Below are 288,358 nucleotides of genomic sequence, written 5' to 3'. Positions count from 1 at the left end.
CCCTCGCAACTTTACCTGCCAGTCTACAGTAGCACTCAAATTTAGCCTTTAATCTAAAATTCATTTTTCTGTTCTCTTCCGCTAATATTAAAATAAAAAGATGCAGACACTCTAAATTTATAAATAATTTTTCAAAAATCATAAAGATATCAAAAATTGCGAGACCAGTAGCAACTAAAGGAGGCCTCAATTTAATCAAAGAAGGTAGGTATATGCATAAAGTCCGAAGCATCAATTATAACTCACAAGCCAATATTTTACAGGAACACTCAATAGAGATTTGGGGATGAGCATGTAAAACTAATTACTAAAAACTACTTTAAAGGGTTTCAAGTATCTCAAAATAAATTGATAAAAGTTCTGTTCCAACTAGACTCTCCTTCCCACTAAAGAATTATATAAGAAAACTGATGAACTATATTATATAAGTCAATTATACAAATTCAAAATATGTCTATTTGTTAGGAAAATACTATTAAAGTCCGTACATACACGCATCACTTTAAAGCTAAATCTCATAAATATGGTACACAAAACGAACATACCTATTATGCTACAATTACATAAAGCTAGGACTAATTATGGTATGTAAACTACCTAGCTCTACTACATAATGTACTTGCCGAAACTCATACTGGAGGAAAAATCTTTTACAAAGTTTAAAGTTTAATCAAACAGTGTCAAACACCATAGATATCTTAGCTAGATGTAGGTATAGTTTGTTAACGAATATAACGTGTTTTGACTTTTTATATTATTGTATAGTCACCATACCTTTAAAGATTATGTTTTCTTCTATATTTATATTTAGAATCGGGAGCGATTCTTAATATGAATATGTGTAAGTGAACTTCTTGTCCTTTTGATAAAATAAACTCTCTAAACTTAAAGTTAATCGCCGCCAGTTCTCGATTTAAATCACAAAACATTTTCATACACTTTCAACGCAATAGTTTTACGCACATATTTTCTTCTTCCCTTCTTATTGGAAAATCGCGGATTCCGAGCCTTGGCGCGTCTCTCTTCTACCGGGATACATATGTGATTGTCCTTATTTCCCTCCAGATCCAAATTTTTAATGACCCTTATCCTAGGGTTCTTTCCCTCCAGATCCAAATTTTTAATGACCCTTATCCTAGGGTCTACCTCCTTCCTCCTATAGGACTTTTTGTCCATAGCCCGTAACCTCGGGGCTTTCCTTCCTTGGGACTTTGTGTCCCTGACCCATACCTAGTTTTGGGTCTTCCTTTTCCTCATTTATTCATTTCCAACATCCTTGGATCCTGCAAACATAAAACACTTTGAGTAGACCGTTCATTTAATTTTGTTTCATAAGCATCCATCATAATACAATCCGACCTAAGAGAAGTAATTTTACTTGGTAACCTAGAAAACCTATTATCATTATTATAATTTAGTTTTCTCCAGTTCCGTACCCCTCGAAGGGTGCCTACGAGACCCTATTTTCTAAACCTCTGCTCTCCGTCCGTCTGTCCGTCTGCACGTGCGTCACGGCCTGAACCGTGAACGGCGTATCGTGAACCGTGATAGTTAGAGAGTTGAAAGGAACGTGATTACGGATGTATGAAAATCCTATGCCTGGTTGCTTCCAATTCAAACTTTTTCTTTTAATGCAGATTACGCTTCCCATATTTCTTACAATTACCTATTGTTTTTTTTTTTTTTTTTTAGCAAAATCCACATTCTGAAGTACTAATGGACAATGTTAAACAAACGCCAGGGTACAGTAGTTGCGTCACTTGTGCCTCTTAACCATATAATACCTAATAACCTTTTTTTCGTGGGTAGGCATCGAAAACGCACGCACGTGTTTTGCGAGTCTTATACTGTTTTATTTATTTAAAATTATCTTAGTATAGTTTTAAACATGTTTTAAGTGTTGTCATACCTAACTAGCAGTGTTCCATTCATCAAATCCATAAATTGCAACATAATAATCCAAATAACTTTATCACATCACCATAACCTCAATCACTACAAAAGTTACCAAATGGAGGCCATTCAGCAGTCAGTACAGGCTTTGACGGAGCACTTCAACACACAGATGGCTGAGTTTCAAAAAAACTTGCAAGGTGCTATTCCAGCTGCGAGCCCCACCTCAAATATTGCAGCTCAATTCAATGCTTTCCGGACCTTCGTGTTGTCAGCTCTCTCAGGTCTACAGCAACAAGTGGAAGTCCTAGCCAAGCAAATGGATCAACTTGAGATGCGGAGCAGAAAAAAGATGCTATTAGTACATGGCATCCCCGAGAGCGATGACAGCAATCTAGCGGCCACGGTAAGCACATCTCTGTCTGATCATCTCAAGCTGTCAGCCTTCCAGGAAGACTGCCTCAGTCGTTGCCAACGGATCGGTCAGCCTAAGAGCGACAAGCCCCGGGCCATACTCCTTAAGTTCCATGACTTGTCAATGAGGAATCAGGTGTGGTTTGCAAAGACTTCACTCAAGAATACTGGCATAACATTGTCGGAATTTCTGACAAAAGACAGGCACGACGCTTTCATGGCAGCGAGGCAGAAGTTTGGAATTTCGAAGTGCTGGACGAGAGATGGTCTTATTATTATTGCGGGTCAGGCCAACAAGCGTTACCGCGTCACAACCATTACGGAAGTAAATTCCATTAGCCAGGCACGCGCTGACGAAGAAGCCACGCCTTCAGCGGCCGCTCCTACTGCCAAGCCGACTTCTAATGTGAATAAACCTTCCTTTAATGCACCCTCGAGGGCCAAAAGAATCACTAAGAAATAAGCAAATAGCAACTAATCAGGTACACGTTTTTCATTCGGCCGCTGGTTTCTTGTGCGCTGTTGTATATTGCATCACTTCTCGTAGACATACCTACCTACTCAGTTAGTTATACAGTTTAGCACCGAGGTACCTACACCCTCACATTTGTGTATAATCCATTCTTTGTTACAATACTTGTTTACAAAAGTTACTATATTATGCGTAATTGCGTACGGTAGGTACCTATCGTGTGTCAAACTTGTGTCTAAGTCAGTCAAAGTCGAAAGTTAGCTAATTGACATTGACAGAAGACGACAGTGACATACTTCATGATGTGAACTTGACAAATGTCTCGAGGTACAGTCGTTTTGTCTATGCGAACCTTGGATCTTATTTACAGGCATGGATACGGTAGCAATGGAGCCGACAATTAGTAGTTATTAACAGTTCTATGACATGGACCTACGACGTTTGTCGAGTCCAATGGTATTGGTTCGTTCATGTTTTTATTGGAAGTGTTCAAGAATGGAATATTTGAATATTACTTATTGTTATACGTAACACTATAACAATAACACTATTGTATATTTAGATATTCCGTTCTGCCAGTATTTATACTGGTATAGTAAAGTAGGTACCTATCTAATGTGCTTGTCCTGTAGTATAAATAGACAATTAACGATTTATCATTGTAAATATGTAGTTCTAAGGTTCAGCTTGTTATTGTCTACTTAGTTTAACTTAAGTTAGTTGTTGATGTGTTTTCTTTTATGCTTTAATTATTGGTTTTGTTTTGTATAATGTATGAACAATTAGGTTGTAAACGGTTCCTCCTATGATGCTAGCGGGTATAAATGTATATAAGTAGACTCGTGAATTTGATATTATTATTATATACATATTATATATACAAGTATTTTATTATTATAATTTATTTATTTTTTATATTTTTATTTTAAGTATACCTATAGTTTATTTTCATAAAGTACTCTATTATGTCTGATATATTACCAATACATTGTGATGATGAATTCTTTTCATGCTCTTCCTCTGATGAATTTCAAAGTGTGTGTAGTGATTTCTCCTCTGAGTGCAGCATCTCTCTTGAACGCAAACTCAATAATATATTTTCTGATGACTCTCGCTACCTTAATGTTGTGCATATTAATGCACAAAGCATTCCGGCACATTATGCTGATCTTTTGGCATCTTTTAGTGGCGTCCTAGTCGATTGTATTCTCGTTTCTGAGTCCTGGCTCAAACCTTCTCTCTCTTCGGAACTTTACAGACTACCAGGTTTTACTCTTATCCGTAATGATCGGACAGACAAAGGTGGAGGCGGTGTGTGTATCTACATTCGGAACAACTTATCATTCAAAATTATCAGTCAGTCACCTTCTGCCTACTCAGGTAGTCTAGAACATCTTTTCCTTGAAATCAGTACTCACCACTCTAAATTCCTTATTGGTGTTGTATATAGTCCTTCATCTACTATCAACTACTTTGACACTTTTGAACAACTTCTTGAGAAACTTACACCTTCCTATTCCGACGTTATTATAATGGGTGACTTTAACACGTGCCTATTAAAAAACGATAGTAGATCGCAAAAATTAAAATCGTTAGTGTCTTCCATTAATATGACTATCCTTCCTCTTTCAGAAACCCACTTCGCCCCGAGTTTTGTTCCCTCTCTTCTAGACTTGATAATTACTTCGTGTCCTCAAAACGTTCTTTTGCATGGTCAGCTCACTGCTCCCTTCTCCTACCACGATCTTTTATATCTTCGCTATAAAGTGCGCTCGCCAAAACGTAAGCATAAGGTTATTTTGCAACGTAATTTCAAAAATATTAATATTGAGTGTTTAAGGAAAGATGCGTCGGAAATTGACTGGACCTGTGTTTATAATGCACTGGATATTGATAACAAAGTAAAACTTTTCACAACTCTTCTCATTAACTTATATAATACTCATGCTCCACTGAGGCCTGTCAGGATTAGGCATTTACCAGCACCTTGGCTGACCGACTCAATTAAGAAGCTAATGTGTAAACGTAACAAGGCCAAGACTAAATGTAAAAAATCCCCGACTGACGAAAATGTGGCAGCCTATAAGAAATTGCGTAATCTCTGCAATAGGATGTGTAGGGATGCCAAGCGCCGCTATATCCATTCCTCGATAGATAACGCTTCTACATCCGAAAAATGGAGATTTCTTAAATCCCTAGGCGTGGGCAAATTTCATAGTACGTTAGTAGACTCTGTTGATATAAATGCACTAAACACACATTTTTCCTCCCCACCTGTTCTAGTTTCTGACTCTAAAAAGATTGTAACTCTTCAAAAGTTAACAAACATTACCCCACCTTTGTGCGAAACTTTCTGTTTCCAAGAAGTTGCGGAGGAGGATGTCAAGAAATACATCCTTTCCATTTCAACTAAAGCTGTCGGTAGTGATGGCTTGAGCCGTGACATGATATTACTCGTTTTAGATCTTTTGGTGCCTATTATTACTCACATATTAAACTTCTCCCTGGCTCATAAGATCTTTCCCACAGACTGGAAAAAGGCCCATGTTATTCCCCTACCGAAAATTGCTAATCCTAATTCCCTCTCACAGTTTCGTCCTATTTCGATTTTACCTATCCTCTCAAAGATTATTGAAAATGCTGTTTTTAAACAATTATCAACGTATCTCTTTAAGAACAATCTGTTGAGTCCCCTCCAATCAGGTTTTCGACCCTCGCACAGCACCGTTACAGCGTTAGTCAAAGTCACTGATGACATTCGTTATGCAATGGATAACAAACAAGTGACTATTATCGCCTTGTTGGATTTTAGTAACGCATTTAACTCAGTTGACTTTGATATCCTTCTTGGTATCCTTCGTTCTCTTAACATATCCTCCTCTGCGATTGACTGGTTTCACTCCTATCTTCATGGTCGCCTGCAGAGGGTGCACTCTGAAGAGGCTAACTCTGACTGGGCTTGCCTCTCTGCTGGTGTACCTCAAGGCGGTGTACTATCCCCTCTTCTCTTCTCAATTTTCATCAATGAAATCACCAAAATTCTTACTTCTAACTACCACCTATATGCAGACGATCTGCAGCTCTATAGGCATGCAACATTGTCAGACTTGAATACAGAGATAACTGCTTTGAACGCAGATCTAGTTGCCATCAAAAATTGGGCTGACTCTTTTGGTTTGGTAGTTAACCCTAATAAATCTCAGGTTATGATTATTGGAAGTAGGCCGCTAAGCAATCGTATTAACTTCAATGATTTGCCTTTGGTTTCTTATGATGGCACACCCGTTGCTTACACATTCACAGCAAAAAACCTAGGGTTGACTATGGATGGCAACCTCGCTTGGGCAGCACATATAAATCAGCTTAGTAAACGTTTGCATTATTCGATCCATTCCTTGAAGAGACTGCAGAATTTTCTTCCGCTACGTACCAAAATCATGCTAACACATTCTCTGTTGCTTCCAATTCTCGACTATGCTGATGTGTGCTACTTAGACGCCACTGAAGAGCTACTTGACAAACTCGATCGGCTTCAGAATCTGTGCATACGGTTTATATACGGACTGCGCAAATTCGATCACATTTCCGACTACCGTCGTCAGCTTAAATGGCTCCCAATTCGCTTTCGCCACAATTTGCATATTTTGACTGTTCTATACAATGTTCTCAATACCTCTTCCCCTGGATATCTGCGAGAGCGATTTCAATTCTCGCTCCCTCCTACTAGGCCTTTGCGGTCTTGTGTCTCAAAAAATCCTCTCGTCACTCCCCATTGTAACACAGTCTTCTACAGCAAATCTTTCACCGTACTAGCCACCCATCTTTGGAACTCACTTCCTGAGAATATTAGAGAGAATTGCCGCTCAGTACATTCATTCAAATACAGAGTGAAGCAGTATTACCTATCATTACAATAGAGTATTTATATTATATATATATATATATATATATATTATATTTATTCGTATTTTATTATATTATGCATAACTATTTATTATTATATTATTATTGTATGTATTTTATTTTGGTATTTATTGGAAGATATTTGTGTAAATATTATTGTGTAGCACTTGTATTAACCATTTTATAAATCTAGTACCATGGGACCTATTCCACGTATTTATGCACCTTACTCACAACCTGCACGGGGAAGCTGGAAGAAATCTCTGTTTAGAGATAAGCATTTCCTTTGTACATAGCTTAATTTATCTTAACTTTGTAACTACAATTTTGGTACATGAAAATAAATATAAATAAATATATATAATATCTACATGCAAAAAGAATCTTTGATTTATAATTTCATATGATACTTATATATTTTATTTTAGCCATAATATGCACCATATGGCGTACTTTGTCGTTTCGAGTAACATAAGCAGAACTACCAAATTCGACCCTGGGAACGACACAGTCGCGACTCGCCGCCGAATGATACCTATTAGTTTATCATTAATTCCTTTTCATAGAGAAAAGCGATATCAACATAATAGCAGGAAAAAAAATGAAATAAATATTCCGTTCGATACATCTCTATTCTCTACGACATCAAGATCTCTATCACAAGCTGATCGATCATAAAGATTAGAAGAAAGTAGGTACCTTATACATTATTTTATATGTTAACCGTAATGACCCGCATCTGTTCGATTTTCCTTTATTCGTTTCGTAAAAGATTCGTCCTCGTACGTCCATCATCATCATCATCGTCATCTACATCGTCATCATCATAAGGTCACTGTTGAACATAAACCTTCCCTAGTAAGCACCACACGTACTGTCCTCAGCCTTCCTCATTCAACCCCTGGTTCCTATTGATACAAACCACTAAACCCCCCCCCCCCATCAAATGTGTACCTATCTACATCCATCCATCATACCCAAATGCCGTGCTGGTTGATGTGATGAGCGACAAAGTGTTAACCTCTTCAATACGTCATGGAACTGTAGGAATAGCCATGGAAGACCTCCAAACCGAACGTTGATATTTTGTGTAAGTGGTCCCACGAGTCAAAAAAAAATATTCTTGTCCATAAAGGAACAAGCCACGATATAGATTCTTCTATCGGAACTTAAATATTCCAATCACTGCATGTATTCCAACTAATCAGTTTGCTACTGTATATTTGAAGTTGATAATAAATAAAAATGTTAGCTTAATTAAATTCCTATGATAATTCGATTTTTGGTGCATCAACCAGCTTCACCTATTATGTAAAATTAAATATATATATTTTTTTTAAATTACCGGCTGTACATTTTAAACTAACCTAATCAAAATATACTTTCTTACTAATAACTTAATCTTAAAAATTTTCCAGAGGATCCTTCCGCCTCAAATTAACTCAATGATAAAAATGAACAGGAAACTTTAAATGTTGTAAAATCCAGCCAATGCTTCGTACCTTGCCTTATTAATCCAATAGGTACTTCTTTGGATTTTGTCAAAACAAAATACTTTTACTTGTTGAGTGTATAATAAATAAATAATGTAATAAATCAATTAACTGTTAAAGCTAATAACTTTTACAGAAAGCGAACCTCATGATATCTCTTATGAGTTTTAAGCGTAAAATTACCACGCCGAAAACAAAACATGAGCTGACAGTATTCTTATTTGATATACATAATCCAGTAATACTATATCTATCTACATAATTCGTAAATATGGATGTATAGTTTGTAAGTTACTATTTCACTTTATGCTGTTTCAATGCTTTAAGTTATTATTTTTATCTTTGTCTCATTTTTTTAGTTTAGCCTCATTCTATTTTTAAACTTACTATTTCGCTATAATATTTACAAGTAACCTCATCGAAGACTACACGGTCTTCTGATAACCCAACAAGCATTTATCCAACAGCTATCGCTTTCACCCGAACGGAGGTTCCCTGAAATATACTGAGATAACAATACCTAGTTGACACATGGATGTACAAGAGCGGCAACAAGCTATGACCCCCTCTAGTCATAACTATATCTTTATGATTGTAACATTTCAAACAGTGAAAGTATGTATAAACGATTTCGTCCATAGGACATGCGCTCTAAAGAATGTTAATATAATTATCAGCAACTAAAAGCTTGAAGAAACTAATAGGTACAACTTGTCTTTGAAGTATGAAAATATGCACATTTATCAAGTATACCAGTTCATCAAACATTAAAGTACGCATTTATAAAATGATAACTCACTTATTAATCAAGATAACTACCTGTTTATCAAACCTACCCTACCAAATATAAATAACTACTCACCAAATGTAATACTTTATAACTTAAGTAAAAATATGAAACAAATGTGCATCAACCACATACATACACTCTTCAAATTCATCCATTTATCAAAATGTTATATAATATAACCATTCACCAAATCCATTATATACTTAGTTCATTAAATAGCTTAGTCAAACTTTACTCCACTTGCCACGATTGCAAATTTTCCAAAATAGTCAGCCGCAAACATTGCAGCTCATCTCACTTGATAATGCATCCCTCCCTCAGAAAAACAGGCATTAGGAATGTCTTTCCAAGACGCGCGAGAGACAGCCACCGTGGCTTTTCGCGAGATTTAATCCAAATTGAACTAATGCCTAAATAAATGTTTTAATTAGAGGGCGATTGCTTTTGCAACCTCTAACCGTCCAATCAAACACCGAAAGTATTCAATAATCCGAGACGTAAATAAAAAACCCGTCAGAACACCGTATTTATAAAAACAGAGACAAGAAAAAGATTCCTCCTCGAAATGAGATCGCGTGACATCCAACAAGTGAATTATCGACTTTATTACACAACTTATCCTCAACATGTTTTACATCATTTCCTACAATTGAAATCTTTCTATTTTAAATACCCTAACTACAACTTCATAATCCAACCAAAAATCACACTAGATTTATCCCTCGGTCCCACATCTTTAATGCTTTTTTTTTTCTGTTTCGGTAACTAAAACAAAAAAATATATATATACTCATGTTATAAAACGTTGTCAAAGCTTTCCTGAACGCGCTAAATAAGCAAAAACATAAAATCAGGCGAAATGCCAGACCAGCCGAAAAACCTTCAATGCTTAATCAGCCTAAAAAAAAAATTATGATCACTATTCATATTATCATGAGATACTACCGGCGCTCCTAAGCGAAATTTATAAGGCACCGCATTTCGATTTTATCAAACAGACTGATCAATTTCGAGAGCACAACAAACGTGGTTTCCTGAGAGTTTCGTTAACTAAATGCATATCGAAACTGAACTATCGCGAAGCGAGTCAAGCGAGCGTGAAATTTTTTTAAATATATTTCTGGGATAATGTCATGCCACAAACGCGAGCGTAGTGCAAAGATATTTGCCTAAAATTTCTTTCGTACAACAAAGAAAATAGTATTTTGGTAGTAGGTACTTATTATCGCGCCCTGCCCTAAGGGCAGTACTGTAGGTATATTACCATTAAAAAAAAACTTACTCTAATTTTAATAGAACATTTGCCAGGAATTTAACCCGCCAAGCGATGTTAATCCAATAAAAACAAAATCATATTGCATTTAAATGCGGCAGTACACAGTTAATTGCGTGAATACAGGTAAACAAAAAAAAAAACCCCGCTGCCCATATACTATACCTACCTGCTACTCGTAGTACTCAAATTATTGTGCCAGTATTAAAAGTAAATTAGCTGTTATCTAGCGTGGTAGACTACGGCCTAAACCCTTCTCATTCTGTGAGGAGACACTTGTTGCTCAGTAGTGGGCCGGCCATGGGTTGTTCATGGTGAGCTGTTATCAGCAAAGTTATGTTTGAAACTCAAACATTACGCGTTTCAAGTGGTAAAAATAGATAAATGAAAACATTTCTCCTCACTTTTGTAAAAAAAAAAAAACACTTATTTATGCACCCCGTATTTTAAAACTATCTGACTACCTACCTACCATAATTTTAAATTTAGTTAAAGAATAACCAGATAAGATAAACCTACTTTTACACCCATTTTAGGATTTATATTTCTCAAAATGCTCAATTTATTAACCCTGGTCACTATTACTTTATTACAACGGATCACCTTCATTTTTATCAATTAACATTTTATATCCCCAATCACTTAGTAACCATTACAAGTAGAGACGGATTATTTCACTGGCAGGCGTAAAACGAAAAGCTATTTCATGTAACTTTTTCTACCTTATCCCAAAGCGGTTTACAAAAAATAATAATTTCACAAAACAACATTCAAGATGCCCAATGAGTGCTGTGTGATAATATCGCGTCACTGTGTGCTAGAAAAAGGAAAACATCTATCTATACAATGAGTGCAGCAAACGATTGAACCTAAATCCAGAACCTACCTTCCGTAAAACAAAACCACTATGTGAAAATAAATCCCTATCGTAACTCTTAACCAAACTAATTCGGCACACGATTACAAGTGTGAAGATTGAAATACCACGTTCCGTGAGATATTCACCTGTGAAATCATTTAATGAGAAATAAAACCCCGGCAGGACATAGTAGATACATCCTGAAAACTATTTAAAAGTAACAATAACGCCCATCATTAAGTAAACCACACTTTTTATATTGTTTAACACTATGTTCACTATCTATTCCATTGTACCCACGATACAGGATAACCTAGTGCGGGTACCACCACACAGACACAGGAAAATTGTACAAGACTGTATTTTGTAAATAAACATTTTTCATTTTTCATTGTAAAATAAGCCTTCTAAATACCTCAATGTTATTTAAACCACAATTTGAAGGTCGATCGCATTTGTATAACCAATATACAAGATGAATTATAAACATGTGGGTAATTCTAGGTATCATAACGTTATATAATTTCCATTCCAACTCGGAGCAAAGCTTTCTAACAAAATGATAACTAAATGTAGAACAAACAAAACGAAAACCCACACAAATAAAAAAAAAATTACCATTAATAGGTATCAATAAAAATAAAATCATGGAAAGATCCTACCCGTTTATCCAGAAATCCTTTGATGCCATGACTAGGTACTTTGATATATTGAGGCCCAAATATTGGCCTTGTGCTCCAAAATGTCTGTGGTCTACTAGACCTCCACTTCTTTCTCGTTCCTCTGTATATTTCCACTTGTTTCTCTGAGTCGTGAGCGTGACAAGAAAATATTATATTTTCTTGATGTCCCTCTTCTGACCTTTTGGGTAAGGTCTGACGAAATCACAAACACAATCGTTATGATAAATTATTATACTTTTATTTCATATTTAAATTTATTAACTTTTACATTTTGTGTCAAATAAATGTTGTTCCTCTTACGTTAGTATATTTTCGAATGTCGTCGTTTTAAAACCACTCTTACAGGTAACCTCTCCACGTTTATTAGCCACTCCCCTTTTTATCTTATCGTTATCGGCCAATCCAAATTGTACAATGAATAAACTTAGTGACTAATATACAAATCATCAAGCTCGTTTCACAAATCATCTAAGTAATAAAGATGTTTTCATCTTATATATTGATTACAAATATTATCCTTTATTATGCTACAATTCATCAACTAAAAACTATAAGAATTTTATATACAGTACGTTTATCGATCAGATGTTGAACAACTTCAGCCAATCAATGACGCCTTCTAATATGATATTATGATTTGTTATGATTTGAGTGGCGCCAACTATGTTTTATAGATAATTAATATGGGCCAAGCTTACACAAAGGTTACGTAGACATGCAATTCTCAATTTGAAAATAGGTAGATACGTGATATTCGTGAATTGTGATTCGTATTCGTGATCGTAAATCACTGCCATACCTAAAATTCATTGTCTACGAAAAAAGTTTACTCGTTAGTCTAGTTACCTTATTTAGCTGCTATCATGAGATAAAGTTTCGAGTCCGAGATCCGGTCAAAAAGTTATTCAGTTTTTTTTTCTCAAAATATTTTTAGTAATAATAGAGCGTTTGCATCCATAGGTATGTGGTCGACATCCAATACTGGCAAGAAACATTTTTGCTCAACATTTCTGATACGAACCGCTGAGATTTAGAACGCATTTCTGGTGTCCGTCTTTCCTGCCACGTGTTATACTTATAATATATAACTTAAACATTTTCAAGGCAAGAATAAATAGGAATTCCTAAGGCAATCGTACTTAACCACATCATTGCTTTACTTAAGGCATGATTATCGTGAATCCTGTCCTTATCGCTAGCCTATTATGTTATAAATAAACAATCCAGAAAAAGAAGTTGGCGGTGTTACACCCCGTTATTTGGAGAGAATGTTAGGCCATCATCCTGGGGCTAATACCTGTCTAGTCTGGGATGAACATCCCATCGAACTACGAGAGTGAAGGAATAGAGAGGAAAGTTGTTTCTGTGCACATACATGTTTAATTATCTCCTGCATACTTTCCACTGAGGTTGAACGTGGGCAAAATTTAATCAGAAGGACATTATTATTATAATTAAAAATATTATAGTAATGTATTTTTAAAATTACGAAATAATCTGTATTATCACTCACCTTCAGATGAGATAACAAACCAGGGCAAACTTGTTATCGAATAAAAAAAATCTATGTACCGTACCTCTAACAATTTTTTTTTTTCAGAAAAAATAAACAAAGCTACAACTTAAAGACAAAATATAAATAAATTCTATGGAAGGATTTTCCTGGCAAGCCGCACACGCGTTGAAGTCTTTTATTCAGCAATACTAATCGTGAGCTCACATATTTATTAAAAAGTTATAGTGACTCATTTAATATTATAGCATGCTAGCTGATTTGCCCCCGCTTAGCTCGGGTGGAATATCGGTGTGGGGGTAGAATTTCCAAAAATCGTGAAATAAGTATTTTTCGTTTTAAATCGAAAGCCTAAATACTAAATTTAATCGATGTACCTTTAAAAATGACGGACTTTTAGGGGTTGATGTTCCAAAAATAATTTTTTAGTGGGTGTCTAAGTTCTAAATGGAACCTTTTGTCAAAATTTCATGTTTTTAACCCCAGCGGTTTAGGCTGTGTTGATAGATAAGTCTGTCAGTCAGCACAAGTTTTTTATGTTTATAGATTGTCTACGTGACCTTGAGAGCCGGATGATGATGAACAGAAAAAGAATTACTTACTCTAAATGTTTAGGTCTGATTCCGCCAACTGTCAAAAATCACTTTATTTAATGAATTACAATGCATTTAATGCGACTTTTTGCTACTTAATATATTAAAACTTCAGTTAATTTGCAAAGTCACTACAGAAAAATAATTATTGTTATAGGTTAAGTTTTAATATGGCCTCATCATCAACAAACAATTATTATCATTTATTACCTTTTTAATATTTCCAAAGCTCTGGTTTCAATTGAAACAGAAGAGCGGCTTTATTTCGATACGATAATTTAAGTTATTAAAATATAAATGATTTCAAAGTTATTGTATTTTTACTAAACCGATGCGGAATTCAACACTTAAGGTATACAAATTACAGTATCACAATTATTTATAAGTATGGTATGCGTTATTGTTTCCGTTAAAAGTGCTAATTATTTTATTTATCAAATTAACTGTATGATTGGATTTATATTAGTTGACTTGTCATTATTTAATCCCTTGAAATAGTCTTCCACTTACCGACAAACATATCAGAGCATGTCATTTATGTGCTGCAGGTACATAAATTAGTACATAAATTAGTTCCGGTACCGGGTGTGCTCTAAGTAATAGATTTATATCCCTACACAAGCTTAAGTTTCGGGTGGTGTCTCGACTGGCTACATACTTACTCGTAACTTGGCTATAGATTTAGAAATTACAGAATAGCTATTACTTAGACTTTATTCAAGAAACATCTTTCTAACCGAGAACTAGGTTCACGCCTTGTCCGGTAAATTCAAATTTACTTGACTGAATAGAGTGTACTTACATAATATATTAAAAAAATATATAAATTTAAACTCAAATTAATTATTCAAAATTATTTATTATTACCTTTTACAATACCTTGTAATTTTTAATTACCAATTAAAAATTTATAAGACCCTCAATAAGTGAAGGTTACAGTAGCTAGAAAAGAGATGATAATTTTCAAACGGCTGAACCGATTTTCTTGGATTATAGCTAAGAAGTAAGAACACTCTCAATCAAGCCCCCTTAAAACAAAAAAAAACTAAATTAAAATCGGTTCATTAGTTTAGGAGCTACGACGCCACAGACAGATACACAGATACACCCGTCAAACTTATGACACCCCTCTTTTTAGGTCGGGGTTAAAAAATATGAAGCTGTATCTGGCTGTCTATCTACATTTTCACACACATCCATTTGATCAATTTTAACCAAAACTATAGAGATATGAGTATCTCCTGGGGAAGGATATAATCTACTTTTTGTCCCGGAAAGTTAAAGAGCATCATCTATTTAGTATGGAGATATCTTACATCTCGGAGACGGATATAGGCTTGTTTCATCCCGGAAAATCAAAGAGTTACAACGGGATTTCTAAAAACCGAAATTTACGTGGATGAAGTTGCGGGCATCATCTAATAGTCATGTAATTTTATAAATAATTGCCCTGGCCGTCAATATGTTTTGTATCGTATTTTGCAAATAAACCTAATAATCGGTTGTAATTTTTGTCTATAAAACGATTATTCTGATCTTTTTGTTATGTTTCTACCTAGCATCTATATATTTTTTTAAATTTCATTCTCAGAATTTATGAGTAAATAACTAATAATTTTTATCATTCATATAAGGTTAGTTTGTTAGTCTGCCTTAAATTCATCCTTGAAGGCAATCATTCCTAATAAGTATAAAGAATAATACAGCAATTAAATATTTTGTTAAGTATGCCTAATTAAATAAAGACTGGAAATAGAAAAATTATAAAGATTAGTAAGTATTATTAAGTGGTATTAAATTAAATTTATACGGTGATAATATTACACAAGTGTAAATTAAAAATTTATAACACCCCCGACAAGTGAAGGTTATAGTAACTAGAAAAAAGCTGATGACTTTCAAACGGCTGAACCAATTTTCTTGGATTATAGCTAAGAACACTCTCGAGCAAGCCACCTTTCAACCAAAAAAAAAACCAAATTAAAATCGGTCCATCAGTTTAGGAGCTACGATGCCACAGACAGATGCCACAGATACACAGATACACACGTCAAACTTATAACACCCCTCTTTTTGGGTCGGGGGTTTAAAATACTTTAATACGTTAGGATTTGGCCTTTACAAATTAATGATCAAAAATACCACGTTGCAGTGTAATGGGAGTTATTGAAATCAGCTCGTTGTGAAGGCTTGCAAATGGTTATATTAACCGCCAGAGGGCACGCCTCGCAGTGATGGGTTATACAATAAAATATTATTGTTTGCGCTATTAATGATATTTTGATTCCATGGTGCAGCGTTTCATTAGAGCAGTTCCACATTTGCGCTGTTTTTTGCACGCGCACCTTTTGTTACACCTGCATCTCTTGCAAGCGTGACTCGCTTATAAGCATACATATAAATGCTTGTAAGGGTGTACACGTGTAACTGCCGCTAACTGAGCGCGAATACGCGCTTTTTTTGTTGAAGCCCGGAAAAATATTAACCTCAAACACTAAAAATAAAAAATAATTTAATTTACTACAGAATTGTAGCGCCTGTACCAAAACAAAAGTAAAACAAGGCTGAAACCTTCCTTAGACAAGTTTTTAATGGCAGTTTTACCAAATTCACTGCTATAACAAACGTCTTACACACTGTATGACAAATATTTGGATCTTCAATCACTCATCATTTAATTGGCTGATGCAAAACGTATCGTCCATTGGACGTTGAACATAAGGTCTCGTCCGTACGAGAGCTTTTTTAACGGACGTTAAAAAAGCGTTCAACTAGAACAAATGCATTGCCAAGTATCTGCTCACACGTCAACGCTTTTTAACGCGCACTTTGTATTTTCAGCGCAACGCCGGGTTTTAACGCAACGCTTTTTTAGCGCTCGTGCAATTAGGTCTAATGGCCAAGAATATCAATAATACAATCAATCTATCTCTATAAGAATAAAAATTAGTCTAAAATTCCTCTTGTTTTCGATTGTCTTTTTTGACAAATAACTTAGTACTAACTTTTACAAATAAATTGCTAAGTAACTTATTGACATATAGACCAGGGCCGTTAATATAACAGATAGTATCGTTAATTAATTTTGGCCGTATGTACCTACTTTATTAACAGATTAGAGCTATAATGCGTAAATAATTTAATTAGTTCTCACACGCCGTTTTACGCCGCAAATATCATGGCAATGGTACGATTTTAGTCCTAACTAGCTGTGCCCGCGACTTCGTTCGCGTGGAATAGTGACTTTTCGGGCAGCATGTACGTTAAAAATGTTCGCCGTGATTCTTTAAATTGACATAACTTTTTTATTTATGAACCGATTGACATGAAATAAACACTAAATGTTAAGTGAAGCTTACTACAATATATTAATGAAAACCGTATCTAAATCGAATAAGCCGTTTCTGATATTAGCGTGCACAAACACACAGACAAACAGACAAAAAAAATTAATTACAATTTCGGGTTCGGCATTGATATACTAACAACCCCTGCTACTTTTTTTATATATTTCCATTGTACAGATACCACTTTTCTACAATTTTATTATATGTATAGATTTAAAAAGGTGAACTGTACTTTTGACATGACAGTTGACTCATAGAGGTAAAATGACGCGTGAAAAGTCATTTAGTCGGACTATAGATTCAATACTATTATTTATTTCAGCTGTTAGTGCCTATCAAAAATAATATTGAATCTTTATAAGAAATCAAGAACAAGATATGAAAAAGAACTACAAAAACTGTATTTCCAATGAATTGCAATATGACCCTATTAATGAAAATAGGATTTATCTATTAGTTATTATTATATAATTGAAATATGATTCACATCATACCTATTGGTCTAAATTTAAAAATATTAGGTAGGTATATTAAGAAATTTTAAAGCGAAAATAACTTTAAAAAGTCTATGTAGAATGGGAAGATGTATTTTAAAACCCATTTTTTTTAAATAATTTTTAGTAGCTCATATTACTACTAACAAACTGTATACTAAGCTTTGTTTATTAGAAATCTTTATGAAAATCGACTATTGGAATCCAGTCGGGCGTCCATATAATTGACTTATTTGACGTTGACGTTAATTAAATAACTATAAGCAATACACAACCATTAAAACATCTTAACGATCTATACTTTGACAACAAGTTATGATTAAAACATTTTTTAAATATGGGTTTATTTTTATGCATTTCAAATTAAAGGATACGCATTCCCTGTATTTATAGCCCAAGATTCCGCTTCAATATATCTTCACCCATGTGGTATTCATTGAAATGCAATAATTCTTACGAATATATACCTACCTATCTTCTTATAAATAAAAAGACTAATCCTGACCGACGGATATATGAACACACATCCTAAACCACTGGGGTTAGAAACTTGAATTCTTTACAATAGGTTCTTTAACACTAAAAAAGAATTTATGCAAATTATACACAAACAGTTAAACAGGAAAGTTAGTAGGAAGGTTCGTCATTTTTCAAGTTAAGTAAGTATACCAATTAAAATTGATATGGGGCTTGTCCCCCATAATTCACAGTTACATGTTAGCTAAGATAAGCCGCAAGAGATTTTAGCTTAATTTTTTTATCTTCAAAGCTACTTAAAAAGTACCTACTCCAGCGTAATAAAACCTGATGTCCGTAGTAGGTAGTATCAACATTAAAATCGTTTTTGGTTTGGAAGAGTAATTTCCATAATAGTTGAAGAAAATAACCCATATAAAAATAAACACCATATTATAGGCAGCATTACGCACGCCCGCCTTAGAAGTTCCTTCAGAAATCTTACGTAAGAAGGAAGTCATTGAAAGAATAAATCCATTTATTTTGGTTATAGGTATATTTACGGCTGTATCTGATTTGGATAATATACAAACTCTCTTATGTTTGAAAAAATTGTATGAATAGACGTTGAATTATCATGCTAATTGGATATTGGAAGCCTTATTAGGAATGTACCTATTAAGAATGTACCCATTTTATATTATTGCACAACTACTAATTTGGAAAAGGTATTTAAAATCCCCTCACATTACATTTTGATACCCCTTTTTAACCCCCGACCCAAAAAGCGGGATGTTATAAGTTTGACGTGTGTGTCTGTGTATCTGTCTGTGGCATCGTAGCTCCTAACCAATGAACCGATTTTAATTTAGTTTTTTTTGTTTGAAGGGTGGCTTGATTGAGAGTGTTCTTAGCTATAATTGAAGAAAATCAGTTCAGCCGTTTGAAAGTTATCAGCTCTTTTCTAGTTTTCTTATAGAGGTTAGGTTTTAAAATTTTGAGTTATTTAATAACAAAATTTTGTATTCTACTTTCTTTGTCGTTTAAAATTTAGTACATACCAAAATACAAAAACTAAAAGCCTCTGAAAAAGACTGGTTCATGTTGTTAAAAAATGTTTAAATTGTAAGAGTTAAAGAAAAATTGAAATAAGTCTCTTCCCGGTGTTACACATAAATTACGTGTAATTGACATTACTTCTCGTATGCTGTAAAAAATAAAACATTTTTTATAATAACTTGAACACACATTCAGGGTACGATAAAAAAAATGTAGGAATAAAATATGAATATGATCGTTATGATGCAGACAGGCGGTAATTCTTTGATGTACTACGTTCGCGCCTGCGCCTTCGAAGCGCGATACTCCAATTTCACGCAGTGCAAACGCCGTTTCGTATAAAAGCAGCTGCGAAGATCTGAAAAATCATTCCAGTCTTACACATTCACCGAGGATCATCACACATACATCACATAAATTAAATTATTTCTACTTTAAAATTAAAAACAATGAAATCGGTGAGTTAACGATCATTGAAAATATTTAGTGTATACATCTTAAAATTAAAACAAATATCTAATTATGAAAATAATTAACATTAGGGGTTAGTTTATAACTTTTTTAGGGGTCCGTAGCAAATTAATGAGCCCTTTTTCCAGAAATTAGACTCTGTAAATAAACATGCATTTGTTGCCACAAAAATGATATCCAAAAATAATACAATCAATTTCCATTATATTTGGTTTCTAGTGTTCCATTTATTATCGACTTTGTTTATATATCCATAACATGCCATAATTTCCTTACAAAAATTGGTCAAACTAGATTAAGGTAGATTTATACTACACCGTGAACATGCCCGGAATCAAAAATAATTCAGTATAAATTAATTCATGCTCCACCATCCCACGCCTGGACATAAAACCATTTACAAGTCCCGTCCGCGGTAGGCTAGTCCTGCCACCTGTGATTGGTGTAGCGTGTAAAATCCGTTCTGGAGAGCAGAACAGAAGATATAAAACGCACGAGATTAGAAGAGATAAGGTGGATCAATGTGACCCAAATACAATAATTTTTAGTTTTCACTATGGACGCGCAACGTATACGTTATTTATTATACATATAATGTCACTAGGTGAATTGCATAAAAATTTAAATAGCCATCATAGCATTAGAAATGTAATCTGATGTTAAAAATCAGACATAGGTCTTAGTTTATCTTCTTTACGACTAAAGTTAGAAAACTTTTAATTTTTTCCCCATTTATTAGACCTTTTGTGTATTATTGTCACATGTTTACTAATAATAATACAGGACTTTACATTTTCGTCATTTTCCAATTGAATGATTCGGCTTTTAGAATAATTAATGGTAGTGGTTTTGGAAAACTTTTAACTCTACAATTTCAATCAAGAAACTGTTAGGTATGAGATAAAAGTTTAAGAAAAAAGAATTTTTCCTTAGCCTCATTATCACGATTATTGGTTCTTCTCATTCTAGTAGTTCTGAGTTCTAAGCTCCTTTGCAATTACTTAGGTTTCTGTCAAGTTGAAAGTTATTACAACATTAACTTTCGTCGGGTAACGTTTTCGTTTAGTATTTTATTATTTATAGTATTACATAATTTAATTATTTACATATATTTATGCATTTATTTATTTTAATATTATACGTAAATGTATATACTTGCACCAGCTACCTGTAATATCTATAGCTATTTCCTTTGCTCTATTTTGGCTGCCTGGAAGAGATCGCTAGGAAGCGATAAGGCCGCCAAATTGTACCTGCCTGCCTATATTTTGTTGTGCTTTGTATGTGTTTTTTTTTTTGTGGTGTGCTATAAAAGTATATTCATTCATTCAATTATTTTATTGTTTTCAGCTCATCGTCCTCTCCGCCCTTGTGGCCTTAAGTTACGCCGCCCCCCAGTTCCAGCCAAAGTACCAGACCCAGCCACAGTATCAGACCCAGCCACAGTACCAGGTCATTCCCATCATCAGACAGAACCAGGAAATTAACCCTGATGGTTCCTACCAGTGGAGGTAATTTTTTTTTTTTTTTTGAGTATAGGCACTTGATCACACCTGATGGGAAATAATGATGTGGAAAAGAAGATGGGACGCGTTTTCCCAAAAAATGCACATTCAGCCTTGTTTAGTTGTAAATTTTGTTTTTGTAAAGAACAAAAACTAAGATATTTCGCACGGGAACTAATTAATTGCTCTAGTTTTTCTACCAGATAATATTAGTAATATTTCTCACGAGTACTAATTAATTGACAGAATTAATGAGAAACCTATAGTTGCGCTAATTCAACGGTAATGTATTCATACAATGTTTTTTGTTAGTCTCTACAGAAAAGTATTTGTACCTAATGCATTATAATGCATAACAACGCAGTGAAAATTGTATAGTGCTATTTACCTATGCAATTTTACATAACATAATTTTTTACATTTTGCATAAAATAACACGTCATCACAATCTTATTTAATTTCCTAAAAAACCTTTCTTTAATTTAAGAAATGTGGGCAACCTTTTTTTGTAATGAGTAATGACTACGATTAACATTTCTTTTCAGTTATATTTTTGGATTATACCAAATATACCGATTTTTTTTCTATGAACAAAAAAATTGAATTCAACGCCCAGGTCGGACGCCTATAACAGTTTTAAATGTTAAGTATAGGTAACTAAATTTAATGTGCGTGTTGGATTTGGTTTGCATAACATATCCCAAATTCATCTCGCCCTTGACATGAAACACTATTTATAATGGATTGATATTGATACGCGTAGATATATCAATATCAAATCCAGTAAAAAAAACCATTGTTTTCGATATTCTAACTTCTGTTTACTTTTAGTTGTGTTATAAAGCCCCTAAATTCGAAATTGAAAACAAAGTCAACGCGTCAATAAAATCTACAAAAACGATGCTATCCATTATATACGGTGCTATACAACTCACTTGTGTAAACGCAAGAAACGACCTAAGACTTGCAGCATCATAAATTTGACATAGAGAAACAGCCATTAATTAGTATTGCTGTGAAATATCCCCCCAGCTCATTTCAAATTTAGTGATGCGAGTTCATTGTGAAATATAAACTCGACGGATCATAAATGGGCATTCCTTGAATGTCAAGCATATTAAACCTTAAATTGTGGGAGTCATCTTTAAGATAGTGTTCTCAGCCAAGCCCTGATTACGTAATACTACTGGCTCCGAATCATTTCATATGTTAATACATATATTGCGAAGTTTACCACAGTTACATACTTAATATTTATTCGGATGGCTAAATAAACATATACTCGTAAATATGTTAAAACTAGAACAAAGAAAATAAATTCAAACACTAAAAAGATTAGAACATTAAGTAGCTATTTATTTAGCAGCTAATCAATCATACAGTATTCATTGATATACTGTGCAAGTTGATTTGGAGCATTGCCATTATAAAACTAAATGATAGGGTATAATTTTGCAAAATCGATGTGTTATCTTTGACATCAAAATGAAGCATCGCGTGAACATGATGAGACTTATCTAAATAAAATTAGATGAATAATAATTAAAGTAAATTATTTGGACGATTCAAAAGCACTTGTAAAAGTGTACTTGAATAAAATATATTCTATTGTAATAATATTAATGCATAAACAACGCTATTTTATCTATAGGTATGCAGTGTAACTATATGCTACAACTGCCACGTTTGGCGTGTTTTATATTTTTTGTGATAGTTATCCGTCTTCTTACTATATATGGTTAAACAACGATTGCTATCAATTCCAGAAACTTAAAGAGCGTCCGCAAAACCTGTACACTCATCGTGCCTTATGACTTTTAAACTTTTCCAGAAAATGGATACAATCTTCAACTTATGTTGTAGTTGCAATTTTTTTATAATTTACGATGATTGATGATGTGATCGTACGATCACAATTTAAAATTCATACTCTTGTATGTGTTGACTTACTAGAATTTCCTCATAATATACGTATTTTGATATCTACGATGGATTTCATTCAATTGCCACGGTGCGCGATAGTTAAAACTTCCAATATCCTAGTTTTGCCACAATATTATATTAAAGAAACCGGTCAAGTGTGAGTGAGAATCGCACGCGAAGGATTCCGTAGTATCTACCGTACATGATAATTGATAATAATAACACTATGTAGGTATGTTTTAAATTTGCATGCTGGCCATTTTTTTAACTCACCATCTTGGTATTTATTATTTGTTGTTATAGAGGCAATAAAAATATACACTATGTAAAAATTTCAACTCTCTATCTATTACATAGTATTCTACATATTCTAGTTCATAATATATAGTCACTGACACACAAACGGACGAACAGCGAAGTCTTAGTATCTAATAGGGTCCTATTAGGACCTTTTGGGCGCGGAACCATGTCATTTACTCTATTAATTCTATATTTATTTGTATTGCAGCTACGAGACCGGCAACGGCATCAACGCCCAAGAACAGGGCTACCTCAAGAACGCTGGAATCAAAGACGCTGAAGCGCAGGTCGCCCAAGGCTCGTACAGCTACACTAGCCCTGAGGGTATCCCCATCTCCGTGACCTACATTTCTGACGAGAACGGTTAGTTTAAACCTTTCGTATTATTTAATCAATGGATAGACTTCTTAGCCTGAAACAAAGAAACGTACAAAAGGCGAATATATATTCTAGGTCAATAATGCTCGGTCTAATTTTCCTACTATTGTTGCCAATTTTTATCAGATGCTAGTGATATAATTATGTATAGGAATTTACTGAGACATATTTTTTTCAGTTAGCCTATCTATTAAATACCTAATCTGCATATCTTACTCTTAGTCTCAATCGCTAATTTGATCTATTTATATTCCGGGAAAACAATGAATTCCTACGAGATTTTTAAAAACCCAAAATCCATATGGATTAAGTCGCGAGCAAAAATTTTTCTTTTGTCACTGATGACCAGTAAACCCATCATAGCAATCTCACCTAGTGCTAAGTGACGACTTTAGCAAACAAACCGTGAAAAGGTATGGCAGTTTCAATATATCCATACCCGTTACCGGTCTCTAAGCAGTATTGTACTGAAAACGTTTTTAGCCGGTAGTGTGGTAGATAGCTTTGGTCAAAGCCTTCCACCAAACTAGACCAAACTACATGACAATTCAGGAATCGAACCCAAGACCTCTAATTTAAATGCCAACGCGCTAATATATCACAACGTTAGTCAAGAGGCGGACCAACAAATCCCTGAAAGGCCGGCAACGTATCGGCGGTACCTTTGGTGCTGCAAATGTTCATGGGCGGCGGTAATCACAAAACATCAGGTGACCCGCCTGCTCGTTTGCTCGCTATTTTATTATAAAAAAGTGCTTACTGTTGTGCCAGAGAGGTCAAAGTGTTTTTATAATAGGTGTACCAGGTAACACAATCTTTTTTTGTTTACAGGATTCCGTGCTGAGGGTGCACATTTTCCTACTCCCCCACCCATCCCTGATGCCATCGCTCGCGCTCTCCAATACATCGCAGCCAACCCACAGACCCAGCAGCAAGAAAACCAGTACCAGCAAGGATTCCGCGGTTAATTCCTATACTCCTATCGACTTGCGCAAACTTCAGATCCCTGAGTGTAACTGTTAAGATTAAAAAACGTGTAGATGTACGTTGATCTGCCACAGCTGCATGTCAAATTACCATGCTTTTTATTCCATTACAAGTTAGCCCTTGACTGCAATCTCACCTGGTGGTAAGTGATGATGTAGTCTTAGATAGCAGCGAGCTAACTTGAAAGAGGTATGGCAGTTTTTATTAAGCCCATGTCCGTAATACTCGTAGGTTGCTACATGGCTTTGTCATGACCTGGTTAAATCACTTGGTGGCACGGCTTTCCTGGTAGGGCGTTCACTAGCAACGGCCATAGCCTCCCACCAGACTAGACCAGAGACAATTTAGAATTAATAAATTTCCAAATTGGCCCTGCCGGGAAGCGAAGTCAGGACCTCCTACTTATAAGATCACAAAGAAGGTTGTTGAAACGTTGGCAGTCTGTAATTCTCAAACATATGTACCATGTTTGTTAACTTGATAAGTTACACTGGGACCTCAGATCGATATACTTACCCAATCATGTATGACATGCGAGAATCGATTGACTCAATGATGCTTAGTTATAAGTATAATCCTACTGTGATTTATTTTATTTTATAAGTAATTACGAGATTAATAAAGATAATTTTTTATAATACTTTTATTACTTCTAGCTTGTGTCGTGCGAGTTCTTTGATAGTACTCTTTGATCCTCAAATCCTACAATCGACATTGTAAGATTTACATATTTTTGGAGGTTGAGTTTTAAGCCCCCAAGTACCTACTGAGAAGCATCTTGAAAGTTAAGATAGTTATACTTTTTATTTGTTGTGTTTATGGCATCCATACAACAAAAGTATGAGCAAAAACTGCCTGTCAGAGAAACCTAAAACCTGTCAGAAAATGTTGTCTTACACGTAATTTTTTTTTTTCAAAACTTATCTAAGGGCTGATTTTTCAATTGTCAAATAACTTTTGTCTGAGGAATTGAGGTTTTAAATTTTTTTCCGTCCGAAATCCGTCGACAGTAAAATTTATTCCTCAGATAAAAGTTATTTGACGATTGAAAAATCGGCCCTAAGAAACCTAATAATGATTTTAAAATAAGTCCTTTAACAAGGTATCACTTGAGGGTGCAAAAAAATTTTTTTCGACTTTCACTTTTCATGTACAGATAATTCAAAAAAAAATCTTTTTCCCATATTTTAATAATATGTCTCTATGTAGTGGTAACAGGTTTCTATCAATGCGCTAAATTTAAACTTTACAGCTGTTATAGTTTAAAAAATACAGCCAGCCATTGAGTTTATTAGACTCTAGCTATTGTCCGTGTGTGTCCTAAATAGCTCTTAGCATTCGGTAACAGTGTAACTATATCGAATCTATCAGTAAAAGATATTTCAGACGTTTACCTCAGATTATTTTGTGCGGTGTCCATCTCTTTCTTGCCGATTCGTTCAATGACAGGTTATGAACTTTTTGTGCTACAGGACCATAACTCTCCGTCTCTGAAAATCAACTCATAGTTGATTTTCAACCACCAAGTCTTTCTAGAATTATGTTCAAAATTTTTTTTATAATTATAGGACACTTTTTATCCCAGAAAATCGAAGAGTTTTCACGGGATTTAACAAAAACCCTAAATCCACGAATTCGCAAGCATCATCTAGTAGGTATATTATGAAACGAAAAGGCCTGATTCACAGACGACTCGTCATTGCCCAGCCTAAATCCTTGAACCTAGAAAGCTGAAATTTGCACAGAGATCCTCTTTATAATGTAGACAAGAAATAAGGTCAGATTTTTTGGGAATTCCACGGAAGCGAAGTCGCAGGCGGTTGTAAGTCTGATATTATCGTTAAATCTAAAATCCCGTACCTACACTTAGTTGTGTCGTGTGCGAAGGGATCTGGGAACCCATCGTATAATATACTCTACATTATGATTTATATGTTTACATTAATAAATACATAGTTACAAAATTAAATCATAATAGCATTCGTGTCAATTTTATAAACAACGCCATCTCCTGCAGACAAGCAAAAGTTCTGCATTAAATCAATGAACATTCATTAAATCAAAGAAGCCTTGGCCTCGATGATCTATGTAAGAGCTTTAAAATATACCAATTACACGTCAGGTGGCGCAAAATTATTAAATGTTACAATAAAATTTAAAACTAGCCTTATTTAATTACTGTAGAAATCATACCTGCGTGGAATGGGGCCAAGAATTCTGGCTACATTTCCAGCGGGACAGCCCGGCTGATCCTTTGCGCAAGAAATGAGCCAGCCCTTCTGTCACCAGATGAGGCTAAATGTCTCCTACAGTAAATACTACCAACTGTCTTCTGTCAATAACAATGCCGGCTACTTTGTCACTGAATTTCGGGATCCAAATTCTAAATTCTGATGCTGCAGGGCTAATGTCTACATAAACTATGAAGATAGAGGATCTGTTGATTTTGCTTATTATTAGTCATTAGATACTAATATTATAAAGGCGAAAGTTTGTATGTGTGTAAACTTTCGCTTTTATAATATTAGTGTGATGATAAATATTCAAAAAGTACCAAACTGTCTACTACATAGTATTTTACTCTATGATAGTTTCAAGTGAGCTAAAATTTCCCAGTTCATAAAAAATCCAGTTACGCATAAGATCAATATTAATTTTATTTATATCCAACACTTTAGCGCGGTAACCATTAACCTTAATACCATTAATTGCATTGAGGCTATTTCACACCAATTCGTTTCACTTTTGGTCAACAGGTGGTATTTTCATCGTTAACATTAAAGACCTCTTATGTAATAGAGACACATAACCTTGGGGGTCAATGAACTCACCTATGCCCAATGTCATATGTCATTTCAATCTGTAGTTTCATCACAATTTTGAGATTAACTATAAATAAAAAATAAGTGGGCATCAACTATTTGCAAAGGACAAAGTGATGATCGTTACTACAGCTTATAAAACAAGACAAGATATAAGGGCAAACGTAAACCTGACCGTAGATGAACATCCAGGCTAAAGAACCTTCGCCAGTAGTTTAATATGAGCATAAGGTGACTGTAGGGCAGCGGTGAACAAAATCCAGTTAGCCTTAATGATTGCCAACCTCCGATTGGAGATGGCACTAGAAGAAGAAAAAGATGATGAATCAAAGGTTGACATTATCGAATTGACAGCTGTTCTGACAACGTGGACCCGTGGACCCTCATTTACAGGTTTTGTAAGCTTACCTCAGGGTTCCGCAGGGAAATGGCACTTCTTGGCACTATTGCACGCGGGCTTAATTTTTACAGTAACTACGAGTAGATAAGACTAAGTTTTATTGTAACTATTTTATTGTAAAATATTGATCCAGAAGGTTGATGGCGATCATAATATAAAATAAAAAAAATCCCACGTACATGAGTCATATATTTTTTGCTCTCATATTAACTGTTCCTATAGTTTGAAGGTAAATATTGGACAGCATTAATTTTTTGATACCGCAACAGGTTTGCTTACGAGACCAGACAAGCTAATTAAATTTTCAATCGGTATGTTTGATATACCGATCGACAAAGTTGAGCTTTTTTTTATTTCCAAAAGTAGTCTACAAAAAAAAACAGGATAAAGCCTTGTCTTACTATGTAACTTTTGTGGTAAAAAATGTTTCTACATAACCAACCTAAAACTCATGACATCATCATCCACAACATAAACCCTCAATTATTTAGATCTCTTACCTGACAGTGGTATATTAGTTGATAGTGGTCTCACATTTTTTGAAAAAAAAAAAACAAGGTACATAAGTATTCTTCAATTTATTAAAATTGATACTTTGTTGTCACTAATTTACCACGATGACTATCTCACCCGAGTTCCTGGCCAAATTATTCCAGACGGCACTGATTTGTACCAAGTGATCTAGAACACAAGTGTCGATTGAGTGATAACATAACAATTCATATTAAAAAGCGCATTTTACATTCTAAAACAGATTTTTATTTATTGCTATGCATAATATTTTTTTATTTATCGTGCAAAATGTCGGAAAAAATACGGAACCCTCGGCGCGAGTCTGACTCGCACTTGGCTGGTTTTTTTAAGTTAAATTAAAAAAAAAAAATCTTCCAATGATGTTGGGCCACTATTATATTATACAACTATCCAAACTTCATGTCAATAACTTAAATACTGTTACAGATGGACAGAAAAACGGCGCACCATAGGGTACCATTTTTACCATTTTGGTACGAAATCCTAAAAATGGTACACATACCAGCAATTTCCAACACGACAATAATACAAATTGCTGAACAGTCTACTGGATCATGAATTGCTTTATTTCAGGCCTGGAAGTAATATACTATTAATGACGTCGTAAGTTACGGTTAGTTACTATAAAAAATTCATTAGTGATAAATCTCGAGATTTGCCATCTAATGTACGACTTAAAAGTCCGACTTGGTCTATAATAGCCTTCAATTGTGATCTTTTGCGAGCATGAAAAATGTTAAACATCAGCTATGTAGTTCAACGACTTTACGGATCAATTTTTAGTTCAGCTCAACTGGTTTACCTACCAACGAAAAATATTTTGAGAATCAAGAATCAAGTAGTTTGTTATATTGTATCTTCTTAATGCTTAGCACGCCATTATTATTTTTGTATAGGTTTTTTGATAAGTCTACCTGGTTATATCAGGTAACACAGGTTTTATAAAAATGTTTGTATAACACAAACCTTCGAGGAGCATAGAAGTCTGCGTGTATTAATCCATCTTAGTTTAAGCATAATTATTACTTCTACAAAATGTTCAAGGTAATGTGCTCAAGCTAGGCCATTGGGCAGGTATATTATAAATATTTTATTTTTTGTTTTTGTTTTAGGCTCGTTGTTTGTTAGTTGTTTGTTCTTTAATCGTACTGGTGAAAGCAGCCCCTATAGACAAGGACAGTGACGCTAAAATATTAAGTAATGTATATACAATTGATGAAAAGGGAAATTACAAGTTCAGGTACGTACCTACCTACAGTAGATAATTGACACAATAATTATTATAGTCTAAATATACCTACCTCATTTTTGTTATCTATTTACACAGTTTACGCTAATTATTCTAATTCGATTTGCAGTTTCAAGACTTCAAACGGAATAACGAGAGAAGAAACAGGATCGGTTTTTAATGCTGGCGAACCAAATGCGTATATCTTCGTTATTGGGAGTTATTCTTACTTTGATACGAAAGGACAAAAACAAATAGTCGAATACATAGCTTCAGATAATGGATATAATATTTCTCCGCAAAAGCCTTATGTGAGTATGCATTATAACTTCTCAGATATTAATGATTAGTGATGCCCACAACTTCGTTCGCATGGACTTAGGTTTCTTTAGCATCCCAAGGAGACCATTCGATTTTCCAGGACAAAAAGAAGTCCATCCATGCCCGTCCATCCCCGGGATTATCTAGCTATCTCTGTATCAAATAAGTAGATGATACGCCGCAACTTCGTCCATGTAGACTAAGGTAGGTGTTTTAAATACCCCGAGGAAACTTTTTGGGGTCAAAAAGTAGCCTATGTCCTTCCCCGAGATGCAAGGTATCTTTGTAGTAAACGCCAGTTAAACCGATGGACCGTGACAAGCTAGCTGACAAAAAAAATTACAAAGAATAAAAAAAAATATATCTTTGACTAAGCCCCTACAAAAAAGAGAAAAAGTCACTATTAGTATTAATAGTGACTTTAATTAATTTAATTAAATTTAATTATTTAACTCGATAAATATATATTATTGATTACAACAATTTTCTTTCTTTTTAGGGTGAAATGGCTGAGTTCGGTCTACCTGGAAGCGTTGTAGCAACGCTACTTGGAAAATAAGGAAGCAGTGTAATTCGACGGTTATAGTAATTATTTTGACAAGCTTATTAGCTTAGCTTATAGCTGCGAATCACATCAATTACATAAGTTAACTGGCATAAACAACAGATATTATAACACCTATCAGGCAACAGATATATTTCATAGAAATAAAAAACTTAAAATAGACTTTTATTTTCTAACGAAGTTGATTTTCTGCATCCAGATCTTTACATCTCTAATTTACATGAGAAGTTTGGAAAGTTCCATACAATGACTAATGTCTGTGAAGAACAAATAAGGTGACGGGGCATATCAGTATCAATGATGTCTGTACGTCTGTTTCAACTTTCAGTTATACTGATTCAGTAACATTGACCAAAGTCGAAAAACTTAGTGCGTAGCCGACTTTTAAGGTCCTAATTTGCCCTTTTCGTTTCCTCAGTGCCTCGTGTCAATAATAGTGAACAAGTTAATCCGTGATCACGGTTATTGGCCCTTACATCTGATATACATTATCATAATCGTTAAACCTTAGAGTCGAAATCTTTTACTCTTAGTTGAGTCGTGTCGTGTGCGGTAGAATCAGCTGGGAAACCACCGTATAATTATCCCGAAAAATCCCTTACCATTGTGTAATTAATAGAAAAGGGTCACGACCTCGGTCTTCAGAAATGAGGATCACGATGTAGAGAAAGATTATAATAAGGCGCAGACACAGGTAACGTTGCTTTCTACTGTGACGTTTGACGCAACCAAAGCAAATAATATTATACCGATAATAATCATTGCTAAAAATTTGTATCGTAATTCGTAATATAATATTCATGTCAATTTTATAAACAACGCCATCTTCTGTAGACAAAGAAAAGTTCTTCATCAAAATCAATACACACGAAAGAAGTCTTAGCCTAAATGATCTAATAGTTTTGCTTGCCATAAAAGTATGCCAATAGTATGTCAGGTGGCGCAAAATTTTGTGATTTTTTTTTCCACTCATCTTTTTATTTATCAGAGATATTTTCCGAAACTGACTTTGGATGTTATCAACCTTTAAGTGTCAACAATAAAGGCAGCATAGGAGGCTGTAAAAACTACCGTCAGAGTATCTGCTAGGTACATGTAGGTAGGTATATGTAGTCCTTCATATAAAAATCTCATTTTTCAGCAGATAGCAAAATAGACTTTGTCATTGAACTTCGGATCCAACCTATAAATTCTGACGAAGCAGGGCTGATGTCTCTACATTAACCGTTAAGACTTAAGATAAAGGCTCTGTTGATTATGACTTTGATATACTTAAGATATGGGTTAAATAAAATTGTTCAGCTAATAAAACCTATTTAATAACGTTTTTACTAATAATAAATTTTTGAAATACTCCAAAATGTCGAGTTAAGCTTTCTCAGTTCATAAAATACCGCTTACGCATAAAATAAATATTTTATTGATATCCAATACATAATTCACCACGGTAAACATTGACCTAATACGACTAATTGCATTAAAGCTCTTTCACCTCAATCAGTTCTGCTTTTGGCCAACAGCTGGTATTTTCATCGTTGGCAATAAAAGCCTCTTATGTAATGAAAGAGCTATAATCTTGGGGATTCAAATGACTCGTTAAGTCACCTATGATCCAATGTTATGACTCTGGTGGCATATGTGCCACCAGAGTATTAACAAATTTCGATCGGGAATTTCACCACAATTTCGAAACACACCATAATGGGCGAACAGTGGCTATTCAAAAAGGACAAAACGATGGTCATTGCTGATTATACAATCGATGAAACACATGAATAATGAAACTGTCATGGCTTCATGTTATCAAATTGACAACTATTCAGCTGCTCATTTTAACTATAGTATTATACTTAATTATGTCCTAGTTAACTCTATCACTCTAAACAATGTTAATATCAAAGTACACTTACTCTTGTATACATAATATTTTATTATTATGTAACAAATAAAATTATTTTTTAAGTTGCAGTGTATGTGGTTATTGATTTCAGCAAACAAACAAAATGATGTTATTTCAATTGCCATCACTTCCCGGTGTAGTTTTTCGCGAATAAAAAAGATGCCAATCGGGGTGGGGACGCGCGATTGCTATCTCGACCTTTGCCATCTCGACCTATCCATATCCATACTCCATACTAATATTATAAATGCCAAAGTATGTCTGTCCGTCTGTCTGTCTGTCTGCTACCTTTTCACGGCCCAACAGTTTAACCGATTCTGACGAAATTTGGTTCAGGGCTACCTTATCCCGGGGACGGACATAGGCTAATTTTTATCCCGGAAAATCAAAAAGTTCCCACGGGATTCCTAAAAACCCATCCGTTTAACCGTTTTATGAAAGTTAGCGAGGTAGCTTGCGTCTCTGTAATTAACATAGGCAACTCTTTATCCCGGAAAATCAAACAGTGCCCAAGGGATCTTAAAAAACCTAAATCCACACGGACGAAGTCACGGGCATCCTCTAGGTCTAGTAGCCTATAGATCCAACTTCACAACAACACGTAATCCAATTAACAGATTTTGATTGGGTTGCCCCTCGTCTTATTGTTCCTTTTCCTCCTGCATTATTCCATTTTAGGTCTCAAAATTGCGAATTAGTAAAGGAAGTAGTAGTCGGGCATTTACGTAATTAGCAATGAACAACAAATTCCTTGACCGGGATTCAAAGCCTCGACCTTTTACGGAAATACGAACGCTATATGTATCTACTTACTTCTTGGAACGTACGCGGCTATACGTATATAGATAGGTACGTATTGGGCATGCAGTGGAAGTTCAGTGCATGTTTAAAAATTATTTGAGACTACTTTTTTGCCACGACTTTGTCCACGTATCCGCTCCGATTTACGATTTTTAAAGATCTATTCACAATTTCTTTAAATTGTTTTTAGTGTGCTTACTGTTTATACTACGTGTTACTAATAAATCATAATTTCGAAGGTTTCTTATTGACACGGTTTCTAACACATTATAATGATATTAAATCTAATATATGTTATTGCGTATTAAGTTGTGGTAGGCCAACGGTAACCGAATACGAATGTTTGTTATTTAAATAGGTTCTACGACCAATTAGTTTCTTTTTGGACTCGTTAATTTGGTGCTACGAAGTGAGGCGTGACAGCGGGGGTGTGTGGGTGCTAATTGGCTATTGGTTCGTAACGAAACCTTTCACTTTTCGTGCCATAGGAAAGTACAATACCGGTAAGTATAATACGTGCAGATCGGATACATCCCTAGCGACGAGCTTAGAGTCAGGGTAGGCATTTAGATAGGATAAAAATTTATTTACCTACTAGCATCAAGCAAGCAAAAGTAAAAAAAAATAAGCAAACAAGTAAGTACACAGATACATTAGTTAGTCTTCGTAAATCTCTGTAACTCTATTTTAAAAATTAATAGTGGACAAAATTAGTTTTTGATAGAGTCTGCCGCAATAGGTTTGCATACGAGAATATAATATTATATAATTTATATTTGTATTGGTTGCAATCAGACCTACTGGCAAGTAATGATAAAACATAAGGTAGAGTCTTGAATGAAGTATAGTCTATTTTCATATAGCTATCGACAAAGTTAAAGAAATTAATTCCAAAAACAGTTTATATTAAAATAACAGAATAAAGCCTTGTTTTCTAGGTTATGGATATGGTAAAAATGTTTGTATATAAACCACCTAATAATCATGAGATAACCATCCACAAAACAAATCTTCAATGATTAAGAAGTCTTATTTATATTATTATAAGTTTGTTGTTTTCGCATTTTTATAACAACAAAATGTTCAAGGTAAGTAAATAAGCATTCCTGAATTTCCTAAACTGATGCTAACTTATTGTGATTTCCTAGACTGATACCACAAACTTGCATACATGGAGTTAGAAACATGGGAAACATAATATTACGAGTATGTTGCAGTGCTTTTTAAAAGCAAAGGTTGATGAATAGAGATTGTTTAAAATTATTACATAGACTTGTAAATAATATTCTTTGTTTCATTCTAGATGCAGTGCTTATTACTTCTTTGTTTTATAGTGCTAATGACTAATGCTGCACCTTTAAAAAACTCTACAGTAGAGGAGAGTGATGCTCAAATATTATCCAACGAGTATATAATTTATGAAGATGGAAATTACAGATTCAGGTAATATAATTTTGCACGGGAGCGGTGTCTGTGTGCTTGACCGTAGCTATAGGGAAATTTCCCTCTGAGCGGTGTTGTACTCGCGATGCCAGCTGGGCCAACGGGTATATATTGAAACTTCTGTATAATATATAGTGCAGATTTCAGAAAACTCTGTTAGTGCGATTCAGATTTGCGTGTTCTACGCACTTCAGATTTAAGTACTCGTGCTGCCATCTAGTGAGAGCGTCGTCAGTGGCGTGCGGCTGAGGTTCGCATCAAGGTCTGTTGATCGATGTCTCTGTAGGAATGACACACGCCCTCTTCTTGCAACTGTGGTAATCGCTACAATTTTTACTATAGTTATAGCCTGTATCTGTGTAATGTGTGTGTGTGTGCAATAAAGACTTCTAAATAAACTAATAAATAAGTATTTTAAAACAAAGAACTAAAATGATGGTGCCAGCAGGATTCAAACCTTGCGTCGCAGGTATATTGTAATAATACATAAGCAATGAACTGAAACTTTGACCTGGCAGGATAGAGGAGCCGTATCCTAGCGGTCGAAGGCGCTCCGGGCGCAATACCCCGAGAGGTGTCGGGTAGTATAATATTTAATCTAAGTAAATTGGCTTTTATTAAACTTGAAAAAAATGTTCATCGATTTTATTCAAGCAGATAAATTTATTCAGCGAAAATTATTAGTAATATTATTTTCAGTTTTAAAACTTCAAATGGGATAACAAGATCAGAAACGGGAGCAATAATAAATAAAGGGCAGCCCAATGAGCATGTTGAAGTAAAAGGCCAATATACTTACTTTGACACCGACGGAAAAGAAGAATTGGTTCTTTACATTGCTGACGAAAATGGATACAGACTTCGGATGCCAGTACGTATTTTAGTAAATATATTTTAATTTCGATTTTAGGCACTCTTCGTATTCGGACAAGAGTCTAATTTTTTAAATTAGCTAATGTGACGAGTGCATTGTCTCAATCTGTGCCAGAAAATCTTTGTTGGTAGAAAGGTTTTCGCTAGACTCGATGCTGAAACAATTCCGACATATCTTTTTCTACACAGCCGCGCGCCGCTTTGAGGTCCACGCGTCGTACACTTCTTCAAACTTCACGCCCTTAAAAGTTCAAGTTATAGAATTTTTATGGACGCTATAATATTATAAAACTATACAAAGTTTATTATTTTTGATTCTGTAGATTTTTATAGCTAAAAATATGCGAAACAGTGCTGATATTTGATCCATTTATTCTAAAAACATTGTTTTTGTTTGTTTTAGGAGAAATCATTACCTGGTAAGAAAAAAACTAATAATAGATTACTTTCAAGCGCTGTTGCATCACTGCTTGGTTGATAAATTCACTGAAAAGGTGAAAAGTGGAGAATCAGGTCTTATGGTTTATTTACCTGCTGATTATTTATAATTCAACAAAAAATATGTTGATATTGTGTAAATATAACTATAATATTGTATACCTATCAAAATATCCTTGCATTTAAAGGTAAATACTGATACTAATTGCTTATTTGCGAATAATTAAGTACGTATATATTTTTATAGTGAGTTGTTTTTAAATGTATTTATTTCTAAATTTCTTGTTCTGTATAAATAGTGGATATTTTATGTTATTATAATTAATAATAATTAATTCATGTCCTAATTATTTGCAATACCTTACAATCGTTGATATACCTATCATAATAAAATATGTCGATGTGTTGGTCTTTTTTTTTATTAAAAAAAGATAGGATTTAAGAATTTTTTGCTTAACATTAAGAAATAAGAACCAAGTCCATTCAAAAAGCTTTCATGGATAGAAATTATAGAAACTTTCAAGTTTCAGAATGTATTTTAAGCATATTTTGATCACAAACAGATCACACAGTCGTAAACAATTTAGGTTGTTTCATGCGCTGAAAACGCTGAATCTGCACCAGCTACATATACCTACATTACGTATGTGATTTAAGCCGATTAAATTTTTCGTGAACACGTCTTAATTTTTTTTTGTACGATATAGGTACAAATTCACGGTTTTAGGATTTTTTCCTTTACTTTTGCTATAAGACGGGAAGTACCCTATGGTTTTCTTGACAGACAGACGGACAGATAGACAACAAAGTGATCCTATAAGGGTTCCGTTTTTCCTTTTGAGGTATGGAACCCAAAAAAATATAACTAAGTACAACAAGTAATAGTACAAGTTGATCTTTAATAGATAGTCTTCTATTACACGGATTTTTACGTACATGCATGTGGTAAAGGGGCTAGTTCAAGGACTCTACAACGATAAAAAAACTATTTAAATTACCAACAGGTTTATCAGAAAAAATATTTCGTGAACCATAAAATCAAGAAGTTCAATATTTCATCTTCCTAGCGGATTTCATTCATTTAATTGTCTTTAGTGCTTAAAGAATGTTTGTCTACACCCATGGTTTAAATACTCTATAAAAGATTCTGAAACAGTTAGCTTCATGTCACTATGTCATAATAGTGTCACACTCATGTGATACTATTGTATATACTATATATAGTTATATACTATATGTTTATATACTATCATGTGATAAACCCACATTCATGTTTTAATACCCCTTATTATACAAAAGTAGCATAAGTAACTATTAGAACAACATTGTAATTATTGTTTATGTAGTTTTTTTTTTAAAGTCTACCTGGTTGTATCAGGTAACAAGGCTTTTATAAAAATGATTGTATAAAAGGAACATTATGAACATAAAAACATCATCCATTATACAAACCTTCGAGGAGACTAGTTGTCTGCAAGTCTTACACATCACAATTTCAGTACAATTATTTCAAAAAAATGTTCTTGAAGGTAATATTCTTAGGCTAGAATGTTAATAAGTAGGTAGTTAAGTATTATATAAATTTTGTTTATATTTTAGGCGCGTTATTTATTAGTTGCTTGTTCTTTAATCGTTTCGGTGAGTACTGCCCCTTTAGAGAAGGACAGTGACGCGAAAATATTAAATAATGAATATACAATCGATGAAAAGGGAAATTACAAATTCAGGTATGTAACTAACTACAGTTATGAAGATTTGTTTTGATAAGCATTATTACAGCTCAAATGTAGAAGATCTCATCCGCGTTACCTATTTATTATACAGTTTTTGCTAATTAGTCTAGTTTAACTTGTAGTTTTAAGACCTCGAATAGAATAACGAGAGAAGAGACAGGATCACTTGTTAATGAAGGCCAACCAGATGAGCACATCTTTGTCATTGGTCGTTATACTTACTTCAATACAGAAGGCCAAGAAGAAATTATCGAATACACAGCTGGAGAAAATGGTTATAATATTTCACCGCCAAAGCCCGTAGTAAGTATACATATGATATTATTGATTTAATTGATGTTATGCTATAGTAAAGCTTGTATGACTCGCTATAGCTAGCTTATTGGGAATGCGACAATTGAATCGTCGACGTTAGCACTGAAAGTAATTTTTTTAGGGAAACACTATACCTAAATCAATTATTTATAGGTACATGCATAAATACACTGTACAAACTAAATAATTTATGTGGTATTATAATATAATGAGAAAACCATAGCTTATACTTAATACTTACATACAAAGTATTATTATTATTTATTTAAATGATTAGAAGGCTTGGAAATATGTTGCTAAACAGCTTTGATAGTTCTAATAAGTTCAAGTGATTTTGTAAAGTGGTAATAGAAAATAGATAGTGGTAAAAGAAGACCCGACTGAGTCTGTTTTGGGCTCTTCTCAAATCTGGGTGCGTTCGGAACCCTCGTAGCTTTAGTTTTAAGTTTTCGTAATTAATTATTATTATCACCACTTTATCAACCAACGAATCCAACAACTAACTATCAAAAAGTATACAATAGTACTTACCTACTTTGAATAATTGATTTAACTTTGACTTTGAAAGCAGAAACAGTTGGAAATTGACGATCTGATAAAGCCGACCAATCATCCCATTTTTGTTTTAGGAAATAGCCCTATCTCCAAATGTTGTTGCAACTCTTCTCGGCAAGTGATGTGAAGATACGATACTTTTTTTTTGCTCGTACAGTGTATTTTCAAGCCCATTTAATAAAAAAAAAATACTTTTTACAGTTACTATTTATACTACTTTAATAAATAAAATTGAAGAGTCTGTCTGTAATTTCAAAATAACTACCTCATATGGTTATTTAAACTGTACCTTAACTGAATCACACTTTTCTAAAATTTTTGCCTGTCTGTCTGTCTGTTTGAGTGGGGTATTCTTCGGAACGGCTTAATCTGTTTTGACGGGACTTTCACAGACAAAAAGAGTATTAACCAAGGAGGAACACAGGTTACTTTTTAATCGACTTTCAAAAAAGCAGTTGAGTTTTTCTACCTATATACTCCAAAATCTCCGAGATTTTAGAACCAATTTGCGTTTTTTTTTTTTAATCGATAGAGAATCTTTGCGACATCGAGTTTGACTCGCACTTGGTCGGTTTTTTAGGTTGGAATGACTGTTCTAAGTGCACCTCTGAACGTTGTTGCAACGCTACTGGGAAAATAAGCAGGGCATACCTAACTCAAAGCTTCCTTTGTTGGAATAGCAATTAGCAAATTTAACATTTTTGTAGATTGATATATAAATAAAATAAATATGCTAAGTATTTACCAAAAGCATTTTTATTAATAGATATTATATAGGTAGAAATTAAGATAGTTAAAAACAATAAGCCTAACCATATACATGGAGCAGCAAAAATCTAAGGCTTGAGTATTATAAAATTTTCTTTTTTCCTAAATATGCAAGTACCTACTTCGTGGTTTATCAGATTTTATGATAAGGAAACAGCACTGGCCAGAACAAGGTCAAGCAAAAAGTTTGGCACTAAGCTTAACTCGAATGTATTATTAATGAATATGTTAATTGGGACAGACCACAAATACTATCATATACATAATATATAGGTATTTAGTAGAACTAAATAAAAAATTCATTAGCTGATTTGCGACAGACTTTAAAACAGAGCAGCATGCCAGTCAATTAATGAAAGATATTTCAGTTTTATTTCATTTTAGTAAATAGCTGAAGAAATATGTTATGATAATATAATTTTGGATCATAACTCAAAATTTAAAAACCCCCAACACAAAAACCTCTATAAGAAAACTAGAAAAGAGCTGATAACTTTCAAACGGCTGAACCCATTTTCTTCGATTATAGCTAAGAACACTCTCGATCAAGCCACCTTTCAAACAAAATAAAAACTAGATTAAAATCGGTTCATTCGTTTAGGAGTTACGATGCCACAGACAGATACACAGATACACACGTCAAACTTATAACACCCCTCTTTTAGGGTCAGGGGTTGAAAAGAGCTCACCTGAAAGAAGTACCTATACTTATATTATTAAATTGTATATGCCTCGGAAAGCACATAAAACCTTCGGTCCTGCGCCTGTCGTATCTCCGGTCGTATTAGATTTCCGACGTCCCATCGGGCTATGAGAGTGAAGGGATAGAGAGTGCACCTAAATTTGCGCACTCTACTAGGTTTTAAAAAAAATTGTGGACACACTTTGAATTTGCGAGATAAAAAGCAGTTTATATCACTCTCTATAGCCTCCAGGGCGTTATACATGCCATGCAAAAAAAACACGCACTGAGGATTCCGTACTCGGGTATTTTTTCCAACATTTTCCAGGATAAATCAAAAACTATTATACCTAAAAATAAATAAAAATCTGTTTTAGAATGTACAGGTAAAGTCCTTTCATATGATACCCCACTTGGTATAGTTATCTTAGTTTGAAAATTAAAACACATTTTTTTAAAGTGATGTAACAACAAAGTGATCCTATAAGGGTTCCGTTTTTCCTTTTGAGGTACGGAGCCCTAAAAATCATGTAGATCCGTTGCTCCGTTTTACCACGATTGAAGGACAAACTAACTAGCCAACAAACAAACACCTTTCATACTTTCACAATTTTATAATGATAGTAGAATTAACGTGGACAGTTCCTTTAGACTCTTCGCTCTGTCGTTTGAAGAATTTTTCCACTAAACTCATACTGGTCCCTAGATAATAAATAATTTATGCGTTTCTGTAATAGACTTGCGGCAAACACAGGCAATTACGTTACGAGTTTTTAACCAATCAATTGTAAAAGCCATTCCAGTGTTTACGTAACAAGTGTGATGGTGTCAACGACATGATAGAGTCCTTGGAGTCGCATTGTTTGTAAAGGAATGAAGTCCAGACTTGACATTCTTGAAGAACTGGATATAAGGTGTAGGCAGTTGGACCGATATCGCAGTTTACTTGGACACACAGTAGGAAAAAACATTTCCAAATCATGGTGAGTTGAAGAAGATTCGTTGAATTTTACTTACTACTAGAATCGTTGACTAGACGGTTATCATTTTTGTTCATTGAGGCCCTATGGCAGTTTGTAGTGTTACTCTAAAATACCTATATCTCTCTCTATACATATATTAAAAGCAGATGCACAAAATAGACTGAGAGGTTTGTGTGATGTCTGTGTGTACATATATTTTATGTATGGGGAAATGGAAAATATCTTTCGTTTCTGATTAGGGAAATTTTCTTTACTTTTTAGCTGCTTAGACTGGTATGTCTTGCCTAGATGTCTGCATCTAATAGTGGATATATTTAGTAAAAATATATTCATGAATTTTGCATACACGACTGTTGGAACCTAGGTTCGTCTAGCGTCTAGTCTGGTTGATTAAATTATATCCAAAATAAACATCCGCATTTGCATTCTTTTTTTGGCCCGTTTTGTTATTTTTATGAATTTCTCGCTAAATAATGCTCTCAGCCGTTGGCCTTGACATATTGTTTTTCTGCTCCTCAGGTAAAAGGCGTACGCTTCAGCTTTTTTGCAGCCATCATCTGTGTTACTATTGTATATGTACCGAGATCGGGTGGCATTGAACGACAAATAAAAAAGCTCGTTTATAATAACAATGGGTTTGGAACATATAGCTTTGAGTAAGTATATTTTACGTATGGGTTTTATGCAATTCAATATCACTTGCTTTATCTAATGGTGAAGGAAAACATCGTGAGGAAACCTGCATGGCTGTAATTTTAAACCCCCGACCTAAAAAGAGGGGTGTTATAAGTTTGATATGTGTATCTGTGTATCTGTCTGTGGCGTCGTAGCTCCTAAACTAATGAGCCGATTTTAATTTAGTTTTTTTGTGTGAAAGGTGGCTTGATCGAGAGTGTTCTTAGCTATAATCCATGAAAATCGGTTCAGCTGTTTGAAAGTTATCAGCTCTCACGGCTATCTTCTCTATTTTACTTCTTGATGCAAATTTTATGCTTGATGAAGCTTTAACACTTCAACTGGCATAGAATAAGTAATACTAATGAATAAGTAAAATATTACCTACCTGTTACAAAACTCGTTAAAGTATTACTGTTTAACCCGTTTACGTCTTTTTATGTATTTACTAGCGACCCGCCCCGGCTTCGCACGGGTGGACACTACCACGAAAAATCCTATCTATTTTCCGGGATAAAATATAGCCTATACGGATTCAGAAGAATTCCTCTAAGTAATGGTAAAAGAAATTTTGAAATCGGTCCAGTAGTTTTTGAGCCTATTCAATACAAACATACAAAAATCTATACATATAATAAAATTGTAGAAAAGTGGTGTCTGTACAATGGAAATATATAAAAAAAAGTAGCAGGGGTTGTTATTATATCGATGCCGAACCCGAAATTGTAATTAATTTTTTTTTTGTCTGTTTGTCTGTTTGTCTGTGTGTTTGTGCACGCTAATCTCAGAAACGGCTTATTCGATTTAGATACAGTTTTCACTAATATATTGTAGTAAGCTTCACTTAGGATTTAGTGTTTATTTCATGTCAATCGGTTCATAAATAAAAAAGTTATGTCAATTTAAAGAATCACGGCGCCTCGCGCCTGAGCGTCCGTGGCTATATAAAGCGCGAAAAGTCACTATTCCACGCGAACGAAGTCGCGGGCACAGCTAGTACAAAAATATAAAGGTTTCCTCTTTATAATATTAGTATAGACTTACTATTATGGTATCTAATTTTATTTGAGCTAAATATCAACCTCATAAATATTTTAATTCCTATCTAAAGCAGATCATTTTTAACCCCCGACCCAAAAAGAGGGGTGTTATAAGTTTGACGTGTGAGTGTGTATCTGTGTATCTGTCTGTGGCATCGTAGCTCCTAAACTAATGAACCAATTTTAATTTAGTTTTTTTTGTTTGAAAGGTGGCTTGATCGTGAATGTTCTTAGCTATAATCCAAGAAAATCGGTTCAGCCGTTTGAAAGTTATCAGCTCTTTTCTGACGTTACTGTAACCTTCACTTGTCGGGGGTGTTTACACTTGTATTTTATTTTATTTTATTCAGATACTAGATACGTTGATAAGTGATGATGCAGTCAAAGATGGAAGCGGGCTAACCTAAATTATCTTTTCACTCGATGATTACGTATAGATACAATTGAAATCTGTGTTAATCTCACGAATTTACATCTGTCATGTGCCCAACAATACCTGTACAAATGATTCGCGTATTGTACTCAGCGTCAGAATTGCGTCATTCAGCGACTTAATCGGCCAGTATAGTTTCATGCAACTTATTTTTAACCCCCGACCCAAAAAGAGGGGTGTTATAAGTTTGACGTGTGTATCTGTGTATCTGTGTGTCTGTGTATCTGTGTATCTGTGTATCTGTCTGTGGCATCGTAGCGCCTAAACGAATGAACCGATTTTAATTTACTTTTTTTTGTTTGAAAGGTGGCTTGATCGAGAGTGTTCTTAGCTATAATCCAAAAAAATTGGTTCAGCCGTCTAAAAGTTATCAGCTCTTTTCTAGTTTTCTTGTAGAAAAGAAGGTTAGATAACCCTTAGGGTTCATAATATTCAAGTGTCAATTGACAAATGTCAAGCTGTCAAGATGCACGTTGCCTAGATATACATAATTATTTATTTGAAATTGATGTTTTGGAAAACTCAGATACTTTGGATCGTAGGCGCGGAATAGTCCAAGAAAATCGGTTCAGCCGTTTGAAAGTTATCAGCCCTTTTCTAGTTAACCTTCACTTGTCGGGGGTGTTGAAAATTTTTAATTTACACTTGTGTCAATCTAGTATCAGGCAAGTAGTTTGCAAAACAGAATTTCAAAATTTAAACGTCACTAAGTTTAATGCACCTACCTACATACATGGTATCTACTGAGTGCCATAATATGTTTATACTAACTCTGCCGTCCTAAAAAGCGATTATAGCTGTAAAAACTAGTTTAAGAGCTCTTACAGAAAAACATCGGACTTTAGAAAAACTAATGTTTCCTAAAAAAGGTTTGGTTTATAGGTCCAAACTAAAATCAAACTAAAAACTTTGGTCCTAGGTATGTACCTAGTATTATTTTTTGGAAATATTAGCTTTTGATAATACCCGCGGTTTTTTTTGCCAAAACTACTTGTACTAACCGCTTTTTAGGTAGGCAGGTATAGGACGACAAAACTTCACTGTAGTTTATCTCGTTACTCGTCTGCACCCAGCGGAATGAGCACAGACGGTTCGAAGTGCAATTATCTGGATGCAAACATAAATTATTATTTGTTAATTATTACATATTCCAATGGATTATAATTTTTTACTACGATAAAATATATTTAGTAGAAATTCCAAACATTTATTAATATGTCAAGATTATTTTTAAACGGGTTTATCTAGTAATAATTGATACACAAACTCGCTTTAATAATTTAGATATATTATATTTATGGGCTGTGGCCTGTGTGACATTAAATTTATGTGTTATTAATATTTTGCCGGCAACATCTTCAACAAGTGACTCTTAATTAAGTTAACTAAAATATGGAATAATTATTTACAGGTTTGCAACTAAAGATGGAACATTTCGAAAGGAGGAAGGGGGTATTATTACCAAAGATGGGCGTGGATATGTTGTGCGAGGTGAATATGGTTACACAGATCCTGAAGGAGGTCAGCACTTAGTGCGATACGTTGCCGACGCGAACGGTTATCGACCACAAACAGACGACATCAGATTTAACGATAGACGAATTATTTAAACAAAAATTTTGTTGCTAATAAAATTTTAAATAGATTCGATGTTGTTTGATTCTAAGCTGACGTTTGGTATGAAGATCTAAAAAGATCGAACGAAAACAGCGATGAAACGCACATAAGGATTAAGGGCTGTTATATACTCAGTATGTACTATAGACAAGACTAACTTAAATACAGCTTAGTTTCTGTCAGGCATCCCCTGATACTTAAACGCATTGTTTTTGTAGTACAATACGATACCTACTATAGGTATGTAGGTATAGGTATAGCAGAGCTCTTGTGAAAAGCTATAAAATCTAACGTGGGTGTAATGGCCTTGGCTAATGCATCCACCTATCCGTTTGAATACGAACCTGGAAACATTTCTAAGCAAAGCGGCCTCACTGAAATTGAGTCCCAAGTTCATGATTCCGATCACCCGAATCTTATTTCGTGCATTAAAATTATAGTTTCTATTGCAAGTAGGTAGGTATGTTTATTACACTAAATTCAATTTATGCATATTCATAAAAATGAAATTGCCTATTTTGCAATGTGTAGGTAATACTTTGAACCAACGAATACCTAGCCACAAGTTAGTAAGAACTAACTGCTGAAGTGTATTTGTAATAAATACTATGTGGAAATTAGCAATTTACATTTTGCCGTATGTTGTGAGTAACGTGAATTTCATACCTAACCGTTTTATTATATTCTGAAATATCTGTAATCTAAAATTTTTGTCCAAGTCTTCTCTCGAAGTCTTCTCTTGAACTACGGAACTCAACAAAAATCTATTAATAAAATAATACGGATCTTAAGATATCCCTTTTCTTCTCTTTCTGAGCACTTTTGTCAAATGATACAAGGAAAGATGAAATGGTCAAATACTTATTACAAGTAGATTATAATAATTGTAAAATAATCGTATCGATTACGTGATATAATGGATCTTTTCTAGGTACTGCAATACCATATAAGGCCAAGTCATGGAGTAATTTATACTTAGTGAGTAATTTTGAAATACAAATAGGAATATTCATATTTTTTAAAGCAAAACAAGTTAATTGTTTGTCTTTACATTTAAGTGAGGACGTGGAACTGAGAAGAATATTTGCTAGTGAATTTCCTCAAGATACTATTAGGAAAAGTGGAGCTTTAGACCCAGAAGTAAGTACCTACATTTTTGACAAGTTTGCTTGTTATTTACCTAATGTGTAATCCACACACACACATCACACTCTAAAACATTAGAAACTTCTTACCAATAAAACATAGAAATATACCTGCAATACCGTTACACAGAGTCGCCTAGCTTTAGATATACGAGTATTTTTAGCACTGTGATGGTAAGGACATGCAGTTCCTGTACGATATCTGATCCAGGTTAGGCACATTTCGTCAGACATGCCTAGGTTACATCATGACTTTAGATTGTACTTACCTAAACGCAAACCTAACATTAATAAAATAGTTGTCCATAATAATGCGATGTCATCTAGGTAGATCCTTTATATCCAAGTTAACTTTTTGTGAATTATTAAAAAGGAACTCCCCTTTTTGTAGCACTTGGGCCGTTACGAAGAATTGAAGAATTATTATAAAAACCCTAAGGCTAAAATCAATAGTCACTTCGAAGAATTAACGTGTTATAATAAGGAAGAAGGAAAAGTAAGTCAAATAGGTTTTGGTAGGTTCTGCGTTTTGATTTTAGTTTTCAGAATAATGTGTGTTACAGGATGTAATTTAAGATTTTAATATGGATTAATCAGAGTATAATATTAAAGAATCTCCCCTTTTTCAAAATTGGTAAAAAAGTTGACAGTTCACGCCTTGACCTTTGAATTTAGCTACTGAACATAAAAGGAGAGGATATTTAATACATTGGTGATCTATCTGTGACTGTATCTTGAGCATCGTCCAAATATGTGAACGGTGGCTCGTGGGTCAAAGAGAAAGGGCATAGCTGTGCCATCTCGCAATATTATATACGTATATCGTTTTTGTTACGTCTACACGTACCTACGAAGGTATAATTATAATAGTTAACGAGTTTGATGCCTAATTTTTTTGCCTTTGTCTTAACATATTCGACGGCAAATGAATATATTTTATTGTATTTTAAGACATAAGTAGCAACCGAATCTAATCTATAGACATTTTTATATATTTATGTCTATGATATCTCAGATCTCAAATTCTAATCTAACAGTCGTCTGTGAACGATCTTTGGTATTAGTAGGTGTCTTCATCGACGAAAAAAACTATTAAAATCACACAACTAGAAAAGGTTATTTTGATAAGATAGATGAATATATTGTGAAATTAACCGTTTCCTGAGTTAAGTCACCTTAAAAAACTGATGAAAGGCTTTCCTGAAGAAATGACCTTAACCGTACCGATACATGAAAATAATGTTAAAAAGTATTTTGGAATATACTTAGTAGTACCAAAAGCTGTTTGCAGACCTTTTCTCGGAATTAGTTTTATTAGGTAGGTGACTTTTTGACTTTCATCCGGCAAGTACTTACGACTAAATCTGCGTAAAATGGTGTCAGAAATATTTCATGCATTTCAGCGCTGAACATCACTCTCTCATATAATTATTTAAATGTCACATCATCTTATCCAATTTTTAGATGTGTAGAGTGGACATGAACCGATATTCCCCCGAAGAAGACCAATACTACATGTCACCGAACAAAGAGAGTCATATCGACCGCCGCCGAGTCTTCTGTTTCATGCTGCTGTGCTTCACTGAGGATGAACTCGACAGAATAGTTGCCTCCTTTTAATATACTTAGATGCAAATATAACCTTTTGTACAGTAAGATTTTTTAAAACATGCAACTGGTATTATACTTCAACTACAGACTTCCACCATGTGGGCTAGCTATGTCATTATGTATTCAGAAATATGGTTTTTATTGGTTTTATAGTGACATAAAATTTTGTCGAACATAATTTTATACAAGGACTTCTCGCAATCAAGATAAGATGGATATAAGGAATAATTGACTCGTCAAATCCCTGGTCAAATTATAGCTTGCGTGGATTAGAGCGGACTGAATACCGAAAGGTTGGCGGTTCAAACTCTACCAACCATCTGTCGTACCTACTCCTAGCACAAGCTTTACTCTTAGTTAGAAGGGAAAGGGTACTCCCCTTTCATGATTAACATGGCTAATCTTCTTTAAAAAAATCTCCCGCACTCCGATTCCATGCTACATATCGATTAATGAAAATGATATTTTTGTAATCATCAGTTTGCCGTTTTTCCGTAAGTATAATAATTAAAAACGATGAAATGTCCTGCAGTTCAAAACCGAAGATAAAATAAATAAAAATTTAAAGAAGTTCCATATTTGTCTGACCGGCCGTATCAATTAGTGAAGGTTTTTTGTCTTTCATAATATTGAAATCCGTTCTCTTAAACTTAATAACCGTTTGTAGTAGATTTCATATCGTGTTGTATAAATGACGCATAGCATCATACCTACGTCTGCAATTTCCGTTGATAGATACGATCATTTTAAACTTTAAACTTTCGGTTTCGTGACATACTTGTAGGTAGGTACCTATACCTACTTGTGAATAATATTTCGATAAACAGCTTTCTCACGTCACGATTTCTTGGTGCAAAAACTAACCAGGATCAGGCATAAGCTTATAAAAGACTAGTTTATGTCTGAGACTTCGTCCGACACAAATTTGAAACCCCTATTTTATCCTCTTAGGGATTGAATTTTCAAAAATCCTTTAGCGGATTTCTAAACGTCATAATAGAATGCAAATTTTCAGCCCAGTTGGTCCAGTAGTTTGAGTTGTGTATTGATAGATCAGTTAGTAAACCAGTCACCTTTCACCTAAAACATGCTATTGAAAATTATTTTATAGTTATACTTTAGTAAAACATGTAATATGACCTATAGTTGTTTAATAATATCAATAATTTGAACCATAACCGTGCTATTACCTAGTACATAATATAGAACTTAGTGAGTAGTAGAACAAGATCTAACTTATCAGTGGCCAGCTCCTAAACAAGTAAAAAAAAAACCTCAATATGCCTAGGTAGGTAATTGGTCTTGTTTATCATCATACCTTTTCGTAAGTGATTAATGATGATGTTATGTAAGATGTAATTTTAACGTATGTACTCTTATGCTTCTTACATACCTACATACCTACTTAAAAGTTATTCACAACAATGAATCTCTTTAAATTTCCTAAATCCTTAATTTTAGAGAGACCTAGTTACTTGTAATAACATAACAAATTATTAGGTATATTATTTTCTTTATGATGATCTAAGTTTTGAAACAAGACCTTAACAACACCTTACTATAATGAGACCCTACTGTTACCAATGTATACATGGCGACATCATTTTGTAGTATGGTTCACGTGCATATTACTCAAATACAATGCTTATATAATTGTAGTAGACGCACTGGATTTCCGCACGATCGATCTTTCTTTTGATAACTCTCTACTGACAATTCGATGATATCGTTCCCATAGCCTACTATTACATCCATCCAACGAATCATTACAAAACCTCATATTGTTAAGAAGTCTTTAGATTTGCTTTATTGTTAACAATGTAGGTATTGCGAGTTGAAAAAGTTATGCTCCACACGTCTTCTACTCCACTTCTCTTGCTTTTCCGAGCACGGCATACGTGCAATGTGATATGTTTCATACAAATTCAAAGGCATGGATCCAGCACGCAATGGATGACTTTTAGGATATACGTGCAATAAAAAGGTACAAGAGAAAAAAAACTAAGATTTTTTTGTCACAGTTTCACACACGAAATCATGTATTGCGGTATAATTTTTTTATTTCTATAATGTATTACTTTGTAACTATTATTTATTCATTATAATAATATTATTATTACATCAAACTTCAACTTCAGTTTCACTTAAGAAGCTTAAATATATTTAGTAATCCATGTTTCGTACTGAAGAAATGTATAAGCTCCTTTAGAAAAATACAAATGATCAGTTAGCTACCTAGTGATTTCTCATTTCACAAAAATCGGTTACTCTCGATCATAACGGTCTATATGCCTTTGCAATAATGAACAAGATCTGCATCATAAAAGTTTTGAAATATTTAAAATGATTAAGTTTCATCAATCCGTCAGAATAAGTCTTAACTATTTAGCAACAAGTTCTCATCACCAGCCTTAATCTCGTGTTAAATAATATACCTAGTAATAATATACGTGTAATAAATTTGGCGATTTGAATGTAAAGTTTAAGCAGTTAAATAAATGAAATCTACCATGTTACCATTAGAAACGGTTTTCGGAACAAGATTTCTAAACAGAAATTACTATTCTCTTATTTAAAAGTTACCTGCATTAAGCTTGTTATAACAAGCAATAATGATTCTCAGTTCAAAGATCAAATGGGTTTAGAAAACCCATTTCAACCCGGGGAAAAAACTATGGAACTTAACTATGCTGATCACATTCCAAACTATAATTATGTACTTGAATTACGATCAAAAACTTGACCTTATAACATCTCGTATCATTGGTGCATCACCTTAGTCGCCCACTAATAGACAGTAGAGTTTTAAAACATTATATAATCCTAACATTGTTAGTGCTTACGTCACAACAACCTTGTACAAATGAATAGTTTAAGTGAATATATGGCAAGTATTTTAAGATTGACCCAGGCCGATGGATTCGAGTCGGTCGGCCTTACTCTTGAAAACAATTTTGTCGAGATGACGTTTTCATTGAAATCGTCGCGATAAGTGGATAAGTTGGTTATAGGCGCGTAGACAAATTCTCTGGTGATAGGTGATATGGAGCGTACTGTACAGTACAGTAAGTACATTACAGTACAGTACGTACGCACAGTAGTTGACAGCTACAGTATGAAGATCGCAAGCACCTCTGATTTGCTGACACTCTCTCACTATTTGCAAAAGAATATTGTTGCAGTAAAAATACCTTAAATTCAGTCAATCACCGAAATTGCCAGTCTAATAAAAATTGATGCAGCTTTTCCGGAATCGACTAGCTGCTCACATGGAGTCCGGATTCATACAAGATTACGATTTAATTAAATGGGCTTAAATAATAAATTGTTTATAACGTAACATAATAGAATTCAACGTATTTCGTATGGCATCGCTAGATCGCTTTCAAAATTACTAAGTCTATATAATTGGAGGTCAGGCATAAGGTGCACTGGTTCAACACTCTATGACATAACGAGATTTCTACAGCCTTGCCTTAAATGCAGTGATGTGCACTTAAACTGTGCAGAATTTTTCTGCTTTATGTTGGAAATGATATTGTCTATACTAATATTATAAAGAGGAAACCTTTGCATTTTTGTATTTTTGTAAGTTTGTATTGAATAGGCTCAAAAACTACTGGACCGATTTCAAAATATCTTTTACCATTACTTAGAGGGATTCTTCCGAATCCATATAGGCTATATTTTATCCCGGAAAATAGATAGGATTTTTCGTGCTAGTACTATATAAACAGCATGCCAAATTATCTAAGTATATCTAAATATTCAATTATTAATAGTTAAAGGAATCACTACCGTAATTTAAATTGGAAAGTGTGTTTGTTTGTTAAACGAATCGGTGTGATTTTTTGCATAGATATGGAAACACCTGGAGAGTGACAAGGGCTTTTTAACCCGGAAAATAAAAAAATTACCACGGGATTTTTAAAAACCTAAATCCACGCGGACAAAGTCGCGTGCATCAGCTAGTTTCTTGCTAAATAACTTGCTACATATTTGAAGATAGGTAGGTACATTTATAGGTACATGGTTGCATAAATCTTTGGATATTGTTATCTATTTAAAGAGGTTAATAAAAACCACATCAAGTTTACATTTTCTCACGTTCTTAATAATCCATCCAAGAACATACTTTTCAGAAAGACTCATCAGAATCCAATTGGACACAAATTATTCAGCGCAAAACGAAACCTTGGCCTTTTCCGCGCGATTGTTATTATTAACACAAAATTGTGGTTTGATACACAAGCAAAAGCTTGTGACTTTGGTAGTTTAGGCATTTTATTACAGCCATCCCAAAGCTTTTCTGACTTTTTTTTATTCAGATACAAGTTAGCCCTTGACTGTAATCACAGCTGCTGGTAAGTGATGGTGCAGTCTAACCTGGAAAGGTATGGCAGTTTTCATTAAACCCCATACTTTTTTGGTTTCTACACGGCATCATACCGGAACGTTAAATCACTTGGCGGAACTATGGCTAACTAGCCACGGCCGAAGCCTCCCACCAGACAAATTAATGACAAGTTGAATAACAATCTTCTAAATATATAAAAGGAAAAGGTGACTGACTGACTGATCTATCAATGCACTGCTGAAACTACTGGACCGATTGAGCTGGGCATACAGGTAGCTACTGAACTATGACGTAGACATCACCTAAGAAACAATTTTTGAAAGCTCAATCCCTAAGGGGGTAAAATAGGGGTTTGTTTGTGCACTCCATGCAGATGAAGGGTCGGGCATAAGCTAGTCAATTATATTAAGAGAAGTTTCCGAAAGTATTTTCGAATTAATTTGTGTGAAATGGAATTTATCAATGTACAGACACGACATTCATTATTATTTTTTATATTTAAGCATATTACATAGGTAACTAATCTTTTATTAATTTACAAACAAAACATGTATTTTTTCGTCTTTATTGTTGTGCTAATAAGAGTTATTTTAATAGTGTAAAGCAGCAGTATCATCTTCAGTGTAGTGACGACCACTTACAAAATAACGTAAAGGCCGTGTTAATCACTTGAACAGATTGACGTTCCCATAACCTTACGAGAATGCTTCATCTGTATGGTGAACCTACAATACTAATGAATACTTGAGTGAAGATTACTAAATATTATTATCTTAATAAAATTTAACAGCTTAAACAAAATACACTTTGTTCCACTTGCCCTATCACTCACTATAGTTAACTATTGTAATTGTAAAATGTAGTATTAAAAATTTGTTACTATCATTTACTAATTTTTATTTTATTTTTATTTTATACTAGGTACCTATTCATTATGATGCAAGTTAAGATACCTAAGGCAAACACACTGCTATTGCTGATAAATGCAAAAAATAATTTATCAGTCACTTATTTTAAAATAATTCTAAGCCCACGCTGTTTCTGGACCCACGTACGAATAAACATTTTTTTAATAATATTTATTAATATATGGCTAATTACCCAAATTTTTATTCAGTATAGGTATTATTATCGTGCGCGTTTCTTTGTTGGAGTCTTTGAACATATTCCACACTAAAACCAGGTGAAGCAGAATAATATAATAACATGAAGAATACCCAAAAGTTAATAACACAATTGTAAGTGAACTCGAAATCAATACAAGTAACAAGCAATCAAGACCTCGTAGAAAATCAATTATTAATTGTTTGGTAACCATTTAATAACCTTTTAGCAGAAAAGACAATAAATTACTTTTAGAAATGTCTTTTAACCTTACCTTTTAAATTTCGTAATTTTATATTACTTATTACCTAACTTACATTAGGTCTTGTGGGATATTTGCATGCGCATGACCACAGCGCACTTACAAGCTTTTTAAAGCATACCTACTCGTAGGTACCTATGCTATAGCTAAAGGTGCGCTTTTTGCTAGAACCACCGCGACGACCCAGCCGCTGTGTTGTAACCTGGTAATAGAAGAAATACTTACATATATAAGAGGGACGTTTCGATACGTAATCACCCCATACACCAAGTATTCTTTGATGAATATAGACGACACAAAACAATAAGAACAATGAATTTGGTTAGTGTAAGGAAATGAAATATGCAAAGTCGAATGTACCGTGAAAGTGACTTGTCTTTGGAACATTAACATATCTTTTTTTACAGCTCCTGGTCCTTTTCTTGGTTAGTGCAGTATCTGCTGCACCACAAAATCCTCAAGATGTGCAGATCTTACGATACGAGTCTAATAATGCTGGTCTGGATTCGTACAATTTCGTGTAAGCAACATTTAAACTAACCGCAACATTAATTAGCAAGCAAACGAGTTATTGCTTAACACAATTTCATCTCAGTTAATATATAACTTTTTTGACAGGTGGGAGACATCCGACGGCAGTAAACATGAAGAACAAGGTCAGCTGAAGAATCAAGGAACGGAAAACGAGGGCTTCGAAGTTCGGGGGGAATACGGGTGGATTGGTCCCGACGGTGTCACGTACCTTATCACCTACGTGGCTGATGAAAACGGATTCAAACCCCAGATCCAACAGGGACCGGGGGGTGCAGTCCCATCAGCTGTTATAGCGTCTTTACTAGGATAACATATTTGTAATTTGATGGAGACATCACTGCCATGTAAATAGCTTCATATTTATGAACTGTATATAACATTTATATACTATTTCATTAGATTAATTACTTTCCCCCCTATTTCATTGTAATAGCAAATGTATTAACATTAGTTATAAGAATCAAACTCTACCTACTCTAAGTACTAACAAAATGAACTACAAATCGCTCAAACATTAATTTTAGATTAAACTTAATAATAACGAATTTAATTTACCAAGAGTTTTATTTAATCCTTTCATTAAACATATTAACTATAATATAGGTATGTATAGAAGTTCCAAGTTTCCTTTGTTAAAGATCGTGAATCAGTACTTTAATGAATGACAGTCTAGATAATATTACTACCACATAGCTTTTCACGCCTATCTATGACTATGCAGTTATGAACACAGTTATTTATAATTGGAAGCTCTGCAACAAAAGTGACAAAATTCTTGTTTGTTACAGACCTTTTTTCACAAACAAGGCCTTAGCGTACTTAGTCTCGATTTCACCAACGTCTTGGGCGTAATGATAGTGATTGTACGGAAAACCTGCCAAAATATATAGGATAATTCTTGGATACGAGTTATTTTACGTCGGTGAAATCGACCTTTATCAAAAACATAAATTTTGATAGTTTAAAAAAACTAACTCTCTAAATTTTTTTTACTACATAAATTAAAAGTTTTATATGTAGGGAGACCTGAAAATTCACTGATACTGGTCACGAATTAGTAAAACTTATACCGGCCGCAGGTAAAGCCATGTTCTGGTGCAAGAGAGTTAATCTAAAATGCTAACATTAGGGCATAAAACGGTTATCAATCCTCAACCAAATCTGAGCGAACCGATTGAAAATTGTATTGAACATTCTACATAGGTACAAGAAGATCCTTAAGAAAAGTCTCCCTTGAGCGCACCCGAGCGCTCCCATTAAAAGTTTGATTTTTATTTGAATATTCTAATCTACAATTTACCAAATCAAACTCAATGAAAATGTGTAAGCACGTTATAGAAACTAAACATCTATGTATAATGTTTGCCAAATTGATTGCTTAAATTCAAATAAAAGTTAATCTTCAATTGCATAAAGCGTGCTCCAAATATCTACCCTTGTGACAGATAATAATAATTGGGTCACAATATTGCTCTTAGATACATTTATGCTAACTTGGAGGACCCAAAATCTAGCAAAAAATACTCTAATTTGAAAACTCATGGTAGATCCAAAAAATACACTTAGGTATACCTCGTGATTCATGAGGGCCTCAATAGGATTTTGATAATCATGTCTATTCTAATAAGGATTATTGAAATCACTTCATCGAGATTTTTTAAAATCTAAAAGCTTTGTTATAAATTGTAGAGCTTCGCCTATTGTTACTTATTCGCTTATTGTTACTTATTATATTTTAGAAAGTTATTGTTAGAAAACCATTTGTAAAATTCACCATCTATTTTCATCTTAATCTTTAAATCGAACAAGGAACTTAATTAAGTGTGAATTTTAGATGAAACTTAATAAAATCATTAAATACACTATAAATATATTCTTTAATTATAATAATTAATAGTTCAGGGAATGCATCTAAATCAAAGAATGTCTGCCGGCAGTGGTGGTGGGTCAAACTTTATTTTGTCACGCGTTATTTAGTTGTTACAATCCAAACCAAGCAGTTTACCTTCACCGAAGCTTGATTAACATTTTGGGCAAGTAGGTACATGGGTCTTTTACAAATAAGTCATCTGCTATAGATATAAAGGATGACAGACTAACCAACGCGTTACATTCTTTTGAATAGTCACCGTTGCAAGACCAAATCTAAAAATGAAACTGGTGCGTACAATTTGTTATTATTGTCGGAAAAGAGTTTGTGTTATAGTGAGTGTGTGATATTTAGAGCGATTGCATTTATTGATACATTTAAGCGTTCAGTGCAATAAATAAAAGCATTTAATGGTTTTTGTCTATTAATAGAACTTAATTCATAACTGAACTTTTTTCAAAAGTGGAGTGTTTTACCTTTCTAACATTCCCCTAATTCAGATTAAGTTTATAAATAAAACATGTTATCAAAACCAAAACGAAAGCTTTTTTAAAGTGTAAAAAAATGACGATATATTTATATATTGTTATGAAATAATTTTATTATATCAGTTTTGTTTTGATCAGTGGCGATATTATAATCTTCGTATTCATAGATTTTTAGGCCTAAGTCATACAAATATTACATTGCTCTTACATGGTATTTTATGGAATAGGTACTAGCTAATGCCCAGCGTGCTTTGCGATGTGACTCGTGTGCCACCTATTGTACGTTGATGGTACTATATCAGAAATTACCAGACTAAGATACGACTTCAATACGTTCATTAAGTGATAAATCGTTATTGTAAAGAAATGAAATTGTTTTTTCAGTTGATCGTGCTGTGCCTTGTGGCAGTCGCGGTTGCGGCCCCACCTCCACCTACCTACAACAATTATAACGCTGAAATCCTCCGCTATGAAAATGACAACATTGGTCTCGGTAACTACAGATACGCGTAAGTACCTATTCGTTCTATTTTTCTTCTTTCCTAAGTTGCCCTCAAACTACGGAATATAATATAATATATAAATATCGCTCACCCTACTTTAATGTCACTGTTCAGACTTAGATGTAATAATATTTCCGTAGTTTGAAATCAAGTTTAGATGCCGCTATACAGTCTTCAGTTCTAAGTTTTATCGCCTCTGTATAATTATTCGTTCTCACCACGAAATCAGAACTGAAATTTCTCGAATGGGGTTAATTCTATAAAAAAATCTTATTTTACGCGGTCGAAGCACGCGAAAGCTTGTTTCCTTTGCAAGTTTGTCTGTCTGCTAGCTTTTCACAGCCCACCGTTTAACCGGTTTTGACTAAATTTGGTACAGAGATAGCTTGTCTCTTGGAAAGAACATAGATTACTTTTTATCCCGGAAAATCAAAGAGTTCCCACGGAACTTATCAACCTGTTTATTTATGGAATAAACTATTTAATTTAATATTGAAACCCATGTTTATGTATAGCATAAACTTTAATTACTAATTAAGCTTATATCAAAAATTATATACATATCTAAGTATTCAAATACTTTTACAGTTTCGAACAATCTGACGGCACCAAACAAGAGCAGCAAGGAGAGCTCCGTAATGCAGGACTTGAGAACGAAGCCATCGCTGTCAAGGGTGTCTACTCCTGGATTGCCCCTAATGGCTACAGGTACACCGTTGTCTACACCGCTGACGATGAAGGTTACAAATCAGAAATCGAAGAGGCACCCGGTGGCGCACCACCAGCGCTAGTAGCTTCCCTTCTTGGTTAACTTCAACGCCCTCCGTTTACCTAGTCCACATCGTAATTTAGCTATTATCTATTTGTATGTTGTTATCAATATAAAAAAGTATCCAAGTCAATTTGTTTTATTAAAAATCTTCTAAATATATAACTTATGCCAGCTTTTTGTTATTAATCTGTTTTGTTCTCTTTGTGTGTGTGTGTGTGCAATCTTCATTTACAACCACAAATTATGAACATACTCATTATTGTCATGTTGTCAATCGGTACGTCGCGTCGTCATAGTCTAGTTTGGTGAAAATACAAAATCCAAGCTTCACACTGAAACTCTGCCAATTTAGTAATAATTGATCAAACCTACTGAAATCTGAAATCATGAAGTCATATACCTACGTGAATGACAAAGTTTGAAAACAAAAGTAATGTGTGTTTTTGCCAAACTTTGATAGATTGAGTAAAGTACTAAAGAAGCTTACATAGTGTAAGCTTTTTGAAAGTACCTACTTTGTCACCTAGGTACATGCTAATAAACAAGCTTACTGTGGATTTAGAGGTTCCTAGCCTCCTTAACTTTACCAGCTCACAACAACCCTGGTCTTCTAATAGACATCTTAGGAATACTAACACAACTGTATATTACTTTGATACAGTGCAAGTATAGGATGCTGCAGTCGGAATGGGAGTCAATAAAAAATCAAGCCTATACTAATATAATAAATGCGAAAGTTTGTATGTATGGATGTTTGTTACTTTTCCACGCAAAAACTACTGGATGAATTAGGCTAATGGATATACCCTGGATACATAGGCTACTTTTTCTCCCGAAAAATAAATGAGTTCCCACGGAATTTCGAAAATCCCCGAAATCGCGGGCATGAGTTACTAAATTATAATCACACCAAATCAGAAATATTTGCTAGTGACATACTTAACAGTAATTATTATTAACAGCGTGTAGTTTGAGGACAATTCGGATCGCTCCAGCTCAGAGAACTTGACAGAATTATTTTAGCGATAAGTATATTATTATTATTATTATTATTAAGCCTTTATTTACTCCTTATCTTTAAGTACAATAGGTTTTCTTACAACTATCTAGCTATTTATTTTACAATTTTTACCTTTATTTTATGTTAGTTTTGTTAGTAAGTAAAATTGTGTTTTGTATGTGTTCATATGTTATGTTTTGTAGTGTTGGTTAATTAAATCGTTAGTTTACAAATGTTTTAAAACTACTTAGTATATACCTACATTTGTATCTATTGCTACATACATATATTATTATTGTGTAATTATTTGTTTGCGTAGGTAATCACTATTAAATCTAGATAAGGATCCCATATTTGGGTATAAGGCCTCCCCCCGGTCTTGTCTTTATTTTGTTGTATTTTTCATTAATGCAAGCTCTTGAAAAATCCATAATATTTATATAAATTCTTTTCATATACTTCTTTTTTAGATTCCTCACGTTATTAATTAGTATCCCAGAATTTTTATGTAATTATCATAGCCTCATAGGTAAGTACATTCCATTTTGTTCAATTATGTAAATAATCCTGTTTTTATCCTATTAAAAAAATAATTAAAAAATATATTAATATGTGTATATATTGTATTTTGAGTAGTTAAATATGTATGTTCAAACCGGGGGGGTTGTGGTCATACTCCTCCACGGTGACCGGCCGTCTTGGAGGAGGAGGAGGGAAGCACCTTATGTTGTAAATATTATAATAACTAAGTAGATATCTCCGTTTATTAAGGTGTTGCTGCAGACTCTGGATTCAAGTGTTTTTCGATTTGAGTGCCTTTGTCGGTCCAGTAAGATGCTAGGGTGTTACTTTTTAGGGTTTGGGTAGTCTTTTTGGGTTTCCTTGTAAATTTACCATGCTTGTCGGGAGGAGTTTCAGAAAGATTGCGTTTATTTCCTCGTTTTGTGTTTTCACTTGTCTCTTTTTGTGGAATGACAATTAACTTATCATATTTGATTATTACTTTTTTGCCTTTTTCCCGCTCTTCCTTCGCAATTTCTTGAAGTTCTTTTCTTTTTTGTAAAATTTTTGGTGGGTAATCTTCTTTTATATAGTAATTTAACAGTTCAAGTGATTTTTTGTTGCGTAAAATTTCAATTTTTCTCCTAAATGTAGAAAGTGTAACAATAACGGGTCTAGGTTTATCGCATTTTTTACCAATTCTTTTTATACCTTGTATTTCAAAACTAGTACAATCTATCTTCATAATATCACTGAATATCTTCAGGAAATTATTCTGTAAATCCTCGTTATTCTGTTCCTTTTCCTCAACACCAAAAATAACGATATTTCTCTCCCTGGCTTGCTTTTCGAGAAGGTCTAGTCGTTGTTCTTGTGACCTAACTGTTACTTCTAGATTTTGCATTTTACTTTGGATATCGTCAAATTTTTCGTTGATTTTGTTAAGTAAATTTATTTCACTATTTTTGACACTATCTTTTGTTTCTTTAATGTCTTCTTGTATCTTTTTTAGTAGTTGTACAATATCTTCCATCTTTGTTTTAAAAATAATATTTTAAAAATCAAAAAAAAAAAAAAAAAAGTGAAAAGTTAAATCTTAGGCACCATGGATCGATCTCGGTAAAGATGCAGCTTAGGCCAACGATGATTGCACTGAGCCAACCTATCGTTCGATTCCAGCGTTGAAATACGTGAGCGTTATCTGCGGACCCGCGATGTATGCTTGTCTAACTATTTTTCAATCAACCCTCAATAGTTCACTATTTGGTTTTTATTATTTTGGTTAAAAAATGTTTTATATAATTCACTTTGTATACTTACTACACTATTTATTTGCAATAATATCAATAGCAAAATGGTTTTTTAATTACTTTAGCCAGATTTAATTGTTTTTGCCTTTGTATTTTAGCACGTTTGTTTACAACACTTGAACGCTTGATAGAAAGTATATTCATAAGCCTTTTTCACAGTTTTCTTATGTTTATACGTCTTGATAACGTTTTCACTTGCGATTTGTATATAGTTTTACACTTTTTTCACAAAAACAACTGTAAATTTGCGGTTTTCATTTTAATAACTCAATTTAAATACGGACCCTGTACGTTCGCACGCACTGCAGCGCCCCCCCCCCGTACGTATATATAAGTATATTATACCAATATAATATTTGAAAGACAAAATATTCTAAGAAGAAAATATGGAATCAAGACGATAGGAAAACTAGAAATCGTAAAGGGCCCGCGATTTCTGCGCTCAGCCTCAAGAGAGCCCGAAAATATTTTGTAGAATGAATCTAATCTTTTATAATAAAATTCCATCACCAATTTAAACTTTCCTTTACACAAGTATAGAAAGTCTATTAAAAATGTGATTAAAAGCATGCTCCTGAAAAAGCATATTACGCAATCGAAGATTACTTATGTATGATTATGTATGAAAAACGTGGAATTGACTCGCAGCTTGCTCCTGCAAGGCGCGTGTCTGCAATTACCAAGACTGTACAAGTGCACATAACCTAATATTGTGAATTGAATACTTGAAAGAGCAACCGCCGAGTTTTTTGCTAATTTTTCTTAGTAGGAAGGGCATTCAGAACCCTTGGAATCCGAATTGAGTGAAGATTCAAAAGCACATGTAAAGGTTTATCTTTGAATACAAAAATTCTTTCTATTTCTAACTTTTGTGATGTAGCCGAAGAACTCCTGGAATGTGCAGAACTAGACAAGTTTGGTTATGCGTACTCTACCGCTCATCGCTCTGCTGCATATATGTATGTATGTACTATGTATGTATGTATGTTTGTATCAGATTCTGTGTGTTCCACCGTAGCGCCTAAATTACAGGGCTGATTTCGATAAGTGAGGTGTCGATTGATTCGTTGTGAAGGTCCGGGGGACTCTGGCTACATTTTATACGAAAAAATCGACCTGATGACCTGACATCCAAAAGGTGACTCTCTCCAAAAATTTTTTTTGGTATCGTATCGAGTGGTATATCAAAGGAAAGAGGACAAAAATTCCAGTTCATAAATATAAACATAACATAATGTACACTAAGTGACAGAAAAACAATTCTGGTATATTATCTATCGCTATTTATCGGTTTTAAGTCGGTATTAGTCGGATTTAAGTGCTTATATAAGTGATTTAACTTTATATCTCTATTCCTTTAAATTGGAACTGTTTGTTTGTCCATCCATTTATTTATTTGATCTTAGATTGATTTGTTTTCCACGCCTTACGTTCGTCGTTTTCAGTGTTTCAGTTAGTTTAAACAAAGAATACTCCTGACTATTCAAATAGGTGATAGAGTATTTTTTGTGGAACCCGAAGCCAACATCTCTGTCCTGTATGAAGCGAGACTACGAGGCCTAATGGAGTGAAGGGAGGAGGTGGAGAGCGAAGCGAGCAAGCGAAACAAGGTAAGGTTTGCAAATATCGACGTTAAAAAATTCCGTGGGTAGGTACCTGTTATTGCGGTAAAACACATATACCAAATAAAGAAGTTATATAATAATTTTAATTTAAACAAGTGTGAATAAAAAATTTATAACACCCCCGACAAGTGAAGGTTATAGTAACTAGAAAAGAGCTGATAACTTTCAAATGGCTGAACCGATTTTCTTGGATTATAGCTAAAAACACTCTTGATTAAGCCACCTTTCAAACAAAAAAACTTAATTATAATCGGTTCATTAGTTTAGGAGCTACGATGCCACAGACAGATACACAGATACACACGTCAAACTTATAACACCCCTCTTTTTGGGTCGAGGGTTAAAAATAACTACTTTCATTGAAATTTCACCCATGAAAAAGTAAATGATTTTGCACAATGTTTAAAAAGGATCTTAGCAAGAAGTAAAAATAATAATAATTTTTAAAGCATGTATTCATAACATAAAACAAGCTTTTCTAGTTTCACAAAACTACTCATCTTGTCGTTGGCATTTTATTGCGTCCACTTTTCTAATTAATAAGTTAATTAAATATTCAGGACTAAAATATAAATAGAGCGACCTACATTCATAAATTTATTTCAATCTCAAAGTTATTGCAAAAGCATCACTTCCAAAATGAAATTGGTTAGTAAGCAATTTGAATTATTGTATATTTTGTCTACTTGTGCTTTCTTACTGCTTTTTTTAGGTACTACAGATAATAAATTCATCATACAAAGAATATTAATTCGTAATTAATTTAATTCCTTACAAGATACCAAAATTAAAAATATTGAAAATCTTTTGCTATTATAGTATTAATTACTACTACTACTATACTACTCTAATTTAATTTCTTCAAAAGAGGTCCTAAATTTTTAAGAATTTTGTATTTTTTTTTTCATTTCTTGATGGAGATATTTATATATTTTATTGAATTGTTACAGCTAATTGCTCTCTGCCTTGTGTCCGTCGTAGTTGCGGTTCCACCCTACGACGACATACAAGTTTTACGTTACGACAGTGACAATATCGGAACTGGGAGCTATAGTTATCAGTAAGATCTACTTTCCTTTATTCTTAAAACAAAAGGGATTTTAGTTCATTAACATATGTACTCTCATTGATTTATTATTCTCATATTACATTATTTTTAAAACAATGTTTAGAAAATTAAAATAACAGAAACAACAAAAAATAAAATTACAAAAAAGTTAAATAACAGAAACAAAAGTAAAGTAACGGAAGAAAAAATATTGGTTAAAAATATGGTAAAATGGGTCCCACTATAGCAGCGGGGTGGGTTGGATCCAAGCCGCCAGTGGTCAGGGCTCCAGAGTGAGAAACCTCCTCACAATGCGTTTCAACCACGTGTCTCGGAGAAACTCAAAGGTATCTCTCTCCGGTCATTTCAGATTTCCATCCCATTGGATAAAATGAGTAAGAGAGTAAGTAAAAGAGTAAAGAGAGTGCAGCTGTGTTTGCGTTCACTCTTGCCCCAGTCACTCACTCTCCCGTGCAGATGGCTAATCTCTGTGATGATTGGCCGCCACGGCTAAAATACGGTGGGGAGCACCTACAAAACCTACCTACAAACACCTACCCCCGACCCAAAAAGAGGGGTATTATAAGTTTGACGTGTGTAGGTATCTGTGTATCTGTCTGTGGCATCGTAGCTCCTAAACTAAAAAAAACCGATATTTTAGTTTTTTTCGTTTGAAAGGTGGCTTGATCGAGAGTGTTCTTAGCTATAATCCAAGAACATCGGTTCAGCCGTTTGAAAGTTATCAGCTCTTTTCTAGTTTCTGTAACCTTAACTTGTCGGCGGTGTTATAATTTATTAATTTACACTTGTATAATAAAGTAATTTACATATTTTTCTAGGTTCGAACAATCTGACGGCACGAAGCAAGAACAAGTAGGCGAACTTAAAAACGAAGGTGTTGTTGGCCAAGCAGAAGTTGTCAGAGGCTCCTACTCTTGGATAGCTCCCGATGGCTACAACTACATCGTGACATACGTAGCTGATGAACTCGGATACCGATCAACCATTGAAAAGGGCACCAAACGGATTTAAATCTCAAATTAAATAGAACTTTTTTTTTTAAGTTTTATGTTATGTCTTTCTAATTAATAAAACCTAAATCTAAGTATTAAGTAAAGTAGTTTTTTTTTAACATAAATAGCGAGCAAACGAGGAAGTGGGTCATCTGTGACATATGAACTGTCCATGAACATTATAGCAGCACCAGAGAAACCGCCAATGGGTTGTCGGTTTTTCAGCAATTTGTTGATATGAACTGAACTGAGTTGAAATCTAATGGATTTGCCGTCGAAATAGTCGTTCCATAATTTGCATGGAAATAAAGATTAGGCACAGTGTGTGGTGAAAGTGCACAATTATCTTGAAATTGGTGAGGGTGTAATTGCTTGTGTGCGGTGTGATTTTAGAAATTTGAAAGTGGAATAAGGACAATCATATAGTAGGTATATTATGTTTGGGTATTACTTCCTTTCCTTTATTCGCGCAGCAGAAACCTTTTACAAATGCAAAAACCAGCTAAACTTCAACAAGCTAATTGAAGCCCTGTGCAATACAATTGACATTTAACTAATAATCCTATACATAGTTATTAACTTCTCAAGTATGTAAATTGTTATATTGCTAAAGAGTTAAAGACTCATCCCATCTGTCCTCAAACATCTCCGAGTGACCTTCATAGGAGTGGCTAACACAAAACGCTGTAACGAGTTAAATTTATCAAATAATAATATACCTATGTGTTGTAATAATATTATATGGTAAAGTATAAAACATGCGTTGAGCTTTGTCAAGTAATCAGTTTTCAAGTGAAGACGATACAAACATCCAATTGTAAACATGAAACTGGTTGGTAAATTTTGTGTGGTTAAAAAGTTTTGAAAATTTAACAATGTTCCTATAGTGTGATTAGGCCGTGAAAAATTGAGTGATTTGTGTCTGTGTTGTGATTTAGAAGGAATTTTAATTCCCAGATGTTTAATAGGCCCTAAGGATTGCAATGTTTACGTGGACTTATAACAAAAATCAAAATGTTAAAAGCTAGACATCAACATCCCTTAATAGCTGTTTATGACGACGCAGCCTAAGATGGGCTGGTTGAACTGGATTTTTTAATTCACTAAAATCACACGCTAGGCCACGATCATACCTGATGGAAAGTGATGATGTGACCTATGATGGGACGTGTTTGCCAGAATGTGCCTATTCACTGTTATTTTAAGGATTATAATAATAATTACTCTATCAACCTTTACTCCATATTAGGACTTTACTCAGTTCTCAATGAGTGAGAATGAGTTGTCAGTTAATCCGGTGCTGCAGAACTATCTAACAGTTACTAATTAACACAAGCTTTTAGATCAAAGCATAGTTTTGGGCAGAGAAGAAGCTGAAACTTTATCTTTTCAATGTAATGCCCTTCCGGCGTCCCGGATTGTAGGTATAACCTAAATACCTTCAAGGAAAGAGTGAATTGTCATATTTTAGGCAGGCGCGCACCAACCTAGACATCATCATTGCTTTTTAATAAGCATGATTATCATCAAATGCAAGCCTATTCCTCAATAAAAATATTTTTACCATCATCATCAACCCATCGCTAGCTCACTACTGAGAACGGGTCTAGTCTACGAAGGAGAAGGGTTTGGCCATAGCTTACCACGATGGCCAAATGCGGATTGGCAGGCTTCACATATCTTTGAGAAAATTATGGAGAACTCTCAGGCGTGCAGATTTTCTCACGATGTTTTCCTTCATCTCACACAGGGAAACAACATATTAAGTCATACCTACAAATGGAGATAACTCCAAAAAGTTAGAAGTGCATGCCTAGAATCGAGCCTCGGACCCCCGGCTAGGAGGCCGACGTTTTAACCACCAGGCTATTATATTATAACCGATCCGAATCCGTGAAAATACCTCCAAAGAAGTCATAGTCAACTATTTTGTATGGTAGGTAGTTTACACACTAGCCCGATTTCCGTCATCCGATTTCTTTCCGTCATCCGTGAGTGTCTAATTCGGAAGAAATATTCAGATCGAAGCAGCCGTAGTTATTGTTTGTCTAACACTTTCGTACTACCTCGGATTCAGAGTGCGTAAGCAATATCCGAATTCAGTCCGGGTTTTTTATCCGTATTTTCACGGATTCGAATCGCCTGAGCGCGTAACTGCTCTCATTAGTATGGATGTAGATATTAAGTATGTATGTATTTCTTTTCAGTTGCTGATCTTAGTTTGTGTAGCTGTAGCAGCAGCCGCTCCCCAAGCGCAGCGCTCAGGACCCAACCCTGACGATGTCCAAATTCTCAAATACGAAACTGACAACGACGGGCTCGGCACTTATAAATATGCGTATGTACTAATCATAAAGTTTTTTTTTTAATTTAGATGCAAGTTAGCCCTTGACTCCAATCTCACCTGGGGATAAGTGATGATGCAGTCGTCTAAGATGGAATTGGGCTAACCTGGACGAAGTATGGCAGTTTTTACTAAACCTAATACGCACTGTGGGACGACCTCCTGCCCGCTGGTCCGATGACCTGAAGAAGGTGGCGGGAAGCGGGTGGATGAGGAAGGTGGAAGACCGTGTTTGGTGGCACGCTCTTGGAAAGGCCTATGTCCAGCAGTGGACGCATATAGGCTGATGGATTGGAACACCCCTTTGGTCTCTACACGGCATCGTACCGGAACGTTAAAAGTAGAGCTACATATTATAACATGGTCCTTCCGACCGAATTTCGGCCACGGCGGCCAATCTCCTTAGAGATTGTGTGAGTGTGACGAGTAATACAGGTGCACTCTGTATTATCTCACTCTCATAGCCCGATGGGACGGAAAGCCGACCCGATCGAAGAGAGATCAGACGCAAGGCTTTATGGATCATATTAATAATAATATTTAATATGATCCATAAAGCCTGCAGTTTAGGTACTAGCAAAGTTCCACTTTAAAATGCTTGCTTATCTTTTAGTTTCTCTAGTAAGAGTCTCGTGTATTGTCATTTGTCATAATATAGAAATATAACTTCAGTTTCGACTAGGTACTTTATAAAAAAAAAAAAAAACTAATTATCATTTGTATTAAATACGGCATATTTCCATATGTGTAGAAATCAAATTGAGATTTAAAATGGTGCTATATTTAAACAAACTTTGTTTGGATTATTTCCATTAATTTAAATACCAATTCATATACCATTATTAAAGATTCAATGCTGTTCAAGATATAAAGTGGAAAAAACATGCAGTTCTAAAAACAAGTGATTAAAATTAACACATTATTAAATACCTATTTACAGTTTCGAACTAAGCGATGGCACCAAAAAAGAGGAGCAGGGTGAATTGAAAAATGCAGGTACCGATAATGAAATCATGTCAGTCAAAGGCTCGTACAGCTGGACCGCTCCCGACGGCGTCACATACCTAGTGACGTACGTCGCTGATGAGAATGGATTCAATCCCACGATAGAACAAGGACCCGGCACTGGCGGGTCACGGGGTTGAAGTTTGAAGACTTACAATAATTAAGCAAATAAATAATTCACTCTTGCCAATAAACTTTAATTTTATCCAATAAACGTTTTGTAAAATAATTAACATTTCTTTTGATTGCAAACTTCCTTCATTATGATAATTAGCAGGTAAGTAGTAGATATACGAGTACCGAAGGTAACTGAAGATGCGATAGGCCACTAGCTAATTGGTAATTCAAAAGTGTGGATTGTAGTGTTAGGATTACAATACAGTCAAATAGCTGTAGGTACACGCATCAAATGATTGGAAAGAGTTAGAGTTAGTATCCATATCAATATTAGTAACAAAGTCTGTCTATTTTTGTTATTACCTTATTTTATTACTTAATGACAAATATCGTCGACTTCTGACTGTAATAATGTAATAAAATTTTAAATTCTTTCAGTAGTTTCAGCGTAATGACAAAGACAGACGGACCGACAAAATTTTATAATTGTTATAAACTTAGTACTGTTTGGGGCTCTATTTCAAAAGATATTAATTACAATATAATACTTCTTGTGATTGAAATATTCACAATAAATAATAAAGTTTACAGTAATAGGTAGGTGAAAAGGAAAAAAAATAGAATAGTAGGTAACGCATACCTTCCTGTACTTTATAGTCAATCATTATTACAAACCAATTTATAAACGAGTACAAAAAAATATAATTAATGTATCCTTATTTGATTTAAGTACTTAGGAAACTGCAATATGGTTCCGTATAATTTCAGTTTAAAAGTTGTAGGTTTTAACCACGATAAAGTAAGTAGATGTAGAACATCGATATACTTTTTACAAATAAATATAATTGATTACATACACAAACTATAATGATAATAGCCAGTCAAGTGTGTTAGGGTTCCGTATCAAAACAGTCTGACCGTAAACCAAAAAGAAGAATAATTAATTCCTAGTAACAAAGTAATTTTTGTTGTGATTTTTTTCTCCTATATACGAATTACTTTTTGTTCTACTTCACAGTTCACACAGACCGCTTTATCTTAGTTGAGTAATAGCTAGTTAGTTATTAACTTATTAGACACTAGTTTAGTCTCACAATTTTGTATATCGGAGTAATCGGAGAGCATACATTTAAAAAAAAGATTCCGACGAATTGAGAACCTCCTCCATTTTGAAGTCGGTTATTATCAATTTGCTTAAAAATTACATATTGCAAACCTATAATAAGGGACAGAAAAATGGAATCTTGCACCACTGGCAAAAGTGATCCGTGCCGGCCCTGGCTTTGCGGTTTCTTTGTTTTACCACAGAACGCTAAAAATCGGAGGCACATACGGCTACAAAATATGATTATTTTAGTAGACTTCATGTAGATAACTGGTAAATAATTTATTCCATATTATCAGAACTAATATTATTATCAAGTTGAAAGGAAGGAAATAGATAAGGAACTCTAAAGTCTCGTAATTCATTCCAAGAACCTGAGAGATCAAGCTTAGACAAATTCATATTTTTAAACGTACGCGACCAGTTAAAACGTTTCTGAGTGAACTGTGATAATAAATTGTAATAAAAAATATAATTATAATAATACCAAGGCTAACAACAATAACATAACTAAATAAAACGTATTGACAAAGCCTCGAGGAAAGAATTTTTGTGTTATTAGTATCAATCATAATGATACGCCAAATAAATTTTGTATCGGTAAGCACTCTTTCTGAATTTCGTACCTATTTCTCATTGCTGCGGGTAGTGATACCTACTTTTTTACTCAACATACATTAATTACATAATGAAAGGAGTTTTCTCCTTCCATTAAGGGACTTGGATTTCCAGAACCTTCTTCTCAGTAAAACTCTTTCTAAGCCAATATGTGAAGAAATTTTATGTTCCAAGAAATTTGTTCGTTTAACAAATTTCTTTCTTTTTTACTATAATTATTGACTTAAAATGGGTTTTTCTATGATAATGATAATTATATTATAACAGTTAAAAGCTGAAGGAATTAAACAGCTTTTTAAGGCTCAAAGTTTTAAAACTATCATTGCATTTTGTGTGAGAACGCCATGTAGGTAGGTATTTGCAATGTATAATACACACTTATTAGGTTTTTATGTTTGCATGATGTTTTTTCTCAAGTTAGAATTTGATATTCACAGGTAATCCTTCTAGGCTTTGGAATATTATTTATCAGAGAAACATCATGTTATCCGGCAGAAACATCAGATGATTTTTTATCTCTTGGACTAAATTATTTTACAAAAACAGCAAAATCAGTTTCTCCCAATTATGGATTTAACAGACTGTAAATATCAAAAAATTATTTTATCAATAATCATAAATAATGAATAATTTTGAATCAGCAAAATTTTTCTCAGGTTATCTCCATTTTCAGATCTTCAGACCAGAATTCGTAATAGTATGCATAATACTGAGCGAAATAATATAGATTGGATCCAAAAATCTCTGCATCCATGGCAGATAAATAGATACAATGCAGAGAAATCAAAGGAAAACTTTGAAAAACAATATAGATCTAACGAAGAACCTAGTAATTTGCAATGGAATATCTTTACGAATAAAAATATCGGAAAGTTATCGTCTGTGAATCCAAATAATGCAATTGTAAGCAATGATCGGGCAACTGAACAGTACGTAAATTATGCTACGAATAAAGCTGTGGGCAACAATGATGATAACACATATGAAACTGAAACTTTAACAAGTACTGAAGTAACAACTGAGTTTACAACTGATTCTACTGAATATACAACCGAGGTAAATACCCTAATCCATAATTTTTGATCTATTTCTACTAATATTACAAATGCGAGAGTTTGTCCATAACCAAATTGGACGAAATTTGGTATACTGTTAGCTTGCATCCCGAGAAAGGTCATTACCTACTTTTTGTCCCGGAAAAAGCTTTCCCCACGGAATTTTCGAAAACCTCGCCGAAAAAGTTGCGGGCATAATTTATTTGGTATAGAGTTAGCTTGCATCCCAGAGATGTAGGCTAATTATTTTAATTTATTCAGATACAAGTTAGCCCTTGACTGCAATTTCACTGGGTGGTAAGTGATGATGCAGTCTAAGATGGAAGCGGGCTAACCTGGAAGGTGTATGACTGTTTTGGTTTCTACACGGCATCGTACCGGAACGCTGAATCGCTTGGCGGTACGGCTTTGCAGGTAGGGTGGTAACTAGCCACAGCCGAAGCCTCCCACTGAACCAAAAGTGCCAGGCATCATCTAAGTAGTTATATTACAAACACAATTCATTATGACAGATCAAAACTTAGTTCAATAGCAATAAGTAACAATTATTTGTCTGGATACCTACTTCATTTAAAACGAAAGTCACGTAATTACTTCCTAGAATTCATTTGTTATACCTAGCGAGAAATACCAGCAAGAAACTCTGTGTCGTCTAAGTATAACTTGAACTTCACTTAAATTGACTCCACTTTGCGCTACTTGCACTATTTCTTCATATAAAACTTTATTGCACACAAAACATGAAATAATCAAGACATACAAAACGTAGTTAAGTAATTAATTCATTACCATAATAATTAATTATTATCATCTCTACCCAACCCTCTCAGAATGACTTTGCACCTGTTAAGTTCACCACGTTGGCCAACTTGATTGAAACGGATTGGCAGACTTCATAACCTTCGAAAATATTACAGAAAACTTTCAGGCATCCAGGTTTTCTCACAATGTATTTCCTTCACTGTTAATGCAAGTGATACCTATACTCCCGAAAAGTGATACCTATTCGGGGATCCGACAGCCCGAATCCACAAATCCATTTTTTGTTTTAATTTTTTACTTCTTCTGAACTGTTTCTCTTGAAATTTTTACCTATGGTCATACAATAACATGTAAACTCTGGGCCCTAACTACTCAACCTGATGCTGCAATGGTACTGCCATCCTAAACCTGTGAGGACCTGGAAGTAAACCTGGAGTATTGTTTCAAAGTATGTAACTGGTAGCCACAATATCTATTTGCAATCCGAAATTATGACTTGACTTTCCTTTCATGCCTTCATAAAAAATAATTTATATCCATAAATAAAATTTATATTTTTAATTATAATAATAATTGTATTGTTATCGTACATTATTTAAATTATTTCACGAGTGAGAGAAATATTATGTAGGATAGTAACTAAACAATCATATTATTTTATTTGCTTTTCATTTAAAAATGTGTAATGTTTTCATGATTCCTAATATTTTATTTCAGATTGATGAACTATCAAATCGAGTCGCTGTACCGCCCCAAGTTGTTGCATCACTTCTTGGATGAGGACTTCTAGGTTATTTGTTGAAATTCAAGAAAGTCGGTTAAATCTTATTTATACCTATTTATCTTAGCTTAGTTATAACAAAATAACTTTAATCACATGATGACTGTACACAGTTTCAAATTACACTGTTTTTATTTTAGAAAGGTCATTATAGTACCTGTAAAATTTTAGATTCTATTAACAATGGATAAAGTATTATTGGGAATTTTAAGATAAGATAAAATAGGGTACCCTTAAGTCTTTACTACACCTAGAAACAACGTACCTACTAGGAAAAAAATGTTTTAAAGAGGGGTGGAAAGGAAGTCTCTCTCAGCGAACAAAATCTTAGCGAATGCTGCTAAAGCAATCTTTTAGACAACTTTTGAAGAAAAGCTTTTGAGAACGCGAGATAGAGCATAACTAGCATAGCGAAAATTTAAAATTGTTAAAATAATAAAAGAGTTTATCAATTTGTTTGCCTTTGATAAATTTATTGTTTATAACTTTTTAATGTAAGTAAATAAGTAAAATAATAATGACGTTCAAAACAATATTAATTTATATTACGACATGTTATAAAACAAACCTAGCGCCTTCGCTGAGTTTGTCAAAAAAAATATTAAAAAACCCGACTTTCAAAACCACTACAAAGTAAAAAATATTTTTTGTTTCCACACGTGTACTCGTATGTATGTAGATACTTTGAAGTCGAGCGAGCTTTACGCTTAGGTTTCTAGTTGACTGCAATCTCACTTGGTGGTAACGGTTCCTAAGTGATGATCCAGTCTAAGATGGAAGCGGGCTAATCTGGAAGAGGTATGGCAGTTTTCGTGAAACCCATACTCCTTTGGTTTCTAAAAGGCATCGTACCGGAACGCTTAAATCGCTTGGCGGCACGGCTTTGCCAGTAGGTTAGTAACTAGCCACGGCCGAAGCCTTGGGAGTTCAGACCAGAAAAAATTCTAAAATTCTAAACCCCTGCCGGGAATCGAACCTGGGATCTCCTACTAGTCAGACCACACCGCTTACTACTATGCCAGGGAGGCTGTAAATATAGGGTTTTAGTATCACAAATACATAGTTAATATTGTAGGTACACAACTTTAGTCATTTATTTTTCTCAAAAGCACTTAAATACAAGCATCATTTTGTGGATAACGGTAAGGAGGCTTGAGCGATGTAAGTACATAAATTGTATTTGTAATTGTAAGATAAGGATAAAAACATCAAAATAAGCAACGATGAAATCATGCTAATAATTACTTTTTGTTTTTCTACCGTTATTAAAGTCGGGTCCAGTACATTGTACGTAACATACTTTTGTTATTGTCATCTCTATATTTTTGTTTATTAATATTAATTAATAAAATATTAATTATATTAATAATAAATAAAAGTGAAATGTGTGAAATTTCGGAATAACCACCTTATAATCATTAAGTTCACATTATGGTTATTTAAACTGTACTATAACTGAATCACACGTTTTTAAAATTTTTGTCCGTCTGTCAGTTAGCGTAGAGTTCAAATAAACATAGTTTATTATGAGCTTAATATGGGGTAGTTATTTCAAAATCACAGACAGACACTTCAGTTTTATTAGTAACTAGCTGATGCCCGCAGCTTCGCCCGCGTGGATTGGTCAGATCCCCTGCAGCATCAGGATTGAGGAGTTGGACTCCAAATTCTTTATGAAACAATGTCGCAAAGTTCCTCTATCGATTAAAAAAGAAATGACGCAAATCGGTTCAGAAATCTCGGAGATTTCGGTGTACATAGGTAGAAAAACACAACTCCCTTTTTGAAAGTCGGTTAAAAAAGTAGCCTATGTTACTCCCTGGTCAATTCTCTACTTGTCTGTGAAAATCCCGTCAAAATCAGTTCAGCCGTTCCCAAGATTAGCCTTTTCAAACAGACAGACAGACAGACGTTTTTTAAAAACGTGTGATTCAGTTATAGTATCGTTCAAATAACCATATGAGCTTAGTATGAGGTAGTTATTTTGAAATTACAGACAGACACTCCAATTTTATTTATTAGTATAGAAGATTGGAAAGCTTTCCCATAGCCAACAGTGAAATATCAGCGCTCAAAGTCAAAGTGTTACGAAATAGTGCGTTCCGCAAAAAATTGCTTGTAAAATCACTGTGAAGCTAAACATTAATTTAGCAAACACATGAAAATAATTTTAAAATACGTAAGTTTTTAAGTAAATTGATTCGACTGCAGCAAATCCGATAGTTCTGTTCATGTTAGACTACTTATTGGAAAGATTTTCACAGAAAAATATACTCTACGAATTTCAAATACTTAAGAGGGGTATCTCCGTCACTCACTTCATACAAACGTAGTTCCAATTTCATATGAATATTAAGCAACCCAAGCCCATGAAATGCAGACATATTCTAGAAACTAATATCTATCTATGTCTGTGGTTTCCAGATTTCTGTTAAAATATTCAGTTTCAAAGTTACGCGGTCTTAAAAATTTACATACAAATCTTTGAGCCCCTGTAATTTTAAAACTACATATTTTTAGAAAAATCTAAAACACCACAGACACAGATATTAGTTTCTAGAATATGTCTGCAAAATTTCATGGACTTTGGTTGCTTAATATTCAAATGAAATTGGAACTACGATTGTATGAATCGAGTGACGGAGAGAGCCCTGTTGAGTTTATTAATTATCACAACGTCCATAGCAGATCTCAGTGTCTAAGAAAATTCTGAAAAATTCTGCCACATCCTGAAGGTTATACATCCACATAGTGTTGATTACGTTACCATTGGTATCATAATCTTCGTAATATAAGCTGGTCACTTTATTTCCTTTTTTATTTTCAGACCTCAGAGCAGGATCGCTATTTAAAATCAAGACAGCTTTGCGTTTCACGTTGACGTGGACGGTAGTTTTAGTTGCATTAATGACGTTATCTATAGAAACGTTGCTGAAATGAATAGAATTAAGTATATTTTATAAATGCATTATTCTTATACTTACGCTTAAATCATAAATAGGTACTAATAGGTACTAGACGAGGTCCATCAGTTCATCCGCGCGGGTCCAGTCCACGGAACCCTTCGATTTTCCGATATAAAACGTATCCTGTACGCAATGACTTAAGTCATTGCCTGTACGTAATGTAACGGCTCTGGGTTGCAAGCTATCTCTGCAATGTATCTTTTTTAGGGTTCTGTACCTCAAAAGGAAAAACAGAACCCTTATAGGATCACTTTGTTTTCTGTATATCTATCCGTTTGTCTGTCTGTCCATCTGTCCGTCTGTCGTGTCTGTCAAGAAAGCCATTAGAGTACTTCCCGTTTACCTAGAGTCGTGAAATTTGGCAGGTAGGCAGCTTTTATAGCACAAGTAAAGGAATAAATCCGAGAACCGTGAATTTGTGGATACATTATTAAAAAAAAATTAAAATGTGTTTCAATTTTCAAAGTAAGATTACTATACCACGTGGGGTATCATATAAAGGGCTTTACCTGTACATTCTAAAACAGATTTTTATTTATTTTGATGCAAAATAGTGTTTGATTTATCGTGCAAAATGTTGGAAAAATATCCGAGTACGGAACCCTCGGTGCGCGAGTCTGAGTCGCACTTGAATGGTTTTTTTCTTTGTGAATGTATCTTCCGTCATTGGTTAGCCAGGCGTGGGAACTCATCGATGTCCTAGCATAAAATATCCGTTCCCGGGTTACAAGCTATCTCTGCACCAAATTTCATAAAATCGATTAAATGGATAGACCGTTAAAAACTAGCAGACAAATAGGTACACACTATCGCATTAATAATATAAGGATGAATAATTCAGTGAAATAATTAAGACACTAAATCAAGTGAAGGTAATTATAAAAAATGTTGGGAAAGCATATAATTCAAACGAAGATTATGTACCTAAATGATGAAAAAGCATGGATTTGACTCGCTTCAGCAATGCCGGGGGTTTAAATTGCTTGTATAGTATGGCACAATATTATTGTTTTAGCACTTGAAAAGAGCAAACTCCGAGTTTCTTGCTGGTTCTTCTCGGTAGAAACGGCATTCCGAACCAGTGGTAAATTATTTTGACGATTCAAAAGCACATAAAAATATATTCAATTCTATTTTATACTATTCTAAAACCCCCAAGTGGTTTCTTTATTTTTTTTTAGTTCATAAAATAGGGGTAAGGTACGCTCTACAATAATTCGCATAGAGCTTTATAATGGTGTTCCGAATATTCGTACAAATTTTTAGCTTTATGCGAATTATTGTAACCTTGGATGTCTATTTTGACCGGACTATAATTTAGCCTGTATTTTATATCTTTACTGACTTTGCTTATTGCATTTAGATTAGAACGAGACAAGTGAGTATCCAAATATAAATTACCTTTTGGCCTCAATATAAACAAGTAAGTACTTTTTAGTGTCTTACCTTGGCTTTAAGGATAAAAAAATGTTTTTGCTTTCAATATTTGTGTCTGCTTTTATATTTTCATGAAACGCTATCAAAACAATAATAAAGAACCCAGACATCTGAAAAATTGAGAAATCAAGTCGTTACATACAAATGAGGAAGAAAAAATACTCAGTGGACGTTATCCATTTTGAGTGACTATCCGAATATCAATTTATAACCGACAGCTTCTAAATCCCATCAGCTTTGGTGGAGCATCAGGATTGTGGAGTTGGAATCCAAATCTTTTATGGAACAATGTTGCAAAGTTCCTTTATCGATGGAAAAAAGATTAGGTATCGGTTCAGAAATCTCGGAGACATCTGTGTAAATAGGTAGAAAAACACAACTCCTAAATTTTTGAAAGTCGGTTAAAAGTAGCCTTTGTTACTCCTTGGCTAATCTTCTACTTGTCATTGAAAATCACGTCAAAATAGGTAAAGCCATTCTGAAGACTAGCCCGTTCAAACAGACAGACAGACAAAATTTTTAAAAACGTGCGATTCAGTTATGGTATCGTTCAAATAACCATATGAGCTTAATATGAGGTAGTTATTTCGAAATTACAGACAGACACTCCAGTATAGAAGATATGTAGAGAAGTACTCTAGATATTCTGGGATAACCTACTAATCAGATGCCGCTAGGCCGTTAAGTAGTTCATCTTTGCTTCATCAATCATTACAATAGCTGCCATATTATACTCACAGTTACCATTTTCGTTATAAAATTAATTTTCTTGTATATAGGTACAGCTTGTGTCTTTAGTTTATATAAAAGCAAGAATCCTACGCGTAGAATATAACGTTACGCCTATTTGGTAAGTTAATGAAGTAGAAAAAAATAATTTTCCTACATTTCAATGAGGTACACATAATTGTCATGGTTTTCACAGACTTTATTTTAACAGACATAATACGTAAAAGTGTATGTAAGTAGCTATGAATATTCGAAGATCTTTAAATCAGTCATGAGTTTTTTGTGGGCTCTTCTAGCGCCTTTGGAATCCTCGCAGCTTAGTTTTGAGTTTACGTACCTAATTAATTTTCACCAATAGATAAACTTACATAATATGCAACAATCCTTACCATCAAAACATGTACAATTATAGTAGGTACTTACTTTGAATAAATAAATGCTAATTGATTTTGATCATAGATTTTCAAGGACTGGAATTGTTACTCATAGATTGTATCTTGTCTATAATAGTCGCACTTATTTCTTTGTAAAGGAATATTGCGTTGAAAATACTACAGGCGTTCATATCCTTTACCGCTACCCACCATGATACCTCTTTTGAAAACGTGGCCTTACCGGACATTACCAACAAGTCTAACTATTTTGTCTGCAACCATTATTTTTTATCGTTCAACCTAGAAATAAGACGCATTTATGTAGCATATAGATAGATATGTATTTCCCTATTATGTTGCTGATATCACTATAAGCAATTACTTACCTCATAGTATATTACTATGTTAAATGATGCTCGTGACTTAAAACAAACTGCGTAAACTCTTTTAATTTTGTCATAAAAAATTAGGTGTGCAGGTAATTAACATATATTAACACTATTCAAAATTTCATTAAAATTCGTTTGGTCATTGTGGCGTGAAGAAGAGATATTAAACCTTACATCTATAATATTATTAGATAAGATATGCCCGCAACTTCATTCCCGTGGATGTAAATTTCTTAACAATTCCCCGGGAACTCTATAAAAACGGCCTATCTCCATTCCTAAGCCATATCGGGTCAGTCATTGTTGGTGAAGGAATAACAAAACCCAAACTTTCATATGTATTAGGATTAGGATTTCAATAAATATTAGGATATTAGGATTAACAATCATGTATTACGTAAAAATTTATACTTATATGTAGTAACAATTAACGATTTAAATAAAAAACACTACAGTTGCAGTACAGTTCTTATAAGATAACCTTAATTCATACATCCATCCGGCAGCAGTTTATAAAAGCTGATTTTCATTCTCGGTGACTTAATTACGGCTAAATTATTCTGCCTTAACCTAAATTTAAATATTGCTAAAGAATTACATTCTTGTAATCTTACCGAACTTTGAAAACCAAAGTTCCTGCAAGAGTAGGTACCTACTTAAGGGCGAAGCGACCGGCCTGCCCGCGAAATTCAAATTTAATTTGGTTTTTCGCAATTTGTAAACAAATACTACAACGTAGGCTTATGGCATTCTGATTCCGACAGTGGCAGTATCATCCTCACAGGTTTATATAAAAATCTTTACTTGAAAAGGTCCAGTTTAAGAAATTAATCAAAGTATCGACTATTCTCACAAATTAGTGTGCCCCTTAAGTATTTCTTAATTTATTCCGTACAACTGACATATTTTTTTGATATTTTGCACGATTTATTTATTTATTTATTTATTTATGTACCGCCCACAGAGTTACACATTTAGATTAAATACATGTTGTTCCTTAAATTCTAGGGCTCTTATGCAACTCCACTTACGGGCAGTCAAAAACTATCATGTGCCTTCCAAAATTCGTAAAATCCGCATTCGATGCTAGTTATAAGTTTGCTAACCATTTTAAATTTACGATTTAACTTAAAAAGTGATTGAAGTGAATTTCATACAAGCTTCCTTACTAAGCGAGCGTTTTGAGGTTCGATAAAAAGTTGCTGATTTGACTAGTAGTCATCATTCCTATTGTTATTAGGCATGTGTAGCGATGAAGAAATAGTTATGAAGCGGATATGAACGTCATCATCATATTATATATCTACCCAAAATTGTTAAGATAATAATAATATTGTGTTGATGCAGCCGAGATAATATTATTTTTTTATTAACTTTTCCAAAGGCATAAATATGACCGGTGAACTTTTCAAATAAATGAAAATGCATGCTTTGCATAGTTTATGTTGCCATCTGTATGCAGATCTTCTTAGATAAAATTTAAATGAAGCATATCTTATTTAGTATCGATTTATTAGACTGAGCGAATCAATGTTTCCTACTCCTTAGGCTACTGTGTATTCTGAGGCATGGGTGAGTTTGCACTTGTGCGTCTGATTGTCTGTCATTCCACTTATCCAAACCTTGTAACTTTTAAATGAACGCACATTGGTACTTTAAGTTCACAAAATAATAATTATATGTAAATCTCTTAAAGGATTTAAAAGATTTTAAAACCAGTTCATTAAATGTAGGATAATGAACTGGTACTCCTCGTCAGTTACCTACAGTATTTTAAAATAACGAAGAGATCAACAGCTGATTAATCTCTTAACAGTCACGCATTGGTTCTGTTATTTTTATTACGCAGCGGGCTTACGAGTTACGGCTCGTCCACGTCCCATTTGCAGGAACTTGCAGGAACAGTTTTTCGCAGAATCCCGTTTGGTGGTGGGCGTGTTTCAAAACTGCTATCTACTACTACTCATTTAAGAATCCTATTTATGGGATCCAACTAAAAGCCAGTCCGGTTGAATTTTTCTATTCGGTTTTGTCACTTCTCAGTGGATCCCGCCGCCCTTCTAAAAGCGCGATGGAGTCGTACCGACACATCCATACTAATACTATAAATGCGAAAGTGTGTCTGTCTGTCTGTCTACTACATTTTGACGGCCCAACAGTTTAACCGATTTTGACGAAATTTGGTATAGAGTTAGTTTATATCCCGGGGACGGACATAGGCTACTTTTTATCCCGGAAAATCAAAGAGTTTCCACGGGATTCCTAAAGACCCATCCGCTCAACCGATTTGTATGAAATTTGGTACCGAGGTAGCTTGCGTCCATGTTATTGACATAGACAACTTTTTATCCCGGAAAACCAAACAGTTCCCACGGGATCTTCAAACCTAAGTCCACGCGGACGAAATCGCGGGCATCCTCTAGTACCTACTTAATATGTATTTCAACTAGCAGATGATGCTCGCAACTGCAATTATTGATTACTCATTGTTTTTCCAGGATACGAAGTATAATAATGTTTTGTCCGTATCTGAGATGTATGGTAGGTATCTCAGTAGATATACGTCATTTGTTTAACAGATGGGCCGTGAAAAGGTGATAACAGACACACTTTCTCATTAATATAATTATTAGTATGGATTATAAAATATTCATATAATAAGCGCCGCAAACGGTTTTTAGCGCTCTATTCCGTGAAAAACAAAGCATGTGAACACACCACTCAGATAATTGAGAGCTAGTAGGTATAAAGCCTCCAGAACAAGATAGCTATACGAACAAGCTCTTACGACTCATAAAATCATGGAACAGGATCAAATTTTCTAGTTTCAATCTATATTTACAATAAAATTTAACATATAAAAGACGCCATTAGACTCATAGCATTAAAAAAAACCATTGTTCTTGTACCTATCTACAGATGTTTCTAAAATATAGTTGGATTTGAGGCTGTGCTTGAGCGTGAAAATAGACCCTGTAATAAATCGAGTAGAATTCTATATAAACTGTTTTATATTTTTACCTAAACTGGTAATGTTAGGTAACGCGACAAGAATTGTATCATCGCTTAATTAATGCGAGTTCACTGCACTCTTCAAGGCTGATATGTGACCTTCTCATGTATCACATATTTTTAAACCAATTGTACCCATAAAAATAGTTACTGTAAAAGTATTGTTAAATTTTTGAACTGACTGTTATGTATTTAACTATATTACTTGAATTTTGAAAATGAAAATCGGAATTTTTTCGAGATACGAAAAAATAATATGTATTCGGGTAAATACCTACTTACCCAGATTAATATTTAACACAATGGAACCAATGTTCACTACAGACTGTTCTCTATAGTAGAAAGAGATTGTTACTACTGTAATTTAACCTGTTTTTTTTTTAATTTTTAACGACTCAAAAATAAGGGTGTTATAAGTTGACGTGTGTATCTGTGTATCTATGTATCTGTCTGTGGCATCGTAGCTCCTAAACTAATGAACCGTTTTAATTTAGTTTCTTTTGTTTGAAAGGTGGAGCCGATCGAGAGTGTTCTGAGCTATAATCCAAGAAAATCGGTTCAGCCGTTTATCAGCTTATCAGCTCTTTTCTAGTTATTACTGTAACCTTCTCTTGTCGAAGTGTTATAAATTTTTAATTTACACTTGTGTTAACTTATTTTTAAAAACAGTGCAACACTAATGTCAAACTATGAATTAATTCCAGAATTCTCACAAATTGCAAGTAAGTAGGAGCTAACATTGTTTGCAACATTTCAGTTTGTTCATTGTTCAACCAAAAAATAAACAAATCAATACAATTTGTATTGATTTGTTTATTTTTTGGTTTTATTATTTTGAGTAAGGATGACCAGTGATGAATTCCTTGAAATAAGCTATTCTAGGGATAATTTGGAATCAATTGAGAACAGTCAATTAGCGAGTGAAAACGACTAGTTTCCAAAGTTTTATCGATTTTTTAAATAAATTAATTTATTTTTTTAAACTATCTTAAAATTGATCGAATTCAACAGAAAAAAATATTTTGAGTCACCTTAAACAAATAAGAACTTTCCAATAATGCGCGACAGTAAGTATATGTATCCCATGTAGGACTGGGTTAAAAGTATCGAAGAATTTTACGAGGTTAGGTACTTACATGAGTGAGTCATATAGGAAAGTGACATTTACCTACTTATTTTATTTTGTTACGTACAGAATGCGTGCTAATAAACATTACAGCATTCCGTGAAAGTACTGTTGTCCTTTAAAATTCAAAGCACAGACTTACAAAATAAAAAACCATCTATAGTCCTTCAAGACGAGCAAAATAAAGTAAACACGCGTTTTAGGTACGTAGCAAGTTAACATACTTTTTAAGTACTGTGTCACATTAATCACACATTATCACTTAATATTCCCATTAATAACCATCTTAAAACCATAATATTGTTTGTATTTATAATATTATTATGAAAAAATGACATTTTAAATGTTTGACCCAAACAATCCATTTTTGTTAAAATTACTCCAAATCCCTTGTGTCAGGGATAATTTATAACTAACACATAAAAGTTAGTTACTAAAAGCATTTTAGTCTTTTTTGAAATAAGGTGACACAAAATTCTATTGAAATAAAATTTGTTGTGGTTTTATAGAGGAATACCATCTCAGGCATGTAGGTTTTCTCACGATGTTTTCCTTCGCCGATAAACCAAGTGTTATTTAATTGCTTAAAACGAACTTAACTCCGAAAGACTAGGAGTGCATGCTCGGAATTGAACTCCGGACTCTACAAATAGGAGTCCGACGTCATAACTCGTAGGCTAACCCTTTTCTTAGATTGTGTCCAACATCCGGATTTGATATACCGCTTTGCTAGAGTAGAATACGCATAAAACGTATGCAATCTGCTTACAAAACACGTCTACTTGCATTTTGGCAAATGATAACTCAAAAGCCAAGAAAATAATTTTAAAAACCACAAGTGAAATTTCATTCGTGATTGTGATTGGAATATTGTGAAATAATTGCGTTTCTTGAGTCCTCGTTTATTGTATAAGTGATAGTAAGATATCGTGCTTGCTAGGAATAGAGTGAACTATCGTATGGATGAGTGACGTAACGCGCCGGCAAATCCTCTCAGTCCATTCATGTGTCAATCTCAAGTTAATGGTCAGCTAGAATTGGCTCAGTTTTCAGTGCAAGTCGAGCTCGACACGCGTTCTTTATGCGGCCAACCAGCGCGCACATTGGGGACTCTTTATATATAAAGAGATCTTACGAAACCGTTAGCACATTCGGACTATAGCCTGTCCAGGAAGTCACCTGTATCCTCTCTCACCGGACAACACAAGATGTTACTCTTACTGGTAATTATTACGTATTTATACTCAGTACATTTATTACACTAAGTATTGCGGAATCTGCACGCGACCAGTAAATTAATAATTAAATTTAATGATTGTACATCAGTGTTATGAACTTTAGATCTGACGACCTTCCCGCTGATTGCGCTATGTTTTCAAAGACATGTCGCAAAAACTTAACTTCAAGTACACTGTTTAATCACTTTGTGCGGATGCGTGAATACCATTAGTGTGACGAAGTCGGCGTTTGCATTTACCTAAGAGAGACTTGAAAGGATTTAAAATAAAAGATCTTTACTTTTTGTACATACCTTAATTATTATAAGACGTTAAGGTCGAATTCTTCGTTATTTTTCTATCCTAACTGGTTTCCTACAAAAATAATTATGACAGCATAATATTATCCACACCTTCACATAAAAGTGTTTTGTTTGTTTTTTAAATGAATATGATTCGTGCATGATAATAGAAGTTTCGGTTTGTCGTGCCAAAATCGTCATGTATGTACTCTCAATTACCATAGGCCTAAATTGTTTTTATGTTTACGTTTCAGGTTATCGGGCTGTCTGCAATGGTAGAGATATTAGGTGCTAGTCCTGCTATCGAAAGCAAACCTAGTCCTCAAGTGTTACGTTATGATTTAGATACAGCAAATATGCCGAATTCTTACAAATACCAGTGAGTATATTATAAAATCTTTCTTTTTTAGAGTTTCGTACCTTACAATGAAAAAACGCAAACTTTACAATAACACCTTGTTCTCTGTCTATCTGTCTGTCTTCCCATTTGTCAAGGTCCTTTTCTTCAGAAACAGCTTAAGGTACTAAATTGATATTGAATATTAAGGTCAATGACCCATAATTGCTGAAAAAAAATCAAGTTTCTAGCTGTTCAATTTAACAGCTAGAAGCTCTTCAAAGCGTATTTTCATACAAAAAGACGGTCACTAACATAGCTTCAAATCTATAGGGCACTTCCTTTTGAACAGCAATCTTGAAAGACACGAAAGTAGGTCTTGTATCACAAATAAAAGAAACATCCGAATATAATAATAAATAGGTAATTATTATAAATCAAAAATAATTTAACCAAATAAAAAAAATTAAATATGAATCCTTCCAAAGTAAGGAACCCTCGATGTGACTCACACTTGGCTGTTTTTTTTACTAGAATAATATTATGGTTTGAAAACAAGTTTATAAAGTATCAAGGACAAAAAACAATTGTATATAGGTATGAGTAGTTGTTATTATTAGCCAAAAATAACATGACAATCAAAAGTGGCAGAAAACGATCGTTTCAAAATGGTTTACTGATAAAAACGTTTAGTGTATCGTTTGGTAATGGTATATACTTTATTTATACTATCGTATTCCGAATAAATTCAGCTCTTCTCTCAAGGCTCCAGCGGCAATTAGTTACTACTATCTCCCAAGCCTTTAACAGGGCTCTCTCCGTCACTTACTCCATACTTACAATCGTAGTCCCAATTTCATTTTAATATTAAGCAACCAAAGTCTATGAAATTTTGCAGACATATTCTAGAAACTAATATCTGTGCCTGTAGTGTTTAAGACGCCTCCTCAATATTCCTATTCGCCAACAACTTAGATTCAACCTATTGACCTCAATAATGACGTCAGTATTTTGACTTAACTGACTCAACATTACAAACAATTATTATTATTTGAACGTTTAAGATGACGTGTAGCGACTTGAATAATTAAAAAAATTGTAAAAAAATTAAATAAAAGAAAATGTGGGAATAAAACGCACCCAATTTTCTATCGTCACCAAGCGGGTTGCTAACCAAGAGCTAAGCTAAGTTAGTTTAGCTTAACTTGCACAGCTGACGCAGTTTTTCATACTTGTGTGCAGACTGCAAACTAAGCTATAACTATCTAAAATATTAAGCAAAACTAAATTGTGTGAGCCGCAGCAGCTACACGCGTTAAGCTAAGCCCCTCCCACCTACTCTGGCAACCCTTCCCAACACTGACTGAGCTTTCGCTTAGTTTTGGTGTGCACGGGACATAATATTTCTAGTTTAGCTCAGCTTAGTATAGCTCAGCTGACTTAGTTTAGCTTTAACATAGCTTAGTTCCGGTCGGCAAGTGACTTAAGGCTTTTCCACTATTTAATCATAAAATCAGCAATCAGATAGTAACTTAACTTACATGTAACTTAAGTTTAATGTGTTGGTCTTAGTAGGTACTTTGATTTATAAAGCATTGGAAAATCTACTTGCCGAAAACTCCCGAGGTACTTATATGTTATTGGGGTCCTTACCCGCTACAATATTCCGGCATTTTTTCAATTTAAATATTGCTTATTGGGTATCATTGGATATCCAAATAGTAAAACAAAATTAATGTTAACAAGTTTAGTGATTCACGGATGTTCATATCTAAATTTATTTTTTATAAATTTAATAGGTAGGTTACTCTTTTTTATCTTATTTAAATCGGTGTCGTAAGCTTTTAAAACCTATATCGGCTATCGAAAGTTTTTGCTCATTTGCATTCGTTATGTCGTCAGAAACTATTATGTTTTGGAATTTACGAACTCGCGGGCATCCTGGATTAGATTACATCACGAGACAAGTTAAATTACAACGTTAATTGTTTAAAAGTGACTATGATCTTGCAACATGTATTTTTTGTATCTCTTATCAGAATAGAATATATTTTTATTCAAATTCACTTTTACAAACGCTTTTGAATCTTCAAAAGAATGCACCACTGGTTCGTAAACATTCCTACCGAGAAGAATCAATCTATTAATCAGTCATCTGTTTTTAGGGTTCCGTACCTCAAAAGGCAAAACGAAACCTTATAGGATCACTTAGTTGGCTGTCTATCTGCCTGTCTGTTCGTCCGTTTTGTCTATCAAGAAAACCTATACGGTTCTTTGTGTTGACCTAGAATCATGAATTTTGGCCGGTAGGTAGGTCTTATAGCACAAATAAAGGAAAAAATCCGAAAACCGTGATTTTGTAATCAGATCACAAAAATATGATTATGAACAAATAATAGTAATAATAATTAGTATTTTCAAAGTAAGATAACTAAACAAAGTGGGGTATCATATGAAAAGGCTTTAGCTGTACATTCTAAAATAGATATTTATTTATTTTCATACATAATAGTTTTTGATTTATCGTGCAAAATGTCGAAAAAAATACCCGAGTCGGAACCCTCCGTGCGCGAGTCTGACTCGCACCTGCCTGGTTTTTTTTAATTATTATTTTAACCATAGTGGTGTAAAATCTGAGATATTTTATACATATATTTGTCTAATGATTAACTCGGTTAGTATTTTGTTACTAACTGATTTTTACCTAATCTCTTCTAATAAGAATATGAAACTTGTCCACCCACGTTTAAGAGTTTCCAGTCACTATAATATTAAGTATCATGTAGGATTATAATGTACCTACATGTTAATCTAGTAGAATCTATTTTTCGAACTGGTGTTAGAATCACTACTGACTGAAAATTTCATTAGAAAGAACCTGTGAAAAATAGGCCTAGCTACATGAATTACTAACAGCTATTTGGGTAGGTACACCTGTGTATATTTCTTACTAAACACTATCTACATACTTTGTAACAGTAATATTATGTAGGTATATGCGACTTGAAATGGAGAAATCGCTTTATTTGTTATAGTTTATTAGAAAAAAAATCACGATTTACAATTCAGAATACACATAGGCATTGATATTTTTTATTTATTGATTTTTATCAATACCTATGTAAGAATATAGATATAAATATTGATTTATATTTGCTAGAATGCAGTGTTGTTAGATTTGTCTATCAGTTCGTTACCTATGCGTTCTCGCATCTTTCATCCGATTGAGTTAAAAGTTTAGTATTGTTGTTGGGACTTACTGGAAGCTGATAGCTGGAAGCTTGATGATGAAATCAACGTACAAATAAGGTGTCATGCGTGTTGCATCGCAATGATGCCGGATATTATATAATAAAGAAAATAAAAATCAGACCAAGTAACACGCAGACGGTGGCAATATTTTTAAAACTTGGTATCCTGCTTTTTATAGCATTCGAAACATACGTTCTTTGACCTCTAATCAACATTTTGAACATTTTTAATTAAAAATACAGATTTTCAAAACAATGACCGAATACCTACCTAGTAATAAAGAAGAACACGCAAAAACAGGCGTGAGAATCCATTGTTGAATATTTGATATTTCATATCCGTGACCAATCTATATTATTGTAAAAGAGTTACAAGTGATTTTGACGGATGTAAAAATTTAAATATCACTCCATTAAAATTTAAGGGCACTCAAAATTATTTTATATTGATTCATAAATCAAAAGTAATATCATACTCGTCGCTTTGAATATATTAGAATCATAATTTATTAAGGCCAGATGTATTTACTGAATAAATGCCTAAAATAAAACAAAGAAGTAAAAGTCAAATAATTTATTCAAAATAGGTAATAATGTACACTTTTGACTCTCAATTGTTGGATTTGTAAGATAATAATATAATTGTGATTACGTAAACTTAAAACTGAAGCTACGATAAAGAAGCCACACCAACAAAATTAACCTACTCCTACCATAATATGAAAATTTAAAGGAAAACAATTTACTAATCATGAGTGAGTTACCTAATTGTCATTAACTAGGGATGACTTAGGGATAGGATAACACTAGATATGGAATTCTGTTTTATAATAGTACGACAAAATGAAAAAATGAAAAAATATTTATTTAACAAAATACAACTTTTTACAATTTTTTTCACTGTCTGATAGTACCCACACTAGGTACTAATCCTGTTTAATGGGTTGAAATTGAAGATAATCGTATTTTACTGTGTAGTTTGTTCACCTGTGCGCACTTATCTTAAAAATACTGTACGGATTGTGCGATAAAAAATTATATCAGTGTAAATTTGTCGAATAATTCGGCAAAAATTACGCTACACAATTAAGCCCTAATTCACACGAGCGTTAATAAAGCGTTGCGTTAAAACCCGGCGTTACGATGACAATACAAAGTGCGCGATAAAAAAGCGTTGACGTGTGAACAGATACTTGGGAATGCATTAATTGTTCTATATGAACGCTTTTGTAATGGACGTTAAAAAAGCTCTCGTGCGAATTAGCCCTTATTAAATTCAAATTCAAATCATTTTTATTCAAGTAAACTTTTACAAGTGCTTTCGAATCGTTGCTGTTGTCGAATGCTGTTCCTACCGAGAAGAACCAGCAAGAAACTCGGCGGTTGCTCTTTTCAAATGTACAATTTACAATAATATGCCATACTGTATACAAGCAATTGCAGCGCCGTGTATTGCTGGAGCGAATCAAATCCAAGCTTTTTTGTCATTTACATAATCTTCGATTGTATAATAAGCTTTTTTCAGGAGCATACTTTTAATAGATTTTTTAAACTTGTGTAAAGGCAAGTCTAAAATTGATTGTGGAATTTTGTTGATTGTGAAATTAGCAAACGTTGCACATCAAATAGACCTTTAGAAGTTTATAAAAACAATATTTAAGTACTTGCTGGATAGATATTCCTCTATTGGTGTAAAGAAATCTCCCAACGCTTACTTTACAACTGCGAAAAGCAACGGAATACATACTTCTCTATGGCAGGCCGGATCTCTAATATTTTAATGATTTTTTTACTTATAGATAGTTATTATATTTTATTTCTTTGAATCAAAAGTTAGAGCTCTTTAATGAGTCATCACCGAATCTACAGTCTATTGAGAGGCTACGAAACAAACACGATGGAATGCTATCTAAAAATATGTAAATTGCTCTATATTGTCTTACATGAACAATGGGTAATAGCCTTATTTAAGTGGTTTGTTTTACGTGATTCGATATTGTTATTGGCGAAAGTAAACATTCGAAAATAAGGCCGTGAACGTATTAACAGGGCTCTCTCCGTCACTCGCTTCATACAATCGTAGTTCCAATTTCATTTGAATATTAAGCAACCAAAGTCCATGAAATTTTGCAGACATATTCTAGAAACTAATATCTGTGTCTGTGGTGTTTTAGATTTTTCTAAAAATATGTAGTTTTAAAATTACAGGGGCTCAAAGATTTGTATGTAAATTTTTAAGACCGCGTAACTTTGAAACCGAATATTTTAACAAAAATCTGGAAAACCACAGACATAGATATTAGTTTCTAGAATATGTCTGCAAAATTTCATGGACTTTGGTTGCTTAATATTCAAATGAAATTGGAACTACTTTTGTGTGAAACGAGTGACGGAGAGACCTCTCTTAAATACGTTTCCGGCTACTATCTTATCTATTACATATACATTATAGTACATTGATCGTTAATTATTATCTTTCTTTGTATTTAAATAGGTGACATATTGAAATAATTTGATGGCAAATTTCTATATCCTATAAAAATTAATATACCTATTTCTATTTATGTATATTTAATTTGTAGAGCTTTCCCAGCGCGAGTCCAAATTCTTACTTTTTGTCAGTCATTCTGAAACACCAGCTACATTCAGTTCATATGTTCAGTTTTTATCCCTCATTGTCAAAAGTAGAAGTTATCAGTTCCTAAGTTTCATTAATGAATCTTTTGCAGGCTGACATGATTTTTAATAAAAATAAGTAGAAAAGTCAGCCACCAAGCAAACCCCAAGTACCACCACGCAACACCACACAGACCCACCAACACACACTTGACGCATGTTGTACCATACAGATTTACCTTTTTCAGCGAATTATACCAAATTACGCTTTTGGGTCCTTGTACCAACCACTGTAGTCTGTACCACTTAGTGGTCTGTGACTACTTATTACAACACACACAGGAAACAATGTGTTTTGATAAAATAATTCCAAAATTGGCCAATGGTACAAATCATCCGCACATTAGGTATAATTAATACTTAGGGCCCATTAGGGCCTGTTTCACAACTTCCAGATAAACTTTATCTAATGAATAAATTTGACGCTATGACAGTTTTTGTATTGGAAATATGTCAAAGTGTCAAAGTTTATCTGGCGGTTGTGAAAAAGGCCCTTACCCTTACCTCAAAAGTGTAGGTACTTTGTTTTATTCGTCGTATGCAATGACTTTCTAAGCAAGGACATCGCACTGGCGCGCATAACAAGGGACCAAGTAAGTGTGCTTATACTCGGTGTAAGCACACTTTCTTCATTAGTCGCATGTTGACTGCAAAGCTGTCAAGACGCCTAAATGCGCGATCAAAAAGTGCCAAAATAATACGTTAACGACGCAGAAAAGAGATGGTGTGACTTACCACCGGTAAGTTAATTTTATTTACGTAAGATAACATGCGAAAAAGTATAAAATATTTAGTAAAACCATTGAAAATACTAGAAATATCTAAAATTATTTACAATGTTCCCATTCCTTTCTCTCACGCACATCGGAAAGAGACAGATGGAAGGGCGCGTCACGAATGTCGGAAAAACAAAACTGTGGAGTAGCTTTTTTTTTGTTCAATGTAAAATCTATTGGCCATTATTGTATCACATTTATTTTATTACTAGCTGTGCCCGCGACTTCGTTCGCGTGGAATAGCTCTCAGCGCGCTTTATATAGCCACGGACGCTCAGGCGCGAGGCGTGTATCTGTACGTTAAAAATGTTCGCCGTGATTCTTTAAATTGACATAACTTTTTTATTTATGAACCGATTGACATGAAAGAAACACTAAATGTTAAGTGAAGCTTACTACAATATATTAGTGACAACCGTATCTAAATCGAATAAGCCGTTTCTGATATTAGCGTGCACAAACACACAGACAAACAGACAAAAAAAAAATTTATTACAATTTCGGGTTCGGCATCGATAAAAAAAAAGTAGCAGGGGTTGTTATTATTAACAACCCCTGCTACTTTTTTTTATATATTTCCATTGTACAGACACCACTTTTCTACAATTTTATTATATGTATAGATAGATCTTTTGACGACCTCCAGTGCGCAGTGGTAACGCGGTGGATTTGTATGACGAGGGTCCCGGGTTCGATTCCCGGCTGGGCCGATTGAGATTTTCTTAATTGGTTTAGGTTGGCTGGTGGGAGGCCTTTGGCCATCTTGATTCAAGGCCCATCTTGAATCCGCCATTTTGGTTTTATCCCCCTTTCAGCTCCCTGTCAATTGGATGAAGTTCTGAGTGACATTTGTTCGAGCACCCCCCACCTATCTTCAATACCCTGGCCGTGCTCCTCACCGAAATCCTCAATCATCAGCTCTATCCATATTTTTCCTCCAAATCATTTTTTGTCCTCTATACGAAACCATCGGTAAAAAAAAACATACAAAATTTTACAGAAGAGGTGATCAAATGAGTCAGTCAGTCAGTCAGTCAGTCAGTGAATCAGCACGAGCAGAATAGTATATAGTATAGATATAGTATAATAGTTTCATATTTACAAAAACGAAAAATCTCTCAAAGAAATAACAAAAATTAATAGTGCTACACTACTCCATTCCATTTTTTGTTCAAGTTTGCTTCTAAAATCACCTTATTCAGCTTCGAGTGCAATAATCGATTTACATTGCGGCTTAATCAGTGAGGTTAGTTTACAGGACTTGAATGTTAGCGGGAATGTATAGCAGTTATATAGTTAGGTATAGAATGTGAGCAGTTGAAGCTACATAAGGTGAATTTAGAAACGTGTGCCATGTTTGGGCTCTTGTGTTGTATGCCACGATGTGTCCATGCTTAGAAAGTCATTGGTCGTATGGTAAGACACCTACTGAGTTTATTATTTAGGAGGAAATGTCTACATTGATTTTAGCTTCTTGCTCCAGAAAAATATATATTCGAGTAAGTAGGCACTCTTGTTTATTTTCGTGCTTCATTTATGTTTGTACCTTGGTTTTAATCTGTACCTATCGCGGTTGTCCATCAAAACCCGACTTAAAACATTATGTTCACTTTACAGCTAAGATTCTTTCGAAATTACAGTTACGAATGAATAAAAACAATTTAAAAATAAGACGGTCGGTCAAATTAGCCAACTTACACCACCGACTGCTTCTTCTTGTCATGTTAAAATTTTTAAATGTTACTGTCCTTAAAAGGCTTAATGAACTCGAACGCGACAATGACGTTATAAAAAGTAGAACAGAGCCGTCAAGTGCAAAAAACTTGGTTATTGAATAATGTGCTACGCCTTCTTCAAGTTGAATGCCCGTTTATGTATTGAACACCCGAATACCCTTTTATAAATTTTTATTTCTCCGCCTGTGTTATATAATTTCAAAATAACAAACTTAAGTCTAGAAACAACAACAAGTTGGCTAAAATTAATTGGAATCTGGTGAAGACGATGAGTCGTAGATACGTGAATGTTTTAAGTGAAATTAGATATTTTTTATTTAACTGTCCGCGATTGATTTATTTGGTTTACGGATATTTTGTTACCTTCCTATACAAATAGGATTCTAGAGAGCTTTCCAAATTGGTTGCACTTCATTTTTTCCCTAATGAGACAGACATTTTAGTTATTTGCTTGTAAGAATTCAAGACTCTTTATTTATAAAAGGTAAAATATAAAGTTATAAAGTAGGTAAGTGTGCCACATAAACAAATAACGTCGCATATCCAAAAACAGAAATAAACAAGTGTAAATTAAAAATTTATAACACCCCCGACAAGTGAAGTTACAGTAACTAGAAAAGACCGAAAAGACCTGATAACTTTCAAACGGCTGAACCGATTTTCTTGGACTATTCCGCGCCTACGATCCAAAGTATCAGAGTTTTCCAAAACATCATTTTCAGATAAATAATTATGTATCAAGGCAACGTCCATCTCGACAGCTTGACATTTGTCAATTGACATAATATTATGAACCTAACGGTTATGTAACCTTCTTTTCTACAAGAAAACTAGAAAAAACCTGATAACTCTTAAACGGCTGCACCAATTTTTTTGGATTATAGCTAAGAAAACTCTCGATCAAGCCACCTTTCAAACAAAAAAAAACTAAATTAAAATCGGTTCATTCGTTTAGGCGCTACGATGCCACAGACAGATACACAGATACACAGATACACACATACACAGATACACACGTCAAACTTATAACACCCCTCTTTTTGGGTCGGGGGTTAAAAATATATAAAATATATTGAAATACATTGAACTAACTACACTTGTGACTCATATTATTATCAGCTGTTTGATGATAAGACGAACTTAACGTATGGTAAAAGCTTCGAAACGATAAAAGTAACTTACTTATAGTTTTTTCGTTGTAGCATAGTACAGGTGACCGGCGAAAGTTTGATATGACTAGAGATTGGGCAACGTTAAAAATAGTTAAGTATAATAAATATAAGTTAAGCATAATACATAAATTGCCATTCACGAGCTTGATTTAAATTGCTTGATTGTAAAGTCCATCTCTAATCGACAATGACTAAATATTGTAGACACAGTAGTTAGTTACCCATGGAGTAAAATAATAATCTATTGAATGCTTATGAAATTTAGACATTACAAAAGTTTATAGGCCGGTCAACCAATTAATTTAAACGCCATTTGTCGGCGGAGCTATTTAAGTACCTACTAAATAGCAGTATAGTGCGATCAGGTTTATGTGTATGTTATTTTATATCATTAGATACTTCACATACATAAGTATTTTGTTTCAACATGATCGTTTAATGTACGTATGACTTACGGAAAATTTTCTTACGTAAGGTACACATGATGTATAAAGTATTTATAGAACCAACACTATATTATGCTCATTAAACCTACTTATTCATCTATTAAGTAGTAAAACATAAAATCTAACTTTACTATGTATTTCTTAAAGAGCCAAGGAAAAAATGAATGGTTCATTAGGTACCTAGGTATGAATCAGCACTAATATTGCATCGCATATCTCTGAAACGACCAAAAGAAAGAATACAAAGAAAATAAAGTACCTACTTACGAAAGATCCTAATATTCGGAACAAGCGAAATGACCATCTTTGCATGCTATATGTGCACTACTTAGTTATCAATTAGTTTTAATTTCTATAAGTCCTTTTATTTATCTGGGATTTAAAACGAACATATTAAATACTATCACTTTAGTATTGTTATTTTGTTTAGGTACTCGTGCACAATTTAAAAGAGTGTTTATGTAAAATCTAAACCAGCTAATGCTGCTCGGACAACGAATGTGGCCTGGTGTTACGGCTGTACATCGCGTTCTACGCCATGCTACGAGATAACTGCCTATGTGTTAGCTAATATTAAAGATAGAATCTAGAGAAAATATGCCGAAGATCAGTGATTTTCCCTACATACCTAACTGTTATCTTTTAAACTCTCAGATTGTAAAGTTACACACATTACCTAGTATCATACAATCTTTCTAATCCTTTTCACCCCTATGTTTCTACCAGAAGCTTTAATATGATATGTGAGCCTCGGGTAACTTCGCCATAAGTACAAATGGCATATTTTTTATGTAGCTTGCTACATTATTTGGCACAATACCTACTCCTAAGCTAGTACTAAGCTCAGAAATCCTACGCTCCGCCTCAGGAATGTAGGAAAGTCATTTGAGGGAATGAGTGTAATAATTTATAATAAAATTCCGCAGTCAATTTTAGACTTGCTTTTACAAAAGTTAAAAAAATCTATTAAACGATATGCTCCTGGAAAAAGATGTAAATGATAAAAAAGCATGAATTAAACTTGTTAAAGTAATGCGCGGGGCTGCAATTGCTTGTATAGTATGGCATATTATTGCAAATTGAACAATTGAAAAGAGCAACCGCCGAGTTTCTTGCTGGTTCTTCTCAGTAGAAACGGTATTCCGAACCAGTGGTAAATTATTTTGACGATTTAAAAGCACTTGTAAAAGTTTACTTGAATAATAATATATACTATTCTATTCTATTCTATTCTATTACGTAGTCAGGCTCTTCCATTGCGCCCATAATATGCTACGACTTACGAGTACCTACCAGAAGACCACTTTCAGCCTAATCTACTCTCTAAAATTCTCTATTCTACTTTCTAAGTTAAACAAAAAAAACTAATGTTTATGATAGATTTTGGATGTCACCCAAGTAGTACACGTTATTTTACACAAACAAGTCACGCTAGGACACTCGGGTATTGAGTTTATCCGCTTACATCATTTTAATGTACCAAAAACATAGGTACTGTACAGAATCAATAGGTTGCCAATTTCCAGTCATGACTTTTATATCTATTGTTCTTTTGTAATCTCACTTTATTTGGTTATTGAGATTCTCATTTGCTTGGATTGCTACTTTAAAATTTCACTGATATCTTTCATTAAAAACCGGTCGAGTCCGTGTCGGACCACGTGCAGTGTAGGGTTCGGTAGTTGCCCATCACAATATACCAGCTTGTTTTACACAGCTGATAACTTTATCTATTAAAAAAAATTCAATGTATACGACTCCAAGTACATTTTGTAAGTTGGTTGACTTGTAAAGCCTACTTAGCTGTGAGATTTAACTTCGTTATATACATAGTTGTACAACTGTATAAAAAAGCAACCATTTAGCGACACTTGACGCTGAAAAAAAATTGATCCCATTTTTAAATCGCGGTAATTAAAGCGTCACCCCTATACATATAATCTAATCCATGCTTATCTATACTAATAAATAAAATTGGAGTGTCTGTCTGTAATTTCGATATAACTACTTCATATGGTTATTTGAACTGACTGAATCACACGTTTTTAAATTTTTTGTCTGTGTATCTGTCTGTCTGTTTGAACGGGCTAATCTTCGGAACGGCTGAACCGATTTTGACGGGATTTTCACAGACAAGTGGAGGATTGACCAGGGAGTTACTTAGGCTACTTTTTTAACCGACTTTCAAAAAAGGAGTTGTGTTTTTCTAACTATGTACCTACACTAAAATCTCCGAGATTTCTGAACCAATTTGCGTAATTTTTTTAATCGATAGAAGAACGTTGCGACATTGTTTCATAAAAAATATGGATTCCAACTCCTCAATTCTAATGCTGCAGGGGACCTGACCACCAAAACTGATGGGATTTCGAAACTGTCGGTTTTAAATTGATTGATATTGAAGTTGTCTTTACCAAGTAAAGACTTTGTCGTTGATCTCGAGGACCCAACTCCTCAACCCTGATGCTGTAAGGAATTGCATTCCTAAATCCTGGTGATCCCTCGGGATTTTCAAAGGATTATCTGTTTAAATGTTTTACGTGGTACAGAAACCACTGGGAAATCATCCCATGTCGTGGGAAATCAAGAGTTCCCACGGGATTTTTATAAATCTAAATCCAAGCGGGCGAAGCTGCGGGCATCAGCTAGTCATAAAATATATCCATAAAGATAAAAGTATCCCCTAATTTTAATATTGTGGCAAGAATTATTTTTTTATCATATTCACGTACAACTAGCTTCAGCCCTCAATAATTACTTTTATTATCTTAATATTAATATTTATTATATTATTTTCAGCTACGATGCAAGTGACGGGTCTTCGCGAACGGAGCACGGCGCTATGGTCGATACAGGCAAGGGTGAATTGGCACTAGACGTCCTAGGCGCCGTCCGTTGGTACGACGAGAAAGGCCATCTCTATGAAATGACTTACAAAGCGGGAAGAAGAGGCTATAGGACAATAATAAAAATGTTATCGTAGGAATCATACGAAATGAAATTCAACGAGACTAGAAGTGATAATTATTGTAATAATTTATTTGATTGTCCATTATAATTTATTTATTAAACTAAGTTATTGACAACGAACGTCTTTTAACGATACTCCTATAAAATTTTAAATATTTCTTTCCGCCCATCATATTCATCATCATGATGAACCCATCAACGGCTCACTAGGCACTGAGCACGGGTCTCCTCTCAGAATGGGAAGAGTCCACCACGTAAGTACGGATTGGCAGACTTTTCCCACCTTCGAGAATATTATGGAGAACTTTCATACATGCCGGTTCCCACACGATGTTTTTGCCTTCATGATTCAAGCAAATGACAAACTTTGAAATGTTAGAGGCGTACCCGAGTTTGAACCCCTCAACCCTTCTAACAGGAAGCCCACGCCTTAACCACTGAGCTATCACCATTTTTTTTTTAAATATTAGCCATGCTAATCATGACTAATATCATAAAATATTCCCCTGTTCTCTCCAAGTAATCGCATAGCTTGTGCTAGGAGTAGGTACGACAATAGTGCAACAGGTGGGGTTTGAACCGTCCGCCCGCGCCGACTTTTCGGAATTCAGTCTACTCCTCAAACGTTGAGCTATTGGTGCTTATATTATAATAATATCAATTATTGTGCATTATCATTTCACCACGTGTCCTAAGTAATTGGGCACACATTTGGTCATTTATTAGAGATGTCCTTGCATACGCCACTGTGTCAATCTTGTACCTACTTGACTACATTTCATCATTGATCCACGTTATCACCTCAGTTGCAAATAGCTCACTTGCTTTAACTTAAACAAACAATATTTGTATTTAAGAACATCATTTGGATTTCTTCAGTCAGTCATAGATAGCATTATCAAGAAAATCTATAGAAAATGCTCGCTTTGGTAAGTTCTTGACCTGGCAGTACTTATGGTAATCAAAATCTAAGTGCAAATGTAAAACTGGTTGCTAAATGAGATATAATATAAAACAAGTTATTTACGTATAGGGTCTCTTAAAATCATTTTGTTTTAAGTATGTCAAACTGTGAAATATGTTACCGATCTCGATAAAACATACCTTAAATCACCTTAAATCAAAGTGTGTCAATATATTTATGAACATGTGAACGCATTCGTGAATGTTTTATGAATTTAATTTTACATTTTTAGAAACTTGTCACACTTTGCACATTGTTGGTAGCTTTCTCAGCACAGGATACCAAAGAACCAGTTGAAATTATCTCTGAAAAAACATTCGCTAACGAAAATGGATATAACTTCGAGTAAGATTTACAATTTAATTTTTATTTTTATGGGTAAATTGAAGTATTATTTCTACTCATAAACATTTCTGTCTCCTTGGGACTTACAAATCTCAGAGTAATTATTATATTTTAGATTCAAAACCAGCGATGGAGTTTCCCGCAAAGAGGAGGGTCAACTTATCACCGTAGGAGATCAACAGGGTATTGGAGTGAAAGGATCCTACTCATACCTGGCTCCTGATGGACTGCAGTACATAGTATCGTACACAGCTGATGATAAGGGATACAAACCTACGATCAGAATTGCATCAGACAATAATAGTTAATAAGTAAACTAGTTTCTTAGTTTTTGAAAAATGAAATAGAACTCTTCAAACAACATTCAGTGATTTAGAGCTCTTGTGCACTGATTTTATTCAAATCCGATACGATGTAAAACGACCGTAGTCCTAATTAAACACATATTCTCAAATTCCCGCCAGCCTTTAATAAAGGTCGATTTAGATTTTAGACTAAATGAGCGAAATATGCTTGCATATTCCTACAACCCCACTCCGTCAAATTCTCTTTAGATAAGCAGAGTCAGAGTATTTGTACTTATTCCCTATTTTTCCAGAGAGAATTAGACCGAGTGGAGATAAAGTGAGCTTTCACTCCGCTTGCACTTGAGCCGAAAGCTTCGCGCCTTTACATGAAGGTGGACGGGTCCACCTTCATGCAAAGGTGCGAATTCAGCACAAAATTTTCTGGATCCGTTTTTTCTCGGATATGAATCGTACCTAGTGCACAAGTGCTTTAAGATAAAAGACGAGACTTTATCACTAGTTATAACTTAGATACCAAACCTGTGCGACTATAATATTTAGCTGTTTTTATATCTTTGAAATAAATGGCATTGAACTTGACTGATATAAAAATATAATTGTAAAGCCAAGTACCCACTAGCAATAAAACTTGCAGAAGTCAGCTGTGAGTCACTTGCACTGTGTAAGCACTCGCAGCAACATTGACATTGGTAGCATTGACATTGACTCCTACAAGTTTTATTTATAATATAATTTAATTTATTTATTTACTAGCTGATGCCCGCAGCTTCGCCCGCGTGGATTCGTCAGATCCCCTGCAGCATCAGGATTGAGGAGTTGGACTCCAAATTTTTTATGAAACAATGTCGCAAAGTTCCTCTATCGATTAAAAAAGAAATGACGCAAATCGGTTCAGAAATCTCGGAGATTTCGGTATACATAGGTAGAAAAACACAACTCCCTTTTTGAAAGTCGGTTAAAAAAGTAGCCTATGTTACTCCCTGGTCAATTCTCTACTTGTCTGTGAAAATCCCGTCAAAATCGGTTCAGCCGTTCCCAAGATTAGCCTTTTCAAACAGACAGACAGACAGACAGACAGACAGACAGACAGACAAAAATTTTAAAAACGTGTGATTCAGTGTTGGTATCGTTCAAATAACCATATGAGCTTAATATGAGGTAGTTATTTCGAAATTACAGACAGACACTCCAATTTTATTTATTAGTATAGATAAATAATTCTCATTCTGAGAGGAGACTCGTGCTAAGTACAGAAGCAGTGATGGGTTGATCATAATAATGATGATGATGATGATTTTTAAATAAATAAAACTTTTTGAAAGTTGAACCTTGGTGAGATAAATTAATGGGATAAATAATTTAACGTCAACTTAACACTAAACCTACGAGGGATCCAAACGCGCTCTGGTCTGAGGTATACCTTCGGTAGGTATCAATGTCTACCGGGTATTTTTTACTATCAGCATTTAACAAAATTACTTAAAACTTATTAGAAGTTAGAATTATCAAAGCTGTTAAAGCAACTAATTCCCAAGCTTTCTTCTCACATAAAAATCCTTTACGTTGTACGTACCTATCTACCTAATTTTCAATTTGTGTTAAGTTTTCGTTTTATAAAAACTTGTTGAGAGATATTTCCGACATCTTCTGGAAGCTTACTATTAAAACTTATCCAATTGCTCAGAAGCACTATCTACTCAGCCTAGAAACGGGTATTACAAGTTTATTTTTGTTTCTGGTATTCAGCCTAAGACCAGAGTGAACTCTTCATGACTGTAACCATTTTTCTACTGGTACTTACATATTGCTACTGGATACTTGGCCTAATATCCTACTAATATTATAAATGTGAAAGTGTGGATGTTTGGATTTTTGTTACTCAATCACGCGAAAACTACTGGACGGATTTAGATGGGAATGGAGATAGACAACACATAGGTTACTTTTATCCCGGAAAATCAAAGAGTTCCCGCGGGATTTTGAAAAACGTAAATCCACGCGGACGAAGTCGCGACCATCAGCTAGTATGTACATAAATACAATATAATGGGCAATTTAATTTGCATTTGTCAAGGCTAGTCGTCATAATAAACACAAAAGTTTTTCTTACGATATACCTACTTTATATATATTTTTAAAGTTATATCTAGGTGTTACCAATATTTTATTTTCCTTTCGAAAAATTTTTGACGACTAGTTTTTATAATTTCGTTTCAAAATAGTAAAATAGGACCTTTTGTGGTGCAACTCTGTTCATTTGTCCGTCACAGCTGTTTATTTCAGCAACTACTAATGCTATTGACTCTTTTGGAATACTTTTAACTAGTGAAGTCACCATTAAGCGCTCAATCTATGGATGCGCAAAGTTTTTGTCATTATTTACTTATTTAGTTCAACGCGTGTTCAATTCGTGTTCAACGTGTGTTCAAATAGTATTCAACACATTTCGATCACCAGACCTCATTGCGGCCTTTGTGGTGTGCAGTTGCAACAACTGGGCACCATAAAAAAAATATCATTTTTAAAGGTGTTCATTGTGTTCATGTATTAAATTATAACTGCTTTCGACCTCGAATTCGCTCAGGTCAGTTCTAGTCTGGATAATTTTAATTCTCTACCTTTGGACGTGGATTTATGACTGATTAGGTATATCAAGTAGGTACCTATAATATGCTTCCGTTCTTTTGGTATGATTAGCGCAAAAACCAATAAACTGACTACAATTTTATGACAGCAGAGATTATTACCTGAATATTTACATCATAATACATCGAAAGGCCGATTCACACCAATTGCGTATGCAGCACGTACACGTGACACGTGCGTAGTTACGCGCGTGAATCCGTAGACATTACTGCACGCAGTAGGTCTACGTGAACGTTCACGCCACGCAAGTGGTATGCCATGTTTCATACAGTTCCATATGTTTACAATTGTTAGATGATATTTGATAGACTTTATTTCATCAAAAAATAATATTAAGAACCTTGAAAGAAAATGGAATTTCGCTGGAGCAAAATAATTTGTTTTTATTTTATTCTCATCTTGATTAAGGCATCCTCATTCCTCACAGGTAGTTGCAAAAAAAAATATTAAGTGTCCTTGTGTTTTTTATTTTGAACTTTTATACAGACCTAATAGACTATTTAAAAAACTTATGGATAGCTTTGTTTGAAATAACGCCGCTTCCAAACAGGTAGGATACCGAACAGCGAATCCCAAAATTCCGATCTGTTATAATCAAGTCGTGACCACATAGGTACCTCGTATGGATATCGTTTTATTAAAAATAATGTTCTTCCCACAACTATGTTTTCTGTTATAGCGAATAATCCGCTGTCGATGAGAGGAGAGCTACAGGTGCCTACTAAAGCTTTATATTTTTGCTGATAGCTCATTTATACCCAAGCCAAGTCATTTGCGGTTCATTATGTTAAATTTAAAATTTGGATTCGCCACAGAAAACGAATGATGTCATTACTTATCAACAAACACTGAAAAATGGGTTGCTGATACCCCGTCTCTCATGGCTTGAGCACAAACAACGCATTATGATAACATAAATTATTCAAAGCTTGAAGAAAGTGACTGTTTTAGCAAATAACTGTTTGACGGTTTAAGATTGCGGAGTGTGTGTAAGGGCCACACTGTTGCCATCGAGTATCTTTTCCTTATATTTCCTTGTATTATTACCTATACATAGTACACTTGGTTATACACTTAAGACGAGTTTACATTACGAATTTAGTGGCATAAAATTAGTGTCATTAATCTCAACATGCATGAAAGTAATTTCGTAATGTAAATTCCTCTTTACAGTATCCTACTCTGATGTGCCGGTGCGTGAACTTGTATTTGTCTAGGTGCTATCAACTTTAAAGTATTTTAATTATAATAGTATTTGGTCTTCAGCAGTAACATAAATTCTGGCTTAAGCCTGGGCTGGAGCAGCAGGCTGATTGTCTCCAACGCTTTCAGAGGGTTGATATCCATTTTTGTCGGCTACGAATGTCACGGATATCTGCTGTCCGTCAGGAGCGATGTATTTGTAGCTTCCCTTCACGGAGAGACCTTGCTGTTCAGTGTCGTTCTTGTATTCGCCTTGCTCTTGTCTAGATGTTCCATCACTGGTCTCGAACCTGAAAAAATTGGTTGTCTGTAAAGTCGGTTTACTGACGATAGTTGAACGTGACAACAAAGGTCGGTTGTGGTTCTTTGTCGCTCGTTCCACGCTCTCGCTTGCACTTCAAGCCTTACATGGAACGCCTCAGAGCGAGGTAACGCCGCATGAGTCATGTTTTTTCGTGCGTGCAGCTGGCTCTATCGAATTATAAGACGTTGTCACGTCAAAAATCATAAAGCAGAGTTTAGATAAGGATTCTATCATTATGGTGGTATTAAAACATGCAAATCGTTAAGAGATAAGTTCTAAAAGCGCTGCTGCATAGCGAGTCATTCCTTTGTAGGTATCGGACGCATCTCGATCGAGGCAGAAGCGCATACTGCAGGCGAGGCAGTGTGATTTCCACCAACCACGCGGCTGGTCAACCAAAGCCTCGCTTCTGCACTTAGTGGGGACACTACTGATGGTGTTGCCATTGATCTACTATCTTTACACAATAAAAGTAGAAACTACAACTGACTTATGAATCATCGTAAAGCTCACCCCACTGGGTATAGGTATTTGATATTTGGTAGGAAGGTTCTGGTTCTTATAAACTCCCGACTTATAAAACAGTTTAAGAAATTAAAATCGGTATAAACCTAAACCCATGCAGACAGTCGCAAGAAAAAGCTAATTTTTAACCCCCGATCCAAAAAAAGGGGTGTTATAAGTTTGACGTGTGTATCTGTCTAGTGTAGTGTATCTGTATGTGGCATCGTAGCTCTTAAACTAATGAACCGATTTTAGCTTAATTTTTTTTTTGTTTGAAAGGTGGCTTAATCGAGAGTGTTCTTAACTATAATCCAAGAAAATCGGTTCAGCCGTTTGAAAGTTATCAGCTCTTTTCTAGTTACTGTAACCTTCATTTGTCTGGGGTGTTATAAATTTTTAATTTAAGTACACTTGTTATTATTAAGTAAATAATCTTGACAATCAATCCTTTTTACTCAGGCACATTCAAACCCGAACAATTAGGGTTTTACTACTTAGTTTATTGTTTTATAACCTCATGCAGGTAAATAATTAACTAAGATTTAGCGTCACTAAAATGCCATTTACGCAACAACAACTGCAACACCTCAGTGTGCATCCATATTGTGCATCCGCTCCTCAAGGTCTCACGTGTTCATTTTTAATTTAAAACCTATAGGTACATTTGCATATTGCCTATTTGTTTTATTACACGCCAGTGTGAATAAATATGTCCTTATAATAATTTACGAGTGTGTCCTTAGGCTGGCTAAATTGTTACCTACTATTCAGCTACCTACTTAGGAAATAGGAAACAAAATATTATCAATAATACTGTTAAGATTCTGGGCTTATTTTTGGAACCCTTAAATAAACTTTAAATTTGACATTTTGACAGATTTGCATTACAAAAACTCTCAAAACTTCTTTACACCTCTGTTAGCGCCATAGCCACAGATAACCAGACTCGTAAAGAGATGGCGCCTGTTCTGAAATAGATTCAATAAATAACAAAATGGCTTTTCAATCTCAACTCAACATTGAAACGTTAATTTTTTAATATCATAGAATTAAGACTCACTCAAAGTTGTATCCATTAACATCGACTTCAGATTCTTGCTTGAGAATTTGTACAGGAGGCTGTGCTTGCGCCTGCGACGGGTCTTGGGGCAACGCGCTAACTAACGCAACAACGGCTAGAGCGAAAACCGTCTGAAATAGAAAATCATTTACTATAGCTACTTACACATATTTTATAGTGTGCAACGGACTAAGATATTTAAAAAAAAATATTAGCCATGCTAACCATGAGTAATACTCAAGGGTAAAGCTTGTGCCAGGATTGGGTACGACAATAGTGCAACGGGTGGGGTTTGAACCGCTGACCTTTCGGAATTGAGTCCGCTCCTCAACCGTTGAGCTATCGAGGCTCTAAATTAACACCAATCCAGACCATTCGATCCTAGGCCAATGTAGCAGGCCGTCATGAGTCCTTTAGATGATAGATTCTGCAGTCAATTCCGTTAATCATAAGTGATAAATAACTGATGAACAAGTTACAAGATCATCATCCAGATATTTGCCATCTCATCAGTCACCATATTGGACGGTAGGTTATCCGTCACAACAGTGCCTGTGGCAAATCCAATAGCAAAGCCTATCGTCTAATGGACTCTCAAGTGCTAGATGGAAGAACTTCACAGGAAAGCGTTTTCACCATCCGCGTAAGGAAGATAAGCCTCAAGAAATCTACTTCCATTTGGTATAAACCACCTGGCGAAGACCATAATAGTTCATACAATATTTTGATTTTTACTAATGAAAAAACTGACAGGTAATTTAATTCAGTTTATTTATAAATAACTGTTTGTCACAAAAGTACCACTTTCAGTGCGTCCTGCGGTCCTACTCATCATCTAATGTATCGGCAGTTTTTTAGACTCACTTATAACTTTTTTGTAAATAAATTTAGAAAAAACTTACGATTTTCATCATTTTGACAAAAAATTGGGGCTGATGGAACAAGTATGAATGTTTGGACGAGTCCTGAACGTCTATGGTCTGCACCGAAACCCCGAGCTATAAATATCTTCATTGTATTGACAATACAGTGTTACGAGGTTTCATTGACATCAAAGGTGCTAATCACAATCATGCAAACAGTTTATTTAAGAACATCCACGAAATTGTTACAGGGATTTGTCAATTGTGTGAATTGCGTTGCATGCTGACCATGCACCCTGTAATACATATGAGTAGGTCATATTATATGTATATTGACACAGTTCCGGAGTTTAAAAACCTAAATCTAAATCAAATCACTTATTCGAATTGGGTGCCATTGTACACTTTTTGATTGCCAATAATGGAATTTGTAAGATAATGATGTGATTGTGATACTTAATTACGTAAACTTGAAACTAAAGCTCCCAAATTCCAAACGCGCCTTGAAACCCCAACACATCTGCCAGTGGTTACTGATCACCGTACATTAGATTCTACATAAGATTGTAAGGAGAAACTTTAAGACAAAAACTTATCAACTTATCGACTACCTAATGGGGTGACCATATTTTCTGCTCATTAGGTACACTATTTACCTATCTTTTTTTTACTTCGGGCTGATTTCTCAATCGCCAGTTAAACTTGAACTGACGAATTTGGACATTTTGATAGATTTCCTATGTAAAATCTATCAAAACCTCTTTATCCCTCGCATGTAAATTATATTTGAGGATAGAAAAATCGCAATTATTTTTCCAGTACTACTAAAATATAATCATAGATACCTAAATAGGTGTTGGTAAATCATAGGTACCTAAATAGGTGTTGGTAAATCGTGTGGTCTACTACTAACAATAACAGTTACATAACGTAAGGTATTCATCTCTGAATACTATATTATAACTGCCTAGTAGGTAAAGCTGTAGCACACGAGCGATTGTCGTGCATAAACGAGGAAATGTTTTTGTCAACCAATAGTATCTGTGTACTATTGCCATGAAGTTACTTTGTCATCTGTTTGCAAAAAGGCCACAGTTCACGAAAGTTAGGAAACTTCTAACAAAACTTCTAGGATTCGACGTCACTGGCAGGCGTCAAATGTTAATAGGTACCTTTAGCGCAGGTAGCCCTAAAGTACCCTATTTTTCTTAGATTTTAATTCACCATAGCCTATGTTTAACAATCGTCGATTCTGGATGAAACCGAGAGTTTCTTCACTCTAGTTCAGTCTGAAAAGGCTCTCAAGTCTTAAGTAAAATCTATTAAGGGCAAAGCGCATTTTTACAATCAATGTCTTTCTTGATAATAACTCAAAATACGCTCTACCTATTTTCTTTGGCATAAACGGCATAACGTCAAGCTCAGGCGCGCATCCTTCGTGTTTGATTTTCAGTTTGCCCATTTCAAATGTCAAAGTACGAAAAGCTGACTTTAGATAATTATACAAGTGTAAATTAAAAAGGAGATCATTCTAGCTCCATACATTTTTGGGCCTTTTCTGAAAGTGCCGGCCAACGAAAAAAAATGGTACGGATCGTTAAAACTAGCCATTTGGAGTAATAGTTAATATGGCAGAAAAATTGTAGGATTGTTCTGAACCAAGTTATACAAGGTCGAAGATTCGTCATTTTCATACATTTTTTTGATTTCTAAAAGTGCAAGGAAACATAAAATAATGTTAGATATTGCTAGAATTAATTATTTGAAGCAATTGACATTATGACGCGAAGGCTGTGGGGCCATTATATGTCGTGTTATACAAGTTATACAAAAATGAATATACTTTGTATAATAATATAATTATAATTGTAACCGATTTTATGATTTTGTTACTATTCTTATTGTTTTATACGAATTTGAAAACACGTACAATTATTTTGACTCCCACGAAGTGCTGGATCAGCTGCAATGTGGACAAAATTCGTTTATACATACCTGGATTGTATGCGGCCTTGTAATACTAGGTGATCTCATCCAGCTAATTACTGACCAAACCAATAAATCTAAGCTTGTTACCATTTGCCGCTGGATGGTGGAAGTAATGAACAATTGCTTTAAAAGAGATTTTCGTTTGCTCAGGATTGATCAGAGTGACCGGGCATTAAGTAACGTGATCGATTATTTCAGGATCGCGGTAACGTTGCTAAACAGCTACCATGTTCTGATAGACAATAACATGTACTACAGACGTGATTTCCTTGACAAAATCCATGAACTGATCAATGAGCAAAACAGTTCAGCAGAACTTGTTAGCACAAACAATATGTAATTATAATAGAAGAAGAGCTCATTTCCAGGCTATGGAAGCCGACATCCTCCATTCAATGACTTTCCTAGATTCACGTTCCAGAAGAATTGACGCAGGTTGCTTTGGGCAGCTATCGACTGAAGCAAGCCCGTAGTTACTATGGTGAACAGTACGTATAACCAAATGGTGCATTCATCACAGAGCTCGCCGGAGATATCCCAATTCCCAGTGGCAGAAGTTTGGGAGATGGCTGGATGAGATCACCTAGTATTACAAGGCCGCATACAATCCAGGTATGTATAAACGAATTTTGTCCACATTGCAGCTGATCCAGCACTTCATGGGAGTCAAAATAATTGTACGTGTATTCAAATTCGTATAAAACAATCAGAACAGTAACAAAATCATAAAATCGGTTACAATTAATTATACAAAGTATATTCATTTTTTGTATGACTTGTATAACACGACATATAATGGCCCCACAGCCTTCGCGTCATAATGACAATTGCTTCAAATCATTAGTTCTAGCAATATCTAAGATTATTTTATGTTTCCCAACACTTTTAGAAATCAAAAAAATGTATGAAAATGACGAATCTTCGACCTTGTATAACTTGGTTCAGAACAATCCTACAATTTTTCTGCCATATTAACTATTACTCCAAATGGCTAGTTCTAACGATCCGTACCATTTTTTTTCGTTGGCCGGCACTTTCAGAAAAGGCCCAAAAATAATGATCTCCTTTATAACACCCCCGACAAGTGAAGGTTATATTAACTAGAAAAGAGCTCATAACTTTCAAACGGCTGAACCGATTTTCTTGGATTATAGCTAAGAACACACTCGATCAAGCCACCTTTCAAACAAAAAAAACTAAATTAAAATCGATTCATTAGTTTAGGAGCTACGATGCCACAGACAGATACACAGATACACCGATACACAGATACACACGTCAAACTTATAACACCCCTCTTTTTGGGTCGGGGGTTAAAAAACGCCTCTACAGCACTCTGTTCGTCTGTTTGCGTTGACCCTTATTATGCTTACATCTTTGCAACAGCATATTCAATGGATCACACATATGACCTTTATAAATGAAGAAGCGTAATAAGTTGTTTTTATAATAAAGTACACAAAGTGTCGTGAGCGTAAAGATTGTCACGACTCCGCACGTGTGCATACTTTACGTTACACAATAAAAGAGTAAAAGGGCCATGTCTGTACTGTACGCTAATTAAAAACGTAAACCATTTCCTGCAGACTATATTAAAGCAGCAGTCGGTAAAGCATAGACCACACCAAACTTAACTAACTTAGCTTGGTTTAGCAGCGAGCTAAGCTAAGCTTCATAAGCTAAATATTACGTAGGTTCACATCGAAATCTAAAAAGGTGTCATCATCAGTTGACGGTCGTCTTTTCACCCGCAATCCAGTGTAGCATAATTTACGGAAATAATGGTCAGACATGATCACTGATGAAGAAAATTCCGATAATAATAATAATTGAACTCAACATTAAAAAAAAAAATACTGAAAAATTATCTCAAAAAGAAAGACACACTGTATACAATGAAGTGGAATTTTTTTAACCCCCGACCCAAAAAGAGGGGTGTTATAACTTTGACGTGTGTATCTGTGTATCTGTGTGTCTGTGTATCTGTGTATCTGTGTATCTGTGTATCTGTGTATCTGTCTGTGGCATCGTAGCGCCTAAACGAATGAACCGATTTTAATTTAGTTTTTTTTGTTTGAAAGGTGGCTTGATCGAGAGTGTTCTTAGCTATAATCTAAAAAAATTGGTTCAGCCGTTTAAGAGTTATCAGCTCTTTTCTAGTTTTCTTGTAGAAAAGAAGGTTAGATAACCGTTAGGTTCATAATATTATGTCAATAGACAAATGTCAAGCTGTCAAGATGGACGTTGCCTAAATACATAATTATTTATTTGAAAATGATGTTTTGGAAAACTCAAATACTTTGGATCGTCGGGGGTGTTATGAATTTTTAATTTACACTTGTTGTTAAAGCAGCTGATTGACGAAGATTTCCAAGTTGTTTGTCATCAGAATATATTTATATGCCACAAAAATATCAAAACTTATACTAATTAACCAATTACCCAGACAGAAAAATTTAGAAATCACATTTTTATTAGTTCTGACGAATGATACATAATAAAAAAAATAAACGGGCTGAATTGAGAACCAACTTTTTGGAACTCGGATTGACAAAACTATGATAGATCACGTGCACGGCGACATAGTGAGAAATCATTGGAAAGCAAGCATTATACTATTATCCATATTGTTTGTTTTGTTGTTAAAATAGATTAAATCTAAGATTTCACTGTAAAGTTGTGACTATAAAAAAGATTTTTCACTTGTACATGAAATTACAACATACGAATAAGTTAAAAAGCTTTTAAAAATTAATAATAAATGAAATTACGTAAAACCGCAAGTCAGTATCGATTAAATTCTATAATTTAATTATGGAAATGTGTTAAGGACCAAAACATGAATATTAATAATAATATAGGTACCTACGCCTGGAAAACCCTAAACAATTTTTATTACTTTATTTTATGAACACTCGAAATCGTTAGACACTATCACACTAATATTATAAAGGCGAAAGTTTGTGTGTATGTGTGTGTGTGTGTGTGTATGTTTGTTACTCCACGCAAAAACTACTGGACGGATTTGGCTGAAATTTGGAATGAAGATAGATAATATCCTGGATTAGCACATAGGATTTTTTATCCCGGAAAATTTCCCACGGGATTTCGAAAAACCTAAATCCACGTGGGTGAAGTCGCGGGTATCGGCTAGTTATTATAAAAACGGTACGATTGTTATTGCTGCTGAATCAATATAAGCTCATCGAGCTTTCTTATCAACCAACCAACCAGCCAACGATTTTATAGCTTCTCTCGATTGCTTCATTATTTTGATTGTTAAATTTTCAAAAATCCTTTCTTAGCGGATGTCTACGTCATAATGGCTATTTGCACACCGAATTTGAGCCCAACTCATCCAGTGGTTCGAGCAGTGCGTTGATAAATCAGTCGGCCAGTCAGCTTTTCCTTTTAAATATGTTTGAAAAACATGATTGAAATTTGTTGGTATCAAATTGAATAAGTTAATTATTATCATTAACACTACAAAATACAATTATATTTTTAGACGCCTCAAGATTAAGCTATTCATAATAATTAGTGATGTGTTAAAACATATTATCGATATAGTATTTTTGTAAAGAAGAAAAATTATTGTGAGTATGGGCATACGTACTTATAATTTTTCATGCTAATGTTATAAATGCGAAAGTGTGCCTGCCCGTCTACTAAATTTTTACCTGCTGAAACCGAGACCGAGGACAGTAATAGGTACATGGTTTGCATCACGGGGAGAGACCTAGAATATTTTTTATGCCGGAATGTATTTAAAAAGCCTAAATCTAAACGTCGACGAAGTCACAAGCATCAGTTAGTGGCTAAATAAATCAGATTTAAAAATAATAATGTAAATTGAAATAGTCATATAATTTTTCAAGATCTGAATGATGAATTTAACTGAATAAGAATAGTAACGCTTTTGTTTCGCAGCAACATTCAAATATTCTAAAAAATTCTATAAAATTTTAACTTTTAATTTAGTATCTTTTCCCCACGAATCTACGTAGATTTAGGATTTTTCAAGCTTTTGTTGAATTTTGAAAAATCCTTTTAATTAGGTCTGTTCTCATTTTAATTCTACTCACAAGTAAAACTCACATTGTACAAGTAAAATCTAAAGTGTCTACGCTCATCGAACAGACCTGTCCATTGATATATCGGCCAGGCAATGTGCTCTTTTATGGGTATGAAGGCATAGAGAAATTTCAAATTTTTAATAATAGAAAATAAAAATCTTCTGTATGTAGGTAGCTAATTAAACAAAAATGTGCGAAATGCACATCACTAACCATAATATGCTAAGAATAGTAAAAAGGTCAGGGCTGTTTGAGTATTCGGATAAATACATATTACACAGTTGGCACCTACTTGATTAGTACTGTACATAAGAACCTATGACCGCATTGGATTAACCTCACACAAAAAATGATGTAGATACCTATGATTACATATTTTGTTATGGGTCAAACAAACCAAAATTTAATTATGTGTGTGGTAGGTACCTGTACTTACCTACTAAAAAAAAAATCCTCGATTACATTATAGTAATACACTCACTTATTGATCCCATATCGGTACAACGTCACGATTCCAAATACTATCAAATAACTAAATTTAAAAAAACTGGTCAAGTGCGAGCACGGCCTCGCTATTTTAGAGTTCCGTACATAATTATGAACATCATAGTTTGGGTGTATGAATATTTCTTTTCCAAGCTAGAATATCGCAATCAACCCTGAAAGAAAAACCCAAAAATGTTAGTTTGTTTTGGTGACCACTACAAACTGTTTTATAAATCGTTGTTTTCAGTAAATACAGTAGGTATATGGTACACAATATACCGAAATTTCATATTCCTAACTAGTTTAGTTTGTGATAGCCCCCGTCATAAAAAAAAAGTCTAAAACTTCATGTTTTTTGACATGGCAATTGTCACAACAGGGACCACGGTGGAGGACAAAGAGTATTGGTTGAGGATTGGGACTTGGAATTTATTTATGAAGTCGTTACTTGGAATATCAGGTCATCATCAGCGTTCTTGTATCCCCGCGGCTTAGAAGTGAGGAGTTGGATTGGGAGTTCTATAATGAAGTCTGTATTTAGCACCTACATATTATTTCACCAACAACAGTTCCTGAATCCTTATAGCTTAGGTTTACTCTACCCAGCAACATCAGGGTTGAGGAGTTTGGACTACGAGTTCAACCACTAGGTCGTTGCTTGGTACTTACAATATTAATTTACCACCAACAATTTCTGATACAGGCGGACAGCCACGCTACAGCATCGGGATTAAGGAATTGGATCCACAAAATTTTACAGGACCATCTCGCGAACTTTCTTTAATGATAAAAAAATAACAACTCGGTCCAAAAACTTATTAGAAATAGGTAGATCTAGATACATAAAAAACACCCCGAATTGAGAGCCTTCTCCTTTTTAACCTCCGACCCAAAAAGAGGGGTGTTATAAGTTTGACGTGTGTATCTGTGTCTGTGGCATCGTAGCTCCTAAAATAATGAAGCGATTTTAATTTATTTTTTTGTATGATAGGTGGCTTGATCGAGAGTGTTCTTAGCTATAATCCAAGAAAATCGGTTCAGCCGTTCGAAAGTTATCAGCTCTTTTCAAGTTACTGTAACCTTCATTTGTCGGGGGTGTTATAAATTTTAAAATTTACACTTGTTGAAAGTCGGTTAAAAGATGTCTACATTTTATTTTGCACATATTGTTGTCATGTCATAAGTCATAACATTAGCGAAATGAAACTCTCGGTTGGCCCATTGTGTTTTCACTCACGTACTATTTCTTAACTATGTCGTCTATCCGTCTAATAAAAAAAATGGCCAAGTGTGAGTCAGACTCGCGCACCGAGGGTTCCGTACTCGGGTATTTTTTCCAACATTTTGCACGATAAATCGAAAATTATTTTGTATAAAAGTAAATAAAAATCTGTTTTAGAATGTATAGCCCTTTCATATAACACCCCACTTGGTATAGTTAGGTATCTCACTTTGAAATTTGAAACACAATTAAATTTTTTTAAATGATGTAATGTAACCACAAATTTACGGTTTTCGGAAGTTGTGCTATAAGACCTACTTACCTGCCAAAATGATTCTAGGTCAGCGGGAAGTACCTTATAGGTTTTCTTGGCAGACACGACGGACGGACAACAAAGTCATCCTATAAGGGTCCGTTTTTCCTTTTGAGGTCCGGAAACCTAAAAAAGTGTTAATATACGTAATATTATCTAAAGAAAGATAGGCAATCATTGAATTGTTACTCTTTAAACTTACAGGTTCCGACAAATAAATGTCATAGTAATTATATTTACTTTGGTAGTAACTTACTTAGTTACAAAATAAAAGCTGTTAGTACCTATTAAGTACCTAGGTACTTAATCGGTACTACGGTAGGTACTTAGATAAATAAAACTTTGAACTCCCGTCATCATCTGCGTGGTTAAGGTAAATAACTATTTTAAAATATCCCGTTGGAAATTCTCAAAATCTTTTCAAAATCTGCGGTAGGGAACTCACATGATTCACCTATCTCTATAAAGATCAATATCTTTTTCAAGATCCCGCGGTTTAGGCTAGCGCTACAACGGAAACTCCGCTGCCAATCTTCAACGGCGAAACGCCAATAGATTTTATTGCATACTAGATCCCAACCGGCTTCACTCGTGTGGAATTTTTTTAAATTTACAAACTTTCATCCCCTATTTAACCACCTTAGAGATGGTACATCCATGGTTAGAAGATTGTGTGTTGTTAGATCAGTCAGCAGTACTGGACTATTTTTTATGAAAGTTCATTCACGTTATATCAAAAAAGTTAATATTTTAAGATGTCGGTAAAAATTATAATGAAATAAGTGTTTCATGATTTTTGAAAATTCTACTCCTAAGCGGTTGGATAGGTAGGGGATGAAAATTTGAATGAAAATCGTCTTTCTTTAATCATTTTTTTTTATATTTGCATATTGACCATTTTGAAATTATTATTATTTGTTATTATAGCAATAGAAATACACACTCTACCTATAACAGTTTATGAAACACCCACTGACAGACAGACAGACAGCGGGCGCTTAGAACCCTAAAAATAATTCCGCAAAATAAATATAAAATACAACAAATTACCTAAAAGAACTGTAGGAAAGTGTAATGGAAGTAAAGTTTTGATGCCAACATAAGTACTAGTAAATATTTTAATATCGCAATACTTTTCATAATTGGGCACGTACTTTATGTACTCGGGTCAATATTAAGTGTATTAACAGGCAAGCAATTTGTTTGTGATGTTGGCCAAAGTTAACAAAAAGCTGAGACATCTTCAAAGAGGTAGAGAGTTGGTGGTATTTTCGGTGTAGTATGTTATTATCGTCGTTGGGATTAGAAAAGAGTTTCGAAGCTTATTAAGCTGTGCTTATAGCTTAGGGGTGTAATCGCAGTGGCAGGCGTCACTGAATTTTCCAAGAAAATAATACGTAACTGTTATTTAAATTATTAAAAATAAATGAAAAAAGCTTTTGATATACTTACCAGTAAATTGAAAACAGCAATTAATAAATTGTTAAAGATCTGACGACTGACGACGAGGTTTGCGTTAGCGATTCCTGTCAAGATCCTTTGTGGAAAATCTTAACTTTTTAACTTATCAGATTCTGTAAACTATTTACCTAAACTCTTTTTTATTTTTAGGGTCCCGTATGTCCAGAAAAAAAAGGAACCCTTTTAGGATCATTTTGTTGTCTGTCTGTCGTGTCTGTCGAGATCCGTCAAAGGAATCAAAACCTGTGGGTATTTCCCGTTGACCTAGATGAAATTCGGTAGGTAGCAATATCTTACAGCATTATAAAGGCTAAAATTTGAAAACCATGTATTTGTAGTTTTATATTTAAAAAAATTAAGAAGTGCTATTGTTGTACGATTGCATCCCTTTGTGTGCAAGTCAAGCTCGCACTTGACCGCTTTTTACTACAAATAGATGATGCCCGCAACTTCGTCGTCTCTTTGATTTTGTGGGAGCTAAAACATAGCCCCTTCTACGGGATGTAAGATAGATCTGGACTAAATACTTAAATGATGCCCACAACTTCATCCACAAGTATTCCGATTTTTTTGATCCCGTAGGAATTCTTTGATTTTCCGGTATAAAAAGTAACCTACATCCGTCTCCAGATGCTAGCTGTCTCTGTATCTAGACAGATAGACAAACACACTTTCGCATTTATATTATTGATACACAATTAATAAATTACGATTAATAATAATAAATCAAAGCTTGACTCATTTAAACTTCTTGCACGCTGATGCAATGCATGTATGCATGCAAATTAAATCTTCATGTATGTTGATTTAATTTTCTCAGCCATCAGCTCTCTATCTAAATGGAGAGTGGTGGCTCGTGTGCCGCTCCATCATACTCGTATGATGTCAGCCTTCTGCAAATGCTGCATCTTCGAATGCATATAAAATCAACGATTCCACAATAGTTATTCATTCGTTAGTTTGTGCTCACGAGGAATACTGAACACCATGCTTAAATACGTGAGTGTAGTTATATTATTATAAGTAGGTACTTATATTATCTTTAATAAGCACCGAAGGTTACAGATTTTTAAGTTGAAATTACTTTTCGCGGCGCTGAAAATTTCACAGATTTTGGGCGGATTATAGTTTGTAATGGAACAGTGTCACATTATTTAGTAATGTGACACTGTATAGTGAAATATCACAATTACGTGTTAGTTAATTAATTAAGGTGAAGGTTATGTGTGTTCCCTACATTTTAACTGTAACTTATTTCTTGAATACTTGAATAGGTGCACAAATTATAACCATAAACTAGTATTTCAAAATAAACAAAAAGTCAGTGTGTAAAGAACACATGAACAATGACTATATAATTTCCACACTCATAAAATACCATTGTATATAATTCAAGAAAATTTAGGTTCATTATTTTAATAATTTAGATTTTAGATGTTATAATTGTAAATTAATAATAAAAAGATTTCAATTCAAGAAAATATGTAGGTACTCATAAGTATTTAAGAAGGCTGTGCATAGTTAACATATTTTTGTCATGGAAAATCGTAGAGTTCCCACGGAATTATTGAAATCGAAATCATCTAGTCATCGGATATCATGAAGTTCACGAATTCTACAGTCTATATAGTAACAACTATGGTATGAAAAATTCGTCGCTTAAAAATTCTAAACATCGTTGAACTTGAAAAAAAAAAAATTCTGGACTTATTGACTAATTAACAACTATTGTAGTCATTTATTTGCCATTGTTCTGAGTTAGGTACACACATAGAGGTATAACACTACACATTACAACTCACATGTAGCTTAATTGATTCTTGGGTTAAACTTGAGAACTAGGAAGGTAAAAACGACCCGTAGAACATTTTTGGTACCTTATCCAAGCGTAAGGTACGCTTAGTTTGAGAATGAAAAGAATAGTGAAAATTTTTAAATTCCCAAAAGATTTGATTATTATAAGTATATTATTAATAATAATTAATATTTAATTATTTAACATAATTATTTATTAAGTATTTATTGTATTTGTTCCCTAAGGTAACAGTAGTGTGCGTACTTGCCGCTCTTTGTGCCGGAGCACCTCAAAATCCCCAGGATGTGCAAATCCTACGGTTCGACAGCGACGTGCAACCCGATGGATACAGCTTCGCGTAAGTTTTTAGACCTACTAATATAACACAACTCACTTTTCATATGCCTTTACCGAGATATTCTCATATATCTACATGATATACTTATAATAATTTAAAAAAATCCTTCTAAAAACTACAAAATGGATCTTACTAATTGTGTAGCAAAAACCAAGCTTCGAATAATAATATTATTAACAGTATTATGGTAGACAAAAAAATATCATTCGTATCCACAATTCCCAAAATTTATTTCCGGATTCATACGGAACCACAATCAATAAGTAAGTAGGTATCTGATTAATATTGTTATAGCAGGACAAAATTAGTATAATTTTTAGGATTCCGTAACTCAAAAGGAACAACGGAACTTATAGGATCACTTTGTTGTCTGTCTGTCTGTCTGTCCGTCCGTCCGTCCGTCCGTCCGTCGGTCTGTCGATCCGTCGGTCCGTCCGTCCGTCTGTCGTATCTGTCAATAAAACCTATAGGGTACTACCATTATACCTACCATTGGCCTATAATCATGAAATTTGGCAAGTAGGTAGGTCTTATAGCACAAGTAAAGGAATAAATCCAAAAACCGTGAATTTATGGTTGCATCATTAAAAAAAAATTAAATGTGTTTCAATTTTCAAAGTAAGATAACTATACCAAGTGGGGTATCATATGAAAGGGCTTTACCTGCATATTTTTAAAGAGATTTTTATTATTTTTTATGCATAATAGTTTTTGATTTATCTTGCAAAATGTCGGAAAAATTACCCGATTACGGAACCCTTGGTGCGCGAGTCTGACTCGCACTTGGCCGGTTTTTTTTTTCATTATAATTATAACCAACCCATCGCCACCTTTCTACAGAACACGGGTCTGTAACTCTCAGCGTGAGAAGCGTTTGGCCATAGTCCACCAAGCTGGCCAAGTGCAGATTAGCAGACTGCCCACACCCTTGAGTATATTATAAGGAGCACTCTCAGGCATGCAGGTTTCCTCACGATGCCTTCACCGTTAAGGAAAATTATATTTTCTCAAACATGCATGCAAATATTGTCATTATTTTCGAAAAAATATTTTCTTTATCACATACTAGAGGATGCTCGCGACTTCATCCGCGTGAATTCAGGTTTTTAAAGATCCTGTGGGAACTGTTTGATTTTCTGGGATAAAAAGTAGCCTATGTCCATCCCCGGGATATAAGCTAACTCTATACCGAATTTCGTCAGAATCGGTTAAACTGTTGGGTCGCGAAAAGGTAGCAGACAGACAGACAGACAGACAACAAATTGATCCTATAAGGGTTCCGTTTTTCCTTTTGAAGTACGGAACCCTAAAAAACTAAGTTAAAATCGGTTCATTAGTTTATGAGCTACGATGCCATAGACACACACATTTTTGGGTCGGGGGTTGAAAAGATGCGGGTGCAGCCAGTCTTCAGACTTATTATTTATGAGTTTTGATTACAAGTCATTATTTTCATACGTGTCACGCAAGTTTTAGAATTACGAAATTTAATGTTGAATTTTATTTCTAATATCCATATCTATCCAAAAAAGGTAATTTCTTATTCTCCATGCACATATAATCCACCAATTCCTAATTAGCATACCTATTGATAGTGTAGTTAATTTTGCCATAGTAATTAAATGCACTAACAACGATTGCAAACACAAAATACTTATAGTAAAGTATGTCAATAACTATGACTGGTATTCTAAAGAGTTCACGTAATCAAAGATGCTCTCTTTGAACTTTGAGCACATCACGTTTGAACTCTCATATTTGTTGAATTGAGGACGACCTGACTTCTAACTGATCCTAGAAACACGTATTGCCGTATCATGATCATCATTACCAGCCGATAGACGTCCATAGCTGGGCATAGGTCTCTTATAGGAATTTCCACACACCATGATCTTGCGCCGCCTGAATCCAGCGGCTCCTTGCAATTCGTTTGATGTCATCAGACAGCTATCCACCTAGTGGGGGGGGGGGGTCTTCCAACGCCTCTCTTTTCAGTGTGAGGTCTCCATTTTAGCACCTTGGGATATGCCCACTGCCATTTCAGCTTCGCAACCCGTTGAGCTGTCACTTACGAGAGAACTAGACAAATCGACATAGCTCAACGGGTTCTGCAACATAGCTTCAACGGGAATTCTAAATCTTAAAGAAAAAAAAATTGAATGTAGGTATATCTTTTCCATGCTATCCTTGCCTGCACTGTATTTTCACCGAATTCAAAAAAGAAGGGGATGTATTCGGCCCCAATGGATGTATATAATTACATATGCTACGACTATCTCAAATACTATCCACTATCGTAGTTCACATACTACTTTCAGGAAGGTTTTAAGTTATTAGGTATAAATACACTTTATTATACTTAATATTTACATGTACGAAATCATATTACCTATGTATAAATGTTGACTAACGTCACCAATATTTTTGATATGTGGAAACACCGAGATTTCGGAACCAATTTGATTTTTTTAAATTATTATTTACTCAACTTAGTTATCTTATTATAATATATATATTATCCTATATATGTGTAAATATAAATAAAACTTAGTTATCCACATATTGAATTTGAATTTAAAATAAATCCTTAGATTTCAGAATGTAATATAATTACCTAATCTTGCTTAGTTCATATGAAAACTTTTTAAAGTTATAATAATTAATCTTTTCACGTTTAATTTTTTATAACAGGTATGAAACCAGCGACGGCACGTCAAGACAAGAAACTGGAAAGCTTGACAATCCCCAGTCCGAAAACGCAGCCCTAACTGTAACCGGGGAGTATGCGTATGTCGCTCCAGATGGCAAGAAGTACACTGTAACATTTACAGCTGACACAAACGGCTTCCAACCCAAAACCTCCCTTGGACAAAAGTAGTTTTAGTCAAATAAAGTTAGCCATACACACAAGTACCTCAGATGTTTAGCTAAGTCCTTACTGTGAGTTTTCAAGTTAAACGGGGCCCCGGAGTTACATTAATTTGACAGAATTGCGTGTAATGCGTCCGAACTAACAAAGGGAAATCGTTCTCGCCATGTTGTGACGAATAAACTAGAAGAATATTATGATTCAATATTTTTTCATATATGGAAACAAAATCCATTGAAAATATATTATCGAATCAAAATGTATTTCTAATAGAAGGGAATTCTAGGGATAGAAATTTTCTATCCCTAGAAGTCACAAAATGCACGAAACGATTTCCCTTTGTTACAGCCCGTTCCCACTTATCGGCTGTCGGGCCCGGATTTTAATCGGATCGTCCAGTGGCAGGACATTTTGACACGAAATTGGTTTCAGACAAGTGTGAATAGCTTCATGTTCTGCCACTTAAAATCCGGGCCCGACAAACGATAAATGCGAACCGGCTGTTAAAAAAAAAATTAATCACGAAATCTGATTGACAGAGTCACTACAACATACATGTCGAAAATGTACTTTGTAGGTATCATGTATATACGTAAACTACTTGAAAAGTTACAGTAACTATAGAGGCTCTGTAGAGTTTCTGCAAGAATGTAGCGTATATGTTCTGGAAAGTGCCATTGCTAAGCGACATACATACTACATTTCAAATAAACCTATGAGTATCCTTTTCTGTATGGCTACTTTTACATAACTTGGCCTTGGACCGTGTAAATAACTAAAATCTTGGTCGATGCCAGAGTTCCATCTATATACTAACAGAATTAAATACTCGATCTCAGTTATTACTGCGTAACGCACATCCGATGAGAAAAACTGTATCTTACCTACTTGTGCCATAGGATATACTTACTTTTATGTATTTTTACACTTTTGTATCGAAGCTTTCCTAAAGAATAAATTATTATTAAAAAATAAATGATTTTGTTTTATTTTTATATAGTGATTCAATTACATCAGTAACTAGTACAAAATACTAATTAGGAAATCATTTCATTAGTATCTAAAGCTAACTATTTATCATATCAATCTTGTACGTAAATACAGAACTTTCAAGTTAGTAAAGTATAATATAAATAATATTATAATGTCAAAAGTGTGTATACCTGTTACCTTTTATGACTCAACTGTGAACCGATATTAAAGATATGTACGCGTATATTGAATAGGTGTTGAATCCTGCAGGCAAAGTTAGGACACTTTTTATCTTGGGTAACAGAGTTCCCACGGGATTTAATAAAAACCTGAATCCATTAACCCATGCAGATAAAGTCGCTGGCATCAGCTAGTTATAATTAATTTCACTTCCACAACAGTGCACACAGTAAGTACTCTACAGTCATAGCTCTATAAAAGATATTGCTTGCATATTTTGTGCAATAGGACCAAAATAAATAGTGTTAATTGATTCCTTCATTCTTAGTTCAAACTAAAGATTTAAACAAATAAAGATCCCACCAAAAACATTTCATGTAAAAAGTTAGCCAAGACTCACAAGTTCATAATGTTTTCACTGTTAAAAAGTTATGAGATCTCTAGTAGAGCCAAGCCCCTAGCTGAGCTTAGATTTGTGCTGGCCATGGGACCTATCCCAAGTCCAAAGTAATATAGCTCTTAAATGTTCTTGACTATATCACATTTATAACAATAAATAACAAATCACTCTACTTACAAGCTCTGATTCTACAAACCCTACATCTTGGTAAAAAAAAATACGGCTTGGCCGTTTAATAACTTTTAACGTTTAATATGTTATGTCATGTAATAGTTTTACGAACATTAAACGGCCAAGCCGTACTTTTTTTACCAAGATATAGGGTTTGTAGAATCAGAGCTTGTAAGTAGAGTGATTTGTTATTTATTGTTATAAATGTGATATAGTCAAGAACATTTAAGAGCTATATTACTTTGGACTTGGGATAGGTCCCATGGCCAGCACAAATCTAAGCTCAGCTAGGGGCTTGGCTCTACTAGAGATCTCATAACTTTTTAACAGTGAAAACATTATGAACTTGTGAGTCTTGGCTAACTTTTTACATGAAATGTTTTTGGTGGGATTTCATTTCTTTTTGGCAGGTGCCCTAAATTTTTTTTGGATCTATTTCTTGTAGGTACATCATTTTCATGGCCCACTCTCTATCGTTACCTCTTTTTTTAAAAGCTTTTATTCAACTTGCAATGTACTCGTATGTAAGTATATTTGTTCGGGTGGAATCTTGCAACTCAATTTTGAAGCAGATATACCAAATTTCAGTCTTTTAGGACTTCAGGAAACACAGAGATACTTGGTACGTTTGATAAATCTGCCACGGACATCTTATCATGTAAACTTTAGTATTCGAGCAACAGATTTTACAGATATGCATCTCATATACGAGGGCATGAAGGGGGACCCGATTTCTTAATTTATCTGTTGTTCATAATTCTTGAAATACCTACTTAATGCCAAATTTCAGTCTTCTAGGCAGTGGCGTAGCGTGCCTTGTCGGGGCCCCGTATAAAAATTTTTTTGGAGGCCCTTATATGGAGGTAAAGATTTTTCACAAAATAAAAAAAATATTGTGAGAAGTAATATTTATTTATCACATAATTTACCCATTTTACAAATAAAAATCGAATTTTAAATATTCACTCTCCTTGCCTTTTTATCGGCAAACTGATTTATTAAATCATTTATGGCTGATGATGATTTTAGTTTTTCTAAAGTTTCTGCCTCTATGGACAATATCTGCCTCTATAGATAAGTTAGAATTTTGTTTTTTTTAATCAAGGCACGGAACCCTAAAAACAGTATAATTGTGAAAATCGAGGGGGGAGACAACTTTTTGTGACGGACAGATGGACAGACCGAAATTAAAAGATTTCCTTGTTTATCACTACGGGCCCCTAATAAATGGGTTGGGTAGTAGTGTAGTACTTACCTTTCCAATCTAAATCACTCACAGTATCTTGTCTCTGAAAAAATGAAGAAATTTTGGGCACTTTTTTTATAACCTCGTCCCTTTTCTGTTTAATTTTTCTTTTCTCAGCGCCGCTGGGATAATCTCTTTTCCTTTCACTCATTTCTTTTACAAATCGTTACTAATACTGCTAAACCAGAAGAACAATATTGTTTGTACTGAATTACAATGTAATGCACATTTATATAAAGCGCGTAAATAAACAGTGCACTGCACTCCGTGGTTTAACATCCAATGCAAAGTACAACAACGTACACGTACATCGCGATATCGATGAAGGATTCCCGGGGATTCCCCGCTGAGATGAAGATGAAGTAAGTAAAACGGGGAAGTCCCGCAGCCCGCCATAACGATGTAGTGTTGCCAACTTTTGAACGCACGCTTAAGGCGGGAAAAAAAGGAATTGCTTTATAGAATTTTGTCATTTGTAAAATAAAATAAATTAGAAAGTTTTTATTCTTTTTCCTTACACACTTTGGGGGCCCCCGTGGCCCGGGGGCCCCGTATAATTGATACGGCAAATACGGCGGTAGCTACGCCCCTGCTTCTAGGACTTCAGAAAGTACCCTAGAATTTGTGACTAGAGGTTTTGAATGTCGATAAATCTGAAACTATAAAAGCTAGACAATTGATACTCAGTACGTTTAATGAATCTGCCAAGGACATCTTATCCTGAAAATATCAGCATTCTACCGACAGAATTTACAGATTTGCTTTTCCCATAAGAGTCCTAGAGGGGGGGCATTGCCAATTTCTTAATTTTCCTGTAGTTTGTATGCAATTTCTAGTCTACATACCAAATTTTAGCCTTCTAGGACTTCTGGAAGTACCCTAGAATTATAGACTAGAAGTTTTGACTGTCAATAAATCTGAAACTATAAAAGCTAGACAATTGATACTCAATGCGTTTAATCAATTTGCCAAGGACATCTTATCCTGAAAATATCAGCATTCTAGCGATAGAATTTACAGATTTGCTTTTCTCATAAGAGGCGTAGAAGGGGGGCATTGCCAATTTCTTAATTTTTCTGTAGTTTGTATGCAATTTCTAGTCTACATACCAAATTTCAGCCTTCTAGGACTTCGGGAAGTACCCTAGAATTACAGACTAGAAGTTTTGACTGTCAATAAATCTGAAACTATAAAAGCTAGACAATTGATACTCAATGCGTTTAATAAATCTGCCAAGGACATCTTATCCTGAAAATATCAGCATTCTAGCGATAGAATTTACAGATTTGCTTTTCTCATAAGAGGCGTAGAAGGGGGGCATTGCCAATTTCTTAATTTTCCTCTAGTTTGTATGCAATTTCTAGTCTACATACCAAATTTCAGCCTTCTAGGACTTCGGGAAGTACCCTAGAATTACAGACTAGAAGTTTTGACTGTCAATAAATCTGAAACTATAAAAGCTAGACAATTGATACTCAATGCGTTTAATCAATTTGCCAAGGACATCTTATCCTGAAAATATCAGCATTCTAGCGATAGAATTTACAGATTTGCTTTTCTCATAAGAGGCGTAGAAGGGGGGCATTGCCAATTTCTTAATTTTCCTGTAGTTTGTATGCAATTTCTAGTCTACATACCAAATTTCAGCCTTCTAGGACTTCGGGAAGTACCCTAGAATTACAGACTAGAAGTTTTGACTGTCAATAAATCTGAAACTATAAAAGCTAGACAATTGATACTCAATGCGTTTAATCAATTTGCCAAGGACATCTTATCCTGAAAATATCAGAATTCTACCGACAGAATTTACAGATTTGCTTTTCCCATAAGAGTCGTAGAGGGGGGGCATTGCCAATTTCTTAATTTTCCTGTAGTTTGTATGCAATTTCTAGTTTACATACCAAATTTCAGCCTTCTAGGACTTCTGGAAGTACCCTAGAATTACAGACTATGAATAGTGATGATCATCAGTGAGGGACGAAAACGGCGTATTTTAGGTATCAATAAATCTGTAACCATAAAAGCTAGATATTTGATACTTAGTATATTTGGTACATTTGCTGAGGACACCTTATACTGAAAATTTCAGCTTTCTAGCGCCATCCAGACCGAAGTTATGACGGGTCGAAAATACGGCGAAACACTTCGAGAAAAAGGTACTACGTAGCGCCCCGGCCGCCGTTTGGCTCGTCTTGGCGGGGGCACTGCCGTGCCCCCTGATTTACATTGTTAAGTGCTAAATAGAACTAACTGTAAGGAAAAAAAATTATTCATGGCTATAACTTCCATACTTCTTTACATACACAAAACATTACCACCTTAGCCTCAGATTTCAATTGGAAATGAGTTATTATATCACTTTATTATTAGATCAAAAAATTTCATAGATACACTTAGGTACCTACGGGCTTCGTTATTCACATATTCACTATAATATCACTATGATAAGGTAAGTCTAATGTACTTATGTGTATTTTCAGTATACTATTATAATATATTAAGATATACGAGACGTTTCTCTAGAAATTGCTATTTAGCAATACAATTTTCGCGGTAATAACCACTGTAACCAATATGTTATGTTAGACCACAATCTGCAATATTTCCATTGTCACACTCAGAAAATTCATAGGTAGCGCAACCAAAGTTCAAGCTTAAGTACATTTCGTAAACAGTTAAATGCCAGTCAACGCATGTCGCAAAGGTCTAATGAACTGAATTATGCCTATCCCATGTTTGTGAATAGGTATATGAAAATTTTCTATCATCTGTTTGAATAAAATATCTTTGAACATTCTAACTGGATAGGACCCATCACTGGATATGCCTGAACCCTAGTTGACTTCAGGTGTTGTTTTTTTTTTTCAATGGCGAATTTAGCAAAAATCTATGAAGATAACGTGGCTGAGAGACTCGACGCCTCTGTCACTCGCCACTTCTGTTAACCACTCCTCAACTCAACTGTAAAACAACACCAAAGATACTATTAGATAATAATTAGTAGGTACCTATTCTTTGCAAGTTAGAAATTATAATACTTCAAAAAAAGGTTAATATTTTCCGCGTTTGTTCATTTTATTTACTAATATTTTGTAGTTTACATTAAATAATATCATTTAGACAGATGGGACTACTTTCTACGCAGGTATTTTGGGCACTTGGGGAATATGGCTTCCTTGTGCTTTATAACCGCCGAGTCCAGCGCTGTACTTGGTAAGATAGGTCTTGCCGTCGTCTCCGACATACGAGACTTCTCCTTCGGTGACAAGAACATAGTCGGTTCCATCTTTATTCGGTATTAGGCGTCCCCGCTGCCGTACTTCAATGCCTTCTGCTGTAACGTAGTGTAGGAAGTACTGGCCGAACTCATCGTGAACTTCTTCGTGTATAAGAGCCGGTTGCTCTCTTAGAGAATCAATTGCGGATTTTCTATCTTCTTGGATTGAGGCGCATAGAGTCACCGCGACACAGAGTGATAGGACCACGAACTGTAATAGAAGATTGACCGTAATTAGAGAATAGCTAACCTACCCCAGCTTCACGGGGCGCAATTTCTGAAAATTCTCAATTCTTCAAATTCTCTGGAAATCTACGTAGAGAAAGACTTCATTTTAAATCTCCAGTTTTTAGACCACTGAATTAGACATAGGTATACAAGTATAGACTGGAAGAGGTGTGCCAAACAAGATAACAGCTTTTTTTGTACCGGGAATTGAAATTGTCATTTTGTGTCAAATAGTGGATTTATAGGTTGTCTTAACATTTAGCTCGGTGTATCTAGGCTATCAGCGCTGAATTAATGATGAAAATCAAGTCTGTTTAAAAACATGTCGGAAATCGCAAGTCCAGCGTGTATTAAAAAAGACCCATTGAAATATTATTTACTTACTAGATGAATGAAACCTGACACTTCGTCTTTTAAAAATAGCAAGGAAACTCTTTGATTTACGGGGATAAAAAGTAGCCATGTGCATCCCCGGGATGTAAAGTATCCATCAAAATCGGTTTAAGTGCATGGACTGTGAAATATGATATCTCAATGTCTAGACACAATGAATTGATCTGTCATCATACGCCGGCTCACTACAGAGCACGAGTCTCCTCTCAGAGTGAGAAGCATTAGATTAAGGCTGTACGTTGATAATATTATGTCAGTAAGTGTCTCCAGTGTCTCCACAACAAACACACCAGATAGTTATTTAGCAGTCAAAATCTCTCAAAAATAAAGAATGTTATCTGAGAGTTAAGAAAATTCGGAAAGTAAGTATAAAAAAAGAAATATGTAGAGTTTAAGTAGGTACTTACGATCTTCATGGTGATGTAAGCCGCTGTGTAGTACTTGATCTTGACCTTGATATTGCCAGAAAGATAATAATGCAGGAATACATAAAACTTAATATTTTATAGAATTTTTGACAATCTAATTATTATTTACATAATATTACATCAATAACAACTTTCCACAAAAATTTTAATTAACTACCAATTGTGGCACATAATATAATCTATACTTATAAAATAATTAATAAATATGATCTTAATGTACCTCATTTTGTTAATGATAATATTTATTAGGCGTGTTACTCGATGGATTCATAAGTTTTTTTTCCGTAGCGCAGGGAGCACGTTACTGTAATATATTTAATGACTGATATAAAAAATCATTTGCTCTGGGTAATTCAAAATCTACAAAGGCTTTCTTACGAGTAGGTAGGTATAAGTAGGTAGGTACGTACCTACTGCATTTAATTTGTGAATATAAATATAAACCTTAGAAAGCCTGCTACAAGAAGCCATACTAGAAAACTGTTCCAAGAAGGGTGTGAAAGGCGTATTTTAACGTTTTTCTTTTAGTAAGCAATAGATTTTGTGTAAACCTACTGATTTGATGTACCTAGTTACTATCATATTATTGCTTCGCAAGTTCGCATTGTTTGTAGGAGCGCCTATACCTATTCAATTAGTTATTTTACTGATCATAGAATGAAATATTATAACAAGAAGTCTGAGCTGTGATCCTTAGTTTGGCCTATATCTGTATCAATAGGGAGTGGTGAACGGTGTGATTTGCTATTTCCATATCATTTAGCAGATTAACGTAACCCCAGCCAGAGTCACGTGTAACTTGGAATCTTATATTAACTATTAAGAGCTACTCTTATAATAAAGTGTTACACTTTGGCACTTTAAAATTCAATTGATGAATGTATTGTAGACTAGCCGATGCCCTCGACTTCACCCGCGTGGATTTAGGTTTTTCAAAATCCCGTGGGAACTCTTTGATTTTCCGGGATAAAAAGTAGCCTATGTGCTAATCCAGGATATTATTTACCTCCATTCCAAATTTCAGCCAAATCCGTCCAGTAGTTTTTGCGTGAAGGAGTAACAAACATACACACACACACACACACACACACACACACACACACACACACACACACACATACAAACTTTCTCCTTTATAATATTATAGTGTGATACATTCAGTAAGGTAAAGTCATAAATATCTATCAACGGTATATTACCAGTAGTCTACATAATCTTCAATCGACACTTAGTACTATGATATGATGATGATAGCAAAATCCATGAAAGAAGTTTTATCTCAGAAATAATGGTAGCCACATTTATTTATTGAAACCTGAGCATAACGTCAGCAGAAACTATTGGGATTTAACTTGAAAAAGGACTTTTAAACATAATACATTCCTTACTTAACTCCTTTATGGGTGGAAATTCCAAAAGACTTTTGTTAGTGTGCACTTATTTCGTAAAAGGGACCGACTCTCATAATTCCAAGTTTTAAACACAGTGGCTTAGACCGTGCGTTGATAGATCAGTCAGTCAGGATTTTGTATTTTTATTTTTGTAGGCTTCTTAGTTATTATTCAAATCGTGATGTCATCAGCCATGTTCGTGAGTGCATTCAGTTCCTCAACTGGATATGTATGCACAAAATACATATTATAAACAAATAGATAAAATACATCAATCATCCATAGCACAATAGTATTAACATGGTGAGCTAATCATCACTTGTCTCACAAGTCACAATCATTTTTTCATTTAAATATTCATTCCAAGACGTAAGCAAAATATAGGAAAATGAATAATTGAAATAAAAGAATTACAATATTTTTAAGTTTGCTCTCCGCATTAGCTAGCACCTTCTCAAAATTTCTCTCGTGGATTTGACCTATTTGCTGCAGATCTCTCATCTCAACACCACGAGAACCAGAAGCGTTAATTTCATCTTCCAGGGAATCAACCGTGACCTTTACTATAATATTAATTAGTAAAACGATTGTAATAGGAAGCGTTTAATGTCGTTGTACTATGAGCTTGCATCATAAATCCTTAATCGTAAATAACAGTACCATAACTACTAGACATGTTTTACTGTGATTTATAAACAATATAATATAGCAACAGGTAGTTTATTTATTATTAATATTACAATACAAAGATTAAAAACTCAATTGTTAAAACGAGAAGGAACCCAAAAGCATAAAGCTTAGCAAAAGATGTAAAAACGTACCGTAGATAAAATTGGGAACCATTCAATAAAAAAAACTTACAATAACAACCTACTTACAATTTTTATAGCATTTAATAACTATTTGATAATGGAAAGATATGCCTGAGTATCTAGAAAACCCTTGATCAAAGTCCATGCTAAGTTTTCATAAGTCACTTCACTTAAAATAGTTTCATTTACAATATTAATTTAACCTTCTTAGATTACTATAGGAACTGAATGCGTTTATAAATACACTCAATTTTGGTGCCATCAATAATTCGTAACCTTGATTGTTGCGGTAATTGTAAAATAAACATCGAACACTTAAACACTGACCTTTATACATTAGTTGAAATATAAGATTCGGTGGAATAGATGAAGATCATATAGATATTTAGCCTATTAGATATTTATTCATGATAATGATACTCGGTTCTTAAATTAGGTCATAATTTTTTTTTTTTTAATAAAGAATATTAGCCATGCTAATCATGACTAATACGGGGAGTATTCCCCTCCAATTAAGCGTAAAGCTTGTGCCAGGGGTGGGTACGACAATAGTGCAACGGGCGGGGTTTAAACCGCCGACCTTTCGGAATTCAGTCCATCCCTCAACCGTTGAGCTATCGAGGCTCTCGATAATGATGGTCGTTTCTATGAAACTACTTATTTCAGCAGTCTTGTGATGTCAAGGCGGAAGTTCTTATCCAAATAACACAACAGCTTGGAATCTAAATAATTTAAAATGACGCGATCTACCTAGATGATACTCGTGACAAATCTACCCTACGTAATCTGTACAGGGATGAATAAAAAAAAAGTTGAAAAAACTATAACCCGACTACGGAAAAAATGAGACAACTTGAACCCGACTTGGTACAACTAAAATAAACTAAACAGAAAGAAACAAGATTGTGCTTAGTGCTATCACGCCTTGAGTGAGATTCAATACAAAGGCCGTGGTCGTGCGTTGTCGACAGCGTATTTCTTATCCTTGATTGACGGCATTCCCAATGATTTTATTTGTCTACCAAATTAGAATACTTTCTTTTTGCTGTCGACAACGCACGACCGGACAACGGATTTTTGCGTGGGTAAAAAGACCTGCGGGGTGATTCGTTAACTCAGTGTATAACACTGAAAAATAGCCACCGAGCCCATTTGACATTTATATTGAATGAATCTTTTGAAGGTGTATTATAAAAAAAAAAGCAGCAAACTTCGGACCGTGAATTTGACTCAGTATTTGAGGCTTCAGCTCGCAACTAGATTGCGCCGACATTAGTAGGTAAGACCTACCTCATTTATTAATGTTACCTTGTAAGTAATGACAAAGTTAAGTGTTTAGCATGTACTTAATTCATTGACACTAAAATGTACTTGTTACAAGTTATGAATTATGATAAAGCAATAAACAGAAACTATAATAACAAAAAAATACGTAAAATGAAATGATTAGAATTATATACTTACAACCTTTCGGAAAAGAAAAAAATAAATATTACCTATAACACTTTATTAAAATATTGTAACAGTACTTTTACATTATTTAGCTAATGACCTAAGCTCTAGTCGAATAATACCAACAAGCCTTCATGTTAAGCTTATGAATGGATTTAGCCTTTATTAATTTAAACTAATATATTTATTGACCAATTATATCAATAAATAAATTTTCTAAATACTACGAAACAAAGTTCGAAAATTATACAAGTGTAAAAAATTAAGTTAAGTTAACGCAAAGTAGAAATCTACTTAAACGTGCAAATGATACGAGTACTTACATATTAAGGTACATTTCGCACATCATTTGAGACGGATTTAGTCAATCCAAACTTTGCTGAACTTGTCAAAAACCCATATATCCTTCTAATAGCAAGATCAAATAAATTCGCATATAAATAAGTAGACATAAAATAACCGCTAATCGAAAATAAAGAACTGTGTGCGTGCTTCATGTATTCTATGTGAACGTATTAATAAGTTACGTTGTACAAAGAATCGACAGTCTCGTGAGACCTGTTGCGCAAGGAACCGCGTGGTTAAAGCCCAAATGTGTGGCCATAGAAAAAAGTAAGTAAACGTGCAAACAGATTAATATCTTACAGTAACATAGTTTAGTAATTCGGCCGAAAATTGTTAGTTAGTTAACCCAAACTCATTTAATTTTACCATCTCGCACGGTAATCAATTTTACTATCTCGGGCACCAAATTTTACCACGGTACGGTTTTGAAAATAGTGACATAATTGTATAAAAGTAGATCTTTATTTTGAAATATGAAATCATGCATACAAGTGTAAAATAATATAGCGTAAACTTAGTGTAAGTACGCTGTATTTTATTTGGGATTATTTTTTACTAATAATTAATATCTAATCATAATTTTAGGACATTTTGAGGCAGCCCTGTATTTAAAAAATGTCCGAAACGAACAACTTTACCAATTTTTTTTTTTGTAAACTAATCGTAAACGAATGGAATATAATAACTTGTGACTAGGTGTATTAATCAAACCCGTTGATTGCTTTTATTCAAACTTTATAAATCCGCTTGATTAGTTCAAAAGCGACATCATCAGCGATGATTTTAATTAGCTTTGTAGCTTTAATAATAATTACATCTGTGCTACATGCACAATTAAAAATATACTAGTATAATAGTTAGAGTATAGTAATTGTAGGTATTGAATAGGACTTCGTCTGTGTTGGTGTTAGCTGGCGGGTGTGCTCTGCCTTTTCCGAGTGTTCTTTTGTTAAAACTGACTGGAAAGTGCTCTGAGGGGGTGCCGTGCGTGTGTCGGCGAGCACCGGCTCAGACGGGGTCCATATTTGTATAGTTTCCCTAACTTGTTACAAATAACTACAAACTTGACATTGGCTAATCTTTGTAAAGCCAGACGAGAGAGCAAAAAAAAAAGTATTGAGTACTTTTTAGAGTGTTTGGCAACATTAACTGAGTTAGGTATCGTAACGTGTACCTATATACATATTAAGAAGGAGTTGCTCGATAAAAGCGAAAGTTTGCAAGGTATGCTTCCCGATCGGCTGAAACGTCAAAATGGATTTTCGATTTTCATTTTTCAACATATTAAAAACGCCATTAATACGAATAATTTGACAAAATATTTAAACGAACTCCCTGTACCGCCACCGTTCAAAAATTCAAATATCTTTAAGTATTACTATAATATGCAATGCCCAGTTAAAACCCTACTGTTTACTAAGCTATTACACTGATCGCGAGCAATTTGCTCTTATCCATTGAGGAGTTCTGTTCTGCATCTCCGAAGATATTCATCAGATCTTCACCAAATTTATATGGGACCACCTGCACAGTATACCCTTTCAAACAAATATTTCCAAATCGGTCCAGGGGTCTTTGAGTAATCGGTGAACATACATTAAAAAAAAAAAAAAGATTCCGACGAATTGAGAACCTCCTCCTTTTTTGGAAGTCGGTTAAAAACAGAAGTTGGGAGGGGAGTTATTGTAAAATCCGGCTTGTTTTGTTCACTGTGTACGTACACAGTCTAAAAACCTACCTGTATGATATTTGTTCAATAACATAAAATTCGCATTAGTGGTTAAATATTTGTTTTTACACAGCTTTAAAAATTATGTGATTATCACACATAGTAATCTGACACCTATTTTTAAAAACAAAAAATAATCGCATTTTAGTTGATCACCTAACCCAGCTTTGTTATACAAGTATTATACAAGTAGGTACGAGTATTTACACCTTCCAAAGAGTTTGTGTCGTATTCTCACTTTTATATTCGCCCCTCGCATAAATCATTGAAATAAATATTCCAAAAAAAAAAAGAGTAACATGCTCGTCATTTATCGTAAAAGATGCGACATTTATACATTGACTGAATAACACTAAAGTAGGTTACTTCATGGCATTTGTAGTAACAAATGCCATGAAGTAACACAGCGAATGAGTTTGCCTCAACTTTACATTTTAGCAGGAGTTGAATTTAGGATAACAAAATAACAATTTTTGCCCAGTTATCATAAAAAATTGACAAACAGTTTCTTATCTAATAGGTACTAAATTCAACAATATTATTGATTTTTAGGATTTCGTACATCAAAAGGAAAAACGCAAGCCTTATAGGATCACTTTGTTGTCTATCTATCTGTCTGTCCGTCCGTCCGTCTGTCCGTCTGTCGTGTCTGTCAAGAAAACCTATAGGGTACTTCCCGTTGACCTAGAATCATGAAATTTGGCTGGTAGGTAGGTCTTATAGCAAAAGTAAAGTAAAAAAATCCGAAAACCGCGAATTTGTGGTTACAACTTTAAAAAAAAAATTAAATGTATTTTAATATTCAAAGTAAGATAACTTTATCTAATATACATCATAAAAGAATAATTAAAATGTGTTTCATTTTTCAAAGTAAGATAACTATACCAAGTAGAATATCATATGAAAGGGATTTACCTTTACATTCTAAAACAGATTCTTATTTATTTTTATACATAATAGTTTTTGATTTATCGTGCAAAATGTCGGAACATACCCGAGTAAGGAACCCTCGATATGCGAGTCTGGCTCGCACTTGGCCGGTTTATTATTTCTACTGTAAGCCAGCGGGCGTCGTAAATTTGACAGTTTAATATTTTCATACGGAAACAATTTTCAATAAAAATCTCTTATTAACGCATTTTATTACCAAATTTACATTAAGTATCTACTAATTCTTATTACAAGAACTACTTTTCTCACTCATGAATATTTTATATTGTTGTAGCGAATAAAATACTCGTTATTGAAAACATTAACAGACACCGTGGTTCAAAATCATATTTCTATGTTAAGCTAATGGTTTTTCGTTTAATTTTATGACGATATAGAAATAAAGACAAAATAATATATTATATGAACATAAAAAAGGAAAAGATGAAATTAGAAAATAACAATGGTAATGCAAAAAGTAATAAATAAAAACTATTTTTATTGTTTATTTTTGATAAAGAATTGTCTTTTTCAAATAAATACAAACGTGACTGTATAATATATACCTATAGTTTTAGTTTGTTTACCATGTGGGATCACGATATTTTAACATTGTAATGTTACAAAAATATAAAATATCTGTCTCTACCCTTCATTTAATTGTTATTATCTATGCATCTCGCCGATTCGTTTTGTTAAAAAAAATGCCTTGAACTTAAAATATTTGTATAATAACTATGTCACTCACATAATATTTGAACAAAAATATTCACACATGTAGCTACTGATACCTATAATAAAAAATAATTTAAAAAAAAAACTAGTAGATATTCCTTTTAAATTGATTTTTGATTTTTAAGTTAGAAACACCCTTAGAAACGTTTGAAAGGCCTTTTTCAAAAATCAAGAAGCCGCTTTGCGGCTTATTCCTATAAAAAATCATTTCTTAATGAAACATAAATCCAATTAAAAATGCCTATCTGAATATCTATTTACGTCAACGTTGACCAAATAACCCATTTTTTTCAGAGAAATAATATTCTTTTTTGTTATGTTTTTCAGATGATTCGACTAAAAATAGTATACTTAACGCTCTATGTTGTGCTTTGCTATTTCCAAGCACAAGGAGCCGATAAATACACCGATGGAAACCGGCCCTATGAGTTCGGGTTCACGATTGATGGAGAGCAGCATAGACATGAAAAGAAAGGTAGGTTTACAGTTTTATAAAAACCTACTGGTTTTTATTTATAATTATAATTTTCTAAATTGATAAGCTTACCTACTGGTAAGCTTATCAATTTAGAAAATTCCTAAAGTTACCTCAAGAGTTCCCTATATCTACTTACTTACCACGAAAACAAGATAGCTTGTAGGTACAATACATATAAACAAAAAGATTGATCATACAAACGTTTTGAAAATAGATATTTGTAAACTAATAACATAAATAAATAAACAATATTTGTAAATAATAGCGCTAACTTGCTAACAAACTGCGATGCAGTTTGGCGAGATATATTTTATAAGGTTTTTTTTTGTGTCTGTAAATTATTAAAGCAAAAAAAAACGATCAGCTCATACTCTTAAAATAAAAGAAGAAGAAAATCAACAAACCCAACAAAGTAGCTGACAGTCAGTTATCAATTACAAATATATAAAATCATCTAATAGCTTTTTGAATACAAACAAACAAATAAACATAATCCTATTTAAACTTTAGTGAGGCTTTCTTATTTATTAATAACAACAAGATAATGCTTGCTTATAATAAAGCTAGGAAGGTACCTACAACAATTTGCACATGTTATTTAATTAAAAATAATTAATTGTTCTACTGGAGCCAATCTGTGAAAATCATCGATACATCGATGATGAAAATACATTCCATATTTTATGAATCGATAGAGATTAATATCAACGATGAGCTTTTGGGAATCACTTCGATTAATTATTCTTAATGGCAGTCAATTAATAATCCTAAATATTATCCAATTTTATATTTTTATTGCTTTAGTTAAATAACGCTCTAGCAGTTAATTTTATGATTTATTAATGAGTCAATGCAAAAATAAAATACCTAACTATGGGGATCCGTATCCCGAAGGGTGCCAACTAAGCCCTATTATACTAAGCCTCCGCTGTCCATCCGTCTATCAGCGAGCTGTATCAATTTCATGAACCGTAGGTAGAGGACTGAAAATTGAAGAGTATATTTCTATTGCCGCTGCAACAACAAATAATAAAAACCTAGATGGCGAATTTAAAAATGGCTGCCATGCAAATTATAAAATACATAATATACATATATCTTGTACGATGATAAGGAACCCTTCGCGTTTGAATCCGACTCGCACTTGACCGGGTTATAGTTATAAGTTATAACATTGCCTCGAAAATAATAATTACTGATCGAACGTTTACCTATTTATTTTATTTTTGAGCATATAGCATAACATAACTTTACGATAATACAACATTTTATTACTAACGTAGGTAGATAGATTACTCTAGACTACATATTTCACTTTAGGTAATTATGACATCTAAGATTTAAAGAGATCATTAATTATGTAGAGTACATGATACCAGCTTCCAACATGCGGCACAAAAACAGTGCTCTCTGGAGATCACTAAAAAAGATCTATGCCAGGTCTATTCAAATTCAAATTCAAATTCAAAATATTTTTATTCAATTAGACTTTTCAAGACACGCGACAGCGTGTCTCGCCAAGTTCTGTATGCTAGCCTCGGTTTTGCTCGGCTTTGCACGGGCATGTAGTTATGATATTAGGTCCTTACATATGAAATTGGCTTTTTGTAAGGGAAGACCAAAAAGTCGATTTTTTTAAATATAATATATTTATTTAATCAAAGTATATACCATTGCTGTCTATGCACTTTTGCCATGTCACAAAACCATTCGGAAGGGAATCAATAAAATCTTTGAAGGCGCTTTGGACTGCCCCATCGGAGTTGATTTTTTTCCATATATAAGAAGTTATCAAAATTTCTAAAAAAAATGGTAATCTATTGGAGCAAGGTCCGGGGAGTAGGTACGGTGGATATCTTAGACATTCCAATTGAAGCTCCTCTAATTGGGTAGCCGTCTGTTGTGTGGTCTAGCGTTGTCCTGAAGCAGCAGTGGCCTAGAGCGATTGACCAGCCTCAGTTGGGTGGCAGCTAGCTTTTCCATCATGGTTTGCAGTTGCTGACAATAGACCTCCACCGTAATCGTCTGGTCAGTTTAAGAAAGCTGTGGTAATCTATTGGAGCAAGGTCCGGGGAGTAGGTACGGTGGATATCTTAGACATTCCAATTGAAGCTCCTCTAATTGGGTAGCCGTCTGTTGTGTGGTCTAGCGTTGTCCTGAAGCAGCAGTGGCCTAGAGCGATTGACCAGCCTCAGTTGTGTGGCAGCTAGCTTTTCCATCATGGTTTGCAGTTGCTGACAATAGTCCTCCACCGTAATCGTCTGGCCAGTTTAAGAAAGCTGTAGTAAACGACACCGGTACTAGTCCACCAAACCCTTCAATTCTTCATTATCAACTTTGGTCTCCGGTCGTCACCGGGGCTTATTCTGCAGGTCAAAATTTCCAGATCAAAAACGTTGGAATCAAAAACGCACTATGTTTTCCTTTGCGAAACCACCGCCATACACATCATTAATCCTTCGAGCCGTTTCAGCAGCACTGGTGCCACGAAGCAACTCGTACTCGTAAATAACGTGATATTTCAAGTTTTCCACTTGTTGTTAGTGACCTTTTTATAAATCACATGGTTTGTTGATGGACAGCGAAACGTTAAAAATTAAAAACAGGTATAGTCGTACCGGCCGGTTAAGAGCTAATAGCAATAAAACTTTTTAACAATAGTGTTTTATATTATGAACGGTCATAAGCCCTAATGCGGTCGAGTAAAACTCAACCTAACGACTACTTGTTAAAGCTAAAAATTTATTACCTTTCCCGCAAACAAAGAAGTTCTACGACTGCATAGGGTTGTTAAATAGATGTATTTTTCAAATTGCCACTATCATAACTGCACATAAGGCACATTACTTATAATAATAATGAAACAGATAACAAGATAAACATAATAATTTTTAATTGAAGTTTAGGTAGGTGTAAAAAGGTGGTTATTTTATCACTTCTAAAGAAGGACTGATCGGGATTTCCGGACTTTGGAGTTCCGTCACTTCTTGCAACCCTGTTGTAAAATATTAAGTAAATCTGTTGTAATTATTCATGACGGCATTTGAATTTAAACCTTAGCGTAAACAGTTAAGTCAGCGTTTGGAATGGGTACATACCGACTTATGATCTTTTGGAATAATTTACCTAATTAGTTAACTTTTATGGCTTTTAACTCCGAACCGGCCGGTACTACTATACCCGTGACTATACCTAGTTTTGAAACAATATCGCACCACTTCTCGTTCAGAAATTACAAATTAGGCACCATTATTCTGTATCGAAAACAAAGATCTTCAATGGGGCAAAACGATGAAAAAAAGCAGGTAGCTTAGAAACAATAGTGCACATGGGCCACCCTCTTGCAGCATGGTGGTATGTCAGCTGACTCGACACCAAAATATTTGCAATATTATATTGTTTTAATAATAAAAATTGTATCCCATGAACTTCAAAAACATTTACTGATTAGTACTTAGGTAGGTACTGTACACATTATTGTTTTAATTTTAATAAATAAATATTAACTAACTTTACAAAGTGGTAGTAGTGGTTGAGATGTCGGCCTGCTCTTTAGGCCTGGGGTCCAGGGTTTGTTCCCGGACACGCACCTCTAACTTTCCGAAGTTATGCGTATTTTAAGCAATTAATATCGCTCTCTTTAACGGTGAAGAGAATCAACTTCTAATGTATAACTAGTAAGTGGACACATGTGTTGAAAAACAGTTTATGTAAACTACTTTCATGTAATTTTACATTCTAAGTGGTCAAAAAGTTTTACCTGATATGCAAAGTTGTACGTGTTTAGGTTTAAGTATTTCTGTGTTATCAGGGGGTTGAAAATAGCTTTAAATAATTCGTATAGTGATATATTAAGTATACACATTACGCATTACCATGCCAATACATCGCCTTATTAGAATTTGGCTGAATAGTGAATACTAATATGTATTACTCGGATAGTAGATATTAACCGGTTTTATTATTCTAATAAGAAAACTAGAAAAGAGTCGCTAATCTTCAAACGGCTGAACACATTTTCTTAGATTATAGCTATGAACACTCTTGAGAATTGACTAAGCGAAGTTGCATAGCTGCAAGCTTTTTCAATCACGCAAAAATTTACAGGTATAGGATAATCCTAATAAATGAAGAGAAATTAACTTAACAAAAATTGATGATATCCCATCAAAAACATAAATGTGAAAAAGTGCCAAGTTCGATAGAGAAAATGAGAGATTGTAAGCTTCGCCGATAAAAGGTAAGCTTCGCCGACAAAAGCATTGATATCTAAATAGGTGCCAAGTTCTTATAGGTCTTTATATCATTCCTACAAGAATGTACAAGAAACTTTGATCGTTTTAAAATATTATTTTATGTTATTGAGTACATATAACTTGGCAAGTTTTAATAGTCGGTTAATTACATTTAATGTTTAATATAAAATATAGTACACTTAGCAAGTTTTGATATTTGCCAATACATTCCTAAACTTAAACTAAATTTTATGTTAAACGTAAAATGTGATTTACTGACTTTTAAAACTTGCCAAGTTATATGTACTCAATAACATAAAATAATATTTTAAAACGATCAAAGTTTCTTGTACATTCTTGTAGGAATGATATAAAGACCTATAAGAACTTGGCACCTATTTAGATATTAATGCTTTTGTCGGCGAAGCTTACCTTTTATCGGCGAAGCTTACAATCTCTCATTTTCTCTATCGAACTTGGCACTTTTTCACATTTATGTTTTTGATGGGATACAAGTTCTTTTGAATCGTCAAAAGCATCTACCACTGGTTCGGAATGCCTTTCCTACCGAGAAGAACCAGCAAGAAACTCGGCTCGTCTATTGGTTGAACTGAAGACGACGATATTCTGTAAATGTTTAATCTCGTAAACGTGTTTTTTTTTTTTCAGATGAAAATGGCATAATTATGGGAGAGTTCGGTTTCATTACCGCTGACGGTGTCTATCACGTAACTGTGTACGCGACAGACGAAAACGGAAACTTCAAAATAATATCTATGAAGAATATTCGAGTTAAACCTTGTAAGTAAAAACTAAACTTTTTTCACAAATCCGTCCAAGTTTTAAATATTTAGTAAAACCGAAATTTAAATTTTACCGAAATAAAAAAGAGACTAGGATCCATCCTTGCAGCCTCAGCCTGACTCTGAAGTGGGACAATCCTAATCGTACATTTAGCAGGTACAAATAGACAAAATCTGAATTGATTTTGACCGTCCCTTATTCTTTACAAAGATTATACTATCAGGTTGATACCATGTAAATTTGATGAAGATTTGATGAACAGTTTCGGAAATAGAAGACCGAATTCCTCAACGGGCAACAGCGAATCAATCCCGATCAGTTACTGTAATTTAAGTTAACTCTTAACCATAATACATACATAACATACAATATATTTTGATTTCTTCCCTATAACATTAGTAACAGGTTTGATTTCGGTAAAAAAAAATTGTACCTACGCTCCTAAATTTTTCAGTGTAATACAATACGGGTTTCATTGTATTCAGAACTGTTTATAAGTCGGTAGATTCTAATAGGTACAATCTTTTAATACCCATATTTTGTCTATGGAAAAGGTAGACTCCTCATCCAAAGTCGGGGCGGGTCAACTATTAATTAATACTAGCTTAATTAAAACAAGCTGTGTATTTTAATCTCTAAGTCAGAAACATTCAATTTTATTTAGGTTTTTGTAAAACTGTAAATACTTTATAAATCGTATAAGATAAAAATTCAAATTTAGTTAAATTCCGCTGTTTGGCCCTGAAAATGAAAAATAAAAATGAGCTTTTTGTAACAAGATTTGTTTATTACTTTTCAGATCCTACTGCCCCCGATACTCGGAGCTCTGCGGAGAGAAAAGGACACTCGCTTGCCCTCCCGCCGTCGCAAAAATTGTCGATACCAGACACTTCTACTAAAACTCAGCCAACCAATCGAGAACTTAGTTCATCTTTACAAGCGTGCTCTCATTGCAAATTGCTCACAACTACTACTACAACAACTCCCCGACCAAAATTAACCAGTTCAGCAGTTTCACTTACAAATAATAACTATGTCAAACAGTTGCAAACAGGGGGAAACCCGCAATTCGCTAGTAACTCTCAGGAAAATTCACAAAAATACAACAATCAACAAGTTAATTCACAATATGGAAATTCACTTGCACGTCAACAATCACAACAACCAAATTTTGAACAAAACTATCAACAGGGGGCTATTTCAAATCAACCTGAGCAGAATATTCCTAATCCTGGTCTAAGTTATCCGAATCAAGCAGTCAACGTTATTAATCAAGATCAATTTTCACAGAATGGACCTAGTCAGCAAAATTATCAAGACGATTTTAATGTAGGACGAAAATATTTGCAAAAGGCACAAGGTCGACAACAATCTAGCGTAGGTCCAAATTCTTTATTACAAACTAATGCAGGACTAAATCATCAACAAGAATTTAATGCAGAACAACAACAACAGCAAGGAATAATCGACGGGCAATATAATTTACAACCTCCTTACCACAATAATCAGCAATTTTCAAGTTCTCCTCAAAGTTATCCACAGCAAGCAGACACAAAAGTTCAAGATTCTGGCACGCCTAAATTAGAACATAACTATCCAAGTTTCGACACAGAACACAAAAATGGTCAAGGGTCATTTACAAAAGACAATCAATATATTCAAAAGGAAAGTTACCAAAATAAACCCAGAATTCTTGGTCAGACAATTGATGCTCCAATTCAAGGAATAATTCCAGGAGATAGAGCGCCGAAAACCTTTACAGATATTTTACAAGCGGTTAATCCAGAACAATATTATAAATCTACTCCATCTAATTCGTATGCATCATCCCAACAAAACATTGGAAAACCAGTTCTCGTGGCTGCCCAAATGCAAGTAGTGGACAAAAATACAAACATTTATCAGAAAAATCCAGGAGAGAACGAAGGCTTGCCAAAAGGCTTAACAAAAACTGATATGACCGAACTTTTATATACCTTCAATTATACAATAGGATTTCACAGTCACCACGAAGAAGGATACAAGAGTGGAGCGAAAATTGGATACTATTATGTAACAGGAAGAAATGGTATTAGAACAAGAGTGGACTATACAGCAGATGAAACGGGATTCCATCCACGAATTTCTCAGGAAGTTCTAGATATACAATCTGATGAAGTTCCAAAGCCTGAGACGGAAAAAGATGATAAATATGGTCTTAAAGGCTATGAATTTAAATGGCTTTACTATCCAATTGACTCAAAATAACATCAAAGTAGGTAGGTATACAGAGACTTTTTAAAATCTATAATATAGGTAGGTATGCAAATATTATTTTTATTAAACACTGCCATGTCAACTTTTAATTTTAAAATTATATTTATAATAAATGAAATACAAAATTTTATTCTAGTAAGTAAATAAAGCGTAAATTTTGAGAAACGACTTGCAATATTTTCTTCAAGCGGCGACAGTCATGTCAGAAGTACGATTAGTATCATTGATTTTGGAAGGGCCACTTTTCTGTGATTAGTAGTACATCTACGGTAAACCGTGCTTTTGCCATGACAATAGTTGATTATAGATCAAATTATCGCTAGTCTTTTCTCAAAATTTTAGCATTTATGTGTCCTACAAAATGTGATAGGTACGTATTTTAATTTAGGTTCTGAATTGAAAAATAAAAATACACAACGCCACCTGTGTTATTTTCTGTGTACTTCGTAGTGTAGTCGTGTTCAATTCAAATAACATACTTGCATAGATCGAAGAGCTTAGTAAATTAATTTCTTGTACTGTGTACAGTAAGTACATTTTACTTGAGAGAGTGTAGGTATACATAGATGGTATTTACCTACCTCAATAAAATAATTGTGTACATATAAATCAACATGCCTTCTTTTAGAAAAAAAAAACGACCAAGGGTGAGTCAGACTCGCGCACCGAGGGTTCCGTACTCAAGTAATTTTTCGACATTTTGTACGATAAATCAAAAACTATTATGCATAAAAATAAGTGAAAGTTATCTAACTTTGAAATAGTTATCTAACCACTATCCACCAATAGTTAACTATCCACTTGGTATAGTTATCTAACTTTGAAAATTGAAACACACTTTAATTTTTTTAAATAGTGTAACCATAAATTTACGGTTTTCAGATTATTACTTCACTTGTGCTATAAGACCTACCTACCTGCCAAATTTCATGATTTTAGGTAAACGGAAAGTACCCTATAGGTTTTCTTGACAGACACGACGGACGGACGGACAGACAGTCAGACAGACAGACAACAAAGTGATCTTATAAGGGTTCCGTTTTTCCTTTTGAGGTACGGAACCCTAAAAACAGTAAAAAACGTGAATCTGAAACCTGTCGTCATCTGAAATTTCCAGCTAGATTTTTTTGGTCTCCCATTATCTCTTTTGCGACCTGTTATGATATTATCCCGATCAACCCATCACCGACTCAATACTCACTATTGAGCACGGGTCTCCTCTCAGAATAAGAAGGGTTTGACCATAGTTCAGTTCCTGAATATTATTATGGCGAACTTCCAGGCACGCAAGTTTTATTACGATGTTTTTCTTCGCCGCTAAAGCAAGTGATGCTTAAAATGCACTTAGTTCCGTAATGTTAGAGGTGCGAACCCGGGATCGAACTCCTGACCCCCCAAACCGCCGACGCCCTATCCACTAGGTTATCACCGACTGATTGCGCAAATCATCAGATTTTAGTTTTCCAAGAAACTTTTTTGTTTCAACTTTTTCAAAATACCTTTTTGTTGACGGGGGGGAAATCTATCTCTTTGGGGAGAGATCGAGAATAGAATAGAATAGAATAGAATAGATTTTTATTCAAATAAACTTTTACAAGTGCTTTTGAATCGTCAAATAATTTACCACTGGTTCGGAATGCCGTTCCTACCGAGAAGAACCAGCAAGAAACTCGGCGGTTGCTCTTTTCAATTGTGCAATTTACAATAATATTCTATACTATACAAGCAATTGCAGACCCGCGCATTGCTGGAGCGAGTCAAATCCATGCTTTTTTATCATTTACATAATCTTCGATTGTGTAATATGCTTTTGCCAGGAGCATACTTTTAATGGATTTTTTAAACTTTGGTAAAGGCAAGTCTAATATTGACTGTGGAATTTTATTATAAAATATTACACTCATTCCCACAAATGACTTTCCCACTTTTCTGAGGCGGAGCGTAGGAGTTGCGAGCTTATTACGATTTCTAGTTGGCCTGTCATGGAAATCACCGATTTTTTTGTAGCTGAGGATGTTTTGTCGTACAAAAATTATATTATTGTAAATGTATTGAGAAGCTACTGTAAGAATACCTATTTCCTTAAATTTCTCTCGTAGGGAATCGCGCGGTTTTAAATTATAAATTGCGCGTATTGCCCTTTTTTGTAAAACGAAAATTTTTCCAATATCTGCCGCTTTACCCCATAGCAAGATTCCGTAAGACATAATACTGTGAAAATAGGCAAAATATACAATTTTTGCAGTTTCCACGTCAGTTATCTGTCGAATCTTTCTAACAGCGTAAGCAGCAGAGCTGAGTTTGCCAGCAAGTGTTGATATATGGGCGTTCCATTGAAGCTTTGCATCTAAAGTTATCCCCAGGAACACGGTGGTCTCCTCTACTTTCAACATATCATTATTTATCATTAATTTTATGTTATTTGTCGTCTTGGTATTGGGCAGTGCGAATTCGACACACTTGGTTTTCTTTGCATTTAAAAGCAAATTGTTAACAGTAAACCAGTGAGTGACCTGCGATATGGCTCTATTTACATCGTCATAATTATTCTCATTTCTATCTAATTTAAAAATCAAAGACGTATCATCAGCAAATAGTACAATATCGCAAGTATTTTGGACAAAATATGGTAGATCGTTTATATATACCAAGAACATGAAGGGACCTAGGATAGAGCCTTGAGGAACACCCATTAATGAGGCTGATCCGGATGACTTCACATCATTTACACATACTGTTTGTATACGATCACTGAGATAAGACGCAATAAGACTAAGCGCAGTGTCTTTGACTCCATAATAGCTCAATTTAGCTAAGAGAGTCTCGTGCTCAACGCAGTCGAATGCTTTAGACAAATCACAGAAAATTCCAACGGCATTCTGTGAGTTCTCCCACGCATCGAATATATGCTTTAAAAGCATTGCGCCCGCATCGATTGTTGATCGTCCTTTAGTAAAACCATACTGCTCCGAGTGAAGTAATTTATTCAAGTTAAAGTGCAAGAGCAGTTGGTTGAGCATAATTTTTTCAAATATCTTGCTAAAAGTCGGCAAAATCGAAATTGGCCTGTAATTATTTGGGTCACTTTTACTGCCCGATTTGAAAAGAGGAATCAATTTACTGTATTTCATAAGATCTGGAAAGGATCCTGACTCTACGGACTTATTAAAAATTAGAGCAAGATATGGAGCAACAATATCAATAATATTGCTGATTACTTTTACTGATATCCCCCATAAGTCTCCTGTTTTTTTGTACTGTAAAGATTTGAATACCTTAATAATATCATGTGGGGTAATTTGTTCAAACTTAAATAGTACACTGCACTCAGAAACATTGCCCCTAAGAAGATTATAGGCTTCTGTTGGCGACGAGTTAAGGGAACTAGTAGTGGTAACTGGGATGTTTCGGAAAAAGTCCTCAAATGTCTTTGCAATTTCTATGTCAGAGTCAGTAATGTGATTGTTAATTTTAAGTTCCAATTTATTATTATTTTCCATTTTATGTTTCCCAGTTTCATCTGTGATGATTTCCCAAGCTGCTTTTATTTTATTATCTGAATTAATAATTTTTCGTTTTATGTGAATTGACTTAGCTTGTATGCAAACATTTCTAAATAATTTTGAATAATTTCTTACATATTGAACAAAGGCTGGAGTAAAATTATATTGCTTTTCTGCATACAAGTCAAACAGCTTATTCCTACTTTTATAAATGCCAACAGTAGCCCATTCACTAAATTTAAGATTTTTAAACAATCTTTTTTCTATGATTTTAAAAATAGAATTAAATTGGGAATTTATTAAGTTAAAAAAAGCATTATACAGTTCATCCGGACCACCCTGTGTAAGGTCAAGTGAAGGTAAGGTGAATAAAATATTATGTTTGAATTGCTTTACTTTTTTAGTAGTGACTGGCCTATACTTTACTACTTTTATTGTATTTAGTTGACAGCTGGGAACAGATATCATTTGTCCACAGTGGTCGGATCTAAGATTGGTGATAATGGATTTTTTAATAATTTTACAATCACCAAAAATGTTATCAATACAAGTAGCTGAAGTTGCAGTTACACGTGTGGGCTCAACAAAAATGTTTTCTAAATTAAAACTTTTAAATAAGTTAAGTAATCTATCTGTAAAGGAGGTGTGAAGTAAAATATCAATATTAAAGTCTCCACAAATCAATAATTTTTTTGATGACCTACATATCCGCCTCAGTGCCTCCTCCATGACGTCCTCAAACAGAGAAAAGTCACCTGAAGGAGGTCGGTATGCGCAAACTATAATATATCGCTCCAGCTCAACACAGGACAGCTCAATAGTGCGTTCGACCGAAAGATTAAGAATGTCTTTTCGTTCCTTGTAATTAATGTTGTTGCGGGTTATTATCATAGATCCTCCGCGAATAGCCTTCTTTCTTGTGAACGCACTTGACAATGAATAATTTCCAAGATTGACAATTAATTGATAACTATTGAGCCAATGCTCAGTAAGGCATAGAATATCAATATCTAATTTTTTTATAAAAAGTTCAATTTCATATTCTTTTCCAGACAAGCCCTGTATATTTTGGTGTACAAGATTAATAATACAGTGCTTGTCTGTTGTATCACTACTTAGTTTTAAATTTTGGCTATCTTTGCCGGTGAGGCTCTGTATGTTTTGATGTACAGTATTCATTTTACAGAGCTCCTCCGTTGTCTTACTATCTAGTTTAAACAAGCAATAGGGTCCCTAATAGTACATAAACTATTGCTTGAGTCAATAATAGAAATATTAGTACTAGAAGTACTCGAGTCAATACAAAGAATATTAGTACTAGAAGTACAGTTTGTAAAAGTGTCAAAAGACTTAGTTACAACACTTGTAACTGGCTCCTTTAAATTATATGCTAATAGTGACGCTATCCTTGTCTTACATTTTCTCGGAAGATACATACTATCACCGATCAATTGAAACTTAGAAGTAAACTTATTTGTATCAAAGTAAAATAAAGTGTCACTATGACAGTTTGTCAAGTTATACAGTTTTAAGTTCAATCTGTATATATAATTGTTTTGTTTTTTACTTAGTGTGCTAGAGTAAGGAAAAGCACACATAATAAATTTACAGTTCGTCTTGGAATGTAATTCCAGTAATTTTCCAAAACATTTTGATATGTCATAATTTTTGACCCTTAAACCGTCCCCAAACAATATAATAATGTTTGTGTTGCTGTCCAAATTTTCTTCCTTTAAACTATCAATTAAGTAGTCCAAACTAGCCCCCGGTGAACATCTATTAATCACTGAGTGTTGAACATGGTAGCTCAAAAGGGATCCAAACTCACTACCTAACTTATCCGATATGATTATAGTTTGTCTCTTAGGTTTCAAAGAAAGATTTGCATCCAAAGATGAAGGCATTTCTACATTACTTGGTGTACATTGCCCCGGACTAGTATCCAAATTGTCCGTAAGCAATATACTATTACTATGATTGTCAACCATAGCCACACCTTGAGTACATTGACATTTACTTGTTAATGACTCAAAACGAGCCATGTTGTGTGCACCTAGGGCCAACAACTCGTCAGCCACCAGTATTTGATCATGGATCTGTTTTTGTGACTGCTCATACTTATCAGAAATATATTTTAAAGAATCATTCAAATTTGAAATTTTCTCATTTAGGCATTGAACATTCAAGTCATATGTTTCTTGAATGTCTCTTATAGTTGAACAATAAGATTTAAGTTTGTTTATCCTTACGCAATGCTATGTTTTTAGTATGGGCGTTTTGCAATTTTATCAAATTTTTGGTTTTTTTAATTATTCTGCTAATTTTAATATATTTTTTCAATTTTTTATGGCTATATAGATTTAAATTAGAATTTTTAAGTGGCTTATTACTGCTTGGGGAAGGGCTGTCACAAGTCAAATCAATAGTCAACACCGGTGGTGTAGAGGATGAAGCAAGCAGTTCATCATACAAACTGTAGGTAGCTCGAGTTTCATAAGTTTGTATTTGAGACTGAAGGTCCTCAATTGTTATTTGAGCTCTGCTCAATTCATCCTCCAATGTAGAAATCTTTTTAAGAGCGTCCTCATATGTTTGAATGCACTCATTGAAAGAGCCAACAGCATTCTGAAGTTGGTCCCGTTCGTCGAGTACTAGAGAGTAAACTTTGTTCAAGTCAGCTAGTTCAGCCTTTAATTGAGTGTTCTTGGCAATAATGGCTCTTAACTCAACTTCACTGTCATCTTGTTCCTTCAACAACTGTTCATTTAGCTGTTTGAGTGACTTTAGTTCCCGGAGGGCATTTCTTAGTTTCTCTTGCTCCTCTATTACTGCGGCTCTCCTGGTTGTGGGTGCCATTGTGTATGTAAATTCCTGAAACACACCAAATAATATGTGTGAGTGAAGGAAAACAGAAATAAAAGTTTACAGATATGAGACAAAAAGGTCTTAGAAAACAGAGAAAAAAGGACAAAGATTCACAGACTTAGAGAGATAACATTATATGAATAATTTGGTGTGTCTATACCAACACTAGCTGCACCAAAAGATTATACCATAATAAGGTGTGCACTTTGTACCTATTTATTTTTAAAGGTTATTATTTAGCTATGGACTTAGTATTTATTATGTGTTGTGTAATGTTAGTATTGTCTGAGGCAGTATTCGTTATTCTCCAACTATACTTCCACTGTTTGTCAAGTAAGTGGAGAAAGGTTGTTGCCTAGTGTGAGGAGGGACGAGACTCGATATTATCGAGAAAATGAAGAGTTGCGTGTAAGTATTGTGTAATGTTAGTGTTGTCTGAGGCAGTATTCGTTATTCTCTCACTATACTTCCACTATTTGTCAAGTAAGTGGAGAAGGTTTTGCCTAATGTGAGAAGGGGTGTAGCTCGATGTTGTCGAGTAAATGAGAGAGTTGTGAGTGTAGTACCTAACCTAATTATGTAAAACAACATTCAAATACATAAAACATAGAATAAATTAGGCACTAAAAGCAATACTCCCCGGGTTAAAGAAGTTAGTTTTCAAACACTCCGCAGCCGCCCTCCGTTCTCGAGTCCTTGTTCTGGTTGTATCGCTTATTTACAGTGACATGTCACGATTTATTACAATATTTAATTATTAATAACAGTTTCACACTAGTTTTTCACATGTTTCACATGTTTGCATTACAATCTATTGGCGCAGAGACTATGCTTATTTATGATAGATTAGCAACCTGTTTGAAGTTTGAACATGTATCGAGTTATGTGTAGTGTCTGCTCACTAAAACTCTGTCGGTGGCCATCCTCAGGGCATACTAGGTAAGAAACTCCGGGAATTCTAGAGAAAGAGCGCATGCCCTGCCTCTCATGCGCAACGCCATTGGCCTCATCCTGGAGAACGCACTCCCCTGGCTTATGCACCTTTAGTAGGTACGACAGCTTGAAGAAGGTTGAACAAAGGATACCTACCGTTTTTTTGGTGGGCATGAATGTGTGGGATAGCTATCCACAATAACTACAACGATTGCCACCTCCAGTACATAATGAAAAGTGCATAATACTCGTATGTGCTCCGGGAACTGTTAGCAACGGCGGGTGCAGCTTACCTACGTACTTTGGAAAACCTATTACATCAGTTAGTATTCTAAATATCTTGTTTAAGTATATCTACAACCTTATAGTTTTTTCACAAATAACTTTTATTTTAAATACTTAGGCCTACTTTTCATGCTCTTGTGAAATGCCAGGTCTGTCTGTTTGTCGCGTTCTACCACAAGTTTGGAATGCAGATTTTACTAAGAAAAATCCGGCGAACTGAGTTTATGCAATGCTATAAGGATATTTAATTTATTATTATAACACTATCTTATGAATACATAGGTACATCCACGTCTTACGTCTTTCACTTTTACAAAAATATTTTCAGGTGCTCTACAATCATTGCCGGGTCACCTGCGAAATTTAACCCGGTCGCGATAAATATTATATCTTATAAGTAGTGCATTGCATAATATCGTGAATGAATTCGATTTGGCAGATACTATCTCCGCGTGGTTTTGGCGGCAAACAACGGGTTAGTAGTCAAAAGCCAGTCGCGTGCGCAACACGCGCTTTTCAAACTCCGAACCCGATGCGATCGCGGCCGCGACGTTTCGTCTCCTAATCTTTTTGTTCTACCAATTTGCTTAAATGGAAGTATTGAGGACACACCTCATTTCCTTTTGTTGCGATTCTCTTTAACATGCTGTGAATATTCTTTGTTGGTTTACAATTGCAGTGTTAGTTCTACTTTCCTAAAATTTGAATATAACGAACTCCTTGTGAATATAAATATATCGCTACATTGCATCTATAAGATACTAATCTAAAAACGTGAAAAGGTTGGTATAGAACTTAATATTATAATAATCAATTAATTAATACTAATATATATACGTAGTAGGTGGAAATAATATTCTGGAGTTCGCAGTTACTTTCAGGTAAACATCTCTAACAATTATTCTCTACTAAAAATACCTAGATTTACGAAATAAAACATTTTACAGGTTGAATTTTTATCCGACTACTGCAAAGGCAAAAGGAAGGGTTGTAATGTAGTTCCATTCATCCTCTATTTCGAAAAACCGGCCAAGTGCGAGTCAGACTCGCGCACCAAGGGTTCCGCGTACTCGGGTAATTTCTCCGACATTTTGCACGATAAATCAAAAACTATTACCCATAAAAGTAAATAAAAATCTGTTTTAGAATATATAGGTAAAGCCCTTTCATATGACGCCACAATTGGTATAGTTATCTTACTTTGAAAATTGAAACACATTTTTTTTAAAATGTAACCATAAATTCACGGTTTTCGGATTTATTCCTTTACTTGTGCTATAAGACCTACCTACCTGCCAAATTTCATGATTCTAGGTCAACGGGAAGTACCCTATAGGTTTTCTTGGCAGACACGACGGACGGATGGACGGACGGACGGACAGACAGACAGACAACAAAGTGATCCTATAAGGGTTCCGTTTTTCCTTTTGAGGTACGGAACCCTAAAAATGAGTAGGTTTCTATTTATAATTACGAATATGTGCGATGTCCGTTCCAACATTTTCCGGCGACCGATTTGTTACTTTTATTACACAAATATTAAGCCGTGATAGCCTAGTGGTTAAATCTCGGGAGCGCACCTCTAACTTTTCAAAGCTATGTGTGTTTTAAGCAATTAATATCCCTTGCTTTAACGGGGAAGAGAAACACCGTCAAGAAATCTACATGAGAGCTAGGAGTTCGCTTGTTCTCAAATTCTCAAAGGAGTGTCAAGTCTGCAAATCCGCACTTGGCCAGCGAGGCGGGCTATACGTCCTTAACCATTCTCGTTTTTAGAAGAGACCCGTGCACAAAAGTGGGCCAGCTTTGGGTTAGTCATGATAATGATTAGAAAACGGTCATTTTACAATATCAAAACCATAAACGGAATTGGGCTTACATATTATATTCCATGACATCTAATTTAGCATGTTAGCAAGGTATGAGGTCATTTCGGAACGAAACCTCTTGTTAATTAATCCTTGGGTTTTGTAATTAAAAGTGCACCAAAACTTGAATCAATCCTGGATAGCTGCTACTTGACAGCTTATTTATTTAGTCCAAAATCCCTTGAAAAAATACAGGACCATAGTAACACAATTCCTATCAAAACACTTTATTATAATTATTCTATCTTCTTCTCTGTCAAACTAATTTAGACATGATATTATAAGAGGATACTTGTCAACGAGCCCCCGTCGATTTCCTACGTATGATATTATTGTTCTTATCTCTATTTGCCCTGGTTCGTGCATTCTCGGTTCCTAGATCGGTACTTTTGTGATAACCAATTCAAATTGCTGTGATTGGCTGAATTTACCATGTTCTTGCTGCGACAGTGAGTTTGAGCCACTAGCGGAACAATGTTAGCCGGTCAGAAATGATTGCAATTAGTCAACCTGTTTGACGTCCGTGTTCTGTTTTAGATTACAAAAAAGCAAAAATTGTTGTTGCAATCATCAATTTTAGCAAATAGTGAAAGAGAGTCGGCCAATCAGAGGTCACAACTACCGCCACACTTTCTGTCAAACTTTGGCAGTAGGCCTGCCGAGTAATGAAAACAAATTTTTCATTCTGTCTAGGTGTAGGGTAGGTGTAGGGTTGCCACCTGCCTCTTTTAGATTTACAGGCTACCACCATCAAAAATACGGGGCTTAGATTTGTTTACGGGAGACATTGTTTCTTATATATTGTTGTATTATTGTATTGTTTATTATTGTATTTGAAGAAATAGGCGGTGGTTCTCTCTGAAAGCTTATTTAGGTATTTCAGTTTATTTGTATGTTTTGTATTTTTTCTCTGTATGTTGCCGGGTCTTGATCGGTGAACTGTGTTTACAATGTGGTTTTAAATAAAAGATTATTTATTTATTTCAATAGTTTTTAAAAACTCTTCATTTTGTAAAATAAAATGTTATACATTTCATGCATACAATCTTTGCATGTTAACTTAAAATTACATTTAACTTGTAATTCCACCTTCAAAGTATCAATACCATGGCCGTAGCCAGGAATTGATTTCGGGAGAGGTTTTATCAGGGCCGGAACTGAATCCTGTCATGAGGAAAAATACGTTCGCTCAACTTTATGGGCTAATTACCTGGTTAGTTGAATTTCGCCTTTCAATTTGATAGTGGAATAAAATACAACAATGAAAAAGCGCAGCGCAGTGAGCGTAAGTGTTTTTGGTTCAATACAGAAAAAAATAAGTGAAAGGGAAACGAGTTTAGCCATAGCAAGATACTTCTTTACCAAAATTTTGATACTTACTATTCAGAGGTAACTTGCACCCCAGAAACGAACATAAGCTTTTATCCCGGAAAATCTCCCACGGAATTTTTAAAAACCTAAATTCATGCAGACGAAATTGCGGGGCATACACCAAGTAATACAAATTCAAAACGCGAGTGAAGCGAGCGCGAAATGTTTGATATATTTCCAAAAAAAATTGGTAAGCAAATGCAAGAAATAGTGTAAGTATTATTTTAGGTTGAGGTTTTTGACGGTCTCCCAGACGCAGTGGCCATTTCTAAATTTCTGGTCTGGTGGGAGGCTTGGGTCATGGCTAGTTATATGGTTAGTATGGCCCTACCGGCCAAGAAATTAGACTGCACTATTACCACTAGGAGGGATTAAAGTCAAGGGCTAACTTGTATAAAAAAAGGCTTAGATCCTAAAACCAACCTCCGCCTCTTTGGCTACGGCCATGATCAAAATCGAGTGGGTTTCGGCTACGCAGGTATTATTCTACGCATTGTCGCACAAGGAAAATATGTATTCTTTCTACTGGACATAACGTCAGCGTTTGGTTTCGCAAGCCAGCCCGGCTGAATTTGTAAAAAACCGGCCAAGTGCGAGTCAGACTCACGCACCGAGGGTTCCGTATTCGGGTATTTTTTTTCGACATTTTACACAAGATAAATAAAAATCTGTCTTATAATGTACTGGTAAAGTCCTTTCATATAATAACCTACTTGATTTAATATTTATAGTTACTTTGAAAATTGAAAATACTAATATTTGTTCATGAACACATGACAGACGAAGAGACGGACAGACGGACAGATGGACAGACAGACAGACGGACAGACGGAAAGACAGACAGACGGACAGACAGACAGACAGCGAATTGATCCTATTTCCTTTTTGCTTTTGAGGTACGGAACCCTAAAAATATTTAGTTTTATTTGCCCCATATTTTATTTTCATAATTACGGGTTTCTGTATCCTGAAATACCAACCAGTAACCAGTAAAATACGGGGCCTCTGGCAACCCTACTCGGAAATCACTGTCACATTCAAGTTAATGTCAAATATTTTGTTTTCGATTACAGAAAGCTGCATCAATCATTATTAAAATATTTTATTTGTTGTGATTGGCTGAATTTTTGAGTTTCAGCCAATAAACAGACTGTTTGCCAATTAAACGTCATAACAATATAAATGCCAGAAAGTTTAACCAAATAAAACAAACTTAATGAGAACTTAGTGAGAATGCAAACGGCACACAATTTATAATACATATTATGTTAGTCGTATATAATAGATATTATAGTAGTCGTTCACTTTGGTAATAGTCAGATTGTCATCAGTAAAATTGATATTGGTTGATGTATCGTAAATTATTGTTTCGGTGACAAATATTTTTATAATCTATTTATCTTTGAACAGAATGGAATAGAATGAAATGGAATGGAGTACAATGATAAATTTTTATTCCTGTAAACTTTTAGGTAAACTTCAAAGTGTTTTTTGGTCAGAAAAATTTACCACTGGTTCGGAATGCCGTTCCTACGTTTCTAGGGTTTCGTACCTCAAAACGAAAAACAGAACTCTTATAGGATCACTTTGTTGTCTATCTCTCTGTCTGTCGAGTGTGTCAAGAAAACCTCTAGGGTACTTCCCGTTGACTCAAAACCATGAAATTTGGCAGGTAACCTAACTGCGTAATTTTGGCTAGTTTTTTTAATCGATAAAGAAAGTTTGCGACATTGTTCAATAAAAAATTTGGATTCCAACTCCTCAATCCTGATGTTGCAGGGGACCTGACTACTAAAGCTAATGGGATTTAAAAAGTGTCGCTTATTAATTGATATTGAAGGTATCTATACCAAGTAAATACTTTGTCGTTGACCTCAACCCTGATGCTGTAAGAAATTGCATTCCTAAATCCTGGTGATCCCTCGGGATTTGAAAAGGATCATCCGTTTAAATGTTCTTACGTGATACAGAAACAAGTTGCATCCCGGGGACGGGCTATTACGGAGAGGCAACTTTTGTTCTGGGAAATGAAAGGATCGGGATTTTCAAAAACCTAAATCCACGCGAGCAAAGCTGTGGGCATTAGCTAGTTGTAAATATATTTAAAAGCTACTATAAGATAATAAATAAGGTACTTATTTCCTTATATTTTTATTGTATGGCAGCGCGCGGTTTTAAATTATAAATTGCACGTCCTGTCCTTTTCTGTAATACATTTTTTTCTCAATATCTATCGCTTTATCTCATAGCAAGAGTCCGTAAGACATAATACAGTGAATATAGGCAAAATATACAATTTTTGCAGTTTCCACGTCAGTACCTGTCAAATTTTTCTAACAGTGTAAGCAGCAGAGTTGAGTTTACCATCAAGTGTTGATATGTGGGTGTTCCATAGAAGCTTTGCATCTAACGTTATACCGAGAAACACGGGGTTCTCCTTTATTTTCAACATATGATTATTAATCAATGAATTTATGTCATTTAAGGTCCTGGTATTGGGCAGTGTGAATTGAACACACTTAGATTTCTTTGCATTTGGAATTGATTTGGAAGTAAATTGTTAGCAATAAATCAGAGAGTGACCTGTGATATGGCATTACATATAGTATACATTGTCAAAAATTATAATATTAAAGCTGTGCGTATTGCGTGAGGAATTGCGTATTGCGTGAGGAATAGGTGCAACTTGCAGGGTTTGATGCATGCGCTATTGCCAGCAAACATGAGACATATTTTTATCTACAGGCAACGTCTGAGTAGGTAACGCATACGTCTAACGCAAGTTGAAATGTACCAGTGTATTTAGTTAGACCTATCGACAAGTTTAGAGTCGGGTGTAGTTTAAATGTGGCCCGTGTGTTTAGACCAGTTTAGATTGTCAGTTTCCGCCCCCCGTCACCGTCGGGGGTTGGTCGTCCCCCGCACCTCACCACCCCTCTTGCAGAAATCGAGACAGCACGAAATTTTCAAGATTTCTGGGTGTAATTTCTGGTTTTCGTAGTTCCAACATAATTATAACAATATAAAATATATAACGATAATTTTTTTACTGCATGATATTCATTAAATTTTCTAGGTCTGTGGTTTTTCCAAATTTCATTAAATTGCTTCGTTGTCTAGAAAAACGAGCACAAAGTTGGGCCTTTTTTTAAAGAAAAATACAAATCTTTGAACCCCTGTAATTTTAAAACTACATATTTTTAGAAAAATCTAAAACACCACAGACACAGATATTAGTTTCTAGACTATGTCTGCAAAATTTCATGGACTTTGGTTGCTTAATATTCAAATGAAATGGGAACTACGATTGTATGGAGTAAGTGACGGAGAGAGCTCTGTTAATTAATTAAAGTAGGATTTTACCTCTTAACAGCAGCTGTACGTAAGCTTTTACGTATCTTGGAATATTGATAAAGTTTAAAAAGCGCCGAGACTTGCAAGAAATATTTCACATTTATTTACAAACAGATTAGCTTACGTAATAACTATATTATGACTAATTTGTAAATCTAAATTGTTAAATATGTAAAGCTATTGACTTTGTGCAATAAATATAAAACAGTTTTTCAAGGCCATTGTACAAACATTTGGAATGTCTACTATCTATTTTAATTGTATTTTAATCCATAATGAGGAATAAAACAATCAAATCATACCTTCTAAGACAAAATAGAATTTTTCCTCTCAGTGATCTGAATTTATACATGACGGAAATATCTACTATCATAGTCCATACTGTCCATACGCTATTTTGTTACTTTGTGATAATAAAATAATTGTCTATATAGTTATTATGATATTAAAAGGGCAAATTTAATTAGGCATTATGTATAAACTATGATTTATAAGCTTATAATATCATAAAATGAGAAGAACGGAGCCGACATAATAGGCAAAATCTAATTAAAGACTAAAATATAGGATGTTCACACAAGTTAAATAAAAAAAAAAAAAACAATTAACGCAATCGTTAGACGATGACGATTTTTTATACTCACAGAAATTTAAGGAAGGACATACTGTACAAAAAATGTCGTTTTTTATAATAATTAATACTCGTAGCAACATTGAATATTTAAACTCTTAAGGCTGTTGCAAATGAATGAATCCGAAATAACAAAAAATATAAGCACGTATAAAAAGAGCAAGAAATTAATAATTGCTATACTTAATGTAAAAGGAAGACGAAAATCTTTGTAAAAAGATATAAAAAAATATTATCAAACTATTTGAGCTTTCTTTTAAAGTAACTAACCTCTACTAACTAAAGGTAAGTCAGTGAGAACTCTTTATATTGATAAAATTACAATCAATAAACCTAAAGAGCAAAGAAGAGCTTTTCTAAGATACTAATCTCGTCATTTATCTACCAATTTGATGTCATTAGTAGGTCACTGTATCCATTATCTCGTACTAATTCCTTCCTATACACAGTTGATTACGTGACACACGCTTTACCGTTTTGCTTCGCTGCGCATCTTTAGAAAAAGCTAATGAGCTAATTAACAACATCACTAGGTGCGCCATGATTAGAAAAGCACAAAACGAGACACGAAAAGGCTATGTAATTATAGTTCAATGTAAAAAGTCTCAGGCGTAGTTTTTTATGTGATGACAGTTAACCCTTGACTCAATCTCACCTGGTAAGTGACGATGCATTCTAATATGAGCAGGCTAACTTGATACCCCTTGTATGGCAGTTAAATCCCGATTATTGTGTGGCATTGTACCTGAACGCCAAATCACTTTTCGACAGGTTTTTATATCTACGGCCTAAGCCACTCACCAGAGCAGACCAGGGACAATTAAGAAATTATGAGCTCTCGAAATGTCTCTACCGGGAATCAAACCCGGAGACTTCCACACCATAACACACTTACCACTGCACCAAGGAAGTTGTCCAAATAAACAATACTTCAAAAAGTAAATTTGAATATTTAACAAATCCAGTTTTACAGATTGATAATAATTTATTGATAATTCTTGTATGTACGAGTATACAACTGCATGTGTAGCAATTGTAGCGGCTGTAGCCACTTAAATTAAATTAAGTACCAAGGTAAAAAGTGTGACTGATTTAGAGTAATAATTAAATATTCTCAAAAATTCAAAAGAGAATTACAGCTAAAACTGTATTGATTCAATCAAATAACAGCCCCAGAAATCTGACTTGCAAGATCAGGACAATCCTTCAAAAATCGAATCGCTTGGTATACGAATCATGCCACATAATAATATTCTAATTACCGCACAAAAATAGCTATACAATTGTTACTATTGTATGTCAAAATATGTGAATTCTATACGGTACCTACCTACCTACAGTAAATTTGACCTTTGAAATTGCACGTATTTTTAAGCTGAAAAATACGTGCAATTTTTTCAAAAATTACATTCTGCCCTAGGATTTACTCTAAAAAAATTTGCTCTGTCAGAGCAAAATTTTTTAACAGTAATTTAAAGATTGCCTAAACCGTACTATTTTACGTAGGAGTGCCATTACGTAAGTGTAAAAAATATAGAAAAGAGTCCACAAAATATTGAATTTTACACTCTTCGCAAACCGAATAATTCCTTGAACTAAATATTTTTTTCTTTATCACAGTAAAATATATCATACTATTTATATTGGTAACTGACTTTATATCCATTGAATTTCACACGACAATTATAGCAAACCCGTGAGGCTAATTATATCTGTGGTATTTATATCTACACAATAACACCATGTATTACCGACTTTATATCCGTTCGGAAGTCAATAGACTCTGTTGTATGATTGATTATTTAACCAAGTAGATACGTAATATAAGGAAATATTTACATAAGTAATAATATAAAATTCGCTCTACATAGCAAGTTCTGTAATAAGTAATTTGGATTAGGGTACTTCCAGCTCTGAAATGTGCTTTTCTTTTTGAACGGCTCAGACAATCTAGAACTACATTAACATAATTTTTATTATTTTTATAATAGCTTTATTTACACTGAACAAAAAAGTATATCTTAATTAAGTTTTCACATAAAAACTAAAACATTTTTGTTTTGTAATTTTTATATTTAAGTTCAAAAATTCAGTCGGTGATAACCTACCTAGTAAAAATATGAAATAATAAATTAATAGAACAAAACTAAAACTATATTCGGAGTAAAGAATATAGTTTGTTAATCAAAAACTGAAACTCAAAAGTCTCTTGAATTGAAAATATCTGCACAAAGAATATAAAAAAGTCAATAAATTAAATCTTAATTCTATCAATAAACAGGAAATCTTACACTAGTCACACTAGTGACTCTGACTAGTTACTAATCCAGAATTAGTAAGTAGTTCTAGATAAAAACTTGAAAATGTTGAGGAAAATTACATCAACCGCATCACTCATGGAATGATTCACAGTACCTACTCGCTTATGTATATCGTATATTCCTTAAACGATTTGGAACTATTTTAGGAAAACTATAAAAAGTCAACGAACACATTTCGTTGTAAAAGGCAAAACCAGATCATCCTATTTACTTATAAAAAACAGTTCATTGCCCTGAAGACTTCCTAAATCATAGAAATCATAAAATGTGTCAAGCTGCCTACTTAAAAGCCTTGAATTGCGTTGCCCACTTTCATATCACTAAATATTATAAAACTAAATTTGTATGTGCATTCGTTATTAATATGGTTTTTACTATCACTGAGACCATTTAAAGGAGGAATTCCATATTTTGTATTTTTGTGTTTGAAATATAGAAAACAGAAATATTTCATAGGTATGGGGTACCCACTTCACAAACCGTAACCAACAATACCAACCGCAATAAAAGTTTAGAACAACTAGAACTAGATCTACGTAGAACACAACGGTTATTTTATACAAATACATAATTAAATTAAAATACAGCAGAATGGTATTTTTACATTCCTGTTTTAATAACACATTGATACATAGTAATATAGAACTCATGCGCCTGCATATGTAGATAATAATAATTATATCTATTACACTAGACGATGCCCGCGGCTTCATCCGCGTTGATTTAGGGTTTTTTTAAATCTCGTGCGAAGTCTTTGATTTGCCGAGAAAAAGCTACGTGTATGTCCGTCCCTACAATGCAAGCTGACCCAGTACCAAACATCAAAATAGGTTATATGGATGGGCCGTGAAAAGGTAGCAGATAGACAGACAGAAACGTTTTCGCATTTATAATATTAATACCTATGGTTTTAGAAAAACTAATACTAGTTTTTCTAAAATGTAACATAGGTATTTGTATAAAATATTATGCAATGTGGGGAATGAAGAATGAGCGTGGCATATTAATCGCCAATATTATACAATAATAAGTCAACACAAACAAGTTCGACGCCAATAAATCTCATCAGTATGCACAGGACGGCTGCATTTTCACTATCGTTCAATGTCCCATTATGCGACACTTTCTATAAATTACGCTTTACTGTAATACATTTTGATACAACTACTCATTTGGAAATTGGAATAGGTACGCGTCAAAATACAAAACGCTTCCTTTTTTTTTTAAATCGGCTTATATAAGTACTTGTCTACCTACAAGTCCTACCTGTAAGTCCTACTTGCATTTATTTTACTTTTTTCGTACGAAAAATATAAATATTTACATTCTTACTCTGAAGTAAGTTTTGTCTAATTTGGTTTGGTGCAAAATTGTTTTAATCCTAAAGCTTAGTCTCGGAAGCCTAAACAAAGCTTTTCCTTCAAGTCAGTCGTCAATTATGTCAATCAACTATTTCTATGCAATGCGCGCAGACGTTTAAGTTACTGAGGCTTCAATTAAAACTATTTAAACATAGTATAATAATAACTATAAAACTGCAGTAAATAGGAACTCTAGTTAATGAGTTGCTATTTTGCAATTGCTACAGTACGGTCTTAACACGGTGGCCGTCATACTCACCTACATTTTCAATGTCACATAATATATTTCATACGATGACGATATCCATGTCGCATTGTTATGTCCAGTGCCTTCATACAACCTTGCCAAAACTAGAGCGTAAGTATTCGACTTAAAATTGTAACAAAAGCAGCATTATTGGGCTACATATTATCCTATTACAATATCAATTTCCTAATAATGTATTTGAAGGAATTATACGGAAAATACTACGTAACAGAAATCGAGGATCGTTCTATATTCGTAACGCAAAACAGACATAGTTTCGTTTTCATTTGAATACACTCACAAGCATTTACATACGAAGTATGTACTAACCAATTTTTAAAGTTTCACGGGCTTTTTCTTGTCATCAAATTTTGTAACTGCGAAACTTCATATTTTTACGAAAATCTGGAAAACCACTGACACAGATATTTTGTTTGTAGAACGTGTCGTACACTGTATGAAAAGCGCTGTAGAGCACGCTAGGAAAACTCGTAGTGCTGGGCGTTCTCGTATTATACCTATGTGAGAGGTTCCGGATTCGATACCCTGCAGGGGCTCTTCGAAAATTTTCATTTTCTAGTCTCTGGTTTGGCCATCTGTTCAAGTAGGTACTATGTCGCGTAGAAAGCAATTATTAGAAATAGATATGGGTTAATTGAACTACGAGTATCATACCTCTACCGAGTTAGCTCGCTTCCATTTTAGTCTGCATCTCAGTTACTATCAGGTGAGATCAGTTTCAAGGGCTAACTTGTCATCAAAAAATAAAAAGGTACTAATGGATGTACTCACGAGTCACGGTATGACCAAAGTATAAAAACTGGGCGTAAGGCCGACAGAAATGTAAGTATTGTAAGTAATGTTAGTTTGCCAAATTCAGTGCTAGAAATGTATAATATTACATAATACTAGTGATTAACTTGAAAATATGTGTAAGAATGAAATAAAACTCGGAGATTTACGCCCATTTAGATTTTTGATCCTACCTAATTTATTTATCATATTTCGGGATGGTAGAGTTATATAGATTATATGACGTCTACCTACACGCAACCTTATAAAAACTTGAGCAAAAGCACTCAGGCAGAGTGAACTGTGACTCAGTCAAGGAGATTAAGAAGTTCGTTAATTTAGTGCAATGAGTAATTTACACTTTTATTTATTTTTTATTTGAATTAATGTCATTGGAGTAGGTCAGAATCCATAGATGGAAAATCCTCCTTTTAGGTATACTTAATTACGTAAGTTTCATGATCGTTATACCTACTGTGTGCAACATCGAGCAACGTCTACGTAATAAGCGAAACTAAAGCTAAAGATTCCGAGCTATGGGACCACTGGGACCTACGTTTCTCGACGCTAGAGTCCTACTCTGAGCTTTACGCTGAATTGGAGGGGAAAGGGGAATATAAGTCATGGTTAACATGGCTAATAATATTCATTAAAAAATGGACAGATATTTTTGATAAAGAATTAATTAGTATACAGATATTATAGGTATTACCTACTCAGCTATTCCGTGCCCGTTATATACCTTTGATTTGTATGAAAACTGATCAATGGGAATGGCTGCCCGCGATATACAATGCAATGAACAAGTCAATTCATACAGATTTTAAAAAATGGGACCGGCACGGATTGTGGAATTGTTGGTAGGTTTTTAAAAATAAAACCTTTATGATTTAATTATTTGTCCTGACTTTAGTTCAGAAATCATCACTACCCATTGTGAATGCAAAAGTTGTTCTTGATTTTTGGCATGAACTGTTGGTTAAAGATCAGGAGAGTGGCATAAGCTACTTTTATCCCGGAAAATCAAAGAAGGAACAAAGTCGCGGGTATTACTTAGCTAATCTGATATAAAGATGCACATGATACAGCAGATGTAACGTAGAATAAGTGGGTAACTTTTCAATGTCACAAATACTTCTTGTGAAAAGGTACATAGACAGTACAGACATTCAATATATAAGTACCTACTCAATCTTTGTACGCCCACCTACAACCTTGTAGAATCTAGAGCAGATTAAGCTCAGCTCTAATAATATTGTTACATCTGCAGTAGGTATATATATATTTTTTAGTTTCATTTTCAAATAATGATGGTAGGTACCTGTCTACTAAGTTATAGATATAGCATACAAAAATCATTGCAGAATGTAATATATTTTTCGTGATGGTTTAGAATTATTTTCATTGTTATGATATTCATAGAAGTTACTTTTAACAAAAATACTTAGTAATAAGAATGTCCCTGAATCTTATAACAATAGTCTCGTAATAACCGTGGACCGTGGTGTACATATAATCAAACAGTGACACTCTATGATTATATTCCCTATTGCCGTAGTTATGTTATCGTAGCTAACCTATCTTTATCCAACTCATAGTCATACCTCAGAATACATAATAGTACAGGCCATACCTACTTCATAAAAGCTATTCCTAGACCAGCTTTTGCTCGTCTCAGCCTGCAATTATTATATAGATATAACTAGGTTTCTTGAAAACGGGACTAACGATTTAGATGCAATTGTATTTCGACCATCAAAAGGAGTACAATTGTACCTACTTTGAATAAATGATTTTGACTTTTGTATTTAGCTAATGTTTTACTTTCCAAGTTCATCTAAATAGATATCATCGCTAAGAAAATTTGCTTTTACACACATAAAAAACTCGAAAGATGCTAAGCGAAGCTCGGTCGCCTAAGTAATAATAAAATAAAATAAAAATAAGTTGTACTTAAATAAACAAGTGAAATTTTTGTTATATCTTTTCAGAGTCAACTTCAGAAAACGTGGCTGTGATGAACAATGTATAAACAGGAAATACTTCTTCTGGTGAGTTTGTAGAAATATATCTAGATTCATAACTTCTCATGTACTTAAGTAATTTTTCGCTGATCACAATAATTTAGATCATTATTTTATATATACCAAGCACGATATTACCAAGCAATTTTCAACACTGAATAATCATAGCGTAGATATCAATCAATCAATCAGCCTGTTTGCGTCCACAGCTGGACATAGGCCCAAGAGCGGTCCACCACACACGATCCTCCACCTTGCTCATCCACCCACTGTCTGCTACCTTTTTTAGGTCGTTAGTCCAGAGGCTCAGAGATATAAATCCTTAAAACCATAAATAATCGTCCATCCGATCGAGTTATCAGGGCAGCAATTCGTAGTAGCACACTAAAAAATTTTTTCACATCGTACGTCCATGCTTACCGTTGACAACATGATTGTCGTCGCAGTGATGACCACAATTTATTAGTCATATTATTATCGGATCACTGATCACGTCATCTAAGACCCTAGCCTAGAGGGAGTTTTCAAATTGTGCGTAAAAGCCTTCAGGCTTTGAAAATGTTGAATTCTCATAATGTCGCATTGCAAAAGTAGGTAGGTACCTAAGGGCAGAAAACTTTTCGGTCCCTTTTCCGTTTACATTAAACTAGCTGATGCCCGCGACTTCGTCCACGTGGATTTACGTTTTTCAAAATCCCGCGGGAACTCTTTGATTTTCCGGGATAAAAAGTAGCCTATGTGTTAATCAAGGGTATAATCTATCTCCATTCCAAATTTCAGCCAAATCCGTCAAGTAGTTTTTGCGTAATTGAGTAACAAACATCCAAACATCCACACTTTCACATTTAGCACATTAGTAGGATTAGGATTACAGCGTTAGAATAGGACCACGGAGTATCAAAAATTTTGCATCCAAACTACCGATCACGGCCGCTGCGTAACTTCGCGTTCGGGATCCTGATTAACGAAAAGATCACACTACACTTCTTTTAGCTTACTTGCTTTTATTTATTCTTAGTCAATGGCATGTTATAGTTAGATACCTAAGAGCTGGGGTACGAGTAAACCCGGCAGATTTTTCTTATAAGTGTCTTGGATATGTATTTCGTTGGATAAACCACATATCTATGGATAAACCCAATACCTTATTAGAATCATGTGACATAATAATACCTACTTCTTTCCAATTTACTACCAATGACTTTGCAATGAAGCGATCAATAGTTAAAATTTTATACTTTTCGTTTTCCAATAGGTAATTATTTTGTACGCATGATGTAATTGTTGTCGAAATGATTTTCCCTTTTTTATGTTTAGTCATCTGTCAGTGCGTTTTATTGTTAGAAGTTAAAGCGGTAAGGTGGTTATTTTATTATTATAGAAGGTACCTACTTTAAAATCGCTATGTACGAGTTAAAGAGGAAAGAATTTTCAAAGAAGAAGAAATAAAAAATAAATAAAAAAGCTACCGTATCTAGTGCCATTTCATGAGTAGGTAATTTTTTGGTCTTATGTTTTTAATGAAGGATATGACTTAGGTATGCGAGTTGACAAAGCGAACTAAATAGATTTGGCTTATTTCGTGGTTTAACGAGATATTATAGTGAATAATCACGGCATCTACCACGATAAATAATATACTGATTTTTTCAGAGTTATAAGTCAGATGTAGTGTGCGTCATCGAAAAGGTAAATTATACATATATCCATGCATCATTTTTAACCCCCGACCCAAAAAGAGGGGTGTTATAAGTTTGACGTGTGTATCTGTGTATCTGTCTGTGGCATCGTAGCTCCTAAACTAATGAACCGATTTTAATTTACTTTTTTTTGTTTGAAAGGTGGCTTGATCGAGAGTGTTCTTAGCTATAATTCAAGAAAATCGGTTCAGCCGTTTGAAATTTATCAGCTCTTTTCTAGTTACTGTAACCTTCACTTGTCGGGGTGTTATAAATTAATTTAAATTAACACTTGTATATTCCTTAATTACTTACATACGTAAATGTGTATATGTATGTATAACATTGAACTTATTTTTATTAATTGGTTTATTATTTAATTGCTCTACGATTAATGTATTCAAAATGTTAAATTTTTTTATATATGACAAATATACCTACATGCATCCATAAAACGAGTTTATGATTTAGCGTAACAGATTTCTATGCAAATTGGTTGAATGTTTGATATAAACAATAATGCGTAAATCACGAATACTAAAATGAAAACTTTTACAAAAAACACGTGGGCCTCGAAGTGTAGGCAGAAAACGTATTTATTATGTAACTGATTAATTACCGTGATATTTTATATGTATGCGTACTTATTTGAATAATCCAAAAGGAACTATTCTATATGATTTCTAATAATTAGTCTACATTAATTTCTTTGAATTATGTAACCGTTGGGCTAAATCTATTTCAAAATAGTTGTACTTGTGTGGGGATATTATAGGTAGGTATAATATTCTGATGAATTTTACAGAAGAATTTGATATATTGCAAAAAGGTCATCACTCCCAGCCGTAGAAGTCATGTTAACGACAAGATTCCATCTCACGAACCATATTTGCCGACAGCAAAAAATGGAGTATTTTACAACTGTTCATCGGATGAATGTAGAGACGTTAAAATATACTCCATCACTCAATTAGCGTTTCCTCGATCGACTCTTAAATACTGCTTTCTACAGATGTCTGAAACGTATCATTGTGAATCTATCAAATATTATTATTATAAAAATATTGACAAGTTGTTATTCTTGTCTAACAACATTCCGAATAAAATATTCTATTTGATCGATTGCTTAGCGTACTCAGACGGTGGGCGAGTATGTCATAAGAAGGACGATGTTGATTCACACACCAAATTGGTAGACATTGGGAACGCAGCGAGGCCGAACGAATCCAACATATTATCACAGGAGGAATTTATATGCGAACAGAGTGAAGACAATACGATCAATTGCGATCTCGATATCTATGTACCGTATCCTGAGGGATTAAAAGAGAAAGAGTTGGTTAAAACTGATACTAAAATTCTCTTAAAAACAAATGCTGATGTAGTGACGTTAAATTACCACTGTATAGAGTCTTGGTGCGGTTATAGCGGTCAAACTCAGTCCACACGAAGAGCATCTAGATATGAACCACCCGGTGGCAAAGTATATAGGTGTTATTATGCCAATAAACAACAAATATGCAAGGAAATAATATATGGGGGTTCTATGAATGTTTACAATGAACGTGATTGGTTAAGCTCTTAATAAATATTGAATAAACAATTAAATAGTACCTAGGTATGTATTTAATTATCCCTTGACCCAAAAAATTTGATTGTATTCCATACTTGGATTCTGGGTGAAACAAAAGAATAAGTAGGTACCTACGAGATGCATTTATATTTGCAAAAGAATACAATGTTGTTATAAAATTATATTCACTCATTGTGCTATTTTCGGAAAGTGAATCCATTTTGTTTTTCAACTCAGTCACATAATTGGACGTAGGTCGTATGTTGGCATTGACAGAGTGAACTAGAGTGAGGAAACTCTCCGTTAGATCCTGAATCAACGATATGTCAACAGTCAAAATTAGGCTATAGTTATACCTACTGCCTTTTATATATATAGACCAGTTGACCCGCCCCGGCTTCGCTACCGATTCCATGGACAAAGTATGGGTATGAATGTGGTATAATACTAAATGTGTTGTATTATCACTAAGAGACTACTTTCTACCAAGCTATTATTACTGATCGCGATCGTTTTGCTGTTACCCGTTGAAGAGTTCCATCCTCTATTTCCGAAACCGTTCATCAAATCTTCACCAAAAATACATGGTACCAACCCGACAGTACAACCTTCGTAAAAAAAAGGAATTGTCAAAATCGGTTCTTTGACGGAGTTATGGAGTAAAATCGATAAAAAGTTCGATACCGTATCCCGAAGAATCCCTAATTTTTTTCGGGATAAAAACTACTCTATATATTTACCCGGAGTATCAGCTACCACTGTACCAAATTTCATTTTATTCCTTTTAGTAGTTTTTGCGTGATGCGCGTACAGACAGACAGAAAAAAATTAAAAAAAAATCTCTATATCAACAATAATACTTTCTCTGATCAAAATTTTCAAAACATATTAAATATACAGAAATCGTCTGGTAAGTAGGTATAGATTTAAATTCAGTAACAACGAGTTTAAATATAATACACCACGACAAACATACGATAAGTAGTAGTAAGTAGAAGTATTTGAGACACTCATGTTTTTTTAATAAGTTTATCAAAACCATCTCTAAACAAAACAATCTATAGTAGACCCCATACAAGTGTTTTGTAATAAACTCCGACATCGTTAAACGCCTTTAAACGATTTCCGTCACGATTTTTCGAATCATCGCCGCATCCAGATATACACTTTACTTTCAATCGTCTTTATACCACAGTGAAAGTGGATGTACCTCCACCGCACACTCACCTACATACAAACCAGATTGCAATATTTAATTAATTATTGTTCAAGTATGATATAATATATAAATTGCGTGATAATAAGAAACTTTTATATATACAATACACATAATATGTAGTTAATAAAATACACACGATCAAAATTATGAAAATACAAGTTGATGCCCGCGTTTCACCTGCGTCGAATTAGGTTTTACAAATCTTGTAGGAATTCTTTAATAATCCGGGATAAAAGTAAGAAACTTTCGCATTTATAATAATTATGGGTAGTGATATAAATACACAGCTAATTTTGTAAAACAAGGAACTTCTAGAGTGGGGAAAAATACGAAAGCTCAAACTGATAACAAACATACAACAATGGCAATTTAGCAATAATTGGATTCTGTTGGACACTATTCATATTGATTACAACAATTCGTAGAACATGAAACTTGCAATAATATTCTGAATATCATGTTTTCTGTAAATATACGTATCATAAACTATACTGGAGTTCAAAAAGGAAAAAACATGAAAAAGCAGTAAAACTGCGTAAGTAATTCAAAGCTTTTCGAAGCTTAGTTTTTTAAAACATCCTGCTAATGCAACCTATTACAGAAATCTATAATATTTAGTAATGGTTCTATGTATATTGCTTCATGAATGATTAGTGAATGTCAAGCTTGCACGATATAGAAATTAAGCGCTGCAGATATTTCTAACTTTTAGGAAATCCGGCTGACGGTTGCATGTTTTAAGACCATTCATTTCCCCAGAACAATTTGTAACATATACTATTAAATTATGATTTGCAACATGAAGCGTGAAAAATTACTTCCTGCAAAATCATTAATAAATAATAATAAAGTCCTTGAAATATTTTTATTACTCTGTTTGACGGTACTCGCAAAATCCTGAATATACTGAATTCATGTAACTTGGCATAAGTACTTAATACTTATAGCTAATACTATGGGTTAACATTTGGAATAGTTTTTTATACTGAAAAACAATAGGTTCTTTCAGTAGAAGGAATGAAAAATTATGTCGAGTTACATTATGCATCATTGATTTTGAAAGAGCCACTATATAGACTACAGGCCCATGTTTAAAAATGGGTGGGTCATATGAACCACCAGGTGACGTATACAGGACGATATAAGAGCATAAAATAATAAGATTCAGCACTATGCCGTCACTTGTAAGCTGTCCAACAGAGTGCTGGTGAGAATTGAAAAGTGCAGGTAGAGTGAGTACATTTTGGTCATATATTTTTGTACGGCATTTTTACCATCGATAGATCCATGAAAAATAATAAGAAAGCGCGTAGTGCCGTAAAAAAATGGTGCGCCACAAAGTCAGTAAATGTTTTGATTTTCTGACAATTTCCGGGGTAAATTTGGTCATTTAATTCTGTACGGCACTAGTTTCATACTGTTTCAATACAGCCTCTAATCCATTATTCCGCAACGCCGTACAAAAATCATGCGACAAGGGGAAAAAATTGAGGGTAGCAACCCCCTCTCTTTCCGTGGTCCGGGGGGTGATTTGAAACAACATAAAATTAATTTATTTTGAAAGTGTTTTATGCATAGATAATATTTTTTTACATGCCGTACATTTTCGTTGGTCCAAAGGTTTGTAGGGGATGTGGATATTATATACACACCCGTTCACTTCAGTTAGACGGCATAGTGATATTATCATATTATCAATTGTTCTCTTCAAAAATATGTTAATGCCGTACAGTATCAGATGGCCATAAAGTACTACCCTTAAAATGGTAGCGTCATTTTCATCAGCCTAAAAGATATGGTCTGCATTAAAATGTACGGCATAATTTTTTCCTAATTTATTTATCTTAATACTATTTAAAACAAGGGAAAAGCATAGAAAATTGCTATATTTTATTAATCTATGAATATTTAAACTTTTGCAATAATTTGAAAAATTTCAGTTTTTGTATTTATCTATAATTTTTTTTAGAACAGTTTCTTTTGAACGGCAATACTATATAACAATAGTATTTTACACTATCATGTTAAAAAAAAAGTTGCCGTACAGAGTCAAATGATTTTACAGCTTTAAAAATTAAGTATACCATGAAATTAAGATAATTATTGATACACATTCAAATGAACACTAATTTTTTTACGGCATTATTTTTAATAGTACTTTTGAGTGCTAGATAATGTTTTGGAACCAAAGCCGTACTTTCTCAAATCACCCCCCGGACCACGGAAAGAGAGGGGGTTGCTACCCTCAATTTTTTCCCCTTGTCGCATGATTTTTGTACGGCGTTGCGGAATAATGGATTAGAGGCTGTATTGAAACAGTATGAAACTAGTGCCGTACAGAATTAAATGACCAAATTTACCCCGGAAATTGTCAGAAAATCAAAACATTTACTGACTTTGTGGCGCACCATTTTTTTACGGCACTGCGCGCTTTCTTATTATTTTTCATGGATCTATCGATGGTAAAAATGCCGTACAAAAATATATGACCAAAATGTACTCACTCTACCTGCACTTTTCAATTCTCACCAGCACTCTGTTGGACAGCTTACAAGTGACGGCATAGTGCTGAAACTTATTATTTTATGCTCTTATATCGTCCTGTATACGTCACCTGGTGGTTCGTATGACCCACCCATTTTTAAACATGGGCCTGTAGTCTAATATCTCCATCGAATTTGAACCGATTTTGACAGTTCTTTTTTTACAAAGGTTGAAATGTCGGGTTGGTCTCATATAAAAATAAAGATCTGATGCTTGTGGATAGTGACGGTGATTGAGAACGGAATCCTCAACAGGTAACGGAGATTGAGGACGGAATTTTCAACGGGTAGGTAACAGAGATTGAGGACAGAATTCTCAACGGGTAACGGAGATTGAGGACGGAATTTTGAACGGATAGGTAACAGAGATTGAGGACAGAATTCTCTACAGGGAACGGAGATTGAGGACGGAATTTTCAACGGGTAGGTAACAAATCAATAGAAAATCCTAGAAAACATAAACTTTTAATCATAATATATACCTACAGAACATATAAGTATTTTCAGTTTTTCCCCGTTAGTATAATAGCTTCAATTTCGGTTAAAAAATCGTTAAAATAAATTCCATAATGCTTCTTTCTTTCGTTATCATTCAGAACATTTCACGGTTTATTATATACCTATTGTTTCTATATACATATTTGTCTATAGAATAGATGCGCCCACTCGTGCGAAGCCGGGGAGGATCAACTAGTTCAATGTATAAAGTTCTGATTAGGACAAGGAAAAACAGAGTTGTTTGTTAGATACTTGCTGTTAATTCTAAAATAGTTAGTAATATGTTGCATACTTCAGTTACATACACCTCGTAGAAGCCTCGAACAGATAACGCAAACAATGGCTTTGAAACGATCAGTAACAAAAAATCGCACGTCATACAATGAACATGAAATATGAACGTAGAACTACCAGTTCCTTTGCTAACAATCGATCGATGCTAAACTAACCTTCGTCATTGAATCTTCTATGGTTAGTACTTAGCTATTATCGTGGAACGGGCTTAAACAATAGCGTGACAGGAACCTTGCACCGAATGCTCTCAGCAATGCGAACGTTCGGAAGTCGAAACTCCGCACACAATGCGTATTTTTCTGAGATTGTTAACATAACGAATATGAAATAATGGAACCTGATGTTATTGTTAAATGATGAAAATAATTTGCAAAACCGACTTCCAAAGCAACTACAAAGTAAAAAAATATTTTTTGTTTGTACGCGTAAGTATGTATGTTGAAGTCGGACGAACATAACGCTTTGATTTCAGTTTCTTTCTGCATAGTCAAGTCTAAGCATAAAGTCGTTGCTCACAACATTACGTCTACAATATTACTTCACTATGAGCACTTCCTGAATGTTGATAACTTAGGCAGCCTGCAGCATCAGGATTGAGGAGTTAGATCCAAAAATGTGTATGAGACCACCGCGGAAACTTCTGCTATTGATTAAAAAAAATTAAAAAAAAAAACAGGCTGAATTGAGAACTACCTCCTTTTTGGAAGTAGGTTAAAAATACTATTGCACTTAAAGAGTGGCTACAATATATTTCTGTAGTAGATTTTTAATGGAACATTTGATATACAGAAAACAATAATTGTTTAATGAGTTAAAAAATCAATTTTCTATGAGTATACCAAAGTTTTCATTTAAATCTATCATTGCTACTAATTACTCTTTTTTATTTTGTATTTTTTTATTTTGTAACGTCAAAATTAGTCGTTTTACTTGAAAAGTGTAAAATGCGATATCATTGTTCTATTCACATACTTATTTCCCCTGTTGTAAATTGTAATCATGTTCTGAGTATATAATAATATAACTTCAGATAGTTCCTTGCAGAATTCCTCCCTAAGAAATATTATTATTGATGTCGAATAAATGGCAATATAACCTACTTACTGGAATTCGTACATTCAGAACTTGAATATGAAATATTCAAGACTTGTTATGGGATAATAAAACCAGTAAAGTGGCCAGTTGCAAGCGGACTGCAGCAAGACAAAACGAATGTAGAGCAAGTTATCGAGCCACTAACCCGCGAATTGCGTAACGCACGACCGTTTTACGTAGGGCTATCAACACTGACTACTTTTACATACGGCTATCAAGTAGCGCTCGAATTACCAAAGATCATAATTATAGGGGTTAAAGTAATTAGTGACTTAAGCCACTAAATAAACTCTCTATTTTGATAATATCCGTAGTAATTTGAAAACATTCCGAGCAATGATTACCTATCCAGTATCTATAAATATGGAAGAATGTAGGCTACTTCTTGTCCTGGAAAATCAAAAGTTCTCACAAGATTTTTAAACACCAAAATATCGATAAATATAAAATTAGTACATTTAAAATTTCATCAATTAATTTTCATCGTTTTCATGAATTAGTATTTTTATCAGTTAATTTTAATTAGGTTTTATAACCTTAACTTATAGTCCGGAGTTGGCTAACTCCCGACTTATGCCTTTCGGTGCGACGTATATACCGTCTTCTAATATAAAGTTTGTCTAAGTAATCTAACTTATAATACGCAGCAGAGATTAGCAACCCTATGCCCAACCTAGACATGTAAGCTGGCGCCTCCAGCCACCGCCACCGCTCTCACGGCTGACCATTAGGATACACCTACTAATTTTATAAGAAACCTGAATCTATGGTAGGTAGTAGCTACAAAATATGACCCGCTTTCGAAAACACAAATTTATGTAATGGCTATTACTAATACTTACACAGGAAAGAAGGCTCGATACAAAGCAGAGGGCTTTTGTAATTCATTATTACATGGGTAGGTATATAAATATTTGTTGTTTTATATATTTCATTACATTAACAATCAGGTTAAGTAACTTATTACACACCGGAGGACGTACACCATTTATTGGTGGAATGTGTTCGGAACGAGGCGGAGAGATGGGAGATATTCTCTAGATTTCCCATTCTTCGCCAGGTCGGCAGCTGTAACAGTGCCCTATCCTAACCTCTGTCGGATGAGGCTAGGGCTCTGTTACAGTTATACAAAAAGCCCTTACGTAAAATAGATGTTCTCATAAATTCAGATATGACTGAGTGCATCAATGTATAACTGAGTGTCATATTCCTCAAAGAAAAAACTCCTCAAATAAAGAATATAAAAAAAAACTTATTACACATAAACTAATAAGTTTTTAGAACATATCTACTTGCCTATAACTTTTTATGATTTCGTAAAACGTTTTGAAATAGTAAAATACTTATTATGAATGTATATTTATTCTTCTTACAATTTCACGGTTTATAGTTTTAACGCTGTCTTTATTTTAATTCATATAAGTGAAGATTTTAATTAGTGCGAATTATTTATATAATAATGGGGATGATGCCTATGTCAAAAATAAATTATTTCTTAGTAATTATTAAATTAGAGTGGTCTTCCAAAATTCGTAAAATCCGCATTGGATGCTATAATTATAAGTTTGCTAACCATTTTAAACTATCGATTTAAGTAAAACAGAACGTTAAATTACGTCAAATGTTATGACGTCACATCTGTGAATTTCAAACAAGCTCCCTTACTAAGCGAGCGTTACTGACGTTTGATAAAAAGTCGCTGATAAGACTATCAGTCCAGTCATCATCTCTATTATTACGATATTATAAAAAAAACAGTAGTCATTTTTAATGGTTAAAAAAAAACTCTTTTTATGCGAAATTATTCAAGACTAGCCGATGCCCGCGACTTCGCCCGCGTGGATTTAGGTTTTTCGAAATCCCGTGGGAACTCTTTGATTTTCTGGGATAAAAAGTAGCCTATGTGCTAATCCAGGATATTATCTATCTTCATTCCAAATTTCAGCCAAATCCGTCCAGTAGTTTTTGCGTGAAGGAGTAACAAACATAAACACACACACACACACATACAAACTTTCGCCTTTATAATATTAGTGTGATGAAAGTAAGTTTTGGTGATCATAAAGTACGTGATCCGATAAACGATAAAATGGGTATCATCCAAATGAGATTTGGATGATATTTTTGTTTTATAATTTTTATATTTAAGTATTTTTAACGTTTGTGAAAATCTGTATTATTACTTAAATTAAATATATAAATAAAATGGGTAACTATAAAATTAAGTTACTTCCTTTTCAGTTCTTACTTTCTTACTATAAATCAAAACTATTTCGCCGTTCCTATTTTTATTTCAATGTAACTAGGTAAGCTTTTTATATTGCACTTAAACCTAAGCATTACAAAAGTCTTATTTTTAAGTTATAGATTGCCATCTTGCAACTTCGAATTCGGATTAAATTACCTATTACAAAATGTGTGTGACGATTTAGCATGTCTGTTCCGAAATCTATCTTGACCTCTATAATATGTGTGATAGACGCCTACATATATATACGACTAGCTGATGCCCGCGACTTCGTTCGCGTGGATGTAGTTTTTTAAAAATCCCGTGGGAACTCTTTAATTTTCCGGGATAAAAAGTAGTCTATGTGCTAATCCAGAGTATAATCTATCTCCATTCTCCCAATCCGTCCAGTAGTTTTTGCGTGAAGGAATAACAAACATAAACACACACACACACACACACACACACACACACACACACACACACACACACACACACACACACACACACACACACACACACACACATACAAACTTTCGCCTTTATAATATCAGTGTGATTAATGTTCATAATTTAGGATATGTGATATTAACCTTTGCAAGTGAAGTTTGCACTGGTATGCATTATGCCTTCGACTTTGCAAAGCGAAATCAAATGTTGATGTAATTGGGCCTGTGCCCGTGCTGCAGCCGTGCAATTGTCAATAGGTAGGTCCATTTTTGCGTCTAGAAGAGGCACTTGCGTGGCACAGGTGCTGGATAATGTCCATACTCCGTAGCATCCCGGCAAGCTGAGGTTAAGACCTATCTGTACCAAAGAATGTACCAAAAAATAATGGGCCTCGGAGATATGAGGACATGAAGAATTTATTTAAAACTCCAATGTAACAACCCTGTAAACCGACCGCGAAAATGAATTCAAAAACACTTCTGTGAACTCGAAGAACTGTTTGATCGAGGTTTGAACGTTTGTCAAGAAGCAGCAACAAAGAAATAACGTATGGCACTAACTATTTGGTACTAGGTAGTTAGGTACATACCTAGTATATTTTGTCAAGCAATATACATATTCTTCTTCTCGTGTCTCTCCACTATTGGAGGTCGGGCATCATCTTGTCAAATAATTTCCTATCTTTCGCCAAATGGATAAGTTGGGCTACGTTGGCTATCCAGATTCAGATTCGGATGTTCCTAAGCTATATGACTTTCTTCTTCTACTAACGCTTTTCCTAGCAATATAGGCCCGTCTAAACTCAATCGCATCTTACGATAACGATCGACAAATTCGATAATAGATAAAGGTAAATTAAGGTCAAGGTTGCAAGTTTGGTGAGTCATTGACACTATAATATCAACGTTTTAAGGTTCCGTAGTAAAAAAAGGAACTCTTATAATTTAGTCCAGTCTATCTGACCGTGTGTTCGTGTAACAGCTATTTTAAAATAAAATGTAAGAACTCTAAAGTAGAAGTAAAAAGTAAAACCTGTTACCGCTACACAGTGCGGAGGTATACAAAAATTTTGAAAAAGAAATTTTACAGGGTGGATACATCCTAAACATGACAAGTGAGAATCAAAAAAATAGGTACCTATATCCCCTTGAGTGGATACTTGGGTAAATAGGTACAACGTCATTTATAGGTTTCCTAGACAGTTTTTGGAAAAAAAACTAAGTACCATTTAAGAAATAATCGCCGTCAAACTTTCTAGCAAATAGATAGCTACGGAACTCTGCCTTATGCGTATTCTGGCACGCACGGTACCTACCAGTTTTTTAAATTATTCACGTCATAAACAAGAAGATGACTTCCATTAATTAACATTAATCAATTCAAATATCTTTCACGTGCCTATCACTATTTAAGTTGCTTTCAAACTACGGAAATATATAATATAAGGGTCTAAGTGTGAACAGTGACATTTAAAAGTAGGGTGAGTGATATTTATATATTATAATTCCGTAGTTTGAAATCAACTTAATAATTCACACCATCACTTACCGTCATACATTTTTGTGTAGCTCCTCGTAATATCTTACACAAATTGAAGATAGATTTCCTAATGCAAACGTGCTTAATTTGTAATGCTCCAATTATTACAGGCATGTTGTCATCGGAAACACTTTTTACATCTTGTTTACTATTTCTATTTACTAAGGAAATGTAAATCTTTTTTATGGTACTTATGAGCTACGTTAATAAGTATTATGTAAATGGTCGATTGAAGTGTGATCTTATTAGCAACTGGTTCTTAATAGGTATTAATAATAGGTACTTTATTTGCATGATATAACCGATCTACATCCGTGAAATAATGCAACATTTAGCTAAATGGGTATTTAGGACGTAGTAATTTACTTACAAATGAAACGGAGGAGTTATGTATGAGGTGTTAGTAAATACGTCAAAGTAGGATATTAGGTCATTATAGACAAGTGTAAATTAAAAATTTATAACACCCCGACAAGTGAAGGTCAGTAACTAGAAAAGAGCTGATAACTTTCAAACGGCTGAACCGATTTTCTTGGATTATAGCTAAGAACACTCTCGATCAAAGTTTTAAAACGTTTTTCTGTGGGGATGAAAGTAATTTAAAAAAAAAAAAATTATATTCAAAATTCAAAATATTTTTATTCAATTAGACTTTTACAAGTTCTTTTGAATAGTCAAAAGCATCTACCACTGGTTCGGAATGACTTTCCTACCGAGAAGAACCAGCAAGAAACTCGGCGGTTGCTCTTTTCAAAGATTTAATATACAATATTATGCCATGTATAAAACGCTCTTTTATCATTTACATAATCTTCGATAGTATAATATGCTTTTCTCAGGAGCATATTTTTAATAGACATTGCAGTCTATAACCGACTTCTAAAAAAAGGAGGAGGTTCTCCATTCAGTGAACTTTTTTCATTTGGTGAAAAGCTTTATCAGAATTTAAATTCATTGTTCGTTGCCCTTGAGTTAACAATGTTTCAGTAGAATCCTACTAACTACCATTCACACAATGAATTACCTGCTGTTAATAATAGAAGGTCTTTGCCAAAATTACCCACGTAACCGTCGGTACAAACAACACAATTGCAATTTAGATGCGCCCACAGCTCCCAATAAATCAACATACATACAACAATAAGATGACGCCCGCGTCTTAGTCCGCGTGTATATTCAAAATCACGCTAGAACTCTCAGATTGCTCGCAATAAAACGTAGGTAACCTATGTGTTAATTTAGTGCACAAGCTATTTTTTAACCCCCGACCCAAAAAGAGGGGTGTTATAAGTTTGACGTGTGTATCTGTGTATCTGTCTGTGGCATCGTAGCTCCTAAACTAATGAACCGATTTTAATTTAGTTTTTTTTGTTTGAAAGGTGGCTTGATCGAGAGTGTTCTTAGCTACAATCCAAGAAAATCGGTCAGCCTTTTGGAAGTTAACAGCTCTTTTCTAGTTACTGTAACCTTCACCCTTTGTCGGGGGTGTTATAAATTTTTAATTTACACTTGTTATTCCAATTTTCAGCCAAATCATATGTCATTATTTCGCAATCATCCAAACTTTCGCATTTATAATAAGTATTACCTACTAGTAACATTGCACCTATTAAGCACATATTTATTTTATTACGAAACCTTACTTCTAATTGACATAATATTTTGTAGTGTAGTCACAAGTATGTTGTGTATTTTACACTCGTAATATCTATCCATTGGATGAAAATTGCAGCCATTATGCATTTTTTCTAATATTTATTAGTTAGGTATAGAATGTACAGGGCATTTTTCTTATATTCAATACCACAAAAACCACAGTCGGTTTTATTGGCCACTCTTGTTTTTATACTGTTTGGACCTCTGGAGTCTGGATGAAAGAAGCCCTATGCCTTATTTCATTCAAGCTATGATGTTAAGGGTCTATAGCCAATAAGTATCATAACGTGGTTATAATACTGGATGGCACAGTTAATAACAAGTACTCGTAATTAATGTAATCGGAAACTCTACCAGATGTTGTATTGTTCTGATTAATAAATAATTATTATAAACATAAAAATATAGATATAAACACAATCATAATTCCATTATATTATCATAGATTGGTATTAAATTACAGTAGTTATGATAAAAGTAGAGAAATATATGGATAAAACTAAAATTATTTATCATCTACCCATCGTGAGTTAAAACAATGCTATCTTTATTTGACGTAGACTAAGTGCTTGTTGAGTTATGGCAATTCAACGTTTCATTGATTTAGTGCAAACTTTACAATCATCTATTAGTAGTGACAAGAAGACAGTAGAGACAGTTAAAGTAGATAAAGTTTTGCTGACCAAAAATCTCATGAAAATTCTGTTGTTTAAACTAACTCTAGACAATGCCATCGATACTGCGACACCTTCAGAGATTAAAATAATAGGCCTAACTTAAAAATATTCACACGACTAAGCAATTCAAGGCTTTTCTTGCAGTATTAATCTTATCTTAACGTTATTCAAAAACCCGGCCAAGTGCGAGTCGGACTCGCGCTCCGAGGGTTCCATACTCGGGTATTTTGCGATATTTTGCACGATATATCAAAAACTATTTTGCATAAAAATAAATAAAATTCTGTTTTAGAATGTACAAGTGTAATGTAAAGCCCTTTTATATGATACTCCACTTGGTATAGTTATCTTACTTTGGAAATTGAAACTTTTTTTTTAATGAGATAACAAATTCACGGTTTTCGGATTTATTCCTTTATTTGTGCTATAAGATCTACTCTACCTACCTACCAAATTTCATGATTCTAAGTCAACGGGAAGTACCCTATGGGGTTTCTTGACAGACACGACGGACGGACGGACGGATAAAGAGACAGCAAAGTGATCCTGTAAGGGTTCCGTTTTTCCTTTTGAGGTACGGAACCCTAAAAAGCATTTTACAGCAAAATTTAAATATGGCTAAGCAAAAAGACTAATTTAATTTTAAAATAATTTTATTTAAAAATACAATTTTACTTATTTAGAGATTTTATGTCAGATTGACTACGAAGTTACAAAACTACTAAGCGTAGGTTGCGCACGTATCTACCTACTATGCGTATCATAATAATCAGGCAACTTTACATTTATTATTCAAAGGCACAACATATTATAAAGGAGCAATAGTTATATTTGCCTTAGATAAATAAAACATAGACAATAATTGCTGCTTCATACATAATTATAACATAAGACGCCTTAAGATTTTATATCAACCTTACCTACAAATGCCTCTGACTTATCTAAAAGTTCAAATTAAGCCCCAATTTTGATATAAAATGAATGTTTAGTAAACAAAAGTAACACCTACAGTAAGACACCGTGTATTTCCAAATACCAACACTTATATTATAGGTATTCGTACTTACGAGCCATCAATGCCTCTCGAACACAATAATTCATAACCCATGTTAACCCAAAAAGGGAACACTCTCAGACTTCAGTTGTAACTGAAGTGGTTCAGGTGGAACAGTTCAATGGCTGTGAATGTGGTAATCTGAAGATTATGAAGCATAACTTAAAAATCTTTTGGTAAGCAAATACTCAACACCACAAAAATTATTTCTGTACTTTACAAAGACGACATAACTGTCTTATCTATTTATAGTTTATTTTCTTTTTAACTTCGGGAAGACTTAGTACAAGTATAGTATATTACTAAGTATCAATTTTATATATTCTGTTTCAATCTTACATAATTCGTATTTAAGGTAAACGTGCATACAAAACTCGCTATCACGTAGGTACCAACTCAACTTGTGCAGTTAACGCTTACAATTTATTTTAGTTACGCCCAAATCTATACCAATCTAAGCGGGTCACGAAGTTTACGTAAACCGGCGACAAGGTTTGACTCACCTTAGCATTAAGTATCGTCAAACTCCGTGGGTGAAAGCGACCAGTTAGTATCCTTCTCGATGTGGCCTGGTAGGTATGTACATTTCCGCAAAACATCATGGGATGCAAGATTTCACATTCTTAAATCATTTAATTGCTAATCCAAGCGTCTGAGTAGAAACAAGTAAGGAACGCGGCACAGGTGACGGGAAGTTTACCTACTTGTAATTGACCATAAAAGCATTTTATTCGTAGACTCGTCCTCCTCCACCAATATTTAATGCGCAAATGGAATGCACTTGACTTCGCTATATTTGAAACGGTTACGTTTATTAAGTAAATAAATAGTGTCATCATCATCATCGACACATCGCTGGCTCACTACTGAGCACTTGTCTCCTGTCTGAATGGGAATGGTTTGGCCATAGTCGACCACGCTGGCTAAGTTCTCATTTGCAGACCACACCTTTGAGAACATTTTGGAGAACTCTCAGGCATGCAGGTTTCTCACGATGTTTTCCTCCACAGATAAAGCAAGTGATATTTAATTACTTAAAACACACATAGCTTCGAAAAGTTAGAGGCGCGTGCCCGAGATCGAACCCCGACCTCCTGAAAAGGAGGCGGAAATCTTAACCAATAGCTTACATTACTAATGGTTTATTATAAATCCGACAAACCTGCCTTATACCACTAACTACGTAGGTATTTTTACCCATACCGCATTCATCATAACTTATAATTTCATCGTCAAACGCAAACTTTGCTCAACAAAGAATATCTCTGACTTCCGCCTAATTAATTCTTGTGCTAATGTTTATGTAGGATCTAATCGACAATCATACTCCATTTTCCAATTAGTTTTAACATCGACGTGTGAAATAATATTAATATTAGGTATGCCCTAGTAGGTCTACGCAAAACAATACGCAGTTTGCTTTCATAGTTGTAGGTATCTTACATGAAATAATAAACCTACCGAAGTTAGATTAAGTAAACTTAAGTTACTTAAGGTATTATAATATTAAAAGATCATACTCGTAGATAAGGGGTATTAAAAATCCCGTGGGAATTTTTTGGTTTTCCAGGATAAAAAGTATGTCTAATGTCCGTCTTTAGTTACTCGTATATAAGCTATCTGTGTATTTAGTAGACGAGGCTCGCAACTCTATTCATGTTGTTTTTCAAAAATCCCGAAGGAACTGTTTCATTTTTTAGTACCAAAATTAGCCTAAGCCCTTAATAATAATAAACCCGGGACGGAAAATAACTCTGTACCTTTCGTCAGAATCGATTGAACGGATGGACCATGAAAAGCGAGTGGACAGACAGACATACTTTTTCATTTATAATATTTTGGTATGGATTAGCCAAGTTCTATAATAGTTGTGTGCCTGTTACATGGACAATTATTACGTAATGATGTTAATGACAAGAAAAGATAATGTAACAACAAAGACTTAATCATTGTTATGTCCACTTAGACTTCAGATAGAAAGTGCATTCCTTACAAATGGGTTGTGCAAAAAAAATGTGTTACAATAGGTACATAAAATATACATACATTGTTTTTAGTGTTCCGTAACTCAAAAGGAAAAACGGAACCCTTATAGGATCACTTCGTTGTCTGTCTATCTGTCTGTCTATCCGTCCGTCCATCGTGTCTGTCAAGAAAACCTACAGGTTTACCTACTACCTAATAGGGTACTTCCTGTTGACCTAGAATCATGGGCAGGTAGGTAGGTCTTAAAGCACCGGTAAATCCGAAAACTGTGAATTTGTGATTACATAATTAAAAAATAATCAAAATGTGTTCAAAATAAGATTACTATACAAAATGGGGTATCATATGAAAAGGCTTTACTTGTACATTCTAAAACAGATTTTTATTTATTTTTATTCATAATATTTTTTGATTTATCGTGCAAAATGTCAGAAAAAAACCCGAGTACGGAACCTTTGGTGCGCGAGTCTGACTCGCACTTGGCACTTTTATTGGGTTTCCGATTGGACATGTAGGGCTTGTTTTAAACAATGCGTGCGCGCATATTTTCTCATGTGACCGTTCACGTGATTTGTATCTCAAACACAATGTTCTTAAATATCACGAAACGTTATCCGCTCTAACATTCCTCGGTGACCATTTAAAAGTCTATCTTAAGTCTAAATCTGTAAATAATTCATTAAATGCAGTTATATTTTATATGTTGCAAGAAATTAGCAATTGGGAACAAAATGGAGTAGGTTGACGATAAAAACTATTCCTTTCAAAAGTCACGCTTTTAAACCAGACAGATCGTTGATTTGCGACCTAAAAACGCAAGACTTCAATAAATAATAATAACCAGTATGGAAGAAAAAGTATTTGGTTGGTAGAAACTAATATCTACGCCTGTGGTCTTTTAGATTTTTCTAAAAATATGTAGTTTTAAAATTAAAGGGGCTCAAAGACTTGTATGTGAATTTTTAAGAACGCGTAACTTTGAAACTGAATCTTTTAACATAAATCTGGAAAACCACAGGTATAGATATTAGTTTCTAGAATATGTCTGCAAAATTTCATGTACTTTGGTTGCTTTTAATATTCAAATGAAATTGGAACTACGTTTGTATGGAGCGAGTGACGGAGAGACCCCTCTTAAGGAGATATGGATCTCACGTGGGCACACAATCAGTACCGTGACATTTAAGTAGATAGATAGATAGAGAGTCACGTAATTTATGTAAGATGTAAATGACCTAAAAGTTAGTTTAAAAAAAATTATTGTAAACAATCAGTACCCATTATAAATCCAAAATTGTGTTCATTTGTTGGGTCTTCAATCACATCGCTATGGATTGACGTGATTTGGCTATAGGTAAAGACCCGAAAGTGGCATAGATTAATTTTTATACTGGAAAAACAAAAAGTTCCTTACGGGATTTTAGAAAAAACCGCGGGCATCATCAGTAGTTAATTTTTTTTTTATGTATAGGTAGATACTTATTTTTTAAAGATATTGCTAAAAAGTTCGTAAATAATTTGATGAAATGTAAGTTTGTGTTAATTGGTCATCTGGAAAGTCGTACTCATTAAAATCATGTAGGTATCATGCAATTAAATAAGTGCATTTAAAATACAATAAAAAAATTGAAAGCCTACGTTTTGTTACAAGCCGTTTCCAAACTAACAAAAGACAAGCAAAATGCTTACATAATTCATAACAATATCTTTAAAGAAAATCACGTACGCTATTTCATTTAGGTTACGCATAATCTGTAATGTTGGCAGCGTTGCATTCAGTTACTTATTACTTACGTCAGATGCTTTCATCGCGTGAGAACCTTCGCCTTTGTGAGCATTCATTCGCGCATCACTTTCGTTGTTTCCGGAAAAGTTTTTAACTGGAGCAATTACAAATATTTTCATAAATATTTTATTCGAATATACGTAATGATATCGATCTAGTTCTTCTTAAGCCATTGAATGAATAGTGAATACTCATGTGTAACCGATTGATATATTTGCAATTTATTCAGATTAGTTGATTTTATCTGATTTCAATCGCTCAAGAACCAAAAACATTTAGGTAAGTAAACCTACTTATTTGTAATAACGAGTAGTCATTATTCAAAGGACTTGGAAAGTAGCGTAGTCGTAACTAAGCGTATGAACGAACTTGCAAACAAACAAACACTTTTGATAATAAAACTTGTAAAGATAATGATAGTTTTATTTGCTTTAATATGGGTAGGTACAAGAAAAAGTACAGTACAGACTTCCAACATATTCTATTATTTCAACATGCACATATAAATTAAAATTAAACATCATTTACAATTATTTTTATAAGTAGTACTTATTTTAAAGCCTTCATGTATAATACTCAATCTCTACTTCCGTCGTTACATAATAATATTTTACTTTACTAACAATAATAGTGTACCGAAGGTTCCGGTCATAGGTCATCTGCACTATGACAACAAGTTTATGCACCTATTGGTGAAAGTTTCGCATCCAATACACACAAGAAAAAGACGAGTTTTTAAACATATATTATTTTTAAGCTCACTGATATTAGTATTTGATACTGAGCTAAATAAATTTATTTTTACTAGGTTTTGAAGCAAATAAGAACAACGTATAGATTGATCCGTACGTGTTTATATTCAGCACTGAAAATCGTCACAGAAACGGAGACGCCATTTTTGCAAGATCTACCATAGCCACTCACTATCCCATAGTCTGATAGTGTACTCGATAAACATTACTTACAAGGTTAGTACATTAGTGCGTGCAATGCGGATTTGCGCATTTTGAGCCCACACAGATACGTGGGCAGCGCCCACAACACGAAGGACATGGTCCAATGAAACTGGAGACATAGCACCTACCTGCAGAATAATGTACAAACGAACTTCGAAATATTTCAACTACCTGAATGATTACACGCCTACCTATATAGCCGGTAATCTCATATCTTAATGTCCCCATCATGGTCTTAGTAATTAGTCATGAGAACTAAATTTTAGGACTGAATAATTGGGACATTATAAGAAGGTATGTGTGGGTACGGAGAAAAAACACCCAAAAAACCGACACAAACACCAACGCGGAAGCGTAAAATTATGCTTGCAGATGTCCGCAATTTTGTCTTCGTAATTTTACATACTTCTGATTTAGTTAAAACGTTATTTCTATAATTCATATACATAATAAATATCTACCTTAGGTATGTCCATCAAACCAGTGAAAATAGAAAACTATTGTTAAAAAATCCTGGGAACTGATGAGCCTAGCTACTGTAATACGGATAACTGTATTCCTATCAGATGCTCGTGCTTCTTGTACAAGATAAGTAGGACATCACTATTTGCATTATAGTTCGTGCATCGGCGGAATGCAGTAAAGGAAGACAACCTATGTGAACTGTGTGACGTAAATTGCATAGAAACCCATTACGTCGCCCATATCGGCTACAGTCGCCGGTCTATTTCATATCCATTTACGGTTATCGCTGTACCGCTGTATGCTGTATCCATGAATCACGGGACATTGCCAACATCGTCATAGATCGTGACTTTTGTGAATGGTCAAAAAAGACTAGTTACCTAGTGTTGAAATACTCGGAAAGTTCCGTTTGAGTATTTCATTGCGTAACACTAAGTGCAAAAAAACAGGAACTAAGTGCAAATTAAATACAACATAGCATTTTTACGTTCCTGAATTCCGAGATCAACGTTTTTTTTTTTGCTGCTCAGTAGTTAAACGGCGATGGGTTGGAATGATAATGAATAAAACATGTTTTAGTAAATTATGGTTATATTTCAAGGGTTCGCAGAAACTTCAACAGGTACAGGCTTAGGAACGACGGGAAGGTGGGCTCCCTCCATTTTAGCACCACCTAACCCAGCGCTGTACTTTGTGACATAAGTCTTGCCGTCGTCACCGACGTATGATACTTCTCCTTCAGTGACTAACACATGCCCACTGCCATCAAGAGAAGGTACGAGACGTCCGCGTTCCGTAACAATGGTTCCTTCCGCTGTTACATACCGCAGCTCATACTGCCCGAATTCATCGTGCACCTCCATGTGCTCAAGCGCCGGTAGAGCACGAACAGCAGCTAACTTATCACTGTTTTCAGATGGGGCGGCTGATGCCACGGCGATTAGGCAAAGGCTTACCAAAAGCTGAAATTAAAAACAACATTAGATACTCATAATTATCATTGTTTTGCTTGATAGAAAGGCGAAGTTTGTGTGTATGTATGTATATGTTTGTTACTCCTTCACGCCAAAACTGCTGGACGGATTTGGCTGAAATTTGAAATGGAGATAGATAATTAGCACATAGGCTACTTTTATCTCGGAAAATGAACGAGTTCCCACGGGATTTCGAAAAACCTAAATCCACACGGACGAAGTAGCGGGCATCAGCTAGTTTATAGAATCCATCAAAGTTACGAATCAGTTAGTTAACATAACCTACGTTGTAGGAAATACGGATAGAAAAAGTTTTTGCAAATAGGTTAGATACTGTTTAATGGACATAGTTGACTTTATATGTAGTACTCATAATACTTATAATATACATAATTAGAATTAATAAGAATAAATCAGTTGTTCAAAAAAAAAAAAAAAAAATTAGACAGTAAAATCATACTCACCAGCTTCATTTTTGCAGGGCAGGGCAGGGCTAGTGCAAGGGTGAAGATGTGTTTAGAATAATTGCAGTTTACAAACTGATATCGAATCAATGGAACGTATTGCTTTTAAAGGTCCTAATGAAATTAGTGTAATTGAGTTGCTTATAAGATTGAGAAACTAAATATTAAAATGCAATTTGCGTAATGATTACCTAGTTGTCAAATTAATGCAGTCGAATAGACCGCATTTTTTTAATATTGCACTATTACGAGTATCTACATGTTTTTGTAGATCAACAAAACTTGTTAAATATTTCATTAAAAACTTCTAAGTAACCCTTGAAAAAATTGCGAGCTCCTAATTCTGATATTTATATTTTAAGCTTCTTAAAAATAAAAAAATGATAGGCACAGCATGTTATTTTGCGAGCAATATGAAAATTAAAAACTGTTATAGGGCTTAGAGTCTAAGGAACCATAGTGTCGATTTAAAAGAAAATTTAAATATATATTTTTTTGTTAAATATCATAGGGATATAGGTTAGTACCTATTTTTCAACTCGAATTCGCCCTTATTTATTGTATTTCCATCTTGACATAATGGAGAAAACTTTACTTTTCGCATAGTAATTACCAAATATTTTAAAGCCCTGTTCAAAACATACCTATACACATTTGGTTACAAGTTTAGAAGCCGTTTTTCTTTTTATTTCATTGAACCGAAACGCCTAAAAACTTCGCAGTTCCTAAGTTGTTACCATTCGTTAGTTAGTTCTAAGGCGCCAATATAACTAAGAGAAAAACAAAGACTTTTTAACTTTTTATGTGAAACAGTTTTATGTAAAAATGTAGGTAATTACAGTTAAAATAATACCTAATAAAGGGTTGTACCTAAGTATACCTACCCTAGGCTTAAGTTGGTATGGTACTTAAGGTCACTTATAGTTATCATAGTTTACAATAAAATCAATCACTCTTAAAGATTTTCAATTAAAAAATATTTTGCCGACAGATTAAAAGTCGCTAATTTGTATTCACAGATATATGCATGGTCCCTACGTAACAATAGCACGTCCATACCAATATGTATTTTTATTCTTGACCATGGAAAAGTTATGGAGAACAGTGGTCACGGTTAAAAATAAAACAAACACTGTACAAGGGTTAACATTAGATGAACTTAACGCGTAGTTTTTATTTAAAAAAAAAATTTAAAAGATGTTCTATGTGACTCATTATACAGGGACAATAATAATGTTAATTCCGTCGCTGAGTAATTATAATTTCAGCTCTAGTATAAACTAAGGCAAGTATTACGCAGTAAAACAGGTACAAGGTCCTTAAAAGGAAGACTAATTGACAGATACAAAGTTCGTGTCCATTTCATTAGTTTCGAAACAAAATAACTTTTGTAATCGAGTGCCGTAATACCTGATCATAATACGATTTCCGGATAGAATTTCTCTGCTAATTATTCCACGGATACTTACTATTATGAAATTATTATAAACTGACAACACCAAATATGCTCACAATTATTATACATGCACAAGAAGTATTAATTAACCTAATACACAATACGATACGAGTTACTTTTGTACATACCTATCATCATCACTAGCCTATTTGTGTCCACTGCTGGATATTTCAGCGACCTATACAGATTATACCTACTATCCAATTATCCATACTTACAGAAAGTTAATTTCTCCTTTTCGCGCCTGCTCCTTGATGGTGGTCATAATCCCCTATCTTCCAGCAAACAGACAAATATACTAAGTTGGCTGTATCAGTCCATTTCCATGCTTTTTAGGCCACGATTGACTTAGGTGCTTCTTCTTCACGCAGCTCTATTCCTATTTTATAGGACTAGAAAAGTTTGTTGTTATACCTACTTATTACCACTCTCTGGCTCACTTAAAAATTCCTTAGCCATTCAACCTAACCTAGGCATGAAGCCTTAAGGCATAGGTAGTTTAGGCTATACAGCGAACGTTAGGTAGTAATAATTCTTTGCATTGGTAGGTATATCACTACCCATATTATAAATGCGACAGTGTGTTTGTTTGTTGGTTTGTCCTTCAATCACGCCTCAACGTAACAACGGATTGACTTGATGTTTTACCTAAATATTGTTGAAGACCTAGAAAGTGACATGACCTACTTTTTATCCAGGAAAATCAAAGAGTTCCCATGGGTTTTTTGAAAATTTAAATCCACGGGAATGAAGTCGCGGGCATTAGCTAGTCTATAATAATGATGACGATTTCAGATCTGAAAAGCTTTGAGAACAATGTACGATGGTGTCTATGAGCCAATAAAATAAACAAAAGCGTAGATAAACCAATTAATTTATACGTGATCTCATTCTGAGTTGTTACGATTAAAATATTTGCATGGTAGGTACATAATCTATCATTGCGTATGTTAATCAACAATTTTATAAAAGCAAACTTTATAAGATTACGTATTTGTCCATGTCGGCCAAAACCGATGCCATACAGGAACCAACAAAAGCTGTGTTTGGTTTATACCACACCTATTTAGATTTACCCAGCTGCCAAGGTTCCTTAAGCCAGTTTACGTTCCTTTAGAATCAGATTATAACAATAAATTAAGCATGTTGATGATAATAATCACCTTTCTATCAGGTCGTAGTCAAGTGATAATTTATGAGTGTGTTCACGGCACATCCGTTTAATCGATTTTGACGTTTGGTACAGATATAGCTTGCACTCCAGCCCGGCTAGCATGGGCAGTAGATAAAAATTATATCCCCGATTATATCCACTGATTTCTATGACATCAGTGGATATAATCGGGGGATACAATTTTTATCTACTGCCCATGCTAGCCGGGCTGGGATGGGCATAGGCTACTTTTTTGTCCCAGACAATCGAAGAGTTCGGATTCTTAAAAAGCCTAAATCTACGCAGTGCGTAGATTTAGTACGCAGGTACGAAGTCACGGGCTTCATCTAGTATCTAAATATTTGTACATTCGTTCACGCATTGTAGTGTCAGCTAATCTGACATGCGCTGGTGTTTCCGCGTAGGTCCTTAGTTATCGGCCCACGTTTTGTTCCCGAGGTTGCACCATTACCTCGTATGCTGATGTACCTACCTATTATTATTCTAGGAGACAAGTCATGTGTAGGGCTATAGTATGTGCATTTATCAACATTAATCTTCAAGTCTTCCTAGTACAATAGTTAAAACTAGGTCAAGTAGGCCAATTTGCAAAAGTCTACAATCTAACAATGGTAATGGTGAATTTTATGATTTTTTTTTAATTCATTTAGATCAACAGTACCTAACTTTTATGCTACGTCTATGACTACCACCACCGGTTCAGAATTATACTGAGAAGAGCCGGTAAGAAACTCAGTATCATAAAATTACAATATTATTATCAATGTAAAAGGTAAAACCAACTGTAGTTTTTGTGGCGCTGAATGTAACAAAAACTCTCTGTATTTTTTAATGTCAATAATAATAAATAAAATAAAATAAATATGGCAAAAAAAAAAATGTACTACACCATCTCGTGTAAGAAGTAGGTATGAGAGTTAGAAAAAGAGACAACGCACTGCTGTGATAACTAATATTTCAAAGCTAGGAGGTTGTAGCTATACTTATCAGATAACCCTACATCTCAATATTCCAGCAATCTATCAACATAAATTTTCCTCTCGAAGTGATTAATTCGTCCAAGTTTCCTCGTGATATGCAAGTCGAATTAAAAGACCTTCAAGAAACCCCTGTTACTTATTAAATAAGTACAAAGTTCTGAAACAAATAAAAAATCTCATTAACAGACCATGTGTCAGTGTGCACTGTACCGGTCTGAAATTAAAAACTGTTTCATTACTTCATCGTGACCTTCGAGGCCTACTTAACATCTAGCTATTGTTCGACAAAGTGTTGGTTCCGTGCGTCACTGATTCGTGACTTTACCATTGTTTTTTCACATACCTAATGCCCTATTTTACGGGTAGTGCACAACGCGAGAAGACTGCACCCACAAAAACACCGTAATGGGCATAAGAACAAAAATTGCGTGCGTGTTTTTAGGGTTCCGTACCTTTAAAGGAAAAACGGAACCCTTATAGGATCACTTTGTTGTCTGTCTGTCTGTCTGTCTGTCAAGAAACCGATAGGGTACTTCCCGTTGACCTAGAATCATGAAATTTGGCGGGTAGGTAGGTCTTATAACACAAGTACAGTAATAAACCAAAAACCCCGAATTTGTGGTTACCTACATCATTTAAAATAATTAAAATGTGTTTTAATTTTCAAAGTAAGATAACTATACCAAGTGGGATATCATATGAAAGGGCTTTACCTGTGCGTTCTAAAACAGATTTTTATTTATTTTTATTTGTTGATTTATCGTGCAAAATGTTGGAAAAAATACCCGAGTAAGGAACCCTCAGTGGACGAGTCTGACTCGCACTTGGCCGGTTTTTTTTATATTAGAACCTCCTTACATCCTTAATCGTAAATGTTTTAGCTCGTTCGTCAATTTTATCAAAGCTACCAGAATTTGTTATCCTTGACACAATGAGTTAAGTAATTTTGTTAAACAATCCCCAATCCCACGTTCGTCAGACATGAGATTCGTGAAACTGAGATCACATGATATCCTGCAATACTAATTTATTTAAAGCATTGGTATTATAAGAAAACTAAGTTAGATACTTTAAATAAAATATCAAGTATTACTTTTAGTTTTTTCAACAGCCATAGATCGTCACCACGTTGTAGATTTCAGAGCGGTCTCTCCGTCACTCGCTCCATACAAACGTAGTTCGTATCTTATTGGAATACTAACCAATCATACTCAATGGAATTTTGTAGAAACGTTCCGGGAACTAATATCTATGTCGGTGGTTTTCTAGATTTCCGTTTCAAAGTTACGCGTTCTTAAAAATTCACATACAAATCTTTGAGCCCTAATTTTAAAACTACATATTTTTAGAAAAATCTAAAACACCATAGGCACAGATATCTAGACAGGTTTTTTGAATATTCTGCAAAATTTCATGGACTTTGGTTGCTTAATATTCAAATGAAATTGGGACTACGATTGTATGGAGTAAGTGACGGAGAGAGCCCTGATCTTTCGCCAAACGCCACATTGCAAAGTTCAAAATCACAAACAATATTTTAAATAATGCCAGCGACCTACCACGCGTTGGCTTTTAATTAATAATAATTTTATTTATTTTCATGCGAACAAGTGAAACCTAAAACACATACATTAGTTTTGGTCGAAAATTATAATGAGAATTTCATCATCGCTAACCATAAGTTTTATTCAACAGATGTGCGCTTACAGCGCGTTAGCAGCGTTGGACAGCTACAGTGCCCAGCAGGACCCAGACCAATTCCACATACAGACCGACGAGGATGACGAAAGATACTTCCTCTACCAAACACACAACGGACAGTATCGCAAAGAAAGACGTCTGAAAGATGGATCAGTTGTTGGTAATTACATTTTTCCTCTAAATATCGCAAAAATTCACAATTCGCATTTCTTCATGCACTGACTTAATTTTATCGCTGAACATCAGAGTGGATTTCTGTGTGATTTTCACTATCATTGCAAACCTTGACGAAAAAGTTTTGTGCAAAATCAGGCAAAATCATGGACGACCTATTATCCAATATCAGTCTCAAGTTTATATATATTTCTTGAGGAAATTATGCTCAGTTATCTTTTCTACCTTGTGCATTGTCTATGAAAACAATAAAGCAAATCTGTGTGCTTATAACACAAGTATCAGAAATATGGTAGGTGCTTACGATACCCGAGCAAAATAGAACGGTCGTAAAAAATGACGATCGTATCTGTTAATCTCACACCCACGTCCCAAGGAACTTACTCAAATCATACAAATGAAGTTGAAATCAGTGAATCATTGTAATACGAAGTGATACATATTCTTTTTCCAGGAACCACGGGTTGGGTGGGCGCCGATGGATTTTTAAGGCTTCAAGACTACATAGCTGATGACCAAGGATACAGAATCTATAAGTCCAAAACGGTCTACGTGGGAGAAAATCGACCTATAGGGGTATGTATCAACTTCTACAACTTTGATATTAGTAAAATATTATACGGCTTTGGCATGTATGTACGTATGTAGGTAATGTTTATTGCTGCTAATCTTCGCTGATTGTCTTATTAAATTATTTGCTTTTAGGAATCTCTAAGAATTGCAAAAACGGCACCAACAGATTCTGGATACAATATCACACCAGCACCAGCACAACATCCACCAAGAGGAACACCACGGTTCACTACTACAACCCACGCTCCATTGCCATCTTCAAGTACGAATCCACTGAATCCCTACCCATCGGTCGTGGCCATAACGCCCCCACCACCATATTCTAGCTCATCGTCTACACCGAGAGTTGAAGTGTCACCCAACTCGATTGATTCATCTCCTACATATGACCCTAGACCAACAGTTCCACCCATTACAGCAGATGAAGCTACTCCTCGACCAAATCCTTATGATTACGACTCATCAAATACTAATAGCATAGACGGCTACTATGCCAGTGATAGCACGCCTCAAGGACGTTTTGACTTATTCAACCCGAACTCTTATAGACATGCCAATGACTGGACAAGAAGACAACCTGGCATACGCGTTGGTGACGGCTATACGCCCCAGTTCCCAGGTTACGATGGCGTTGCATTTAGACGAAACGGATTCCGATACTACCTTCCTAAACAATACCACGAGGAAGAAACGCGAGATGCTGACGAACGAACTGGCAGTTTTGGATATATAGATCCATTCGGAATTCGGAGAGTAATTTATTATAATACGGCGCCGGGCCAAGGTTTTCAAATTCGGAAAAACAACCGATACGTCGGTCACGACGCCACTCCTTATGATCCGAGGCCTGTAAATTAAGCTAAGTCATTATTTTCGTATGTGTATTGAAGTTACCACCTGTAAATCAGTATTTCTAGTTAAAATAATAATTCTTTCAAATTGATTGGTAGAGACAAAACGATTGATCCTCGAACGAAAATTCTTAGCCATATGTATCTACATAGATAGGTATAATGCAATATTATATTTTATTGATCTAAATGATCTAACTTATAAATTAACTTAAAAATATAAATAATAATTTATTAACAGATTTTATGTTCTTTACTTCGATATTTACTAAATAAATTGTAATTATGCTTGGTTAAAATAAGTGAAGTCATGAAATAAACCTGTGCATGTGTATAGGTAGGTACTTAAATAATAGTCTCATAATATTCAAAATTGATCCAGTGATACTTTCGAAGAAATTGAGATTGAGACTAATAGTAATTATCGCTTTTAATAAATTAAATTTTGAGTAAGTAAATAGGCATAAATACATGAAAGTTTAGTCAAACTTGTAAAATACTTAGTAGGACCAATGTATCTAAATATTTATATTACCCAGATGTACCTAGACCCTAGATACCGTCAGCACAATCGTTTTATTTTTTTAGACAAAGGGGAGCATTGAACTTGACTTGATTTGTCACAAAGCCATTTTCTTGCTAATGAGTCTGCGTAGGCGTCTCATGTTCATGTTTATGTGCCCTTTTTAGGAATGTTATACAAATATAGGATAAAATATGTATCACATAATATACCTAGAGTTTTTTTCGAAGTATATCCATTATCTATTTAAAAAATGTTAAGTAAATGCTTTTTATCATAATATAACAATAGTTTATTTCTGCACCAGATAGGTAGTACCTACCTACTGTTTTTAAAACCATATTTTATAATATTTTCTACCTTTAATGTACACTATAGGTACGTTAACAGGGCTCTCTCCGTCACTCGCTTCATACAATCGTAGTTCCAATTTCATTTGAATATTAAGCAACCAAAGTTCATGAAATTTTGCAGACACATTCTAGAAACTAATATCTGTGTCTGTGGTGTTTTAGATTTTTCTAAAAATATGTAGTTTTAAAATTACAAGGGCTCAAAGATTTGTATGTAAAATAAGACCGCGTAACTTTGAAACCGAATATTTTAACAGAAATCTGGAAACCACAGACATAGATATTAGTTTCTAGAATATGTCTGCAAAATTTCATGGACTTTGGTTGCTTAATATTCAAATGAAATTGGAACTACGTTTGTATGAAGCGAGTGACGGAGACACCCCTCTTAATGTAGCTTAATAGATTAAATTCATATTGATGTAAATAATTTAATTATTTCGAATATTTTAAGCTTGGTGAAAGAGCAAAGCTGGTTATAGCGAATGATTTGTCATTATTTAAATGTTTGTTGGAGAAAAATGACACCTCGTTCCTATAACTATTCAGTGGGATTATATTATTATTTACGACTTGATTCACGTTATTTTATTGTTACATTATTTATATTAAATTATTATATAGGACCAAAATAATTATAAGATATCCAGTGTGCACTTACCTACTAATAGTACTAATAAGTGTAATTATTTCTTAGCTTATTCTTTGTGTGCTATGTATATTTTAAGAAATTAATTAATTGTTCTGTTCAATTTCAAATAAATAATTAAAGTATTTTTTATGTTTTTGTTTTGTGAAGTAAGTACTCTGAACACAAAAAGGTTTTTATAATTTTTCGTTCGTTAGATTTTTAAATAATCTCTGGTATACATTGGGCATATATCTATACTAATAATAGGTATAAAGATTTTGTAAGCTTGTTTGTAGGAAGTAGTCTCTGGAACTTGGAAATTCTACCACTAAGGGGGTTAAATAGATAATGAAAATTTAAAGGAAACTTCGTCATTTTCAATTTTATGAAAATTGATATACTTATTAGACTTTCGGTTATAAATGAAGAAGTACATAATTAAGTACCGACTTATTTTTGGAAATCCTACCCTATACCGATTTTGTTTTCTACTGGAGTTACTTTTCTGCTAGTTTCCCATACAAAAAAATCGGTCAAGTGCGAGACACGAAGGGTGCCGTACCTACCATCGTACAAGATTATGCACTTTTTATTTTTTAATTAACATGGCGGTCATTTTGAACTTTTTATTGTGTTGTTATAGGGAATACACAATACACATTACATACTATGTGAAAATTTCAACTCTCCACCTATTACGGTTCATGAGTTACAGCCCGCTGACAGACAGACAGACGGACGGACAGCGGAGGCTTATTAATAGGGTCCCTTCGGATATGGAACCCTAAAACCTGGCAAAAAAAAGTCAAAATTCAAAATAAAGGCGAAAGTTTGTATGTGTGTGTGTGTGTGTGTGTGTGTGTGTGTGTGTGTGTGTGTGTGTGTGTGTGTGTGTGTGTGTGTGTGTGTGTGTGTGTGTGTGTGTGTGTGTGTGTGTGTGTGTGTGTGTGTGTGTGTGTGTGTGTGTGTGTGTGTGTGTGTGTGTTTGTTACTCCTTCACGCAAAAATCACTGGACGGATTTGGCTGAAATTCAGAATGGAGATAGATAATATCCTGGATTAGCACATAGGCTACTTTTTATCCTGGAAAATCAAAGAGTTCCCACGGGATTTCGAAAAACTTAAATCCACGCGGACGAAGTCGCGGGCGTCAGCTAGTAGGTTATAAATACAATTTTCATTCTTCGTACAATAAGCAGGGACCTACCTACACAATTTCTGGAAAAATTGATAGCGATTAGTAAATTGATGTTACCCAATCTAGGCAATTATATATAGGTAATTGCATCTTTCACTAGTAGGTACTTATTAAAAACTAGATTTGTTTTAAGTAATGAGGTACGACTGTATAAAAAGTGGAATATGACATCAGTTCATCAGATGGAGCACACACTTTGAATGTAAGTAAGCATACCTAGACATAATATTATTTATTTAATCCTAATATTCTGTTCATTTTATAGCTGTTATAATCAGTTATAGTCAACAACAGTATCTATTAAGTTAATGGTCCAATATTTTTAATGATGATACAATTGACAATTTGATAATATAACATACTCTTGCCCTTCTTTTACCTACCAGTAAGCCTAGCTTCTTGATTTTATATAGATACCTAATAAAAAGTGAACCTCATGAACTTTTCGACGGGTAGGTTTGAAGTATTTCTAGTGTACCTAAATACAAGTAAACATGTCATCTTTTGTTCCCTAACCGTATAAAATCTTAGTTAAATGTTGACTTTCTAATGTTTTTTTTTTAATATTTTCTTACAGAAAGATGCGCTCTATACGAATTTTCTTACTTTTCGTGGCGTCAGTTCTAGCAACGGACAATAAAAATTATAATGGGCAGCCAGTGGATTACTTTGATGATGACTTTCAGTCGAATTTAAAAGTTGGTCCCGATTCAACGTTCTCTTTCAATTTTGAGCAAATAAGGCATGACCAACCCCCTCAAGTAGAAATGAGAGAAGAAAATGTTGGCAGGTATTTCCACACCAGACCACAAACTACGACGACTGCTTCAATATTCTCGATGAAAGCCGAAAAGGAATCACAGCACGTATACCCAACAATGACGTTGGCCAACAACTACCATCATCAACAAGATCATCTGAATGAGCCGCATGTAGCATCGGTGCCACTGAAATTTGCCTTTTCAAGACCACAGATCAATCAACAAAACCTTGAGAAGAGTTCAATACTGACCTGGAATAATCCTACAGTTCAACGGAATGCTCATCCAGGAAATTCCCTTAATAACTTTACTCCTCAAGTACCAAGTGCTCCAACACCTGCATCACACACCGCACAGTGGACAGAACTACCAAAAAGTCAAAGCACTCCATCTCCTTATGTCGCACCTAGTCATTCAATAGACATCGAAGGTATTCAGTTCGCGCCATCTGCCTCTTACGTCTCGGATTCAATTACCAATAATGTTCCTCGCCAGCCGCCCTCTCTTGCTAATAGGGGAAAACATAAGTTCAGCTGGGATGATATCAAGAAGGAAAAACCAATCGTGAACCCCCAATACCCTGAGACGTCTAGCACACCACAATCCATTCATAACAAATCGCCGCCACCGGTGCCTACTTTGTCACCTTGGTACGACAATTTTGGCAAATAAAGACGGAAAAAGTGTAGATATTGTAGACCCTGTATTGAAATAATAAAATATGTTATTAAAGTTTACATGTTGTCGTTTTGTTATTAATAAATCCGAATGAAAACTTCAATAGGTAGTTATTAATTTAATGAGACTAGATGTTTTAATCTATGAAAAATACTTATTACGCTTACGACTCATAAGGTTTCCAATTTGCCTTCCCATCGAACTATGAAAGTAAAGGTCTTAAGAGTGCACCTCTGTTAGCGCACACACCAAATTGTGCACCATACTAATGCACATAATAATAGAGAATATTATAATTATAGTACACTGCGTAGTTGACTAATCCCACATAATATTTGTACTAAATTAAAAGAGCCTTTTCACTATCACTACCCACTTTTTATCTTAAATTTAATAAAATCATTTTCTTTTGGCTTTGTCGCAGTCGGGTAAAAAAGGAAAAGCTGACTGACTGACTAATCTATCAATGCACAGGTCAAACTACTTACTAGACGGATTGGGCTGAAAAGCACGCATGATCATGGCGTAGACATCTACTACGAAAGGGTTTTTGAAAATTCATCCCCTAAGGGGGTAAAATAGAGATTTGAAAGTGTAGTCGATGCGTATAAAGTCGCTAAGATAGTGTCAAAATATGCAGAATGCACGCCTTATCTTTTAATTGCTTGAATTTGATTTTTTTGCAGCTCCCAGGATTTTTCAACTTGATACTTCCACGGGTTTCTGAGAAAATGGGTATTGACAGACAGACGAACAACGAAGTGATGCTATATGAGTTCCATTTTTCATTTGAGGTTACGGAACCCTAAAAAGGGAAAAGTGACGAAATTTTTATAATATAACTGTGGGTGGTAGCTTAGCATACGTACTCACAGACGGTTAAATTACCGGCTAACTGGTCAATTAACCGCCTTAATTAAATCAACTCTTATAATATATTATAACCACTGACATAACGTGATGTGTGGCGCAATTTAAAAAATAAACGTTTTTCTTACTTATTAGGGTTCTCTACCTCAAAAGGAAAAACGGAACCCTTATAGGATCACTTTGTTGTCTGTCTGTCCGTCTGTCCGTCCGTCAGTCCGTCCGTCGTGTCTGTCAAGAAAACCTATAGGGTACTTCCCGTTGATTCAAATTTGGCTGGTAGGTCTTATAGCACAAGTAAATAATAAATAAATCCGAAAATCGTGAATTTGTGATTACATCACAGAAAAAAAATTGAAATGTGTTTCAATTTTCAAAGTAAGATAACTATACCAAGTGGGGTATCATATGAAAGGGGTTTACCTGTACATTCTAAAACAGATTTTTATTTATTTTTATGCGTAATAGTTTTTGATTTATCGTCCAAAATGTCGAAAAAATACCCGAGTAAGGAACCCTCAGTGCGCGAGTCCGACTCGCACTTGGCCGGTTTTTTTTTCTATCCTATAGTGACCTGTAGTCGCAAAAGGACCTACTCATGATAGGCTTCCTGTCCTCTATTTTATTTGGTAGGATAATATGTACTTGCTAGGATAATTTGGCGAAAAATTAACCCATTATCATCTCAACATTGAATGAAAGAATAAAAAAACTAATTCGAATTTATCATTTTTATTAGAAACAACAATCTTTTCTATTTAACCTCTAAAACATAACCAGGGTAAATAATTCTATGGGAACGGCTGAAAATGGATGGCCATTTGATATTTGGAATAGAAAAGGGCCATTTGATATCTGAAATAGAAGTGGGCCATTTGATATTGCTAAATGTGGAAATAATGTTACTTATGACAGGGATTGTAGGAATATTCTGTTTATTAACTTTTTTATCATCATCGATCTTGGAATCCTCTTCATTTTTAGAGTCTTTATCGCCTTCCGATTCCTCTTTTTCCTCGTGCTTTATCAACTCTACATAAATAGATCCATCAAGTGGAGGCAACATTGGAGGCTCTGGCATACTCAAATAAACAATTTCCTTAGGTGGTTCAGCTTCATTCTCGTCCTTTTTTTCTTCATGTTCACCTTTTTGTGCATCTTCCCGGACTGGTAAGTTGGTATGAAGAACGGAATCGTGGACTGTAACATCACCTGGCAATGAAGGTGGTTCAGGAATGACGGGTAAAGCTGTGGTAAATGCCACTAAACACAGCACGCCCAGAAGATACATCTGTAACAATATGTTATTTATTTTACAACTATCAATATTACTTAAGATTGTAAGTATCATCATCATCAACATCAACTCATTGGCGGCTCACTACTGAGAACAGGTCTCCTCTCAAAATGAGAGGGGTAATCTACCACGCTGGCCAAGTGTGGGTTGGCAGAGTTCACATCCTGTGAGAGCATTATGGAGAACCTCTCATGCAAATGTCCTCACGATGTTTTCCTTTACCGTTAAAGCCGAAAGTTGGAAGTGGCGGCATATAATAATATTCGCGTACTCGATATCGAATTCCGACTAGGAGGCCGAAATCTTAACAACTACGATATCAGATTATAAGTTGGTATAATGGACCTTGAATGTGAAAGATTGACTATAAGAAATAAAAGTTTTTGGGATTTGACACTTAGGAACAGAATATAGGCACTAGCGCCTTCTATATATTTTATAAAAAGTGAGAATTGGATTTTTTTGATTTTTACAAAGAGTCTACAAGGTACAAGTAATATGCGAATTCAAAAAAAAATGACAAAATCATAACTACGTTGGAAAATTAAAAGATAGACACCTTACCTTGGTTCTGCTTGTCTTACAATAATGCACCAGTGGAAATCTTCCCTTTTATATAATCTTATGAAAGTACATAAAATGTTAATTGAAAACCCCATTTGAGAGGTCCAAATCGTTAATTAACTATTAATTTATTTGTGATCACTGATCTATAATTGCTATAGGTACTTACGTACATAATTAATATTTTTTGTCCCAATTCATACAGTAATAAAATATTCGAATAATTTAATAAATTGACTAGAAATATTTTTTCTTCAAATAAACTTTTACAAGTGCTTTTGAATCGTCAAAAGAATATACCTGCACTAGTTCAAAATATCCCTCTTACCGAGAACCAGCAAGAAACTGCGGTTGCTCTTTTCAAATATCCAATTTTATGCCATAGGTAGGTGGGTACTTAATTTACATACCTACTAAGTATGTACCTACGTTAAGTACCACAAGTACATATATTACATCCCACATAGGCACTATTGCCAGAGTGAACTCTTACTAAGGCGAGTCAAATCCACGCTTTTATATCATTCAAACACTTCATTTTTAACATGCTTTTATGTAACTTAATAGATTTTTTAAACTTGGATAAAGGCAAATCTAAAAAAACACCTACCTATTACTTACAAAATGTTACACTCATTCCAGGTGCTCGTTCCCACAAATGACGTAAATAGGCAAGTAAGTTAGCCATATCCCTCACGTATTATTTATTTCTTAGCATTATAAATCCCGTCAATCGCTACAAGGATTCTGTGTTTTCTTTTAGATACCCCTGACCCCACACCAAACCGACGAGTCTTCCACAATTTAGGCACATCAGATAGAATAAATTGCTATTTTTTAGATATTATCGCCTTATCTTGAATTTTTCGTGCACTCTATTAAAAGCATAAGTTAATATTTATACTAATATACCAAAACGGGAACGAAATACTTTTAAAAAGAAATTACTTTTAAATGGCTGGCTATAATGGTTTATCGCCACTAGGGAGATTACAGATTATTACAGAAGAAAACAAAGTAATGAGAAAGATATTAAAGTTGTAAAAAGATTTAGAAGTATTTTTGATTGTGCTTTGAACATTAAAACATAATATGTATTATCGTAGTATCCTACTACAGTTTTCCACAGTTGTGTTCGAGTCAGTCAGAAGAATACAAGTTTTTGAGTTAAAACAGTTGTAATCTAGGGGCGTGTGACATAAAAATACAAAATGTACAAAGTTAAGATTTTATTAAGTTATAGTACAATCCATTACATACATACATTTTTGTTAAAGTTTCACTGGAACTTCGACCGTAACGGGTTCGGGAGCAACGGGTAGATGAGTTCCTTCAACATTAGTGCCATCGAGTCCCGCGCTGTATTTGGTAACATAGGTTTTGCCGTCATCACCGATGTACGAGACTTCGCCTTCCACGACGAGAACATGGCCAGACCCGTCGGGCGAGGGAACAAGGCGGCCGCGCTCCGTGACGATGGTGCCTTCGGCTGTCACGTAGCGTAGACTATACTGCCCGAACTCACGTGTATTTACTCGTGTTCAAGCGCCGGCAACGCTCGACGGGCACCTCTGGATCCACGCTAGGAACTGCCGCTGCCACAGCCAACGAAGCGAACAAAGCCACGAACTAAAATTCAAAAGACAGTCATTTTATGATATAGGAACATTGCAATAAAGGTTATGGCATCTTAAATTAAAAAAAACCGGCCAAGTGCGGTCGGACTCGCGCACCGGGGGTTCCGTACTCAGGTTTTTTTTTCGACATTTTACACGATAAATCAAAAACTATTATGCATAAAAATAAATAAAAATCTGTTTTAGAATATACAGGTAAAGCCCTTTCATATGATACCCCACTTAGTATAGTTATCTTACTTTAAAAATTGAAGCACATTTTAATTTTTTTTTTGTGATGTAATCACAAATTCACGATTTTCGGATTTATTCCTTTACTTGTGCTATAAGTCTTACCTACCTGCCAAATTTTATGATTCTAGGTCAACGAGAAATATATAGGGTACTTCCCGTTGACCTAGAATCATGAAATTGATTGAATACGGTTTTCGGATTATTTCCTTTACTCGTGCTATGAGACCTACCTACCTGCCAACTTTCATCATTCTAGGTCAATTAGGAAGTACCCTATAAGTTTCTTGACAGACACGACAGACATGACAGACAGATAGACAACGAAGTGATCCAATAAGGGTTCCTTTTTTCCTTTTGAGGTACGGAACCCTAAAAATGAACGAGACAGCAGGGCTTTATGCCTGTAAATATATATAATAATTAATTTTATGTTAACTTACCATCTTCATGATGATACGGTGTTTCTCTAGAAGCTTATCTCTGGATAGGTTTGCGATGGCTATTGATGTTAAATAACGCGTTGGTATGATTTTTATTCAAATATTATTATTATGTTGCAAGGGGCATTTTAATGAGTAGATACCTACCTAGTTTAGAAAGTTTAATAATTTTTAGGGTTCCGTACCGCAAAAGGAAAAACGGAACCCTTATAGGACCACTTTATTGTCTGTCCGTCTGTCAGTCTGTCTGTCTATCCGTCCGTCCGTCCGTCCGTCCGTCGTGTCTGTCAAGAAACCTTATAGGGTACTTCCCGTTGACCTAGAATCATGAAATTTGGCAGGTAGGTAGGTCTTATAGCACAAGTAAAGGAATAAATCCGAAAACCGTAAATTTGTGGTTTCATCAGAGAAAAAAAATTTAAATGTGTTTCAATTTTCAAAGTAAGAAAACTGTACCAAGTGGGGTATCATATGAAAGGGCTGTACCTTTATATTCTAAAACAGATTTTCATTTATTTTTATATATGATCGTTTTTGATTTATCGTGCAAATTGTCGGAAAAATTACCCGAGTACGGAACGCCGAGTCTGATTCGCACTTGGCCGGTTTTTTATTCCATTCTAAATAAGTATCATCATTAAAATACAATTGGCAATAAGCTTATTGATATTTACCTAATTATAACAAGGTAAGTATGCATTAACAGGGCTCTCTCCGTCACTCGTTTCATACAATCGTAGTTTCAATTTCATTTGAATATTAAGCAACCAAAGTCCATGAAATTTTGCAGACATATTCTAGAAACTAATATCTGTGTCTGTGGTGTTTTAGATTTTTCTAAAAATATGTAGTTTTAAAATTACAGAGGCTCAAAGATTTGTATGAAAATTTTTAAGACCGCGTAACTTTGAAAGCGAATATTTTAACAGAAATCTGGAAAACCACAGACGATATTAGTTTCTAGAATGTCTGCAAAATTTCATGGACTTTGGTTACTTAATATTCAAATGAAATTGGAACTACGATTGTATGAAGCGAGTGACGGAGAGAGCCCTCTTAATGCATTTAAAATGCCATAAATGTGCCGTATCAGGATTATTAAGAGGCAAGTTTTTGTAATATACATACCGCCTAGAAGTCTTGAATTAGAGAGTTTATATAAAGTAACGAAACCATTAAAATTCGATTGCAATTTTAGTTGAAGCCACAAAGAAGCAAGATGGTAAGTGTTTAATTATTTATTATTATAGCTGTGTGTTTACTTATTGTTAGGGTTCCATACCTCAAAAGGAAAAACGGAACCCTTATAGAATCAGGTTGTTCACTGTCTGTCTATCTGTCCGTCGTGTCTGTCAAGAAACCTATAGGGTACCTACTTCCCGTTGACCTAGAATTATGAAATTGGGCAGGTAGGTAGGTTTTATATCACAAATACAGGAATAAATCTGAAAACTGCGAATTTGTGGTTACATCATTTTAAAAAAACGTGTTTCAATTTTCAAAGTAAGATAACTATACCAAGTGGGGTATCATTAGAAAGGGCTTTACCTGTTCATTCTAAAACAGATTTTATTTATTTTTATGTATGTTTTTGATTTATCGTGCAAAATGTTGGAAAAATACCCGAGTACGGAACCCTCAGTGCGCGAGTCTGACTCACGCTTGGCCGGTTTTTATTATCACACTAATATTATAAAGGAAAAAGTTTGTATGTGTGTGTGTGTGTGTGTGTGTGTGTGTGTGTGTGTGTGTGTGTGTGTGTGTGTGTGTGTGTGTGTGTGTGTGTATGTTTGTTACTCCTTCACGCAAAAACTACTGGACGGATTGGGCTGAGAATGGAGATAGATTATACCCTGAATTAGCACATAGACTACTTTTATCCCGTAAAATCAAAGAGTTCCCACGGGAATTTTAAAAAACCTACATCCACGCGAACGAAGTCGCGGGCATCAGTTAGTTTAAAAAAACAATTTACTTTTCAGAAAACAAAAATATTTGTGGTTTTGGCAATCACAACTTTTACACAATCCAGTTCATCACCCGATGCAGTAGATGACTTCAATAGAATATCATCGAGTTTGTCTCAAAAGAGTTCTGAAATAAAGATCACTGAAGAGAAACGAACGAACAAAGATTCAGAGGCATCGGCGTTTTCGTCACAATTCGCACATCAAGGACATAACCTTTTTTTTCAGCCACAGATCTTAATAGGACCTGGTATTAATACTCCGTTTCTTTCGCGTAAAATAGAAGATAAAAATGAACGTAAGGAAGAAGTTGACATACTTAATAATAAAATTGAATCAAAGAACAATAAAAAATTCAGCAAAAATGTGACAAACGTACTGCTAGACATCCCTGAACCGCCTGTTTTGCCACCACTAATAATGCCAGCCCTTCCGACAGCAGTCATTGTTCAAGAATCAGTCGTTATTCCGCCACACAAAGAACCAGCACCTATCAAAGAAATTATAATTGAACAAGATACTATGGTGATACCTGAACCATCAGCATTTATACCTCTGGAGCCACCAAGCGTTCCCGTAGAAGTCCTATTGCCGAAGCCACTTCCTCATGTACCAACTTGTTTGATTGATAGTATAAAGTACGGTATAACTGTTCCATGTCCACCTACTATAGCAGTCTCGCCGCCAATCATTGAAAAAGTAATGCTAGAAGAAACTTCAATAGTCCCTGAACGTTCTCCAATATTGAAGTTACGTCTGCCAAAAATACCGCTTGGAATAGTATACAATAAACCCGTTAAAACGATAATGCCATATCCAGAAGGTTTTATTAGTACGACTCGATTTCTGCCTTCGCTTAAAGTATCGAAAATCCCATTAGAAAAGTATTATCACCAAAAGCTACTGATCCCTAGGAGACCTTTATCAGAGGTAGCTGTTGAAAAAATACGTAGAAAAAAGGTTAGAGTAATGGAGAAAGTGGAAGAGTTTCCTTCCTTTTCAGCATTTTGTGCTCATAACATTGCCTTAGAACGCGTATTACCAAATATTGTAGTAGGCGAAGAAACTATTCATGTAGAACCTCTGCCGCGTATACTGGAAATTCCAATAAGATCAGTTTATTAAACTTCATTAGGTATTATTTATAAGATAAAAATAAATGATTATAACACTCTTTGGTGGTTAATTTTATTTATTTATAAAAATCTAGGAGTAAAAGATAAGGAAATCGGTTGATCAGGTTTGTTAATTAACAGAGTCTTTACACCGAGTTCACCTCCCATCCATGTAATTTTATATTTTCGAATCAACTGAAACAAAAGTAACAAAAGTGAAATAGGATAGCTATATTATGTATAAGAATAACGTTAATGGGTTGTGTAATACAAGATGAAGGATAAATACATAAAAACCGCACCCGTATTAAAGTGATGCACATATTTTGTTCAGCCAAACGTCTCGCTATGCACGAACGGGGGCCAAATCCAAAAGGCAAGCTTAAAAATGGATGAATGTTTTCAAAATTTTCTGAATCACGAATCCATCTCTCAGGCTTGAAGCGTAATGGATCCTTAAAATATTGTGGCAATCGAGACGCCACCATGTTTTGAGCCACTATCACCGTCTAAAATCAACATTTAATTTAATTATTATTTATCTTACGTACTATGTAGCCATATTATTTAAGACTCAGGTTCAAGAAGACTGTTGTATCGTAGTTAGGTTCCGAAATTACCATAAAAATGCTAGACATGTTATTAAGAATATTAATTACTAGAGGATGCCCGCGACTTCGTCCGCGTGGATTTAGATTTTTATAGATCCCGTGTGAACTGTTTGTCCGGGATAAAAAGTTGCCTATTTTGATTACAGGGACGCAAGCTCCTTCGGTACCAAATTTCATACAAATCGATTAAGTGGATGGGTCTTTAGGAACCCCGCGGGAACTCTTTAATTTTCCGGGATAAAAAGTAGCCTATGTCCGTCCTCGGGATATAAGCTAACCCTGTACCAAATTTTGTCAAAATGGGTTAGGTACACTGTTGGGCCGTGAAAAGGTAGCAGACAGACAGACGGACAGATAGACAGACAGTCAGTCACACTTTCGCATTTATAATAGTATATGGATTATAATTGACATACCCCCTTAGGTATCATAAATCCCTTCAATACCATTTCATTCTGTAAAACTCTCCCTACCCCTATAGAGACGGGATTCAGACGTAGACTTTCTTTAAGGCAGCTTCTAACATACACCGCTTTCGATAAAAGATCAGCAGTCACTTCAGTCTCTTCTGTAGGGAGAAGCTTTGACACTTCTTCGAAAAATAAGTTTTGGCATTCTTGGTTTTGTGCCATATGGTATAAAGCAAAACTCGTAGAATAAGAGGTCTGAAAAATAAAAAAACCAGAATATTATGATTATTGAGGTCTATCGATTTCTTATGCAGTAGGTACCTACCGTGTCTATTGCTGCCATTAAAATATCCACCATGACACCAATTAAATCTTTCATATCTATATTAGGCAACCTAATAAATGCATCCAGCAATGATTTTTCAGCATCATCATTTTCTTTCTCGTAAAAATTTATTCTGTTTAGTAGTATATCCATGCATATTCTGGAAAAAACAAATCATGTACGTACTTTATGTAAAAAGTACCAACCAGGGTAGGCATATCGCCAGATAATCTATACTAATAAATAAAATTGGAGTGTCTGTCTGTAATTTCGAAATAACTACCGCATATTAAGGTCATATGGTTATTTGAACGATACCTACTATAACTGAATCACACGTTTTTATTGTCTGACTGTTTGAAAAGGCTAATCTTCGGAATGGCTGAACCGATTTTGACGGGATTTTCACAGACAAGTAGAGAATTGATCAGGGAGTAACATAGGCTACTTTTTTAACCGACTTTCAAAAAGGGAGTTGTGTTTTTCTGCCTATGTACACCGAAATCTCCGAGATTTCTGAACCGATTTGCGTCATTTCTTTTTTAATCGATAGAGGAACTTTGCGACATTGTTTCATAAAAAATTTGGAGTCCAACTCCTCAATCCTGATGCTGCAGGGGATCTGACCAATCCACGCGGGCGAAGCTGCGGGCATCAGCTAGTCCACACTAATATTATAAATGCGAAAAAGTGTCTGTCTTGCTGTCTGCTAGTTTTCACGGCCCATCAGTTTGACCGATTTTAACGAAAAGTGCCTACCTAAACAGATATGCATCCCAGGGATGCGAACCATCTGTTGTTATGTTAAACTTATGCTAGGTTCTTTTTATCCCGGTAAATCAAAGAGTTCCCACGGAGTTTTAAAAATAGCTAAATCCACGCCGAAGAAGTCGCGGGTAGCATCCACATTTTGATACAGAGATAGCTTACATTCCAGAGATGGATATAGGCTAATTTTATCCCGAAAAATCACAAATTTCCACGGTTTTTTTAAAAACCGAAACTTAGCGGACGAAATCGCAGGCATCATCTAGTTAGCTATAATGAAACATTTACTTTTCTAAATATTCCTGAGATTTGACAAGTTTTCTGTACAGAGGCGTTTTAAAGAACCTCCACATGATCCCGTTATCGAGTTTCATAATGCCACTGTTGGAACCGAAAGCGGCAGCAATAACTTTACTACTCCGAGATTTTGGATCCTGCTCTTGTGGTGAAAAACTTTGAAAATCTTCGTTGAAAGCAATTTTTCCTATGACTGGAACAAGACAATAAAGCAGTTGATCACACACACTATCACATCTCACTAATAATAATATTATGAAGGTGAAAGTATTTGTCTGTGTGTGCATATGTGTGTGTGTGTTTGTGTGTGTGTGTGCGTGTGAGTGTGTCTTTCACGCAAAACTACTGAACGGATATGGCTGAGGTTTGGAATGGATATAGATTATACCCCGGATTAACACTGGGATTTTTAAAAAGAAAGTCACGGGAATCAGCTAGTTTAAAATAATAATATACATCTATAATCACAGACCATAACCTTTAGTTTAGTCCTTGGTATCTATAATAATTATAGAATGATTATTCTAAGGCTGCAAGGCAGAGGGTTGTAAACATCGTCGGATGAAAAAGCTTTATCTACTGTACGAATGCATAGGCTTGCATATTGATTGCCATAGCTCCAAAATTGCAAGTTACGACAATACCTAGTCGTACCCTCGCCTCAGACCTACTTAGGTAAGTATAAAAATTAGATTACCTTCCAGAAACAATTGATTCAAACGTCGTAAAAAATCTTCATGATGAGATATTCTATCATGCTGGATCCATTCAATGAATCTTTTAACAATATTGTCAACTTCTTGAACGTATTGTTTAGCGTTTTGTGGGCTAGAGAATTTTTTTTGAAAAGCACTTCTTATCCTCCACCAATCAGGACCATTTCTGAATTAACCAAAACAATTTGTTAATAATAGGTAAAAGGTTATCATCTAGAAAAAAAAAGAAATATTTTTGCATGCTCATCGCTCTACCAAGAACGACCATGCACCACCACCCACCGAATCAAGAAAAAGCTTTTAATCTGTCAATCCTTCCGATGAGATATGACCCCTGGTGGTATGTGGTGTCCTGCCGTCAATTCCTTTATAGAATTATTTTCCGTCAATTTATATATAGGTAGTATTGTTTTATTAGCTGACAAGTTAGTATTTAGTATTGGCCTACCTACTCGACTGCTAGTGATTAGCTATATTGCAATGAAGAAGCGCTAGCCTGAAAGTGAAATGGCATTTTATGATACCAATGCTTCCAGTCGGCTTATAGCGTCACTGCCCGAACTCTAAAACGCTTGGTAATCGACTTTATCGATAAGGTGATAACAAGCCACGGCCGAAGCCTCCCGATAGGTAGACTTGAGTAAAAATTGAGAGCTTGCCAGGCGTGGAAATCGAATAATAAGTATACCAAAGACTTATACCATAGGTTACTGAAAACTAAGAAGTCATTACGTTGAAAGAAGACCACCATTGTTATAAACATGTGGTTTGCCAACACGATAATATTGCATGGCGACATGACTCCTCCTTGCTGGGTACCGTTCTTTCTGGCGAAACACGCTTTCAATCAAATCTGGCTCAAAGAGGTGAAGCAATTTCACACCAGGCTCCTCTCTGACAAGACCGCCGTACTTCCGCCAGTTGAGCCATGCAGCTTTATCTATTGCCTCTATATTGTATTCACCTGCAAATAGGATGTACTAGTTATATCTATTATGTATGAGAAAAAAGCAGTGAAAACGCAGTGGTTAAGGCTTCGGTTTCCTATATAAGGGTCCGGGGTTTGATCCCGGGCACGCATCTCTAACTTTTCGGAGTTATGTGCGTTGTATTAAATACGTAGATACCTATCCACTTATCACTCGTTTTAACTATGAAGCCAAATATCGCGAGGAAACTTGCATGCCTGACAGTATTCCATAATGATCTCAACCGTGTGTAAAGACTGCCAATCCGCACTTGGCCAGCTTAGTGGACTATGGCCTGTTTGCTTTGGAAGGTTAGGGGTTCGATTCCAGGCACGCACCTATTCGGAGCTATGTGTGTTTTAAGCAATTAAGATTCACTTGTTTAAAGGTGAAGGAAAACATCGTGAGGAAACCTGCATGCCTGAGAGTTTTCCACAATAATCTCAAAGGTGTGCCGGCGATGGATTGATGATATACAAGTATTATCGTTCGCTGGCGTTAGAGTCGCACTCCGATTTTCCAAACTTTGTGGCTTTAGACTGTTCATTCCAGTATTCAATATTTTTAAAATATTAATAGGTAGGTAAGTATCTAAGATCAAGCCCTACACACAGAACTCAGGCATGTATAGGTATGCTGATGAGCAATTAAAAATTAATTTAATTAGGTATATAACATAGTATCCTAGGTACCTACCTAGTTTTTAGACATGCTAAGGTATTTATCGAGTTTCAAGTTGGAAAATAAGCAGAGAGTCACGATTTTTGTAAGTACATAAAGTGAAGCAGGAGTTGAATGTTCATTTTGGTATCTCCAACTTACCAATGCACGGCCAATATTTGTACAATGTCCCAACTGCAGGATAACTTTTAGGGCCCGGAATATTCTCAAAATTTAAGACACTTGGATTACTGGTTTTATTTTCCAAACTACCATTTTCTTTTACGGAAGAACTTAGCCTACATTTCGAAAAAAACACTGCTTTTTTTAAGGAGAATGCTTTCTTAAGCATTTGAAGCATATCTGTAAGGTAAACAAGACGAGTAGAATGTAGATTCGTAATGTTCCCACTACGGCTCTGGACTGAGCTCGGATTACAAATATGGTCATAGTAAAATGAGATGCGCATACACAATAAAAGCAAAAAGTTGACTAAAATAACCGGTCAAGTGAGAGTCAGACTCGCACAAAAAGGATTCCGTACTATCATACAAGAAATAATACGTTTTTATGTAAGTTGTAACTAACCACAACGGTTTTCGGATTTTTCCTCTAAATGTGCTATAAGACATTGCTACCTGATAAATTTCATAATTCTAGTTCAACGAGAAATACCCTTATAGGTTTGGATTCCCTTGATGGGTCTTGACAGACAGGACAGAAAGGCAGAGACAGGCATACAGATAAACAAACAGACAGACAGACCGACAACCATCCGACAGCGAAGTGATCGTATAAGGGTTCCTTTTTTTCTCTGGTGATACGGAACCCCAAAAACGTGAGCACGAAGGAATTCTAGGAATAAATTGCATATTTATGGGGATTTACTAATGTCGGAACCGGTACTTACCTATTCAATACGGTATTTGCCTAGGTAGGTATGTCAAAAATACGTCCTGTTTTTCCAAAAAAACGTTAAATCCACGTCTTTTGGTATATTTAAGGGGCATGAGACAGGTCTGCCTGCGAAATTCAAAAATTTGGTTTTTCGCAATTTGTAAACTAATACGACAAAGTAAGCTTATGGCACTTTAATTGCGCCAATGGCAGTATCATCCTCACAGGTTTATATAAAAATCTTTACTTGATTCCAGTCCAGTTTAAGAAATTAGCTCTAGTATCAACTAATTTGTGAGTTATAGTCGATATTATTTTCAGTTTTTCAGTCAGTTTTTGTTCAGTTCAGTCAGGTAATTGAAAAATGTATTTTAGGGTCATTAGACGGGCCTGCCCGCGAAATTCAAATTTAATTTGGTTTTTCGCATTTTTTAAACTAATACGACAACGTAGGCTTATGGCATTTTCAATTGCGACAATGGCAGTATCATCCTCACAGGTTTATATAAAAATCTTTACTTGAAAGCGTCCAGTTTAAGAAATTAATTCAAAAAAATCAAATTAAATTTGAATTTCGCGGGCAGGCCCATCTCATGCCCCTTAACCATTTTATATATTTTGGGTATAGAAGTAGAATAGCTTGCATCCCTGATATTGACATAGGCAACTTTTTATCCTAATAAAGCAGAGTCCCACAGGATTCTAGAAAACATCTAAATTCCAGGGGATAAAGTTGTGGGCATCATTTAGTGACCTATATTTATTTTGCTATTGTGTAGGGCATTTTGTTTTAATAAAACAAATTCATTATCATAATTTAACTTTTATTTTTAGTAATTTTGTTGGTAATCTAGCTTCTTTAACTCTAGATATTAGACTTTCACCTAAAGGGCTAACAGATTTTATATCTAAGCTATTCACATTTGTAACAATATCTATGTTTCTTTGCCATTTCTCTAAACCATTCCATGCTATCATGATACCATTGTCTGTACATAATTTTGGTTGAGGTCTATAAATTTGATATTCAAACTCATAACATAGCTCTGTTAATGTATTATAAATGTAGTTGTTGCATGCCACACCACCGGAGACAACTAGTTGTTTTTTATCACCAGGTATTAATTTGTTTCTATGGCAAAACTCCATAGCCCTTTGCGTCCGATGCACTAAGTGCCTAGATGTAGTCATCAATAATGCAGCACATAAGTCATTAGCTTCTGGTATTAACTTGTCAGCTTCGATTGAGTGTTCCTTTTCCTTTCTATAAAGTTGATACATCACAGATGTTTTCAGGCCATTAAAACTAAAATTACAATCTTTGTAATCACCTAAAGGGAGTGGCAATTGAAATAAGTGAGGATTAGTTGCTTTTGAAGCAGCCAGTTCCACAGCTCTTCCTCCACAGAGTTGTGAATACTCTGGTATATTGCGCAACTTCATTCTTCTTGCTACTTTGTCAAATACTTCTCCTGGTGCACAATCAATGCTTTCACCGAGAAGTTGAAATTTATTAACATCTTGCACTACAGCTAGTAAACAATGTCCTCCTGATATGAGAAGGGTTAGAAATGGGAAGGATATTTCATTTTGCATTCTGGCAACTAAAGCGTGTGCTTCCATGTGGTGAATGGGTATAAGAGGTTTTTTATATTGCCTTGACAAGTGCTTTGCATACTTCATCCCTATGGCAAGACTCAGGGGAAGACCTGGTTCTAACGTAACTGCTATAGCTGAAATATCTAACCAGTGTAATTGAGCCGCCTCTAGTGTTTCATGTACAGTAGGTTCGATATACTTTCTATGCAAGTCTTGAGCAACGTCTGGAATAATGCCTCCATTACGCAAATGTATCAAATTCTGCGAATGCAAAGTTTCTGCTAATACTTCACCATTTTCATTGATAATGGCACATCCCGTATCGTCGCAGGATGTTTCTATTCCAAGAATGTTAGCGTAATTTTTAGAGGTTTGCTGATAAGAATTGAGAAGACGACAAGTTTGTGCATAACTTCTTGATAACGCGTAATGTCTTAACCACGAAAATAGCATGTTTTGTGAAATTGTTCACAATTCACATAATACTAGAGCCGAAAGCCCGAAACTCGACACTAATAGGTATTAATTTTTTGATAGATCCAATCCAAATCGGCCCAACGATCCAAACACAGAGTACATTGGTATTCTACACTATATTATATGTAAGCACAGACCACGAACTATAAGATCCAAATCACAGACCAATAACATATAGAAATGGTCCAAAGTCCAAACCCAAAGAGTATAACAAACACCAACACCGACCAGAAAATCTGCACTAGACTTATGTTGACACCATAGACTATTATGGAACCATGTAGGGAACCATGATATGGTAGTGATGTGGTAGTGTCACAAAATGGTGTCACAGTTTTACGATAAATCTGTGGTAGTGTTGTACTTTTATATGCTGCGTTGTAGTCCCACAGAGTAAGCACCATGCAATAATTTTTCTGTAATGGGTAGAAGACCAATTAAATTTCTATTTACTTTTGTTGATATATGAAGCTGTAATATGCACATTTATGTAATATAAATTAAATAGTGTTAGCGTCATTAATCGTACCTTTGCCAAATAATGTTTAACTACGTAACAATACCACCTCGAGTCTAAAAATTATTGGCCCTGCGAATCTACTTGTGCAAAATGGAAATTTTAGAAAGAATTTACCATAACTTAAGAAGTCAATTTAACACATTACCGGCAACCGTCAATAAAACAGTGGATACAGTTAATAAATCCATAAACCAAGTGAAAATACCACCATTAACAAGAGATAATGTGCTGTATTACTATTTGCCTATACAAGGGCTTGTAAGTTACACAACTTTGTCGGTGGGTGTGATGAACCCCCATTTGATGATCAGGTAGGTGTAAAACTAGGTACATATTTTCCTATCATGCTCTGTATCTACAACAAACTATGATCTTAATATTATTAAGTACTTACCTATCTACCTGCCTAATGAATTTTTTATTACTATATACTGAAGTTCTGCAAATCCTTATAAATATGTAAAACAACAATACTACTCTGACCTACTTATTTTGTCATACCATTAAATCTAGAAAAATATTACTTTATAATTAATATAACTCTTTCTTATTTTCTTATAAAAGCACAATATTTTCCAGACTATTTCCTCATCGGGACATAACAGACGTGTTATTTCTCTCAGCTGGAGGTGGTGCTGGCTTGTGGTTGTGGGCAAGACCACACCTAGCGGCTGCAGCTCCTGCAAGACGATTTTCATGGGCGTTCCTAGGAGGCTGCCTATGGCCCCTTGGTTCTATATTTCTTTGGGCAATATTAAGAAGCTCAATTGGTCAAAGACCTGTTCTAGGTACAATCCTTGGTGTTTCCACTGGTGTAATGCTTACAAATATTGCTTTAGATTATTTTAACTATGTTGAAATGATGTTCTGTGGAGAAGTCCGCTTACCGGATGACGCATACAGCCCAAACAGTGATGATGAGAAGTATGATATTGATATATAAGCATATTCCAAAATAAAGCTTACTAACCACTTTTTCACAGTAAAATTCACAAAATTTTCACTATCCTTAGTGGCAGAAATATTTACCACTTATTATTATTGATGGTGTACAAAAATTACATAGCATGTAGGTAAAATTGTTGTATCAACTTGACTTTTACTTTTTACAAAGTGACTATGTGTGATTGTGATATTTAAGTATGTACTGATATTTATATTTGTGTGACAACTGCTTAAATTAAATTATTTCCCTGTATATTTACTGTTTTATTTATTTTTACCCTGAAGGTTGCAACTTCGAATCCAGAATAAACTATTCAAAATAATGAAACAATGGTATAGTAGTTTATTGAAATTTATTTATAAATTTGTAAGTTGTAACATCTGACATAATAATATATTAATTGCTCTGAGGTGGTTTGGACCACTCTACATTCAATATAAGATGGTCATAACCATAGCCATTCAAAGTTTGAATAGCTTTAGCAGCATCAGCTCTGAATTTGAAATGCACATAAGCAAATCCTTTGCATTGACCAGTACTCTGAAAAATAAATTGGTATGTTAAAATAAAGTTCTTTGCATTATAATCCTCAGTAAAGGTCATGACCCCTTTCACATTAATCTAATAATGGTAAGGGGTTTTCTTGGAATAGTAATAATCTAGTGACTAAGTTAAAGACTTCATAATAATAAATAATATTATTTTCCGTATAAAGTTCACATAAATCTCTATAAATTAATTATTTTAAAAAATCCAAACTTCAGAAATGTGGAGTGCTGTACTTTTTGTTGTTTCTCAATAAAAATATCAATCGCAGCTGCAACAGTTTCAGTAAGTATTTGAAACTTATATGACGTCTTAACTACAGGAGAATAAAATATAAGGGCTTGGGCTTGCGCAAGCAATAGTGGAGGAGAAAAATTGATCATTGAAGAACTGTATCACATAACACACCTGACGGAATATTATTAGTACAGCAAAAAACCGTAGTAAAAGTCATTGGACTTTCGTCTTTCGTATATGATTGTCCTTCATCACAAATAACTAAAAATAATAATTAATACCTTTTCCTTAGCAAGGTACAACTTGTGTACTGGCCCAAATCCTTTCACCAGGTCATCTAAATCTGCCTCAACTGCAAAGTTGCTCAAGTTGGAGATACGGATGGCTGCTAGGTCGTCTCGTCGAGCACCCGGAGGCTCGCGACCAGTAGTACTGCGAGTTGCGCCCTCACGCATATTGGGTGCTACATACTTGTTAGTGGTGGATGCTTTGGCTTCTGTTTGGATTAATATAAAAAATGTATATAAAAAATCGGTCAAGTGTGAATCGACTTCCACATGAAGGGCTTTACCACACTTTTACGGTACCATTGTATATTTTTTTTCAATACTTTTATGAGCAACACTGCAAGTTAATGACAACAGCACCATCTATATGTGATTTAGTAAACTAATTAGGTTTATGAACATATTTTAATTTGGTACAGAGATAGCTTGCATCTCAGACACTAGATATACATATAGGCTACTTTTTATCCTAAAAATCAATGAGTTCCAACAGGATTTTCAAAATTCTTAATGCACTTGGCAGAGATCGCTTCAAAGCGATAAGGCCGCCAAATTGTATGCATATTTTTTGTGTTTCTTTTCATGATAGCGTACAATTAAAGCATAATATTTTAATTCCACCTGGATGAAGTTGAGGGCATCCGTTTGCTTTGTACAGATATAGCTTGCATCCCAGGGATACTTTTATTATTGAAAACAAAGAGTTCCCATGGGACTTCAAAATGTAAATTCGTCAAAATCACAAGCTCATTTAGTTAATTATAATGTATCCTGCACTATACATTAAAGTAAAATATTTTGAGGTAACCTTCATAATACTTCATGTCGGGAGTTGTGTGATATAATATCATTCCAAGCTCTCTATCCATTTGTCCCAGCCATAAAAATCTAAGTAAGTCAATATGAATACAGGGACTGACTTACCAGCAGCTTTAGCAGCTTCACTCGCCTTAGCCTGAGCTACTTGGGTGTGCTGGAATGGACAACTTGAAGTCCAATGTTCTCCTTGACATGTACGACATTTGAACAACACTTTAGTAGGTCTGGCCTGTAACAGAAAGGAAGGATTTATTGCTATTCTATTTTTCTATTCACAAAACAATACTTCGATAAAGTTATTTCTCTAACTACTGTCTGACAGCGCAAAAGATCGATTTCTGGCCAAGGCTGAAGCTGATTTACTGGTTATCACGGCTATTCACGGTTAAATCATGGGTTTCATGGGGAAGGTTTAACAGAACACACAACAGCTGTGCCCAATGCTCAGATTATATTGGAACATAATATATGTAATCTCATTACATCAAGAAAAACTTAAGACAAAAATAATGTTCTATTTTTGTAGGATGTTTTTCTGTCATTCGATATTCGAGATTCGATGTTTCGTTCCACATGATCGTCGTAAAAAGTATGTCTTCTTGTAAATTAATATAATAAAGATTGAGTTTGTGGGCGGAACAAGATTTTATTATTACCATTTGGTTATGGTCCCCTTGCATGCAAAACTGGGAACCCTGAAACTCAATCTAAAGTGAAAAGTTCAGTATTATCGGGTCAAATTTTTTGTTCGTATGACGATGGAAGAAAGACATCAGTCTGATTCTGGTTTGTGCGGCCACATCGAGAAGTTGAAAGGCACAGAAAACTTTGCCAATTGGAAATTTAAGGTAAAGAACTATCTTGAATTGAAAGGCTGGTGGTGGGTCGTAGCAAATGAAGGTCAAACGAGTAAACAAAAAGAAAACCTGGTAGAAGTGGACACAAAAGTAAAAGCAACGCTTTGCCTTTTACTTGAACCCGATTGCTTCACGCATGTGTATAGAGCAAGGACTGCAAAAGAGGTCTGGGATTGTTTATGCACAGCTTACGAAGACAAGGGGTGGGGAAGACGAATTACGTTACAACGAAAACTCTGGCAATGTAAACTTGAAAACTTCGAGTCTATGGAGAAGTACATCTCCGAAATAATGTTTTTGTGTAATCAGTTGCATGACATCGATGCTCCAATTGATGATGACTGGATAGTGTCTATTATGCTGAGCGGGTTGAGTGAAGTATATAATCCCCTTATAATGGCTGTAGACAACAGTGGACAAAAACTGAGCCTTGAGCAAATTAAAACCAAATTGATACAAGAGGCGAATAGACAACGAGATGAGTCAAGTAGGATTACATCGTCGAATGTTTTGATGGCAAATAAATCGAATATGATTTCCCAAAAATCGAAATCAAATAGTTATTCAAAGGTAAATAAGTCGAAAGTCTTTAAATGCTTTAGGTGTCATGAACCAGGTCACAAAGCATCAGAATGCAAAGAAAAGAAGCAGATTAGAACAGTAAATAATTTTGCGTCGATTTGCATGAATACTGTAGACAAGAAGCCAGTTAAAACGAAGAGTTGGTATATTGACAGTGGATGTTCGCACCATATGACCCACGATGTACATAATTTATCCAAATATCAAAAACAGGCGGATAAGAAAATAAGAGTGGCAAATGGGGAAGAATTGTCGATCCAAGGTAAAGGGAGTGCTAATGTGAAGATCAATGCAAATACAGAACTTGTATTGGATAATGTTTTGCACGTTCCCGAATTGTCCATGAATTTAATTTCTGTGAGTAAGCTAGCTGAAAAAGATTACGTTGTGAATTTTAACAAAAAAGGTTGTATCATAACGAAAGAGGATAAAGAAATTGTCAAATGTCAGGATGTTGGTGGAATTTTCGAATTAAAAGAAAATCATAACATGTCATTGAACGTGACATTGTCAAGTCAAACTTTATCAAATCTTTGGCATAGAAGGTTAGCACATTTGAGTAGAAAATATATGGATAATTTGAAAAATCTTGTGAATGGAATGGAATTTAAACAAAATGATTTGATTGAACCATGTATACCATGCATTGAAGGGAAGACGTGTAGGAGTCCTTTTAAGAACAAAGGTACTAGAGCACGGGATATCTTGGAAATAGTGCATAGCGATATTTGCGGTCCGATGGAAGAGCCATCGTTTAGTGGTTCAAGATACATGTTACTGTTTATCGATGACTTTACTCGGAAAACACATGTATATTTTCTGCAAAATAAAAGTCAAACTTTCGAGAAATTTCGTGAGTATAAGGCGGAAGTAGAGAAAGAGATGAACAAATCAATTAAATGTTTAAGGTCTGACAATGGGTCGGAGTACTGTAATCGATTGTTTAATAAATTTTTTAGCTCTGAAGGTATTAAGCATCAGACGACGGTCCCGTACACACCTGAACAAAATGGTGTTGCTGAGAGGGCAAATAGATCGATTATAGAAAAAGCAAGAGCATTGTTATGTGAAGCTAATTTAAATAAGAAGTATTGGGCAGAAGCTGTAAATACTGTTGTATATTTAAAAAATAGAAGTCCTACTAAGGCCGTAAAAGATGGTGTTCCGGAGGAATTATGGACAGGGAAGAGAGTTGATCTAAGTCATCTTAAGGTGTTTGGCTGTTTAGCATATGGATTAAAACCGAAACAAAAGAGACAAAAATTGGATAGCAAAACAGTACCAATGATTTTTGTTGGATATCCTAGTAACACTAAGGGTTATCGGTTGATGGATCCAAAGACAAGTACCGTTCATGTATATAGAGATGTTAAATTTTTAGAGAATACTTTTCCTGGTGTTAATGACATAGAAACGAAGAACACAGTTGTTCCTATATATCTGGATGAGGGACAAAATGAGTGTGCCAAATGACAATCTTAAAGAGATTGAAAATAAGGACGTAAACAAAATAAGGAATAAAGTTGAAACTATTGTTGAGACAGTTGATAATAACAATGAAACTGAAAACAATGTAGAAATGGTTAATAATCAAGACGAGACCAAAAACGTTGTGGAAAGGGTTGAACCACGTTATAATCTTAGATCACGTAAGCAACCAGATGTAAATAATTGCATATGTAATGCCATTGCAGATATTAACGGCGATCCTTTAACCATTGAGGAGGCTTTAGCGAGACCAGATGGGGATTTATGGCAAAAAGCTATAGATGAAGAGATTCGGTCACTAAAGGAAAACGAAACATGGAAGTTAGTTCAATTACCAAAGGACAAAAAGCCGATTCATTGCAAGTGGGTTTTTAGGATTAAAAAAGATAGCGATGGAAATATTGTAAAATATAAGGCTAGGCTAGTAGCGAAAGGCTTTACACAGGTACGTGGTGTAGATTATAACGAAACGTATTCACCTGTAGTTCGAAGCTCTACTTTGCGGCTATTGTTCTCACTAGCTGCTGAATACGATTGGTTTATTGATCAATGGGATATAAATACTGCGTTTTTGTATGGTAAGTTAAAGGAAGATATTTACATGCTACAGCCAAAAGGTGCAGTTGTCAAAGGTCAAGAAACCATGGTATGTAAATTGCAAAGGTCCTTGTATGGCCTGAAGCAAGCTTCGAATGCGTGGTTTAACGAATTAGATAGGACAATGTTAGATTTAGGTTTTGTACAGTCGAAAATAGAGCCATGTATGTATAACAAAAGCTCGGGTAACAATAAGAGAATTATTGTTGTAATATATGGAGATGATATATTTGTTTTCGGAAATAGTAAAGAGGAGAAGCATAATTTAAAAATAGGTCTTCTCGATAGATTTAAATTAAAAGATTTAGGTCCGGCTAGGCATGTTTTAGGAATGCGACTGAGAAGGGAAAATGGTGCAATATTTCTCGATCAGGAACAGTACATTCTGAATGTTTTGGATGAATTTGGGTTATCAGATTGTAAGCCAGCATCAACTCCAATGGAGGTTGGGCTTAAGTTAGAACAGGCGTCAGAATCAGATACGAGTCATTTGCCGTACCAAAACTTGATAGGGTGTCTAAATTATTTAGCAGTTAATACAAGACCTGATATTGCACATGTTTTGAGTGTTTTGTCGCAATTCAATTCTGCTCATAATGAATTACACTACAAAGCTGCCCAAAGAGTACTGCGTTACTTGAAAGGAACGTCTAAACTATGTTTAAAGTTTGTAAAATCTGATAAAGTTATTTTACGTGGTTATGTAGATGCAGACTGGGGCGGTGCATACGACAGGAAGTCATTCACTGGTTTAATTTTTAAACTAGGTCTTAATTTAATAACATGGGAAAGTAGAAAACAGCAATGTGTTTCGTTGTCTTCTACAGAATCAGAGTATGTAGGTCTATGTCAAGCGTCTAAGGAGGCGGTATACCTACGTAATTTGCTAGGTGAGTTTCTCTTAGTAAATGATGATTGTTTAATTAGTCCAGTTGTGGTGTATAATGACAATCAATCTTGTCATAAAATAGCAAACAATAAGATGAATCACAACAGAACTAAGCATATTGATATTAAGTATCATTATATAAGAGAGGCTATAGCAAATAATTTAGTTAAAATTGAATATATGCCAACTGAAAAAATGGTGGCAGATATTTTAACAAAATGTTTACATGGTCCTAAAATGAAACATTTTTTATCAGAGTTATGTCTGAAGATATTTGATTAAGGGGGCATAGGGCATAATATTGTAATTGGAATATTATGAGCTTGCCGTAGAACTGGTTTATAGTTTAATTTATTTTGTAATCAAATATTTTCGACAGTTTTATTTCTTTAATCTGATTGACAGAAAATTGTAAAGGCGTGTTTATATTACAATGTAATAGATTGAGGGCGCGATGTAAGGGCGTGTTTATATTACACTGTAATAAGTTGAGGGCATACTATGTCAGTTGCGATGTAATGGATTAAGGGCGCGTATTGGAACATAATATATGTAATCTCATTACATCAAGAAAAACTTAAGACAAAAATAATGTTCTATTTTTGTAGGATGTTTTTCTGTCATTCGATATTCGAGATTCGATGTTTCGTTCCACATGATCGTCGTAAAAAGTATGTCTTCTTGTAAACATTAAATTATAATTATTAATATAATAAAGATTGAGTTTGTGGGCGGAACAAGATTTTATTATTACCATTTGATTAATCACTTTTATTTCATCATCATCTCAATCTATCCATTACTGAGAACATGTCTTCTATCAGAACAAGAAAGATCATAGTTCATAACGCTGCCAAAGTGAGGATTGGCAGACTTCACAACTTGTTGTTAAACATTAAAGGTTTGACTTCACAACCTTTGAAAACATTATAAAAAACTGAGATATGTAGGTTTTTTCAATGTTTTCCTTCACCATTAAAGAAAGTGATATTTAATTGCTTAAAACATGCATAACTCCAATATAACTTTACTTACCTTACTTTATTACTAAGAAAAGTTTGGAAAAACATTAATTTCTTTACCTTGAGGGCTTCTAGATCTCCTTCATCAGGACGCTGTGCCTCTTCTTTGCTTGTTATAAACTGCATGTACACATCTTCACATACATTGGTGGTGGCAGGGTTTGGACCAGGTTTGTCACCAGCTGAATCTCCAAATTTATTCCACATCTTACGTTTTGCAATACTCTAAAATGATTTAAAAAATTAGTCTATACCCTTCCACTCATTGGATAAGACAAATTACCAAATGATATGCTGACAGTGATATACAGTGACATACATATAAGAGTGACAGTGATAGATAGGGGCTGTTTAAGTATTATGTAAGCACTATAGAGGGACGGGGATCCCCCTTCTTTGACTTGCTTATTTTTGATGACATGGGGGGTGGGGGGATCTAGATAGTGATTACGACAGCAGTAATTATTTACTTTTTTACACATATCGCAACCCACACATTGTCTATAAAGAAAATCAAATACATTTTCGGGGATTCCTACAAATAATGAATATGTTTAGGTACTCGCTTTGAACTGAGTAGGGGAATTACCGCGTGCTATTCACTTGTCTAAATTTTAAAACTTACTCTATGTTGAATACTGTGTCAATAAAGTTTATTTAAATGAATATTATGTGCATTACAGTCTCTATTCCAAACCTATTCATTACTTCTCTGCTCATAAATCAATCAATTATACCAATGTTTACGTACGCGAAGGGGGGAAGGGGTATGAGCTTTGCTTACTTTTGCTGATGAAGGGGAGGGGTGGGTTAATAATTGCAAAAAATCTGCTTGCATAATACTTGAACGGCCCCTTACAAGGAGTGAAAATACAACCAAAAATGGCTTCTACACCAAACATTTAATAAAGCCTGATAAAATGACCAAATTTAAAAAAAATGCCATGAACAAGAGAGATAGCTGGAAGATGTAAAAAAATCAAACAAAAAGAGACAGCTGGAAGATGCAAGAAAATGGTTTAAAAAGTTCAAAATACATATCTGTATTATCTTTTGGGAAGGCATATGCCCAGCACTGCATGCAAATAGCAAAATTATTATTACTACTAGCAGAGCTCTAGGTATATAGTTAATCGATATAGGTATATTTACAAAGCATCTAAATGTAGCATAAATTAATTTCTTTATAAGTAGCCTAAACACTAATAAAACCACAACCTTTGAGACAACACGCTTTTCGATCTTGTATGTACGGACAATTTTAACTTTTTTGTTGTCATTGTCATATTTATATTCTGTTACAATCTTGAGGCCATTTTCAACAACTTCGGATGGTGGTGGAAGTGCACCTTGATCGATTTCCACTTCATCAGCCCATGAGGACTGGATTTCATCAGCAACTGGCATCTGAATAAGGGTAATTAATATTATGAGGTGCTAAGTTACAGCAATCTAATAAATAATATACTATTCAATTTTGCAAACAGATGTCGACTTGTCAGAAATAACCAAACTTTCGCAAATAAAACACTTTTCTAACTTAGTTGAAGACTATGGCTAAATACTTACGATACAATGTTACGAAAAAAATCGCAAGAGCTTAATATTGCAAATATAATTAATTTTAAATTGTTAAATTGCAATTATTACAAGTTTCTGTTCCAGAAAGCACGCACCAAAGAGCACAGACCACCAAAGAGTATGTAATCACTACGTTTTTTTTGGTTTTTATACATAGACTACAAATCACGTCTCGAAAGTCCACATTTGGTCTGCCATGATTACTTGGCTAGAACCCAGAGCCGTTAAACCAGTTTAAAAACCATGATTAGTTACAATCACAGACGAATAACATAGAATGCTTACAATACATGGACGTACCTACTACCTATATAACTATATACTATGGACAGATTACAGATAGCGCAGAGCGCTGTAAATTAGAATCGCAGACATTAGCTGGACAGATTAGAATTAAAAATTGATATAGGTCTTGAAGCTTTGAGTACCTAGGTCCTAGTGCTTCAAAGCACATTCGTAAAATATATTGCGTTACATAGACTTATATATTAATTTGTTGTTTTGGACTGTGCAGTTTGTGAATATTTCAAAACCTAGAAATTAGTGGTGGTTCTGATTCAAGTTGATACCAGGGTCGTTTACCTATTCGGTAAGTACATACCTACTCACTATTGATACATTAGGTATTTTTATATGGGTATCTATTGAAAAAATTAATGAGAAAATGAAAGTGAAACAAACAGACAAAACATTTATTTTAATTGTAACTACACTGCAAAAGTGACTAGCCATTTCTTGAATACAATTACTAAAGTCAAGGTAATAACCCATGACTTTTATAACAATATCAATAAATCAATATTAATGACTAAAGCTGAAAGTTATTTTGAATAAATATAGATTAAATAGTGTAATCAAACTCCCTTTGTGAGTAAATGAATAAATGGTGTGCTATTAAATTACATACACATGTCACTAGATAAGAAGTCATTAAAAAATTAACCACTAAATCTAAAATGTAAATGGAGCTACATACTATAGCACCTGAAGCTTATTTATTTTCATGTACCTAATTCAATTGGCAGTTCCTATAAAATAATTGCCACTCTAAGATTGTGTTCCAGCAATCCAGCACATTGCTATTATACTTGGCACAAATCTTCGAAAAGAGCAACTGCCAAGGCATTCCAAACTAGTGATAAATGCATTTGGCAATAGGTATAAACATACTTGTAAAAGTTTACTTAAATAATTAAAAATATTTCTATTCTTTTCTATTTGGCTATACTTAATACTCAATTATTTACATTACTTAAATACAACAATCATGCACATCAAATTAATGCTTGAAATAGTAGCAGTTCAGACCTTGTTACCCAAATAATCACCACAAATCTCACTGAGATTTATTTATTTAAAAATAAGATTGTCTGTAATTTATAGTATCAGCCTTATTAGATTGTTGAGGACTTAGTTAACCTATTTTAAAGTAACTAATGGAGAATATATATTGATGTGGAGTATAATAACAGTGTTATGTCATTGTTCTTTGTACTTAGGACATGTCTTGTCTGACTGCCGACATGCAATTAGTGAGAAACAAGTTGAGCTAAAAACTAGAATCGAGTTAACAAACAGTGAGAAGTGTATAATTGGGATAGTTTTGTCGCTGGGCTATGAGCCAGTTTAACAGGTGATTACTTCACCAGTCGTTGAGACATACAATTAATTCCTGCAAACTGTGCATGTGTTTTGGCTGCTAAGAGAGTGCCACTTATTTTGAGAGCCACAGCAAGTTTTTTGCTCTGACAGTCTCAGAGACTAGTTGTTTTCTTGTTGGTGATGAGACAGTTGCCCTTATCATTACATAGATTTCTAATAACTAAAGGCTTAAAAAGTTAACTTGTTTATTATCTTTTCCAGATCGAAGTGAACACAACCATGTTACGATTCCTCAGTAGAAGGGGGCGTTCTTCTAGCCAGACGCGCAACAAACAAAATCAAAAAGCCTCTAGCAACAAAAACCTGATACAATGCAAGGTAATGCTTCTTGATGATACTGATTTATCTATTAATCTCTCTAAAAAAGCTAGTGCGGGCGATCTCTATGAACAAGTATTTTATTCATTAGATTTAATAGAGAAGGATTATTTTGGATTACAATTTACTGATACCAATAATGTCAAACATTGGCTAGATCCAACAAAAACGATTAAAAAACAAGTAAAAATTGGGCCACCTTATACTTTAAGACTTAAGGTGAAGTTTTATTCATCTGAACCTAACAATTTGAGAGAAGAATTGACGAGATATCAATTCTTCTTACAATTAAAGAAAGATATTTTGGAGAGCAAATTAGAATGCCCTCACTCTACAGCTGTGGAATTAGCAGCACTGGCCTTGCAGTCAGAACTTGGTGACTTTGATGAGTCTATACACACACCAGCTACTGTATCAGAATTCCGATTTGTCCCTAATCAAAGTGAAGAAATGGAAATTGAAATATTAGAAGAATATAAAAAATGTAAAGGTCTTTCTCCTGCTCAAGCTGAAGTAAACTATCTCAATAAGGCAAAGTGGCTTGAAATGTATGGTGTTGACATGCACATTGTTCTTGGCAAAGATGGGTGTGAGTATCATTTAGGATTGACACCCACAGGCATTCTCGTATTTGAAGGACCACAAAAAATTGGATTATTTTTTTGGCCTAAAATCAGCAAGTTAGATTTTAAAAAGAAGAAATTGACATTAGTCGTTGTTGAAGACGACGATCAAGGTCGGGAACAAGAACATACATTTGTCTTTAGACTTCATAATGAAAAGGCTTGTAAACATCTTTGGAAATGTGCTGTAGAACATCACACTTTCTTCCGCTTACGAGCGCCAGTGAAAGGGCCCTCTGCAAGACAGAACTTCTTCAGAATGGGATCAAGATTTCAATACTCGGGTAAAACAGAATATCAAACAACTCAGCAAAATCGTGCACGTCGAACCGTCCAATTCGAAAGACGGCCTAGTCAAAGATTTGCGCGACGGCAAAGTCATGTTTTACGAGAACGTGAGAAACAAAGTACATCTTCAAAACCCGATAATTCTTTGCAACCGGAACCAAGCACATCAGCAGAACATTCGGCCCCAGTAACTGAAACTGGCCTTGATACCTTATCGAGAAAGAGTAGCGCAAAATCACAGAAATCTACTTTGGTCGAAAGTGACACAAGGCCTATTGAAGTAGGAGAACCCTCGACAAAGAAACTTCTAAGCGATGAAGCCCCAGAGGAAGTACTTATTTCAAAAGATGATGCCATCAGCAACAAGGTTTTGTTTAAGATGGATAAAGTTAGCATGGAAGAAAAGAAGAGTAACTTGACGCAGTTAGTGGTTAACAAGCCTCCTTGTAACTGTTCACCTGTTGCTGAATTTAACCCACTAAATGATCTTCTTATGAGTTTAGTCAAAGAAAAACTAAACTGTGATGACTCAAAGAATGAAGTCAAAAAAGACCAATTGGATGCAGTTGATAGTGAAGTACCCAACAACCAAACAAAATGCTACATGCCTTCTACTAAAAATCTACCACCTGGTCAGCTCAAATGCAATAATATACTAAAAGCTCAACAAAGTGAAGTCAAAATTATCAATGAATCAACTAACATTAATTTATCTATTCCGTCCACGCCATCCCCGAAGATATTAAATGAGACAAATCCGAACAATTCCCAATATGTGTCTATAGTGGTGGTTGAACCTCCACGCACACAAGCAAAACTGGCGTCTCCAAAACCTGTTGAGAGAAATGAAGATTTGATTCCTAAATCTCAACCGATTTCATCTCTTTCGCCCTGGCTCGTTACTTCGGAACCGAGTTCCCCATCTGGCATAGGAGAAAAAGAAATTACAATAATCCACCGCAAATCAGTTATAACAACACAACTTTAAAGAGATACTTTAGGGTCACATAAATAACGCTGACAATAGTATTTTAGTTGATAATTAATAATTAAAAAAATTATTTATCTACTTACTTCCCTTTAAAAAGAGTTGCCTCTCTGATACAAATGCATACCTACTTTACAAAATTATAATTGATGAAAATAGACAAAGTAGTTATAGCGTGACTTGCTCCGAAATTACGAAGTAATTTCAGGTGTCAGTGATCGAAAAGATACATAAAATTGTGCCTTATATAAAATACAGATTTTTACATTAATACAGACATTTTCCATTTCACTTTTAAGTTTCGAGAGAAACCTAAAGCGAGATGCTTCACTTCCTTTCGAAACCTACCTAAATGTATAACTTTATTTATGTACGAGTATAAAAACATCTAAAGCGCAGAGCTCACCTTAAAACCGAGACGGCACACTCGATGCGCTAGCTACTGTGTTGTTTTACATGCGTATATAACAGTATTCGAAACAAAATGATAGCAGAGTCAACGCCGCCAACCCCTAGCAGTTGGCGCAGGAAACGCGTCCTAAACCAAGTCGCCTCGCTTCTTGGTGAGTGACACGCCTTAGATAATATTGGCAAGTAGGTATTTGTAAAGTTTATTTGACTATCTAATTCTACTCGTTATTATTTTCCATTAATTAATATTATTATACTTACCTACATTCCATAAAACAAGCAATTTTCAGTATTTCTTAGATAGAGATTTTACATCAGTATTTTTACTCTTGATTTGGAGAATGAATATTCATTCCATATTTTTTGTAGATTGTAGTAGGTACTATAATTATTATCAAAACATTAATGATACTCAGTAATTCTATATATCTATTGTCGATAACCGAAAATTTATAACATAGTTAGGTGCTGTTTTATTAATTTAAGAATTAAAAATTATTGAAATATATTTTATTTGTATTTAAATCAAACAGTCGCTATACAGAAAATGATCTGATGTCCTAATAACACGTTACGTATAGTATTCATTATAATATATATACCTGTTTATGTGGTGGTGGTAAATATAAGCTTGACAACATATCATAAGATTTTTTTAACTTAAGATGTATACATATATTATTAAGTCCCCTTTGTACATATTATCTAACTTGAATTGAACTAGGTACTAATTACTAAAGTTATAAAATTACACAATTTATCGATGTGCAGCTATAAAAATACCACAGAACGCCTCTGCGAAAATTGAGCGGAAAAAAGTCACATGTTAAGGGGACTGCCATTGTAGGTACTTAATAAATTAAATTATAATATAGATATAGTATTATTGTAAGCCGTCCATAAATCATATTATCGAATATTTTTTAACAAACTTTACAGTACTCGTATTATTATGGAATAGTAACAGTACAACATAATTAATAAAATAATCAGTATTACAAGAAGCAAATTATACAGATGCCATAAGATAGGTACCTACTTATAAATTTGGATATATTGTTTCAAAAATACACATAGTTACTTCAATTTTCATAGCTACTTTTTGAGGACACTTAAGAACTGAATGACTTGCATTTTAATTTTTAATTTTAACTTTTAAATGATGTAACCACAAATTCACGGTTTTCAGATTTATTCCTTTATTTGTGGTATAAGACCTACCTAACTGCCAAATTTTGTGACTCTACGTCAACGGGAAGTACCCTATAGGTTTTCTTGACAGATACGATGGACGGACGGACGGACCGACGGACAGACAGACAGACAGACAGACAACAAAGTGATCCTATAAGGGTTCCGTTTTTCCTTTTGAGATATGGGACCCTAAAAAAGTCAGTAATTGTACATTTTAATCAATCCAATCCGATTTTTCTTTGTATTAATTAAATCAAATAAAACAGAACTAAACTTATTTTAATAAATTCGGGACTAACGGACGATAAAGGGCTTTGACCACAAAAATAATTAATTTTGCTCATTTTACAGCGTAAGACTGAACACAAACAAGTACCTACCTACCTTGTTATAAAATTAGTAATAATTTATTGATATGAAAATGAACATTCCGTTTTGTCATTTTTTTAGTAAATGCCTGTTTCGTGCCACACGATATTTTCAATGCCATGTTATATCTATGTAGTTTGTAAAAAAATATGTACAAAGTTAAATCTGAAATACGTATATCTGATAATCTGATATATTAGGCCTTAAAAATCAAAAATGGTGCTCTAAAATCGTTTGTAGCTTTACCGAAAAGTCTGCAAATGTTTTGAAATTCCTGCTCAAGTTATGAACCTAAAATAATTATTCATATGTTACATACTAATTTTTGACCGAATGTATATTTGTTTCCTTCGCAATACAGTCACAAAATTAATATAGAAAAGTCATTATTTTAACAGACAATTTAAGCTACTTCCGTTTTTCAGTTTTAATTATTATCAGCAAAGAGTATTTTTCATTTAATCACCTATATTTTTGTGCCTTATTAAGTAACTTACTTAAAACTCTCGAAATTGACCTCTAAACTTTTTACTGTTAACTTAAGCATATTACGTGTTACTATGGATTTCTTGTTTACAGAGATTTTAAGTTATTTAAGGAACTAAGTTTTTAATTTATATTAAGTACTACTTAAGCAGGCAAGTAGAAACTATAACTACTAATAATATTATTACACACATCAAAAGTATGTGGATCAAGTACATTTTTAACTACAAAAAAAAAAATTGACTTTTTTCTTTAATTTTTTGAATTTTGAATCAAAATCACTTAGAGAAATGGTCGCCCACGTTCTTTCGTTACACATTATGGCTTATAAGTTATAACGCTCCCACAGTTTGCAAAAATTGCAATTTTTCTTAATTATTACAAATTATACGGATAAGTTGTTAACTTTAAGAGGGCTCTCTCCGTCACTCGCTTCTACTCGCTTCATACAATCGTAGTTCCAATTTCATTTGAATATTAAGCAACCAAAGTCCATGAAATTTTGCAGACATATTCTAGAAACTAATATCTATGTCTGTGGTTTTCCAGATTTCTGTTAAAATATTCGGTTTCAAAGTTACGCGGTCTTAAAAATTTACATACAAATCTTTGAGCCCCTGTAATTTTAAAACTACATATTTTTAGAAAAATCTAAAACACCACAGACACAGATATTAGTTTCTAAAATATGTCTGCAAAATTTCATGGACTTTGGTTGCTTAATATTCAAATGAAATTGGAACTACGATTGTATGAAGCGAGAGCCCTGTTAACATAGGAATTAAAGTAAGAAGCCAGTCTGGAAGACTAGATTTAGTAAATATGAGTTGGATAATTTTTATAGTTAAATAATATGTACTTGATCCCTAGACACTTGTGTGTGTACTGTAATCATGTATCATTGACTTGTTATGGATAGGTATTGTAATAGAACACTCCGTAATTTCTAAATTTTCATTAAGTGGGTACTTAAATTGTTATTACTTTGTTAAAACGTAATTTAGAAATTACAGCGACGATAAAATTATTCTCAGACATTATAATGCAGACTTTACAGATTTAATAAAGAATATTGTACATCATTCCCAGTTTTTAAAAATCTCTTTAAAAGCAAAGTATTATGTTACTTGTTGTTGTTAGGATTAGTTACTCATACTCTTATTATGGGTTACTATTTTTATTATATATTTCTATTATATTATTATTTCCTACTATTAAAATCAATGAAGTAAATGAAATTCAATTGTATCAGCGTTTTTGGAAAATAATAAAACATACGTCCATATAAAAAAACTTGCTGGCGCAAGACATGGGGATATTTTCAAAAGGTCTTTTTAACACTTATTGCAAAAAGTCGGTTACATTGAATTATAATGTACTAACGATAATGTTTGTCACATTATAGTTAGCACTTAGTAGTTGGAATATGTATAAGTTTTTTATTGCTTTCAAATATTTCTGTTTCCTTTAAATTGGTAACAACTTCTTACCCAATTCTTATCATGTTCTTGGTTGTTGACGACGTGTGACGCGACTATTATCGGGATATAAAATATGTAGTCAGTGTTTTATATAGAACGGTTTCAATAGTAGGGAATTTTGAATCTGAAAATATATCTCGGTCTGTATTCATTACTAGAGTATTTTTACATCTTCAATCAAGCTATAATACCGCAACGATTTGCATTGCCGTGTGCTTTTAATCTTTATAATACTGTCTGATTGTATCAGTAGAACTTAAATCATTGACTATATCTGATCGCATTGTCTACCGACTTGTGTAACATGATGCGGTCTGATAGTGTTTTATTCTAGTTAGCGGGAAATGTATGATACAGACTACTGTATCAAACTGCGTTAGCCATAATGCCTTTGTAGTTTGTACGGTACTTAATTATTTTTAAGCAAATACAGTTATATCAATCTTATTTTTGAATTAAGTATTACTTACTTACTTTTTGAATAAAGCATTATAATATATGAGACTTATCCCAAATATGCTTGTTTTATTTATTTGGAAAATCTTATTTTTCGCCTTCCCAAGTTCATTTACCTGAGTAGGTACTTAGTATTTACCTTCCATTTCGTAAATGGTGTGACTAATATTTCTACAAGTTTTATTATAGAGTGATTTTTGGCACCATTTGCGTCATACAGAGCAGAAACCATCTTTTTGTGCTGCAGCAGACAATAGGTTCACAGCATCACAGAGACACGTTTATGTTACTGACTTCTTCTTCTGAAGAAGAAAAGTTCTTGCTTAAAAAGTATCAAGTGTCATTATTTGACATCATATATTGTGTCAAATATTGTTTTGTTGCTAATCACCTCTCGATAGTATATTCATTGCTACTAATTTGCTAACAATCACTTATGAACTCTTCTAAAAATACATAATATTATTTATTTTAGCTTCGAATATACCTATATCATAAAGAAAGCAATGGATAAAGTATCTTCAGAAAAATCTTCATCGAATTATGATCTCTTATACTCATGTAAACGTTACTTTATTAATAATTTGGACTCATATCATGGAGAGCATTATTTAAAGGAAATTTCCAAAGTGTTGGTGAAAAATGCAACCTTTGAATCTACCAAGCAGTCATCACGGACGGTTATCGGGGAAGACGCGGACCCTGTAACGCCTCCGCCACCAGAACAACCTTATGAAATTATAGGTACTGGAATAGTTCATCATAAGTATCAGCCTGCCCTGGTGAGCGTCACCACACCCTGTCTTCAGCTTTCTTGATCCAGCGGTTTTCCGTCACTCTACATTTTCGTCAATCTTCTTTAGTTTTTCGGCACCAACGACCATCGCATGATTATTGTAATATCCATACTTCCATAGGTACTTAATATTATAAATGCGAAAGTGTGTCTGTCTGTCTGAAAATGTTGCAGACAGACAGCTGTCTCCTACATTTTCATGGTTAAGCCGCTGGACCAATTTTAATGAAATTTGGTAGGTACAGAGTTAGCTTAACATTCCGGGGACGGACATAGGCTACTTTTTATCCCGGAAAATCAGAGTTCCTACGGGACTCTTAAGAATCTATTCGTTAAACCGATTTATATGAAAGGTACAGAGGTAGCTCACGTCCCGAAATTTAACTAAACGGAAAAGCAAATAGGTCCCACGGGATTTTTAAATAAACCTAAATCCACGCGGACGGAGTCGCGGGTATCATTTAGTAAATAATAATTTAAATAAAATGAATCAAAATCAAATGCTAAGAAACATCTTTCACATCTAGGTATTAGTAAGCTCAGAACTCGTATGAGTAGGTATAACCGAGAAGGTATAACCCATATTGATAGGCTTGAAGAATAAGCTTTCCGAAATCCCAAAATTACAATGCGATTTAGGTAGAGTAATCGTTTGACCTCTAAAACTAAAATCTCTAAAAACATACCGAGTCGAATTCGAATTTATGTTAATGTTGCACAAATCAGCCTTGTGCCTAGGTACCGTTGTGGATCCCAAGGTCAAGCCTTTGGATAACGTTGCCCGGATAGTTCCGACAGCCGAATGTTTGCCTCAAATGCTTACATGTGGAACTGTTATCTTCGATATTAGCTATGACAGAGCCGACTTACAAATAGCCATGGATTATCTAAAATGTTAGTAACGCTTCGCTTCCATATTTGATTAAGTACGTAAGCTATGTAGCCTAATAGATATTATTGATAAAATATTATATCTATGTATATTTTAATCCGTACTACATATTATTATTGAAGATTATGCGTGAGTTGTTACGTTGTAGGTATGGCTTCGGATTTACGTTGGTATGGCATTCCGTATTATTATAGGTACTACCTATAGGCATTATAAGGTTAAATATATAGGCACTTAATAATAATAAATTATAAATTAAATGTAAATTATAGCGTTGCTCGTGATTGAAATGACTTAGGTACCTACCTAAACAAAATCAATTTATCAGTCTTATCCATTTCCCGTATTTGATTGGGGCAATTTAAGAGCCTCTACCAACATCACAAGATGTCGGCGACAAGATAGCAACATCATTAGAAGAAATCGGCGCGTATCCTCCACAACAATCATAACAGTTATCCTTGGCTAGTCTGCTTACATAATTATGCACCCAGTTAATGAAAATTTACATTTTAGAGATGAACAAATTAAATTTCGTAAATCTGTTCCAGTATTAAAAGAGCTGTTACAAAAGCAAAAACCAGATCATCCAGACGACGATGGAGCCGGAGGCGACTCTAAAAAACGTTACTTGATTCTGATATCGACCGTAATGACTTGGGCCGTTACTAAACCATTAGACCCGGTAATACTTTTTACAAGCGATTACGCTTTGTTTGAATATCATCAAGGTAGGTTGTTACTTATAACAAAAGGTAGAATACCTTTAAAGGTTTGTCCTTTTAATTCCTTTGGAATTTCTTGGGAATTAGAATGAAAAGCAACGGAGTCATTAACGGAGCTTACGTATGCTGAATCAAAAGAAAACAGAGTATGCTTAGTTGGTGCGTCACCAATATAACTATGAAACTAGTGTGAAAGCTTGCTCACCAAGAGGTTCTAAGATCGATTCGCGTTCGAACAAATTTTATTTAAGCCTACACTTTTAAAGTAGATTAGCTTAACTAGGTCTAGGTAGATTCTGGTCAGTAACCTCCGTAATCATATACAGAGTCCGTATATCAAGTGACTAGGCGTTCTGGTACGCCGCACCTCTAGGTTAGCCAATTTATCTTAATACTACTGATACCTACTTAATTAATCTTAAGAAAAAAAAACCTCAAAATTCTTAAAAACACCTTTAATTCTTCACCACATTACCAAACATTCTTTAAAAACACCTAGAATAGAATAGAATATATTTAGGTTCCACTGAAAAATAATAATTTACCACTGGTTCTACCACCTATTAAAATAGGGTATAAGTACCTATTACCATCCTTTTTTGGATGGAGACGCGACTCTTGACCTATCATAAGCGCCTAACTTAGACCTGAAAGAAATAAAATACTTACAAAATACAAAGAATTTGATCAGATTGAGATGTGTTTGGGAATAGGTATAATATTGAAGTTTCGTTATCTGTTTTATCAAGGATACCCCAGATATGCCTTTCATCGAGACGGATTTTCGTAAAAGAAAGCCACACCCAAACTACAAATTGCATTACGACGCCGAAAACGAGGTTATTGGTATTGCTAGGAACTACAGATCACAAATCGGGTTAGTTGAATATCTACGACACAAAACTACATTTTTTTTAATGTTACCGTTATTTTAAATAACTTATCAAGAACTTTGTGATAATATTGGCAGAGCAATAGTCATCGGGTCAGGGGTCACGTACGGCGGACGCGAAGACGTCTTGTTCTACTGGTTTCAAAAAGCATGGGAATGCGAAAAACTTCTGCCGATTCTTGGTCGCGGTTTGAATGTTATTCCGTTAATCAATGTTTCGGACCTTGCCCAGTATGTACCTATAGTCTATAGATTATGAATCTATTGATTAATAATACAATGCAGTTAGAGTTAGACTGCAGCAGACCTCATAATTACATCAGGCTTCATAAAAATCCATCCACCTAATATTTACAAATACCTACGTAAGTTTGAAAGTAATGAAAAAAATGTGCAGCAGTAAAGAAATCTGGCACGTTTTTACTCGTATGTTAGGATTCTTTGGAATCCGCTTAGCTACCTAACTACATTGAGCGCGGAAATGCATTCTGTACCTAAGCAAATTCTTGGAACCATGATTTAAAGCGGTCATCATTTTTATTAAAATAGGTACAAGAAAGTAACTTGAGTACCTTAACTTAAAAATACGAATTTTAGCTTGTGTTGTTTTCAGGATTGTGTACAACTTGGTGGTTGATTTTCCGAAGAAACTCTACATACTTGCTGTGGAACAAAATACTACCAAACAGAGAGAGGTTTAATAGTTTTCATTATTTTCTATTTTTTCGGCTGAGTAGCTAAGCCTACCTATAATACTCATTTGATTATTATGTTGAGCGTCTCTCAACTTATTACAGATCATAAAACCTTTAGGCCGGCTTGTTGGCTCTGGAATGTTTAAATGTATACCACCTGAAGATGCTTTTCTTATTCCGGAAATCGATGTAAGTTATCAAATAATTATTTCAACGGCCGAAATTAATGATAATCAATCCGTCTATACTGACACTGTAGTACAGTGACTGTACCTACTCTGTCGATAAGTTCTAATAAACATTAGGTAATATTTGCCAGTAAAGATCTTGCGATTTTACTTGTCTTGCGACAATAACAACGTTGTCACAAATAACAATCTGTCGATAAGCTGTTTATTATCGACAGATTACAGATAATGATTAACAATGAATTTATTATTTGCGGCCAAGAGTGTCGTTACCATCGATGGCCGATACATATTCCTGTCATTACCTTCCAAACACGCTGTTCAAAAAAGTTCAAGTATGTACATACCTACTTGAACTTTTTTTTATAGACGACGTTCTAATTTTATAAACATTGTTTTCAGCAAAGAATTTTCGATTTAATGACCCTGAATCTCAACATGGAACCGACTTTTATTGTGGAAACTATGGCTCTCCAATGGGTTTCTGAATTGACCTTTGCAGAAAACGTACCTCATCTTATAAAACAATTTAAAAAAGAAAAGGGGTTAAAAGCATTTAAGGTACTTACGAATTTTACTACGACAAAGATAGTTAAAAGATAGTTAAAATAGTAAATACATAGTTAACTAACCTTAAAAATAAAATTAAATGCAATTACTTAGGATTTTAAATGTATCAATACTCTTGCTTTAAAGGTTATTGTCTACGGCCCTCCAATCGTAGGCAAGACTACGTTATCGAAGCTCATCTGCCAAAGCTATGGTCTCCTTTATGTATCTCCGGAAACAATTGCTGAAGATATATTGGAAGATTTGGTATTGTTTCTAGATTTCAATATTTAGATCTCATAGTGAAATTACATAACCAAGGCGAGTCAAGCACTGAAGCCTTGACTAGGCCAATGTTTTAAGGATTATTATCACTAGGAATGTGGGTAGGTACCTACTCGTAACATGTGAAAGAGTTAGTTAAGTCAAATAATCCACTTTCATAGACTTGGCGCGTAAATCATTGGGAGAGAGGTGAAGCCGCTGATTTGCCCGTGCTGACTGGAGAAGAAGATGAACACGGAGCTACTGACGTCGACGACGATGCCGGCGAAGAGGAAGCCATTCAGGAAACTGCTAAACAAAACCTTGCTTTATTAAAAACTGGACGACCTCTGGGCGAAGATGAAATATTAGGGTATATTATAGTGGTACATAGTTGAAATAAGTCGGCTAGGCAAAGCTGAAACAGTTATTTGTTTGCAAGGAGTTGTAGTGATTCGAAAAATCGAATCACGGAATTGTAATAAACAATTACGAACGACATCTACCGGTCGCATAATACATTACTAGGACAAAGAATTTCTGACATTGACAGACTTCAACGTCAACACTGATTAACATTCAGTGCCATCTGTCGGAGAATAGTTTACATAGACTAATCAAACAATGACAGTTTTTCTAGAACATTCTTTAAAATAAAACTACTCATACAAATTAGCGACCTCTAACGACAGATAGCTTTCCATTTAAAAATAACTGTCAAGACTATTTAATTAATCATATACGCTAGCGACATCTGTCGATCAATAGTCTTTCATTCTGGAAACTTCCCCGACAAACTAATAACATTTCCTGTAGCCAGAACACTCGAGAATACACCTTATTTCCGCTAAATTTAATATAAATAAGCAATCCTCCTAGTTCAGGGACATTCCTGATTTCTATTACCTGCAATCACGACGCAGGAGTGAAGTGAAAGTAATAAATAAGTGTAGTGAATTCTGTGTAACCCTGGATTAAGGTTGGTAACTGTGATGTTATTAAATTATAAGTTTAGGCTAATTGTTTTGTACTCGTTTAACCTAACCCTTGCGATAGGCTATTTACTAACAGAATCTGTAAACTCGTTCCATCACTTTTATATTATACGACCTGCACTTGGCTCAGACGACCCAAGGCTCATCTAAAGTTATGGAACGAGAGTTTGAGCAAATCATTTAAGATTGCCTCTCTCGATTCCAGGGTTCCTTCTACCAGGAAGCTCTAACAGTTACACTGAAGCTCTGCTAGTAACCTGACTGCTACCCCACCGGCGAAGTGTCTACCAACTTCGTACCGTCTACCCAAGCCACACTGCACACTGCTGTCGAGTAGCCTACGCACAAGCACTGAGCCGCCGCACCGCAGCGCCGCCCGAGCATCGTCGATTGTCCGACGCGTCTGCGAGCCTTCTGCGAGCCCGTGTCTGCCCCCGGCGTCTGACCAAGGCCAGTTGTCTTCCTTCGGACGGTCAACGTATCTTCATGCGTATGCGATTCTCAATTAACTACCCTGTGATTGTAGCGCGTTACCTACGGCCGCTCCCGACTGAGTTATCTATTAAGTTTATTTTAGTTCCACAATAAGACACAACCTATTTGTAAGATTGTTTGACTATAATTATAAGTATCAAACCGTCTTCGCGTTTTACTAAATTCCTACCTGTCGCACAAAGCGCGACAGAGTAACATTTTTTGAATGCATTTGGTGGTCCCAAATTTGGATACAGAGTAAAATACCTAATTTTTATAGATATCTACGTCAAAGACTTTTATGTCGAGAAGCTTTAAATAAGGGATGGGTGCTTGACGGCTTCCCTACAAACATGGCACAATGTTCTGCGTGTAAGATTGTTTAAATACCTACTCATAATACCTGTAAATTGTAATGCTTTATAAGAAATTCACATAGTATATTATTGTTTTTCATTATAAAACAAATGTCATTGCATTGTTTAGTATTTGATAAAGGAGATGAACAAGATTCAGATGCAGGCGGAGACAACGATGAGGAACAATTTGATGAAGATGCCGATCTCTACAGCAATGTTCTGAAAAAATTGTTACCAGGTACCGAATTTGATGATGCTTCTTATCAATTCAAATTCAAGATGTTTTTATACAATTAGACTTTTACAAGTACTTTTGAATCGTCAAAAGCATCTACCAATGAAAAGTACTAACTATTGAAAACATAGCCGTGCAAAATATTGAAAATACAAATGATTTATTTTTATTTTTAGATATTGTTGTATCATTGGAAGCTACCGATGATTTTATTTGTGAGAAAGCCATGCGTCAACCAGAGGATGATGCTCGATTAGATGAAGAAGTAGTGTTGAAGAGACTTAGTGAATTTAGAGCTGGAGATTCTCGCGACGTTACTCCTCTTAACTTTTTCGATGAACTGGATATTCACCCATTAGTAGTGCCGGTAAAGGAGCACTTGGATTATGGTATGCAAGGACCTTATGCAGCAGTTTCCTTGAGAATGGGAAGACCGTGCCGTTATGGAAAACTAATTGGTAAGGCACTATACGAATAGAAATAGACTTAAAATTGAGAAGTATGTACTAAATAATAGTAGGTACTATAGTTCAAAGCAATTTTTAACTTACGTGGTAGCTCAAATTGAAGCGGCTGAAAGACAGGAAAAGAAAGAAATAGAAACCCTTCGGGCTAGAGAAGATAAAGCAATGAATGAATTACAACAGAAATTGAAAGAAGAACGTGAAGAAAAAATGGAATACTGGGTAAGATGCACGATAAACAAAGTAAAATTGGAATGTATTATAGAAGCAGGCGTTAGTTTGCAAAAGTCCATGATATACTAAAGTAACCAAAAGCTGTACTTGAAAAGAGCAACCGCCGAGTTTCTTGGTGGTTCTTCTCGGTAGGAACGGCATTCCGAACTAGTGGTAGATTTTTTTGACGATTCAAAAGCACTTGTAAAAGTTTAATTGAATAAAAACATTTTGAATTTCAATTTGAAACTTAATTTGCTATAATCCGAAAATCAACGAAATCTGTATGGTACGCAGCACACAACTTCCAACACCACTCGACGCGCGTTTCACCCCGACACCGGAGCACCCTCAGGAGATGCTTAAATTTTTTTTTAATTCGATTCTGATATCTGTATGTTTTGTTTCCATATCAGTCGGAATTATATTCGCTTATGCGCGATGAAGAGGAAGCGGCTCTAGCGGCTGCAGGGGAACCAATGAGGAACTACTTAGTGAACAATATTTTTCCAACTTTGACCACTGCACTCCTGGAAGTTGCTAAACTGCGCCCAAAAGATCCCATTGATTTTCTAGTAAGCTCGTGTTATTACTTCCTTCCTTAATTTTATTTTTTATTAGATTACAAGCTAGCCCTTTACTGCGATCTCACCATGATGCGGTCTAAAATGGTAGTTGTCTAGTGCTATAGCACTAAACAAGGCGTGCGCGGCGGCCGCCTGCGGGAGCGGGGTGTCTCGCGGTGCGGCGCCGGCGCGCGGCACGATGCATTCGCGGCGCGACCGCCTCCTAATTACCAGCGTTAATATATTGTATTTGATTACATTAAACATTTATAAAACCATAAAAGTGTACAGTCCATTTCAAAGTGCCATGCAACACATCACTATACAGTAGTCGACTAATTTGGATGGGGGTATGGCAACTTCACTAAACACATGACCCTAATCAGTTTGTAGGGGATATCTTTATTTCAGATCAGATAAGATCACAGAAAGTTTAATAAAAAAAATCCTCCACCCTGAAAGGAACCCAGAACTTTCCATTTTTAAGATCATTGCGACGCGCTTACTCAAATTAATATTTTCAATGTATTTTTCTAGGCAGAATACTTGTTCAAATTAAATCCAAGTGGAAAAATGTTAGAACCAGGGTACAATCTCCAAGCTGAAAAACTTTTAGGCAAAATCAAGATACTGGATGATGCACTAAAAGACTTGGACATCAAAATAGATCCATTATTACCAAGTGATGCCGAATTTGGCGATTTTCCTTCGAAAAAGAAAATCAATTCAATGAGTGCTTTGTAAACCTTGGAATCGCAATCGACAGAATGAATCTTGTTTAAATTAAAACTATGTATTATTATTTTTAACTACTTAAATAAATTTTAATAAAAACTAACACGTTTTGACTCCTCGTAAGCTTACCCAAGCGAAACCGGGGCGGTTCAATTAATTGACAATAAATAAATAATTATTGTTATTATACGATCGATTGCAATTAGTATAGCGATGTTATCTACGTTGCGTGATCCATGGATATCGACCATAATAATTGTTGTAAGGCGTCTTTTCAATACGGCAGTAGGTGTATTGTCCGAGCAGCAATGATGTAGTCTATGCTATACTTTTTCAATATAAATAAAAATATATAATGAAGGTGCATCCTCAAGGCACGTCGAAGTATGGCCCAGGTTTTAGGAGTCGGAAGAGTTGGATTGCAGAAAAATCGAGTCCAAAAGTTGAAGCAATCGAGGATGGACCGATATCACTTTTTGCGACTAGTTTGCGCCATCAAACAACTGAGTTTTTTAATAACTCTACTTTGCATGGTGTTCGATATATTGCAGAGAAAGAACGGCCGTTCTGTGAGAAGTGTGTTAATTTACCTACTTAATACTTACTTCCGATAATAATGTTTTTACTCAATAGAATGTCTAATAACAAATGATTATGAATTTGTTTATTTTTTTCGATCGCAGGTTTATGTGGTTCAGTTTTGTTGCCATAGGTGCCGTGGCTACTTGTATCATTATTGTTAGTTTATGGGAGAAATTTCAGACCAACCCAACAATTACGGGCAAGTATTGATAGAATTCCGTCCTTTTCTTTTTTATGGAGATACCAAATTTTCACCAAAGCCAAAATGTTTCCTCAAAAATAAATACATAATTTGATCGTTGTTTTTGTAGGCTTAGATACAGACTTTCACAATTGGGACGTCCCTTTTCCTGCGGTCACATTGTGCGATCAAAATCCAGTGGACGAAGAGTTGCTGCAAGAATACATTGCCAAGTAGGTAAAGTTTCGGGGGAGCAAAGATTCCGTACCTACCTAGTATCAATTGTAATTTCAAATGTGTTAATTTGCTAAAGAATATTAATTAACTAGCTGATGCCCGCGACTTCATTCGCGTGGATGTAGGTTTTTTAAAATTCCCGTGGGAACTCTTTGATTTTCCGGGATAAAAGTAGCCTATGTGCTAATCCAGGGTATAATCTATCTCCATTCTAAATGTCAGCCCAATCCGTCCAGTAGTTTTTGCGTGAAGGAGTAACAAACATACACACACACACATACACACACACACACACACACACACATACATACATACAAACTTTCTCCTTTATAATATTAGTGTGATTTATAAGAAATTAACGTACAGATCTGCCTAATACCAAACATCGTTGATTGGCGTTGTTCACCCATCACGCATCTCGTTCTTGAGTATGTCCCGCCCGTTTAATGTTGATTGCAATAGCATGCTCTCAGGCTTGACTTTTAGCAACCATGGAGAGCATTCTTAAAATATAACATCTTTAATTTATTGTTAAGGATATGGGAATCAGACCCGCCGTCGAAAGCTCCAGATATGCTGCGGTGGCTAGCGACACTCAGCTATGAATCAATTGCTAGTCGAACTTCGGAATTTGTAAGTGATCACGATTTAATAGAAAACGATCTGACTGAGCCTTTTCTACAGCCCAAGGATGCCGTCTTCAGCGTAAGTATTATTATTTTAAATCCATAAAAAATCAGTGACCGCATAGCTTTTTGCATTCATATACCTATACAAGTGCATGCTACCAAAAATATTGAGTGCAAATAATTTTCGGGATAAAATACCAAAAGGATGCAAGCTATCTCTGAATAGTACCAAATTTCGGCTAACAAGATGGGCCCTGAAAAGGAGTTGAAATATAAAAAATTCGCGCTAGCTTCGCTTGCGCTTTTGTTGCATGTTGCTTGATACCCGATACTTGGTTAACTTTAAGTTTTTGAAAATCCCCTGGTAACTCTTTGTTTTTCCGGGATAAAAAAACATGAGAAAAGTAGAGTGAGATGCTTTAAACATATAATTTTGTTATGACTATGATGTTCTTCGCTTTTTTTCTGTATTAGTCAAAAAAAATCGCGCTCGCTGCGCTCGTGCTCTTATTTCTTATTGTGTTCTACCAACCAACCAGGTATTCACCCTGTCAAGTCGAGTAAAAGTTTTCTTCTTCCACTCGCTTCTGTCAGCTGTCAACATAGTAATCCCTTTTACACATATATTCTCTTTCACGCAGTCCATCCATCTTTTCTATTGTCTTCCTCACCTCTTTTTTCCTTTCACATGCATATTAACTAATTTCTCATCTTAGTTACATCTTTAATCGCTAATATCAATTTTAATTTCATTTATACCTTGCTCTTCTTTCATTGCCGTAAATTTTCTAGATTGTGATTTTCTAGATTGTAAGGCATTGCGAAACATTATTCTACGATTGCGAATGGAAAGGAGATCCCGAGGAATGCTGCGCCTTACTTGTGCCGGTTTTTACGGAGATGGGATTTTGTTATGCTTTCAACTCGCGACACGCCGAACGGTCATGGCCTTGGTAAGATGTGAAAGAAACGTGATTTTTACTGTCAGATAAAGTTATTAAAGTGCAAACGACCGGTACCGTGTCGTGTCGCAACACGCAGCATATTCCGGTGTGACAATTGATTACTCGTCACGATAACCTAATTATATGCTATTACTTTGCACATCTCCTTCATATATAAGTGTAAATTAAAAATTTTATATAACACCCCTGACAAGTGAAGGATACAGTAACTAGAAAAGAGCTAACTTTCAAACGGTTGAACCGATTTTCTTGGATTATCTCGATCAAGTCATCTTTCAAACAAAAAAAAAACTAACTTAAAATCGGTTCATTAGTTTAGGAGCTACGATGTCACAGACAGATACATAGATACACACGTCAAACTTATAACACCCCTCTTTTTGGGTCGGGGGTTAAAAATGAATTAGTCCGTTCGCAATACGTCGTCGTGTACCGACAGCATAGTACTTAACTACTTTATTGTTTTTTTCTGTTTCTTCGTTTTGCCTTGATTATTTCATGTTTTGTGTGCAATAAAGTTTTTATCTATCTATCTATCTAGATTGCACCTAGATTTCTTAATACTAAAACTATTAAAACTTTTCTAGGCAAGCACAAACGGACCTCTTTACAGAAGCATTTATACACGAAACCGATGCTAAGTGGTCCTTCATGTTCAATTCGTTTCGTAACGACACCACTATCGATGTACGTTTTTGAATAATTTATTAATATCTTTAAAATGTTAATAGTAACAATTCAGTTGGACACAAATCTCTAAAATGAATGAAATTGATAGGTCTAAATGCTTTGCTTCTCACCATGTTCCCTAAGGAATAGAATATCATCATCATCATCATCATCAGCCTGTGGACGTCCACTGCTGGACATAGGCCTTCCCTAAAGAGCGCCACCATACCCGCCTCAGCCTTCCTCATCCAGCCAGTTCCCGCCAGCCGCTTAATATCATCGGTCCATCGTGCTGGAGGGCGTCCCACACTACGTTTGCTTAAACGCGGTCTCCACTCAAGGACTTTCCGGCTCCAACGGCCATCGCCTCTACGACAAGCACGGCCTGCCCACTGCCACTTCGGCTTGCTAATAGTTTGGGCTATGTCAGTAACCTTGGTTCTCCTGCGGATTTCCTCATTTCGGATATTATCCCTCAAGGAAACTCCTAACATAGCCCTATCCATAGCTCACTGAGCAACTTTAAATTTAAAAAAAAAGGAATAGAGTATATTGATTTTAATTGCATATTGCTTTTAGGTATACATACATTCTACAGAAGAAATGGCTGGTTTGGAACAGAATTCTCAGCACTCGTGGGACAGCCGCGTGGAGAAGGTGTCCTTCTCTGTCAAACACACATACACCACAGAGGACGCTCGCCAGCTCTCAATCCGTCAACGTCGTTGCATATTCGCCGATGAAAAGTCTTTGGAAACGTCTAACATTTACACGTACACGGCGTGCATGCGGCAGTGTCGAATGCAGCGGTGTCGTTCTTTATGCAAATGCGTTCCACATTTTTATCCTCTCATAAGTACGTTACTTTCTTTGCTTAAGGTGGAAGTGAAGCGAAATTCAAAATTATTTGGTTTTTCGCAATTTGTAAACTAATACGACAATGTAGGCTTATGGTATTTTAATTGCGACAATGGCAGTATCATCCTCACAGGTTTATATAATAATCTTTAATTGAAAGGGTCCAGTTTAAGAAATTAATTCTATAGTATCGACTATTCTCACAAATTAGCCCGTCGCTTCCACCTTTATCTACAAATCATCTTTAATTGGCTTGAAGACAATTTTTTTTTGTCAATTTGCAGAAGGCTATAAACATTGTACAGTAAAGGAACTTGAGTGTATAGCTAAACACGTTGCGGCCATAACTGATGTCACTCGATGTGCTTGTGAGCTAGGATGTTCCCATACAGTTCATGAGGTTGAAAAATTAACAGACATAGAGTAAGTTGAAACTTCTGTATAACTTCGAACACATTCTGTCGAAAACGTTTTGTACTTAGTTAAACAAATTAGGTAAATATTGAAAGATGTGGCGCTATTTTCATTTTCATTTTCATCTGCCTGCGGAGGATGCTCGAGAAATTCGGTCTCATTATTGAACATTTCATACAATCACATCACATCACACTTCATACTAATATTATAAAGGCGAAAGTTTGTATGTGTGTGTGTATGTTTGTTACTCCTTCACGAAAAACTACTGAACGGATTTGGCTGAAATTTGGAATGGAGGTAGATATTATTCTGGATTAGCACATAGGCTACTTTTTATCCCGGAAAATCAACGAGTTTTCACGGAATTTTTGAAAACTTAAATCCACCCGGACGAAGTCGCGGGCATAAGCTAGTATTGAATAAAATAAAAACGAATGAGAACGTCAATGAAGTTTTATCTTGAGGAACTTCAAAGCTGTTTTTTATTTAACTAAAATATCTTTTTTTGCAGCACAAACAAGGGTCCATCACAAACTAATTCTCTGGAAACTGAATTCGTTTCTTGGCCTATGGTGAGGTACAAACGTGAAGTGCTATTTGGTTGGGTTGACCTTTTAGGTTTGTATTTTTTTTAATCATCAAATAGGGGTTTAGCAAGTCTGCTTTTGACACAACGAAAAAACCACTAAGATTTACTTAATGTGTGTCATTCCGTCATCAATAGGGTATGTATGATTCATAATAATAATTGTACCTACCCATAGCTTTTATAGTTTATGCCCTGCATGCGTTGCCATACTTCTTTGTATGAACGACTCGCGCCCCAAAGGAAGAAACAATAGGAAAATCCTTCATTGAAATGAGTTGCTCTTGGTACCTAGTAGGTACGAAGAGAACAACCTGGCTCTCTGCCAGCGCGCGTCAGACCTTCGTTATTAATAATAACTACTCCAATAAAACTCCTTTGAAATAATAATAATATTATGATGTTATCTCAAAAGATACCTATAATAGCTACCTATAGGTCAAAACCGTAATGATTAAAAACAAAGTTATATAATTATTAATTTTACAGTATCCTTCGGCGGCATAGCAGGACTTTTCCTGGGTTTCTCGCTTCTCTCGGGCGTGGAACTGATCTACTACTTCACTCTGCGTGCGTGTTGCGCGGTCGTGCGCGACACGGACACGCTGCGCCGAGAACGCGCTGAGCGGCTCGCCCGCCCCAAACCGCCGCACGACTTGAGCCTTGTGCCTTGGTGAGTCTTCCGAGTTATAGTGCCCGGCAAACAGCTTAATACGTTTAGCTTTAAAACCAGGCAGTTAAGCTTCATTTTGCTTAAACGCTAGTGTTTCGACGCTTGAATTCTATTGTCCGCGGAGGTTAATGGTAGTATTTTTAGCTATGGTTTTTGGCCGTACTATTAGACCATCGTGTACGTTATGAGATGCAGATCTGATAATTTTTAGGGTTTCGTACCTCAAAAGGAAAAACGGAACCCTTATAGGATCACTTTGTTGACTGTCTGTCTGTCCGCCCGTCCTGTCTGTCAAGAAAACCTATAAGTTACTTCCCGTTGACCTACAAACATGAAATTAGGCAGGTAGGTAGGTTTTATAGCACAAGTAAAGGAATAAATCTGAAAACCGTGAATTTGTGGTTAGGTACATCACAGAAAAAAAATTAGTGTGTTTTAATTTTCAAAGTAAGATATCATATGAAAGGGCTTTACATTCTAAAACAGATTTTCATTTATTTTTAAGTATAATAGTTTTTGATTTATCGAGCAAAATGTCGGAAAAATACCCGAGTACGGAACCCTCGGTGCGCGAGTCTGACTCGCACTTAGCCGTTTTGTTTTCCTCCGCGGACAATAGTCCATCGGCTGCGCAAGTTCTAATACTCCTAAAAGTCGGGGCTATCTTTTTCACCAGGTGGAAGCAGCCTCCGGTTCCAATCGACAAGCGTCCTTTGAAGGTACGGGCCAAAGATGTCCAGCCACCACAATATTCGCCGCCTCCAGGATACACTACATATTTGCCTTGATATAAACGTTTTATTTCAAAAATTACTTCAGAGGCTGTATTATAGTGATTATAGCTTTGTGTTGAATTAATTAATAATGATTAATCAAATAAAATACAAAAGAAATCTTAATTAACTTTTATTTCATATTTTTGGTCACATCCATCTAAAAATGTCGCAATATTTTAAGTAATTTCAAATCGAACTACATTATCATGACAAAACAGTCAACAAGTTCAAAATATTCGAGAAATACATCTAAACATACACAATAACAAGAGTCCAAAACGATCACAATAATGCAGTTCAATAAATAACAAGTTTTTAAAGAGATATATTTCGTCTTAGATATTCTTACACTGGTATTGCATTTCGGTACCTGGTTCTATATTATGAACCACATATGGTACAGGTGACGCCAAACTTTTTGAATAATCTGGTAGTGGTAAAAAGCGTTGCATTAGACACTGTATAGTGCTCGGCAAAAACTTGAACATTGACGTGTAGGCCAGACCGATTGGTTGATCAGTCGGCGCGGGTGCACGCCATAGGTTGATAAGCTGATCCTTTCTTCTTGGGTTCGCCAACTTTCTCCCAAGTCCCATTACACTGCTTCAGATTCAAGTTGTTTGTGGGACACTATTTCCGCCGAAAGACGGTAGGGAGTGGCAGCATACACCGCGTATTCGGTGCAGGGCGGGGTAGGGTTTGGTGTTTATTTTACCAGCACAAACAAGAACTTCAAAGCACTCAAGAAGTTTGACGTCACCTATTTACAACGTGGTCGACGCAATCATTATTTGGTAGTAATTTTTGCTACTTTTAAAGGCCGAAACAAACAAGACGCGCGACGAAACCACGGCTCAGTTGCAATTAGGCTAATTTTGTTGTACGCAATCTCTAAACTAAAATGACAGGTTTAAATTTATTGCTATCGCTTTCATAATGCTATCTACGGAAAGGGATAGCACTTGATAGACCCGGCAATTTAGTTTTAATGTGCGTACAACAGAATATACATGAAAATTTTCACAATACAAAACGCGCGTTGGAGCTCCTTTAATCCAGTCACTTGTTGCAATAAATACAACGTCCCTTATACGCTTTCAATTTGTATAAGCGCGCTGTGTGTGACGTCACAAGTCTTTAGGTTCCGTCATACGTCGTGTGTTTCAAGACTTAAGTTAGTCTTTAATGCCAAAGCCAACAGGCAGATTATCGCATTGATTTCAAGTTTCATGTTTCATTATTTCATATCGAGCAACTGTAAAATTTGACTATTATTATATTATGACAAAATGTAAATTATTATACTTACTTAACAATTAGGAATGAAACCATAGCCTTTAAGATACTAATTAAACTAAGTAATTGCCACTTTAAATATTGCTGATTTGGTGATAACAGCATGTTAGTATAAAATCATATCAATCTACTTAAAATAACAAAATTAAGGCAGTATACATACAGCATAAAAAAGTAAATGTTGCCTTTTTAAAAATATTACGCTGTATTAAAATTTATAATACGTTATGTATTATTTTGTTGGTTCAAAGTTTCATTTAAGTACCTGTTCTTAATAAGTAGGTAATTACTAAGCTTTCTAAGTACGTGACTATAAGTAGTGAATTTTATGTATCGTATTCACGAGGTTGAGCTAAAAAGAGATAAAAGCATATTTAATTGGAAATTACATTATATAGTACGGTCTAAATGTATAAAAAAAAAGTAATGCGCGACAAATTTTGTTAGCCTCTATAATATCTGGACATTTTTGGGCATTTTGTTGTTAAAATGTTAGACCAAAAAAAAAAATTTGATTTCAAAAATACTGGAAATTCAGTGCCTACTTCCTACAATGTACGTCCGAACGTCGATCACTCAACTAATTTTACCCACACTTTGCTATCTCTATTCTCTAACTAAAAACTGAACACTAATTTAAAATAAATTCATTGTAAATCTTATTGGTTACCAATTTCAATGCAAATTTTAATGGTAACTCAGTATACGAAATACTCGTGCCATACAAGAATATTTTTGTCCCGGTATCACTTGTGAAAAATTCAAAACAAATAATATAATATAGTTTTTTTTGAATCTAAGAACGTAAGTTATTTATCACAGAACAGATAACGCTTAGTTAGGGCGAGTAAAACAGTTGATTGACCCACGTACGTGTTAAGGCCTATGCATACACAAAAGTGAATTTACAGTTCTTTCACTGATATGTGTGAATGGGCCTTCATTAAGACTGAAACAAACACGAATTGTTTGTAAAACAAGTGTGAATGCTTTCATAAAGAATCCTTCCTTCCTTCCTCTTTTTTTGCAAATTTTATTAGTTCCGTCACCGTCGTGTGTATTTCAGGCTTATTTGAATTTTTTACTAACTTTTAAATTAAAATAAATACGATGGGCGTAGGTAATTTAATATGATTTAAAAAGCAAAATAGTACCAAATATTTTGCGTTGTGTTTAGGAAAATTGGCGCTAATACTTTTTAAAATATATTATTATATATTATTTAATATAAATCTCTAAACTCTCTTTGCTATATCCATCAACGCATATTTATATTATAAAGTGTGAAAGTGTGTCTGTCTGTTACCTTTTTTACGGCCCATCTGTTTCACCGATTTTGGAGAAATTTGGCACAGAGATAGCTTGCATGCCAAAGACGGACATATAAAATAATATTATATTAAGTATACTTTTTATCCCAGAAAATCAGGGTTCCCAGGGGATTTTAAAATAAAATTTAAACCCACGTGGTCGAAGCCGCGTGCATCATCTAATAATAAATAAATATGTATATAATATATTATCTGTTCAAATATAAATAAGTACAACTTAAGTACCAACAGATGTGTTACAATCGTAAGTAATAAGTATTAAAAGCAAAGTATCCGTAAAATGTTAGCAACTAAGTAAAAAATTAACAAATTCCTGAAGTGAAGGTATTAGGTCAAGTGTCCATTAGGTCGCAAAATTGAATCGCAAGTAAATCACCTCCTTACTATCAAACTGCACCCATTAGCTAAAAAACGTATGAAAAATATTATGGCAGGAAATAGTACGATTTGAGTCGGCGACCTAATCGACCTTATATAAATAAACTATAATATATTTTTCTAACAAAAACAATACATGTAAATTATAAGTATCTTTAAATTAAAATTCACAAATACTTTTAAGGGTAACTGAATTGTTTTCATTTCTGATAGATTGAACTAAACTTATAACATAAATAAAGTAAAATATAAGAAGATAAACAATAATCTGTATAAATCCATACTAATATTATAAATGCGAAAGTGTCTGTCTGACATCTATCACGGCCCATCCATTAAACCGATTTTGACAAAAGGTACAGAGCTACATCCCGGGAGATAGTATGTCCGTCTCCCGGGATGTAAGCTATGTTTTATCCCGGAAAATTAAAGTGTCCACACGGGATTGAATTGTTGTACGTACTTGCGTGAAAGTTTCTCCCATAACTCAGTACCAGTACCATTGACATACAATAAGTGGTGCGCGAATTCAAATAAATTACAAACAAATCGAAAGAGTCATTATTACAAAGCATGTTGGGCATTAGCTAAGAATAAAATAAATAGAAACTCATATATACGTAGGATATTACATACTCTAAACATTACAAGAAATGTTAAAAAAACTTAACCGCCTTGTAGCATCGTGGTTGATATAAAAGCCATCAAATTCCTAAAAAAAGCAATTAAGCATACATATCACCAAATTATGAAATTTCTAAATGGGACGTCGTGGTAAGCAAGAAATAAAAAGCACAGCCTTGGGGATTATCTAAATACTATAAATTAATTTATGTCTCCTAATATAAAAAATGGGCATATTTATTTTATAGATGCCGAATTTTCTTCTTTGTTTAAGTCTTATAGACAATTTAAGTAGATTTATTTTTGATGTTATATTCTGGCTAAAAATTTAACTTCATAGTTAACCAAGTAGGATTTGTCATACAAATATAAAATGACAAAGATATAAAGCAACTAGTCGGTAATACGTGTAAAGCCTGTGATAACATGCCAGTGAATGGCATGCTAGGTGCTCGCAAGCACGCATGCCAGGTACTAGCAAAATGTCAGCGCGTGATACACATGCGAGTAGCTCAATTTTGCTAGTACTAGTTACTGCTTTTATGCTTTTGTGCGAGTAGCTAGCATGTGTATCGACGGCATAAACGATAGCACTAGTCGATTCTGGTTTTTTTTTAATTCTGATACAAGTTAACCCTTAACAGCGATCTCTCCTGATGGTAAGTGATGATACAGTCTAATATGGAAGCAGGGTAACTTGGAAAGGGTATGACATTAGTAGACATGCTCTAGTTGCACTATGTCAGGCTCACCTTCTCACGTAACCCAAGATCCCAATCCCCTCCGACCTCATAAGAGAGAGAAAGATGCACGAGTTTACGCGATAGAAAGAGAGGCATTAGTAAAACTTTAGACCGAACTGCTGTGTGAGCTGAATTGCACTTTATTGCGTCGTAACAAGAGTCGCTATTTAGTTCAATGCGTAGTGAGTCTTATAGGTACTATAAATAACAATACCATAGCCATGATACATACATAATATTACAAAGCGTATAAAATTCATGCTTAGGATGTGTGAAGACTATAGCAACAATGCTTTTAGCATCAGCGATTAGCGATTAGACAAATGCATCGATGCTGTATCGCGTTTTATCGACTTTCTACGTTCGATCGTATGTACCTCAGCGATAAGGCCGCCAAATTGTAGTACCTGCCTGTATTTTTGTTTTGCTTTGTATGTGTTTTTCTGTATTAATTTTGTGGTGTACCTACAACAAAAGTATATTTGCATTGCGCTTTTAGCCATGCTACTCATGACTAATACTCCCCTTTCCACTCCAATTAAGCGTAAAGCTTGTGTCAGGAGTGGGTGCGACAATAGTGCAACGGGTGGGGTTTGAACCGCCGACCTTTCGGAATTCAGTCCGCTTCTCAACCGTTGAGCTATCGAGGCTTTGACCACTGTCTGCGTTCGATAGCTGTATTGATAAATTGATATGAATTAATAAATAAAATCGATTTATTCGCTGCGACTGGAGATCGTTTGTATGCGGAGCAAAGCGTTCAATCGCGGCATTAAGTTTCTGTATAGCAACTAAACACCGATTGCTGATGCTAAAAACTCGTATCGTATCGTATCTGCTATGGCCCTAAGACAGATGATACAAAACGCAAGAAATTAGAAAACAGAGCACTCTACAAATAAGAGTGTCGTAGTTTTATAGATATTAGATACATAATATGTAACGATCACGGTTCAGCACCTAGGCACACAGCACCAGGTCGAAAATGTATGTATTATTACAATATGACATAACGAGCTTAGAGTGAAAACCTCGTAGGTGTAAAAGAAGTAACTTTTCAGGAGGAAGTAAAAACTGCGTGCTGTAACTAACAGAAGCGAGTATTTACGAGTTTCTCATTTAATGTCATAGATGGCGTTACGAGTATCGAATGAACAAATTAGTCAGATCAGGACGTGCGTTGCGAGGTTTTCTTCCTAGAAACGCAATAAAATAAATTTGAGCAAAAATGCATTCCCGAGGTTTTCACTCTGAGACGACGATAAACCACTAAAGTTTTGAACCGACCTGTGCATTGCATATTAATATACTTTAAATGTCATAATTAACTACTGCAAACATCCAAATTCTACCGTGTATGCATCTTTCCTTCCCAACCTAGTGTATCATGTTGATATTTAACAGTTTTGCAATAAATAATAATTAATAATAATTAGTACATACTAACTAGTCAGCCATAGTCGAAATAATGTATGATGATAGCTGAGACGGCTAGGGACAGATAAGGACAGATAGCATATGCCGAAACGAAACGGCCAGTAATCACAAGGCGTCGTCTATGCAGGGTGTGCTCACGAGATGTACAGTTCGTATGATGAAATGTTTCTACCTACAGTAATTTTTTTAATCCCCGAGACCAAAATGACAACTACAAAGTGTCAAACTTAAAAGTTGAAAACTAAAACCCGACTGCGATCGTCTTAATAAACGCTGAAATATTATAATAAAATTGTTTTTCTGTCTCTAAGTATATTTTAATGTTGTAGTACATTTATATTTATCAACTCGGAATTTTCTCCTCTTTCATTTGACACCCCACTCGATACAATAGCAAAAAAAAATTTTGGAAACCCCCGCTTTCATGTAACATCCGTCACCTGGACTTTTACGACCAATCGATTGACACCTCATTCATCAAAATCGGCACAGTAGCTTAGGCGATACGGTGGAACACACAGAATCTGGATACAAACATACACACATACATACATCCATAGACTGCTAAAATCATAACCTTTCCTTTTGGCTTTGCCGCAGTCGGGTAAAAAATGATACCAGCTTAACAAAAATAGTGGTATCCTCATGGTTCAGATAAAAATCGTTAATAAAATAATATTTTGTGCATAGTGAGTAAAATAAACTTACGAAATGTGTAATTACGAGATAAAAAAAGTAGCATAAATCACATATTATTTGAAAGACTTAAAGAATAAAGTAAGTAACAAAAAATAATTCATCTAAAGAATTTTTCAATAGTATGTAAAACTTATAAATTGAGAATCATACCTATTTCATCATACTTATTCATTTGAATCGGAATTATTTTCAACACAGCTATTTTTTACTAAAAAAACATATTTTGTTGTCTCATTCATATACATGATATCAGTATCGGTAAATATTTATCAGTACCTAAATATCGATTGCATCACATCACTATGAAAGAGCCTTAAAAACCAGACTACACACGAAACGTCATTTTGGTCTCCAGAATTAATTTCTGGGTATCAATATACACGCGGTTCTCCGCGTCGAATCGAAAATTTAAGTGACTAATTTAATATAATCTACACTTAAACTTTAAAATTTCCAACAACTCACTGAGTACTTACATGTTTGAAAAATAAATTAAATACTGATTCGGGATACACAAGCCTACAAAATTATCTCTGTTACAGCCATTATCTAATATTATTTCAACTATAGTAACATCAAATTATAAAGAAAGTATTTCTTCATACTAAGACACATCATACTTTTAACTAGGATAAGTACAAATAAACCATTTATATCCAAAATGGTTCAATCATGCCTGTGTTAAAATATGAGAAATAAAAGCCATACTTATCATACATTTTCGAAATGTATTTAACAGATATGTAACACTTACTCTATGCACAACATCCAGTAATTTATTTACATATGGAATTTCAAAATGCTTAAAATCTCTTGAAATGATAAGATCTCACATCTATTGTCACTTGTGCAGTTATTTATTAGTAGTCGCTACCAAAATAATATAAGGAATATTTTGCTTTTCCGCCCATTACATAGCATAGCCGACATTTGCACGGAAGAGAAAAATCGCTGCGTATTTAATTCGCCAAACGTATAGCAAATGGCCTCCTACGTGATAAAGCAATTCAATATTACTTATAATGCGTGCTAAGTAACAAAAGGGTAAAAATTCCACAATTTTGGGACATTTTAGCTAAAAATATAATATTTCGTTCTACAAAACCTGCTACTTACATTTTATTATATCGTTAAACCACGATATAAGCTTGAAATCACTGGGCAGGTCATTCCTGACAAAAAACAATTGTAGGTTGCAACTCATTTTTGCACTTCTAATAGAAGTTAGGTTAATGCGTTTTTAGAAATTAAATATCATTTGCTTTAACGGTGACGCGAGGAAACCTGCATACCTGAGAGTTTTCCATTATGATCTCAAAAGTGTGTGGAGTCTAGCAATCTGCAATAATTGGCCAGCATGGTACTCATTTTAGGAGACCTGTGTTCAGTAGTGAGCCGGCGATGAAGCGAAATAAATTTTGAAGTTTTATGATGTGCAAACAACATTCAATTTAAGGGTATTAAAGCAATTTTATGGTCGATATTAGAATCACCACTCAAATAGTCGTTTATTAAACAGCTTGTAGTGGGTGGAAAATTGAAAAATTCTTAATAATACTACTTACTCACTCACTTATACACTGTCATTTATCACTCACACGATTTTTCACACATCAAGTCCAATTTGGCACATTTTTTTATCTTAAATAATATTATTCTCTAAAGCATCTAATCAATGGATCAGGTTCAAATTTTTTGCCGAATCCTTTCATGGTAAAAGGATGCAAGTTGGAACCAGTCTGTCCTTACCTCGGAAAAAAATCTTGCTAATTATGTATTACTACATACAAGTACATAAATGTGTCAAAAGGGACTAGTAATGTGAAAACGCCATAGTCACTACCGAACCAATACAAACACTATGTAAGGTGCGTATGTTAAGCGTGTGCTCCGTCAGCATATATGCGAGGGCGAGCGTGGCGGCCACAGCGGGCAAGCGGCCTCGCCCGCGGCTTCTTCTTTGTCAGAGCAGCGCCGCTTTAACAGCTGGAACAGGGATGTGAAGCGATCTTGGTCTGACAGAGTTGCCTGTAACAAAACAAAAAGTTTTTTTTAATTCAAATAATAATCCATGCTAATATTATAAATGCGAAAATGTGTCTGTCTGTCCGTCTGTCTGCTAGCTTTTTATGGCCCATCTGTTTAAGGTCCATTAAACGGGTCTAACCGCGAAATTCAAATTTAACTTGGTTTTTCGCAATTTGTAAACTAATACGATAAAGTAGGTTTATGGCATTCTAGTAGCGGTAGTATCATGGCAGTATCATCTCCACAAGTTAATATGAAAATTTCAGGTTCAAAGGGTTCAGTTTTTTTGTTTTTTATAAAGAATATTAGCCATGCTAATCATGACTAATACTCCCCTTTCCCCTCCAATTAAGCGTAAAGCTTGTGCTAGGAGTGGGTACGACAATAGTGCAACGGGTGGGGCTTGAACCGCCGACCTTTCGGAATTCAGTCCGCTCCTCAACCGTTGAGCTATCGAGGCTCGACGTGAGTTACTTACAAATTAGTCGATACTCTCGATACTCGATTTTTTTTTGTGATATAACCACAAATTGACGATTTTCAGATTTCTTCCTATACTTATGCTATAAGACCTACTACCTGCCAAATTTAATGATTCTAGGTCAACGGGAAGTACCCTATAAGTTTTCTTGACAGACATGTCAGACGGACAGACAGACAAAGTGCTCCTATAAGAGTTCCATTTTTCCTTTTTAGGCACGAAACCCAAAAATATGCATGTACCTCAATCGCAATAGCCAGAATGAGGTGCAAGACGGGGATGAGCAGCAAGTAGACCCTGAACATGGTCTGGTCTGAGTCGGTCAGCTTCATGACCTCGATCTCCATCAGGTCAGCCAGCCACTGCCACGGGCTCAGCAGCAGCACCGTCACGAGCACCGACTGCGTCACCAGCGCTATCACCATGCAGTCTGTAACCACAGCGTAAACACATACAGTAAGACCACACTAAGATTGAGATAATATACAGTGCGCACTTTGACTTTGCTTAGACTTAAGACACTGTTAAAACGAGACAGCGCTATACTGCTGACATAGTGCCGTCTCGTTATAACTGAAACTTAAATCTGAGCAAAGTCAAAGTTCACTCTATAGATTTCAACATAAGACTGGAATAGACACCAGGAGGTCCCAAACAACCCATCCTGATATAGTTGTCACATAACATAAATTTTGTATACAGGGTGTGGGACGCCCTTACGAAAACTGGAACCAGACATTCAGTCAGAAAGGGTGGAATTTTAAATTGATCTTTTCATGATTATGTCCATATTTTTTTGGTACTTTACTACTAATTACAATATGGAAACACATCTAAATTTTAAGCAAAACAACAACAATTGACCATATCTAACACAAAACCGCAATGTACCTTCAAGTCTACAAACGCACAGGGTCAGGTGTTAGTTCATGGCTGGTCATCGCAGCCAGTATTCGGCGTACATTGTTCGCGGAGTTTTGGTCATTACAATTACATTGGTAACCCACCAATTCCGAGACAAGTGGCATACTTTCTAATTTCTTTATGGGCATTGATGCATTTTATTAGTTATAAACCTTAACTAATTAATCTCTTCACCAAGTTTTCGTTTGGACTTCCCATACCACTCTGTATCAATACAGCAATAGACTTGGGCGCGTTTGGAACCTTAGTTAGTAGCTATAGTTTTAAGTTTGCGTAATTAATTATCACCACTATATCATCTTTCAAATCTAACAAATCGGACAAACAAAAGGTACCTATTTTTAATATATGATTTAGATTTGAATACTTTGCAACTCTATTAATTAAGTTATACTTACAATTGGCACAAAATGGTTGCCGGAAGGGCCAGCCCTTGGCGTAGACGCAAGCCATTATTAAGTACTGGAATGCTGAGACAATAAATACGACTGTGTTTTCCCAACACACCACCGTCTCCGCTTCTGCACTGCCCTCTGTATGTTCAAACCTTTAACAAAAATGGTATTGTCATATTAATAACTTATTTTTATTTCAAGTAGGCCTACATTCAGGTACTTAAGAAACATCAAGTTGGTCTGCTCGTACTCTGTAGTGACTTTACCAGTAATGAAAGCAGATTCTACTGAAAAGAAGCCAGCAACAGGCTCAAGCAGTATTTTATCAGGTATCACGAGTGGGCTTTGGTTTGTCGGAACAGGTCCACCCGGACTATGGACAAAAGACTTGAAAAGAGCAACCGCCGAGTTTCTTGCTGGTTCTTCTCGGTAAGAACTTCATTCCGAACCAGTGTTGGATTATTTTGAAGATTCAAAAGCACTTGTAAAAGTTTAGTTGAATAAAAAATATATTCTATTCTATTCTATGGGTATGAATGACTCACCATGGCTGAGACTGCAGGAGGTAGATGGAAGCCACCTGCATGGTCAGCACGAGCGCGACCTGCATGACGAGCGGCAGGATGCTGGACGCGGCGACTAGCGACACGGGCGGGCTTTGCTTTGTCAGCACCGGCCCGGGCGACGCGCGGCCCAGCGACAGCGCCAGGATCGTGGTCAGCACCAAGTCGATGTATAGGAACTGATTGTTGCCGAGGATAGAGTAGAACTGCAAAACACATGAACCAATGTAAGATATAATACTTGCCATGTTCGAGTCGAACTGGCACACCAAGGGTTCCGCAACTTGGAAAGATACGGCATAATCGGAGTAAAACCGCTAAAAATATGACAAATGTAAATGTAAGTATTTAATTTTTTTTATGTCTAATAACTACAAATTAAGGATTATCGAATTTTTCCCTCTACTTGTGCTGCAAGATCTTGCTTCTTGCCTTTCATGATTGTAGGTTAACGGGAAGTATCCTAGAGGTTTTGATTTATTTGCGAGTGTCAAAATATGCGGCACAAACACATATTTTTTTATTTGAATGATACCTCTAAGCATTTCTGAGAAAAAGGATCTTGACTTGACTTATATTTTGTTAATCCCTGCATTTACTTAAAACTTATTTATGTTACATTGTAGAAAATTTTCTGTTTTATTAAATTGGAAGACAATATTTTGCAATTTATTGATAGTACCTTAATCCTTAATTAGTAGTTTAATCCTCTTAAACATTGAAAAATAAATTCAAAACTCACATTATAAAGGATGAGAATGGAGAAAAACTGTATCAGCGAATAGAGAGCCATGTACTTGAAGATCGCGAAAGAAGTGCTGAGCGCGCATCGCCCTTCCAGCGCCAGCAGCTTCACGCACCGGATGTTCTGCTCTTGAGACGTGAACGGCGCGGCAACTGATAAAAATAAAGTCTGGTCAAGTTTTTTTTTAATTTACAGACTAGCGCTTCACTGCAATCAGACCTGCTAGTAAGTGATGATGCTGCCTAAGATGGAGTGTGCTTGCCTAGAAGTTGCCTATTCACTTTTGACTTGAAGGTACCCATATTAAAAGTGGAAGAGAAAAAAGTGCGTGCGCGAACATGCATAAGTGCGTGTCCTGAGTGACAGTGCACCGTTCATGGCGGATTGCGGAAAGGACTTACACGTCGTACTTGTCCTTAGTGCACTCCGGGCAAGTTCAAACGTGTCGAACATTTGTTTAATGGGCTGCTCGTTAACTATCCGTCTAAGGTATATTCCATAGTCAAACTAGCTGCTAAAAACTGACGGTCATTATTACTTGAACAGCAGTTTTTATCCAACAATTTCTATGAAATCAACGTATCCCACGAGAAGATTAATCAACTTAAAAGATTAATTAATCAACACTGCATAACAGACAGTCTCCAAGCCGTAAGAGGTATGGCTGGAAGTTCTTGCGCCAACTGACTTCTACTTTTTTCAACAGTCTATGGGATTAAATTGGCAACATTGGCGAATTGAGCGAGGTTTAGGGCAGATTGAGCAAGATATAGAGCAGGATGAACTATAATATAGTGAGTTTACCAGAAGCGTTTAAACTATGGTCAGTGATATTCATTATCAATATATGTATATGTTAATCTGCGACAAAGACCAGCAGGAACCGTCGGGAAATGATTTGGAGCCATCTGCCCACCAACCTCATCAGCGCAACCTGTCATGCGAACAGGCCCATGAGTAAGGTCCCCGAAAGGATTTTAACTAGTTGGCCATAGTCTGTCATAAAACTTGGGTTTTAGCTGTCATTCTATTCTAATTGTTTACCAGAAGCATCCGCCTCGGATAGGGAGATGCCCACGTGCGCGGCCTTCAATGCTCCACAGTCGTTGGCGCCGTCGCCGCACATGCCTACTATCAGTCCTTCGCCTTGCAGTGCGGTCACCAACTGCGTCTTTTGGTCCGGCCCGAATCGCCCGAAGATCATACCTGCACAAATATATGACTTTCTAATGATTCGATCTATTGATTGATTTATTTACTACTAAAAGATGCCCGCGACTTCATCCACGTGGATTAATGAATCCTGTGGGAACTTTGTTGTTAACCGGGATAAAAAGTAGCCTATGTCACTTTTCAGGTATTTGACTACACCCTTGCAAAAAATCACGTCAATCCGTTGCGATGTGATTGAAGAACAAACCAATAAACCAGCAATGGGCTAACCAGTGATGGGCCGATTTTTCAAATGCCAAATCTTTCTGCTACTTTTCACAGTTCATCCCTTAAACCATTTTTAACGAAAGGTACAGAGATAACTGGAATCTCGGGGGCGGGATATTTCGGCCTCTTTCTCTGTCCAAGAAAAACCTAAATCCACGTGGACAAAGTCGCGGGCATCATATGTTTGGTACAGGATAGCTTGCATCACAGACTCAGATATAGCCTACTTTTTCATTCCCTAAAATCGAAGATTTCCCACAGGATTTTTGAAAAAGCTCAATCCATGAGGACGAATTTGCAGGTATCATTTAGCTACTCATATTATCAATGATAGACGGCGATATCATCATGACGATGAATGAGATTAAACTTCGAAACTCACTCAAACCACGAGTTTTCAAGATGTGAATATCAGTGATAAATAAATGCGAAATCACAAGCCTAACAAAACCACTCGCATAACTTATACGCAACGATAGTGAGTAGACATGCTTCAATGTTTGTGTAGTGCAATTTAAATTAAATCTTATTTCGTAAAAAATACGGATGGTTTTAACTCTGACCTTTGGTAACAATAGTGGACACCAGTTCTGGATAGTGCGTGCGAACCACGGCCCACGTCTTGCCTTCCATGGCCAGTACGTACGCGTCTATCGCTAACTTGGGCGGCCCACCTTCACCAACTACCTACAAAAATAAATTTTATGTTGATAAGCAGTTTATAGAATCCCACAGCTTGACCACCAACAAATATTTTACGAAACAGGGGATAAAATAATTCAAGTATCTTCATCGCCAAGAGTCAATCAGTCTTTTTATACCCTTATATAATTATGTCAGTTGTTTTTTTATAACAGAGATGTGCTTAGTATGAGATTTAATTAAATGTTTAATTTCTCACCTCCATACATAACGCTGGGCGTTGATCGGGCGTTTGCTGCTGGCCGACGGTAATGAGCACCAGTCTCTGATGAGGCTGAACCATGCAGCAACCGCGCGCGACCGACATCGCGGTCATTATATTGTCCCCTATACAAATCAAAGATAATATTGTTGTAACCTCCTTAAAAACGGTGATAACCTAGTAGTTACGACGTAGACTTTTTTTCCCCGACGGTCGGGGGTTCGATCCCGGGCACGCACCTGTAACTTTTCGGAGTTTTAAACAAATTAAATACCACTTGTTTAGCGGTGAAGGAAAATATCGTGAGAAAACCTGCATGCCTAAGCGTTCTTCATAACATTCTCAAAAACGTGTGAAGTTTGCCAATCCGCACTGTGCCAGTGTGGCAGACTATGGCCCTTCTCATTTTTGGAGGAGACTGATCAGTAGTGGGCCAGCGATGGGTTGATCGTTATGATGATGGTGAACCTTCTTGAAGGATTTGTATCATAGCGTAGTCATTGCTAAGATATAAAAAAGAATTGGCACTCAGTGGGGACTACCAACAGAAGTGAAAACTTAAACTATGAAATTATAGTAAATTTTCGATTTTAACGAGTTTTCTTTATAGTATAACACCAGAAATGAAAAAACGCGATTTTGTTTGTAAAATCCATTTTTTAAACCAAAATAATTGTTAAGAGGCTTTTATAGGGATCAGCCCCATCATTACACACTAAATTAACATCAAACTATGACTAAATCTAAATCTATAACAATTGAGAGAATCACTAACTTTATACACTTTCATTACCGAAATGCTTATTACAAGTTTGCTAAAGATAGTAAAATCCATTTCAAGGAAACTAAGTATTCTTTACAAACAAGTTTAATAAGTTCAAACTCACCAGTGACCATAATCTGTCTCATATTCGCGTCGTGTAGCTCCTTTATAACTTGCGTGGTTTCCGGTTTCAGGCTATTTTGCATGACTAGAAAGCCCAAAAACGTCATATCGCACTCTATAGACTCCCTCTTGAGCCGCTGTGCGTCCACCCACTTCATTTTGCGGTCCAGCTTCTTGTACGCAAGGCCGATGACTCTGAATCCGTTCGATGTATATTCATTGAGTATCGTACTGAAGTTGTCTGGTAATGAGACTGGATCGCACATACCTGCAACCTTTGATAGATTTAAAGCTTATTTTTATTTATTTTTTATTTAAACAGCTTTGTCTATAGACATAAACTAGCGTTTGCCCGCGACTTCGTCCGCGTGGAATTAGTTTCTTAAAAATCTTGTTTATGTTACTTCTTGTATCCCTTCTACTTGCATATAAAAATCTCTTTTTGCCCTTACAATCCGAAAATTCTGAAATAGCAAGATTTTTAGTTTTAATCGAAACTCCAAATACCAATTTTCATACTTAGCTTGAGATATGCTGGGTTGGAATTTCCGAAAATCATGGAACCGATAGTATTCTTTCATTTCAACCGAAAGCCTTAATACAAATTTTGGATGAAACTATATCCACAGTTATAACTTTAAAACTGGCATACTTTCATACAAATTTTACCTCTAATACCTTTAATATTTAAGGGTAGAATTTTCAAAAACCCTTAGCGGATGCCTACGTAATAATATAAGGATAACAGCTACCTATATCAGTTCGATCCATCCAGTGGTTTGAGCTGTGCGTTGATAGATTAGTCAGTCACTTTTTTTATAACATCTTTAGAAGAAAAAATTGACTATATCAACATACATATACATCTGGGTAGCACAGGGTCTAGAAACTTGAGATTTTGCATGCACTGCCTTTGTTCTTGGCTTAACACCGAATTAAGTTGATTAACATTCGTACCTTTTCAGGCGCTCCTTTCACAAAGTATACCATTTGTGGCTGCCCGAGGACCCTGGCGATAACGCCCATAGATTGTTGGGATGACGAGAAATGAAATCTACGCAGCAAACCAACCTATAACAAAACGAAGGCGAAACTAATTTATTCAGTCTGAACAGTTTCATCGATATCTTCACTATTTTTCCTTTACTTTAATTTATTTGATCCAAAAATTTGTAACAGTAAAAAGAAAAGACAAAAAGTGGACATCAGGGAAACATTTATTTCTATAAGAGTGACCATCTCTACCAGTGACCCTAGGCACTGGATGAGGTTGTAAAGGAAGAAGAATAGGTACAACAATATATAGAAAAAACAAACAAAATATATGTAGGTACCTGGTACATAATGAACTTATGTACATAAATATATTATAATAAAATAATAATTTGCCGAAAATCGTGGCAATTTTTCTCGCAGTAGTCATACTGGCGTAAAAATCTTCAATAGATAGTCTGAATGAGCATTGTTGAGAATTTAAACAAATTATTTACTTAAGTAAGTAGATTCATAAATCTAACCTCATAAGGCATTTCCATGGTGAAAGGGTCATAATTGTCTAAATTTTGCAGGTCTCCATTTGCAGTGGCTGGCTTAACAATAGCTGGGGTCAGGTTATCATATCTCGTATTTTCAGGGCCTGGTTCCTCAAGGACCTACAAATATAATAAGCTTTTGAAATATTAAAGCAGTTCGAAATGTCTGTGACAGTTAAGTGGTTCATACATTTTTTGTATACACAGTACACATCAAATGTACAGCATGCATCTATTTTTACGACTTTATTAGGTGTTATCGTAACTTCGTACACATACTTGGTTTTAGGGGTTTTTAAATATCCCATTGGAATTTCTCAAAATCCCTTTTTCGCGTACTCAAGGAATATTTCCTCCTAATTACAAATATTGAGGGCCACTAGTTGAGTAACAGAGATGACGCTCTACCAAACCAAAGCTGTCAACTGTCCCTTTGTAATCTTTCTTGCCGGGTACTGTACATACAAACGCATCTAAAGTGAAGACTTGAAACTACCACATTTCGGTCACACTTGTAGAGCGCTCGCTATCTCTTCTACACTCGTGCGTTTTGTATCTTTTGTTTAACTTGCCAGCGAGCTCGCATTTAATACGCTATATAAAATGAACGTAAAATATCTATGGCATAATAACACTGTAATTAACTTACCCACTGAGTAAACTCAAACATCTTTAAATCGAGAGGATCTCCTTTTAGTTGTCCTTGTATGCTGGTGAGTGAATGGCAAGAAGCTAAGGCTTGGACTAGGGGACTCTTGGCGGGAAGAGCAGCGATGTCATCGACGCAGCGCCCAAACTTCTCGTCTAGGTTGCAAGGAATAACTGCGTACAGGTCTAACCCGTCCTCAGTTAAAGTTCCAGTCTGTATAAAAATGGAGAAACATGTTTTTTTCAGAGCAACTAAGGTTTGGTAATTCCTAAAGGCCCCAAGCCAAGAAGGAAGTCCTGGACCTCTACAACGAATCAATTGACACCTCATTCATCAAAATCGGCCCAGTAGTTTAGGCGCTACGGTGAAACACACAAAATCTCGATACAAACATACATACATATACATACATACATACAAACATAATATGTTTATTAAATAGACTGCTAAAATCTTAACCCTTCTTTTTGGCTTTGCCGTAGTTGTGTAAAAACTAACCTTATCAAAGCACATGACTTGCAACTTCCCACAGATGATGATGCGCGGCGGCGACACGCAGAAGATCTTGTTGCGCTTGAGCCGCTGCTGGCTGTACACGATGCCGGCCGTCATGGCGGCGGGCAGCGCCGGCGGCACCACGATCGTGATTATATCCAGCGTGCGCAGTACTATTAGGCCTACCTGACTCTGAAAAATTCCATTTACTTTATGCCTGTCTGCAATACTTCTACACTGTGAGGTGAAAAGAACGGTTTGTCTATTCTAGCCTCCTGTGCTACTATGCGCTTCTGGTACTTTTTTTCATGTACACTACAGTCGGTGGCATGTTAAAAGGTCTCCAACTCTGAACTTGCACAGTGGGTGAGTTATCGATTTACATTTCGGTGTCTCGTTAAAATGCCTGCGACCTTATTATACCTGCGCAGTAAGTAATTTAATTTATATGCAATAACCAACTGAGAGGATAGTAAGTAGCGACGATGACAGTGACAGTAACGATATTTTTTTTTTCATTTTATTCCCCGGATGCGCATGACGCATGACGTCCGAGATTTACCGTTTATATACGTCAGATAGCTTGCATTCCGGAGGCAGACATACTTTTCACCCCAGAATATCAAAGAAACCCAGCAGGATTTTTTATAAACCTAAATCACCGTGAACGAAGTCGCAGACCTCATCCAATTGTTACAGGGATAGCTTGCATTCTGGAGGCGAACATTAGTTACTTTTTAGTTCTTACGATATTTTTGTTTATTTTGAGTAAGTACTTACACCTCTAACTACGTAAAGCCATATTGAATATCCCATTCCGATAGCGGCGATGCAGAACATGAATATGACAAACTTGACGGCATCCTTATAGAATTGGAAATCAAACTTTTTCGGGAACAAAATGCTTTTGATCAATTCTCCTTTGGCAGTATAAAAACCAGTGCGCACTACTTTCGCCAACACCTGAAAATAAAGTCACTTTTAAAGATCTTTATAAACTAACAAGCTCCTTAGAATACTATGATACACTTTGTTTGAAAAATACCTGGTTGTTTCCGTAGAATCGCGTTTGAATTACGTGAGTGCCAGCGAAAAGTGTATGCCTTTTGTGAGTCTCAGTTGAATAGACTTCTGGCGAAGAGCACGGAGGCCCTTTCATGACGGGCACACTTTCACCTAAAAATATACACTTTAGTTTATAATATGCAAATAAAAGTCTATGCAGACAATACAGTACGGTAGAATACTAAGATCCCGTTCACACAGCATTAACGCCCCACGCTGTTTTAATAAAAATTTTATGAATACATAATGGCGCATACATTAAGTATAAAACCGTTTACACGTTGTTTTGTACGGCAACAAAACGTAACAGTTTTAACGGATTTAGGTTTTCAAATATCTTGTAGAAACTCGATTTTTCAAGATAAAAAGTAGCCTATGTCACTCTCCAGGTCTTGAACTATAATCATGTGAAAAATCATATCGATCCTTTGCTCCGTTGCGGCATGCTTAAAGGATAAACCAACAAACATACTTTCGCATTTATAATACGAATAGTGATTCCGATTTACATTTTTGCTGCTGATGCGGAAAAAGGACGCGGGTATTGCCCGGCGATCCCTAATTTTATATTCTGATCTCGTGCCATATCGCGCTTGGGTCTTTCGATGAAATGACTATAACGAAAGCCTAGATATACTTAATACAGTAATGGTCCAAGTTATATTGTAACCATTCCCTTACGCTTACAGCACACCCCTAGATCAAAACTGTTTCAACTCAAAAAGCTTGTCTAATGATATAGCCTCAGTTTCTTATCCCTGACTCTGATCTGTGCTTTATTTTTACCTGAAAACTGTAGTTACTATGCTTTTTTAATAATTTTAATATATTCTGTAGATTATTTTAAAAAAACTTTTTTTGTGTATAAAAAAAGTGTTTTTTTCAGTTGAAACAGTTTAACTCATTTCTCTGGCCCCGCTTTGTATTTTACGATTGCACAACATAAAGTTTATGTCGATTGGCTCCACCGACAATGTTATTGATTTTAAGTCCCTTGCGCTGTGGAAGTACATAACAATAAATTGGGTCTAAAATGTATGACACAGTTCACAACCAGTTGATACGAGTTAAATAAATTACTCTAGCTAACGATCAGCAATATCGTTTATTGAATTGTATCTACATACATCGATTTCTTCGGAATACACAATGCGTTTGCGCACTTTTAAAGTGGAAGCGTAAAATGTTTCGTTTTATTTCCCTTTAAATATACAGAATGTTTTTAAGCCAAAGATACAATATCCGATAAATAATAATTATTATACATTGTCATTTCCCTTTGAATTATATTCATTAAAAAACCGGCCTCCTCAGCACAGTGGTGAGCGATTCGGTTTTATAAGCGAGAGCCCCTGAGTTTGATTCCCCGCCGTAGTAGTTTAGAAACCTCTACATCAGCTTTGCTCTGACCTGGTGGGAGGTTAGTTAACAACCTTTCGGGCAAAGACATGCCGCCTAGCGACTTAGCGTTGCGAGACGATTGATGTCTGCACTCTTAGATTTCAAAGTGGAATCATTTTCATACCTCTATCCCAAAAACACTCGCAGTTTCTCAAAAAAAAAACTGACGGCCCTTTTGGATTTCAAAATTAAAATATTAAAGACATTGCATCGGCTCACTGTATATCTTTATACTGTGGTATAGGTACTTCACTCCATATTGACGAATTTCAATTCATTGTCATTCTATTGTAGAGCTCACAATAGATCAACAACGGCCGATGTTATACATGGTCTGCAAGAATTTTGCACAGCCGCCAATCCCGAGGAAGCAGAAGAACTAGTTAGCAGTAGTAACACTGTTTTGATTGTCATAATTAACATTAATTGGGATAAATAATTAATTACGTAAATTTGAAACTAAGGCTAACGAGGGTTTCAAACGCGACCTGGTCTAATAAGAAGCCCACAACACACCCAGCCAGATTTAATATCAACTCACCAGTGAGCATAGATTCGTTGACGATGCAAGTACCAGTTAGCAGCATAGCATCGCACGGCATCACGCAGCCGTCGGGCGGCAGCACCATCACGTCGCCCGGCACCAGCCTGCTGGCGTTCACCACGTACTCCTCGCGCCCAGTCCGCGTGGGGCGCAGCACCGTTACCGTGAATACACTAGTCGAGCCCGCCATTTTGTGAATATTTATGCTCATCTGTGAAGAATAGTCATAATGTTTTAGATATCTAATGTCACAATAGCTATCTGGCATGCCAAATTTCAGCCCAATCCGTCCATTAGTTTGAGCTGTGTATTGATTGATTAGATTAGTTAGTTAGACAACTTTTCCTTTTATATATGCACAAGATTGCCTCAAGACATTGTAAAAGTAGCTGGAAGAGATTGGATACTACCTAAAATAGGAAAAAGGAAAAAGTGGAAAGACATGGAGGAGACTCTCAACCAGACTTTGGGATCCATCAAAGACTAACACACTAATTATAATCTAACACTAACTTATAAATTATAATCTACTTTCTAAAGCGGCTAACGAAAAACTGACCACATGAAGTTTGTAAATATATATTTACTATCAAGGAAATGTAAGGATGGAAATAAAAAGCTTAATTATTACATGCAAGATTTATCAAGATACTTAACAAGAAACTATGTAATCAAGTTTTCCTCAATAGGTGGTAAGCCCATATTCCATATCGTAAGAGATGTATTTACCTGTTTGGTTTGGTACAGTGCCATCATACAAGACCCGGTTGAAAGGAGGAAAACACATGATGCATACTGATAATATTCATCTATTGACCAAAGAATGATAGAGAATACTTGAAAAAGATAAAACGGATTGAACACTTCATTTACAAAAAGTGTCCAGTAACTTTTTACTTCAACTTCCACTGAATTTTTTCCATACAATTTTATTCTGAAACATTAAAGCAAGTTAAATACGACATTCACTAATAATTAAATTAAAACAGTTAAAATCTAAAAAAAATATTGAGATGATCGTAGACAGTTGCACATTAGATTTTAATGCAAAAAGATTAAAGAGGTGCTTCTTGCAACATTCCTTATACTTAATATAATAAATGTGAAAGTGTGTATATCTGTCTCCTAGCTTTTCATGGCCCTCCGTTTATCCGTTTTTGACAAAATTTGGTACAGAGATATCTCTCATCCCGGAGACAGACAGATTTTTAAAAATGAATCCATCACAAATAACACCCAGTAACATATAAATCCAAAAACAACCAACATACAACAAACAATTTATTCCACATTGTGTCTAGTATTTGACAACCTCCCTGATTCAGTGGGTGAGGTTTCTATTCTACCAGCAAAACTAAGCTATTAACTAAGCAATTCTGGTACAATTATAGAAACCAATAAGGGATAGGGGTTTAGAAAAACTACTATGCCCCTTCCAAGTTAGCTAGCTCAGAAGTTGGTTAAATACCTGCAACAAATTGTTGTTTTTTGAAGTTAACTGCTTTTTAAATATAGGACAGCAAAATTATTTTCCTTGCAATATAGATGCCTATACTCACAGTTCATTTTGTTGCCTTTTATTTATGCCAGCCATATTTTCCATCAACAAACTAATGGTTACTTTTTCATTCAGCGCCAGTACGTTAATGAAGGCTCCTTGGTCATTCAGCCAGATGTAGCGGCTGTGTTGGTAAATGAAGTAGCGTAGTCTATTATCCCTATGACTGGAGATGCTAAGATCAATTTCTTGGACACTCTCGATGTTAAAGGAGCCCTCCCCATCAGTCACTAAAAAGAATTTTCTTTTATAATTAACAATATTATGTATATATATTTTTTATCATGCGAGTTAATGGTAGCAGTTGCAGCCTAAAGCACCTAAAGGGGTATGGGTTTAATAAAAAATGCCATACTCCTTCGAGGTTAGCTCGCTTCCAACTTAGACTGCATCATCACTATTCACGACCAGGTGAGATTGCAGCTGTTAAGGGCTAACTCTGAATTTCAAAAAAAGCAAGGGTGAAAGTATGATATTGATTACAAATCTAGACTCTATATATAAATTCAATCTAAACACAAAAAAATTAAGGTCTTTGATTCACATAAATTTTTAGTATGTGAGGGTCATCTTTCTTAGTTGCAACTGCATTAAGGAATGTTGATCTAGGTCCATAACTATTAAAGTGATTGACTTTGAAGGTCTGAATTAAGATGTTTTATTCCCTTTGGGCCTTGGAGAGACATTATCACTAGCCTGTAATTATCCAAATTGAAATATAAAATCATATTTCCTCACCACACACTTCTTCAGCCATTTTCAAGCTGCATTTTAAATACTTGAATCGATTCAATGTAGGATAGTAAGCCAAAGCAAAATATGGTAGTCCACATAGTAGTGCACAAATTGAATGAAAAACTATTGCACGGATTTTTGAATACTTGTAGCCATATATTTTAATAACATGATCTTCGGAAATATTCTCCAGTATTTGCCACTGGGTTTCCCCAATGACTTCATAGTCATCTGAAAATTTTAAGAAAAGGTACACACACAAGAAAAATTAATAAAAAGACTATAATACGTCTATTTATTCATTTCATTACATGTACAAAGATATTTTAAATAAATAATACCAAGTTAATGTACATATAACTTATTTGTTTAAGAATATTTTTATACTTCATTCTATTCAAACAGTAGTAGGGTATTTATTTGAATTTTAGAATTGCTTAAATTGCCACAAGAAAAAAATTAACTAAACAAACTTATTGAGTAAAAATTATTGCACAACTGTGCAATAACCATGTGACATTATTACTATAAGTACAGTACCTGGCAGAAAATATTGCACATCGAACTTCAGGAAGAGATAATGGCTTCATAGAGCACTGTCTCTGTCATTGAGACTGACCAAAAGTCACTACAAAGCAGAAATCTCTTTCTAAAGTTTGATGTGCAATATTTACTGCCGGCACCTGTACCTACCTAGACTGAATACAGTTGTTGAATTTAATAAATACATTACATAAATGCGTAAGCACTGTGACAAAGTCAATGAATACTTATTCTTTTAAAAAATCCATTGATCTTAGAAATATAAAAAAAGTTAACCACACAACACAGTGAAGACCAGATAAGACCAGTGATAGAGTGGGTAATGTTAAATTGATTAATGTAGAATAAGTATATTATAGCAAAAAATAACATTTAGTAACCTTTACAGAAATTATTATGGCTTTCTTTTACAAATAAAAACCTTCTGAATTGAACATACCATTAACATAATTATATTCCAACAAAACTATACCTATCCTTCGTATAGATTTTAAGTAAATAGAAAGTAAAAAATTAAAAGCATGTCTTGATATAAAATGATTCACTAGTTAAATTGCTGATACTTTCGAAGAAATTCTACAAATCTACACTTACCACTGGCGACTGAGGCATTATTCATGTTCAACATCCCCGTAAAACTATTTTCAGCAAAAAGAACTTAGGGCATAATAATTATAATGTGACAAATTATTTCACTATTGCCCTCTGCTACCGCATATTAGCAAAATGTTTAAGCGATCCCAACAAATTAATAAGATCGCGCTTGCACATCACACCTTTTTGTAAATGAATGAAGCCGTAGACACTCGACATTAATTTTAAATGTCAAAATTTTGTAATGTTGGTAGTACTTTCCATTTCTTTCTTTTTTTTCTCTCTCGTCTGGCTTTACAAAGATCAGCCAATGTCAAGTTTGTAGTTATTTGTAACAAGTTAGTTAAACTATACAAGTATGGACCCCGTCTGTGCCAGCGCTCGCCGACATACGCACGGCACCTCTTTAGAGCGTTGTCCAGTCAGTTTTAACAACAAAAAAACACTCCTAAAAGGCACAACACGCCCGCCAGCTAACACCAACACAGACGAAGTCCACTTTCCATTTCATGGTCTACTGACTACTCCGTCTACTCTGTATTTATGGTGCCGCCAGATGCTTGTGACAAACTTACAAATACCATCGGCAAACACCACAGAGTACTTCTATATATACCACAGTTTGGCAAATCGTTTGGCCACAGGTTTGGCTATGGTTTGGCTTGCAGCCAATCTGATCGAACGACAAACTATCCCAAGCGCCTCACACGCTTGTTGTTTGCTGTTCGCCGCAAGCATCTGGCGGCACCATAAGGTTATCGGATCATATCGAGTTAGATGGTAGTTGGAATCTGAGTACTTCTTTTCAGTTTTTTCAATCGACTCATAAACGTAGATTAAGTTTCTAAATTAAATATATACCATACCATAGTCATTCTATCCTACTCTATGGTTTTATGCAACATCCTTCCTACTTGCATGAAATCTGCAAAAGAAAAGCGGAAATACGTCACATTTTAAGTGCCAAACTGATATTGATTTTGGCGCGAATGAAGTGAATGAAGAATAAAATTATGGAAATTTAACCCTGAAAGACTAAATATTAGTTCAACGAAATCTTTTTAAAATGCCCCAAGGAGGATTATCTGATGCTCAGAGTGAATATTTAGAAATTGGCGAGTATAACTTTTCATGGCCCGGTGAAAATGGAACCTTTCACGATTTTGGTTCTATGAACTACACAATGCCATCAGGTATGTATTTATGAAACTGTAAGACATAAAAGGTATACATAAAAGCTTGAATCACATTGGCCTAATCTGTTGGCTTGCTATTTATACTTTTGTAGGACCGTGGTACTGGCCGTGGTGTCCCCTATGGAGAATTCCACAACATCCATTATTTCAGGTTAGTTTATTTAAGTACAAAGTAGTTAATTAAATTACTTACCTAAACACTTGTTATGCCTAGGTAGGTAATAAAAAGAGAACCTATGATAAAAATTATTTTGGGATAGCATTGCATTTCAGTTGAATAAAATTCAACTTATTGAATTTATTTAGCTCTCAAATGTGCTGTTTGTGGCTGCCTATTGCGCTCCAAGTACAAAGAAAGGTCAACTTTGGATGCATACCATTTTAATTTTTGGTGAGTGATCTTTTCAAGCAAGTATAGGTATTATATGTTAGTTTTTAATCCTGTCGCCATGGAGCCATCTGTCCGTCTGTCGTGTCTGTCAAGAAAACCTATATCTAGGGTACTTTCCGTTGACCTAGAATCATGAAGTTTGGCAGGTAGGGACCTAGGTCTTATAGCACAATCACAAACAAAAATTTAAATGAATTTTTTTTTATGCGTAATAGTTTTTGATTGATCGTGCAAAATGTCGCAAAAAATACCCGAGGCCCAAGCGCGAGTCTGACTCGCCCTTGACCGGTTTTTTTTGTGCAAGGATCAGCGGGCTGTCCAGTGCGAAAATGTAGCCAGTATTTTTGGCACCATTACACGCGGGTGTGTGTGTGCGGGTATGTATATAACATCACCTCATTTTGTCGAAAATGTACAACTAAAAAAGTTTTTAACTCAAATATTTTTTTATGTAGCCAATGATACAGCAGATTTTCCGTAATCGACTGACAGGTTTCATGCTTTACTCGGTGTGGGCGTGGCACGTGATATGTTCGCCCGATGCGTTCTCTTGGAACTTTGGCTTCGTGTTCCTGAACCTTGCTCAAGTGGTCTACTTAGTCTACGAGATGAGACCTGTCAAATTTGATCCAGAACTAGAAGAGGTCTATCATACACTGTTTGAACCTTTCAAGGTATTCTGTTTGTGTATTACCTTCAGAATGGACTGTGGTTTAGACATGGATGTAGGAAATAATCCATGTCTTTGGGAAATAATAATTTGGGTTCAGTTGTGAAGTGCTAAAAATCTAGAAAGCCACAGATAGAAAATAATTTTAATGAAGATGTGAAAGTTAAACGTCTTCATTGACTTTGCGCTGCAAGCTTCTTCATCGGGAACCACATACCTATTCAATGTACTCTGCGTCGGGAACTTCGTCTAAGATTTGTTAGCACATGTACACTGTACACGTACCTACTACGTATATATGTATACGTAATCCTGTCCACAAAGAGTTTTGTTGTAGAAGTAAATTCAAATACCTACCTATCTAAAAGTTTAAATTAGTCTAAAGCAGGTTAGGTTTCTCGTTTGGTTCACGTGTTAATCTCGTAAGTTAAATTGAAAAGTTTTAAATTAATTTACATTTATAAAATTCCACTAAAGGAGATTTTTATAATATTTTTCAAAACTACAGTAGGTACCTACAAGTATTAATTAGATGATCTAAATATTATTGGTGCTTTGAACTTAGTAAAAGATCAGTGTGACCTTTTATTGCGAAATGTTTTGCCATATTTCGCACTTATAATTTTTGAACTCTTTTACACGTCCTAGTAGGTACTTACTAAGAGCGTCGTCGTAGTACAGTCGTAGCATCGGGTAAAAAATGTAAAATTAACTTAATTAAGTTTTATGTGTTACGAATAGCTACGAATCTTCACGTAAATTAAGGATTTACTTTATATATTATTTAAAAAGAGTCTTTGTATTCTGGTATACATCCTATGAGTTTTCTATAAATATATTCTTATATTGTTTTATATATTGAAGATCTTAAAATTTATGTTTATGAACAACAGGGTGAAAAAATAACTAAGTATAAGAAACCTGCAGGTTTTACTTTTTTATGTATGTCTACGACTTAATTACTAGGTGGATCTGAGTTCCGTACCTATATCTCATTCTCCTATAAGTGAGGAGCAGCTGTATGCACTAGTATCACAATGTGCTTGTACTAAGTATACCTGCCGTTACGAGTATCTACTTTACATAGGTATCAAGACTTCAGTTCAAAAGGATGGTGTCGCCGGACTTTGCGCACGTAATGTCGCTGCACGCCGGCGAGGCCTACGCCATGCAGAACCTTACCAAGACCGACCGGCTGGGACTTTTGCTCTCTGGGAAGGTATCAAATAGTTTTTTTAGAATACCCACCGTTGTAAAAAGAGCCGTGACAAATAGATAAGAAGAAAAGAGTTATGGAAGAGTGGGGCCGCCTGCCACAAGTACTAGTAGTAGGTAGTATACTAGTCACTTACTGGGATGGTCCCAATTTCTATGTTCTACGTAAAATTGTTCAACCGAAATAAATGTTTTTGATTTTTGAATTTAAATGAGGTCACAGGTTCGGTCCCGGGCACGCCCATCTTGGATGAAATTCATCCAAGAAGCACATCTAACTGTTCGGAGCTTGGATGAATAGTTATGTGCGTTTTAAACAATTGCCTAATATCTCTTGATTTAAACGGTGAAGGAAAACATTGTGAGGAATCCTGCATGCCTGAGAGTTCTCCATACCTAATGTTCTCAAAGGTGTGTGAAGGCTGCCAATCCGCAACCGCACTTGGCCAGCGTGGTGGACTATAGCCAAAACCTTCTCATTCTAACAGGAGACCCGTGCTCAAGAGTGAACAGGCGATAGCTTGATGATGAAGAAACCTTCAGATATAGGTATTTACTATTTAGATAGGACTTGGTATAGCAAAGGTTCATGCACGCACGGGGTGATGCCAGGACAGAATAGCGCGCGGCAGGTACATCGAGCGCCATGTGACGGTGATGGTGGTGGCCAGATGAACTGCAGGCGCACAGTTTAGTCGCACCATAAATTGAACCCTTTTTGTGCTTTTTACCATTTTGCTACGGAACCCTAAAAACAAATCGAATAGGTGGATAGGTACACAATAATTAAATTGTTGCAATTTGTAGCCGTAACTGTATGTTTGAAATTGAAGTGTAAATAAACTAAGTTATATTCAGAATCGCGTGCTTATTCCAATGTTTGGATAAGAAGCAATCTTGAAAACAGATAGGTACATAAAACACTAAGTATTTTGAAAGTTGAAACTAAATTACCTAATTACTTAGCAAACTAGACAGTGTTGGCAAGGTGTTGGCACTTCATACCTGTAAAATAATAATATGAAGTTACTACACTTTTAAAGTAGGGGAATGGTAATCAACAATTCACTACCAAGTGATAAAGAAATAAGACTCAAAATTATAATCCTTCCTTTTGGCTTTGCCGTAGTCGGATAAAAATAAAACAATTTGACTACATAAAATAATGTTTCAGTGTTTATTAAGTCGATCGTTGTCGTTTTTAGTTTTCAACTTTATCTTGTTATAAAATACGAATAAATCATTTATCGATCGAAACTATCGAACTCGATGATAGATTTTTTTACTTTTTTATTTTATGTAAATGTCTGCAAGTCTCCAATCAAGGGGAATCCAAATCTAATATTTTTTTGTGACATAAACTTACAATAGAACACATTATGATAACATGCACAATGCATAGCCTACAAAAAATTCAAATACCCACGCATAATATTATAGAATGCTTAAATCATAATATTCGTGTAATATAATAATATTATAGGTAGGTGGTATGTCTGAACTCTGAAAGGTACGCTACTGTGCAAAAGAAATAAATAAAAAATTGAAGAATAAGGCAAGCTTTGAACTTGTTGATCAGTACGAGCAGGTATTTACGAGAACTGCAATTCCACCATTACCGTATCTCACAGCTTATCTTGCAAGAATCACTTAGGTGGAACTATTATTCTCGGTAGTTACAAATTATGCAAATTGCAGGCTTGTTTCATGGATCGTTAGAGACAGCGGGCAAATTTAAAACAATTTTTGTGGGTGCACGTGCCAAATATTTGCGATGTACCTAGATACGATATGCGACTGCCCAGTGTAAATTTGTTTTTTAACGGTAGCTGTACATAATATGTACCTACATAATTATTTTATAAATACATATCAAAACTCACGAAACTGTTTTACCGCTCCGCGATTTTTATTGTGTTTAAAAATTATTTAGAAATTTTCTTTTACACTAAAGTGCGGATAAAACACTATGATAAAAATTATAAATGGTTAAATAGCTTCTATAATAATTCCAATTCAAATCGCAGGAATTAAGTTCAGGAACTAAACACGACTAAGTTTTACTTTTATCAGTATAAAAATGTTTTGAGGAGGGGTTTTTTAATTCAATAGGTATCTTATAAATTGGAATCTAGACGAGAACCAGTTGAAGTCTAATTTTAATTTTTTTCGTGTAAAGGCGGAGGTTTTCAATTCGGTTCGTTCTTTTTCTATGTAGGTTGGTACTACACGGTTTCTTTGAGGTTTTATGGACCGATTTGTCACTTTTTTAATGAATAAAAGAAGGGCCAATATTTTTTTGGATGTAACTCCTTAATCCTGGCGCTGCATGGTTACTGCCCAAATCAGGATATTAAAGGATAATATTAAACCAAGAATCGCTTTCATAATTAAACTCCAAATTCTAACTCTTGGCGATGCAATGTAGCACTCCCTATTAAATTTGAATTTATATTATACTCGTAGGTACCTTTATAGCATCGATTTTATAATTGAACTCCAAATCCCAATCCTGAACCCTGATAATGGAGAGAGAATACCTACTACCGTTTAACTAAGCCGTGGGAATATAGGGACTATTGATGGTGATTTGATAATATAGGTCATATTCATATTATTCACCATACGATCAGAAATCACTAATAATAAACGATGCCACCCGATGATATTAATATTCTGTCCATTATGCATTTGTGTAGGTAAACGCTTTGACTGGACATCAGTTCCTACATCCAATATTGCCTTGTGAGTTTCTGGATTCACCGGAGTTTGAATCGAGCCGAGCAACTATCGATGAAAAATTTAAGGTAAGACGTAGTCGATATCTTACAAATGATTTTACCTGATAAGTGATACCATAAGTTCAGTAAAACCATAGTAAGATGTAAGTATTCTACTGTCTATGACTTTGACTAGTAACATACCAATTTAATAGTAAAAAAGCATTAAGTAAGCTTGTATATTATGACCCCGACATTAATCGTTGAATTTTTTCACCTTGGGACTCATTTTGTCGCGGCAAAAATCAGTCTACTTTTCATACCGGAAAAATATTTTACTCACACGGGATTGAAACAAGTTACACGTGAACCATACGCGGGCAAAGGCAATCTTTAATAGATGACGATGTCATGTTAAAAATTACATGAGAAGTCTTTGAATTTCCACGATAAAAAGTACTTAGCCCATATAATATATCCGTACTCTCCTTCAGCTTACTCTGTACCAATATATAGATCATATATGTACCTATATACCTGTATATAGATCATAGTAACAGTAATTTTTTTGTACTTAAAATTATTTATTTTTATAATAGTAGTATGTAATATAACCTATTTAGGTCATTCTACTGGGTCATTTTCGATGCGTGGCAGTTGCTACTCGGTTGCGACGTGACATGAATGAGGTGCCTATGGATTTATCAGACACGTCTCATGACTTGATATTTGGGGTCCAAACTTTAGACCTCCAAACGCACATATTGCTGCTTGCTGCGCTAGGCGACACGACGCGGTTCGTCAGATATAGTTTACTATCACTGTATCAAATGTCATTCAAACGGTTCAGTAGTTTTGGCGTGATGTGCGTACAGACAGACAGATAGACAGACAAAAATTCAAAAAAAAATGGGGTCAGTCAGATAATAAATATAACTTATCTGTCCATATAAGCTTTTTAAATTGAGAAAGGAATGAACTTACCGGAAGGGAATTTTGGAAGTAGGTATTTATAAACTTCCAAAATTAGCTTCCAGTAAGTTCCTCATATTATTCATTTACCCTATACAGTCATCATGGCGTAACAAAATAGCCGTTGCGAATTGCGTTTTATGGGCAATTTACATTCGAACATAATATAGGTACGTTATAGTGAGCTTTCGTATCACCTACCCCATTCCTGTGACCTAATTGTTGTCTGATACGGTTGTATAAAAGCTAAAGTGGCTATAAATGCAAGAAACTAGGTTAAATATCGATGAACTCAACACTGAACACTTTCGTCAATGCTCTGACACACGCCGTCCTTTAAAATTGCTTGTTTAGCATGAACTACCTTCTATATAGCACGAGCAATTTGCTGAAAGCATTTGCTTAGTAATTATTAGGCGCGCAAACTACGAATAATTTTCGTGAAATGAACTTCGAAACATGACATTGTCTTGCAGAGTGGAAGTAAACATTTTGTGATTTAAAAATAGTTACATATCTTAGTCTTTGTATTAGCAGAAGTTTCCTTAGGCGTTCCCCAGTGAACGTTATCCATACAAACGTAGTTTGGTTTTCATTTGAACAACCGATCAAATTCTAGAAACTAATATCTGTCTGTGGTTTGCCTGATTCAAAGTTTCAAGGATATAAAGACTTTTCATTGAGTTTGATTGGATTAATATATTATTAAAGCCAAATTACGTTTGTTTGGATCACTCTACGAATAATCTCTTGTAAATACCTATCTAACTAGTGTTGTTTAATGAACCTTTATGAAAGCGAATTTTTTTGCGTAATTTAATTAAAAGTTTTCCTTAGGTTTCTATAGTAGCAGCTTCATCCTGCCGCTATGTATACTGGCAAAGGAGCTCGTTGGAGTACTTATTCGTGAAAGAGCCCTACCTCGCTTGCGTGGTCACGACATTGATCGCTCGTGACATCACCACCAAGCTATACGCCATGAACAATAAGATTGTGACGGAAAGAGGCTCGCATCTAGACATTCGGCTGCCAAGTATATCGCATGCATTAGCTCGCAGCCCAAGGAGACTGCGCTCTGCCAACAAGCCGCCGCCGCCGCCCACTACGGTGCAGCCGGTCCCGCCGGAAAAAAGAACCAGTAGGTTAAAACATATGCTAATTAAATAGTCATAGGTCATCATGTTGCATCATCATTCTTGTAGGTCACTACTCACTATGCAATTTATTTTGTAACAGAATGAAAGGGTGTATATTTTTAGGGTTCCGTACCTCAATCACTTTGCTGTCTGTCTGTCTGTCTGTCCGTCTGTCCGTCGTGTCTGTCAAGAAACCTATAGTGTACTTCCCGTTGACCTAGAATCATGAAATTTGGTAGGTAGGTAGGTCTTATAGCACAAGTACCTACAGGAATGAATCCAAAAACCGCGAATTTGTGGTTACATCATTAAAAAAAAATTAAAATGTGTTTCAATTTTCAAAGTAAGATAACTATACCAAGTGGGGTATCATATGAAAGGGCTTTAAACATTCTAAAACAGATATTTATTTATTTTTATGATTTATTGTGCAAAATGTTGGAAAAAATACCCGAGTACGGAACTCTCAGTGCGCGAGTCGGACTCGCACTTGGCCGGGTTTTTTATTAATATTCTATGACAAGTTAGTCTTTGAGTGGTAAGTAAGTACTTGGTATGTTTTTAGTTTAAATAGTTCCTTTCCTTTGTATTGGTTTTCTTGTTTTGTGTGCAATAGAGTTTTCTATCTATCTATCTATGGTAAGTGCAGTAAGATGGAAGAGGACTAGTTAATTTACAACTATGATGGTACTTCTAATCCATCGGCATCGTAGTACCGATACATACATCTTTGCCTGCCGATGAAAATTACGAAATGTGGAAAATAAATAGGTATTTTTACATTGTCGCTACATATAGGCTACTGTAATAATTAGTACCCTTAATACTACAAAGTGTAACTTTGTCGATCATATCGTCCGCCCTTTATGTACTAATGTCGGCTCGAGGTTGCTAGTCTTATTCTAATGGCTCACCTAAAAAAACTCTTCGATCCTTCTGGAATTGTAAACCTAATGTATAGTCAAAAGGTAGAAATGCTAAACAAATTTTTATTTCTAACTAGTTAATACCAGCAAATTCGTCAACGTAAATTCGGTTTTAATACCTGTGGGAACACGATTTTCCGGGATGAAAAACTGCCATATCCACTCTCGGGAATGATCTGTTTGATAGGTATAGATGATACGCGACTTCTTATGTGTGATTTAGATTTTTTTTAAAATCCCATTAGGAACCGTTTGATTTTCCGTGACTATAAAAATAACTCATGTTCCCTGGGATGCAAGCTATCTGTATCAAATTTAGTGAAAATCAGCTAAACAGATGAGCTGTGAAAAGCTAGCAGACTGACAGATTTTCGCAATTTCGCATTTATAGTAATGTAACTAGGGATGCGTCCCGACTTCGCACGGGTAGCCTATTGTTACAAACGTATTTTCAAAAAATTTGAGATCCCTAATCTCAAATTTTTTGAAAATACAATATTGCCTATGTCACTCAGGAATAATGTAGTTTTCTACTGATGAAAGAATTTTCAAAATCGATTCAGTAGTTCAGAGATTAACCCTGCAAACAAACTTACAAACTTTACCTCTTTATCATAAAATAAGTAGTATGAATATAGATCCATACTATTTACTAATATTATAAACTAGCCGATGACCGCGACTTCGCCCGCGTGGATTTAGGTTTTTCGAAATCCCGTGGGAACTCTTTGATTTTCCGGGATAAAAAGTAGCCTATGTGCTAATCCAGGATATTATCTATCTCCATTCCAAATTTCAGCCAAATCCGTCCAGTCGTTTTTGCGTGAAGGAGTAACAAACATACACACACACACACACACACACACACACACATACAAACTTTCGCTTTTATAATATTAGTGTGATGCGAAAGTGTGTCTGTCTGTCTGCTACATTTTCACGGCCCAACAGTTTAACCGATTCTGACGAAATTTGGTACAGGGTTTGCTTATATCCCGGGGACGGATATAGGCTTCTTTTTATCCCGGAAAATCAAAGAGTTCCCACGGGATTCCTAAAAACCCATCCGCTTAACCGATTTGTATGGAATTTGGTACCGAAGCTAGCTTGCGTCCCTGTAATTGACATATTCATTTTATCCCGGAAAATCAAATAATTCCCACGGAATCTTTAAAAACCTGTCCACGCGTACGAAGTCGCGGGCATCCTCTAGTTTCTTAAAATTGAAAATTGAGTCATCGATTACTTACCATTGAATTGAATCCAACTCATTAGCCTCCTGGCGAAGAGCCATGGCAAAAATATGCGTAAATGGGACTAATTTATGTTCACTCTAACTTCACTGTAGCGAGCCGTTAATTTGAGAAAAGTTAAGACTAAGAGGACATTCACTTGACATACTTTTTGCTTCATAATTGACCTAAATTAGAAAGGTGCGACGAGCTTTTAGATGTTCGTTAAATATAAAGGATAGCAAGTACTTACCTTCCAACAGATGAGCCTCTTTAGGGAATATCATAAACCAAGAAATATGGGAGTAAAATTTGTTCTTATAAACGACTTTTTTCATTTAACCAGTTTCCTTACCATCTAACATTTTATCCTTAGGCCGGGGGGAGGAAATCACGTCGATGCGTTGCTTCGTTGCGTGATTGAAGGACAAACCAACAAACAAGCACACTTTTGCATTTAAAATAGTTCATACCAGCAAATTCGTCAACGTAAATTCGGTTTTAATACCTGTGGGAACACGATTTTCATGTTCCCTGGGATGTGTAGTGTTTTTTCCATAACTTATTTATGCCAAGTCTCATATTATTTATGTTATAACTATATAATAATATCATAATATCATAATATATTAGTAGTGCCAAGTCCTTAGAGACGAAATATTTACCAGGCTATTCTTACGACAATCTATAGTATCAATAAAATACACAGCCATTACAGAAGTTTTATATCAAAATTAATTTAAAATATTCACTTATAGATTATTGGTCGCGAGACACTGAAGCCGCAGCGAATATAGCCAAACGCAATGGCGTTGCAGCAAACTATCCTGAAGAAGACGAAGAACTTGTACCTCTAGCGGCCCACGAGGCCCCCGCGGCCTCTTCTGACGACCTCTCAGTTGCCGACAGTTGTCCTGACACCTCCTCGAAGTACCACAGCTGCGAAGCAGTCGAGACTGACGACGATCTAAGACATTGACAAAGGGACGATGATTTGTCATCACTATCTCTAGACAGTATGGAGGAACAGGAGACGTCGCTTACAGTTTGCAACACTAAAACGGTTTCTTCCGTTAGCCTCTTTGCAATAGAGGATCCGAAAGTGCTGACAGATCAATAGTTTACTAAGTAGCTTGTGAATAAAATAGCGTGAACATTGAAACTTTACAATAGTATTTATTTAAATGTATAATATTTCAGCTTTTATTGTGCCTAATATTCTTTATGATTGAGTGTTGCAAAGATTTCGTGTTGAAAGAGTGCTTTCGCGAACTTCAATTTGGATCAAATTTTATTGATTAAAAAAAAAGAATATTAGTCATTTTAATCATGACTAACATTCCCCTTTCCCCTCCAAATCTTAAAATTTGGAGTGGATACAACAATAGTGCTATGGGGTGCGCGTTTGAACTACCGACCTTTCGGATTTCAGTCTGCTCCTATAACCGTTCAGCTATTGAGGCTTATATTAATGGGCTGATTGTATTTGTAGGATGATAATAATTAACACGAAATCATTTCTTGTCAACCAAATTATATAAGACGCAGATATCTAAGGCTTAAGAAGAATTGTGTTTAGAAACGCTCTCAAGTTATAAGTAGGCTATTTAGAGTCTCATATATGTACGATGTTAATAATAATAATTGATGTTTATTTATTCTCACAGATATTAAAGTTAGTTATAAAAAATATAATATTGTTTACTGCAAAGTGCAATGTTGTCGTTTTATTTGTCCTCGTAGAAAATATACCTATAGAATAGACATATTTTGGAGCAAACTAGTAACTGACTAGAAGTAGGTAAAGAAGTTTGAACAACGATAACTTAACAGAACGGTTATTTTACCTACGACATTGAGGTATTGAAAAATTACAGTAAAAAGTAACTCTTAAGAACGGACCACCATTTTTTGAAGCAAGTTAGGGTCAAAAGGTGCGTAAATGCCAATGCCTATATTATAGTTTATATCGTTACGCGTACCTGTCACACACAAGCGTAAGAATTTGTCTTCATTTTTTTTAAATACAATTTACAGTCTGAGCTTTAGAGTTTATATCTTTGGTAAAAAGTAAAAGCTACAAAAAAATCTAGTTTCTCGATAACGCAATCCATTACCTGCAGTGTTTCCTTTTAAAACATTGCAAACAGCACATACGTCTTTGTCATAGAATGAAGTAGAGATTGTATCACAGTAGGTACAAGTAAAGCTTTAGCCACTCCCAGCTGAACGTAACAGCCAATTAATGGTGGATGGTAGAATTCCGACACCATTTAATGTCAGCTATTTTATTATGCATTGCATAATGAATTTTCTTGACCACTTTGCATGCTGAAGTTGGAACTTTGGATGAACTAAGTAAAATGAATAATCAAAACAAAAATCTGTTGTCTGTCAAAAATGTGTTTGTCGCCAATTTGTCTGTGTACTAGCTTTTCACGGCCCATTTGTTTAATCTTTTTTGAGGAGATAGGTACAGAGTTAGCTTGCATCTCAGCCAACCTACACCCGCGCGGATGTACCTACCTACTTACTACAATATACTAAAATAATAATAGGTATATGATCATCTACTTACTACAATATAGGTACCTAGTTGTTACTTGTACATGATATTAGGTGCTTAATGTAATTACACATTCACCTAATCAAATGCTGGTTTGGGCGGCCATAGCTCGCACTGGGAGCGTGGAACTAATTAATACACTGGAACCGACTCAGTTATAGACTCATTACGAGTAGGTATATCCATTATTACCGATGTAAGCATCGCTTCTAATCAAAGAATTTTATCTGGTGAGTCTTGTAGGTACTTACATACACATAGAATTTGTTTATTATTAAATAAAAATTGGTCAAAAACGAGTCGGACTCGCACACAGAGGGTTCCGTACCATCGTACGGGAAAGAACTAAATAAATAAAATAAGTTTAATTAAGTTTAGTGTGGCCTACCTCAACATCGCTAGGGTCGAATTTCTCAAAACTTGTAAATGGATGGGTGACCGACTTTGGATGTTTGCAGTAGAATTTGGTGTCGGTCAATTCCGGCTAATATCTATATAATCTAACTAAAAACCTACTATTTTGGGCCTTCCGTGCGAGTGAGACTCGCATTTGACCGATTTTTTCTCATCAATATTTTCAAAATAAATAATAATAAGTCAGATATGAATATTTTGATTTACTTAGAATAGAAATGATATTCGATTGCACGCTAACTATAATGGTAACACTTTTAAGTAAATTAAGTATGTTTAGTTATAAGCAAAATTGTGAAAGCAAACACTTCTACAGTTTACACTTTACACATTTTAGGATAAGTCTAAAAGAGTGCGCAAAGGCGATCTTATCGCTAGAAGCAATTTCCTCCAGAAAAGCTTTGCTAAATGAATCTAAGGGAAAAAATAGAAATGTCTAACAAATTAAAAAAATAACTGAATGGTAGTTTTTAGGGTTCCGTACCTCAAAAGGAAAAACGGAACCCTTATAGGATCACTTTGTTGTCTGTCTGTCTGTCTGTCCGTCGTGTCTGTCAAGAAACCTGTAGGGTACTTCCCGTTGACCTAGAATCATGAAATTTGGTAGGTAGGTAGGTCTTATAGCACATAAACAGGAATAAATCTGAAAATCGCAAATTTGTGGTGACATCATTAAAAAAAAAATTAAAATGTGTTTCAATTTTTTCCAAAATAAGATAACTATACCAAGTGGGGTATCATATGAAAGAACTTTACCTGTACATCCTAAAACAGATTTTTATTTATTTTTATATATAATAGTTTTTGATTTATCGTGCAAAATGTTGGAAAAAATACCCGAGTACGGAAGGAACCCTCAGTGCGCGAGTCTGACTCGCACTTGGCCGGTTTTTTTTGAAAAATATGTCACTTAAAACTGAAGGTTACATACCTTTACTACCGTAAAGTAAACCTCGTTAGAAGTAAGGGCAAATTATGTTGTTTTTAACGATCGACGTTAGATTTATAACACAGTGCTGCGGGCTAAACCTAAAGTTTCCCAATCATGAAACAGTACCTACCTACTTACTTCCAAAGTTGTTGTGCTTTTCAGTTACTTTGTAACTAATTGTGTTCGATTGCCTGCTGGTTGAAACTTGGCAGAACTGTTACAGCTATTTACGTTCCATAATATTTTGGTAATTTACTGATAAATAATTTTGAACTTACCTTCTTAATTATAAAAAGCAGTGATAGAATAGTTGTTAACATGCATGCCCGGAATTCCGGATTCGGATTCCGGGCACGCACTTCTAACTTTTCGGAGCCTTGTGCGTTTTTATAACATTTAAATATCATCTGAGATTTCTTAATAATATTTTCAAACGTGTGTAAAACTTGCCATTAATCTGAACTGAACTATGGCCAATTATGCTTCTCATTCTGAAGGGAGACCAGTGCTCAGTAGAGAGCTGGCAATGGGTCGATGATAATGATGATTTAAACAAAAAATGATAATATGATAATATGCCTTAAATAAAGTATGGGAGGAAATTTATTGAAACCTCAATAAAAACGTGATAAAAATCAATAATTAATAATAGATATCATAGCCATAACCATCATATAATATTAATATCTACTCTGAAGTAGTAATTTCATCATCACTATCTTCATCATATAAGTATATTTCGTATGAAACAGCAATTCCAATACTGAATTTCCAAACTTATATAAGCGAATATAAAATAGCTCAATGGCTTGCACGTTCTTATGGGTCGTTGAAGACATTTAGATAAGAATCGGATCAACAAAGTTGGCCAAGGCTGCCTCGTGCTGACCACGACGGCAGCCGCGAGGCTCTCTTATCCACATTCGCTATTCTTGAGCATTGTGTGATTTAACGTTCCACACGTTATCAGATTGCCTTAGCCACAAAAGGGCCTTTAAAATGTTCAAGTAAATCGATAACTGAGCGAGCTACGTTTTACTTAGTTCTACTTAGTTTACCTACCTACTATTGACTTAGTAGGTATAGCAGGTACCTAATAAAGGTGCATTTCTAGATCTAGACACACATAATTGAAGTGGACAGGTCTTTTGACTTTTAGAAGCAAACTTGTTCAGACGTTTGGGATGGGGATCTAAATAGCAAACGATGAAAGCATTTTTTAAACTGGATAGATGCGTCGTTTCAGTCGGGTGTATTGCACGACGCCTCAGAACGGCTCTTTTTGTATCGGTTATACCTGTAACATACTATAATATTATGATGCTCGTGACTTCGACCACGTGGATTTTTTTATCTTGTGGGAACTCTTTGATTTTACACGACAAAAAGTAAGTAGAGTATGTCCTAGGATGCAAGCTATGTCTGTATTAAATTTCGTCATAAAAGGCTTTAAAGTGGAAGGTTTTTTTGTGGAAAGTTATGATAATACGTAATTACAAATAACAATAACGCGAGACCTGTGACGAAAATTCAAGCCTTGTATGACGTAAGTCTAGAAGTCTAGAAGTACGGATCATTGTATCTGAACATATTTTTTAGAAAAGCTTGAAGCCGTGTTATTCAAGCGTATAAATCATGTCTAGTTTTTTCTAAGTTTGAACATAGCATAGTCGTTGGCTATTTAGCTTGAAATGGAAGTAGAATTACAAAAGTTTTACATAGGTACTTCCTATATACTAGGATATTTCCTACATATATACTTACTTAAATAATGTTTTGACATTATCGTGATGAACGATTTAGATGTTTTAGATACTATAAAAACAAAGTAGATATTATAAAAACAAAGAATTCGTATAGAAAAGCAAAGCTCAGTTTTATTGCTACTAACTTGCTCATTTGAATTTTATCAAAGGTGAATCGGATTGCATAAAAATGTAGATAGATTTGTACACGGCAAATTGTTTGCAAGATTATAGGTACCTACCCATCTAAAGAAATAACTCTAGATGATTATTTTAATAAATCAGACTAATGCGAAAAATATTAAACGAAACGCTTCTATAAAACTTAATTAGTTGCAGCGCCATCTAGATTATTTTATTTTTGAGGCGGTTGAATAGTTAAATAATAAACTAA

At 34.9% G+C, this 288,358-nt stretch overlaps 27 protein-coding genes, 1 long non-coding RNA gene and 1 pseudogene across 40 annotated transcripts; 20 read left to right on the top strand and 9 right to left on the bottom strand.

The window, feature by feature from the left end:
- Positions 1-1,807: 1,807 nt before the first annotated feature.
- Positions 1,808-3,049, top strand: LOC123866609. The gene has a single exon (XM_045908259.1). It carries the CDS (start codon positions 2,012-2,014, stop codon positions 2,768-2,770), a length of 759 nt encoding a protein of 252 aa, XP_045764215.1. The 5' UTR covers positions 1,808-2,011; the 3' UTR covers positions 2,771-3,049.
- A 16,587-nt stretch (positions 3,050-19,636) lies between these two features.
- Positions 19,637-25,414, top strand: LOC123866795 (endocuticle structural glycoprotein SgAbd-2-like). Its single transcript, XM_045908498.1, has 4 exons — positions 19,637-19,700; positions 21,064-21,224; positions 23,650-23,804; positions 24,651-25,414. The coding sequence occupies exons 1-4, from the start codon at positions 19,692-19,694 to the stop codon at positions 24,785-24,787; spliced, it is 462 nt and encodes a 153-aa protein (XP_045764454.1). The 5' UTR covers positions 19,637-19,691; the 3' UTR covers positions 24,788-25,414.
- A 4,114-nt stretch (positions 25,415-29,528) lies between these two features.
- On the top strand, positions 29,529-36,216 carry LOC123866748. Its single transcript, XM_045908427.1, has 7 exons — positions 29,529-29,606; positions 29,675-29,802; positions 29,921-30,101; positions 30,611-30,667; positions 34,681-34,820; positions 35,520-35,691; positions 36,097-36,216. Exons 1-7 carry the CDS (start codon positions 29,598-29,600, stop codon positions 36,169-36,171), a joined length of 762 nt encoding a protein of 253 aa, XP_045764383.1. The 5' UTR covers positions 29,529-29,597; the 3' UTR covers positions 36,172-36,216.
- A 9,271-nt stretch (positions 36,217-45,487) lies between these two features.
- LOC123866794 lies at positions 45,488-54,255 on the top strand. Its single transcript, XM_045908497.1, has 7 exons — positions 45,488-45,576; positions 45,864-45,910; positions 45,991-46,072; positions 46,469-46,573; positions 47,542-47,631; positions 53,819-53,931; positions 54,030-54,255. The coding sequence occupies exons 1-7, from the start codon at positions 45,541-45,543 to the stop codon at positions 54,253-54,255; spliced, it is 699 nt and encodes a 232-aa protein (XP_045764453.1). The 5' UTR covers positions 45,488-45,540.
- Positions 54,256-55,990: 1,735 nt separating this feature from the next.
- On the top strand, positions 55,991-57,703 carry LOC123866796 (flexible cuticle protein 12-like). 2 transcript variants are annotated; one of them, XM_045908500.1, is made up of 3 exons: positions 55,991-56,105; positions 56,688-56,812; positions 57,395-57,703. In XM_045908500.1, the coding sequence occupies exons 1-3, from the start codon at positions 56,097-56,099 to the stop codon at positions 57,615-57,617; spliced, it is 357 nt and encodes a 118-aa protein (XP_045764456.1). In that variant the 5' UTR covers positions 55,991-56,096; the 3' UTR covers positions 57,618-57,703. The 2 variants fall into 2 exon arrangements, with proteins under 2 accessions (XP_045764456.1, XP_045764455.1); XM_045908499.1 differs by lacking the exon at positions 55,991-56,105 and having other exon boundaries at positions 56,670-56,812.
- Positions 57,704-59,344: 1,641 nt separating this feature from the next.
- LOC123866747 lies at positions 59,345-60,112 on the bottom strand. The gene has a single exon (XM_045908426.1). The coding sequence runs from the start codon at positions 60,110-60,112 to the stop codon at positions 59,345-59,347; it is 768 nt and encodes a 255-aa protein (XP_045764382.1).
- A 2,526-nt stretch (positions 60,113-62,638) lies between these two features.
- LOC123866745 (flexible cuticle protein 12-like) lies at positions 62,639-64,094 on the top strand. The gene is made up of 3 exons (XM_045908425.1): positions 62,639-62,662; positions 62,965-63,074; positions 63,902-64,094. The coding sequence occupies exons 1-3, from the start codon at positions 62,654-62,656 to the stop codon at positions 64,092-64,094; spliced, it is 312 nt and encodes a 103-aa protein (XP_045764381.1). The 5' UTR covers positions 62,639-62,653.
- Positions 64,095-64,859: 765 nt separating this feature from the next.
- On the top strand, positions 64,860-67,650 carry LOC123866797 (endocuticle structural glycoprotein ABD-5-like). Its single transcript, XM_045908501.1, has 3 exons — positions 64,860-64,907; positions 66,283-66,413; positions 67,360-67,650. Exons 1-3 carry the CDS (start codon positions 64,899-64,901, stop codon positions 67,562-67,564), a joined length of 345 nt encoding a protein of 114 aa, XP_045764457.1. The 5' UTR covers positions 64,860-64,898; the 3' UTR covers positions 67,565-67,650.
- A 1,157-nt stretch (positions 67,651-68,807) lies between these two features.
- On the top strand, positions 68,808-72,899 carry LOC123866799. Of its 2 annotated transcripts, XM_045908505.1 has the most exons (5): positions 68,808-69,246; positions 69,702-69,847; positions 69,921-70,320; positions 71,799-71,878; positions 72,889-72,899. In XM_045908505.1, exons 1-4 carry the CDS (start codon positions 69,220-69,222, stop codon positions 71,859-71,861), a joined length of 636 nt encoding a protein of 211 aa, XP_045764461.1. In that variant the 5' UTR covers positions 68,808-69,219; the 3' UTR covers positions 71,862-71,878; positions 72,889-72,899. The 2 variants fall into 2 exon arrangements, with proteins under 2 accessions (XP_045764461.1, XP_045764459.1); XM_045908503.1 differs by lacking the exon at positions 72,889-72,899 and having other exon boundaries at positions 68,810-69,246; positions 71,799-72,261.
- A 4,131-nt stretch (positions 72,900-77,030) lies between these two features.
- LOC123866800 lies at positions 77,031-96,894 on the top strand (annotated as a pseudogene).
- Positions 96,895-97,499: 605 nt separating this feature from the next.
- Positions 97,500-98,450, top strand: LOC123866801 (endocuticle structural glycoprotein SgAbd-5-like). Its single transcript, XM_045908506.1, has 3 exons — positions 97,500-97,707; positions 97,975-98,087; positions 98,203-98,450. The coding sequence occupies exons 1-3, from the start codon at positions 97,696-97,698 to the stop codon at positions 98,393-98,395; spliced, it is 318 nt and encodes a 105-aa protein (XP_045764462.1). The 5' UTR covers positions 97,500-97,695; the 3' UTR covers positions 98,396-98,450.
- Positions 98,451-102,111: 3,661 nt separating this feature from the next.
- On the bottom strand, positions 102,112-105,075 carry LOC123866693 (endocuticle structural protein SgAbd-6-like). Its single transcript, XM_045908370.1, has 3 exons — positions 105,015-105,075; positions 104,113-104,243; positions 102,112-102,534 (listed from the first exon to the last, which is right to left on the bottom strand). Exons 1-3 carry the CDS (start codon positions 105,024-105,026, stop codon positions 102,327-102,329), a joined length of 351 nt encoding a protein of 116 aa, XP_045764326.1. The 5' UTR covers positions 105,027-105,075; the 3' UTR covers positions 102,112-102,326.
- Positions 105,076-115,426: 10,351 nt separating this feature from the next.
- LOC123866792 (endocuticle structural glycoprotein ABD-5-like) lies at positions 115,427-119,630 on the top strand. Its single transcript, XM_045908494.1, has 3 exons — positions 115,427-115,521; positions 116,563-116,675; positions 119,367-119,630. Exons 1-3 carry the CDS (start codon positions 115,510-115,512, stop codon positions 119,551-119,553), a joined length of 312 nt encoding a protein of 103 aa, XP_045764450.1. The 5' UTR covers positions 115,427-115,509; the 3' UTR covers positions 119,554-119,630.
- Positions 119,631-125,650: 6,020 nt separating this feature from the next.
- Positions 125,651-126,827, bottom strand: LOC123866743 (flexible cuticle protein 12-like). Its single transcript, XM_045908422.1, has 2 exons — positions 126,819-126,827; positions 125,651-126,001 (listed from the first exon to the last, which is right to left on the bottom strand). Exons 1-2 carry the CDS (start codon positions 126,825-126,827, stop codon positions 125,651-125,653), a joined length of 360 nt encoding a protein of 119 aa, XP_045764378.1.
- A 4,170-nt stretch (positions 126,828-130,997) lies between these two features.
- On the top strand, positions 130,998-142,083 carry LOC123866798. Its single transcript, XM_045908502.1, has 4 exons — positions 130,998-131,106; positions 134,561-134,708; positions 139,616-139,747; positions 140,550-142,083. Exons 2-4 carry the CDS (start codon positions 134,561-134,563, stop codon positions 141,995-141,997), a joined length of 1,728 nt encoding a protein of 575 aa, XP_045764458.1. The 5' UTR covers positions 130,998-131,106; the 3' UTR covers positions 141,998-142,083.
- Positions 142,084-150,080: 7,997 nt separating this feature from the next.
- LOC123866592 lies at positions 150,081-200,906 on the top strand. 3 transcript variants are annotated; one of them, XR_006796228.1, is made up of 6 exons: positions 150,081-150,374; positions 163,529-163,588; positions 192,002-192,167; positions 192,636-192,757; positions 192,887-193,746; positions 200,896-200,906. XR_006796228.1 is itself a non-coding variant. In XM_045908242.1 (5 exons), exons 2-5 carry the CDS (start codon positions 163,562-163,564, stop codon positions 193,610-193,612), a joined length of 1,041 nt encoding a protein of 346 aa, XP_045764198.1. In that variant the 5' UTR covers positions 150,081-150,374; positions 163,529-163,561; the 3' UTR covers positions 193,613-194,570. The 3 variants fall into 3 exon arrangements, 2 of the variants coding, with proteins under 2 accessions (XP_045764198.1, XP_045764199.1); XM_045908242.1 differs by lacking the exon at positions 200,896-200,906 and having other exon boundaries at positions 192,887-194,570; XM_045908243.1 differs by lacking the exons at positions 150,081-150,374; positions 163,529-163,588; positions 200,896-200,906 and adding an exon at positions 175,763-175,768 and having other exon boundaries at positions 192,887-194,570.
- Positions 164,727-166,853, top strand: LOC123866593. 2 transcript variants are annotated; one of them, XM_045908244.1, is made up of 3 exons: positions 164,781-164,916; positions 165,215-165,250; positions 166,046-166,853. In XM_045908244.1, the coding sequence occupies exons 1-3, from the start codon at positions 164,854-164,856 to the stop codon at positions 166,823-166,825; spliced, it is 879 nt and encodes a 292-aa protein (XP_045764200.1). In that variant the 5' UTR covers positions 164,781-164,853; the 3' UTR covers positions 166,826-166,853. The 2 variants fall into 2 exon arrangements, with proteins under 2 accessions (XP_045764201.1, XP_045764200.1); XM_045908245.1 differs by lacking the exon at positions 165,215-165,250 and having other exon boundaries at positions 164,727-164,916.
- LOC123866594 lies at positions 196,432-197,747 on the top strand. The gene is made up of 2 exons (XM_045908246.1): positions 196,432-196,512; positions 196,888-197,747. The coding sequence occupies exon 2, from the start codon at positions 196,892-196,894 to the stop codon at positions 197,741-197,743; it is 852 nt and encodes a 283-aa protein (XP_045764202.1). The 5' UTR covers positions 196,432-196,512; positions 196,888-196,891; the 3' UTR covers positions 197,744-197,747.
- Positions 199,335-202,819, bottom strand: LOC123866597. Its single transcript, XM_045908247.1, has 2 exons — positions 202,789-202,819; positions 199,335-199,907 (listed from the first exon to the last, which is right to left on the bottom strand). Exons 1-2 carry the CDS (start codon positions 202,795-202,797, stop codon positions 199,371-199,373), a joined length of 546 nt encoding a protein of 181 aa, XP_045764203.1. The 5' UTR covers positions 202,798-202,819; the 3' UTR covers positions 199,335-199,370.
- Positions 202,820-203,914: 1,095 nt separating this feature from the next.
- LOC123866741 (titin-like) lies at positions 203,915-205,880 on the top strand. The gene is made up of 2 exons (XM_045908421.1): positions 203,915-204,010; positions 204,771-205,880. The coding sequence occupies exons 1-2, from the start codon at positions 204,008-204,010 to the stop codon at positions 205,878-205,880; spliced, it is 1,113 nt and encodes a 370-aa protein (XP_045764377.1). The 5' UTR covers positions 203,915-204,007.
- A 50-nt stretch (positions 205,881-205,930) lies between these two features.
- Positions 205,931-211,118, bottom strand: LOC123866591 (cytochrome P450 302a1, mitochondrial). 4 transcript variants are annotated; one of them, XM_045908238.1, is made up of 8 exons: positions 210,788-211,118; positions 209,730-209,961; positions 208,979-209,163; positions 208,273-208,474; positions 207,217-207,376; positions 206,898-207,146; positions 206,173-206,379; positions 205,931-206,065 (listed from the first exon to the last, which is right to left on the bottom strand). In XM_045908238.1, the coding sequence occupies exons 1-8, from the start codon at positions 211,092-211,094 to the stop codon at positions 205,952-205,954; spliced, it is 1,656 nt and encodes a 551-aa protein (XP_045764194.1). In that variant the 5' UTR covers positions 211,095-211,118; the 3' UTR covers positions 205,931-205,951. The 4 variants fall into 4 exon arrangements, with proteins under 4 accessions (XP_045764194.1, XP_045764196.1, XP_045764195.1 ...); XM_045908240.1 differs by having other exon boundaries at positions 206,955-207,146; XM_045908239.1 differs by having other exon boundaries at positions 209,036-209,163.
- A 1,211-nt stretch (positions 211,119-212,329) lies between these two features.
- On the bottom strand, positions 212,330-213,697 carry LOC123866806 (probable tRNA N6-adenosine threonylcarbamoyltransferase, mitochondrial). The gene has a single exon (XM_045908509.1). It carries the CDS (start codon positions 213,572-213,574, stop codon positions 212,333-212,335), a length of 1,242 nt encoding a protein of 413 aa, XP_045764465.1. The 5' UTR covers positions 213,575-213,697; the 3' UTR covers positions 212,330-212,332.
- A 300-nt stretch (positions 213,698-213,997) lies between these two features.
- LOC123867140 lies at positions 213,998-215,316 on the top strand. Its single transcript, XM_045909020.1, has 2 exons — positions 213,998-214,429; positions 214,698-215,316. The coding sequence occupies exons 1-2, from the start codon at positions 214,209-214,211 to the stop codon at positions 215,059-215,061; spliced, it is 585 nt and encodes a 194-aa protein (XP_045764976.1). The 5' UTR covers positions 213,998-214,208; the 3' UTR covers positions 215,062-215,316.
- An 83-nt stretch (positions 215,317-215,399) lies between these two features.
- On the bottom strand, positions 215,400-243,406 carry LOC123867139 (eukaryotic translation initiation factor 3 subunit G). 2 transcript variants are annotated; one of them, XM_045909019.1, is made up of 7 exons: positions 243,390-243,406; positions 233,992-233,999; positions 223,607-223,795; positions 222,449-222,613; positions 217,059-217,182; positions 216,129-216,343; positions 215,400-215,604 (listed from the first exon to the last, which is right to left on the bottom strand). In XM_045909019.1, the coding sequence occupies exons 3-7, from the start codon at positions 223,793-223,795 to the stop codon at positions 215,461-215,463; spliced, it is 837 nt and encodes a 278-aa protein (XP_045764975.1). In that variant the 5' UTR covers positions 233,992-233,999; positions 243,390-243,406; the 3' UTR covers positions 215,400-215,460. The 2 variants fall into 2 exon arrangements, with proteins under 2 accessions (XP_045764975.1, XP_045764974.1); XM_045909018.1 differs by lacking the exons at positions 233,992-233,999; positions 243,390-243,406 and adding an exon at positions 223,958-224,107.
- Positions 224,312-241,366, top strand: LOC123867141. The gene is made up of 18 exons (XM_045909023.1): positions 224,312-224,558; positions 225,833-227,819; positions 232,834-232,989; positions 233,780-233,935; positions 234,485-234,618; positions 235,408-235,535; positions 235,629-235,781; positions 236,164-236,245; positions 236,348-236,434; positions 236,836-236,994; positions 237,130-237,249; positions 237,429-237,619; positions 238,996-239,087; positions 239,202-239,312; positions 239,486-239,767; positions 239,868-239,995; positions 240,403-240,561; positions 241,090-241,366. The coding sequence occupies exons 2-18, from the start codon at positions 225,851-225,853 to the stop codon at positions 241,294-241,296; spliced, it is 4,314 nt and encodes a 1,437-aa protein (XP_045764979.1). The 5' UTR covers positions 224,312-224,558; positions 225,833-225,850; the 3' UTR covers positions 241,297-241,366.
- LOC123867137 (sodium channel protein Nach-like) lies at positions 241,440-251,091 on the top strand. 4 transcript variants are annotated; one of them, XR_006796347.1, is made up of 12 exons: positions 241,446-241,863; positions 241,971-242,068; positions 242,181-242,283; positions 242,824-242,992; positions 243,724-243,869; positions 244,469-244,568; positions 245,130-245,406; positions 245,693-245,831; positions 246,337-246,443; positions 246,901-247,084; positions 247,761-248,768; positions 248,820-251,091. XR_006796347.1 is itself a non-coding variant. In XM_045909016.1 (11 exons), exons 1-11 carry the CDS (start codon positions 241,643-241,645, stop codon positions 247,870-247,872), a joined length of 1,584 nt encoding a protein of 527 aa, XP_045764972.1. In that variant the 5' UTR covers positions 241,446-241,642; the 3' UTR covers positions 247,873-251,091. The 4 variants fall into 4 exon arrangements, 3 of the variants coding, with proteins under 3 accessions (XP_045764973.1, XP_045764972.1, XP_045764971.1); XM_045909016.1 differs by having other exon boundaries at positions 242,824-242,920; positions 247,761-251,091; XM_045909015.1 differs by having other exon boundaries at positions 247,761-251,091.
- Positions 247,975-253,354, bottom strand: LOC123867142. Its single transcript, XR_006796348.1, has 2 exons — positions 252,465-253,354; positions 247,975-252,430 (listed from the first exon to the last, which is right to left on the bottom strand). It is a non-coding gene; the product is annotated as an uncharacterized LOC123867142 (long non-coding RNA).
- Positions 253,355-254,975: 1,621 nt separating this feature from the next.
- On the bottom strand, positions 254,976-272,085 carry LOC123867136 (polyamine-transporting ATPase 13A3-like). Its single transcript, XM_045909014.1, has 20 exons — positions 271,851-272,085; positions 270,717-270,944; positions 269,980-270,208; positions 269,150-269,354; positions 268,418-268,631; positions 266,456-266,586; positions 266,191-266,373; positions 265,414-265,602; positions 264,916-265,128; positions 264,252-264,386; positions 263,692-263,805; positions 262,736-263,009; positions 261,846-261,973; positions 261,508-261,631; positions 260,549-260,710; positions 259,502-259,656; positions 258,742-258,965; positions 258,200-258,348; positions 257,120-257,307; positions 254,976-256,396 (listed from the first exon to the last, which is right to left on the bottom strand). Exons 1-20 carry the CDS (start codon positions 271,882-271,884, stop codon positions 256,262-256,264), a joined length of 3,414 nt encoding a protein of 1,137 aa, XP_045764970.1. The 5' UTR covers positions 271,885-272,085; the 3' UTR covers positions 254,976-256,261.
- A 687-nt stretch (positions 272,086-272,772) lies between these two features.
- On the top strand, positions 272,773-283,981 carry LOC123866802 (popeye domain-containing protein 3-like). The gene is made up of 8 exons (XM_045908507.1): positions 272,773-273,043; positions 273,139-273,197; positions 273,353-273,437; positions 273,930-274,111; positions 275,195-275,326; positions 278,022-278,129; positions 279,852-280,152; positions 283,067-283,981. The coding sequence occupies exons 1-8, from the start codon at positions 272,917-272,919 to the stop codon at positions 283,285-283,287; spliced, it is 1,215 nt and encodes a 404-aa protein (XP_045764463.1). The 5' UTR covers positions 272,773-272,916; the 3' UTR covers positions 283,288-283,981.
- The last annotated feature ends 4,377 nt before the right edge of the window (positions 283,982-288,358 follow it).

This window comes from Maniola jurtina, chromosome 7 (assembly GCF_905333055.1).
Source record: "Maniola jurtina chromosome 7, ilManJurt1.1, whole genome shotgun sequence".
Taxonomy (NCBI): Eukaryota; Metazoa; Arthropoda; class Insecta; order Lepidoptera; family Nymphalidae; genus Maniola; species Maniola jurtina.
This window is presented reverse-complemented; position numbering and strand designations above follow the sequence as displayed.

Excerpts from the sequence above, each read along its gene's own strand:
- LOC123866609 (XM_045908259.1), top strand. The coding sequence starts at position 2,012 with ATGGAGGCCATTCAGCAGTCAGTACAGGCTTTGACGGAGCACTTCAAC.
- LOC123866795 (XM_045908498.1), top strand. Across the intron at positions 21,225-23,649 it reads GATGGTTCCTACCAGTGGAG|CTACGAGACCGGCAACGGCA; the intron begins GTAATTTTTTTT and ends TTTGTATTGCAG. Across the intron at positions 23,805-24,650 it reads CTACATTTCTGACGAGAACG|GATTCCGTGCTGAGGGTGCA; the intron begins GTTAGTTTAAAC and ends TTTTGTTTACAG.
- LOC123866748 (XM_045908427.1), top strand. Across the intron at positions 30,102-30,610 it reads TTTCTCCGCAAAAGCCTTAT|GGTGAAATGGCTGAGTTCGG; the intron begins GTGAGTATGCAT and ends CTTTCTTTTTAG. Across the intron at positions 35,692-36,096 it reads GATACAGACTTCGGATGCCA|GAGAAATCATTACCTGGTAA; the intron begins GTACGTATTTTA and ends TGTTTGTTTTAG.
- LOC123866794 (XM_045908497.1), top strand. The coding sequence starts at position 45,541 with ATGTGGAAATTAGCAATTTACATTTTGCCGTATGTT. Across the intron at positions 45,577-45,863 it reads TTTACATTTTGCCGTATGTT|GTACTGCAATACCATATAAG; the intron begins GTGAGTAACGTG and ends GATCTTTTCTAG. Across the intron at positions 46,574-47,541 it reads ATAATAAGGAAGAAGGAAAA|ATGTGTAGAGTGGACATGAA; the intron begins GTAAGTCAAATA and ends TCCAATTTTTAG.
- LOC123866796 (XM_045908499.1), top strand. The coding sequence starts at position 56,670 with ATGAAATTGTTTTTTCAGTTGATCGTGCTGTGCCTTGTGGCAGTCGCG. Across the intron at positions 56,813-57,394 it reads CTCGGTAACTACAGATACGC|TTTCGAACAATCTGACGGCA; the intron begins GTAAGTACCTAT and ends ATACTTTTACAG.
- LOC123866747 (XM_045908426.1), bottom strand. The coding sequence starts at position 60,112 with ATGGAAGATATTGTACAACTACTAAAAAAGATACAAGAAGACATTAAA.
- LOC123866745 (XM_045908425.1), top strand. Across the intron at positions 63,075-63,901 it reads ACTGGGAGCTATAGTTATCA|GTTCGAACAATCTGACGGCA; the intron begins GTAAGATCTACT and ends ATATTTTTCTAG.
- LOC123866797 (XM_045908501.1), top strand. Across the intron at positions 66,414-67,359 it reads CTCGGCACTTATAAATATGC|TTTCGAACTAAGCGATGGCA; the intron begins GTATGTACTAAT and ends ACCTATTTACAG.
- LOC123866799 (XM_045908505.1), top strand. The coding sequence starts at position 69,220 with ATGATACGCCAAATAAATTTTGTATCG. Across the intron at positions 69,247-69,701 it reads GCCAAATAAATTTTGTATCG|GTAATCCTTCTAGGCTTTGG; the intron begins GTAAGCACTCTT and ends TGATATTCACAG. Across the intron at positions 70,321-71,798 it reads CTACTGAATATACAACCGAG|ATTGATGAACTATCAAATCG; the intron begins GTAAATACCCTA and ends ATTTTATTTCAG.
- LOC123866801 (XM_045908506.1), top strand. Across the intron at positions 98,088-98,202 it reads GAAAATGGATATAACTTCGA|ATTCAAAACCAGCGATGGAG; the intron begins GTAAGATTTACA and ends ATTATATTTTAG.
- LOC123866693 (XM_045908370.1), bottom strand. Across the intron at positions 102,535-104,112 it reads GTTAATGGATACAACTTTGA|GTTCGAGACCAGTGATGGAA; the intron begins GTGAGTCTTAAT and ends CAATTTTTTCAG.
- LOC123866792 (XM_045908494.1), top strand. Across the intron at positions 116,676-119,366 it reads CCCGATGGATACAGCTTCGC|GTATGAAACCAGCGACGGCA; the intron begins GTAAGTTTTTAG and ends TTTTTATAACAG.
- LOC123866798 (XM_045908502.1), top strand. The coding sequence starts at position 134,561 with ATGATTCGACTAAAAATAGTATACTTAACGCTCTATGTTGTGCTTTGC. Across the intron at positions 134,709-139,615 it reads GCATAGACATGAAAAGAAAG|ATGAAAATGGCATAATTATG; the intron begins GTAGGTTTACAG and ends TTTTTTTTTCAG. Across the intron at positions 139,748-140,549 it reads GAATATTCGAGTTAAACCTT|ATCCTACTGCCCCCGATACT; the intron begins GTAAGTAAAAAC and ends ATTACTTTTCAG.
- LOC123866592 (XM_045908242.1), top strand. The coding sequence starts at position 163,562 with ATGTATAAACAGGAAATACTTCTTCTG. Across the intron at positions 163,589-192,001 it reads AACAGGAAATACTTCTTCTG|ATGTGCGCTTACAGCGCGTT; the intron begins GTGAGTTTGTAG and ends TTTATTCAACAG. Across the intron at positions 192,168-192,635 it reads GAAAGATGGATCAGTTGTTG|GAACCACGGGTTGGGTGGGC; the intron begins GTAATTACATTT and ends TTCTTTTTCCAG.
- LOC123866593 (XM_045908244.1), top strand. The coding sequence starts at position 164,854 with ATGATTTTCCCTTTTTTATGTTTAGTCATCTGTCAGTGCGTTTTATTG. Across the intron at positions 164,917-165,214 it reads TATTGTTAGAAGTTAAAGCG|AGTTATAAGTCAGATGTAGT; the intron begins GTAAGGTGGTTA and ends TGATTTTTTCAG. Across the intron at positions 165,251-166,045 it reads TAGTGTGCGTCATCGAAAAG|AAGAATTTGATATATTGCAA; the intron begins GTAAATTATACA and ends TGAATTTTACAG.
- LOC123866594 (XM_045908246.1), top strand. The coding sequence starts at position 196,892 with ATGCGCTCTATACGAATTTTCTTACTTTTCGTGGCGTCAGTTCTAGCA.
- LOC123866591 (XM_045908238.1), bottom strand. The coding sequence starts at position 211,094 with ATGCGCATCTCATTTTACTATGACCATATTTGTAATCCGAGCTCAGTC. Across the intron at positions 209,164-209,729 it reads AATGGTGGTCTTCTTTCAAC|AAATGGTCCTGATTGGTGGA; the intron begins GTAATGACTTCT and ends TGGTTAATTCAG. Across the intron at positions 208,475-208,978 it reads GAATCAATTGTTTCTGGAAG|TCATAGGAAAAATTGCTTTC; the intron begins GTAATCTAATTT and ends GTCTTGTTCCAG.
- LOC123866806 (XM_045908509.1), bottom strand. The coding sequence starts at position 213,574 with ATGCTATTTTCGTGGTTAAGACATTACGCGTTATCAAGAAGTTATGCA.
- LOC123867140 (XM_045909020.1), top strand. The coding sequence starts at position 214,209 with ATGGAAATTTTAGAAAGAATTTACCATAACTTAAGAAGTCAATTTAAC. Across the intron at positions 214,430-214,697 it reads AACCCCCATTTGATGATCAG|ACTATTTCCTCATCGGGACA; the intron begins GTAGGTGTAAAA and ends AATATTTTCCAG.
- LOC123867139 (XM_045909019.1), bottom strand. The coding sequence starts at position 223,795 with ATGCCAGTTGCTGATGAAATCCAGTCCTCATGGGCTGATGAAGTGGAA. Across the intron at positions 217,183-222,448 it reads GAGATCTAGAAGCCCTCAAG|GCCAGACCTACTAAAGTGTT; the intron begins GTAAAGAAATTA and ends TTTCTGTTACAG. Across the intron at positions 216,344-217,058 it reads TGAAGCTGCTAAAGCTGCTG|AAGCCAAAGCATCCACCACT; the intron begins GTAAGTCAGTCC and ends TAATCCAAACAG.
- LOC123867141 (XM_045909023.1), top strand. The coding sequence starts at position 225,851 with ATGTTACGATTCCTCAGTAGAAGGGGGCGTTCTTCTAGCCAGACGCGC. Across the intron at positions 232,990-233,779 it reads ACAACCTTATGAAATTATAG|GTACCGTTGTGGATCCCAAG; the intron begins GTACTGGAATAG and ends CCTTGTGCCTAG. Across the intron at positions 234,619-235,407 it reads TTACTAAACCATTAGACCCG|GATACCCCAGATATGCCTTT; the intron begins GTAATACTTTTT and ends TGTTTTATCAAG.
- LOC123867137 (XM_045909015.1), top strand. The coding sequence starts at position 241,643 with ATGAAGGTGCATCCTCAAGGCACGTCGAAGTATGGCCCAGGTTTTAGG. Across the intron at positions 242,069-242,180 it reads GACCAACCCAACAATTACGG|GCTTAGATACAGACTTTCAC; the intron begins GCAAGTATTGAT and ends TTGTTTTTGTAG. Across the intron at positions 245,407-245,692 it reads ACATTTTTATCCTCTCATAA|AAGGCTATAAACATTGTACA; the intron begins GTACGTTACTTT and ends GTCAATTTGCAG.
- LOC123867136 (XM_045909014.1), bottom strand. The coding sequence starts at position 271,884 with ATGTTGAACATGAATAATGCCTCAGTCGCCAGTG. Across the intron at positions 263,806-264,251 it reads CCATGGAAATGCCTTATGAG|GTTGGTTTGCTGCGTAGATT; the intron begins GTTAGATTTATG and ends GTTTTGTTATAG. Across the intron at positions 263,010-263,691 it reads TGAAAGGAGCGCCTGAAAAG|GTTGCAGGTATGTGCGATCC; the intron begins GTACGAATGTTA and ends AATCTATCAAAG.
- LOC123866802 (XM_045908507.1), top strand. The coding sequence starts at position 272,917 with ATGCCCCAAGGAGGATTATCTGATGCTCAGAGTGAATATTTAGAAATT. Across the intron at positions 273,198-273,352 it reads CACAACATCCATTATTTCAG|CTCTCAAATGTGCTGTTTGT; the intron begins GTTAGTTTATTT and ends GAATTTATTTAG. Across the intron at positions 273,438-273,929 it reads GCATACCATTTTAATTTTTG|GTTTCATGCTTTACTCGGTG; the intron begins GTGAGTGATCTT and ends ATCGACTGACAG.